The sequence below is a fragment of the Pinus tabuliformis genome, chromosome 1_1 (assembly GCF_031772625.1).
Source record: "Pinus tabuliformis cultivar Carrire ecotype Pingquan chromosome 1_1, CPIR1, whole genome shotgun sequence".
Lineage (NCBI taxonomy): Eukaryota > Viridiplantae > Streptophyta > Pinopsida > Pinales > Pinaceae > Pinus > Pinus tabuliformis.
Window position 1 is genome coordinate 868355672 of NC_142297.1, and position 288358 is coordinate 868644029.

The 288358-nt window shown below is 39.1% G+C and overlaps 1 long non-coding RNA gene across 5 annotated transcripts; it reads left to right on the top strand.

Annotated features, from left to right (window-relative positions):
• The first annotated feature begins 2148 nt into the window (after positions 1–2148).
• Positions 2149–242349, top strand: LOC149217043 (uncharacterized). 5 transcript variants are annotated; one of them, XR_016251205.1, is made up of 6 exons: positions 2149–2451; positions 13044–13709; positions 14696–14956; positions 240564–240657; positions 241287–241400; positions 241497–242349. It is a non-coding gene; the product is annotated as an uncharacterized LOC149217043 (long non-coding RNA). The 5 variants fall into 5 exon arrangements; XR_016251206.1 differs by lacking the exon at positions 240564–240657 and having other exon boundaries at positions 14696–14972; XR_016251207.1 differs by lacking the exon at positions 240564–240657.
• The last annotated feature ends 46009 nt before the right edge of the window (positions 242350–288358 follow it).

Here is a 288358-nt window from a genome sequence, read left to right on the forward strand (position 1 = left end):
GCTTGAAATTCTCAAGGGAATAGGCACCACAACGAAAGGGAAAGACATGCCACATTATCTTTTTTTTATCTTTCATGACCTTAGATAGGCCATTTCCTACAGTGTGATAGGCTATTTGCCGGGCGAGGAGCTTGTCAGGAATATATAGGGGTAACACATGTGGCTATGCAAGGCTGCCAAAAAACTGAACATAGATAAAGGACTCTTCTCCAAACCATCTGCCAACTGATAAGAGGTGGTTGTTGGCTTCAGGTGAGATTCTAGGGCATTTTTCATTAAACACAAACTACTGGATTGGAAGCACAACTCCATGAAATTTTTTGTAGAAATGGGGTTGATATTTTGACTCCCAGAGAATACTATGATAAACGTGGATAGACGTAGGGTCCTGTATGGTCCATTTCCATCCCATGGATGGGAAATCAAAAGTAAAGCAAATAACATCCATTACATAGGCACTCATTTAAAATGGGGGAACAATGTTTTCTAGAAAAAACTACATTTCTTCCCATAATCTAGGATTTGGATACTTAAATTATTGGATAGAACAGTGCCCCAGTGCATAACATTGCTATCACAGGCTACATCAATCAAGGGTACCCAATGGTTTGAAAACTTTTGGGTATTGTCATAACCAAATAATCTACATATCATGGTGGTAGCGTAACAATATGGACCGACAAGAGAAGCTATAGAATACATACCCTTATTCTCTCGCTTGTGCTTGCTGACATCTCTTCTCCATCCTTTGATGACTTCAGATTGATCATGATTTTCCTTCATGAATTTCTCAATGAAGTCTTTATCATATTTCTTTTGAGGTGTCGACAACAGGTACATCTGAGTCAAATCTTTGCTGGTGAAAGAGCCGATCACTGTGTTCCTCTTGGTCATAAAGTTTCTGTCAGCGATGTTTAGATGGTCAACGACCCATCTGATCATATGCATGTAAGGAAAGATGTTCAGCCGAGCAACAATTCTATGGAGGAATGAATTGGCCAGATCACTATATGTAGTATCAGAAATCGGGTATGAATCTTCGGCTATGACTACTCTTTCTGTGACTTTCGGCTCTTGATTTTCGAAAAGTTGATACGTGGCCTCCCAGGTAGATGTTCCGGTGTTTGAGGTGCATGTGGTATCGGTAAATAATGCAGGTAATTCTGCAACGTTAGGGGGAAGAGCAACTGATTGTTGTTGAGCAACATGTTTCTTCCTGGGTTTGGTCGATCGAGACATTTTTGTTGAATTATTTTTGTCGGGACTGACTTGTTAAGAGAAACACAAGGATGAGAGTAACTAACATTCAGAGCGAATAACTTAGCAAATAACCGATTACGTAATAATCCAAGACTTTTATGAGCGAAATCTCAGGAAACCGTTAGTAATAATGAATGCGTTTATTCTATCGAAAACCATTAATTCTCCACATTTGGCCATTAATATCGCATTCGCCATATCTAAACTTTTGAAGCCTTGTCACTTTGAAACCTCTGATTGCAATACGTGTTGCGGACCGCACTGCTCCATCATAGCAGACCTTAATATAATATCACATCTGCCACGTCACACCCTTCATATCACAAGTTTTAAAGCTGTGTGTTTGGTCATGGGCATTAAAAGTCGCAATGGTTATGGTGTAAATAATTAAATTGAATGGATATGGTGTAAATAAAGTCGCAAGTCAGAGGCTTCAGAAGTCTGGTCATGGACAATAAAACAAAAACACCCCTTGCGAGATCCCAATATGCTACGTGGCAGTTTTATGGGGTTGACCTCTTTATTACTATTTACATATATATGTCAGAAAGGTTTTAATCGCCATTTTTCTTAAAAGATTTTTTAGGATATTCTGAAATAATACCTGAGCATTGAGGCTTTAAAATTAAACCTAAAATTTACCTTTTTTAATTAAATTATTTTAAGATCTTAAAACTAATATTTCCCATTAATATTTTAATCATATCCTAAATTTTAAAACGATAGCCATTCTCTATTAATTCTATTATTAACTATATAATAAAATTATTAAATCATAACACATGTGTAACATTTTACTAAAATATTACTTTTAGTTACTTCCATATCCCCACTGCTCCTATGACGTTTCACCGGTTGGTGCAAATGCTAGTTTTATATACGATCGGATGTAGGGTTTTAGGTCCGCAGATATATTCTTCTACGAGGGGTTTCAGGAGGGCCTCTTACGCCGCGCCACCGTTTCAGGTAGGCGCATTTGCAAATATTTGCATTGTGCTATTTTTCTTTCCAGGCGGCGGATGGACTTGATCGGTGCTGGTGCTAAGATGCATCTGGATCCGCTTGAAGAAGAAGAAGATTAACACTGTGCTCCAAATTGAATTCCCAGATTCCGTAATGTATACGGACAAAGGTGCATTTGTGGATAATCCGATGCGGCTGGTTCAGATCCTCATATGCAATCGGATTGAGGTGAGTCTAAGCCTTGATTTATTTTGTCTCTCCCATACCATATTCTCTTATCACGATGTCTTTTTTGTTTTGTATTTCTGCTTCACATTTTCCAGAAGAGGTACTGCTTATATTTGCTTTCACAGACTCACAGCAGGCATATTTTTTCAATCTGTGTTTCTTTGGTGCATTTATTGGCTTACATATCGATTGATATTGATATATTTTCCCTCAATTTTTCTAATCTTTTATTTCATCCGAGTATAAAGAGATACATCCTGTAAATGCTTGAAGCTTCGAGAAATATCAGAACGAAAATATACATTCTTTGCTAAGCCTGAAGAAGGCATTGATATTGATTGAAGGGTCCTGTATCTTCTCTAAAATTCAGAAATCTTCTTTTGAGGCACTTGGATCATCTTCAGAATACTGACTGTCATAAGAGTCCCCATTCGAGGATGGAGAAATATGTTCCTGTAAGATATGACAATCCTTGATTTCCCTCCATAACCTTGAACCCTCAGCCAACTGTAGTCCTTCCTTCCTCAAGGTGTCTTCTTCACCATTTAATTCTTTGTAGACATGTTCAAAGCACTCTGAAATAAAAGCGGACAGAACGTTTGATTTCATCTTCTACTACTGCCATTCATCCAATTAATTACTAACAACTGATGAAATTTAGTAACACTTGTTTAACAGATTCTTCTCCTACAGGAAAGTAGCACAGTCTGAATTTAAAGGCTAATCGAAACTGTAATCTGAATGTCGTTTGAGCCTATAAACGGACACAGCTAGAAAACATACACAGAACATGTAGATCACTGTCGAGAACCCTTGTTAATGCTATTCCATTATCATTGAATAAAAAGCTGCATCACTAACATATCTCAGTGCAAAATGCACTGCCCCCTTCCAAGTATTAGAGCTTGTGTTTTGTGGCAACCTGATTAACTTGCCTAGGCTGCACCATGTACTGAAAGTGTTGACTGCAAAACAAATGTTAGGCCTTGTTAACTAAGTACGTGAGGAAACCTATCAATTCCCTGTATACAGATGTTCATCAAATCTGAATTAGAATCAACAAAGTACAACGGATTTACTACCAGAGGGGAGTAGCCATGGGTTTGCAGTACATCATTTGAAATCTCATCAGAATTTCAATTGCATACAGGGGAGTAGCCATGGGTTTGCAGTCCATCGTTTGAAATCTTCTAAGAATTTCAATTTCATACTTATTCTGTCCATGGAACACTTCACTTGCACTTTGCTACACCCCTAGAGCCAGCAAGTAGTGCTTCAAGTCATGACAAATTCTCTTGCCAATTTTGCCCTCCACCATTTTGTGGATTCCTTTTAACTTCCTGTGAGTGTAAGATTGTCTACATATAGGACTAAAACAAGCAGATTAGAATGATCTACCAAATAGTAAAAATTAGAATCTGCATCTGTCTTAGTGAAACCCAAATCTTAAAGTTACTCATCGATCTTGGAGTGCCATGCAAATGGTGCCTGTTTCAACTCATAAAGGGCCTTCTTCAACTTGTAAATATGGGTCTCAAGCCTATTTACCTAAAAGCCTCTTGGTTGGTTTATTCCAAAGTTGCACGAAACGGGGAAACGGGTACGAGTTTCCGAAATGGAAGCGATACGAAACGCGACCTCCCCAAATTTTGGAAACGGGGAAACGCGAATATATATATCTATATATATATATATAGATATATAGATATATATATTAGGAATTTAAGAAATATGTGCAATCATAAAGCATATATGATACATTCTAATTTATTACATTATGATAAAATTGTCAATTGTCAATGCATAAACTATAAGTATCTAAATTTACATCACATTTACTCATGAATAATAACATAATGAAAATAGAAATATCCAAAATCAGCCACGAGAAATTTCTAATTTTTTGTCTCGTGCTTGATTGGGAGTCTCCTCATACATAGTCGAATGACTTTAGTGCTCTTGACTAAATACAAGTTTCATACCCTAGTACCCTACATTCTCTTGATTATTGGGAGTCTCCCCTGCATAGAGGGCTTTGTTCTCTCGATTAAATACAAGTTCCATACCCTAGTACATGATAAAATCCAATGGAAACATTGCAATCCCCCCAATCCTGAAATCCTGAAAAACAGATAAGTCTGCTGGATTTTGAGTGAGATCTAAAATTCTACTTTCTCCATATGAAATCCAATGAGGGCGAAACCACTCTTAAACATCCCGAGTCATTTCATGGTAATGTTAAAAATTTAAGTAAAAGGATGAAAATGAAAAATAAAGGAGAATATCACTTTTGCTTTAAGAATTACATTACCATGAATTGCATATCAACACTAGGGCAAAAGTTCACTTTTATAACTTTAGACAGGCATCTGGAAGCAACTAGAAGTCACTAGGCTAACGTAAGAATAGATTAGAAAACAAATAATAATAAAAAAAATTAAAAAAACACAAGTAAATGCTGAAACGTGGGTCGTACGGCCCTGAAACGCGTTTCAGGCCGTACTGGCCACGTTTCAGTTTCGTGAAACGTGGCAGTACGGCCTGAAACGCGTTTCAGGGCCGTACCAAATGCGTTTCAACGTTTCGTACTCGTTTCCGTACGGAAACGCCCTCCTACCCCACGTTTCCTGCAACATAGGTTTATTCATATAACTCCTTAATCAACCTATTAAGAAATGTTGTCTTTACATAAGTTTGATATAAAATCCAATGGAAGATTGTTGTGAAAGACATAGTAAATCTGATAGAGGTATATTTAGTAACAAGAGCAAAGTCTCCTCATAGTCAACTCCTTTTTAATGGGAGAACCGTCCAGCCACAAACCGAGCTTTGCAGTTTTCTATGCTGCTATCTGCTGCATGCTTAACCATGCATGATTGTTGTAAGACAAACTAGAGTCAAACACTGACTTCTCCACTAGTCTAGGCACTATCTCCTACCCATCATTCTTTAGGAGGAGATGTATTCCTCCATCATGGCATTTTGCAGTACTTGCTTCCTTACTGCCGTTACTAGAAGGTTTTGTTTCAATAATGGAAGATATCAGTGCAACATAACTAGGGAACTTTTTAGGAGGGTGGCTTACTTGAAGGGAAGTAGTTGGAGCACCAACTTGCTCTGTTGCCTCTTGTAATGTCTAGATTAGCCATCTAGGCTTTCTAGCTGAACTTGAAGGTAAAGAGGCACCCCTTGCACTTCCAAAAGTTTGCTGATCTAAGTCTGCTTTTCATGATCTTTTTGATTTCTGCAGATCTATTTTTGGGATACCAAGCTCTTCTGCCTCCATGGTCACTATTGGAGGTTCTTGAGACTTAGAGGACCATGCATTTTCTTCAAACTTGGTATCTTTGCTCACAACTACTTTATGTTGAGATGGAATGTATATTTTATAAGTTTTTGAGGTTTCACTCTAACCTACAAAAATGCTCTTCAAACTAGAAGGTTCCAACTTGGTCCCTTTCTCATCTGGAATATGAATGTAGATAGGACAACTGAAAAACTCAAAGATGTGTTACTTGAGGTTTCTGAATTCCTCCATTGATGTCTTATCCTTCAAAATTCTATGAGGATACCTATTCAAAATATAGACAATGATAAGACATGTTTATACACAGAGACACATGAGCAGAACTAGATCATGAATCAAGGATTTGACTGTTTTATGATAGATCTGTTCCTTCTCTTTGCAACCCCAATCTACTGAGGGTTGTAGGGAACTATCAACGTTTTCTTGATTCTTGATTTCATGCAAAAGGTATCAAACTCCTTTGGGGTATACTCCTTTCCATTGTCGGACCTTAAAACCTTAATCTTTATACTTATTTGATTTTCTATAAGACCCTTAAACTCTTGAAACTTCTCAAAGTCTTCATCCTTGGTTTTTGTGAAGTAAGTCTAGGACTTCCTAGAAGAATCATCAATGAAATATTCATAGTAAATGTTACTTGATAAGGAAGTTGAAGAGATGGGCCCACATACATTTGAGTTGATTAGGTCAGAAACCCCTCTTGACCTATGTTCACTGCCAGGAAAACATCTTTCACATGCTGGCCAAGTGCACAACCTTTGCAAACTCCTTTCTTCTCAGCCTTGAAGATTGGCAATCCCCACACCATGTTTTTCAAGGTTGGCAACATTCACTAGTGCAAGTTTCCTAGTGTCTTTTGTCAAAGCTCACACATGTTGTCACTATCATACCCTAAAGTTCTTATAGGATTCCCTTGCAATTTAGGATGAGGACTTGTTGATCTTCAAAGTTAGCCATATATGTAGGATCTATCATCATTGAAATTGGAAAGAGATTTTTAGTTAAGCTAGGTACATACAAAACATCAATAACTTAGTAAGCTTAAGGATATCACTTGATGGATCCCACTCTTGTAACTGGATATGTGGCATCATCACCAAGTTCTACTAAAGGTACTCTTGTTAGAGGTTGTATGTTTGCAGGCTCCGCTGTCCACATACCAGTCCACATCAGACATGATGTCAGATGACAGGCATGAGACCATTGAGAAGTGTATCTCGAGATTGGATGAAAGCTCATCCACTTGAGCTGATGCTTTTGTACTCTTTACAAGTTGCTTGCCCTTCCCCTTCTTTTGATGACATTGGAAGCAAAGTGCCCAAACATTTGACACTTGAAGCACTTGATGTGGCTCAAGTCCTTCTTTCCCTGGTTACAAGAACCTGGCTTCTCTTTCTTCCCTTTTTAACCCTTCTTAGTTCCTCTTTTCTTGTTGCCCTTCTTTGTCTTACTAATGAGGACAACATTCTGCTCCTTCTGGTTGAAGTCATTCCATAGCCTCTTCAAAATGGGAACTTGAAGTTTTAACTTCTTTTTGGCCTAGATGTTATAGCCAAAATGTTTCCTAAAAGAACAGGACCTATTTAATGCATTGAGTACTAGCTTTTCACCCTTCACCTCTTCTCAATTGCTGCAAGCTGATCATGGAGATCAATAATCTTCATTAAGTATGCAACTACAATATCCTTTTACTCATTTGCAGGGATTAAGCTTATTTCTTAACAATGTCTTCTATTTGTTGTTCTCACTCTGATAGAGTGACTAGAGCATCAAACATGTACTTTACTGTGGTCTTTTTGGTGACGTGAGGGATCTAATGATCCTTCATAGATTCAAGTATGACTCACTTGACCTTGGCCATCTTCTTTTTATGATTTACCAATTACACAGGTTTGGGAGGCTCTACAACCAGTTTCTCCAGCCTGGTATGGAAGAGATGTTGTAATGTCGAGTCCTGTTACGTAAACATTTTGACTCGGTCAAATTGCATAAAATAGAAATGAAATAAAATAAAAAATAAAATTAATAACTAAAATAAAATTGAGGTAAAATAGTCAATTTATTGTTGGTGGTTTTTGGGCTCCAGGTTTTGACAACCCATGGTTTTGCCAATGGTATTCTTATGTAAGAAAAATTTCTCCCACTCTAGATCCATCTTAACTCCAGATCTATCGAGTGTCGAGAGGGATCAAATCTATTGAGGTGCAAACCTCTTTTAGAGTGAAAAGAAATTTGATCCTGCCAAGTGCTTGGTAGATCTGGAGTTAAGATGGATGTAGGCTGGTTACTTGAGACTTCCCTGGGATGAAGTTTAAGAGGGATCTTCCAATCTGTCCTTGTATTTGAGATTGACTGTAGCCATACTAGTGCATTGGAATATCGCCTAAACGAAAGTTAAAACAGATTAGCAGCCTAACAAAGAACCCGACAACCTGAAACTTCACTGTGCTTTTCTCAAGCATGGATCACAGCATCCGATCCCTGGAGCCTCGTGACAGCTCCCTTTCATAGGTAGCAGTCCTACTATCTATTCAAGGATTTTTAGAATGTTTCAATAAACCTCTCTGATACCATTATGAATTTGTCTAACGTATTGTAAACAGATTCTTCTTCTAGTGGAAACTAACACTGTCTAAATTTAAAGGCTAATCAAAACTGCAATCTGAATCTCACTAAAATCTAGAAACACAGTTGGAATACATACATTGGAACACATAGATCAATGTCGAAAACCCCTGTTACTGCTATTCCAATACTGCTGAATAAAAATCTGCTAGAAAGGATTTTGTGTAAGAACTGAAACTAACCCTATTACAGATCCATACTCTCACTCTCTTATAAGTGACACCTAGGGTTTATAAAAATAGATATATTGCTTAGATCTCTGGATCTGCGCTCTATCTAACTGATAAAAAATGAATTCAGAAAGACTGTGAAAAATAAAGCAGAACTGACTCATCTAACTTTAGCACTTTATCTTTAACCTGAAGTCTAATGAAAAATTATCTTATTCTATTTATGGCTGGTGCATACATGCATGCGTGTGCCCTTATTGCTGGAATACTAAAATTTGTGATGTGCTCCTACTGTCTATTTATTGCTGCATTCTCACCAACAGATCATTATGCTGTTTGGAATTTAATGCTGCATGGATTTGTGTAATGCTGCTGTAAGGTGCCCAGATCTGCCATGTGTGCTCCAACCTAGTAGAAGATGATCTGGGGTACACTATCTAACAACAATGAGCCACCAAACACTGGTATTTTTTTAAATGCCACTGTGGGCTGCTAGTTTTAAGAAGTATTGTTAGTGAAATAAGCTTGGTGTAGTTATTTGATCCTCACCTAAATCTATTTTAAATCTGATACAGTGAGAGTTATTGAGATATAGAACACCTATGGCTTCCCATTTTTGGGGGGTACCTTGACTAGGTCCATCAAAGTAATGCCCATGTTCCAGATTTGTCCATAGGAACACGAATCAACTTTTTCTGTGTTGGGGTTGATGAAAAAGCTTTGAAGTTTGAGAAGATTGACTGACCTTGGAAGGCACATTGAAAGAGTTATATACCTGTCTTCAAAGATTTCAACATTTCTTTCTAGATTCCCCATGATACTATTAGAGGAAGGCCTTTGAAGACTGAGTTTTGCTACCTCTTTTTAGAGCACTCTTCAGCATAACCTCCTTGTCCACAGTCCTTTATCCTTGTCAAACCATCCAGATTCCCTTTAGTAAGGACAAAATATCGGTAAGTGGTCTATGTTCTTTTCAACTCTTTTACACATGATACATTTGCTTGGACTTGATCCATTTCTTCTCTTAAGAACTTCCTATGTGGGTGCTCTATTTAAGATTGCCAACTGCATGTAAATATTGAACTTTTGAAAGGTTCTTATCCAAATGTGCTTCCACCATGAGAGTGTGCGTTCTGGTCTGTCCAGGGTACACGATTCTTATCCTAAGTTTGGAGTGTAAATCCCCAAGGCTGGATTTTAGACCACGCATGTTCATCATCAGAGTCTTTTATATAGGCATGGCACACTTTTGATTTGTTTATAAATCCTTTCGATTGAATATTTTCTTGGCCTTTGAGTCGTCTCTCTGTTCAGCGCTATTCCAATCCTGCTGCCAAATGGAGAAGTTTCCTGGTCCAGCTGCCTGGTCTAGATTGAAGAGAGTTTATCACTGCTTCTGGCAGCTTGTACTCAGCTCCACTGCTTATCCATGGGTCTACACTGATATTCGCCTTAGCATCATTGCGAACCTTCCATGCCAGCATTTTTTCTATTAAAGGGAATGTTATAGTCAGCACTCTCAATAATATGGATGCATTGTTGATTGACTTGTTTGGGTTTCCAATCCGGTCTTCTGCGGAATTGGGCTCAATATATCTCTGAATGTGAATCTGATTTCAGAGGTCCTCTTTTGATATTAGTCTCCACACACACTTGGCTTTTAGGGCTTTCCCGAAGGAATGATATTCGATATGTAACGCATGTGGGCTTTTTTGTATAGCTTTGTTTTCTTAGCAAAATATAGTCTTATATTATAAAAAACCGATCAAGTACTGTAATTTCTTTCTCTTTGCATCCATGCTAGAAGAGCCAACATATCAGATTGGGCATCGTATTTGGAATGTCTCATGTCATTCTAAGGACAAAATCCACAACAGTGATAAGATTCAATGTTTGCTTTTATTTTTATTGTGCTCTTTCCAGCTTTGTGGCTGGAATGAGTTGTAGGTCCAATTGAATCTGTATGAATCTGTATTGAGTTCAACCTGATTGTAATTTTCTAACTTTCTACAAACGTGTTGTTTATATCTAGTATAAGCAGATGGGGGATAGACTCATAGAGTACTAGGCTTGTGCAGTTACATCCTGTAATTAATCTATTAAGATTGGTTCTGGTCTCCTTGAGTCCATATCCAGATGGGTCATGAGGGGAATGCAGAAGTTGATTATGTATTCTTATCGGCACTCGGTCATAGATCCCATGATCCTTCATTTAATGTCTAGTTTTTGTCAATAATTAGGTTCTGTTATTTAGATACTCCAATCTTTAGTTTTAACTTTTAATGTTTAGTGTTCTTTTATGGTGATTATTTTTTAGTATTTAGATCCTGTAATGATCCTTCTACTATGATTGGTTCTTTTTAAATTCTTTTCTAAATCCTTGATGTCAAAGGAACATAATTTCTTTATCGAGTCAGGCAAGTCTTTGTTCATTGGAATTAAAAAACATTTTACGGAAATGAGAGTGCTACCAGGAAAATTTTTAGATAATATAGTTCTGTAGTTTGATGCTACAACAAACATTGTTTGTGCAGTCACTGCCTTGTTTGGTTATTGGTATCAATTTTACTTTGGTACTGCATTTAGATACTTTAAGCTACATCATTTCCACATAAGATTGATAGGAATTCGACTCTGTAGTGATTATAAAAAACACTGCTGTTTATCTATCCTATTTTAGTACTACCACACGACTTGCAATTGTGCTAAACATAAAATACGAAATAGTTAAAATTTTGATCCATTTTTTGCTTTTGAAAGAAAGCAATAGTTTATTTTAACCAGTGTTCCATGAGGATGTGTCCCCTATGGTGGGGTGCACGCACCCATGCTTCCCACACACCTAGGATGGGAAGATGCTCAGGGAAACGTTTCCCCACACCCCCTTTTAGGGAGACACGGGGAGACGCAGGGGGAAACGTTTCCCTAGTGTGGGGATGTGTTTCCCCAAAAGGGGTGCTTGTGGGCAGCTCCCCTAAAAAAGGGCTAGGTGCTCCCCCTTAATTTTGCTTGAAACAATAGTTTATGAGTGGGAAAGCTTAACATTCAACCCTAGGGCCCTATTAATTGACTTAGGATGTTTGAGAGTGGTTCTGACCTCATTTTATTTCATATGGAGAAAGTTAATTTTAGATTCCACTCAAAATCCATCAGACATAACAATTTTTAGGATTTCAGGAATGAGGGGATTGCGATGTTTCCATTGGGCTCTATTATATATAAGGGTTTGGAACTAGCATTTAATCAAGAGCACCAAGCCCAGAAACACCCCTTTTGACGGGGGCCGTGTTCTGCTTAATTTTTTTCTAGTAACTGTTGTAATATAGAAATTAAAAAAAATTATAAAAAAACCATAAAAAAAATTAAAACTAAAAAGAACAACACATAACAAATATCAAAACCTAAACTAATTTGCACTCTCTAACTCACTCATTCGAGTTACCAAGCTTATGTCTACTCAGCTTACTGCGCAGAACTATTTGACTTACCAGTTAACTGTTGCACCTCCTCCTCCATGGCACTCCTTCAATGCTCATTGGCCATTTTTAATTGTCAGTTTTAACTTTCGAGTCTTGACTTTAGATATGGATGACCTTAGACTGATTCTTTGACTCTCACTCTTTACTTTTTTTGAGTTTGAGTTATATCAATTTACTATTCCAATCTTCAGGCTTAAGTATCTACTATAGTCTATTTTGCTTAGTACTAATTAGATTCTAGAATCATGAATTTAAATTTTAAATCAATTTAGAATCTAGAATGATGAATGATGAATTTAATTTTTAAATCAATTTAGATTCTAGAATGTTGAATATGGATCAATCTAGTTCATTATTGAATCTCGTGGTGTATGAATGAATGATGTATGTATTAGTATGAATGATGAGTATGGATCAGTGCATTTCATTATTTAATTCAAACATGTACGGATCAATGTATTTATGCTTTCATTATTGAAAATATATATATTAAAAAAATTATATAACCCCCATATCCCCCTGCGCCCCCTAATTTTCCCTAAAATTTGAGGGTACTCCCACACGCCCCCCCTGTGCATCACCCCAAACATGCATCTCCCTATCCCGGAGTCTAGGTGGAACATTAGTTTTAACTTGCCAACATAGAAGGGTTGAAAATATAGTATGACTTCATATTGAAATACGACCATGCCCTTCAAATATGATCCCAGGTGGAAGAAGTATTTTAGGAAAAGTATTTTGAAGTGTGTTCTAGTGTTTGCCTTTTAGAAAATGTTAATCTTTTTTCAAGCTTTCTTTTCAGTTCTTATAACTGATTTACTTGTTTTACACTAGTGGTTTATTTATAATAGTTAAAAGGCTTACGAGATTTAATGGAAACCTTTTACACCCACACCAGATATGCCAAAAAGGCCTTAGACGTGTGAATGCCAATTTGGATGCACCATTCATATTGTGCAGTTGTGATGTTTTTTGTTAACGATTGTGCTGAATAGCTGTCGAATGATGCAGGTACCTTCAAGACAATTTATACCACATACGGGAATCACATGAGATGGATCTAGATTTGAAGATAGAATTCTTCAAACATGTTAACTAATGCATTCAACTGTCCAATGTTCTTAGGTAGCGGTCTTGTAAGATTTCTTCTGACAATTTCTGGTAACAAGAGTATTATTGTAATCTCTTAAGATGTTGTAAGAGCTAGTCCTAAGAGCTTATGATAACCCTTTTGTTGTCAGAAATGTGTGAGGAGTGAATGTCACAGGGTTGGCATTTAGTATATTGAACAGTTGAATGATAGTTAACATGTAAGCAGAGTTCAGTTCTGTATGGGAATCAGATGAGATGGGTTGAGAATGGAGATATGGGTACAGATTCAATAGTAAAATTCTACAAACATGTTAACTGATTCATTCAGCTCTCCAATGCTTTCAGGTACTGATCCTGTAACATTTATTTTGACAATTTCTGGAAACAATAGAATATTTCTAAGCTCTCAAGATTTCACATAAAGTCCAACTCTTAAGAGCTTATGATAATCCTTTTGTTGTGAGAAATTTGTGAGGAATGAATGCTAACAGGATCAACACTTGAGAGCATTGAACAGTTGAATGATTAGTCAATGTGTAAGCACAGTACAGTTCAGTATATTCCTTTATGTAACCCTCTGAAAAGGTATAGCAAACACACATGGTGAATATAGAATGTCCCCATGTTTTGCGTTGTGAAATTAGTCATATTTTATGGTTGAAATATTGGTGAGCATTGTCATCGTGCGTTTAAATTATTTTTAGTGGACTCATAAGTCTTGCACCTAGGTTTATGTAAAATAGATACAGACTTTAGTCTTGAATATGATACTGAAGTGGCAGTCATCTGTTATTGTGTGGATTGTCATGTTACTTGACAATAATCATCTGAACAGGCTGTTTGCAAATTGCTTCAGTTTACCAAATGAAATGATCTTTTTATGCAGTATCTTGGAAATATCTAGGTTAGTCACCTTCAAGTGCACCTATTATCATTGCATTTCTTACCAGTGGCTTTTAGGATTGTTTTGTATTGTAAGCAGAGTCTGTCTTTGCATATATTTTGACATGCATGTGGTACCTGGCAAATGATCCTGGTTTTATATATTTTGGCAATCATACAATACCTTGCAATTGATCCTGCTTTTTTATATATTTTGGCCAGAATATGATACCTTGCAATTGGTATTTTGTACAAAAGGAAATTGGGGGGGGGGGGGTGTATCAATCTGGAAAGGGAAGGTTGAATTGATAATCTGATGTGTTTTAGTGTTCTTGTTTTACTGGGGTAGAGCTAAGGTAAGACCATTGAATCTAATAATCCATGCAGCAAGATGCGAACATCATTTCAATATTGGCGAGATGGTTTCCTGGTTGGATAATTCTGTTCATTTATGCCTTGTAGTTCTTCAAGAGTCTGTGCAAAATATGAAGAGAATGCGCTAATGTTAGCTAGAGAAACCCTTCCACTAAGCCACCATTGATTACCCCATCACTAGGCCTGACAAAATTAAATACTACACTTGCAAAGTGCATGTATATTCCAGATATTTTCAATGGCAATGCGTATGAATCACCATTTTCAAAACTCCATAAGCTCATGGCAAATAATTCTCACCTGTTTTTTGACAGGCTACTCCAAATCCAGTTAACACAGTTGCTTTCTCAAGGGATCTACACAAGAGCAGAACCATACCCATCATCTTCTGAGTTGCAAGAGCAGAACCATATCCATCATTTTCTGAGCTGCAGGAGCAAAACCATACCCGTTGTCTTCTGAGTTGTAAGAGCAGATTTATTACATAATGTATGTCAAGTTCATACACTTCCAGAGCTTTAACATAATGGAGATCAGAAAACCAAGGACAAAGCATGCATGCACAGACCAGGATGGTAAGCCAACAAGGAGGTACAGCAAAGTTGCACAGTAAAGCGTTATCTCATAAAATAGAAAATTTGTAAATGTCAGCTTCTTCTGTGGTTTGGATAGGCCATTTCAAACACACACACACACACACTTAATTGGTATTGCCATGTGTACAGAATTTGTAGTGTCCTCTTCAAATTAATTGCTTGAGGGAGGACACAATAGCCTATTTAACCTCGTAGGCTAGTGTCATTCGTAAAGGGGGACTATTATTTGATGTTACTTGGGTAATATTGGATAATGATAGTCAATTTGGGGCAAATGTAGGGAAACGTTTTAGCCACTCAAAATTAAAATTAGGAGGGAAAAACAACAAAGGGATATATGAAAAGGAAAGAGGACAATGATAGTTAATTGGGGAACTATTATTTGATGTTACTTGTGTAACATTGGATAATGATAGTTAATTAGGGGCAAATGTGGGGAAACTTGTTAGCCACTCAAAATTAAAATTAGGAGGGAAAAACCACAAAGGTTTATTCGAAAAGGAGAGGATATTCATTGTGATCATCATGGTTTTGTAACCTTTCTGATTTTGAGCTGAAGTTCTTGGATGGTTTAAGACCCCTTTTTTCTTTTGGTTTCAGTGGTGAAAGATTCCACCTTGGACAATCCCTCTATGTCATCTCGCTACAAGATTGAATTCTGGTTGGATGATAATCTATCCGTGGCAGTAAACTATCTTTCTAAGGCAAGTATGGACTGATATCTTAATTTTGTGGCAGTGAGGGATAAGACCTAGTTTCAGTGGTAGTGATGGTAGAACGATGAGTAGCGAGTTATTATCCATGGTTAGCGAAGGTTGTAGGTTTCTTGTTGATGGGCATTAACCTACAACAAAGTTGGAACCAAACCTTTGTGTGCAGCGATTAGTGTAAGACCAACTTCCCAAGGCCAACAAAGTGTGGAGCGGAATGTTTTGAGGCCGCGAGGGCTGGAAGGAAGGTTGTGGGTTAGCTGGCAAAGAGCGGCGGGTTGCTTGAGATTGGTTCAACCTACAACGAGTGGGCATTGGGCAAATCTGATACACCCAATGGCTAAGGAGGCTAAATTTAAGAGTCTAAGATTGCGGTTGGCTGAAAACAAGAATCTACAGGTTAATTTACGGTGCCGATTGAGATAGTAGGGGTAGATTGACATCATAGTATAGCAAGCAAGGTCTGCTGGTGTGATTTTGTGGCAATAGGGGGATAGCTACATTTTTGGAAGACTAAACACTACATTGATGTTGATATCCTTGTTGGGAAATTGTGGAATTTGCAAGTTTGTTATTTGTTGATGAATTGGACCTACTTCGTAGTGTTTGCTGGTGGAATTAACTGTTGTTTGAGTTCTTGTTTATACTTCTTATAGACTGAAGAAGCATTATATTACTGTAACCCTAATGCATAAATAAATCCCAACGATAATCTCTTTGAGAGGGATACCGTAGTGGTATTAGAGCTGTGCATCTTGCCAGCTTATGAGCATATGAACTCTGGATGCTTCTGGAAGATAGGGAAAACGTTACAGCAAGAAAAAAGAAGGGTACACACAACTGAGTCATGGCAAACAGGGAAGAGAAACCACTAGAAACTAACCCTTTTGACATCTTAGGGGAGTTAGTTAGCAAGAGGGCAACAATAGTTAACTTGATAGATGGCACAAGGAGAACAACAGATAACTCAACTGTTGACATGAAGGTAGCAATAGATAGCCCAATTTTTTTCCGATGTTGCGCAAATTTGAATAATGCAGGCAACAATGCTGGTAATAGATCTAATGAAGGTAGTAGGAGTTTTGCAGAAGGAAGCAACAATCCTGCCCCCTTTAACATTTCTACACCAACTAACATAGTGGCAATCGGTAAAAAGAACCCTATACCTCTACTACCCTAGTTTCTAGATGGTTCAGGAGTTGTAAACCAAGGACTTGTAGAACAAAATAAAGTTTTTTTTAGAATATTTCAGGGAGTATGCATCATTAGCAGAGGATGTTCGAGCAACCATGACCTTTATTGAGTTCAGTAATGTTAAGTACAAAAATAGGACTAGGGGCACACAACCGAACTATGACCTACTACGTAAGGTTTAACAATTATTGACGAGTCATCCAAGTGTTTCGCAAGGTGTTTAGTGCAAAAGTTAGATACCTACGTCCAACTTAACCCAATGTTGATAGTAGAGGTTATCAAATTCGCCACCTTGCATTTGGAAGCACAAACGCATGAATGGTGGCACCACAAATTGGTTACCTTGGGACATTCCCCCGCAATCCTGGGTTGGATCAAGCCTGCAAACCCACCACTCTATAAGATGCCATCACCAAGATGTACAACATGGAAGATGCAATACCTAAAGCTAAATTTCCATCCAAACCACTCATTCATTAGAAAAAAAGAGATAAGAAGCCATTTCAGAGAGAATGAACTAGGAAGGATAGGTTGGATGATGAAAATTGGAGTGAGATGAGAAGGAAGAAACTTTGCTTCACTTGCAAGGAGCCATGGGGACCTAGTAAAAAATTGCTTGGGCAAGGGGAAGGTCCACTATATTGAGGTGATCTTAGACAATGATGACGAAGAGGATATAATGCTAACACCTAGCGGTGAGCCTAATAGTTCAGAGGTGGAGCACTCCCATGAGGAGGTTAAAGGGGATGAGAGACCTTGTACGAGAATTAGGGGTGGCACTATCAACACTATTTCTAGAGTCTCTAAGTATTACACTTTCAGGATCAGGTGGTCATATAGGGACAATGAATCACAACTTCGGTCGATGGCAGGGAAATACACAATTTCATTGATGCAACTTTAGTGGCAATGAGAGGTATTCCCACATAAGAGTTTGAGGGCTTTAGTGTTGTAGTGGTTGATGGGTACAACATGACATGCTTACAAAGGATTCCTCGCTTGAGTGTGACAATGGGCAATTACACAATCATCGATGACATCTATGTAGATCTTGCGAACACCAATGTAGTATTGGGGCTATAACAATTATACTTGTTGGGAAAGTTCTTAATGAACTACCAGGTAATGTAAATGGAATTCAGGGCATCAAATTGTAGCAGGGTACTGTTGAGAGATATGTCCAATGGCAGTCCTCGAACTGTGTAATCTAAGATAATGGAGGCTCTACTTAGGCATGGGATGTGGCTTATGCAGCGAAAAGTTTGATTACGAGTTAGAAGTTGTCAAATAGCAACCAACAATATCAGGTTAATATTCAGTTATTGCTAAATAAGCATGATTAGGTTGTTGGAGAGATTCCCCCATGGAGACCTCCTGATAGGGTTTTGAGCACACCATAATGCTAAAGGGGGCCAGGTTAATGATAACGACACCTTACAGGCATCTGAAGAAATTCAATGATGAGATAGAAAAGGCCATCATAGAACTGCTACCATGGGCCACATCAGACATAGTTTGAATCCATTTGCCTCATTAATAGTTTTGGTGAAGAAAAAGGATGGCACATGGAGGATGTGTATTGACTACTGAGCACTGAACAAGAAGACTATCAAAATAAGGTACCCCATCCCTAGGATCTGTTCTAACACAAAATTACTCAACCAAAATTAATTGGAAAATACAAGTAGTTTTAATCCCCACCCAAACATGCCAAAATAAACTTGATTGGTTTGCAGGTCTAATGGGTAGTATCACCTTGTTGGATGCAAGCAGGGAAGTAATGAGTGTGTATCTTATCAATTCGAAATTATTATTGATCTTTAGATATGAAACAACAGTTTTGAACCTAAAAAGATTTTCACAGGTATTGTTGATCATCCTTGAGCTCAACCTCTCATGACGATCATTTGATACTAGGCTTAATGTTTGAAACAATGCACACAACTTAACTGTTGCTATTATATAACATTATTATGGGGTGATCAAATCATATTCGTAACCCTCACAACATTCATCATTATGTAATTGTGTCGCCCGAAACTAATAAAATTTATTTTAATTGATGTGGACACTATGGGCTAGAATGCAGGTTTGAGACTCCGTTGCATAGTTTTAGGTTGTTTTTGTAAATGTTGGTGATCTGGGTCACAACTTTATCAAATATGAGGGCAAACCAAATATCTCTATTACTAGTTCAGAAATGAAAGGTCCTATAATCAATGATTCATCAAACATTTTTGGTAAATAATAATGCCGAGGATTTTCCCATTGAAACCCATATCTTCTTCAACCAATTGCATGGTACCAAATTCAACCCTGAGTTTGCGCAGAAATATACGAAGCAAGCTTAGCAACAACACACTTCATGCAATAGTAAGGATGATCCAGTCGTGGTGGACATTAAAGGTAGGGATGTTTTGAAAGAGTTGAAGGAAAACTCATTAGGAGCACGACTGCAATGAGATTTGTTGCTCACCCGAGTGGCACCTGAAGATTTTTTGACGACTTCAGTCGTCAGATTCTGTAGCCATACAGGGATATTGTATAAATGTCACTAGCATGGTGAATAAAGCCATGTAAAAGCTGTGGTGACGACTTGAAGGTTGAGCCCCTAATGCATCTTAGTGTCTAGACTTAATGTATATTACCATGCTAGGTCATCTCTGAAATTCGCGGAATTTGACTAGGACTAAGTAGGATTTTTTAATAATTAAATATTCCCGCAAAATGAGACTTTTTAATTAATTTCCATGTAATGATGTAAATAAGTGGTCTTGAGAAATGTTTAGGGCATGTTTACTTTAATGCTGATGTGATTGCTAATCTGGAAAAGATATTGAGCTGATTGTGAAAATTGAAATAAATCGCTCTAGCATAGAACATACCTAAACTTAACATGGTATCAGATCTGAGGTGAAGACAAAGCCCAAGCAAGAGTGAAAGAGCAATCATCAAAGACAATTGGGAAAGGAAAAAAGGATCCTCATCCCTCTTCTAATTCACCAAGGGTGAAGTCGAAGCAGAGAAAATTATCAGAATGGCGCAGCGGAAGTTTCTGATGGCCTACCTGAAGATCACTTCTATGCGAAGTCCGGATCTAAGGATGGAAGGAAAGGCAGCTCGACCATTATGCGAAGGAGTGTCCGACTGGCAGGGACACATCACTTGATGATGATAACAATCATTCCAGGGACATCTTGAATGATCAGAGGAATGACAGGTAATGCAGGTCATCAAGGATACAACCGACTCTTCAATGAAAGCAAGGAACCCCAGGTATGAAGAATCAAATGTTGTTTTTGATAAGATAAAGAAGCGTTATCTTGTATTGGGCCTATCCTTTAGATTCTTTGGGAATCTGGCTTATTGATTGTAGTGCTTCAAGGCACCTCATCGGATAAAGGGTGCTGTCTCGAATTTGGTAGAGATGGAAACTATCGTGGGATTATACTTGGAGCCGATGCCACCTATTCCGAAAAGGGTGTAGGATGTTACTCCTCAATTGAATGAGGGTAACTTGATTCATTTACAGAATCTCTTTTATGTACCTGATTGTAAGAAGAACCTGGTGTCCATTTCGACAATGGAAGTCAAAGGTTTCGGGGTGGCTTTCATCGATGGAAAGGTATGTGTTTGAAAATAGAATTTTCAAAGATGCTTTTACTTGTGGGTTCAAGGTTGGCAATTTGTATCAAATTGTAGAAAGTCCATTGGGGACCATGTCGGTTGACACATAGCACCGGAGGTCTGTGAGTCAAATGATGACAGGGATGCTTGAATTCAAAACGAGCATGAAGGTACATGTTTGAGATGTACTGAAGGAAAATCTCACAAGGGGACCATTCCCCTCATGTAGCAGGTCCATAGGTTTGGAACAACCTGTGGGGTTTGAGATTCATTAGGAATCTCATGTATGCAGGTGGAAGAAAGCCTTCTATGGCTTGAAGCTAACCACCCCAGGTTTGATATGAGAGGATTGATATCTGTTAGATGAAGCTGAGATTCATTGAGAGTGAAGCCGATCCAAACCATTGTTTAAAGGTTGTGGATGATAGACCTCTCATACTGACACCTTCTGAGGACGACCTATTTCTGATAGGTGCAGACCCTCTCACTTGTAGAAGTAAGAGGGAGTTGGATTTTGGATGTGGAATGGTAAACTGCAAGCCAGTGACTACCTCGAGGATCTTAACTTTCAGATGTTATATGGTGGTGATGACGGACCAGATTTGGGAAATGCCTCCAAGTTTCATAAACTCATTTGCATTGATGTTCTTGGTGAATTTCCGTCCGGATATATGTTTTGTAGTTAGCATGGTGAGCTCATATTTGGTTGAGCCTCATTCAATTGGTGCCAAGAATTTTCTAAGATATCTTTAGGGCACAATCTCTCATGGATTGAGATACACTGCGGAAATATGAAGCTGCATGATTATTCGAATGCTGACTGGGCAGGCAGTGTGGAGGATCACTAGAGCACTTCTCAGTGCTGGTTGTCTTTGGATTCTGCTTCGATATCATGGATGAGCAGGAAGCAAAAGTCGGTTGCTATAAGCATCGCCGAGACCGAATACATAGCTACGAGTATGATCTCGTTTACAGCTGCCTGGTTGTGGAAGCTCTTCAGTGAGCTATTTGTACACATGATGAATACCACTGTGATTCTCTGTGACAACCAGGGGGGATTCAATTGTTGAGGAATCCCGTATTCGATGATTGCTCCAACAGATAGACATCAGAGACTACCTTATCTGGGATATGGTACGTCGATGAGCAAGGAGGCTCCATCGCATTGAGACTGATGTACATGTTGCAGACATTTTGTCAAAGCGTCGGGGAAAGGTCAAATCTGTGTCTTTCCTGAAGGTTGAGAGACCTTCTTATAAGGGTCTTGCATGTTGCATGCATTGAGCTTTGGGAGCTCTGGAGGGGGCTTGGGGTACTTACTGGAGCAACACACGACCATAGGGCGACTCACTCTCCATTAATGGTGCGTTGTGTATAGGGTGAATGGCTTAGCCTTCCCGTGTGATACCTCGTGGCGACTTTGGGACATGATGATTCGTTCTCCTGTGGGACAAGATGATTAGTTTTCTTGTGGGACAAGATGATTAGTTCTCCTATCGAGGCATCCTACCCATGCAGTTTGGGACTCATGGGAAGTACCTCTCATCTGATCAATAAGCAGGGAAATGGGGTTAGGGACCATAGTAGTACTATTGATGGACGCATCGTTGTATCTACCGTACTCCCTATGTTAGGATGACCTCTGTTGAGCTGGGATCAAAGAAACTGATCTGGGATTAGTATGAGTGGTTTGAGACACTCTCTTGCGATATTGATCTGGGATCAATAAAACTGACTTCGGGTCAGTAAGAGTGATATGACACACTCTCTTCATATGGAACTGACTTTGGGTTAGTAGAGAATGGTATGAGACATTCTCAATCAATTCTTCTTGTTCATGGTTCAGCAGAGCAGAGCAGTGTAAGGCATTGATGGCAGAGATATAATACAATCGGACATATGGATCAGCGGATGGATTGTTAAATTTGGCAACTAGGGCCAAATTCCATGTGGATCATCTTATTAATGGCAGTTGATATTTTTCTTGGATCCCTCTCATCGAGAGGTGTAGGATTGATCTAAAGATCATCCGAGTCTGATAAGTATTCATGGAGATATGAATTTATTTGTGTTATGGGACAATTTGTCAAAGTCGGCCAACAACCAAATAAACCCCACTTGTGCTCAACGTTTTAGTATAAATGGAGGTGGCCTTCATGTCATTTCGACACACTTGGGATCTCTTCCTCTCTACTTGTCTTTGGGTTTTAGTAGGAGGAGAGATCCTGAGGGATAACACTGCCCTAATCTAGAGGGAGTGCCCTAGGCTTTATGCTGCCCTATTGAAGAAGCCCTAGACGCAGGAGGAAAGGGAGATTTAGCACGGTGAAGGAGGCCTAACATCAAGCCCTAACGCTGCCCTATGGAGAAGCCCTAACGCTACCCTATAGAGAAGCCCTAACGCTACCCTATAGAGAAGCCCTAACGCTGCCCTCTAGAGAAGCCCTAACGCTGCCCTATGAAGAAGTAATAATACGCAACCATGGAAATGAAGGCAGAAACCCTAGTCGTAGGTCTAAGGAGAAGAGATGCCCTAAACCTAGTTGCTACGCTGCTTAATGGAGATGGCACCTAAACGCTTTCCTAGAAGAAGTGCTCTACACATGGAATGCCCTTGCTATCATGAAAGGAAAAGCCCTTATCCTATACGCAGTCATGAAAGGAATACCATTGTTGTCATGGAAGGAATGCTCTCACACGTAAACGCTGAGATAGAGAAGCCACACCTTCAGCTATCCTTAATGCTGTTCTAAATAAGGATGCTCTATCTGTCGTTTGGATTGAATCACAGTCATGAATGATAGATCCAAGTCTTATGATGAATGCTGTAACATTATAGACAACATTGTATATGACAACAAGATGTATGGTGCAACAATGGTGCAGCAGTATGGAAAACAAGAAGTATGGTGCAACAGTGGGACAACAATGCTACATGGTGCTGCAATGATAAGCAATTGGACAACAAAGGCAACTTGGTGCAGTATGGTGCAGCATATGGTACAACAATGGGACAACAATGGTCAATGGCATATAGTGCACAACGGGACAACAATGGTCAATGGCATATAGTGCACAACGAGACAACAATGGTACAATGGTACAACATGGGACAACTAGTATTTAGTGCAACAAATTCATGGTGCTGTTATGGTATGGCAAAGCACAACGAGACAACCATGACATTGTGTAGCAGTGGCATAATGGTACAACAACGTGCAAGGGACAACAAACTAACATTGGGACAACTGTATGGTACTTAGCAACAAGTACGCCAAGCATGCAATGGTACAACAAGCATGCAAGGGACAACAAACAAGCAATGGGACAGTTAACATGGACAACATGGTTCAATCATTGACACATGGGACAACAGTACAACATTAGGTGCAACAGTCATAAGGTCCAACATTGTGATGATGGGTGCAGCACGGTGAAGTGCAACATGATGACAAGATGCAACACGATGATAGGTGAAGGAGTCACCTTGGAGAATCAGTTGAAGCAGCATGTCTTCAACTGATCTCATGTATCATCTTCTTAGAGATGATCTATGCTCTCATTTAGATAAGTCAAAGTGTTGACTTCAGTTGTAAATGTACTATCTCTCTCTGCTGAACTAGCAAAGGGTGGGATGACCCTTGACATTCTCCTTTGACTCTTTGACTACCCTCATGACTCTTCACATTACAATAGTGATTGTTCACATTCCAATAATGACACTTGGAATTTCACTTACAACATATTTACAATAATAGAATTTTCAGATATACCCATGTGGGATAAAAATAGGCTTTTGTCAGCTTGATAAGACAAACAACATCACTCAGGGTCTTGTAAAAAGACCAACTTGGTAACCTCCTCGCGATGGTCTTTGGTGATGAACTAATACCAAGCTTGGTACTGCGCTATTGTGTCCCCGTACTATTTGATGACATCTTTGTCGAAGCAAACTATTGCATCCATGGCTTCAAAGTAGACACTCACAGCAAGCAAATGTCAGTTAAAAACACAAGGCACTTCAAGGATCAATCATGCAACAAACTGGGTGACTGCTAGGCAAGATTGCGTAGTAGTGACTCTAAGAGGTTGGAGACTGTTAGCTAGAATTGCGCGTTGCGCAGTCTCAGGTGCCAGTGAGACTTGCTGCTGACTAGAACTGCGCAATGCACAGTTCCACTCTGGCTTAACTGCTGGCTGAGACTTCACATTGCGCAATCCTAGTGGGCAAGACTGGGCACTGTCTCCCAGAATCGTGTAGAGCATAGTTGGAGGCCAGTGACAGGCAACTTTTGCGCAATTCCTGGGGGCCAAGGCAGAGCCTTGAGTTCCGAGAATGCGCAGTGCATGTCGGGCAAAGCAAGATCTGAGCCAAGGCATCCCAGATCTGCCCAAGGGCAACTTGAAAACGAGTATATCTGAATGCATGAGCGAAGGATGGTGCAGATAGGAGTGAATGATCATGCATGCAATCAAAACCAATGTAGGAATCAGTCAAACGGACGAACAACGAAGCTAGTGGACAGGGTGTCCGTAACGATGACCGCTAGTGCAAAAACAATGTTATGCATGCGATGCTTAAGAAATACAATGCGAAACTTGAAACAACACTTCTACAAGTTAAAACAAATTGAAACGCCAACGTTCGTTCAATAAACATGCAAAACAACACTCGCACAAGCCAAGGAAATAAAAGCGATAGAAAAAACAACAACAGGCTTAAAAACAAAACTTACCCGAAAAAGCTGTGCCGATTATGCCGAAGGTTCCTAGATTCCTTGGGAATGCTAGAGCTTTAAGATCGGATGTGTAGAATGAGCTCTGGGCGTCGTTTAAATAGATTTGGTCGATTTAGGGTTTATGATGCGCATGGCAAAAATCTAGGAAGAAATGACAAGTGGCGGGAAGTTTCAAAAATCAACTTGAATGTGACTCCTAGTGCTAAAAAGTGATCCCTATTTTTTAGGGATGCTTTTTCGCTTTTTGCCTTTTCGGGAAAGGTTGCCATGCATGCATGGGTAGATTGCACAGTGCTTCTGTAGGGAACCGGGCAACTTGCCAGCACATGCATCAGACAACAGCTGAGGGAATGCTTTTTGCGCAATTCTTGGGCTGAGTGGCTCTGGTTACCTCTTATGCTCTGCACGATTTCCTAGCTGAAGACAAGCTGCCAGCTGGGTATGCGTAATCCTTGAGATGAAGCCCAGTATACATGCTTAGCTTTACACATATACATGCTTAGCTTTACACATAGCATTTCCATAATAATTAGTACAACTTATCAACCATTAACGTGTATCACTGCTTAGTAATGGGAACAGCTGAGGTACATAAGATACGTGATGTCATATTAGTACTACTCGTATCAATGTTAGAACTAGGCAATGGGTAAGCTCTTACATATCATATACGTGCTCTATTCACATGTCACTACTATAAAAGCTTGTATCATATTACAGATATAAAGCAGGTTGTATATTGGTATTCAACTTATTACGTTTATCCTTATCATATCAACATATGTGTATTCAATGCTAATTACCTGTGTTTCCCTAATCGATAGTGTGATTCCCATTGTTTAACCCATAAGCTGTGGTTAACTATGCTATAGTGTTCAAGCTAGCTATTCAAAGGCTTTGTCAACTTACTTAACCCAGAGCTAATCCCATATATATTATGTACATACCTATACTTGATGTAATCGTAATCAGTTAACTCGTTATGTGCATTGATTTGACCTAATTGATAGCTTACATAGGTTTTCTTATTAGTAGTATTATGGTTCAATTCCATATGTATCACTATTGCTTGTACTAAGGCTATACTTTCTTATCCATATTCAATGGGTTTAATTAGGCTGTGTACGGAATATGCTTGATTGAACAAGGAGATCAAATACCGTATAATGATAAAGGTAACATGATGTAACAGAATAGCACGGGTATGTACTGTATTCAAGCATGATACTTAGAACTAATACCATATCCATTACAAATTCCAGGTTACAGTGTAATATAGGTTAAGAGTGATTACTGGTACTTAATGCTTATCATTGATTATGTAATGATAGTGATAACCAAAACCCCATATAAGGTGTAAAGCACACTAAACACGCTTATACTACTCATATTACGATACAAGTTATGCTTAGTTCATACACTGTGTTAGTGCTGATATTGAATATGTACTATTAGTAATACTACATACTCTATTAGTCTTGTTAAGCTTTGAGAACTAGTCTGAATACCATTTCTTTACTCTCATAAGAGGTTTGATAGGAGAACATGTTATTAGCTGTATTAAGCTTAATGGTCACTATTACTTACCTGTATCAAGTAGCCTCTTGCTTCATTAGTAGTATTACATTTATATCGATGGAATAGGGTGTGATATGTGTAATGACTTTAATGTCACACTTGTACCATGATATTAGTACAATCTCCATTTCACTGTATAAGCTCAACTACTGTGCTTTCTTGTTATTACTATAAGCTTAGTAAGTATGAGTCATTCTACATAGATATGGTGTTACTTACCTCATGATGGTACAAAGATCATGTCTAAGCTGGTCATATGATATGTGTAATAGCTTCTACCTTATCCTATTCAACCAATGTGAATAGAGCTCGAATCTCATTATGGAAATTCTGAAAGGTACGATATTATTAATAGTGATAACGTGTAAGCATAGTGTGATAACTTAAGCATAGTCCGTATATGTTGATTACTAGTGTAGTATTAGTAATAAGCTTTATTTGATTAGGGGATCACTTAAGCATTATCCGTATATGTTGATTGCTAGTCTAAGCTTTGTCATATGTTTTATTACAGCAGTGGTTTTATTACTTACATACAATGAGAGTAACCTTACTATATCATATGAAGCTATGACTAAGGTTGATCTTATGCTTATTCCCCTAATGTGTCATGTTTATGTTCCCTTTATTCCCATTGTTATGGAAATACGGTAATCATACAATACCCAATATGGTTATGTTGCACTATTCCACACTATGTCTATGATTACAAGTACAGTATTCCCATATGGAAAAGAGGCTTCTATTACCATTACTTACTTATTATAGGGAAGGTTGTATGGAGTATTACTAAGAACTATCACGTTATCCTACATGAAGCTCGTACTAGTTGAGTTATTAGTGCTAGTAGTGTTTCCATTACTTCTATAAGCTTATATCATGAGGTTAGCTTGAATCAGTAGAGTGATCATACCAGCCTAAGTATTACCCTAATGATCATGCTATTATGGTAAGTATTATATATCAGTGTTTCATATTAACTGTAAGGGTGATATAAGGATATAGCACAACTTAACTAGTACCAGTGTAAGCAAAGGTTAAGATAATTGCTTGATTAAGCTCATATCACATTCTTTTTATAAGTATGAAGAGGTAGTGTAATGGAAAGGCTCGTATCATATTCAATATTCAGGTTACTTATTGTGATTCAACCACTATGAAATGTATAATAGCTTGAATACATCTCTTTCCATATTCAATGCTTGTTTCAATGGTTATCATACTATCATGTCTTGTTCTATCATTACCATTCGTTTTCACTGCTAACTTGTGATCACATGTTACTTATACGTATTGGATTAATCATACTAGTATCAATACCATTAAAGCTTGATCAACACTGCTTATGTGTTCTATGTTTATGCTTTGACTATGTTTATTGAGATAGTAGCTATCATGATGCTTTCATTTCCATAACATATGTCATACGTAAATCACATATTGCTACCAGGTGTAATCACGGTAATCTAGTATTCATACTTCATTAGGTTAAATACGGTCATGTTTACCCATTGCATTCAGATTCAATACCTATTGTAAGCTGATCCTTACATTAGTCTAACCACCATCATTATTGGTCCCTAGCTAAGCAGTGGAAGTGTAAGCTCTTGGTATATCATAGCCCATCATATTCATGGAATAGAGATTATGGAATATACTATCATTATGAACCGTATCAAGCTTATGGATCTCTTGTTAAGCTTGTGTTAGAAAGGGTAAAGCACATACCACATCACTTAGTATTAGTTCCATAAGTAAGCATGAAGCTTAGTTTGAACACTCTCATATATGTAACCCTAATTGTCACTAGCCTTATATGATTACTAGCATAGGTCAAATAATCCCCTTGAATCATATCCTAGCTTAGTGGAATGGTAATAGCTCGTTATAGAGTATATAAGGCATATGGAATAACTAGCCTTTGTGATAAGATCATCCTTGTCGTGCTTGTTACTATGATTATAGTATGTTTGATCCATAGATACCACTCAAAGCATATGAAACGTTTGACTATTACATGGGTTGTATATCATTCATAAACCTTATAACATGATTTAGTAATCCAGTGTATTATGTGATTGATTACCCTTATGATCATAGTTAACATCATATCAATGGTTATACTAGTATCAATGAACAAGAGGTATTACTCTGAATATTGGTTAGCTGTATGCCCTAATCATGCCCCTGACATGAAAACGGATATCACTGCTATATCAACTTGTTAGAAAGTTGGAATCAAAATCAACACATGGAATTAGATCATGTAGAGTCATGTTTCACCACCATATTGGCATTATGTAATATGGAGCTTACATTTCCATTACTTAGATATCGTAAGTGTTACCCTATCTTATTAAGCAGTACCAGTATTAGCTTTATCTCACTCGTATCTAAGATTCAATACTAGTCCATGATTCTGTGTATGCTATTATCTCAACATCATTCATTACTATTACTTAGGGATGATACGTACTTACTGAGTGCATTACCTGTATAAGCTTTATCTTGGATAGTTGCTGCTATAGTCATCATTAGATTAGGGTTCAATCTATTTTAACTAGACATATCGTATTTGATCTAAGTAAGTTGTTGTTTCTGCTACATGAGCTTACACTTGCTTGCCTTTGTTCCCCATGCTCACTAGTCAATCTATGTAATGTATGTGAACAAACTAGGGATATAGAATACACCTTACTTATAATGTTTCCATAATGATTCAATCTATATTATACATAAACCTTACTAATCATGTTTCCATAATGATTACATCTATATTATATATAGGCCTTAGTTCTAGTAGCATGATGTGATAGACCGTACGAGTAAGCAATACGAGCAAAGGGATAGCTACAACATGGCCTACTACATAAGGTTGTCAATGATTATACTATGATGATAGTGTTACGTATTCTGCCTATTCATTAATAGAGAGTAACTATCAATACAAGCTGGAGTCAAAGCTAGAGATCAGACTAGTATCACCTTGATTCCTTATACCAATACATGAGCTTATTAGTAAGGATGTAATCCCATTGATTCATTCTTATGATAAGCTATGATATAGAGTTACAATGTTACCTTATACATGCTTGATTCATAAGGGTTATTGATTACATAATAAACGTAATAACCACATAGATGTCATTGTATGCTTTATCCCTATGAGTTACCCTTTCCTGTTTATTGTAATCCCATTCAATATGATGTAATTAGGGCGATACTGTACTCATTATCCACAGTGTTACTCTAATGATAACACTTGTGTAAGTTAAAGCAGATACATGGTATTCATTCAATGGTGTACAGTATCCTCATTAGCTAATCTAAGCATGGTTTAGCTCAGTCTTCATAGTTATGGAAACTAAGCACGTATCGATATTAGTATAAGTCAGATCCATCATGTAATCTGGAATCAATATAGCTTAACAAGCTCAGTGCATTGGTTATATAGATATGACCGTAATCATCAAGTTATAAGTATAATGTAAACGTAACCAAACCCATTGATCTATAGGACATATTGCCTCATTATAACAGTTGGTTTTTTATTATTATATAAGCGTGAATATACACTCTGTTTCATTAATGTGATAACACTACTTAAGCTATCACGCTGTTGAATAAGATGGTACTCATAGTAAGCTTCTTATTATTGAATGACTCTAAGCTTCATCGTACGGGTTATGATATCGCAACTCTATTCATTACGTAAATACAGTATGCTTAAGAGTCAAGGTAATGGTGATTTGTTCACTAATCTAACAAGCTTACTACAGGTCTATGTTTCCATAACAATCACTAGTATGTATACCCTTATTACTAGTTGAAAGAGGTAAAGAGCTGTGATCAGTATGAACTTCATGTAAAGCACGTAATACTGGTGTTTCTTACTCAGCTTGATTGGCTTCTATGGAGTTTAATCACACGTATATCTCTCTAATTAGTACAGTCGTTTGTTCACATGAAGTAAGGTCTAAAGTACAGGCAAGTGCTATAGGCTCTTTCACACTACTCTAATTAGCTCTATTCCACAATGTTTACATAATTAGTGGATACTTGATCTCCATAAGTATGGTTTACGTGTTACCAATAGTCTCCATGATAAGCTGAGCTATTGTCACTAGTCTAATCATGAAGCTTGATTACTCTATTCTACTAGTCTGATGGTTACTTGTTCTGATTAACTTAATGGAACTGATCAGGTTAGGATTGTGAACAAAGCTTGATTATGCAAATAAGGGTATAGTAATAACCATAATGAATATGGACTCTACAAGCTTGTACTATTCATGTATAATAACAACAGGATGTTTCCTGTATTACTAAGCTTCTAGCGTTTAGCTAGCAATAACCTTTATGGGATTCACAGTATTCCAACATCAACTTATGTGTGATCCTAGTTATAGTATAATTCCCATTAAGATAGAATATGGTACAACAGTGTTTACAACCTATACAAGTGTTATGCTAAGCTATGGTTCTTATCCATCTTCAGTAATATCGTAATAAATACACCTCTATGAGAGTGATAAGTAAGAATGGTCACTACCACTTGCATGGTTCATATTCATAATAGTGATACAAGTATCTATCTGACTAATCATGATACTTTTGTCCCTTAATCAATGTGATGCTCTGTATATTCAAATGAATATGAAAGATAGATGGCTATGGGTAAGCGTAGAGGTTGGGCAAGTTAGGAGACCATCACCCACTGTGTAATTACTGCTCAATGGAATCTTAAGAGCCAAGTATTATTATTGTAGGCAATCCCCATAAAAGCATACAACAGATTGGATTCTTTCTACACACACTGAATAGCACTAGTAGGGTAGAGTACTCCGAGGGAGTGTTGAGCAGATAACTTCCTTGTGTTGTGTAGGGAAGTGGAAGTGAGTGCCATGGCATCATTTTGATGACTAGTAGTTATGCCTGTAATTCCCTGTAGTGAGTGGACTGGCCAAGCATGAGAGCAGGTGGGTTTGGTTGAGAGAGATAGAAGCCTGTGTCTTGGTAGCTTTGCCCTGGTGGCCTCATAGCCTGGCTTGGGGTTGGTATTTGCACTGGATACCTATGGTTGTGTGGAAAATTGCTCATACGTAGCCAGTTTCTAGACCAATTTCTATGAAAAGAGAAGTGGTCAATTGTTGTTGATGAATATACAAAATGAATGTTGTTTTATGTTATGAAAATCTTTGTATTTGCATGTTACGTGTGATTATACTTGAATCTGGTCATGGGGATTTTATTTCCATGAATTTATGTTAATCCATGCTAGTTTATTTCCATAGTATTTTCAATTTTGCACCCGTGCATGCATTTTTTTCATTCTAGTCCTCCCTAGGATACTTGATCTCTTGGTATTGGGGAGATTTGGTCTGTGAGGGTCATAATTTGAAAGCCTGGTATGGTGGCTACCCGTCCCACGACTGGGAGTGCTGGGTGGGGATGTCACAAAATCCATGCAAAGATGACTTCTAGTTTCGTTCAAGACTGTCGCCAAGACTCAAGTTCGTGGAATGAATTCATAGCTTAAGATTATTCATAAGTCTTTATTTATTGCATTATGAAAAAACTGCGAATAAATAAGTAAATGCCAGAGGGAGGGAGTAACAGAATCTTATTTAGATTAAATAACGGAAATTGAAAGCTCTCCGAGCCGATACAATTAAGTAGATAAGTAAGCCTCGATCCCCTTTTCAAATAGAGAGGGGCCTCTTAAAAGAAAAGGGGCCGATATTTGAATTTGAGATCAAATCATTTCAAACTACTACATCATAACTACTGCATTCTGCATGCAACTTAAATAAAGGTAAAGGCCGGACCAGAGATTGGAAAAACTTGGAGAAGGAAGAAGCTGTCGCTAATCGTCGAACCCTTAAAGTTTATCCGCGCGCGAAGGTGACAGCGTAAATAATTAGTGCGTTTTGCTCTTCGTGCAGTACTCTCTTCTTGTTTTCGAGAGAGCATATATTATGCCGCAGATTCAGTATACGCTCTGATCAAATTTGGTTCAACAAGAGGCAGATGCTCCCAAAACACGGCCAGAAGCTCCCTGCATTCGCGTAGATCGTTCTCCATGTGCGGGATCTCCTGTCCAACGTTCAAGAGCCCGTTAATCAAATCCTCCATGATGAAATGAATTAAGCGGGGTTGAGATGAGACAGAGACTATTTGATTCACTAACTAAACAGAATTCGACTGAAAATAGAGAGCTAAATGAGCCTCTATTTATAGTCATTTTGGGGCCCAGGGCAAGTATAAACCCCACAAAATGCATTTTTTTGAGTTTTGAAGCTGTTGTGAGGGAAATTTGGGGTTGTTTTCCTCCAAAAATAGTCCCTCCAAGAAAAACATGCCTACCCTCTCATTTTCCTGACACATTTCAACCCTAACAATGTTGGCAATTAATGGTAATGTTAAATTCGTAAAGTAAAAGGATGAAAATGAAAATTAAAGGAAATGACAAATGTCAATGAAAATTAAAGGAAATGTCACATTTACTTAAATTTTTAACATTACCATGAAATGACTCAGGATGTTTGAGAGTGGTTTCGACCTCATTGGATTTCATATGGAGAAACTAGAATTTTAGATTTCACTCAAAATTCAACAGACTCAATGGTTTTCAGTATTTCATGGTTTGGGGGTAAACAATAAATGCAATCGGAGCTCCAAATGATGAGCAAAACTCCTGATCTAGATCCCATTGTATTGGACGATTTTGATCCAACATCAGAATGGGTGGAGGACACTGAAGAACCTCTGTTTGAGGCTGATTTTGATATCGACATGGCTTTAGCAGGGGATGAAGAGGATTAGTAGCGGCATCAGAACCAGGATTAGTAGCGGCATCAAGGAAAAGCAAAGAACCAATGGAAGGCACTAGTCATGCAGGTCGACAAACTCGTGCTTCCATTAGGTCCACTTCTATTGTTATTGGTGGCATTGATATTGAGGTTGCAGATCAGGCTGAGGCATCCTCAGACTCTAAACCAGATGATGTCTATGTAGCTCCTAATGATGATCTTGTTGCTAGTAGTGGTGATGAACTTGATGATTGATCATGTGTACATTGTAGACTTGTAGTAGGCCAATGGCCTCATAGCTTGCAGCATTGTTTTTGGACTTTATAGGCCATTTAGAGCCTCATTGCTTATGTATTTTGCTATTTTGTCGATGATATCTATTGCACTCGGTGTCATTTTGATATATTCACCTTTACATGGTATATAAATGAGCAAACTTTGCATATTTTGTCTCTATTGGCTTGGAATCATGGTTTTAAATCTTAAAAATAGTTTTGTTTCATTAAAAATTAATTATTTAATGTATTTTTCTAAAACCGGTTTGTTTAGACCAAACCAGTCCTGGTTAGACCGGTTCCGGTCGGTAAACCGGTTCATTAGGTGGACCGGTCCGGTCACTGGTTCCGGTTTTAATAACTATGATGCAACCCTGTACAAGTTTCACTTGTGAATGTTGACATAGACTTGTTGATCTTCCAGATCTTTCTTGAAACTACCTCCAAATATGTCCTTTATTTCTTGCCATGTGATCTTCATGTCTTTCTCTACGAACAACTGCGTGTCTACATAGATGGGCAAGTTCATTGGCACCTGTTCAACTACATCTCCAGTGCTGCTCTGTATAGTGTCCTTTGATCAAGCTCTCTTGGAAACCATGATGCTTGTACTACTGAGAGATTGCTCAACTACTGATGTACCTGGAGACAGAGCAGACACTCACAGCAAACAAATGTCAGTTAAAAACACGAAGCACTTCAAGGATCAATCATGCGACAAACTGGGTCACTGTTGGCAAGATTGCGCAGTAGTGAATCTCAGAGGCGGGACAATGTCAGCTAGAACGCATTGCGCAATCCCAGCTGCCAGTGAGACCTGCTGTTGACTGGAACTGCGCAGAGCGCAGTCTAGTGAGGCTCACTGTGGAGTGGAACTGTGCAATGCGCAACTCAGTCCGACTTGACTGCTGGCTGGGACTGCACATTGCACAATCCCAGTGGACAAGATTGGGCACTGTTTCCCATAACTGTGCAGAGCATAGTTGGAGGCAAGTGACAGGCAGCCTCTGCGCAATTCTTGGGGTCAAGGCAAAGCCTTGAGTTCCGGGAATGCGCAGTGCATGTTGGGCCAACCTAGATCTACCCAAGGGCAACTTGAAAGCGAGTAGATCTAAATGCATGAGCGAAGGATGGTGCAGATAGGAGTGGATAATCATGCATGCAATTAAAACCAATGCAGGAATCAGGCAAACAAAAGAACAACAAAGCTGGTGGAGAGGGTTGCCGCAATGACGATTGTTAGTGCAAAAACAATGTTATGTGTTCGATGCTTAAGAAAGACAATGAAAAACTTGAAACAACACATCTACAAATTAAAACAAACTAAAACGTTAGTGTTCGTTCAATAAATCTTGCAAAAGAACACTCGCACAAGCCAAGGAAATAAAAACGACAAAAAACGCAGTAAAAGGCTTGAAAAGAATTAACTTACCCGGAAAAGCGTTCCGACTGTGCCGAAGGGTTCCTAGATGCCTTGGGAATGCCATAAGTCCAAGATTGAATGTGTGGAATGAGCTCTTTGACATTGTTTAAATAGATTTGGTCAATTTAGGGTTTATGATGTGAATGCCAAAAATCTAGGAAAAGGCGGTAAGTTTCTAAAATCAACTTGAATGTGATTGCCAGTGCTAAAAATAGGTCCCTATTTTTAGGTTATTTTTTTTGTTCTCTCGGGAAATGTTGCCATGCATGCATGGGAAGATTGCACAGTTCGTGAGGGAACTGGGCAACTTGCTGGCACATGCGTTGGACAACAGTCGAGGGAATGCTTTTGCGCAATTCCAGGGCTTTGCGCAATTTCCTAGCTGAAGGCAAGCTGGCAGCTGGGTCTACAGAATTCCTGAGCTGAAGCCCAATGTCGAGATGTTTTGCGCAATTTTGTCCGAGCAAAGATGCATGTTGGATTGCTTTGCGCATTTTTGGAGAGCAGAGCTGACTGCTAGGCTGCTTTGTGCAATTCCTGAGAGCAACGTTTGGTTCCTTGTAGGATTGCGCAGTTTGCCAATACAGCGCAAGAACTGGATGTAAACCAAGTCATGGGGTCAGCTCGTGGTTGGTTAGCAAAACAAGTTAGCAAACACAAGTTCCAAAGAGAAAGATAAACTTTAACGAAACACAAGTACTTGAGCAGTGCAAGACAAGTTGCTAAGATTTTGAGGGAGGCTCCAAAACAAAGCGAAGGCAAAATTTTGGAGGGTGGTTGTAGTCGCTACAACAGACTCCAACAAATATGCAAGGTCGACTTGTACAACTGTCCGAAAACACAAGCCTACATGACTTGTCACTCACAAAACCCACTAGCAACTTCAAAAATTAATCTCTCTTTAGACAACTCAGATATCGATGATTCTCGATGCGTTGGATTCGTCTTGTCATCCTCTACCATCTCCATCCATCACATGTCCAAAAGGCTCCATGGTTTTGGTCAAACATTGATGGGTGCAAAACCCCAAGCTTGGGTTTCTAGCCCACAAGGCCACTTGTGGAGCTCTTTCCTCCAAACCCTCGATCCTCAGGTCTTGGGGTACCTCCCAAGCTCGAAATGTCAACACTCCCTCTTAACGACACTAGCCCATCTGGCGTCCATCACTGCAACATACTCTATAGAATGAACCTTGTAATCTCGGTAGTGCCTCTGCCTCATCATATATGAACGTGAAGATCCCAAACCTCCATAAGGCTGCTGCCTCTGAGGCTAGACTCCCTCTGAGTCTACACGATCTCCACTGGCTCAATCTTGCAAGCACTCATCCTCCTGGATCAAATACTACTCATGCAAATCCCTCCAATCTCGGATATGCAACATCACGATTCGATGAAGATTGTAGCCCGCCAATATCTAGACCATCACATGAAGCATTCTCGATCATGCTGATCTCGTCCATGCCAAAGCAATCCTCGAGTTGTCCTAACCATCCATGACAAGTCATGGGAAGTCCATGATCAACAACCTGTACTACAAGAAATTGTTGTTCGCCAGGCTCTCCACCAATCCACTAGAACTCCAAGCCAATCTCGCTGCCAAGGCAGTCAGGATCACATGTCCATGTCTTCAGCTAAACCCTTTGCTCCATGATCTAGACACTTACACCTCCTCCCGAGTTGCTTCACTGTGCACACTTTGATTCACTGCCTCTCAAAGTAGCTCAGACATGCTTTGATACCATGTTGTTTTTCCACGATGCTGGTGTCTGTGATAGAATCTTAGATCACTAACGCTACCAAACCAAGAATCACAACGAAGCTACTTTGCATAGTAGGATATAAACAACAGTAATTCTACTAGTCCACAAAATATGCACAACTTTTTACACAAATTTGTACAATAACCCAACTTCGTTATATTAATCCAACTGAATAATACAACTGTCTAGGGCTCCCGTACCAGGGATAATGGCCTTCATACATCCACTAGTACAAGAATACAAAATCGTGGTTTGGTGTCATTCCATCGATAACCAATCTACCCTCAACAAGATACTCTGACCAGCTAGCTGTAGCACGCTCTCTTAGCTCCTCTTGGTCGTACCCTGTACGTGCCTGATCCTTTGGCTCTCGATCTGCAACACTGCCTCTATCAACAATTCAAGTCCATCTGGCCACTAAACTTCGACTATCCAATCTGCTCACTAGTTGTGCCTTAGTCCATGAAGGGCACAACACATCGAGACTCCTGTTGAGTTGTTCACAACTCCACTTGTGAACAAATCCAAACTGCCCACTGCTGCTCCTCAACTACCTAGGGACTTCAGCCCACTATTGTCTTCTTGCGTTGCTCCAATGAAGACTCACATAGGGCATGGAGGGCTGCCACCTATCACTGCAAAATGTCCATCTCCCACAAACTGTTATTTTGGCTGATTAGACCGATGAGCTCCACACTACCTCCTCTAGTAGCCTCTTTTGTCCATCAAGTAGCTACTCATAGGATTAATAATTTACCCAACACAGAGTTGTCCAATGTCCTTCTTGTCCACTTGTTCTAGGGCTACTTTGGACACCAACACGTTACCCTCCAACAATCCAAAGTTGACCAATACCAATACCAAATACCCACTGTAGAATCTGCTCCTAGTTAGGGCTTTTAACCACCCAAGTCAGCGCTTCCACTTGGCTTCTAAAAGTTGCAAACAAATCCCATCATAAATGGTAAATGAACCAACTTAAAGCATACTTCTAGGCTGATGTGTCACTGCTGAAGGGTTCTGCTGTTGGTTAGGGCTACTGACAATCCACGTAAGCTATTCCTCTAAGCTCTAAGAACCTCCTTTCAACTGCGGCCTACCTTCTTTAGAAATCTGTTGCCTCACTGCCATTCTAGGAGGAGATTAGCCTTGGTTTAGGCCTTGCTGCCCTCTCTAACCCACTCGGCCCTTCTCCACGACAACCTACAGGTTTGTAGCTACTTTCACGAGGCTGTCCACACACATTTCCACATCAATCTGCCTAGAATTACTTTAGTCTGCACATGGAGAACTCAGCTCCTCAAAACAAGAATTCTGCCCTCAAATCCATGCACAAATAGTCCTCAACTTGTCCCTCAAGTCTTGACCTGGTTAGGGCATTTTGTGCTACTGCAACAACCCTCTAACTTGCTTGTTGTCCCTTACTAATAGGCTGTCTAGCCTTCCTTGAAGCTCGGTCCCTTGTCTGGACATGTGGCAGTTTGAACAAGCCTGCAAACTAGCTCTCGGCCTCCCAAAACATGCCACCTCAGACCTCGGTCCCTACTTGTAATCAACAGAGACTTTGACACCTTGTTTATGAAGGAAATCTGAACTAAACAAGCCCAAATCCACCCTTAAACAATCGAGCCCCTGCATCTGATCATCTCGCCTCCGAAACAGTCACCAAGAGGTGCTCCAACAACCCTCTTCTTCCTTCGCTGGGGTCTGCCTCTAATTTGTCGCCAAGCAGAGAACTTGCTTGTTGTCCCTTCCTAATAGGCTGTCTAGCCTTCCTTTAAGCTCGGTCCCTTGTCTGGACATGTGGTGTTTGAACAAAAATGCAAACTAGCCCTCGACCTCCCAAAACATGCCACCTCAGACCTCGGCCCCTACTTGTAATCAACAGAGACTTTGACACCTTGTTTATAAAGGAAATATGAACTAAACAAACCCAAATCCACCCTTAAACAACCGAGCCCCTGCATCTGATCATCTCGCCCCCCAAACAGTCACCAAGAGGTGCTCCAACAACCCTCTTCTTCCTTCGCTGGGGTCTGCCTCTAATTTGCCGCCAAGCAGAGATATCCTTCACCTAATGGGAGCTCCTTTTTGATGCTCAAGGATATCTAAAATCTCCTCCATATGACTTTAATATATAGCCTTCTCAAGGGATCCAACGAATATGCAAGGTGGGCTTGTACAACTGTTCAAAAACACAAGCGTACATGACTTGTCACCCGCAAAACCCAATAGCAACTTCAAAAGTTAATCTCTCTTTAGACAACTCGGATTTCGATGATTCTCGATGTGTTGGATTCGTCTCGTCATACTCTATCATCTCCATTCATCACATGTCCAAAAAGCTCCATGGTATTGGCCCAAACGTCGATGGGTGGAAAACGCCAAGCTTGGGTTTCAAGCCCACAAGGCCACTTGTGGAGCTCCTTCCTCCAAACCCTCAATCCTCAAGGCTTGGTGTACCTCCCAAGCCAAAAGTCTCAACAAAAAGACCCCATCAAGCACATTGTAATTTATAAAAATAATTATTTTTGTATTTAAAAGTGTCAAAATACGCTCCAAGTCCAAAAAGTCTACCTCAATTAGGGCATTTCGTCCTCCTTGGAAGCTTATATATAGGACGAAACTCGACCTCCTATGGACATCATTCATTCTCTCATCATTCAAGCGAAGGATAAGAAGAAGAAGGCTAGCGAAGAAGGACGAAGGACAAGTGTTTGGGTTATTTGTCTCTCTTTTCACACGTGCAAAGGAAGGAGGCTAGGGTTTTGTTGCTGCAAGATCAAACTTGGAGAAATTGCAGAAAGAAGGTCGAATGAAGGTCTATTAGGTCATCCTCAGGCCGTAGAAGAAAGAGAAACTCAAGCGAAGGTTAGAGGAAGCCTTGGAAGCCCTAGATTTGCTCACACGTGTGGAGGCAATAATTGTTGTGGGGTTGAAAATTTTAACCCTGTAGTAGAGGTCGAAATTCTATAGCTGGGGATCGAAGTTGTGCTGGAAAAGATTTGACTGAGTTTGACTTGGACAAAGGAAGCACATCATCAAGAACGCCGGACTTGGTCTTGGTGTTGAAAACTGTGTAACTAGGTTCGGTCTTCATGTGTGAAATGTATTCTTGTAAATATAAAATGAAAAGAAATTATTATTATTGGAGCATGGGTTTCATGCTCAAGTTCTTTTATTTTATAGGTCAAGCCCTAGAAGTGTGAAGAAGTCGAAGTGTTTTTGGGGCTTATCTATCTCTCTTGGAAAGATCAAAGTTAGGGTTTCTGCGTTAGGATCTCGTGGTTCGATCTTGGAAGCAAAAAAGAGGGGAAGGCAAGCGAAGGTCTCTTAGGGCATCTTATTAGCCCTAAGACTCAAGACAAGGCAAGCGAAGTCAAGAGGAAGGCTATTAGAGGGAGGTCGAAGTTTCCTAGAGAAGCAGCAGTTGCTGGGGAGCAAAATTTCAGATCTACTGGGAGGTTGAAGATATTGCAGTGGGAGGCTGTGGTAGACTTGATCTTCAAGGGTATTTCTTTGAGTCTCTTTATGTCATTGTATTCGTCAATTGAAAGATCTTAAGCAAAGAAGAGATTTACGTGTTTTCCCCTCAAGAGGAGGGGTTTTGGCTTTGGCTTGCTGCCCATATATTGTGTCATTGTTCTTATTGTTTTGGAAGTTGTTTGATGTATTGCATATTGGAATAATATCTAACAAAGCTAGTAAGTAAAAGATAACACAAACAATTATCAAGTTAAGAGAATTAACATATTCATTGCCCTATTGAATTCTCAACATTTGGAAGGGTATTGGTCTTGGTCTAGAGGTCTTGGAATTCACCTTTTGAAGAATCTATAAGAAGAGAAGAGAAGAGATTTGTGGGTTTTCCTCTGAAGTGGAGAGGTGTTCGCCTTGGTTTGATGCCTATATCCCGTGTTCTTGAGTATTGTTGATCTTCTTGTTTTGGTAGTTGTTTGATGATAAGAATAACATAATAACAAGAGAAGAAGCTAATAAGGGAAGTAAAAAGACATCACAAATAGCTATAAAGTTTAAGAGAAATCATCCTAATTTTAGGCCCTATTGGTTTCTCAACATGGTATCAGGGCTAAGGTTGGCTAAGGGCATGATGAAGATCATTACATCCTTGAAGTAGTGTTCTATGGTAGCATGACATCTCAAGAAAGGTATGAAGGCATTGTGGAATCTTTTATTATCCATCAAGAATAGTATGGCCAAGACTTCTACAAAGGGCGAATGGTTATTTTCAACATTTACATGCACATTTGAAGATGAGAATATTTGTGTAATCGATAGGGGAACACAAGACATATGACATGTGAACACAAGCAACTAAAGACCTCATCAAGAGGAAAATCTTCCTACTCCATTGAACATGGTGACAAGAAGAGCTATCTTGTAAGGGGAACTGGATCAACCTTGCTAGAGCTAAAGAGTGGAGGAAATATACATCTTAACAACATCCTGTTTGTTCCAGGTTTGCAAAAGAATCTACTTTCCATTTCATGTTTAGAAGACGAGGGAGATAGAGTTGCTTTTATAGATGGAAAGGTTGTAGTATGGGATAAAAGCTTTAGCATAAAAAATGAAAAGATCATTGGGATTCGTGAAGGAAGACTCTATAAATTGTTGAATCCTCTCTCTCAAGCTTTGGTTCACATTGAACTAAGTCCATCTGAACTGTGCCATAGAAGGTTTGGTCACCTTCACCTACAAAATCTTACCAACTCTAAATTCAATGGTGAATGGCATCCCTGAACTCAAGGAGGATCATGAAGGAGTATGCAAGGGATGTGCATTAGGTAAAAATGTTAAGAGACCGTTTGGAAGCAGTTCTTCAAGGTCAAAAGAAATCCTGGGTCTCATTCATTCTAATGTCTGTGGTCCTATGTCTACGAAGTCTCTTGGAGGTCATTTATATTATGTAACATTCATTGATGACCACTCAAGGAAAACTTGGATCTATTTGCTGAAGTCCAAGGATGAAGTATTCGACAAATTTCAAGAATTCAAAGCTGAAGTAGAGAACCTTACAGAAAGGAGGATAAAGACACTAAGATCCGACAATGGAGGAGAATACACTTCAAAGGAACTCGTAGCTTTTTGTAAGGCTGCTGTGATAAAGAGGGAGTTGATAGTCTCATATAAACCTAAACAAAATGGAGTTGTTGAACGAAAGAATCGATCAATTGAAGAAAGTGTTGGAGCCATGTTACATGATCAAGACCTGCCAAAATTTCTGCGGGGTGAAGCAACGAAGACTACTGTATATGTTCAAAATTGAAGTCCTCACAGATCACTTGACAACATGACTCCTGAAGAAGCATTCATTGGGAAGAAACCAAGTGTGGACCATTTATGAATATTTGGCTGTCTTGTCTATATTCACATTTCGAAGAAGAGAAAGAAGTTGGATCCTACAAGTATGAAAGGAATGTTTGTTCGCTATAGTAATACTTCAAAGGCATATAGGATCTAGTATCTACATAAAGGAAGGACACCAAATAGAAATATGCCAAGATGTGATCTTTGATGAAAGTATTGCATTTAAGAAATCAAAGGATTTCCCGATTGACTTTGATGATGAAGAACTTCCAATATTTGAAGAAGAGTGCACAAGGGAGAAAGAAGATTCAAATCATGAAGAGATAGGTCCCACTGAACTTGTGTAAGAAGTCATCATCCCTGAAAGTAGAAAGAGACCTAATTGGTTAAAGTTTACTCTCCTAGATATCGAGGGACATGGAGCTACCAAAGGCACATTAAGGGGAAGTAAGAAGTCCGAAAGATATTTAGGATATGTAGCCTATATGATGAAGTTAATAGAAGCAGAACCATCTACCTTTGAAGAAGCTGCCAAACATCGAGAATGGAAAGATACCATGAATGAAGAGTATCGATCAATAATGAAAAATGGAGTTTGGGAGATCGTACCTAGGCTTGAAGAACTTCCAAGTGGCTCTACAAGATTAAACATGCAACCGATGGAAGAATTGATAAATATAAGGCAAGATTTGTGGCTAAGGGCTTCTCCCAATAGGAAGGCATTGATTATGGTTGGACATTTGCACCTACAACAAGGTAGACAACTATACGTTCATTGGTCTCTTTGGAAGCATAGATGGGATGGAACATCTATCAAATGGATGTTAAGACAATATTCTTGAATGGCACTATTGATGAAGAAGTCTATATAGAACAACCCTTGGGATTATAAGTAAAAGATAGAGAGACTTATGTCTGCAGGTTGAAGAAGGTAAAATATGGCCCCAAGCAAGCACCAAGGGCATGGTATGCAAGGATGGTTACATACCTACAAATATTGGGCTTCTCAAAGAGTTCTGCTGATCCAAATCTCTACATGAAGGTTGTGAAGGATGAGCCCGTAATCATTCTTCTATATGTGGATGAGCTTCTCATGACAGGTGTGGAAGGTCGTATTAAAGAGTGCAAGAAGCAACTGGCAACAAAATTCGATACGAAGGATCTAGGGTTGATGCACTATTATTTGGGGTTGGAAGTCTGGCAAAGACCTGGTGAGATTTATCTAGGTCAAGGAATGTGATTGAGATGCTGAAAAGGTTTGACATGATGGATTGCAAACCTATGACCATCCCTGTGATCACAAACTTTAAAATGCTAAGAAGTTCCAAATCAAGCCTAGTGGATCCGACAACGTTAGACAATTTATTGGCTCACTGATGTATTTGGTAAATACTTGATCAAACATTTGTTTTGGACTCTACCTGAAACTGACTGAGAACATTTAGTTTCAGTGAATGTTCTCAGTCAGTTTCAGGTAGAGTCCAAGCATGATCATTGGATAGCAACCAAGCATATATTGAGATATCTACAAGGAACAACCCACTACTGCTTGAAGTATGATAAAAGGAATGATGTCTACTTGATTGGATATACAAATTCTGACTAGGAGGGCAGTGAGATGGATGGGAGAGGCACTACTGGAAGATGTTTTAGTTTGGGATCCTCCATGATATCCTAGATGATTAGAAAACAAGAATCGATTGCTTTGAGTAGTGCTAAGGTTGAATATGTTGCAGCCTATGAAGTAAGCAAAGAAATTGTCTGGCTAAGGAAGCTGCTGTCCGACTTGTTTGAAGGACTAATGGACCTTAGGTGATACATTGTGACAACACCAACTGTATAAGGTTGTCTGAAGGCTCAGTGCTTCATTGAAAGACAAAACACATAAGTAACAAGTATCACTACATTAAAAAGCTGGTACAGGATGGAGTGTTGCAACTACGTTATATCTCTACTGATGAACATGTGGCTGACATTTGGACAAAATCTCCCTAATAAGAAGCTTGTGTATTTGAGAGACAAGCTTGGACTAGATGATATATCCTCCCTAGTTGGGAGGGAGAGATAGACACATCATTCTTATCTTCACTTAGTGAAGAAAGAATGGAGGATTGGGTAAGCATCTGGCATTCGATACTCTTTGAGGATGAGGTAGGGCATCCAACATAAGAGTAGACGAAGCGGAAATTCCTTGAGGATGTGTTATTCCAAGATAGGAATTGTCCTAAAAGGACATATCATGTGAACGCCTGGGTGGGGTATGTGCCTTGACAGACAACAATGATGATGTCTCTCAATCATTGGTCTTGCTAGCATTGTGCTTCGATCTTGTGGAGAGATATAGTTGTTAGTCAAGGCCTTGCTATGTGACAATGTTGGTTGGTATGATGCAAAGAGATGGCTTACCAATCCAACTCTTCTTATGAGATATCCTCAATTTGAGAATGTCCATGTACCATTTATGAATACCTCCATAGTTAAGAGGAAATGTTGAAAATGTGTGACTACGTTCAGGATTCCTAAATATGAAATGTACTTTTGAGTCTTGTATTTTGTAAAATGAAAGAAAAATTATTATTGTTATTTTTAACATGGGTTTCTACTCAAGGTCATTTTTATTTAGAGTTCAAGCACCCATTGAGTGCTTCTAGGATATGTCCCAGGGTCAAGAAGTCAAAAGAGTCATTGTCATGTGAAGAAGACCCCATCAGGGATATTGTAACTTGTAAAAAGAATTATTTTTGTATCTAAAAGTGTCAAACTACCCTCGAAGACCAAGTTGACCTGGAAACTAAGCAGTGTGCCTCAACTAGGGCATTTTGTCCTCCTTGGAAGCCTATATATAGGAAGGAACTCAACCTCCTATGGACATCATTCATTCTCTCATCATTCAAGTGAAGGAGAAGAAGAAGAAGGCTAGCGAAGAAGGAAGAAGGACGAAGGACAAGTGTTTGGGTTATTTATCTCTCTCTTTTCACATGTGCGAAGGAAGGAGGCTAGTGTTTTGTTGCTGCAAGGTCGAACTTGGAGAAATTGTAGAAAGAAGGTCGAAGGAAAGTCTATTAGGTCATCCTCAAGCCCTAGAAGAAGGAGAAACTCAAGCGAAGGTCAGAGCCTTACACCATATCATGCATCAAAAGGTTCAATGTGTGAACTAGGCACCTAGACCAAAAGATGCGTGGATGAGTACGCTCAATATCTTTTCCTGCTGCATTACAATTTGCTGCATTATCTGTGATCACTTGAACCACATTATTTGGACCAACATCTCTGAGTGATTGCAATAGGAGATCTACAATGTTTTGGGAAGATGCACTGATGGAGGAGGAGTCATGACATGTAATAAACACTGCACCACTAGCAGAAACACCAAGAGCATTTATCAAATGTTGGTTTCCAATATTTGTCCACCCATCTGATACAATGGATACCCCACAATCAAGTCGTTCATTTGTAAAATGTGTCAAAGCTCTTTGAGCCTGTGCTTTTTCTCTTTCTAATAACATTGTTCTAGCTTTATCATAGTTGGGGGACTTGTATCATTTTGGGGCTTCATTGATGGTCTTTAGCATTATGTGCCAATAGGGAGAGTGAGGCACATTGAATGGTACATCGCAAGCACAAAGAAATCAGACTATCTTTCCATCCACATCATCCCTCCCAGCAACATTCAGGAAATCCCCTATTGTTCTTCTACCTCCAAAACTTGTAGAAGTACCATTAGGAGATGAGCTAGCAAATCTAGAGGTTGCACTTGATTCAGAATGAGTTTTTTTGTTTCTTGCGTTTTTGTTGTTCATCCTCCACTATTTTGATGTATTTTCATCTTTGTTCAATTGAAATGTTTGGGCAAATTTGTATCCCCACAACACCTTTTTTATCATCACTGTCCATCACCCCACAAAGATGCCTCCTCACATGGGTATATGAACCACTAAATGATTTTCTTCCATGACAACCATGAGGGCACAAAAAATTGTAGCTTCCACCACCCTCTCCCCCCTCATGTTTGGTCACATAGTTCCACAAGGGTGTTAATGCAGCTTTCCCCTCTAGTGTTTCAGTGTTCCCTTCAGATTATCCCCTTCCTCCTCAGACCCTTCCTCCTCATCATACATTAGGACACTCATATGGGGACCACTATCTTCTTGTTCTTTTTCCCTTCTATTCCTACTCCCCCTTGCCATCATTAAAACCAAAAGTGGAATGATACGTAGAAGCCAAAAGAACACCATCTTGGAATATGGATATAGGTGGTGGACAAGCTGCAATTAAATGAGCAAGTAGAAAGAATGGGAATGAGTAGGACTTGCATAGTGGATATCATCAGGTCAGAGTTGCAGAGCAAGATGCATGGAAGACTGCTTTCAAAACAAAGCAGGGATTGTATGAGTGGTTGGTTATGCCTTTTGGCTTACTAATGCTCCTGCTACTTTCATGAGAGTAATGAATGATGTACACAGACCTTTTATTGATGATTTTTCCATTGTATATTTGGATGACATTCTTATATTCAACAAAACATGGGAAGAACATTTAAAGCATGTTAATCATACTCTAGATGTTTTGAAAAGAGAAAATCTTTATGTTAAACTATCAAAATGTGAATTTGGCAAAACATCTTTGAATTATTTGGGTCATATTGTAGGAGGTGGTGAATTGAAGATAGATCCTTTCAAGGTTGCAGTCAATGTAAATTGGCCTAAACCCAAATCTGCTACAGAAGTTAGAAGCTTTCTAGGAGCAACACAATATTGGAGAAAGTTTATTTCTTACTTTTCCTTAATTGCAACTCCCTTACATGCTTTAACAGGATTGAACAAGGTGTTTCAGTGGAGAGGCAAACAGCAGAAAGCCTTCGACACCTTGAAAGAAAAGATTAGTACAACACCAGTACTAGCACCTCCTGATCGTCAAAGACCATTTGAGATTGAAACAGATGCCAGTGACTATGCCATGGGAGCAGTGTTGATGCAGCACGGTAAACCCATATGTTATCATTCTGAGACATTTAATTCTGCAATAGTTAATTATCCCACATATGATAAAGAATTGTATGCACTAGTACATAGTGTGAAAAAGTGGAAACATTACTTAATGGGCAAAAGAGACAATTATACACACTGATCATCAACCACTTCAATATTTACACTCCCAAACTAAGTTGCAGCAATCAAGACACTATAGGTGGATGAGTTTTCTACAACAGTTTCATCTTGTCATCAGATATAAAAAGGGCATACACAATAAAGTTGCAGAGATGTCCAGACCAATCATAAATGCATCTACTATACTTGAGCATAATTCAGTATTGCATGAAAGCTACATTGAACAATATGCTCAAGATATAGATTTTAAAGATGTATATGCAACTTTAAGTCAAGGCAAACAAGTAGGAGAATTGGATTATCACTTTAAGGACCAGCTCTTGTATCATTTTGGGAGTCTATGCATTCCACAAACTGAAAGAGTATAGATAATTCGAGAGGCACACACTTCTCTAATATTAGGTCACTTTGGTGTAGGTAAAACAGTTGCACAGTTGCAAAGATTTTGTTATTGGCCAAAAATGAATGAGACAGTTTCTAGATAGGTAAGAGGGTGTACCATGTGTGTTAAAAGCAAGCCTAGTAACAGAAAACTAGGCTTGTACACTCCACTACCAGTTCCTTCTCTTCTTTGGGAAAGTGTTTCCATGGACTTTGTTGGAAGATTGGCTAAATCTAGGAAAGGTCATGACTATTTATATGTTGTTGTGGATAGGTTCAACAAAATGTGTATTTTAATACCTTGTAACAAACAAATTACAGTTGAACAAACTGCAATAGATTTTAAAGATGTATATGCAAGTTTAAGTCAAGGCAAACAACTAGGAGAATTGGATTATCATGTTAAGGACCAGCTCTTGTATCATTTTGGGAGGCTATGCATTCCACAAACTGAAAGAGTATAGATAATTCGAGAGGCACACACTTCTCTAATATCAGGTCACTTTGGTGTAGGTAAAACAGTTGCACAGTTGCAAAGATTTTGTTATTGGCCAAAAATGAATGAGACAATTTCTAGATATGTAAGAGGGTGTACCATGTGTGTTAAAAGCAAGCCCAGTAACAGAAAACTAGGCTTGTACATTCCACTACCAGTTCCTTCTCTTCCTTGGGAAAGTGTTTCCATGGGCTTTGTTGGGGGATAGCCTAAATCTAGGAAAGGTCATGACTATTTATATGTTATTGTGGATAGGTTCAACAAAATGTGTATTTTAATACCTTGCAACAAACAGATTACAGCTGAACAAACTGCAAAGTTGTTCTTTCAGCATGTATGGGTTCATTTTGGATTACCCACTTTCATTATATCTAATCATGATACCCGATTTGTTGGGAAATTTTGATCAAGTTTGTGGGAATTGATGGACACCAGACTGAAAAAGAGCATAGCTTTTTATCCGCAAACAGATGGCGAAACAGAAGTGGTCAACAGAACAGTGATCCAGTTGCTCAGAGGCTATTGCAGCAAGCATCCCAAGCTTTGGGATGAACAATTATGTTATGTGCAACATGCTTACAACCGAGCTAAACATTCTTCTACACAGAGATCTCTTTTTGAGACTTGTTTTGGTTTCACACCAAGGTCTCCCTTGGATTTTGTCTTTGGTAAAGACATAGTAGTTGATGGACACAGTGATGTGGAGAAGGCAACCAAGTTTATTGAACAAATCCAAGAGATTCACCAGGCAGTATAGGAACAGCTGGAAAAGAGCCAAGGCAAGTACAAGGCAAGGGATGACAAGCATCGAATGAAGCATAGTTTCCAAGTTGGTGATCAAGTCTGGCTGTATATTAGCAAAGATAGAATGCAAGGTGAAGGTAAGAAGCTGAAGCCAATAAGGTATGGACCTTTCAAAATACTTGAGAAAATTAGTGAGAATGCTTTTCGCCTTGATTTACCAGCCTACATGCACATCTACTCAGTTGTTAATGCAGACAGCTTGAGACTATTTGAACCTTCATTAATTGAAGATCCCGAAGAGCAGAGTCAGTTGCCTTCTATTGATGATCTGTTGCCTGAATATCTTAATGAGTTGTAAGAAGATACAGTTTTGGACAGGAAGATGAGAACCACGCGTAGAGGGGATGTTGAGTACCTCAGAGTTGGACTCAAAGGTTTAAAAGCAAGTAGTGCGAAATGGATAGAAATTGGGCAAGCGAGGAATCTATACCTTCACTTGATTGATGCTTAAAAACCAACTTTTGGTGGTCCAAAAACTTTTTCAATGGGAAGTCCGTGATCCGAATTGGATCCTAAACATTCCTAAGTTTTCATAAACTCTTTCAAATTATGCCAAAAGATTCAAGTCTTAGAAAGATCAAGCTATCAGAAGGAATCCTCGTGATAGTTGCAATTGTGATCAGTGCGGAGCAACGAGGACCCTCGGTCGAGCGCGCAGACCATCGGTCCATGGTAACGCGCGCTGGCACAAATTGACGAAACCAGAGGCTAATTGGCAAAACCAGGGCGTCCCCCTCAGTGAAGGAAAACCACAAGCGCCCAGACCCGAAATGACTATGAAATGCGGAAAAGGAATTAATTCGGTTTTGAAGAGTGGGATTCCACAAAACCGGTAGGATATCGAAAGGCCTCGATGCGGTAAGCAGTTTCAACTGAGATCGCCCGATGCCACACATTGAGTGACACGCGTCCAGCGAAAGAGAGAGAAAACCGCTCACATCAGACGGGTAAACGTTATGCTACTTACCTGTCCGATATGAACGATGACCGTAGGTTTTGGGGGGCCCAGATCAACGGCAGAGGCACGTCTCGATAAATGACCAGATTTGACAAGGTTATAAAGCAAGATTACATAGGATTTGAAGTCCAACGTGGACGATGAGTTGGCAAAAGATTCGTGTTTCGCAGGCGATCTTGGAGCAAACGTAAATAATGTCCGTTCAAATGTGTCCAAGGAACCTGACACACTCACCCGTTGCAGAATAGGTGGCCAACTCCCTGTGAGGCGTTATAGAGTGATGATGACGCAGAATAGGGGAATTCGAACGGACAGAGGTAGGGAAACCAGAAAGCCGGGAAGCGGAAACAAACAGTGAAAGAACAGACTGGCTTTAAAGCCATGAACTGACAGAAGCAGAGACAAAGGAGAGTTAATTAGACATAAAAGCTAAGAGCAGAGAACATAGAGAAGAAACCGAGCTGCCTGAAGGTAGCATCGAGCCAGACAGAGCCAGAGAGAGGTCGAGAGTCTGTGTAATCCAGGGAAGGCTTGAGAGGTTCAAGCGAACTCCTCAGCATATAGGCCTGTGATGTATGAGTCTCAGATTGGGCTCATACTAGTGTGATCAATAGAGGTCGAGTTTCAGTAAGGGAGAGTCTGTGTACTCCAGAGACTTGGGGGATTCAAGTCCAATCCTACTGATTTTTATCTGTTTAGTGAGACTCGAATTGAGCTCACTGTTGTAAAAAAAAAACTCTGCTTTGAAAACATAATAGAGAGGCCACCACTGAAGGCTGGACCAAGAGATGTAGCCCAGGAACATTGGGTGAACTCCTTATTAAACTTGTGTGTTTACATGTTTGCCTGTTATGTTTTCTCTAACTGCCTCAGTGTCTATGTATTTCACAATCTTATCAATCCATTGCATAAAGTAACATAGGCACATCTGTGCACATGAGTCTGTAATACTTTTAATTCTTTGCCTTGGGTAAATTCCAGATCAAGAATAAATGCTCTTATTAATATAATCTTCGCAATAAAGTAGATACAATATATATATATATATATATATATATATATATATATATATATATATATATATATATATATATATATATATATATATATATAATTCCAATTTGTTGCCAAGCACCAACTTGGACTTTTGTGAGGCTCCAACCTCCAGAGCACCAACTCTATTTTTTTCAAGGCACCAACCTTGGACTTATGAGCACCAACTCCCAAGACATCAATCCTTCCAGTTTCTGAGGCACCAACCTCAAAGACACCAATCCTTCCAGTTTTTGAGGCACCAATCCCAAGGACACCAATCCTTCCAACTTCTGAGGCACCAACCCTAAGGACACCAATCTTTCCAGCTTCTGAGGCACCAACCCCAAGGGTTCCGACCCAATCTTGTCAAGGCATGTTTGATAGTAATGTTTTGCTCTCATAATTCTTCTTTATTGAGTTCTGTCTGTTTCCAACTTCACTGTAGTCTCCATGCTACAACATCAATGGCAACCAGTCTTCTTATGAAGGAGTTTTTACAACTCTTCATACTGTCCACACAGAGTCTGCAATAGCCATTATGATCTTTGATAATGTCTCCACACAACTTTAGTGAGTCTACTATTAGCTGCACTAAGCTCTTCACAAGAACCAACTTTCTGTTCAAGCATTTGTTCTTACTGTCACAGTAAATGCTTCAGCATGACTGCTTCTCTGTTGGCTACTTCTCCCTTCAAACAATGTCAGATAAAACTTTATTTATTACATCACAAAATTGTTTTACAGACTTCATTGTGTACCTGATTAATTTATCACATGTTTGAGTCTTTCACAGGGTAACACAATCAGCAGAGATGCTCGTTTTTCGAATGCCTCCTGTTCTGTTGGACCATCGGCCCTTTTCTGTCCTGCTGGACCTACGACTGCCTCTGTTTCTTCCAGTTTTTCAACCACCTTAAACTTTCCTTGTTCTCTGTTTTTATATGCCTGATGTGCCTAACCGTTGGTTTCCTCTTTCCACTGGCTCTTTGGCTTTCTCAATGCTCGCTTGATCCTTCGGCTTCCCTCCTTCGGTCACTGTAGTTTCCTCTGCGCTCGCTTGCTTCTTCAGCTTCCCGATCCTTTGGTCGCTTTAGCTTCCTCTGCCTATTCGAATTAACCAATGCTTCACGGACACGTTAATTCAAAAGAGAGGGCCGAATTACAAAGAAAAAATGTTGCATATAAAAACTATAACAGAGAGGCCCTTTTTTCAATAATAATATTCATACACTAGACTTTATTGTTTACGGAGGATTTCATTTGAGAGACAATACCAACAAGGAGGCCCCACATGCCACGTCACCATCGCAATTGCAATCGTAATCATTCAGGCCCACTAAACTATCAGAACCATTATTTGAAGCTTTTGGCCTTAAAAACCCTGAGCAATACAATTATTGAAATACACAGGAATATATGGAAAAACCCGACCGAATGCTTAAGGCCGGACTTCAAATGCATTACGCCCACATCTATAACTGCATCGGGTCCGCTCCTCCACAACGTTATCGCAATCGACAATCACGGCTTCCGGAAGTCTTTTATAAGTCGAGCCCATAACATTGCCGATGGCCGATGGCCGATTCCCCTGTTGGACGCGATATTTTATAAACTGTTGTTGATGAATCCATCGGGTCCACAACGTATATCGCAATCGGCGCTTTCCATGTAGCAAGGCCTTAAACACTTGCGATATGGCAGATGCGATATAGTATTAAGCCATATTGCAATGTTGCAGCGGGTCCGCATACTTTATCGCAATCGGCGCTTTCAGGGGTGACAACCCTTTGTATATTGCGATATGCAAGTTCCGATAGGTGGATGTGATATAACAATAGAGCATTTCATAATGTTGCAGCGGGTCCACAACGTATCACAATTATATATATATATATATATATATATATATATATTGCAATTCGCATGTTTTAATGTGGCAAGGCTTAGAGCCCGAATATATGAAATGCACTGAAAAACATGCTTCGAAACATTTAGCGGACTTCACCTGTTTATACACCCAGACATATATATCATCGGGTCTGCACATGTATATCGCAGTCGGGGGTTTCGGGTAGTGGCACATAATAGAACCCCCCGATATGATTTCTCTGATATATATATTCTGCCTCCGATAGTGTATATTGCATATATATATATTATACACTGCTCCGCCTCTGCCTTTATGTCCTCCGCTCTTTGTACTCTTCCGCTCTTCCTCTATGCTCCTCTGATCGGTCTTCCTTTGGATTCCGATAGTTCTTTTGTGGCATATATTACTCCCGATACTCCTGATATGGTTCCTCCTGTAGCTCCGATAGCTCTTTTTATGATATTCTGCAATACTCCTCTGATGCGTTAACTCCTCTTTTGATGAATTCTTCCTCTCGGTTCTTCTTGGGCATGTATTACATGCGATGCTCCTCCGATGTGGCTCCTCTTGCTCCAATGTCTTCCTTTGGCTTTGCAATGTCTTTCAATGACCTTCTCTGATACTTTCATACCTTGATGGCTTCTGTCTTTTCCGATATGCCTCTCTTTGTTAACTCCTCCGTTAACAAACTCTTACTCATGGCTTGGCTTTCCTGATGGCCTTGCTCCTGTTTCTTCATGGATCTGCTCTGCTTCCCCTTGGCTTCATATCATCATCTAGTATCTAGAATATTGCCATATTGACATCAATGACAACCTAGGTCAAGACAACAAGAGTAAATTTCAGGGAGCAACCTCGTCATTTCTTTGCGTTACATACTCTCCTACAACCATTTGAAGCTACAGGACCACACACAGGAAAGTATACACACCCAACAAACAAATATTCAGGCACTCAACCTCCACTAGCTTGGGAAAACAACTTCCACACGCAAATCGACCTCCAACAAGTGTATATACGCTTATCAAGCCACCAAAATGAATGCAAACTCCTTTTATTGGGAAACTCGACCTCTACTCTGTTCATAAATTGACCCACCAGACTGAGAATGATCTTTAATCTGAGAGCAATGTGATTCGTCCTTCTTGAGCTTGGAGTGTTCAATCTTTAATGGGTATGCATAGCCTGTCCAAAAGACGAAGATAAACTCATATTAAATAGAAATCAACTTATAACACCTCTTCCAGCTCAAAATATCTCCTGCAAATCATTTTCCCCATGAAAGCACAATGGTGAAATCTTAGTGATTTCACCCTTGGAACTGACTAGGGTGTCTAGTTTCAACGTTGAAACTAGCTATGTTGGCTAGGGTTTCTCAAACCCAAGCTTCTTTCCAAAAATTTGTGGCCACTTGTGCCACCATTTTACCCTTTTAAGTTTTAACTTTTATAAAGTCACTTTATAATCTTTTCACTTTATAAAATTAAAGTGACTTTTCACTTGATTAGGAAGTGTCCCCCTTCTTAACCCTTAGACTTTTATAATGTTTCATTCGGTGAATTAAGTCCCCTTATTAATTTTACCTGCCTTAGCTTATGGGAGCCATGTTAGGCTAGTAGAGTCCATCATATGCTTCCTAAGTGGTTAGGGACATTACAGTCCTCCTTGCCCAAGATTTCTTGTCCTCAAGCAATTTTAACTTAGGATGTTTGAGCACCTGCTCACCTTCCTAGGTGGCATCCTCCACAGGTAAATCCTTCCATTTTACCAGGTACGCCTTAGTTGTCTTATTTCGCAACTTCCTATCCACGGTTTCTAGGATTTTATTTGGGACTAAGATCAACTCTCTTTCCTCATCCAACTGTGGGAGTTCTATGGAAGTGACAACATGTTGGCCTAGGGTCTTTTTAAGTCACGAGACATGAAAGACGTTGTGAATCTTACATTCTTTAGGAAGCTCAAGTGCATAGGCCACTTATCCTACTCATCTCATGATTCTGTATGCCCTGTATAACCTAGGTTCCAACTTTTTCGCCCCTTTGTTTTGAGTGACACGACTATTTGTGAGGTTGAAGATGGAGGTACACCATATCTCCCACTTCAACGCTGCGTTCCACTCTGTGCCTGTCAGTGTATGATTTCTGTTGATTTTGATCAATCTGCAAATTGTCCTTGAGGACCTTTAAAATATGTTGCCTTTCCTAAATCCGTTCCTTGGCTAGAGGTGCCCCGCTATTCCCAAATATCCTATCTGCAAATGTTGGGGCGTCATACCCATATAACACTTTGAAAGGTGTCATGTCGATGGACATGTGGAAAGTTGTGTTGTAGCAATACTCCCCTAGATGCAACCACTTTACCCATGCCTTTTGTTGGCCAGTTACATGATTAAGGAGATGGCCCTCCAACCATTTGTTGACTATCCTTGTTTGTCCATTAGTTTGTGGGTGGTAGCTGGTGCTCGAAGCCAGGTGCGTCCCCACAAGCCTGAATGGCTCGTGTCAGAAGCCACCCATGAATCTACTATCCTTGTCACTGACGATGGTCGTCGACAACCCTTGCAACCTGAAGACCTTCTTAAAGAACAACTCGGTGATGTGCGATGTTGAGTATTTTTATGTTGTGGCAAAGAAATGAACGAATTTTGTGAGTCGATCTACCACCACATATATACAGTCTTTGCCCTGCGCCGAAGGTAGCCTAGTGATAAAGTCCATGGAAATGCTCTCCCACTTCTACTCTGAAATAGGGAGTGGTTGTAGTAAACTTTTTGGAAGAGTGTGTTCTGCTTTTTTTTGCTGGCACGTGTTCCATTCCTTCATGAACCTCGACACGTCCATCTTGAGGCCCTTCCAAGCGAACCTTTCCCTGATTTGTCTGTAGGTCTTGATGTACCCGGGTGCGCCGTTAAGAGTGAGCTGTGAGTTGTCTGCATAATTTTCTCCTTGAGATGTGATTTTGGCGCTAGATAGATATGGTTTTTGTAGTAAATGATATCATCCACAACCTAGTACCTGTCATCATGAATCAACCCCTCCAGAATCTCACAAGCAACAACAATATGCAATCATTTACCATCTCTATGAGTGAGAGTGCGTGGCATCCTTGAAAGAGCATTGGCCACTACATTGTTTTTGCCTTTCAAAGTCGTAGGCCTGCAATTTATTGATCCACTTTTGTTGCCTTTCACTCAGTTCCTTATGTTCCATGAGGAATCTCTGGCTGTTACTATCTGTCTTTACTTTGAACTTGTTTCCCACCAGATATTGCTTGAATTTGGCCAATGCACGCATGATGGTCAACATCTCCTTGTTGTAGATCAAATAGTGTCGCTATTTGTGGTTCTTGAAAGCTATGGGGTGATGACCCTGCATAAGAACTGCTCCTATCCTCATCCCTGAAGCGTAGCATTCCAACATAAATGGCGAGGTGAAATCCGATAGTGCAAGCACAAGGCAAGTACTCATTACTTCCTCCATCTTCTCAAATGTTTCATGTGCTTTCTTTGTCCAGCTAAAGGCTTCCTTCTTGGTGAGGTCTGTAAGAGATGATGTTAATTGAGAGAACCCCTTAACAAACTTCCTATAGTAGGTGTAGAGACCAAGGAAGCTCTTCAGATCTGTTACGTTCTTTGGGCTGGGCCACATGATGATTGTCTTTCTCATGGTGGACTTGAACCCCATTATACCCAATTACATGCCCTAAGTAGAGCATCTCTGTCATGCCAAACTCACATTTGGACTACTTTGCATATAACTCCTATTCCTCTAGAATCCCCAAAACCTCGTCTAAGTGCATGAGATGGTCCTCCCAAGTCTTCTTGTATACCAATATATCATCAAAGAAAACTAGCAAGTACTTCCACGATTGTTTATTGAACACATGGTTCATACATGACTGGAAGGTTGTAGGGGCGTTGGTTAGCCCAAATGGCATAGCCAAGAACTCATAGTGCCCATAGTGGCACCTGAAAGTTGCCTTTGGGATGTTCTGCTCCAAAACCTGAATATGATGATAGGTTGAATGAAGATCAATCTTCAAAAAAGATTTGGCCCCTCTCAGTTCATCCATCAACTCGTCTATCTTGGAGATAGGATACTGGTTCTTGATTGCCCTCTTATTGAGAGCCCGATAGTTTGTGCACATCCACAAGGTGCCGTCCTTCTTAGCCATCACTACCAAAGAAGTGATCAGATTGGAGTTAGGCCTAATATGACACAACCTTAACAACTCCTCAATGGCCCTCTCTAGCTCATCTTTGTAGACCTTTGGATGTCTGTAAGGACTGGTAATTACTGCCTGTACACCCTCCTCTAATTCTTTAACATGCTCAAATAGCCTGTTGGGTAGTCTACTTGGAGGAATGTGCGAAAAAAACTTATGGTGTTTATAAAGCAATACCAGATTGTTGTCGGGATGTTGTTGCGGCTAGTCCAATTGTCGGTTGTTTGTAATAAGGCACTCAACCGCCCACTCGATATCGCCCCGCCTTAATACTGCTTCCATACTGTGGGATGATACTATCCTTGGTGGGTACTGATGCATGGCCCTCAAAACTACCCTTTTGCCATCTACTAGATCTTTGAATTCCATCTCCATGTTCTGCTGATCCGTAGTATACTTCCCAATATAGTAGAGCCACTGACATCCTAACAACACATTAGTATCCGACACAACCACCATGAAGAAGTCCTCAATCACTATGTAGCTCCCCATAGTTAGCTGCAACTTGGGTATGTATCTATTGCAGTCCATCTGGTGGCCACCAGGGATTGCAACCACAAAACCATCAAACTCCTCAGTAGGAATCCCTCTCTGTTCTACCATGGCCACATCTATGAAATTGTGGGAAGCTCCACTATCGATCAATATTGTCACCATGTGTCTTGCTATAACCCCTATGACTCTGAAGGTATGATACTTGGGGAATCTTGACATGTATGCAATGATAGGGGCTTTGCCCTCTGCTTGTGAAGTCTCACCCCCTATTGTCTGATGATTTGTCCCTGAACCTGTCCCTGCACCGATGCCTCATCTCCATCATCACTGTTGCTTTTAGAGTACATCTCAATATAGTGGGCCTTGCCCACCTTGCCCTTTCTTGCGCACCTGTGCCCTGGCGCCCAAGGCTCCTGATAGCTGAAATAGGGTTTCTTCTTTCTTAACTCCTTCTGGGTATCCTCATCCAACTTTGATTTCCAGACCCACTCCTTTTGGAAAGGTTTGATCTCTTTGCTCTTCTGCAGGAAGGAAGGCTTAGGTGTGAATTTATTCTTAGAAGCGACATCCTGCATATCCCTTGTCTTATTAATCGCTGCACGAAGTGTGGTGGGTTCAAAGCCTTTGACCCATCCATGTAGAGGCTCCCACAACCCCTTTATAAATAACTTCACCAATCTAGCCTCTGAGATATCCGTGACCATCACTGCTAGTCTTTGAAACTTCGAAATGTAGGCCTCCGGATTGGCCGTCTATCTAAGTTGGGCCAGTTCCCTGAAATGAAGCTTTGGGTCCTTCCTGTCAAGTCGCTCAATGAGCCTCTGAGTGAACTCAGTATATGATGCTGTTGTAAGCCATTGTCAGCACCCCATGGTACCACCACTCATGGGGATCACCCTCCAAGTGTAAGGTGGCTAGCTTGATAGCCGCCTCCTTTGTCATCTGATGCAACTGGAAATATGTATCTAGTTTCTGTACCCATGATTGAGCCGAGCATTTGGATGACCCATCAAAGCAAAGGATGGTCACCTTCCCCTATGTCTTTTGTAGCTTGAGATTCTGCCTCAAAGTCTTTTGAAATGTTTTGTGCCTACTCTTCAACTAAAGGTGGCAGAAATCAATGAAACTCATGACAACCTGGAACTCCCGCCCCAATGCTCTGTATTCCCCCAAATAATTTGCATAAGAAATCCCTTGACTAGACTCCTTTGTTTGGTCTGCTGTCTCATGTAAGAACTGACGCATGTCGGGTCCGAGTGTTTTGCTAAATGAGCGTAAATGGCTCTGTGTAGTAGTATGGGCATGACTGCCCTATGTATTCTCCATTTATTGGTTCTCTTCCAGTGGACATTCCTTTGTTTGTCAACCCCCTCATTATCAGGAATATATTCTTCTCTAGTAGGAGTGGGCCTAAGTCACCTGACACGGGGATTCGGGATTCGTAGTGTCGGATTCAGACACGTTGACCCCCCCGGAATAAGACACGTAGGATTTGTTATATATTATTTTATTAAATATATATATATATATTAAAAATTAGATATTTCTTACACAAATTTTAATTAATGATACAAATTTATTGATTTCAAACATAGATCTTCATCTATAGCATGCATATTACATACAAAATTCAAATACATGTCAGTGGTCACATAAATCATGATTCATAATTCATAAATGAAAGACAACTTACAACTACAACCTAGTGAATCTCCTTGCCAAACATTCTATCCTTCATTTATAAGAAGGACTTCGGCGTAAATCACATAAAGAGAGACATTTGTTGACGCGTTTCGAACCAACCAGTGTGGCTCATCGTACACATTTGTCGACGCGTTTCGAACCAACCAGTGTGGCTCATCGTACGATGAGCCACACTGGTTGGTTCGAAACGCGTCGACAAATGTCTCTCTTTATGTGATTTACGCCGAAGTCCTTCTTATAAATATTATGGATCACAGAAGCCTCAATTCAACAATTCTATCCTTCAATTAGTCTCCACTAGCTGGTAGTGCAAAGTGGCCCTTAATCTATTAACAATGCCCTGCCCCAAAAATCTTCAAAATACAGAAGGTGAGCCTCACTGAATTCCAGTTTGATTGGAAACATTAATCAACGATTCAACAGACAGTGCACAAAATAGAATTGTTTGGATAAAGGGCAGCCCAAACTGAAGATATACTTCCATTAATCTTTACTGTCTAGCAATGCAAACTAGCTCTTAATGTGAATTAACAATGCCCTGACAAAAATTCAAAAGACAAAAAGCAAGCCCAACAGAATTGCAATGTGACTGGAAACATTAATGAACACAAAGTGCACAATATCTAGAAATGTTTGGATGAGAAACAAACCCAAACCAGGTGATTAATTGCTAGTATCCATCTCATTTTGTTTATGCATAAAAAGATTGATGCACATAATATACCGGAGCTTTTACTCTAGACAAGATGATGGCATCCAAACAGTGTTTAGCTGATAGGTCTAGTTTATTTATGTATCAGTTCATGTGTATGGTAAATATCCACTTGCAAACAGCTCAAACAATGCTTGCCAAATGATAAACAACATGACTGTAATGAGCTAAGTTGCACGAAACGGGGAAACGGAAACGAGTTTCCAAAACGGGAAGCGAAACGAAACGCGACCTCCCCAAATTTTGGAAACGGGGAAACGCGAATATATATAATAATATATATATATATTAAACATATTTAAAAATTATTATTATATATATGTGCAATCCTGTGTTGCATGGGTACCCGCACCCGGGGGTGGGGTTCTCGAACCCGTCCCGGGTTCCCGCACCCAAGTACCGGATTCGGGTACGGGTTCTTCCCAGACGAACCCAGAAGAACCGGGTTCTTCAAAAAAAAATTTTGGGTTCTTTTCCTTTAACGGGTTCTTGGGTTCTTCGGGTTCTTCGGTTCTTGGGTTCTTTGAGTTCTTCGTGTGCTTGGGTTCTTGGGTTCTTCGGGTTCTTCGGGTTGGGTTCTTCATAAAAAAACTATATTAAAAATTTAATTTTCAAATAATTTTTTTTTATTGAAATTTAAAAAATGATATGCCCAATGTTGCATGGCCCATTGATCTATGCAACAAAGGTTTTATGTTGACCTAACAGGGGAATGAACTCCAGTGGGCCCAATTCTGGGCTATACAATATTTTTTGTTTAATAACAGAAATGATAATTTGAATAAATTATTTAAATAAGCAACCTTACTATGGGCCAGTGACACAAAGAACAATAAACTTAGAAATCTATTTTGCTGAACAAAAGAAACAAGCTTGGAGAATATTGTTACTCTAAAGATTCAACTTCAACTTCATATGACACAAAAGATGGGGTGTTAACTTACGATATTTAGCCAAAGTAAATCTGATAGGAATGACTAACTTGGAAAGTAAACAACTGGGCTCCCAATGCCATTTAGCGGCCAGCCTTTCATGAAACAAACAACGCAACCTTGCAGGTAGTACATTCCCACAGTGCAAGTTGTTTATGAATAGCAAAAGGAAGCACTGCAAAACTGGTTTATGTAGACCTTCTGTGTTCAGTCCTCCTGTCTATCTGTTTTATACAATTTGACAGCAGTATTAACTGATACTCACATGGGGACCAACATGAGAAGCCATAAAAATTCAAAATGATTAAGCACTGAGAGAACTCTTTCTGCTCATACAGACCTGTAAAATGTCATCAAGATTAGAAAGGGAATGGCATATATCAGGAAGATCATAGATCACAAATTTCACCCTAATCTACACTGTTTGTTGTTTCTGAAGTGAGGTTGTTTTGCTTTCCAGTGAGAAGATATACTTGAATTCTGAAAGGATATGTTATAATGCTGATACTACTTGTGACTGCACAGAGAGGCCCTGAGTCACTGAACAGCCACCATTCTTCTGTGGAAAACTGGCTTCTGTATGAAGGGGTGTTACCTGCAACAATGCCTATGGACAATCCTGCAGAAAAATGGGCTCTGCTTGAAAGGTGTGTGATCCCTTCAACATGCCGATAGCTGATGGTTATAATTTTGAAACATAACCCAGAGGAGAAAGAAAGGAAACTTCTTCCTAATCGCGCACAGGGCAGCCCTTTCATATTGATTAAGCCAGATGCAACTACAGTTCCATGGGAACAAGACCAAAAGCCATCATCAAAACACAGTGTTCCATGACACTAGGAAATAGACCTTGAGTCAATCTGGTAAATGCATTATCTGTAACTGTAAGAATAGATGAACTGTATTCCTCAGTAACTGCTATTCCTCACATCTAGAATTTTGCACCCCTTGGTATCCTTAGTGAGTCTTTTCCTTCTTTCCAGAATGGAATTTTGAGTGTAGGTGCTTTTGTGATTGTTTCATTGCCTTCTTGTATATTATTGGTCTCTCACGTGCATTCATGGACAGGCATAGCCCACTAGATATCTGAGAGTCTGAAACAGGCTTGACAATTCTCAAAGTTTTGTAAACTTTTCTTGTCATTTTAGTATCTAGAGTCTTGTCTGCTATGGTTTGGAACTTCTTGAAAAAAATGTTGGCATTGGGGGTACACATGCTAGTTTTACATTTTTACCCAATATGGTGGTGTGTAGGGTATCACAAGATAATGTTTTGTTGGAAACACATCAGGATGGTTTTCCTGCTATTGATGTGAATGACTACTTCTGTTAAGCATATTTTGCTCTATGCCATGTTGTAGGAGGATGCATACCTGGGATTGAGGAACACATCCTATGGTCTGAGGGATTTGTCCAAATTTTGGGGACATGTCTTCTGGCAACATATCATAGTTAAAATTAGGCTTAACAGCAATAGCCATTTGTATCAACAGCAGGAAAACCATGCTGTTCTATTGTCAACAGATTTTACCTCAAGATACACTTGGATTTGCCGAGTATTCATTGCAAGCAGGTTAAAGTTAAAACTAGCATTAGTACCCATTGCTAACATTTTTTTTCAAGAAGCTCCATACTTTATTTGCAACTCCTATATCCAGGATTCAGGATTTGTCGGGGGGGAGGTACAGAAATGTCCTGAACAGCTCGAGATGCTCCTTGGCTTGCTACCTGATGTTTGCATGATGCAAAATTTAAAGTTGGGGGACATCCCATGTTATGGTCATATGCCCTATAAAAGTTTAAAATTTAATATTATTATATTACTCGACGAACCCACGCACCCTGTTTCCAAAAATGCCGTCCCCGTCCCCGCACCCACGTTTCCTGGCAACATAGGTGCAATCATAAAGCATGAATGATACATTTACATTATATGATTATAATTTATTACATTTAAACATTAAGATTAAATTTACATCACATTTACTCATGAGTCATGAATGATCACATAATGAAAATAAAAATATAGGAAAATCCAAAATCAGCATTTATTTATATTAGTATATGAGGCTGCAAGTACAATAAAGACTATAAGGCTGCAAGAACTATAGAGACAAGTCACAAAAGACTAATCCTCATCATAACAATCCTCATTAAAAATAGAAGCAACACAATGCTCAACAGTGGATGGTAGTGCTGAAGAAGATGATGCACCAATTCCACTATCAGATTCGGCCTCAATATTCAGGGCAGCAAGAGAGAGATCCAAATCAAGATTTTTTGCATCCACATCCCATTCTTTAGAAGGACCACTGTTGTATTCTGGACCCCTACGAGACGCAAGGCGAAGGTTGGAGTGCACATAAACAAGATCCTCTGCTTTCTGTGAACCCAACCTATTGCGCTTCACAGAATGAATAAAACCATAAGTGCTCCAATTCCTTTTTGCTGATGAAGAGCTTGCCACTTGTGAAAGAATACGAATGGCAATGTTTTGCAAATGTACACCATTTGCTCCATGACAAATCCACCACCTAACTGGATTCATGGTGCTTCTCTCTTCCAAAGCTGATATATCTGCATAATCATCTATTCCTGCAGCAAAACTGGCAAATTCCTCCTTTACCTCCCTATGTAGATGAGAAGGAAACATTCTCATAAGGGCTTTTTTCACCCCAGTAGCCACCTCTCTATCCTTATGGGGTGCCTTCCTCTTCCCATTGCTTTTAGCAATAAGCTCCTCATCATAAAATTTGGGGTTCAAAGCATGTGCTAAAGTGTGCAATGGTGTATTGAAATTGTTCCACCTATCAACAATGATTTTCTTGATCAAACCAGCAAAATGATCATCAACAAACAAAAGTTGTGGAGACTCCTGCGAAATGATTTCCATAGTTTTCTCAACCATGGAATCCATGCCATCATATACCTCTCCCAAGAAAGGTTGGTCAGTGTCAGCACTCCGGAGAAGCTCAAATGCAGGGGTTGTGAACTTTAGCAAGAAATCTACCTTGCTCCACCAATCCTCATCAAGGCACAATCTACGCACCATAGATCCCCGCTCTGAATCTGCTTGTCTCAACTCAATCCAAAGTTGACTCACCACCATAGAAACTACTGCATGCTTAACCTCAACAAGGCGGCGCAACATCACGAAGTTTGAGGCATATCTTGTCTCAACAACTTTTAACAACTCCAATTTGGAGTACTCTCGAAATATGGCCTGAGACTGGTGGTGGTTGGTGATGAATTTGATAATCTCCCTTGCTTCCCCTGTGAGTTCCTTTATCCAGGAAACTTTGTTGTCGATCTCCTCTAAGATCAGATTCAGATTATGGACAATGCATGGTGTCCAAAAGATGTGGTCATACCTCCCCTCAATAATTAAACCTGCAACTTTGCAAACCGGTGCATTATCCGTGATAACTTGCACCACCTTGTTAGGCCCTATTTGTTCAATAGCTTTTATAATAACATCAGCAATGTATTGTGCATCTTTCACCTCTCCTGAGCAGTCTTCTGCCTTGATAAACATTTCTCCTTTGGGGGAAGTGGCAATGATATTTATCAATGGTCTGCGCCTCATATCTGTCCAACCATCTGAGACTATGGTAACCCCAGAGCTACTTCAGGAAGAACGAATTGGAGCTAAAATGTCCTCCACAAGGTCCTTCTCATTTTTGAGAAGCTGGGTTCTGACTTTCTCATAGTTGGGCCCCTTGTACCCTTGAGGAGCTTTGTTAACTGCCCTTATCATATCTTGCCAGTAAGGAGAGCGAACAACATTGAATGGGATACCACATGCATAAATGCACCTAGCCACTCTGGAATCAGTGTCTTCTCTTGTTTGCACATTCACCAATCTAGCAATTCTGCTATCCTGAACTGAAGGGGATGCCCCTGGGCCTCTGGTATTTTTGGGTGCTGGTTGTTCATGTTGTTGAGTGTGACCAGCTCTTCTCTTTCTTGCTTCAACTACAATCCTTGGCTCAATGTTAGATGGAGCTTGAGTAAGCTCATCATGCCTTCTCTTAGTACCATCCGCCTCATCTTGCTCTCTTTGATATGCCCTCCTTGCCAACGGATCTGATGTATTTGTGCAACCTGAAATCCCCTGTCCTCCTCCATGCAATAGATGCGCCTTCACTCTTGGGTAGGAGCCCTTGTACGTATTATTGCAAAGATTGCATTGCCATTCCCATGAGCCACCACCTCCACATCTTTGAAGCTTCGTCACATGCCTCCAAAGAGGATAATATTCAGCCCTTGGGTTGGCCCTAGGGATTGAACTTGCAGCTGCACTTTGGCTGGAAGCCATTGCTGCAAAAATAAATTAAAAAAACAAATCTGTAAATAATAAAAACGTTTTTCATATTTTTGGCCGTATAAACCCTAGAAAAATTAAAGAAATAGTAAGAAAAAAACTAAGAAATGAATGTGGCTTACCCAAATTAATTTTCTGTGGCTGAATCTACCCTAAAATGCCAGAAAAGAGGAGAAATATGGCTGTAGCTGAGCCAAATCTGCTGCAAAAATAAATTTAAAAAACAAATCTATCAATAAAAAACGTTTTTCATATTTTTGGCTGCCTAAACCCTAGAAAAATTGAAGAAATAGTAAGAAAAAACTAAAAAAATGAATGTGGCTTACCCAAATTAATTATCTGTGGCTGAGACTACCCCGAAATGCCAGAAAAGAGAAGAGAAATATGGTTGTAGCTGAGCCAAATCTGCTGCTACTGAAATCTCCTGCTGAAATCTCTTTCTCTTGCTGCTGAAATCTCTTTCTCCTGCTGCTGAAATATACTTTGCTCACTGCTCAAAACACCCTAGCTGAAACAACTGCCAGTCTCCAAGAGAAACGACTTGCTGAATAGTGTGATGAGAGAATGAGACAAACTGCTCTTTTATAACTTTAGAATAGGTTTCTAGAACATCCCGGAAACCTAAAAAAAATTTAAAAACAAATTAAAAAAAAAAATTTAAAAAACAACACATAAATTTGGGGAAACGTGGCTCGTACGGCCTGGAAACGCGTTTCCGGCCGTACGGCCACGTTTCCGTTTCGGGAAACGTGGCAGTATGGCCGGAAACGCGTTTCCAGGCCGTACGGTACGCGTTTCCGGGTTTCGTTTCGTTTCCCGGGAGGAAACGACCCCTAGGGCCACGTTTCCTGCAACTTAGGTAATGAGGAAATGCGGCCTTTTCTAACCCGCGGGAGTCCCTTTTCCGCTAAACGAATCCCGGAAAGCAGGACACACAGTCAAAAATTGGGACACATTGGTGAATTTCGGGACACGTTTGGGATTCGACAAATCCTGTTTTTGGGACACGTTTTTTGGACAACTTGTGTCCGACACGCCGGATTCGGACATGTGGCCCCTATATAACGAATCCGGTTACTTAGGAGTGGGCACTCTATGTGTGTACTTCCTCCTATAGGTTACCCCTCTGAAAGGACTTTCCTCTGTCATGACATCATTAAAAAGCTGCGCTTAGACTAGACAGCTGTCCAAGAACATGCTCCGATACAACTGTAAAATCCCCTGTTCAAAATGACCAGGACTACTACTGTGTTTTTTGGGTTTAATATAGATTTCCCGAAGACTTTTGTCAAATCGTTTGTAGGAGTACTGCTGTAGGTGGAGTTTTCTTGTTTTTAATTCAGAAAGGTTTTTAAAATCAAACATATATACTCATAAATACCTCACTACTCTGACGTATTCACACATTAAGCCCGACCATACTTTCCATCAACATATTCAGTTCAGATTTATACAGTGAAATACCATTTATTATGAGACTAAACAAAGGGCTGATATAATAGATGAGAAGCAGGGAACCTGGTTGCTTTCATATGATATTGTGGCAACGTCCTTTTTCAACAATCTTGATGGTACTCCTTGGTGTCCAACACTGAAATAAATGCCCAACAACCACCCATTAAAACGCTGAGGCTAGACTCTTGGCCTCCCTGAGGAAGCATGCAACCCAGAATGGAAGTCTGATATAAATATATGGTACATCCAGCACTTGGTAGAAAGATCGGCCTCCATAAGATGTCCAGCCTTCATACACTTGAACAAGAGTAAATTTCAGGGAGCAACCTCTTCATTTCTCTGCGTTACATACTCTACTACAACCATTTGAAGCTACAGGACCACGCACAGGAAAGTATACACACCCAACAAACAAATAATAAGGCACTCGGCCTCCTAGCTTGGGAACACAACTTCCAAAAAAAATCTGTCATATGCTTACTGTAAATCTAACCCAGAATATCATCCCAAGGGTAATCACTACATTAATGTTGATATCCCTGTTGGGAAACACTGGAATTTTGAAGTCTGTTATTTGTTGATGAGTTGGATGTACTTCATAGTGTTAGCTGGTGAAATTAATTGCTGTTTGAGTTCTTGTGTATGCTTGTACAATCAATAAAAGATCATCACTATTTTGTAGACTGAAGAAGCCTTATAACACTATTATAATAAATAAATCCGTCATATGCTTACTGTAACCCTAACCGAGAATTTCATCCCAAGGATATTCTCTTTGAGAGGGATACAACAGAATTACCTGCTTGGGCTCGATATGCCTTACACTCTGGGTGATCTATCTTTATGTCTTTTGAGCTTTCTGCATTGACAATGAATCCTAAAGAGATCAATTTAGATTCATTAAAGATAAGCTTCCCTGCAATGCTTGCCACTCTTGTAGTAAGCTGTTTTGCATTGACTGATAAAACAACATAATTCCAAACTTTATGTTTCATCTATTGAACTATAGACAAATCCCCTAGTGTGCTTTCTTCTAGGCAATTCATTTGCTAGTCCTTAATGTAACTTATGCTGAAGAGGGTTTTGTTGTGTATCTTCTTGCTTAGTCTTGAGAGAAATTAGTCTGCTAAATGTAAGACATTGGATTTCTTCAGGCCTCTATATTGCCATTGATGCCCCTTACCAGTGCCATAATTACTGTTTTGTAGCATCTGGGGAGTGCCAAAAAATATTTAATACCAGAAAAAGGTGTCAATGTCACATAGCCTTCATTGATGATAATATATCAGCCTTTTGAGGGTCAGAGCCACCCACCAAAATTCCATCCTTGCCGTGTTTTTCCACACCAAATAGCATTTCTCAAGAGGTAATGAGGCCAAATGCAAGATCCAAATTTTCCCCTCGAAGCAATTTGCGAAAAATGCAAGCACATTGCATTGAATAGGATTAAGGAAAGATGCTTATTTCAACTTAATTTGTAGTATGTACACATCTGCAACAGATGATGGAATTGTTTTAAAAAATAAGAATTTAGTTGGTTGTGGGTTCAGAATAATCCTTATTAAAATTTGAGTCTGTTGTTACTTGTTCTTAACATGCATATCAATTTCACTTTTAACATGTTGGCTACTGTCTATGTGCTTTCAAACATGCAGTGAGATTCAATGTTCTCAAAGTCAACAACAATATATGGAACCATCTTCTTGTTAGAGATAGCAATTGACACCTTGGTATCACACCAGTGAGATTTCCAATCATGAAAAGGACATGTAGTTTCAAGCTAGGTTTGAACCAGTAAGAATGCCCATCGTGAAAAGGGCATGTAGCTTCAAGCTAGGTTTGAAATCATAAGCATGGTTGAATAAAATACCCAAACTCTGATCCTTGAATTTCCTGAAGTAGACTCCACATTAGAGTCTACTGTTCAAAAAATGTTCTCAAAGAGATCTCGAAGAAAATAAAAGAGGATTGCACTTCAGAATCCCCTAATGCTTTCTGGCATAGAGAGCAATATTTTGTAAATCTTCCATATGACCCTTTGGAAAAAATAATTCCCCAGAAGGCTTCTGCAGCCTTAATGAGTCCTTAAAAAATCAAAATATGCCAAGAAGATAAAAGATCTTTTAACAAAAGGTCTTATTGAGCCATCCAAGAGTGCTTGGGTTTGCAGAGGATTTTATGTTAACAAGCACTCAGAGCAAAAGAGAGGAAAACCAAGATTAGTGGTGAACTATAAGCCTTAAAATAAAGTTCTCCAGCCAATTAGGTATCCATTACCTAACAAAGCCTCTTTGCTACAAAAAATTGAAGGAAAGGTAATATTTAGTAAGTTTGATTTAAAGTTTGGATTTTATCAAATCAGCATAACACCAGAAGACCGGCATAAAACAACTTTTGTTGTGCCCCATGGACAATACCAATGGACAGTAATGCCATTTGGATTGAAGAATACCCCAAGAGAATTTCAAAAGAGGATGGAAGATATTTTCAGAGATTATCCATGGATAATAGTTTATATTGATGACATTCTAATTTGCTCCAAAAATCTCCAAGACATCTCAAACATTTGCAAAAAATTTATGATCTTGTATATCAACATGGCATGGTACTTTCTGCAACAAAAATGGAGATAGGAAAGACAAATTGAATTCTTGGGATACAAAATAGCAAAAGGGCATATTCTTCTTCAAGAACATGTCCTGAAAATCTTCAAGAACTATCCAGACAAGATATTAGATAAAACACAGTTACAGAGGTTTTTAGGAAGCTTGAATTATATCAGACCTTTTTATAAAGGGCAAGCCTCTGACATACACATTTTGCAGCAGCGACTCAAGAAAAATCCTCCATCATGGTCAGAAGAAATGACAGTGCAGTCAAGAATATTAAGCAAAAAGTCCAGTCTTTGGCTCCTCTTTCTCGACCAACTCTAAATGGTAGATATATAATAGAGACTGATGCCTCACAAGATGCATGGGGAGGAGTACTACTAGAAGAGCTTGAAGGAAAATAAGAAATTTGTGGATATGCCTCTGGAACTTTCAGAGGAGCAGAATTAAATTATCCTTCTAGCCACAAAGAATTGTTAGCTTTCAAGAAGACCATTTTACATTTCAAGCTGTACCTAAAGGTTGTTAAATTTACAATTAGAACAAATTTAAAGATTTTGGCAGGAATGTTAAAAAACATCTTGCGAACAGACAACCATACCGTGTACAAAAATGGGTTGTTTGGTTAGAGAATTTTGATTTTGATATTGTACATAAGCTAGGATATTTGAATTGTATAACAGACATGTTGTCTAGAGAAGCTCAAGATAAATCTGACATATATTTGTTCATGCTATCCAGTGCAGAGATGAAAAAGGTAAAAGAAGAAGATTTTAAACATAGAAAACAATTTGTTTTCTCTGCTCCAGAATCTACAACAAAAGAATATATGGACTTTAAGCTTGTTTGAGAAATCCTTTCTAGTCCCTTAAAGATAAGTATTTTAGAGAAATGGGAAAGAAAGACATTTTGGCAGATGAATAATGCCTATAGCCGATTGGTAAGAGAAAAACATGGAGTTTGGATTGATGAAGGAGATAATCAGTGTTACTGTGATCTTGGTTTTGGCACAATGAATTGGACCACTTAATCTCTAATTCTGCAAATGGTAAGAGAGAAAGGTAAGGTTATAATTTGTGCAGACCCTGATAATATGGTAAGGCATACATGGACAGGGTGGACTGAAGAAGTTCTTGATAAATTTTGTCTGAGAAAAGATTGGGTGCAGAGACACAACAATTTCATCTTACACTTGTAGGCAGACATGAAGGCAATTGCCCCAAAAGAATTTTGGTTTAAATTCATACTTAAGCATCTTGGCGGGAAAATCACATCGCTAGAGCCTTTGAAATATATCCAATATAAAAACCATATCATAAATATGAAAGGAAAAGTGGTTGGGACTCTAACAAAGGTAGAAGACCTAAATCTCCATTGTCCTACTATAGGTTCCATGGGATTCCTCAAATCTCCACTGTGTAAGATGGTTACGTGGGATTCCTCAAATCTCCACTATGTAAGATTTTCCTTGTCAACTTTCAACAAAAGTATCCATTATAGGTTTTGTTGGATTCCTAAAAGTCTCCGTTGTTTAAAATTTTCCCGGATGAATCTTTGAGACTTAGAGGACTTCTCTGACTTTTGGTGAGGATTGCAAACTCCTTTTAATGGGAAACTCGACCTCTACTCTATTCATAGAAATTGACCCACCAGACCGAGAATGATCTTTAATCTGAGAGTAATGTGATTTGTCCCTCTTGAGCTTGGAGTCTTCAATCTTTAATGGGTATATGTAGCCTGTCCAAAAGACGAAGATAAACTCATATTAAATAGAAATCAACTTATAACACCTCTTCTAGCTCAAAATATCTCCCGCAAATCATTTTCCTCAAGAAAGCACAATGGTGAAATAACCACTTTCAAGATGATTCTCACGTAAAACCCTGAGGAGATGCCTTATGCTCCCTCAAGGATTTATAAATAAGGAGGAGTCTCTGTTACACAGTAATTTGTCACCATTGGTCACCGTCCCTGTTACCCCTTTCCCGTACTTTGGAGGACTCATTCCGGGACCTGTGAGCAGTGACATAACTTGAAAACACTTGCATTATGTTCCCCTAAGTATGGACTTCATGTGCCCTGAAGACACCTCTTGCAAAATATCCCTGAAAAGTGCCCTTTTTACATTAGCGCGGGTCCACAATGTACTACCCGCGCCAATGAATGAGATCCTCAAAAGAAGGTGCGACCATTGGCGCTCTGTCTTAGAGTAACACCCGCGCCAACCAAGTTTGGAAAAGATTTTTAACAAATGCGCGCCCAGATGTTTTTTCCCTTCAAGTCATGAAGTCTTTCGAGGATAAAGCTCATCTTCTAGATGTCGAGAGTCATCATCTATCCCTTACATCTATCCACAGTGGCTTTTTGGAGATAATGCCAATCCATAATGGGTGTCTTGATTCATTGTATTTTCTTCCCCTTCTCCATCTATAAAAGCCTGTCCTCATGCATTTGACAAGCGAGTTTTCTGTAGTTAGCATTCATTGAACGGAATGATATATTTTGGCATATAGTTTGCATTTAGGAAATTCTGAGAGATCACATACGGTAGGACCTAAAAACTGGAACCTAATTGAAGATCAACTGTAAAATAAACCGAATGAATCTAACAACGCATTGGAACCTAACGCATACATTCTAGAGGTCTAGGCTAGAGACGTGTTCCGGCGTCGTTAAACCTAGTCACTGTTGTTTCACATTACGGTTGGGTGATTCCTCCTTTTGTGACTCGATAGTGGTCTAGCACGGACTTGAGCTCCCAGTACCGTCGCGTATATAAGGGAGACCCCACTAGGTTATCATCCTTTATCCACAGGAAGCCATGTCTGCTGCCTTACAAGCCGTAATGTACTGAACACAGCATACGGGAAGATTGACTGCCGTACGGGAAGTCCTTGGTTTTCATTTGATTGCCAAGGTGTATAAGCAGTTTTACAGATTGTTTGGTAAACCCTTTGCCTAGAGTCTCCAGAGTAGTCACTTTTGATCCTTTTCGGACTCCTTAAAAGAAAAGGTGCCAGTGAGCGTCTTGTCACTTCGTGCTCATTAAACATTCGAAGGAGACTAGAGTCACCTTTTTGTCCTTTTCTCGACTCTTAAAACATGAAAAGGTCAAGTTGTGTCTTTGCGTCCTAAAATTTATTCGGCCACGATACACATTTACCTGGTTAGATCTTGTTTGTGTTAGCTTGAGTAGGGTTCTTTCTCATTTTCAATGGCATCCTTCTCTGAGTCTACTGGCCAAGGTCTTCCCCCGGATGGAAACCCTAGTCCATTTCCTTCTTTTGGAAATGTCGGTGCTCCGTATATGGCAACTTTGTCTTTGCCTGGGTTAACCATCGGTTTGCCCGTGTGGTTGTTTTCAACCTCGGTGGTCCCGAGTGTGATGACTCCTGTTCCACCGTCTCCTCCACCCGAACAACATCATGTTGATTCCAAGGTTGACCTCTCCCCTTCTTCGCCTGTTTCTGCGTCCTCATTTTCTACTTCGCCTGGCGAAAGTCTGGATTCAAGTAACCAGGTGGCTAAGAAGAAGAAGAAGAAGACGAAGAAGAAGAAGACTCCTAAGCGAGAGGTTAAAAGTACAACTCAAGTCGAGCCACTTTCTGCTCCTCCGCGGAAGGTCAAATTTCCTTGTAGGTTGTGCAAGGAGGACCATCTTCTTCGCGATTGTCCTGGCATTCCCAAGGTCTTAGAAGTATGGTCTCGCGATCCGGCCCGCCCCTCATCGTTCTCTGAAGCTCACAACGATGCTACACTATCAGCTGGAAATGTTAAGGGAAAAGGGAAGATTCGAATCCCCTGTAGACTTTGTGAAGGCAATCATCCCCTTCACCTTTGTCCGCTCATGGATAAAGCCTCTGTTGTCTTGGAAAGTCTTACAGCTCCCTCACCCCAACTTCCCGTTGGTTATCAACGTCTCTCTGCAGTCGCAGATCGTTGCCTTGCTGACAAAGAGATCGACCAAGATTCCTCTCTTGTCCAGCCTCCTCTTCCTGAACCCGGCTCTGCCAAGCCTGTTCCAGACCAACCATTGGTCGGAAAGAGTGTTGACTTGAGTTCACCCCCTGTCGACCACTCTGTTTCGGAGGAGCATAATTCCCATGTTCTTCTCGTCTCCTCAGATTCTCCTGAATCCGGAAATGACTCTTCTATCCCAGCTGTTCCCGAGAGTCCTGCTTCGGTTCCTTTAGAGCAGGGGGGAAATCATACGATTCCCCCACCAAGTGGTTCAGTCGTTTCCTTCGACTGGAGTCGTTTGACTACCTCCCGCCTCCCATCCCATGTGCCTTTCTGGGTCACGGTACACGCCTATAATAAAGTGATACCTGGCACTGTTTTGGATGAGGGTGCATCTGTCAGTCTTATGCCTGCTACTACTTGGCAAGCTTTGGGTTCCCCACAGCTTGTGCCAGTCGCACCGAATTTGACGGCTTTTGACGGAGGAATTAGTCAACCATTAGGGATCCTTCCAAAGTTCCCTATTACTTTGGGAGGCAAAACCGTCTATATAGACATATCGGTTACCCAAGGTGCTTTAGATTTCAATCTTCTCCTTGGTCGTGACTATGTATATGCCATGGGGGCCCTTGTCTCTTCCCTTTTCCGTGTGGTTTGCTTTCCACACGATGGAAGAATTGTGACTATCGATCAATTATCGTTCGTTCGTCCACGAGTCCCTCCTGCACAGTCATCATCCCCTCCTGGTTTTCATCCACCAGTTGCATCTGCCCCAGCACAGATCAACTACGTGGCCACCTATCCCGTGCCTATATCCAGTGATGCCGCCGTTGTGCATAGTGTCTTGGGGGCATTGGGTCCTGACTTCCGAGATGTTATCCTTCCACCGGGAGTGGCACTCTTGGAAGACCCGACTTCCTGTTCATTATGATGAAGTTTGGGCCTAGGATAGTTTCGATCTTGTGGCGACCTCGTTAAAAAACGAAACAAGATGTTGGAGCATAGTTCCTTTCTAGTGTCAAGCTCCTTAAAAAAATGAAACTGGGTCTGGGTTGGAGCATAGTTCCTTTCCTGTGTCAAGCTCCTTAAAAAATGAAACTAGGTTTGGTTGGAGCATAGTTCCTTTCCAGTGTCAAGCTCCTTAAAAAATGAAACTGGGTCTGAGGCAGAGCATAGTTCCTTGTCTTGTGTCAAGCTCATTAAAAAAATGAAACAAGGGTTATGAGGATAGTTCTTTTACTGTGTCAACCTCATTAAAAAATGAAACAACTCCCTTTCCAAATCAAGTCTTTTGATTAAGATCGCGTAAAATACAAGTCGAGTCTGTCACAGATCTCGAGAGTGAACCGTCATTCCATCCACCTCGTTGAATGCAATGAAGCTTGGGGGGCATGTACCTCGATTTGCGTTATCATGCTGGGGGCATGCGAACTTATAACAAGCATAGTTTTTCGTTTCAAGCTTGTGTAAACATGAAACCGAATCCAAGCAGAGTTCTTCATGGTTCAAGCTTGTGTAAAAATGAACCCATACCTGATCTACATCTCGTGATTGCCTTTTATCCGCTAAATTCTGTTAGATGAGCCTTGGTTGTTTCATTCCATCGCCACCATCTCTTTGGCCGATCATATGCTCTCACTTGGTTGTTTATCCTTTCCTGAGGAACCGCAGCGATGAGTGGTTTTATTAGCCAACCTCTTGACCATTACATGTTTTGAGCAGTTCCACCATTGCCGGAACCAGTTGCTACCCTTTATACCACTCGTTCCTTCAGGACGAGTCGCCTTTACGCTCTTTTCTGACTCGTAAAATATGAAAAGATTGCAGAGTATTTTTCCCTTTTTGACTCGTTAAAGAGAATAAAAATGGAGGTCTACTTTCAACTTTTTTCCGACCGTTTAAAGACTAAAAGATTGCCGAGTTACTCCTCTTGACTCGTTAAACGTTAATAAGGGGCGGTCGTTTTAAGTTCTTTTTGTCGACCGTTAAAACATAAAAAGATTATCGGGTTTTTGTCGTTTCAGACTCGTTAATGGTTACGAAACGACGTGGTTTTGATCGCTTTTTTACTTTTTCAGGTCGAAATCACTATTTATGAAAAGTACTCCTCGATCGTAATGGTCGGGCGGTTCTTTCGAGCATTGTTTTATACTTTTTCGTGCTCGAGAGACACAACTTTACGAAAAAGGACACCTCTGGAGTTTCCTTTTTGTCGTCTTTTCAAACTCTCTAAACATGAAAAGACGCCGAGTTCTTCCTTTGTCAGACTCGTTAAAACCTGATGACATCGGATTCTGTCGAAGTGACACACCACAAGCATATGCTATCCCCATCAAGCTTGTTAAAAATAATTGGGGTACTCGCCAGAAATGGCGGGGGGAAAAAATGGAACCATAATTATTGTCGTGTCGGCAGTATGTCGCTCTTGAACATGGCACTTGTCTGCTTTCGTGTCTGGGTGGGGATATCTCATCTCATTGTTCACTTGCCTCCATGGATTTGGGTAATCCTGTTTGACCTCTCATCTGCTCATTGCCTCGTCACCATGACCTCTGATCCATTGATGTCAAATACTGTCAATTCCACTGTCGTGCCGCCGATATGTTCAAGAGAAGTTGACCTCTGCAGAAAAACAACCTCTCCCTGGTAGCTCACATAATCCTGATTCACAACATTATCTCTCTGTCTCGTGTCGATGATGTGGGAAACATTATGGCCCACCTTCGATCAAGGTCACTTCCTGTCGACTTCAGCTCATTATCCAGGACGCTGATCTAGAGACTCCCTTCCGGTGCCTTGGAGCCTGCATGCCTTAATGGCAGGTTCTTCGCGTTCGACGTGAGGTTTTCATCATTGGCCTCCGATTGAATGATTCTACGGGTGTTCGACGCCAGATCACTAATTCGCACGCCGTAGGTTTTACCTATAGTACCTTGAGGGCCATTGTCATTATTGGTGGTACCTCTCGCGTCTGTTAACAGTTTTCAATATTGACTGGTAATCAGACGATGTTCATGCATGTTCAACTTCAGCTCATATATTCGCATGCTTGAACTTGTACTGTTGTTCGGGTCGAGATGGAGCGCAAGACCCTGGATTTTGTCTGTTGTAATCCAGGCGTGATTCTTGTTACATGACTCATTCACTGGATGGCTGCGACCATGCCTGAGTCAATTCATTGATCCTAACCAGATGGATGCGCCCATACTATGGATCTAGATTATTATGTACTCTCTTATGGATGGCTGCGACCATACCACATATATCATGTACTTGAGCTATCAGTTGTATCTCTCGATGCAGAATCTCGGCGGCAGCTACATGTGTTCTTGTAAAGCATTTCACCCCTCTCTCTCTCGGGCCTCATGCTTTAGGGGGCATCTGTTACACAGTAATTTGTCACCATTGGTCACCGTCCTTGTTACCCCTTTCCCGTACTTTGGAGGACTCATTCTGGGACCTGTGAGCAGTGACATAACTTGAAAACACTTGCATTATGTTCCCCTAAGTATGGACTTCATGTGCCCTAAAGACACCTCTTGCAAAATATCCCTGAAAAGTGCCCTTTTTCCATTAGCGCGGGTCCACAATGTACTACTCGCGCCAATGAATGAGATCCTCAAAAAAAGGTGCGACCATTGGCACTCTGTCTTAGAGTAACACCCGTGCCAACCAAGTTTGGAAAAGATTTTTAACAAACGCGCGCCCAGATGTTTTTTCCCTTCAAGTCATGAAGTCTTTCGAGGATAAAGCTCATCTTCTAGATGTCGAGAGTCATCATCTATCCCTTACATCTATCCACAGTGGCTTTTTGGAGATAATGCCAATCCATAATGGGTGTCTTGATTCATTGTATTTTCTTCCCCTTCTCCATCTATAAAAGCCTGTCCTCATGCATTTGACAAGTGAGTTTTTGAGTAATAGTGATAATGCTTGTCTTGAGTGATAGTAAGAGTCTTGGAGCATAGGGAGGTTATGCTGCCGGAAGTCTGAGAGAGAAAGGTCTATTACAAGACATATGTAGCTGCTCGCCCAACCAGAGGAGAGATTCAACGTCAGAACTTTGGTTGTATTTTTCTCTGTTGATTATTCATTAATAAACGACTATCATTATGGTTCCGATCTTATTGTTCATGTTTGATCTATATCTTTTCTGACTGATATATAGTTGTATTTAGTGGATTTTATGCTTGTATTCGCTTCGTTCTTTGCATGTGCAGGTATCCATTCGCGGAGATCGTGAGGATCGTGACCTGCCGGAGCAAGGGAACTGGAATATCAACTTGTCTACGACAGTGGCATTGGACTCCAGGTTGGTTCTCATAATCCACTTTCAATTTTCAACTAGGAACTTGCTTGGTAGCGTGAATTGATTGTTGCTAGACCCATTTTGGGCTAGTGGGATCGCCTCTGTCCGCAGAGGGGATTTACCTCTCCAACAGTCTCTTCTTCTCATTTAGAGCTAGAGTCAGGGTTGAGTTTGCTCTTGCCCTACAACTGTGCTTCGTGCGATCATGTATGCGTCTTGAGTAAATTCAAAGTCAAGTCTTAGTTCAAAGTTCAACAAGCCTACCTTTCTACATGAGAGTGCATGTGTGAACCTAAAGTAGTGGGGCTCTTACGTTATTGAGTTTGTTTTGGTTTCCTATCGAGTATGTAATGTTAGTGTTCAGTCGCGATGGTTGCAAAGTTTGTAAGCCAATCGAGTGAGCATAAGCAAATGATCTCGTGATTGAGTGTTACTCTTATGAGCATAAACGATATAAATGCAAGATAGAGAGGGGAGGATAAGTGTAGGCCCAAGAATTTCAAAGGATAAAAAAAAACCCAAAACATAAAGATGAAAACCCTAAACATTTTTAGGGTAAGGATAATTAAGAGGAAAGTTAATGTGATAAAATTTTGATTAACATAATATATAAGTTAATAATTAAGATAAGTTAATATATAAAATAAAGGGAGTATAATATATGAAATAATAAAATTATATAAATCAATATATAAATTAAGAATAACATAATAAATATAAATTAATATATAAGATAATAATATAATAATTATTAATAAATATACGTGGGGTACAGGCTAAAGCCACTAGGGTACAAGATTGCGGACTGGGTCTGGCTAATAGTCAAATTGGAAAAGAGATTAAACATTGGGTACCACAAATTCCTCTCAAGGGCGCGCAGACTTATGCTCATCAAGGCTGTCTTGGAGGCCACCCTGGTATATTAGATGTCGCTGGCTTGAATACCTAGGGGTATCCTTAATAGAATAGAGGCCATTTGTTGCAGATTCCTTTGGAAAGGGAAACAAACAGGAAGAATCTTCGCATGGGTAAATTGGGAGGCTATATCTTTACCCAAGAAATGGGGTGGCTGGGGCATTAAGAAACTTAAAGATTTTTTTTCAGCCCTGGCAGCAAAATTGGGATGGGGATTACTCACATGAAACAACGTATGGACCAGGGAGGCATATTCTAAATACATCGCCCTTGTTCCTCTGATGGACTGGGTCTCCCATCCTCCTAATGCACTCCCTGGGATCTCCACTATATGGAAGGCGGTACTCAAATCCCTCAACATCGTCAGGGAGGGCCTCACATGGAAAATTCTATCATGTATGAGACTAAGAATTGGACGCGACCCTTGGATAGGATGTGGAGACCTTCACAGGCTCCCATAAGACCTTTCCTTTCTCAGGGGAAAAAATGTTTCATATGTTGCTCAAATAGCAGATATGGAGCGCTCAACCCCTTTTCAGCAAGCTTGGAAGTCAGCGCGTGATCTATCCATCCCCCCTCAATGGTCCCACTTCTGGAAGGACTACACTTGGGCCCTATCTGAGGCTCAGATCAGGATCAAGGACGAAGAAGATGAACTAGTTTGGGCACTCTCGAAAGCAGGAAGATATGTGCCAAAGGAGGGTTATATGGTACTTGCTGAGGAGCGCTGACCACAGGAGATCGAACCATGGTGGAAGTTTCTATGGAAACTCAAAGCCCCCCCTAGGAGCAAACTTCTAATGTGGACCATCCTAAAGAACAAAATCCCCACGGGGGATAACCTGTTAAAACGAGCTCATCATGGCCCCTTTTGGTGTCACCTCTGTAAATGCAATAATGAATCTGTTTTTCACCTCTTTCTGGATTGCAAGGCTGCCTGCGACCTCTGGCATTTAATACTTGCAAAAATCCCCCTCCTTATTAGATGGCAGGGAGCCTCGGTAACAAAAGCATGATCAATATGGTGGATTATAGCCACCCCTCCAAAGCTTAGGAACCTTCCCCTTCTGGTCTATTGGGGCCTCTGGATAGTTAGGAACAATCTCATTTTCCAAAACTCCCTGCCGAATTGGCCTTCCATCGTTGCCTGTGTCATCTCTGATTACTCTGTTGGGTCCCTATAATACTAGTGATTACCCCATTACTATTGTAGTTATACCCCTTATTAATATTGATGTGCCCCTATTGCACCCATATTGTTATTACTGTGCCCCATAGAATCCCTCTATTGTTATTTTTGTGGCTTTATACTATTATTGTTAGGTCCGCTGGATTATATTGTGACTCCTTAGACTCCTATATATAGAAAGGAGGTTTTGTCATTTGAATCATCAAAGAATTGTTCATTTATCGAATGTAAAGGAGATTGCCTCCTCGAAGAGGTTGAATTCTAAAGCGTGGATCTATTTTTTCTTGAGCTGGTTTCATAACATTTGGTATCAGAGGTTTGGATTCTAGGGTTTCGCTGCTTCAAACAGGTCATCGTGGCATTTTCGCTCTAACTTTTTTTTTCTGCGACGTTTCAGAAGTTGCAAAAAAAACCCATTTGAGAAGAAATCGCGCTGAACCTCGGTTCCGAATTTCAAAGCTTTTCGCGCTATATTTGCGGAGATATGATCTGAGGAAGTTGGTCTTTTTGGAGACTCCTGAATTACATTCCAAACATGTGACCTGGGGAAAATCGTCATAACTTTCTCTCTGAGGATCGGATTGAAATTTCGTAAGAAGGTACAGAAAGAGGACGGACTATAGTTTCTTATATGCATTTTTCAGATCCAAAGGTCGAAACAGTGACTCGTGGCACGTCGTACAAGTTCGCTCTAATGAACTAGTCTATAATCAGGTCACTGTGGGAGATTTCGCATAACTCTTCCTTGGAGAATCCAATTTGGGTCAGACTTGTGGCATTGGAAAGATGACATAGAGGGCTACTGCAGGTCACAAATTCAAAACTAGATGATCGAAAAATACAGAGATACATGAGAGGCAATATCGAGCTCTTACAAAGTGAAGAAAGGTGTGTAGATTTTCTTAAATTTTTGCTTAAGCTTGGTTTGAAAATTTATTTTGAAAGAATTCAAAGGGCATAATAGAGCATTATTATCGGTAACTGATGCCCTGAGGAAAGAAAATGCAAACACCTAGTAAGGAACCTGAAAGCTCTAGCATGACTCATGAAGAAGAAGAAGAAATGCTATATGATATATCAAAATTACAAGAACAAGTGCAACAAGTGTCACTTGCACAAAAAGCAACAAAATCTAAGATGGATGGTTTAAGGAAAGATGTAGAAGCTAAGATGGATGGTTTAAAGAAAGACGTAGAAGCTAAGATGGATGGCATGAAAGCTAAGGTGAATGGCATGGACGTTAAAATTGATGGCATGGATGATAAGATGGAAGAATTGAAGATAAATATGAATAAGTTGCTGCAAGAAATGGTCACTAAGGGTGAAAGGGTACTAAAGGAAACTCATGATGAGAACAAAAGAAATGTTAATCATGATTCCATAGACTCTAATGTTGGATCGAAGACTCACCATGTTCCAAAAATCGATATGAGGAAGTTTGATGGCAAGGATCCCGCCACATGGATATTACAGATGGAGCAATTCTTCGATCTCAATAATGTGCAAAACACACAAAAGGTACGTATGACAACTTTATATTTGGAACCAAATCAGTTTGTATGGTATCAATGGCTTTGTTCTCGTAAACAATTTATCACTTGGGCAATTTTTACGGAAGAATTGATAGCACATTATGAAGATACAAAAAGCAACACTTTTTTTAGCCAATTGATAAGTCTCAAACAAAAGGGTTCAATAATGGAGCACATTGAGGAGTTCCAAAAATTGAACATAAGGGTAAAAGATATTCCAGAGGAGCATAGGATTGATGTGTTCATAGGGTCTTTAAAGGATAATATCCAACATGATGTTTGCCTTTGGGAACCTGATTCATTAGAGAAGGCATTCAGGTTAGCAAGAAAAATGGAAAGCAAAATTATGGCAACCAGGAAGCATACCACTCACAACTATAAAGACGGAAGTGTTGTTGCCCCTAGTCTTCCACAACCTATAAGGTTGACACCACAACAATTGGAAGAAAAAAGAGCAAAAGGGCTTTGTTACAGTTGTGATAGCAAATACACTAAAGGTCATAAGTGTGCTGAGAAGAAATTATTCTACATAGATTGTGAAGAGGAAGAAGAAAAGGAGCAAGAAAGGTCAAAAGAAGAGGATATACTCCAGGAACAAAGCCTAGATGAAGAACAAATAAATCCGACCATATCTTGTAATGCATTGGCAGGAATTACCACTCCTCAAACCATCAAGATAGAAGGACAAATCAAGAAGAAAAAGGTAATAGTGTTGATTGATTCAGGAAGCACCCACAATTTTATTCATTGTAAGGTAGCAAAAGAATTGAATTGCTTCCTATATCCAGCACCAGAGTGTCAAGTGATGATTGCAAATGGAGGAACAATAAATTGCTCTGGAAAGTGCCATAATATCAAGCTATCCATGGGAGAATATGTATTGACTAGCCCAATGCTTTCCATTCCAATGGGAGGTGCTGATGTTGTACTAGGAGTCCAATGGCTACAATCCTTGGGTACAATAGCTTTTAATTTTCAAGAACTTTTCATCAAATTTTCTACGAAAGGAAAGGAAGTTGAATTAAGGGGTATTGCAGGGAAACCAGAAAGATAATCAGCTCTAATGGTATGACAAAGCTTCTAAAAAAGGAACAAAGAGGTGTAATTGCACAATTATGTTCGCTAGATGTTTCCACATCGGAATCATCTATTTCTCCAGATCTCCAAAAAGTCCTGGACAATCATTCCAAGGTATTTGAGACTCCCAAAGGTCTCCCACCTATGCGTGATCATGATCATGCTATTCATCTGATTCCAGGAAGTGTTCCTCCAAACATCAGGCCGTACAGATATCCCTATGTCCAAAAGAGTGAAATTGAACGTATGGTTGCAGAAATGCTAGAGGCTGGTATAATTCAACCGAGTCAAAGTTCTTTCTTTGCTCCAGTAGTATTGGTGCACAAGAAGGATGGATCATGGCGCATGTGTCCGGATTATAGGGAGCTCAACAAGCTCACTATTAAAGATAAGTTCCCCATTCCTGTCATTGATGAATTACTGGATGAATTGCATGGATCAATTTACTTCACCAAGTTGGATCTTCGTTCAGGATATCATCAAATCAGAATGAAGATTGAAGACATTTCGAAAACAACATTTAGAACTCATGAGGGTCATTATGAATTTTTGGTCATGCCTTTTGGCCTTACCAATGCACCTTCAACATTTCAAGGTTTGATGAATTCAATTTTCAAACCATTCTTAGAAAATTTGTGTTAGTATTTTTTGATGATATACTAATCTACAGCAAGTCTTGGAAGGATCATGTTGAACATGTTGACAGGGTGCTACAACTATTGGAGGAGAAACAATTATATGCAAAAAGATCCAAATGTTTCTTTGGAGTCCAGGAGGTGGAATATCTGGGTCATATTGTATCTCATGAAGGAGTTAAGGTAGACCCTAGCAAAATTAAAGCCATTAAGGAATGGAAAATCCCCACATCCATAAAGCATCTGCGAGGATTTCTTGGGTTGACAGGGTATTATCGCAAGTTTGTTAAGAATTATGGGAGAATAGCAGCACCTCTAACAACATTATTGAAGAAAGATGCATTTTCATGGACTCCGGAAGCAACAAAGGCCTTTGAACATCTTAAAGAGGCAATGTGCCAAGCACCGGTCTTAGCTACACCGGACTTCACAAAAACCTTTATTGTGGAATGTGATGCTTCAGGAAATGGAATTGGTGCTGTTCTAATGCAAGATGAAAGACCCATTGCTTTTGAAAGTCGTCCAATCAAGGGAAAGTTTTTAAGCAAAGCTATTTATGAGAAGGAAATGTTGGCAATACTCCATGCACTTAAGAAATGGCGACCCTACCTAATGGGAAGACACTTCAAGGTAAAAACGGATCATGATAGCCTTAAATACTTTTTAGAACAAAGATTATCCTCTGAAGAGCAACAAAAGTGGGTCACAAAGATGTTGGGTTATGACTTTGAAATCATCTACAAAAAAGGGAAGCAAAATGTGGTGGCAGATGCACTCTCAAGAAAGGATGAGGATGTGGAAGCATTGTTGTGCGCCATTTCTATTATCCAACCAGATTGGATAAACGAAGCAAGGGAGGAATGGAAGAATGACGAAGAAGTGTGGGCACTTATTCAAAAGTTACAACAAGATTCCAGTACGTCTGATACATTTAGCTGGCAAAATGATTCGTTATGGTACAAAGATCGCTTATACCTCTGTAAGAATTCCCAGCTAAAACAAAAGATTCTTATGGAATTGCACACTTCTCCCTTAGGAGGGCACTCAGGATTTTTAAAAACTTACCACAGGGTTAAGAAGGAATTTTTTTGGGATGGCCTTAAATCAGATATTCAAAAGTTTGTGGCGGAATGTTTGGTTTGCCAACAAAATAAAGTTGAAACAATTAAGACACCGGGTCTATTACAACCTTTATCCATTCCAAGCCAACGTTGGGAGGAGGTTTCAATGGATTTTATCACAGGTTTACCCAAGTCTGAGGGAAAGAGTGTCATCATGGTGGTAGTTGACAGACTTACCAAGTATGCACACTTTTGTGCATTATCACATCCATTTAAAGCCAGTACAGTTTCTACTGCATTTATGGAAACAATTCAAAAGCTACATGGAAACCCAAAGATTATTGTAAGTGACAGAGATCCCATTTTCACTGGAAATTTTTGGACATAATTATTTTCTTGTCTTGGTACTCAGTTAGCTCATAGCTCATCTTATCATCCTCAATCTGATGGGCAAACTGAGATAGTAAACAAATGTTTGGAAGGATATCTTCGTTGCTTTGTATCTGATAAACAGACACAATGGGTCAAATGGTTGCCTCTGGCTGAATGGTGGTATAACACTTCCTTCCATACAGCAACAAAAATGACCCCATTTATGGCACTTTATGGGTATCAACCACCATCCATCACATCATATTTAAGAGAAAATTCTAAGGTTCAGGCAGTGGAACATCACATCGAACATCAACAACAAGTCCTCCAACTCTTAAAGGATAACCTCGTGTTGGCACAGAATAGAATGAAACAACAGGCAGATCAACATCGCAGTGAAAGAAGTTTTGATGTAGGTGATTGGGTATTCCTACGGCTACAACCATATAAACAAATGTCCCTCAAGCAAGCTAAGAAGGATAATAAATTATCACCAAAGTATTATGGTCCGTACAAGGTGTTGCAAAAGATTGGTACTATGGCATACAAATTGGAGCTTCCTGCAGCTTCTCGATTGCACCCAGTTTTCCATGTTTCATGTTTAAAGAAGGTTATAGGTGACAAGCTCCCAGTTCAAACAATATTGCCAGAACTTGACGGGGAAGGAAAAATTATATTGGAACCGAAAGCAGTCACAGAAACAAGAACTCGACAGCTACGAAATCGATCAATTTCAGAGTATCTTATCAAGTGGAAGAACTTATCCGCTGAAGATTCCACATGGGAAGATGAGAATTTTATGGAGAAGTATCCAGAACTACTCAAGCGTTGAGGACAACACTTTTTTGAAGGAGAGGGGCATGTTGGGTCCCTATAATACTAATGATTACCCCATTACTATTGTAGTTATACCCCTTATTAATATTGATGTGCCCCTATTGACCCCATATTGTTATTACTGTGCCTCATAAAATCCTTCTATTGTTATTTTTGTGGCTTTATATTATTATTGTTAGGTCGGCTGGATTATATTGTGACTCCTTAGACTCCTATATATAGAAATGAGGTTTTGTCATTTGAATCATCAAAGAATTGTTCATTTATCTAATGTAAAGGAGGTTGCCTCCTCGAAGAGGCTGAATTCTAAGGCGTTGATCTATCTTTTCTATCTTTTCTTGAGCTGGTTTCATAACATACTCCCTCATCCCTGAAGATGAAGATATTCCCCGACCCAGGATTCTCTCCCCTGAAACCATAGACCGCTCCAAGCCTTGGGCCTATTTTGATGGTTCTGCCCAGGTGGAAGGATGTGGGGGAGGAGCCATTTTAAACCTCTCTGCTTCCCATTCCTTTCACATACAAATGGGACTTGGGGGGGGGGGGTTACAAACAACTTCGCTGAGCTGTCCACAACAAAATTCCTCATCCAATTTGCCCTCTAATCACAGTGCCGAGACCTTCAACTGTTTGGTGACTCCAAAATTACCTGTGATTGGATCAATAAAAAGACCAGATGCTCAACTTTCTCTCTATTTCACATTCTGGATGAGGCCCATCATCTTATCATTGCTTTTGACTCATTTACTTGTCATCACATTTACAGGGAGCGAAATGCGGATGTTGACAACTTATCCAAAGAAGCTGTGCATAGGCCTCCCGGCTCTTGGCTGATTAATGAACATAGAGAAGGACAACACTTCCAGTTTTACCATAGACCTTTCATGGACATAGATGATGCAGCAAGCTCTCTGGGAGCTTAGTTTTTTCACTAGCTATGTTTTTTCACATTTTCCGTATGTAAATATTCATATGAACTATTTATTTTCTGGCTACTTCAGGGACTCTTTTTTGTGGACAAACTGTAAAATTGGCAGCCTCTACGCCAGTTCTCTTATATTCTGAGAAATAGCAAAATCATTATCTAGCACTGAATGCCTCCCTACGTGGTAGAAAGGCAAATTTTTGCTCCTATTTTGAAACAGATTGGCATAGCCTTTAACAACATATGCTTAAGCATATACAACATGTAATTTTTATACCTCAATGAAAATTATGTTTTTTCCATGGGAAAAATAAATAATTATTAATAAATATATAATTTAATATTATAATAAATTATTATTTAAATTAATTAATTAATAATTAGCTAAATATTTATATTTTATTTTAATTAAATTAATTATTATTATTAATAAATAAGTGGAATATCATAGAGGAGAAAGATGAGGAGAAGAAGGAAGCCAGAAAATAAGGAGGGGCATAAGACGGGTTAGGAAAAGGAGGAAGAAGAAGAGGAAAGAGGACAAAGGTAAACAAGCAAGGAGGGAAAGGAGAGGAGAGGGAACGGGGAAAAACCAAAGAACACAAGGGAAACTAGGAAGGAAAATAGAGAGATCAGGTTTGAACTCAACTTTGTTACTAGTCTAAACTTATTATTACCCTACTTAAACTTATTATTGCCTTGGTTTCAAAGCATGTAAATTCCTTATGAATTCTTTTTAGATTTACAAATATCAAATATCAAGTCTATCTAAATGGTAATGTTCCCTAATGTCCAATGCGCCTTGTGATATTAAATATTTTTTTCTTTTTGAGAGGGTTCACATATGGATCTCTAACATTGTTCAACAGTGTCAAGGTTAGAATGTAATGGTCATGTTGACGGGTGGAGTTTCAATGCTTTGCCTACAATATTTTCAAATCTCATAGGACTAAGTGAGATAGTGGGAACTGACCCTGTTGCTTATAGCCCTACCTAATTTCTATCAATGTATGATACAAATTTACAAGCATTTACAACAAAAATGTAAACTTTAAATTGGTGTTGTACAAAATAAATGTTTTACAATTGTGTGAATAGAATAAAATTCATTGTGGTCGCAGGGAAATATTGACAATTATAGGCAGATTTTAAATAAACACTAGAAGTCTAGAAATAATGTGCATGTAAAAAATGTGGCATATGGCAGCCAACAGTTAGGCAACATACGTTTAGAATCTGCTCAATATATTAAAAAGTGATCCTTAAAAGATAAAGAGACATGCCAGATAAAAAGAGGCCAAAACACTGATTTTATTAATCAAAGTGAGTATACAACTATCTTTTCAATATTTTGTCAAAACTTGGACCAGAAGTAACTTTGGAAGCCAAAGATGTTAAATCTCCATTCAAAGGCAACTCGGTGCCAATCCTAGTTCCTTCATCTATTTCAAGATGCAAATCTAGAAAAGATAGCTCTCTTTTCCCCTCATCATTAGTCTTGGGAGTGCTAGTGCAAGAATGGGTTGAAGTGGCTTGGGTGGAGGAGAACACTGACATAAGGATCATAGGATTTTTTCTTCTATCTGTCTGCATAGGGGAAATTTGAGTTTCTCACAAATGAAAATATTAAACATGAGAAATGATAGATGGAATTTGAGGGATAAAAACAGGTGGGGCCATATCATGATGAGAAGCAGAGGGCCAAGTAGCAATTCCAGAGGCTAGTCTAGTAGGGTTGGGCTTCCATCCATTATGGTATTAATGTTGTTGCTGCGGAGGAGGATGAGGCTAAGGTATCTCCATGATATTGGGGTGTGGTTGTGGAGAATTTATGAGATACAAGAGGAGTAGGAGGAGGTCCTCCTTGATATAAGTGGTCGATCTGGGTTAGTTGACTAAACTCATCAGAATCTGCATCAAAATGAATAGAGAATTTGATTCTTTTGTTTCTATTTTTCAGGTAAAGTCACATTAGCTCTTTTGCCTTTCCTTTTGCAGTTCCCCCAGGGACCTCTGCTAAAGAAAATCATATATGTAGAAATAATAAATTTAGTCATGACAACATACATCTCATTCACATGATAACTGAACAAATTAAAAAATTACTTACACAACTTTGCTTAATGCAATAGTTCAAATAATTGTAAACACCATATAGTTGATGAAGAGAAAGGGAAGGGAAGGGAAGTGGAATAATATATTTTATCCATGCATGTGAGGGCATATAGGTTCTTTGGGTGTTACTTGAATGGAGAGCACAACTGCGACGTGGACTGAGCGAAATAGTGTATGGATAGCTGAAAAATTCTGGAATGTTCAAGCCACTGCAATCAATATATACATGTTGAAACTTAGAGAATAAAATAATGCTATTACATGTGGAGAAAAATATCATATGTTCCCTAAAAGTAAAAAACATTGTCATATATGAAACATGACTTGGTGCTCCTTCGTTTTTGTATGAAAACTGTAAGAAGAATGAAAGGGTGAAGGGTGTAGACATGGCTGAGCGATATGGGATCGAGGGCTATTAGTATTATTTTTTAAAAGAAAATCTTTTCCTAAGTGTATCAAATTTTGGTCATTAATAAGATGTTGCGACCAACAACCATAACGAGGTTGAAATGATAAACATAACAAACATTTTTTTAATATCAACTCTTTGTGTGACAACATGGAAACCTTGAGTGGAATTGACCATGGGAATTGTCAATGAAATGGATATTGCTTTACAGAGAAGCTACACGACATATGCCAGCCATGAGGATTATTGATAAGAATGTGCTACCCAAGTAACAATCTTTTCTTTTTAATGTATGCATGGTCGAGTAAGCCCTGTCGGTTTGAGTAACTTTACTGCCTGCAGTGAAAAACCCCATGTAACAATAATAATGAGGGTTGAAGCAATAACATTGTGATAAATCTCATAGCAATCAGAGGTTACAATGAGGCCAAAATGACTAGCATTATTTTTCAAAATAAATTCTTTAGCATGATAGCATGAAAACCATAAAATATAACAACAGAGTCATAATGAGACGAATATTGTTTGTGAAGAAAATGCTTGGCATATGTCGGTCGTGAGGCATTTTCAGTGGAAACATGAAACTTTTGGATGGAATATGGCATGTGTCGTAAAGGAAATGAGTATGATTTGCAAAGAAAACGCATGGCATAAGCCAACCACGACAACATAGGCCCATAATATGAATTTCCTCCCTTCAATACATGCATGGATGAGTGAGGCCATGAGTGAGGCCAACATATTTGAGTTGGTCTTGAAGTTAAGTGTTGGTGTCAATGTGAGTCATGGGTCAATATAAGCCATGGGGCTTAGCCCATGTTAGTTGGAAAGAAAGACGTGTAGGCCTCTTTGGTAGACAATAATTGCATGCAATGGCAAGAAGCTCATAATGGTAGCTAGAATTCGAATAGGGGCTTGAGGAAATAGATGCAATGGGTTTGATGGTTTAACAACTGAGAGGGGTTATGGAGCTGCTGCATGTAGTTCTTTCTCAAACAGGAGAGGCCTTGCATGTTACCAGTGTGTAATTTCAGGGAGAAATGCATATTGTTCCTCTTTAATAAACATTGTGCGTGTCAACTATGAATAAAACATAGCTAAAATGAGCACAGGAGATGTTAAATGGAGAGAAATTTGAGCTAAGTGAGGGGATTAACTCAAACTTATACACAAACAAAGACATACAAGCAAGCATTCAATGAGCTAGCTACACAAAGAAAATTCACTTCAACAAAGACAAAAGCTTGGCATACTTGTGCAATTGAAGCTTTAAATTGATTGATAGCAATTCAAGCACTGTTACTACCCACCCCATGGCTAGCCAAATGGTCTCGTGTTTGTTTTCTTTGTGAACTAGGGTTTGTATAAGAGCTGGAGGGTGAGGTGAGTGAGCAAAGAGTGGAGTGAAAGCTTGTTGGGTGGAGAGTGAATGAAAATGGCGGGTTGGTGGTCGAACTTTATGGCTTACTACTTGCGGTACATGGGAGAAGCATCTCGAGGCATGCCTCAGGGTGGGCATTATTCATTATAGTGTTAGCCTACCCATGGTCTGCGGACCATGGGATTGTATAAATAGAGCGAGGCTCTAAGTTGTAAAGAAAGAAGAAGGAAATGAACAAATGAATGGAATCTGATAGATGGCGAAGCATGTGGCAAGAGTCTAAGTGTCCTAGGTTGTAGTAGTAGGAAGAGGCTCTGCAGCTGAGTGCGCAGAGGCCTGGTAGAGTCCATAGCTGAGTGCGCGGATCCCTGTAGCTGAGTGCGTAGGGTAGAGTTGAGTCTGTAACAAAAGAAAGAAAATAATAAAGAGAAGTTTTATCTGAATTGCGTGTATCTATTCCTAAGTTATTCCATGTTTGATATCATTGGCAATTATACCGTTCATTTACTGTGCTCACTTATATGAATTGTGAATATTGTTAAGTATACCGAAAAGAGCATAAACAAGTTTAGTTAATCACCTAATATCAGGCTGCGAGTAAGGACTTATGTAACAACATTGTTCGGTCCCTGAGTAGGGTTGCACGAAGGCAACATCTTAGGCTGCAAGGTACGGGTAAGTGCGCGTAGCGACGTGCGCGTTGGGTCAAACCGCGGACCACTTGAAACCATCAGACATCTCCAGGGTGCGGAAACTTGGTTCTAGCACTCTCCCATACTACTTCGGGTGAGACCTTAGTCCGCGCTCCGCAGACTGTTGCTGAAAGGGCCGCTAGTACCGAGATTTGTTTGGCTAAATCATCTCTGAACCTGGATCAAGCCCCACTAAGCCAACAAATGGTTCTGTTGTCGGGATAGGGATCTGCATAAGTGATGTCTGATGTCGTGTCACTGGAATCCGACAAAGAAAGAAATTGAAAAGTTGTTGGATAAAAATATTCACGAGTTCACGGTGCAGGAAAACAGGAATCTATGAGTATCAAAGGAACAATGGTTAGAATGATACGTGCATACGTAAATCCACGAGATTTTCTTTGCATCCTTCCCCTCTGAGTTGTATGAGTGGAACACGAATCTAGCAGACAGTTAAGAGAGGTGTAGGCTCGACAAACCAATCGTGTGGACTACGGAATTGGTGTGCAGACTAGAAGCATCAAAAGATAAGATAGGGCGCGTTGTGGACCATTGGATCGATTGGATTATAGGAGGGTTCATCACCGAGTTTTCGGTAAAAACGTAAGTCAGCTACAGCGAGGCGGAACGACATTTCCTCAAAGGACCGCGAGGTAAGTACATTAAATCTTTGAATACTTGGATTAAAATGCTACTGTGCGAAAAGTGGGTTATGTGAATAAATTAATGTTTGGGACTACGTGAAGTGGGAAGATCTACAGAAATGGAAGTAGCGAAGAATTAGAGACTAGTCCCTTGATTTCACCCTCGCAAGAGAGTGAGGAGGAGCTCGCGAAAGTTTCTCTGAGAAGCGCGATCAATCTAATAAGGCAGCGAATTCCGCGCATACCACCCCCACCTACACCACCACCGGTTTCACCATCGTCACCTCCATCTCTGCCCACACCACCTCCGCCACCAACACAGTTCAGTATGGCGAGCGCAATAAAATTACCGGTATTCAAAGGAGTAGGAAATGAAGACCCGGATCAATTTTGGTTCGTGGTAAAGGCAGTATGGGAAGCGCAAGGGGTTATGGATGACAACATAAAGAAGGCAACACTGGTAAGTGTGTTGTAGGATCTCACACTGATGTGGTACAGTAAGCACTCTAATGACAATCCAAACGCAGGAATTGCAGAAATCTAAGCCGCACTGAACAGGGAGTTTAGCAGGCCAAAGTCGGGGATGCAGTCGATTATTGGGTTTAAGGAGACCGCGATGCTTTCAGGCGAAACCCCATGGGAACTAGATTAGACGCTGAAGGGAATGATTCGCGACGCCAACATGTTCTTGACAGATGCACAGCATCGCGGGTGGTTTGTAGCGTCACTAACACCGCACCTGAGGACGGTGCTATCGCAGCAGAAGTTATCCACCCAGGCCAAAGCATTGGAGATTGCAATGAGACTACATGAGACCCCTATACAAGATCTTGGCCTGGGAATTCAATAAATCCAAGCGTAGCTAAAAAATTTATGTCTGGAAATGCAGAGTCTAAAACAGGATAGGACAACTCGGACCGAGGTGCGTGAGGAGGTATGGTGCATCAAATTCAAGGGATAGGGAGATGACATGGATCATTGTCTAGTCTTCGTGAACTATTTGGCTATAGGAGGACCGATGCCATTGAGACCGGAGGCACAAGCAGGGTCAAGCACGACACCTGCATTATAGTGTGTGATCTGTCAAATAGGAGGAAAACATGCTACAGATAATTGTCACCTATTACAGAAATATACGCAGACGTCCCAACAATTGTTCTGTAATTTCTGCAGGTCAGTAGGCCATGACAAGCGCACCTACAGAAGTTATGAGCTAATGATGGATCAAACCCCCACCTACAGGGTGCAGACTAAAACATGAGCCCTCGATCAAAATGCAAGAATGGCACGCGCTGGATTTCAGGGGCGCAGCCGAGGTCGAGGTGGAATGGGACCAGGAAGAGGTCGCAGACAGTTGATTTGTTACAATTGCGGAGGGCTAAGACATTATGCCCACGATTGTACAAATCCGATAAGAGCATCATGTTTATATTGTACTCAGTTCGACCATGAGACGGAGGATTTCCCTACACTGATAGCGAGGCTGCGTAATAAGGGAATAATCCAGCCTTCCCTGACTCAGAATCTACAAATGATGAGGTCTGAGTCGCGCGAAGAGGACATGAATGTGAACATCATGCTTTGGAGTAGTATCACGATAGGGGATGACAAAGGTAAGAAACCTAAAGAAAGTGCGTGGGTTCGCAAGACTCCTACAAAGGAACCTAAATTTGATTTGGAGCACGCAAATGAGACATTCACGAAAGCTAAGAAGAGCTTCATGGAGGCCTCCACGTCAGGTAGTAAGGATCAACTAGAACCAGATATGGATCCTTCAATGCTCACTACCTTTTTGGAGACATGTATGAAGTTGTTGCATGACAGCAGGGCTGTGAAAGAACTGCAGGAACTTATCACTAGGTTTGCTGGGTCAGGAGAGCCATGCATAGTACGAAAGCTCAGGAAACATACATCACGAACAGGAAGGGAAATAAGATTGACTGCGCAAATCAGTGAGTATGAAATGGATCAAGTAATTCTGGATCTAGGATCATAGACAAATGTACTACCAAAGCAAACATGGGAACACATGGGCAGGCCTGCGTTGCAGTGGTCTCTTATTTAATTGCAAATGGCGAACCAACAGAAGATCTTACCCATGGGAAGATTGCAAGAAGTAACGGTCGATATTGAAGGTGCGAGCGTGTTGGCAGATTTTGAAGTGATAGAAATTGTTGACGATAGCAATCCCTATCCCGAGCTATTGGGCATAGACTGGGCCACTGATATGAACAAATTCATAAACCTGAAGAAGCGTAAAATGATTTTTGAGAAAAAGTCACTATGCGTAGTGGTACCGCTAGATCCTGTCGAAGGAGCGCAATACACTAAACCGGTGCGCGACGATGATATCAATGATGATCTGGATTGTATTTATAAGATAACGTGAGAGCATGATTGGGTGAATCCAACAACAGATGGTAGGATTTCATGGGAGCGCGATAGCTCATGCACTTCGGATTCGGAGGAGGAAGTAGAACGATGGCAGAACCGGTTACACGAGCTAACCATGCTAAATTGCAACATGATGATAAGTTCATTACGCTGCGTAGCAACAGAGGCAAGGGATCTGCCCATGTATGACGAGTTGACATCGATGGATGAATTCCTGAACAAATTTGAATGCGAAGTACCAGAACAACAACGGTTCGATGCTTTGAAATGGGCACTGTCCGCTACGCCCGCAAGGTGGTGGGGTATGCACCAATAGAGTTTCAAGGATTGTCTCGAATGCAAAAGGGTGATGCTTATACGATTTGGAAAACCTTAGCTATGGATGAGAGCCGGTTTTGAGGGGCGAAACAGCTTGCGCACCCACCTTTCCAGATGGATACAAGCGTATGGTACGTAGCCCGCACCAAATCACACCGCTCTCATGATCGAAAATAGGAACAAAACACAGAAGCAGGAAAGACGAAGTGCCCCAAAGATTATTTGTGGGGAAGCCTTTGTCAAGGTGTGCGAAGTGTTGAAGAGGGTCCACCATGTGAAACACACTGACTGGGACCTGCACATACCAGCGGCTCAATGGGCCTATAGGACCATGTGCAAAACCCTGACCGCGAAAGCAATCCCAAAGTTGCAGTAGGAAGGAGGGACTGTAATCTCTGAGGAGCATGCGAAGCCGAGTTTGCATGTAACAACACCCATAGATCCGACATTGCGCGAAGCTGGGGACGAAGAAATCACACAACTACACGAAGTAGAACATATAAGACTTTAGGAAGAAGTTTGACGAGGAAATTTTAGAATTCGCGAACTTGAAAAAGACCGGGTATAGCTAAAGAAAGAAAGGCAATTTAATGGACGCAGAGGTTAAGAGATTGGAAACCAAAATAAGGGAATCATTTCTCGTTGATAACCCAAGGATGGCAAGGCAAGGTGTGTACGATCATACTGACGAATTGGAGGACTATTGCTGAGAATTGGTTAGTCTGTTGTCGTGGCTAGGACCGCATATTGCCAAACGCAACAACCAGGGAAGCGCATTGTAAATGGTAAAGTGTGTGGTGTCGATCGCCACAATGGCAAATGAGGATTTTCCGCGTATCATGCTAGAGGACAGGATGGAGCCCCGCATAGGTGGTGCGACCACCTGACTAGTCATAGGAAGGACAACCTTAGCACTCCGGACACTTGAAAGGGGGCGCGACACTATAAATTATTCTGCCTGGGAGCTACACGCTTTGAGAGGTGTGTGCAGGAGTAGAACGTCATAGGGTTCGTGACCGTGCATGGAGGGCTGCGTTGTTGCACGGGTTGGCTGGGAAGTGACCATTGGTGTCACTATTCATGACGGGATGTTCGATTTGAGGCCAAATGGAGCGGGTAGTGGGCATTTAAAACACGATTTATGGGCAAGATTTGGGAAAATCTGCTGCCAAGAGAGCACTGATGGCCTGGAATTGGGGGGAACAGTTGAATTTGAATTCAAAAGGCGCTATAAAACTCAAAGGGCTAGCTAGTGGACAACACTTGGTCGTTTGAGAATTGAGCAGTTGAGCAGAGTGTTATCACTTAGAAGTTTTCTCTATAAGTTATCAAAAGAAGGAATCATCCAAGGTAACCACAAACCAATCTTTTAGGCTTAGGTTCTAGCCAACCTAAGTCTAGAGAGGGCTCTCTCTTTGTGATTTAGCTTTTTAGCTTTGTTTTTATTAGATTTTAGGCTAGTTCTTAGTGTTCATGGGGGTTTTGATTTGAGATTGAAGGTTGGGTGGTGGAATTCTTGAAACAAATGGATAGAGCTAGGTCTTCAAGCCATTGGGCTATGGGGTCAATCAATGGATAGCATAACTCGACCAGATCAATAAACAGAATGTTCACAGGGCAGGCTATCAAAGCAAAAAACAAAAATTCAGGTTAATGGATGAAATGATTCTAACCAGGGTGAAAGGGCACTTAAGAATCCTTGGACCAGGATCAAAATGAAGAAAAGAGGGTGATCATGAACAAAGGGCAATTAAGAATCCTTTGCTATAGACCAGGGGAGAAACTACGGAAGCTAAGGAGCAATTAAGAATTCCCTAACTAAGATAGTTTAGCAGAAAACATTCAGAATGTAAAACAGTCAAGACAGAGTGCATTCAAGAAATTTCTGAAATATCATTCCATGTTATACATTTAGATTTTAGAGAAACAAACAAGATTATGAAGAAACATAAGAGAAACAACAATAAACATGAGAGAATACTTATTTGTATTTCGCTTTACACAAGAATCCTGTAAAATATCTGATCTTTATTCCTTGATCCAGCAAGCCAATCTAGTCATTGATACAATAGAATTTTGATTTGAGAGAAAAAGCCTATAGAAATGTCTTGGAATCCACACTACATACTTCAAAATGTGAAGTATTTATACAAAAAATAATTACAAAATATCTCATAACAGTTTGAGATTTAATCTAGGAAATGAAATATATTCATGCATGAAGATAGAGACAGATGTGAAATTGCTTCTTGTTGTCCCTTTTATTGTGGTGTTGTTGGTTGTTTCTGTTGAGTTTTAAGCCCTTTAAGCTGGCTGGTAGTTGTGGTATTTTCTGCATTGGAATTTTCTTTACTTTGATCTTTCACTGATACTCTTTGACTCTGTTAATCTTTCTTTCACCTGTTTCACCTCGATGCCTTCAATTTTACTGTAGTATCTTTCTGCTGTAAAACTTTTTCAAAGTAAATCTGTCATTTTTTCCCACCATTCTGCTTCAGGCAATCTCACCTTTAACATTCTCCTGTAAATTTCGTTTGCCTCTGTGTATTTTGCAAAATTGGGCTTGGTGAGAAACAGATGTTTCACCTCATGTTCTAAGAAAAAGAGGTTCTCTAATGTATCATACAATACTTTTCCAGTAGGCAAAGCTTTAATGCCTGAAGAGCTGGCTTGTTCCTTGGCCAGCCTCCTAAGTCTATCACTATAGTCCAATTGGGTCATGAGTTTATCATTGATGACCATATGACTGGGAAGGCCTTTGTCCCTAAAAATTTGAAATTTGGCCATAAACATGTCAATGGCTACCTGCATGTTGTGGCATTTTTCTTCTAAGTTGAGCATGAGGTTTCTTTTGGAAAGAACCTTTTTAATTTCTAGGATGGCTTCAGCCCTATTCTCTACACCAAGCTCATGGAGCTCATATATGTTCTTACTGTTTAGGAGGTGGATGAGTCAATTTGCATCCTCAGGTTGGTCTCCTAATTCTTCTCTTACTTTTTGGATGGCCTCAGTGGCTACCTTCACCAATTCATTTTGCTCAAATATAACTTGAATTGATGGCCAAATATCATTGACGGAGTCAATGATATTGGCCCAGAGCATCTCTTTAGTCTATCCTAGTGGCTTCTGCAGTGTCAAATCTTTCTCTAGGACTTTGATTTTCTCACCCATCCTTAGGGATTTTTGTGTTTCTTCTCTTTTCTGAATTTGGGCAAGTTTACAGACAGTTTCTAAACTTGCCACGTTCTCCTTTAATCTTTTGAGCTTTGTAGCTTGGATGGACATCTCCTCCATAGCTTTTACCAATTCTGCTAATTTTTTAGTTGAAGTAGTTGTTGTTGTAATGGATTCAGTTGTAATTGGCAGTGTTGTGGCAGGTGGAGCTGTAGGTGCCAATGATGCTGCCAATGTGGAAGGAAATGTTGTTGTCATTGTAGGGATGGCAGTTCTGGAAGTTGTGGCCAGGTTACTCTATTTGGACTGAATCAAAATGTCCAACTCCCTCTGTTTCTTTAAGCTGATCATTTAGCTTTAGGACTAGGTCCATAAGCTCTTCATGTCCTTTTTGTGCTTCTAGGACTTGATTCTTGTATCTTTGGCCTATGAAGAGGCCTTCTCCAACTAAAACTGAGCTAACATATTATTTAAAGAGTTCTGCAGTTGGTGGGTTACTATGGCTTTCCTTGTCAATGTAGAATAAATCATCTCACCTGTTTGTTTATGCAACTCAATTTGGTCAATGGGATGAATATCCCTTGCCGGTACTTCAAAATCCACTCTTTTAAAATCTCTTGCTATCCTTAGTTGCTGAGTGTTCGGCTTGATGAAGGTCATTTGCATCTTCCCCTCTTTGACATCATAGGCTGACATAAGCCTTGTTTGATTGGTAGGGGTCATTTTTAGGTACTGTGCATAGGTTTGGGCTTTCAGCCTCTCATTTCTGGCCTTTATTTCTTTGTATCTCTCTTTGATGTCTTGGTCTTTATCTGCTGGCATTCTGAAAGAGGATACCTCAACACTTTGTTGTCTTTCCAACATCTGAGTGTGTGATGTGGAAGGTTCTAGGATGCCTCCAGATGGAGTGGCATGCCTGCTCCCATCTCTTTATGTGCTGGTAACCTCAGTTGTCTCCTCTGTATATTCTTGTTCAAAAACAAGATTTATTCTTTTTCTTTTAGCATGGCTTGTCTTTGCATAGGCTTGTGATGTTGTTGTTTCTGAAGGGGTGACCCCTTCTCTGTTTCTCTTGAGGCTTTTCTCCTCATTTAGAGGAGTTTGTAAGACTGGGGGTGTACTCATGGTGGCCTCTGGTCTATCTATTTTCTTTGATTGCTCTGGTATGTCTGATTGGTTTGGTGCTTATGATTCTTCTTAGACTTGTGATTCTCCTGGCACTTGCAAGAAAGAACCGTCATCAAGTTGTTTCTCTAGATCAATTAAAGTGATTTCCACAACAACATCAGTGCTATCCCTGTCTTCTAAAGTGTTTTCCACCCATTTCAGTTGGTTAGCATACTTTTCTATTTCTAGGATACGGTGATGAATGTAGGGAGCCATCTTGTTTTTCTGTCTTCTGTTGCAGATGAAATCCAAGGGATCATACCTCCATATGAAGCTTTGTTTTAGATTTAACCTTTGAAGGATTTGGTCTGCCTCCTTTCTAGATTCTTGGCTATTACAAATAAAGGGACCTAATTGGTCTTTGATCCTGAGTTGGGCCTTCTTTTTGGCTTTGACAAAGTGTACCTCATCTGAATTGATTATCTGCCTATAGTACTCCAGAGCAAATAACCTCATTGGGAGGTATTTGGGTAGTTTATATGGGGCCAGCTCACAACCATAAATTCTAATCTCAATGTGGTTTTGGTACAAGTACCAATCCCCCACTTTGGATTGTTTTGAGAGTTGCAGGATCCTCCTTATATCTGAACTGATTCTTGGAGGAGGGATGCCTATTAGCATTGTCATAATGGGATGTACAAATAGGTCTATGAAGTCTGTATATGAATATGGGGAGTCATATTTATGGATCAATGGAGTCCAGAAAATTACTGACCTAGGGTGACCTTTTGTGTCAAGCTTCTGAAGAGTAAATGGGAACTTATCAGCTTGGTAGTATAGAAAGAGGTGATACAAAACAGAAGAGTACTTGAAGACTCGCTCATTACTCATCCGAAGGAACTGGTCATGCATCCTATCAGCTATAAACTTTGAATAATCATAAATAATAGCAGGAGGTTGTCATGGAGTGCATATGGACATGAAAGCCAAGATAATCTCATCTATATACTCACTGGTGATATAACCTAGGACACTAGATATCATTGCTACAATGTCATGGCCAAATGGGGAAAATATGGTATACACATATGGAGGAGGATCTTTGGGGGTATACTTCTCTTCTACAATGTAGGTTTGGATTATTTGGGCCAATCTTACAGGGCTAAGCTTGGGAAATAAGTCCAATAGATCTCCAATGGAGAGGGGAGTCAATTTTTGGCCAGGTTGAAGTTGTAGCATCTCATTTGTTGATTCAACAGTGATGGTGAAAAGTATAGTCTAGTTAGGGGACATCACTGCTCTTTGGCTAGGGATATATTTTGCATGGCAGTAATGGACAATTTCTGGGAAAATGTGAACTTCAGGGAATTGGTACTTGGTCAAATTGGACTCCAAAACACCAATTTTATCAGCATGGTTCAGGTATTGGTCTCTATATCAGTAGTAGAGTTTGAGAGGGGATTCATGGATAGAGGTATCTTTTATCTGGAAATCCTTGTCTGCGAGGGGGAGATGGTCCAGGTCTAGATGAGGAGTGGAAATAGGTCTCACATTTATGGTAATTGGGGTAGTCATTCTCAGTTCTTGCGGATTTGAGAATGGGGGAGGTGATTTTTAGTTTTTTAGAGCAATGGTGGTTGAGTCAGAGTGAGCTTAAGTCACTTGAGTTTCTTTAATTAATTTTTTACTTTAACTAACAAACTTAGTAACTGGTTCTGAAATTGTGAGGTTTTCTAGTGAATTATGGCTTAAATACTTGGAATTAAGGAGAACTAGCTCTAAACAAGGAAATTGGCAACTGTGAACGGTTGAAAAGGTTCTGAGTAGGCTGGAGAGCAAACTGGGTGCTCTGTGGTGTTTTTAGGGTGCAATTGGACATAGGTTGACAACTTCGATGTTCGCAGGTGTATGCATGGAGCTTTTCAGTTGAAAAAATGATAAAACAAATTATTTGGGGCTTTTTATAGCTTTATGCGCAAAAGTCAATTTTGGAGGGTACGAGTGAACAGTGGTCGTTTGTCATGTAGCGGGGTGAACAGTGGCTTTTTGGCGCATAGCGGGTGGGTGGTTAGTGGTTTCCATCACACCGCTTTTGGGCGTTCGGTGGTATTGGGGGGAGGCCACCCGATTCCATACATTGAGCGACACGTAGCCTCAGGGGCCCAGTGGAAAACAACGCTTTTCGTGCGGGTAATGTTCGGACGTCGCGGCCTGCCCAAAATGGATAAGGGTCGTTAGATATTGAGAGGAGTGATCGTGAGGTGATCAAGCAGTAGAGTTGCACGGAGGGTAGTGGGGGAGCTCGACGAGTGATTAAATGTGACAGTTTTTAGTTAATGAGGGATTAAGGTGGGGTTAAGGCATCAGGGCCATTAGCGAAGGGTTTAATTGGTTTTTTTTTTAGATTTAATAAACAAATTATTAATTAGTAAAGTGAGCGGAAAGGGGCACAATACCCTAAGTATATGATATTTCATGTTTTAATGCTTTTCCGGTAATAACATAAAAACTTAGGATATAGTGTTTTTGTGGGTTTTTATATGAAAATGATTTATGTGGGGGAATAAATACTTTTCCTAGGTAAAAGTAATTTAACCTTAGGAAAAGAGTATTATTAGGGAAAATGAATGAACTGAAGGGGGGAATGAATGTTTATGAGGGGGTTTTAGTACTTGTTGCCTATAAGTCATTGAGCTGAGGGTCTGGTCCCTCCAAAAGTCATAGAAATGCTCTGAGCCTCATTGACTTAGGGTTTTTTAAGAACTTTGAACTTTATTGTGGGAAATTAGTTAAGTAAAGGTGAAATGAATGAGGGAGGTTAATTAATTGACTTTGATATCCATCTGCATGCTTGATTGCCCATTCATATTTGAAATACATGTTGAAAGGTGATAAATGTGCTTTGTCTAATCAATCATCATACTTCTGCAACCTTTCTTCTACTTACCTATCTACTCATCCTACCATTTTTACTTCTCTTTATTAGGGTGCATTAGAGCTAGCAAACCCTTATCAAACATTTTCTTTTTCTTTACAATAGTAAACTAACTAAATCTAACCTTATTACATTCAAGGGCTCAGATTAAATAGTTGAGCTCATTTTATTTACTCTACTTATCTAATTATCTGCCAAGATTAAACAGTTTGGTCAGATTTTTATTATCTATCTATAGACATGAAATTGAAACATGAAATAGCCAAGTTTAAATATTTTGACTATCATGGATTGTGGCAAAGATTACAAACTGCACACAATCATTTATTATGCATAAAAGATAAATAGTATGGCATTTTGGCTTGCTCACTTTCATGGTCTTTTTTTTCTTGGGGTTCATTTTTTTCATATTTTTTGACCTTTTTGTTCTTTTTGTCCTTTTATTATTCTTTTAGGACATACCCTTTTTACATTTTTAAATTTTTTGAATATGGAAAACATTTGCAGAAAGAAAAGGTATGTACATATTACAAGTTTATTAATCTCAAACATTCAAAATTATGACTCCTATTGGTATAGGAACCTAACACAGAGCACAGAGTGTTGAGAGCCGAGCGATAATAGAGCCCCTGAGTTCGCGAAAGACAACATATAGTGTAGAGATGATGATGACCACTAAGGATGGGTTGGGAATTGAAGAAGGAATCATTGGTGAGGCCGTGCAGACCCCCATGGTACAGGATGTTCCTGAAGGCGTTGGGGTTGTGATCGAAATCCCCAAATCACCGCAGAAATCGAGGTCGAAGAAGGATAAGCAGGAAATGGGACCAGTATGCATGTCCCCAAGGAATCCGCGGCACAACAAGTTATCAATGGAAGAAAAAAGGAAGGCAGTCACAATTGAAATAGATGAGGATGAAGAAGACTTGCAGGCCCTGATTGTCGCCACAAAGGAAGAAGAAGACGTGGAGGAGGACATCCAACCGTTGCGCTCTGCAGCGAAACTGCGCGCGTATGTCCCTTTGTGTAAAGGGAAAACCAAAGTACTGAAGGATCTGGATGCAACGAAGAGTTCACTCCAGATCCCACTCCTCCCCGATGGCATTATATTTGATGGCTTGCACCTAGACCACGTACCCACCATGAAATTTGAACACTGGGACCTCGCGGACAGCAAGAAGTTCCACACTTAGAGGTGGCGAATCTAATGAAGTAGAATATAGAGGGGGCGGTGATAACGTTAGGGCCACGGAAATGGCTTCACGGTGTGGAAAAGGCTGGGTTGTTGCATTTGTTATGGATACCACATTTCCACCACGCGCCCATCACCATTTTCGTCATCAAGCAGCTACTCTCCCTGGTGCATGATGGTTACCTATGGTTGGAGGAGCCTATTCCCATCACGGCAGACCTCATCCACCATATTTCTCGGCTCCCATGTAAGGGAAAGGACCCGCAACTATAACCAGAAAAGGGAATTATTTGGCTCTCGCGGAAGCCATGAAGGCAAAGTATAAGCTAGAGAAAAAGAAGAGGGGCTACGCCATCTCCAGCATCAAGGATAAGGGGGTGCGCATAGCAACTCAACTCCTGGCCGGTAAAGTGATGAGAAAATGTCGCGTCGATGAGGTACCAGTGTCGGTGGTCGCATTGATCGAACAGTGCGCGGAGGGGGTCCAGTTCAACTGGGTTGAGTTCCTCTGCAAGGAGTTTTTGTTAAACTATCGCGAGGCCCAGAGCAGGGTAAGACCTTCCACTACACGTGGTTGCTCTTATCCATATTGCTGGTAGCAAGAGAACTGCCGGAGGATAGTCAGTTTCCCAACATTGACCGAGACTTACCATAGGCCGCGAAGTACGCTTTGCTCTGGGCCACCAATGACACGAAACAGATTCACGATACAAAAAATCTATGGGTTCTCATGGAGGCGAGCATCCGAATGTGGATCAACAGGAGGCCGCGCCTGTCACCTATGGTGCACAATAGTCTGCAGAGTTTTGCAGACTTCAAGGTGGATATGCACAACATTTACATCAGGGCACGAAAGGATCCGGCGAAGCAATGGACAAAGCTACCATTTGTAGCCACTGATGATGCGATCTTTACTGTTTTGGAGACATGGCCTCCTAAGTGGTGTGCCCCAGATTTGGCGGAACTAGAGAAAACAAGAGCACAGAAATAGAAGAATGATGCCAAGCTGCGTATCACCCAACTGGCCGAGAGAAGGCGAAATGAAAAAGCGGCAGCTGAGGTAAGGGCAGTGCACGAAGCGACACAGAAAGCCGTGGAGCAAAAGAAGGCCACAGACGCAGCAACAACAACGTAGACAACAGAGGCAACAACGACACAGGCAAAGGAGGGCCAAGCAATGTCCTCAGGGCAGGAGGTAGAGGACACCGAAATAGCAGAGGGGAGCATGGACCCAGGGACTGCGTCCACACAACTCAAACGGTCACGTATTGCAAAGAGATCGGGTTCAAGGAAAAAATTTAAGGCTTCAAAGTTGGCCATTGACCTGATCACCTTAACCGAAGGTGATCTCCATGACATTGGTGTGACAGTCCATGATGATAGAGCACCAGAATGTGTTGGGGGCCCTCGAGGCGTAGCTGCAGGAGTTACAGGTGCGGCCCCCTCTGGAAGGTACCCTGTCCACGCACATCGTAGCAGGCACTTCAGTAGCAGAGCATATGTTGTGCGCAAGGATGGCCAATACAATAGTTTTTCCAGAGGGAGTGTTAGTACCATCAGATGCTGTTGAAAAATGTGCAACAAGAAATGTTAAATTTAGAATGTGATAAAAATAGACCTGCTAAAAATAACATGTCTAAAAATAGCAATTTGGCCAGTGAGGTCATTGGCCACATTGGGTGAGAGGTGAAACTGCTAAAAAATAGAAAGTTCTAAAAATAGCATTTCTACGTCCCTTCCTATTTATAGCAGTCCCTAGTCTATCTATAGGAAGTAAAATTAATTTTGGTCTTAACAACAATTGGAAGTAATAATTAATTAATTCAGTTGAGTTAATTAATTAAGGAAATTCGAATTTGAAGTCTTTGTGAGTATGCACATGAGTTGTCCCACTGATTGAGGGAATAAGTATGAGTTCTATAATGAGAGAATCAGTTGACTTAGTTCTAACTAGTCAAGTCCAGTTAGATTATTTTAACAAGTTAAAATAATAAAATATAGTTTGTTAATGCTTGCATGCATGTGACAACTATTATTTTTAGATAACTGAGAATTCACTCATGGATAACTGTTGCATGTCAGTTATGTCAGAGACCCAGTTGAGATCAGATGTGGGACAGTGTACTATCAGATGCTTGACTATTTCTGGTAAGTAGTTTTTGCATGGTTGAGGAACTAGTGTCCTCAAGGATTGCATAGTTGGACCATTGGTTAACTTGGTATGTTTGGAATTAATTACATATGCTTTTGCTATTATTTCCTAAGCAAATTGCGCAAGGAAATAGGGATTGGACCATAAGTAAAGCCTTTATATACAGGGCTTGGTTGGTTCATGAGACATATCTTCATATCTTCATAGTTCATTGAGAACTGAATAGCTTGAGAGCTAATTCTTTTTGTATTGTGAAGAGGATTTCCACTTGATTGATAATACATGGTTGGGGTTCTATGTTGGTGCTTTCCCCTGGATATATCTTGTGTTATGTGTGATTATTTCTCTTGATCAGTTATGCATGTTTCTACTTGATGTTGCTCATGAATTCGACTATGCTTTTGCTTAATGTTTTGTAGAAGTAGAACAAGTATTACGCTTTAGGACATTGCATATATCAGTTTGTTCTATAGGTGAAATTTCTACATGGTATCAGAGCTAGTTGATTTGTAGAAAAATTATACAAAATTCTACATGGTATCGGAGCACAGGTGATCAAGCAAGAACAATATACTAGCAGGAGAAATTCGAAATTTATTATTCGGGATATAGATCTCAAGTTCTTATCACATCTATTTCATCGATGGCGTTCTATGGTTTGAGGCTTGAGTATGCCCTTGATGGTAGCTCAAACTATATAGCTTGGAAGGATCGCATGGAGGCAATTTTGGAAGATAATTGTCTTAAGGATTTCATTGATCAAGAAATCCCTAAGCTTACTGACAAGACTGAGCAGGTGGAATGGAGGAAGTGTGTGGCTAGAGCTAGGAGAATTCTCTTGGAGGGAGTGCGAGATCACATTGTCTCGAGCCTCCATGGGAAGGAGACTCCTCATGCAATGTGGAAAACATTGAAAGATTTATATTAGGATAGCAGTGATCAGAGGAAGCTGGCACTGAAGGACAAACTTCTAAAGATCAAGTGTGAAAGAGATGAGACGATCTTTATATATCTGACCAAGCTCATCACATGCAGGGATGAGCTTGCAAGTGTAGGGCTCTTGACATCAGATGAGGATATGGTGAGTCTAGCACTCCTTAGCCTTCCTAAGAGTTGGCATAGCTACTAGGACTCGGTGAATGGAAGGGAGAAACTACCATATTGGGAACAACTATGGTCAGATTTGATGCAGGAGGAGATCAGACGGAGCACCAGAGACAGTTCTTCATCCATGCATGATGAGGAGAACTGTTCCTTAGCGAGTAAGGCGAAGAAGGGGAAGGAGAAGGTTTCTCTTTCCGAATCCATTTCTTCCAATGATGGGAAGAAGGTTAACAAATCGAAAGTGCGATGCTTTCGTTGTCATGAGGTGGGCCATTATGCTGCAAATTGTCCACAGAGGAAATCCAAGAAGGGATCCGGGGAAGGATTTGAAGGTGAGGCACTTGCTTCACAGTTTGAGTTGGATTTCACACTCTTCACATGCATGGTTTCATCCATGGCGGGAAGTGGTTGGTTTCTTGACAGTGGAGCTTCTTTCCACATGACCGGCGACAAGAGTTTGCTCAGTGCTTTGGAGGAGAAAGATCTCCAGATACTCATAGCGATGGGTAATGATGAAAAGTATAGTGTCTCAGGTGTAGGCACAGTTATTTTTCAGAGGGAGCATGGATCTCTTCTTACCTTGACTAATGTCAAGTATGTACTAGGACTGAAGAGAAACTTGGTGTCGATCGCGATGCTAGAAGACAGAGGCTATGATGTAGTCTTCGGTAAGGGAAAGGTTTTCCTTAGACACATCATCACTAGACAGATGAAGCAGATTGGTTCATGGGTTAAGAAACTGTATGCTCTTGAGGTTCAAAATGCATGCAAAGCCTTGAGCAACAAGGCAACTGATGAAGACTTGGTGGTTGAGAGGGAAGGTATATTACCTCTCAACATGTAGAGCCAGAAGAAGTCTCAGATGATTGTGGAGGAGCCACGATTGGTGCAGCAGCTTCAGGAGGTTGTGGAGCAGCCACAACAAGAGAAGCCGAGAGGAGATCGAGTAGAGACATCTACTCATGCAGAGACCTCCAGTAGGGGAAAACTTCGAGCCAGGTGGCAGAGGGATCACATGCAGTCATACCTCCAAGTAGGAGGTGAGGCGATGTAGAGTGATTGTCCCAAGGAGGAGGGGTAGGATCCTTGAGGTACCCAACCTCTTGGATGAGACCTTGCTACAGGAGCCCCGATGTGGAGTAGCAGGAACTAACTGATTAGGTAGAGATAGATGCGGATGGAATGGCAGAGAGAGCGACAGTGTAGGGAATCCCAAGACAACGCATAGCTAGCAGGCTGTAGCAATGCGAGAGGCACAAGTGTTTTGTACAGTGCTAGGTGGCACAAAGAGGTGTGCAATGGTGTAAGATGCATGCAGATGTTGCAGTAGCACAGATGTCAGAAAGGGAGCACTTGTTAGCAGCAGGTAGAGCTTCAGCATCAGAGTATGTTCCTAGCCCAACAAAGTGGTCAGTTGGGAGTGTTTTTGTTCCAAGTGTTGTTGGAGCAAGTGGATTGGGTAGATGTGTTGCATGCAGAACATTTCGAAGTTACAGGATCGGGTTCGAGAGAAAGCCTTTCTTGTTGAGAGGTAGTGTTGAAAAATGTGCAACAAGAAATGTTAAATTTAGAATGTGCTAAAAATAGACCTACTAAAAATAGCATGTCTAAAAATAGCAGTTTGGCTAGTGAGGTCATTGGCCACATTGGGTGAGAAGTGAAACTGCTAAAAATAGAAATTTCTAAAAATAGCATTTCTGGGTCCCTTCCTATTTATAGCATTCTCTAGTCTATCTATAGGAAGTAAAATTAATTTTGATCTTAACAGCAGTTGGCAATATTAATTAATTAATTCAGTTGAGTTAATTAGTTAAGGAAATTTGAATTTGATGTCTTTGTGAGCATGCACATGAGTTGCCTCACTGATTGAGGAATTTATCCTTAATTTCCTCCACTGATTGAGGGAATAATTATGAGTTTTATAATGAGAGAATCGGTTGACTTAGTTCTAACTAGTCAAGTCCAGTTAGATTATTTTAACAAGTTGTTAAAATAATAAAATATAGTTTGTTAATGCTTGCATGCATGTGACAACTATTATTTTTAGATAACTGAGAATTCACTCATGGATAATTGTTGCATGTTAGTTCTGTCAGAGACCCATTTGAGATCAGATGTGGGACAGTGTACTATTAGATGCTTGACTATTTCTAGTAAGTAGTTTTTGCATGGTTGAGAAACTAGTGTCATCAAGGATTGCATAGTTGGACCATTGGTTAACTTGGTATGTTTGGAATTAATTGCATATGCTTTTGCTATTATTTCCTAAGCAAATTGCGCAAGGAAATAGGGATTGGACCATAAGTAAAGCCTTTATATACAAGGCTTGGTTGGTTCATGAGACATATCTTCATATCTTCATAGTTCATTGAAAACTGAATAGCTTGAGAGCTAATTCTTTTTGTATTGTGAAGAGGATTTCCACTTGATTGATAATACATGGTTGGGGTTTTATGCTGGTTCTTTCCCCTAAATATATCTTGTGTTATGTGTGATTATTTCTCTTGATCAGTTATGCATGTTTCTACTTGATTTTGCTCATGAATTCGATTATGCTTTCGCTTAATGTTTTGTAGAAGTATAACAAGTATTATGCTTTAGGACATTGCATATATCGGTTTGTTCTATAGGTGAAATTTCTACATGGTATCAGAGCTAGCTGATTTGTAGAAAAATTCTACAAAATTCTACAGATGTGATGGACTGAATGTCGATTAGCATGATGAAGGCCTTGGCCTTAATCTAGCTGCCCTTCCCCGGGAAATACTCTATCAGCTACAGGATGGGATAACAGCAGAGTTGCGCGTTAGGGAGAACCGTGCGATCCAGGTTCTTAGTGAATAGAAGATCAATATGGAGCAGCTCAACTTGCAGCGCGACAAGTTAGTGTCGCAGAACTAAAGGTTGGTGCAGGCGGTAGATGACGCTTGCCGACACGTCCTAGAGCTAGCTATCACAACAGATCTACTGGTAGAAGTGCGGATCCACAGTTTGGCAAGTGGAGTCCGTGATGCAAGAGAAGAGACAACAAAGGTTCAGCTGGAGTTGAACCTTCAAATTGTCGAGCTGCGGTTGAAGGCGCAACCTTCCACTCCCCCAAAAATCAGAGAACAACGCGCCAACACTATTACAGTAGGGTTGGAAGATATTGGAGGTGTAGTACGCAACTGTACAAATATGTTGGAACGAGCACTGGAGGTCCTCATGACTTTGCAGGAGGATCCCAATATCTAGCGGCTGGAGACAGAGGCGCGTGAACTCCAGTAGCAGTACGACAACATCAGAGGGACTGCGCAGATAGTAGTCCTCACTCATCAGCTTGCAAGGATGGAGCAAGCCAAGGTGTTAAAAGAGCAGGTGGACGTGGCGTGCCATAAGGAAGTAGTTCTTAAAGCGTTCGTCCAGCCATGTATCGACGAAGCCTTCACAATCACGGCAGATATTGAAGGAAAGCTCACGCAGATGCATGGATGCATGCACAGATGCAATGCAACATGAAGGAAATAGAGGTATCCGAAGATAGAATGCAGCAGGTTCAGCAAGCAGCAGCTCAGTACGCTGCAAACATCAAGACCGTTTGGGATCAGTTAGAGGGACTTCGCGCCAAGATCGTCGCGTCGACAGAGTGACTCAAGGGTGAGTCATGATGTTTGTGTTGGGAGCCTGTTGGGCATGGAATCCCCTCGCAACATGTTTTGGGGCTCAAAGCCCAAGTTTTGAGTAATATTATTGTAAAGTTTCGTGAATTGCGGGCATGGAGCGCAAATTGTATGTTAAAGTCATAGGGTTGTCCGCCCTAAGTTTTGAATATAATGTCGGCCTACCCATGGTCCGCGGACCATGGGATTGTATAAATAGAGCGAGGCTCTAAGTTGTAAAGAAAGAAAAGGGAAATAAACAAATGAATGGAATCTGATAGATAGCAAAGCATAGGGCAAGATTCTAAGTGTCTTGGGTCGCAGTAGTAGGAAGAGGCTCTGTAGCTGAGTGCGCAGAGGCCTGGTAGAGTCTGCATCTGAGTGCGTAGACCCCTGCAGCTTAGTGTGCAGGGTAGAGTTGAGTCTGTAACATAATGAAGAAAATAACAAAGAGAAGTTTTATTTGAATTGCATGTATCTGTCCTTAAGTTATTTCATGTTTGATATCATTGGCAATTATATTGTTTATTTATTGTGTGCACTTATATGAATTGTGAATATTGTTAAGTAAACCAAAAAGAGCATAAACAAGTTTAGTTAATCACCTAATATCGGGGTGCAAGTAAGGGCTTAGGTAACAACATTGTTTGGTCCCTGAGTAGGGTTGCGTGAAAGCAACATCTCAGGCTGCAAGGTACAAGTAAGTGCGCATAGCGACGTGCGCGCTGGGTCAAACCGTGGACCACTTGAAATCATCAGACATCTCCAGGGTGCAGAAACATGGTTCTAGCACCCTCCCATACTACTTCGGGTGAGACCTCAACCCGCGCTCCGTGGACTGTTGCCGAAAGGGTTGGTACTACCATGATTTGTTTGGCTAAATCATCTCTGTACCTAGTTCAGGCCCCACTAAGCCAACAATTATCCAGGATTTGAAGACCCAATTGTCTTCCAAATTCGACATGAAAGATCTTGGTGCTGCAAACTATATTTTGGGAATGGAAATTAAAAGAGATCGGGAAAAGAGGAAGCTCTAGTTAAACTAGAGAAGTATGTTGAGACAATATTGCAGAGGTTTAATATGTATGATAGTAAACCAGTGAAGGTTCCTATTCCTGTAGGTGTAAATTTATCTACCGAATAGTGTCCCAAGACACAAGAAGAGGAAGAGGACATGTCCCATGTTCCATATGCAAGTGCAGTCGGTAGTCTGATGTATGAAATGGTCTGTGCTAGACCAGACATTGCACATGCAATGGGAGTATTGAGCAGGTTTATGTCAGAACCAGGGAAGGAGCACTAGACAGCAGTGAAGCGAGTTTTCAGGTATTTGCGTGGCACTAGTGATTATGGCTTATGCTACTAAAGAAGACCAGGATTAGACAGAGTGTTGGATATTCGTGGCTTTGTTGATGCAGACTGGGCTGGAGATCTGGATCTGAGAAGATCTACAAGTGGGTATATGTTTAACCTATTTGGAGGTGTAGTCAGTTGGATGAGTAAGAAACAATTTGTAGTGACACTATCAACTACAGAGGCAGAATACATGGCAGCCACTCATGGAAGCAAGGAAACAGTTTGGTTGCAGAGATTGTGTTCAAGTATGGGGTTAGTACAGGGACCTATAAGGATAGACTGTGACATCCAAAGTGAAATTTTCTTGGCAAAAAACCCTGCATATCATTCAAGGACAAAGCACATTGATGTTCAGTATCACTTTGTGAAGGATATGATAGAAGACAAAAAGGTGTTGCTGGTAAAGGTGGACACTTTGAAGAATACTACAGATGCATTGATAAAATTTGTGAGCTCTGAGAAGTTCTCTTGGTGTAGAGAAACAATGGGCGTTGCAGGGCTGGATAAATGACTAAGCTCTCTTGTGGCCCCCTGTGGAAAGAAAAAAACAAGTGGGGGAATGTTGGGTTGTGTTATATTCTTTCCAAGACTAGCCCACATAGTTAACTGGGGGGTTAGAGGGGTGTGGAGCCCCCCCTTCGTTGCGCTTATTACATAGCAGGGGGGTCACGAGGTTTGATGGGTGCAAGTAACCCCCCTCTATGGGGTCTGGGGTAGCGCCCCAGATTTTTTTTTTTGTTGGACCCTATATTAGGTTGGGTGGACCTACCTATGGTTTGGTGCATGTTTTTTGCATATGGTTTTGGACACGATGGTTTTCATTCCATGGTTTTGGACGTGATGGTTTTCGGTCCATGGTTTTGGACGTGGTGGCTTTCAGTCAATGGTATTGGATGCTTCAACATGTATAAATATGTATTGTAACATTGAAAGGAACATAATGAAAAATCAAGCTGATAGTCCCGGTTTTGAGATCCAGGGGAAAATCTTTGTGTATATGTGTTTTATGTGTTATGCTATTGCATTGCTTATTTTCTGTGTTTTAGAATTTGTATGCAGGTAATTTTTGTACGGGGTTAAAACCTACAGTGTTTACTTTTAGTTGGTTTGGTTGCATTCTTGTTTGCTTACTTTTTTTGTTTATTTGTTTGTTTGCTTGCTTGTTTGATTACTCACTTTGATTTGTCTTTTGCTTCTACTTCTACTTTGCTTTGTTGTTTGTTTGCTTGTTTTGTTCGTAGGTTATTTTTGCATGAAACAATTTATGACTCTTGAAACATGATGGGTAAAGTACAAGAGGCCATGTACAACTATCACTACTTGGTTTTATCTCATCCTGGCTCTGTATGAAGAACTTGTTACTTTTAGTTTGTGATACGTTGATGGAAAATATGTATTGTTCGAAGTGAACCTTGGTGAAAATGCAACACTTGCGTGCTAACTAGTGTCACCTACTCTAGTTGGTTGTTTTTGGGTTAACCCTTGTCAGCTTAGTCAAGTAGAGTAAGGTGAGGGGGAAAACCTTAACAGACACGTCGGAGGTACAATAAACTAATTCTCTACAGGAACAACCTCTTATGCTCTCAATAAGTCAGGATCCCTCTTATGCCTCTCAAATGAATAAGTGCTATGCATAGTTGTGAAAATGAATCGATTAAAAAAAAATGAAAAGTGAAAATTTCAAAAAAGAAAAATTAATAAGGTGAAAGAAGAGAAAGGATTCTTGCATAGAGAGATGATGCAAGTAACTCCATCGGGGTACTGACCAAACTCACTGGTAGCGGAGCCATGCTTGTGTTCCTATGTGACTTCGCAGGGGTACTATCGATGCCTGCTAGCAGCGGAGAAACACCAGAGATGAAACTAAGACTCTGTTGATGCCTCTAAAATCGCTACATCAACATCGGGGAAAACCACTCAGTTTGGACCTTAGTGTAGCTCCTTTTCTGTTTGGTGTGGTGGCTCCGAGTGGATGTAATAGGACCAGTTTCCCAGTGATATGAGTTGATGGGTGGTTAGTTTGTAATGTATAACGAGAGGGATAAGTGTTTTACTCTAAAGTGCAAAAATATAAAAAGATAACTAATCTATCCCGGGTGTTCTTTTAACAACACGATTCTTAATTGTTTCTATTAAACAAATAACCATAAAGATGACTTATTCATAAAATAGAAATATGCATTCATATGATGATTACTTTGTTTAATTAATTAATTAATTAAACAAAGTAATAATAAAAACATTATCTAATTGATCATAATATACCAGTAACATATATATTCAAAAGATAACAATTCTTAAACGTTCAAAAATAACAAGTTAAGGAATTGCTTTTAAAAACACACACACACACACACACATATATATATAATAGCAATGCTGATAAATGTTCATTCACATAGAGAAATATGACAAAAAACAGAGATAATAGTACCATATGCATTTGGATTCTCCTGATGTAAACAACATTCAAATTCTACTTTCTAATTTGGGAATACCTTCAAAAGATGCAATAGTGCAAATCTCATAAGAGCCTCTTTGTCAAAATACAGAACTTTGGTCAAGTGTTTGATAATAAAAAAATATATTAGAAGTACAGTAGTGCAACTTCCAAGTTATGTTTTAATACAAATTGCAGACTTTTTCTAAATACATGAAAGGGTCTTTAAATACTAATAATGGCAACAAACTATGAATGAAAATCGCTATGCGCTGGTCTAACTAAAGACATATAAATTTGGGATTTATCATGAAAATAGCAGTGTTGTGACAGTTGAATGGATTCACTGGATCTGCTTCTTTTCTTGTGATTGCAATTGACAGATCGCAAGCATAGGCTAGATTTATGGTGGCTGACTCATCTTGGAGTGTAGCTGAGCATTTGCAGTCTGCTCAACTCCTGAGACAACTCCTATTGTTTATGGAGAGACTGTTCATCAATCCTTTGCTTTTCCAGTTTTAACTGCTCTTTTAATTGTTCATTTTGTTGCCTCTGTTCTATCAACTGTTGTTCAAGCTGATCTATCTTTTGTTGTTGTCTTGCCGATTGTGCCTCCAGTTGGATGATCACCTGGTCATTTTCCTTCATCAGGTGCCTGACCTCTGAGGCCTTATCCATTGTTGCTGCTGTGTAAGCTCCCGCATACTACGACAGTTTTGTTAAATCTTCAAAGGGATTGACCTCTGCTTTCCATGCCATGTTCATCATCTCCACCTGAGGAGTCAAAAGAGGACTTTGATCAATTTTCCTCTTCTTCCTCTGTCTTTTAACTACAACCCTATGCTTTGGACTGTAGAAGACATCAAGTGGTGGTATTTATTCAGTTTGTAGTACAATATCCTCAGTAGGATTCTCAGGAATAATCTCCATGTCTCGCTGAAACCTGGGTGGGCCACTTGTTCCTTCAATCAGAACTGTGTTGACTTCTGGCTTTTGCATTGTAGCCACTTCTGGTGTAGTAAACTCTTGGGACTTATTGGGGTTACTGATAATCAAATCAAACTGTTCCCATTCCTTGATTAACTTGGGATCAATATTAATATCTGTATCAAGGGGTTCACTAGTTCCTCCCTGCTTCTGCTCCCTTTCTGGTGTATTCTCTTTCTCAAGAATCCTTTCAATTTCGGGAGTCTACTCACTAATTTTCTCTTCACTGTGGCCTTGTGGTTGTACCATATAGGTTGTGTTTAAAAAGTCCATAGGTAGTGTTTCCAATCTCTGTGTCCTAAAGTTATAAAATTCCTCTAGTCCTTCCGCTCCCAATTTGATTTTGGCCAGAGGTTTGACTTGAGAAAATACTTCGGCTGAAACAAACAAATCATCATAGCTATCCTTCTCATGTTCAAATTTAGTGATTTTGGCCTGAGAAGTAACATTGTAGGCAATCGATCTAGGATTGTACTGCTTTTTTGGGATGAATGCGAGCTTTTACAGTTTTATTTTCCCGGATTCCTTCTCTGCATGTTTGAAGTCATGCAGGGTAAAAGCACCACATCGGAGGGGAAATGTTGGCCACATGTGCTTTTTAGACTCCTTAAGATTTCTTGACATCCCTCCAATTGTTATTTGATGTGTTAATTCTCTAGCCAGCAGTTTATCAGGGATATATAGGGGAAGGACATGTGGGTTGGTAGTGCTACCGAAAAGTCTTATGTAGGTGAACTTCTCTTCACCAAACCAACTACCAATTGCAGTTAGGTCGACTGAGGCTTCCTCAGATAACCTAAGGGCGAGTTTATTGAATATGGCATAATACACGGGAAAGATGAAACCATGAAAAATTCTATAAAGGTGGTTTTTGTAATGGGCTTTCCATGGCTCTCTATGATAAATGTGAATGGGATTGGGATCCTGCGGAGTCCATTTCCATCCAAGAATGGGGTATTCATAATTAAAACAAATGGTGTCCATAATATAAGCACTCATATAAAACGGGGGTATTACCCGAGTGGTCACAAACCTGTTCTTTCTATAATCAAGTATTTGGCTGGCCATTTTGTCAGACAAAATGGTCGCCCAATCCATGATATAGGAATTGATTGCAGCCTCCATTAATGGTACCATTTCAATAGAAAATTTAGCAGAATCATGGACTCCAAAGAGTCTGCACATCATTGCACCAACATAACAATAAGGAGATGCCAACGAATCTACGGAGTACATACCGATGTTTCATGCTTGTGCTTGGTCGAAAAATGCCTCCATTGTCTGATAGGGTCAGATTCGATGGCGTTCTCCTTGGCGAAAGCCTCCAAAAACGCTTTGTTATAACGCTTCTCCGGTGTAGGCAAATGGTACATTTGTTTAATATCTTCTACTATGAACGACCCAAACATTCTTCCATCGGCAGTAAAGAACATTATGTCTGTAATATTGATGCTCTCAATAACCCATCTGACGACATCGTTATAGGGAAAAACTTTAGCACGAGCTGCTATTCTATGAAGATAAGAGTAGGCCAAATCTCTGAGAGTATTCTCTGACTTACTCGTGGAATTTGTTGTTGCCTCTTCTTTAATTTCCTCTAGATCCTCAGCCTCTAGTAAATTGTAGATACTCTGCCAGGATGCCTTGCCTAAACCGAGGCAGGTGGTATCAGATATCAAGACCTTCTTCTCTAGTTCGTCTTTGGCTACAACGGGGGCCTTGGGTTTCTTGGATTTCTTCGTCATCTTTTCTAGATTCATCAACTCAAACTCGCTCTGGAAAGGAAACAAAAGAACGCAACAGAGAAATAAACTCGTTCAAAGATGATGCGAAATGAAAAGAATTATGGTAATTTAAGCATGATAAGCAAAATGAAATTAAATATTACCACGGATGAAATCCTCGAAGGACTCAACCTTAACTGCTAAATTAATGACCTCCGTAACTGCCAATCATGATAATTAAATGTAATAATGATACGTCGCATTGTACATATGCGTAATTGTCCTTTAACATGGATCTCTTGGTTTTCTCAATCAGTGATTAGCGAAAAACCGCATATCGCAGATCAGGAGGTTCACAGGTCAAGCTTAAATGGTTTCCATAGGTAGCCCCGATTGCGATAAAGGTGAGAGGTATCGTTAGGAGGCGGGATAATCAACAAATTGTTTGTTTCTCATTTATTATTGATTTAAGGGTTAAACCCGCTAATATACACTTTAACGGCCTTTTCTCTAAAAGCGCACTTTCCTTTATGATATCACATTAGCGAATTCGAAAGGGGCTTTTGTTATATGTTTCATGGTATGTGCAATGGCTGATTGCAATTGTGTTATCGCATCGGGGGTTTGGCATAGACCTTTGGAATGCTTCATTGTTTCAACTTTGTGATTTGCGATTTCCGATAGCATTATCGCATCGGAGATTTGCTAATGAGAGCCTCTTAAGTGTATCCTTTAAATAAAGGATATGACATATTTTTTTACATTTGTTTTACAAAAAGGTTTTGGATAATATTTCTATCGAATCGGACCTTTTCATAAGGACTTGCATGTGTTATGTGATTAAATCCAAGCATGCGATTATTATTGAATTATTGAATTTAACTAAGTCTTAAGAAGGGGACCCATTTCTAACTAAAGTTTTGGATAAAAATTTTGAAATGGGGGGTTTTTGTATAGCACAACAGACTCTGAAGAGTATATTGCTTGTGCACCAATATACCCCTCAACCCCAATCGGAACAACTGTGTTGCCTTGGCTTGGAATGTGTGTCATTCGATCAAAAGATTGGCAGATGCTACATCTTACAATCAGGCTAGTGTGAAACCAAGACGAACTAAGAACTGAACAATATATCCAAAGGTGTTAGACTTTTTTTTCATGAACAAGGTCCATTCAGAGAACTAGAGTTCTACCAATGTGTCGGCAAGTGTTGTAGTGGCTACAACCACCCTCCAAAATTTTTCCTTAGCTTCGTTTTGGAGCCTCCCTACCAAGCTTTCATAGCAACATGTATTGCTTCGTCAAGTACACAAACTTAAGTGATTTTGTTGCAGAATGATAGCCTATCCATCAGAGCTTGTTGCATTCCCCTCACAGGCTATTCTTCTAGACTTGGTCCAGTTGCAGGCTTAGCAGCTCCCTGAAGAAATTGCGCAATTCTAGAGGGGTACCAACGTTCCCTCCAGAAATTGTTGAATTCTGTCTAGCAGCCTACTAGGTTCCAGAATTGCGCAAATATGTCAGTCAAGCTTCACTGAGAAAATTGTGCAACTCTTCCCAGCAGGGTTTCTCAGCTAAGAAATTGTGCAATCCTGGGCAACAATCATCTGCTTTGACCAAAAATTGTGCAAATCTCCTGGGCAGCCAGCCCAGCGTCCTCCCAAAAATGCACATTTTCTCCCAGCAGTTGAGCAGGGTCTTGCATGTGTAGTTGAGTTGACCGGTTCCCTCCGGGACCGAGAAAAACTGATATTCATGCATGGGCTACTCCTCCCAAGGCAACATGCAAAGGCATCCCTTGATTCAGGGATCTATTTTTAACAGCTGGAGGTTACATGGAAGGATCATCTCAGAAACCTCCCACCAAGTGTCGCTTTTCCTAGATTTGTGGCATTCGCATCACAACCTTGATCTTATCAAAACTCATCAATTGGATGTTGTAAAGCTCATTCCTCACATCGACCTTGCAGCTCTGGCATTCCACATTACATCTAGGATTCGTCGCCACATTCAGCTCAGTTGTCTTGGGGTAAGCTCATTGTTCATGACTTGCACTGTGTTTCTGTCACTTTTTGTGTTTTGCTTTTTATGAGTGTTGTTTGCTCGATTTCAGTGAGCACTCATTGTCATTTACATGCATACTAGCTTGTACTAGCATTGTTTTAGTTTTCGTTTGCATATCATTGATGTCATATGCATGGAACTATTTTGCACAGATGGTCATCATTGTGGCAACTCGCTTCACGCACTTTCATGCTCTCCCATTTCTTGAATCCTGCACTTTTTGTTTGCATGAATGATCATTCACTCTTGTTTGCACTCATCTCCTAATGCATTCACACTTCTCATATTTTCATTCGCCTGTCAGCCGGATCGGGCTGCCTTGGCCCAGCCATCCCTTTCCCGGCTAGCACTGCACATTTCCAGAAGCAAAGGCTCTTTCTTCCCTCAAAAATTGCGCAAATCTAGCCAGGAAGAGACCTGCAGGCTCAATGCATTACACAATTCTTGGAGGCAATTTCCTGTTGACCCGAGAAACTGCATAATGCAGTTTACTGGTTGCATGTCACTAGTGACTAAAATTGTGCATTGCGCAGTTTCAGTCCTTAGCAGGGTAGGCTAGACTTTGCATTGCATAGTTCCAGTATTCAGTCAGCCTCCTGACAGCTCGAACTATGCCTTGCGTAGTTTTGGTAGTCAGTCTCCCAACCTCCAGGTGGAAATTGCACAACCTTCATGATCAATCACACAGGTATGTTGCAATTTAGTTATCAAGTTCATTTTGGTTTTCAACTAACATATTTATTGTCATGAGTGTTTCCATGTCTCTAGGTATGACAGGTGTTCATCTATCTTTCAGCAGCACAAGTACAATGGCTTCTAGGATATCATACTAGAAGACACCGTTTAAAGCACACTTGGGGATGCAGTCGATCAAGTGTCTATGAACTGGCCTGCCCATGAAGACATCAAGTTTTTCGTAGACAAGGACATCAAGATATGACGGCAGCAACACCACAGCAAGCGACACCATCAACAACAACATACCAGATGCAATGAATGCAAGAGGAAGGTTGTTGACAACACAGAGGTAGAATAAAGTTGAAAGCTCAAGCAAATCCACTTGTGATGAAAGCAACTTTGGATACTTAGGCTATGAGCTGATGACGTGACATGAAGGTCGCGCGAAAGCAGAGAATGGAAGAAAGGAGTTGCATGTGTTGAAGCAACAACTCAAGGAAGAACATGAGATGCATAGACGAGAGAATGAGTTGCAGCAGGAATAGGTACAGAAGGGGGCGCAACATGCACTCATGGATGAAACTGCACCCGTACAAGTTATAGATCCATCCCAACAGCTGGCTTGAAGTAGACAAGGTGATCAGTGTTGTTGATCGCATGTAAGATAATGCAACGATATGCATGTTATTGTGCGTACGCATGTGATCCCACCCACTCAGAACACTCATTGAGGCAAAGACAAGAAGTAAGTCTGATTGGAGCTGAACATGTACCTCGACAAGTTGATGTGCATGGCCACTAGGACATGCATGGAGAGTAGCGTAGACACTATGCATCAACATGTTGTCAGTTCGGTCGCACTAGGACGACCATGCGCATGCTATCAAATGAGTTGGATAGAGGAGCCATATCAGTGCACCCAGATGCAACAAAGGGAAGAGTTTTCTTAAGAAATATGTCACCATTGAGTGCATGGACACCATCACAGACACCAAGCTTGGCATTAGCTCATCACCTTCGACCATCACAAGCATGTCAAAGAGTTGATCTCACCACAATGCTCTGAGTGTCAATGATGTCTTGCATGGCTTGCTCAAGCCATTTTGTCTCACATGGGCGCATATGCATTTTAATGTAACGTCTTTTCAAGTGGAAGTTCAAGTGTCGATAGTTGAATGTAACATTCATAAAGTAGTTGAAGAGTGATGAGGGTAGATGAATGGTCTCAAAGGGGAATGTCAAGGGTCAACCCACACTTTGCTATAAAGAGCACCTCATAACTCATTGTAGAGGCTTTTGGTCAGCCAAGATTCTCATAGGACTATCTTAGAGAGAGCTTGGACAGTATTGTAACGAGCCTTGGCTTCTTCACTGCACAGAGCTAGTACATCTCTTTGGCAGAGCAAGCGGTTATGGTTGTAATGTTTCATTGTCGAAACTAGTGGTTGGACATGGATGTATTGTATGACTGGAACTTACACTTCTTAATATAACAAGTGCTAACATAGTTCATGTATATGTTGTATTGTATTTCAGCTATCTGTTTACTCTAAATGATATATGTATTTGTTTGCTTACGCATGCATGTATAACTATTTCTATGTATGTATGTATGAATCTTTCTTAAATGTGTTGTTGATTTAACCATCACTTTGGATTTCTAGCTAACTTGCCTTCCATGTTATGATGCATCCTTACTTGTGTGTTCCCTTTTTAACTATGTGCTATCACAGGTTTCCAAGGGGTACACTCATGTCAACCCCCATGTGTAAGAACCTCTCATGCACCTTCCTTGGTTCACTGCATATGTCACACACTTCCTACTGATAGGGTTATCTTACTTGCCTCTGTGCGAAATCGTGGTCAAGGCATTACCATACGACTCACTGCTGGGACTCCTACACCAAACGATCTGATGTCTAATTGGGACTTCTTACCAAGGAGATCCACTGACATGTTGGTAGGTCCAACACCGTCAACAAGGTGTTTTCAAGGGGAAGGAAAATTTGGTACAAAAGGAGGATCCTAAGGAAATGCCTATTTTGGAAGATAAGTGGAAAATGGCATTACAGGGTCAATATATCCCTAAGGCCCCTCAAAACCCTAGATTTATCATTCCTACAAGATGTCTAGAAGATAATAGGAAACACATAAGATATCATGATTTTATATGTAAGTTTATAGGAATTTGGTCGACGGAGAAGGAATTGGAGCGTTGGATATAACAAAATTGGAAACCAAAGGGACAGGTGGATTTGAGACTGGGACCGAAAGGTTTCTTCACAGTCATCTTTTCTAACCTTGAAGATAAATCTAGGATCTTTGAAGGGGGACCATACTTCGTTAACAATGTGGGACTCTACATTAGGCAATGAGAAGCTTGTTTCGACCCAGATAAGGAAGAATTAACAGAAGCACCGATATGGGTAAGATTGTACTCTTTACCAATAGATTTCTAGATACCAAAAATTCTAGAAGGTATAGGGAAAGCACTAGGATGTTTTTTCAAGGTCTCAAAGGCCAAAAAAAGAGGGAAAAACATGTCATATGCTATCTTATGTGTGTATATGAATATATCATGACCATTACCAAATACTATAGAGTTGGACTATCAAGGAGAGATCTATAAGAAACCTCTGGATTATAAGCACTTTCCATTTAGATGTAGGCTATATCATGAGCATGGTCACTTGATAAGAGAATGTCCACTGAGAAGGAAGGAACAAGGTTTTGGAGGTCAGATAGCAAATGATGGTTTCACCAAGGTCACTACACATAGATGAAATCACAGGAACCGAACCTCCTATAACACAGAGGGGTTAGAGGAGAATAATTCATTTTCCGCACTGGAGGCTATGGAAGAAGACTCTTAGAACATAAAATCTATCCATATGGATATTATTCCCAGAAAACAAACTCTGGACAAAAGTATGTTAAAATGTAAGTTGGAAGAGGAGGACGATATACAAGGTAGTTTTGACTTTTATGCACTGCCAGGTTTTGAGGAAGTAGCTCCTTTGGTGAAGAAAAAGTCATCAGACCTCTCAGATGAAGAGAGGGTATTAGTCACACTGGTGAATGATTGGGTGCAATAATATCTGGGGGACTTATCCAAAGTGGAAAGAGAGATCTACGCAAATACTTATCTCGGGTGGAAAACAAAGCGAAGAAACTTAATAGTGGACCCAATAAATCAATCATTCCAAGATTTTAAGGACAAGGGGAAATAAATTATACTGAAGTACCTTACTAAAGAACCTAAGAAGAAGACAAATAAACCAAAGAAGGAAGTGAGACAAAACACTAGAGTGAACCAAGGTAATACAGATCAAGCAGTAGTTGTGACAGAGAAGTCATTGCCTTTTCCCAACTCATCATCATGAGAATTCTTTCTTGGAAGCGAAGTGGGCTCAATAATAAAGGAAAACACTAATATATTAGGGAAATAATAAAAAAGGAAAACCCAACAGTTGTTATATTACAAGAAACAAAATTAATAAGGGAGAAAATGAATCAAATAGAAGGCACTTGTTGGAAAGGATGTGAGTCATGTCTCTCGATGCTAGGGGTAGTGCAAGAGGCTTAGTTGTTTGGTGGAACCCACATGAAGTGGTCTTCCAAGACTGGATGGATTCTGATCGAATTCTTACACATAGATTTAGGTATGTTGTAACAAAATATTTCATTTTTTTATCGACGGTTTACAACCCTCCAGGTACGAGGGACACAAAGGTTTTTTTGGGGCAACTGTAGAAGATGAAACAAATGATAAGAAATTCCTTACAGTTGTTTGGAGGATATTTTAATATCATAATATTGTTATAGGTGAAAAAAGGAGGCATTCATAGGTTAGACCAAGCATTAGCTAATTTTAACTGGATCATAGATAACTTGAACCTTGTAGACATTCCAACCAAAAATGTATGTTTACCTGGAATAATCATTTACCAATCAAATAACTTGCAGTTTGGATCAATTTTTTTTATTAGAGGAATTTTTACAAAAGGATATATTTATCGAAGCTTCAATTTTGTCGTGCATGGGGTCAGATCACTAACTCATTCAATTAAAAATTGATCTAAAAGAAGCCCCACTAAATCACCCTTTCTGTTTTGAAATATTTTGGCTTCAGTCCATTGGTTTTGTAGATTTGTTAGACAAATGGTGGAAGGAGTTGAATATTAGAGGTACCAACAAAAGGCACACATTCCAACTCAAACTAAAATCATTGATGCAAAGGATTAAATTTTGGAATAAGAACGTCTTTGTGAATATCTTTGAAGACAAGAGAACATTGGAAAGTAAAATGTTGAGCATCCAACAAAGAATCATTATGGAAGGAAAAACCTCAGAGTTGATAGCAGAAGAGGCAGAGGCCCTTCAAAATCTAGAGCACGGAAGGCAACAAGAAGAGACCCTTTGGAAGCAAAAGTCCAGGATACAATGGCTCAAGGAGGGAGATCGTAACTCAAAGTTCTTCCACAATGCTATGATTCAACGTCGTCATAATAATAGATTTTTTTCCCTCATTGGCAAGGATGGAGATAGGAAACTACAACACCAAGATATAGAAAGTGAACTGGTGCATTATTTTATTGATCTCTTAACGGAGGATAATTCAGGAAGACAATAAGATATAAATATAGTGATTCAACACATATAAAGACTAATTAATAGTGAGAAAATATTGCATTAATGAGACCAATATCCATGTCTAATGTTGAAATATGAACATGCCTAAGAACAAGGAGCCTGGACTAGATGGCTTCACGACAGATTTCTTCCAGGAATGTTGGGGGTTTTTAGGAAAGGAAATTCTAGAAGTAGCTGAGAAATAAAGATGGTCGCGATCATTACATCCAACACTCAACGTGACGTTCCTATAAGTAGCCCCAAAAATAGGTCACTCAAAAAGTATGGAGGGTTTTAGACCAATTTCTCTATGCGATGTTCTTTATAAAATTATTTCTATAGTAATAGCTAATAGATTAAAATTGCTCCTTCCATTATTAGTATACCCATCTCAAACTAGTTTTGTAGAAGGGCATCAAATTGTGGATGGCATTATTGTGGTGCAAGAAATTATTCATTATTTGAGGTCATAAAAGTGCCCATGTATGATTAGTAAACTGGACTTATCGAAGGCCTATGATAGAATTAGTTGGACATTCTTATTTCAGGTTCTCTAAGCTTATGGTTTCTCTGAATAATGGATAAAGTGGGTGGCATCCCTTATCTCATCTATATTTTTCTCTAATTTTATTAATGGCTCACCCTCAGACTATTCATCCTTCTAGAGGGCTCAGGCAGGGTGACCCTCTATCACCATTCCTATTTATTTTAGCTATGGAAGGACTTGGTCGAATGTTTCAAAAAGATGATGAATTGGGACACATATATGGTCTCCGCCTGTATGGGGCATATTTTCCTATCTCTCATCAAAAATTTGTTGACGACGTTATATTATTTGGTTTACCAACTTTGATAGAGGTGAAAAGAATGGGTAGGATTTTACAATTTTTTATGGAAGCCTCAGTAACTATAGTGAACACTAACAAATCAAAGAAAAAAGATCTTCAATTGTCCGCAGATGGTTCCTCAGGTTAAGTCGAACCCTAGGTTTTAATAGAGGTCACCTTCCTTCAAAGTATTTATGAATACCTCTTGTATGGAAGGAGAGAAATTTAAGAATCTTTGAAGGAAAACATAGGTCTACATCAATTTTACAGGATATTACACTTAAAAATATCAGAGAAATAGTGTTGGTGTTCCCTCCCAATTCTGAAGAATTGCAAGTTGATGATTATGAGGCTCTTATTCTAAAGGGACTCAATATATTATCTAACATTGTCTGTACTTTTCCTTCCACGAATCACAGTAGAGGAATCTCTGTGGACAATTCCTTCTCCCCTCCAAAATCTTTTATTGAATTAATCTTTGATGGTACCTCAAAAGGAAACCTGGGAGATGTTGGTTTTGGAGGGATTTTTAGGGATGAGAATTCGAATCCCAAGCATGCCTATGCTTTTTCCTGTGGGGTGGAAACAAACAACCTTGTGGAATTTAGTGCATTGGAGAAAGATCTTCAAATAGTTGTAAGGGAAGGGTTTAGGTTGATTCAGATACATAGTGACTCTCAGATAATGATTTATTGTATAAGAAAGATCCTACTAGGTCATCCACCAGAGAAACTAATTCATAGTTGGCACCTACAGAAGGTGGTGAGCAATATCAAAGACTTGTTGATTAATTTTGATTATGTTATTCCCATGCACATGCGACGGGAAGGTAATAAGGTGGAATATTGTTTGGCTAACTGGGGAATCTCAAGTAGACACGTTGTCTTGGACATGGCTTGGATAGAATTGAAACATAGGGAAAGCCTACAGGAAGTAAAGCACTAGGAAGAATAGGATAAATACCTAGTTGAAGCTAATTTCCTTGATGGGGGTGATCTCACGACATCGGAATATCGGTATCAGAAAGAGGAATGATGATCCCTCTTGATGGGAGGTTTTCGGCGGGAGTAATTATTTGCATGTGAATATATTTTTTGGTGATAGAGGTGACAACCCTTAGAGATAGATTTGGGTTATACACTTGGTTATGCATGGGTCACGCGTGGAATGTCCTGGGTTTGCATAATGGGAGTCACCAACTCAAGTCATTTTTGTATTAACTTCCAAGAGATTAGAGATTGGGGTTTTGTTTGTCTCAATGCCATTAACTCATTTCATTTTGTCTACTCAGGAATGGATCATCCCTCCCATGGTGTATTGGATGTGGGAAGGAATTGTTCTTATAGTAGGATACAATTCATTAATGACCTCACTCTCAAGAAATGCCTTGGGATGGTTGAGACATGGTGTATGTAGTACACTTGGATTCCGTCATGGGATTTTCAGAGGGCGTGGTTCATTCCTGGTACTAGATACATCATGTTCATAGCTATTTATATAAGTTCCACCATGGTCTCACGGTGGCGGAAAGACGGTAGTTATGTGGTTGACATCTTTCAGTTGCAGCATTTCCCCTCTTGTTGGTGGTCCCCAATTGACTATGTTACAGTAACGGGAGGTCTGTATACACTGTTAATTTCTCAGGTTATTTTAGTAGGGTGGCATTTTGATTTTTTGAAGATTTGGATAGTTCTACATCCCAATGTCTTTTGTCCCTGGGTCTTTAGTTCTGCAGTGAGTGGTCATTTTTCTCACATAGGGTGTCAATGTTCTTTGTGTTATTCTTACATTACTCAGGGTTGGGTCCCTCCTTTGAACTGGTTTTCTCACATAGGGTGTCAATGTTCTTTGTGTTATTCTTACATTACTCAGGGTTGGGTCCCTCCTTTGAACTGGTCATTGTATTTCCCTTGACGACATCACAGACCTTCGACCCAACTAGAATTTCCTTTAATTTCCCATTGTTGGTATGCAGATTCTGGTATTGAGTTACCTTCTCCATCTAGTTCTAGAAACAAGTACAGTTCCACTTGTTCATTGTTAATTCAAACGTCTCAAACCTTGATCATTCTGGTTCTTAAGAACTATAGCTTCCTAGGCAGTTGAAATGGATTGTGGTCTTGGTTAGTAAGGGGTGTCAAGTAGTTAGTCATCGCAATTAATTAATTATCTGCATAATCATTTATAAGTGGATTTCTTGTGTTATACTGGGGTCATCACTCATTCCGATCATTGCCTATAACTTGTTAGTTTCTGTTATTCTGGGGTCTTAATATCTTGTTGTCAGTCATAACTTGGTCGTTCAGTTAGCCTGTAGTGGTTGTATTTTGGTTTGTTTGGTTCTTATGTTGAAATTCCTCATCGATAATAATTCCCTAGATACAGGGGTGGTTCTCAAAGGGCATCCTCTTCCAAACATCACCGACAATTTGGTTGAGAATTTGTGGAAAACTTTTTTGATTCAGCTCCACTGGAGGTTAGAAAGGAGATTCTGCATTTGGAAGCTAGGGAGTTTTGGGATCATAAATATCATTCAAATTCAGAAATTGGTGGTTGCAGCCTCAAATGGGTTCCTAATCCAGGGAAGTTTAGGAAGAGAAAACTACATTTCCTCCACTCTATAACACTAGATTGCCAAATGGAAATGCTACTCATCATGGTAATTTGAGACAAACAAATTGAAAACTATATTGGTAAATTGCAACAAGAAACAAAGGACAACAAGGCCATTCACACAGAATACTAACCTTGATTCTTAGGAATCTTTCATTTACTATTGAAACTCTACAAACTGGTGGTTGAAAAAGAGCTAGAAACTCCTCATTTTCTATTGCAAAAGAATTGGAAACACTAATCCAACTCATGTATATAAAATTCCAACTCACTCATCAAAAAAGGAAACAGAAAACAGTCGAGAATGAATTTAAAAATAATTAAGGAAAAAATTTCCATGAGTAACAACTCACTATAAGTAAGCTCCTATTAGGTTACAAGAAGTAAAGAACTAGGCATAATAGGATAAATACCTAGCTGAAGCCAGGGTCCTCGATGGGGGTGATCTCACGACATCAGAATATCGGTATCAAAAAGAGGAATGATGATCCCTCTTGATGGGAGGTTTCTGACGAGAGTTATTATTTGCATGCCAATAAATTGTTTGGTGATAAAGGTGGAAACCCTCGTAGATAGATATGGGCTATACACTTGGTTACGCATGGGTCACATGTGGCATGTCCTGGGTTTTCATAATGGGAGCCACCAACTCAAGTCATTTTCTTATTAACTTCTAAGAGATTAGAGATTAGGGTTTTGTTTTGTCTCAATGGTTTCATTAACTCATTTCATTTTGTCTACTCAGGAATGGATTGTCCCTCCCACGATGTATTGGATGTGGGAAGGAATTTCTCTGATAGTAGGAGAAAGTTCATTAATGACCTCACTCTCAGGCAATGCCTTGGGATGGCTGAGACATGGTGTATGCAGTACACTTGGCTTCTTCCATGGGATTTTTAGAGGGTGTGGTTCATTCCTAATACTAGATACATCATGTTTATAGATATTTATATAAGTTCCACCATGGTCTCTGGGTGGCAAGAAGGTGGTAGTTATGTGGTTGGCGTCTTTTAGTTGTAGCAGTTCCCCTCTTGTTTGTGGTCCCCAATTGACTGTGTTACCGTAACAGGAGGTCTGTATACACTGTTAATTTCTCAGGTCATTTTAGTAGGGTGGAATTTTGGTTTGTTGAAGAGTTGGATAGTTCTATATCCCAATGTATTTTGTCGTCGGGTCTTAAGTTTTGCACCGAGTGGTCATTTTTCTCACATAGGGTGTCAATTTTCTTTGTGTTATTCTTACATAACTCAGGGTTGGGTCCCTCCTTTGAACTGGTCATTGTACTTCCCTCGATGACATCACAGACCTTCGAATCGACCAAAATTTCCTATAATTTCCCAGTGTTGGTATGCAAAGTCTGGTACTAAGTTACCTTCTCCATCTGGTTCTAGAAAGGACTACAGTTCCACTTCATTGTTAATTCAAACATCTCAAACCTTGATCGTTTTGGTCCTTAATAACTATAGTTTCCTAGGCAGTTGAAATGGATTGTGGTCCTGGTTGGTAAGGGGTGTCAAGTAGTTAGTCATCACAATTAGTTAATTATCTACATAATCATTTGTAAGTGGATTTTTTGTGTTATACTGGGGTCGTCACTCATTCTGGTCATCAATTATAAATTGTTAGTTTCTGTTATTCTGGGGTCTTACTATCTTGTTGTCAGTCATAACTTGGTCATTCAGTTATCCTAGAGTGGTTGTATTGTGGTTTTTTTGTAGTTCTCATGTGGAAATGACTCATTGACGATGACTCCCTAGCTGTAGGGTTGGTGCTCCGGGGCATCCTCTCCCAAACATCATCGACAATTTGGTTGGTAATCTATGGTAAACTTTATTGGTTCAGCTCCCCTAGATGTTAGAAAGGAGATTCTTCATTTGGAAGCCAGGGAGTTTGGGGATCATAAATATCATTCTGATTCAAAAATTGGTGGTAGTAGCCTAAAATGGGTTCCTGATCCAGGGAAGTTTATGAAGAGAATACTACATTTCCTCCACTCTATAAAACTACATTGCCAGATGGAAATGCTACTCAACATGGTAATTTGTGACAAACAAATTGAAAACTATATTAGTAAACTGCAACAAGAAATAGAGGAGAACAAGGCCATTCACACATAATACTAACCTTGCTTCTTAGGAATATTTCATTTACTATTGAAACTCTACAAACTGGTGGTTGTAAAAGAGCTGGAAACTCCTCATTTTCTACTACAAAAGCACTAGAAACACTAATTCAACTCCTGTATATAAAATTCCAACTCACTCATTAGAAAATGAAACAGAAAAAAGGGTCAGGAATGAATTTAAAAATAATTAAGGAAAAAATTTCCATGAGTACCAACTCACTCCAACGCACTCTGAAAGCATTATTTTTTTATCAAGTTGGTCGTTCAACCACCAGTGCATATTCTCCTCAGCTAGGACTTTCTCTCTCAATTAACACAAATCCACATACACACAAAACAAGCATTTACACACTACACATGATACAACACACATTACAAGCATACCACAACACTACACAGGACATTGATGCATACAACACTACACAAAACATTTATGGAGCGCTCCATAAGACATACAACTTTACAACATAGTGCTTCAGAGAGAAAGAACACCCATGCTTAACCTGTAGATGGAATAGAGAAAAAAAAATTCAGGTTACACAAATGTCTCTATAAAATGAATTAAACACACACAAATTAAGGGAACATAAAATTACTCAATAGCCTACTGCCTTTCCCTGGTTAACCAGTTGAATAAATAGAGAAACCAATTTTTCTAGGAACTAAATTAAACAAATAGACAAACAAATTAAAGGGAACAAAAAATTACCCTCTCTGTGAATAATCCACTTGATCACCTACACTTTGTTTTCGAACTGCAAAAATTTCGGTCACCTCCTCTTCATTTGTGAATTTCCTCCTCTCAATCTCCATTCATCACAATCAATGATTCCTCTCATTCTTATTCCTCTCATTCTTCATTCATTAAGCACCCAAATGTATAATGACTAGGGAATTCGTGATCTTTATGCTTGCTTTTTTGGACCGTTGTGTCCAAATTTAGCTTTAACCAATCGTTTAATTACTAGTCATTAAACCAATATTTTAATTAACATTCATTAAACCATATTTTAACTCAGTATTACTATTTTAAAATTTATGATATTTTTTAAAATTGAGCTTTTTAAAACTTGTCAATAAATATTTCAATCTTGGTCCATAACTTTCCATTTTTATGTCTGCAAGGCTATAGTTTTTTTTACCTACGTTTTTTAGTTATCTAGGTGTGCATAATAGTGATTGGGTGAGAGTTAACGTTAATGGTGCAAAGGCTCGTCATGTTATTGAGTGGTATATATATATAATAAAACTTAAAACAATGATAATTGTAAAATTTAAATCTATTTAAAATTTATGTAATAGTTTAAAATTAATATATATAGTAATTATGTACATGAGAAAATAATTTTGAAAATAGTTATATTGAAAAGTAAATAGCCCTGCCTATCATAGTCACTGACTTACGATCCCTAAGATTTTAATGTTTTATAAAAGTGACTTTGTTTAATTATTTCTAAGAGCTAAATTTACTTTCTTCTCACCATGCTTTAACCTATCTATTGGTCCAAAGGGTCTAAATAAATGTTGTAAGAGAGTTAAAGAGTATTGGTCCAAAGGGTGTAAAGAAATGTTGTAAGAGAGTATAAAGAGAAATAGTTATAAATATGAAATTTAATATTTGTTCAATATTCAATTCCACACATTAATGCATCATGAGTAGTGTTACGTTGCATTTGAATAAGGTTTATCCTTGAAAGTGCACGTCTTCATTTAATTAGTGATATTCATCCAAAAAAAATCATGGAACTTGCATCTTCATGATTTATAGGTAATTTGTTGGGAGGTTTTTACATTTGAATTGCTTTTTCCCAAGAAAAATATAAATGTATTCCACTCACATTTTTCAAAATGGAATCGTGTTTTTTGTGTATGTGTTTTTCAATTTTATCATTTTAATTATGTCTCACTTCTTTTATATTTGAAAGCACTAGCCCATAACCAACAATTAAGTAAAAAAATCAGAAAGACACATGTTACATAACCTCAAGCTATAGAGTGGACGTAACGCTCTCTAAGATTCTCCAACATAACAATGTTGCTAAGTAATCTTTCAACTTCTCTATGGACTAGACTCAAGGATGAAAATTAGCATTTGTAACTTGTATTAAATGATTTGTTAACATGTTTGGAGATTTATGCATGTATCATCAAGCATAATGGTGGTTTTCTATTGTAGTTTTGGTTGGAATGTTACTGTAAAATGCCAATTTCAAGTGTTTATTGACATTACATTCTCACTAAAATTTAAGATAATTTTTTCCTTTATATGCATTGAATCTAATTACTTATGATACATATTCTATTTGTTTTACATTATAGAAAGGCCTATGCAAAAACAAATATCATAGCCTATTTTATATCACAATATGCTTCTCAAGACAAGGCTCAAGTTATGCCTTTGAATCAATTATCTCATTTTCATTTTCATATAGTATCATTTGAAGTATATAGTTATGGCTTAAAATTGATCTCTATGGATAACATATAAATCCATCTCTTCACTTTATTAGTGATAATTATTTGTACTCGAAACCCTCATAAAATCTCCCCTAATGTATGTTAATGACATAATATTAACCTCAATAGTGAATTTTTATATGCATATTATGCCCATACCTTATTGGAGGAACAATAAAAACATGAACTGAAAATATGAAAGAAAAGTGCATAACTGAATTAATGAATGGAAGATAACAAAGAATGATCAAGTAAAGAGTATATTAAGACAATAAATCAATGTAGAATGAGAATGATTTAGAACCCTCTGAGTAGAAGTGGATGTATTAGATTTATTTCTAGCATAATGTATAACATAGTATTGCAATAAATGGAACTTGTTAAGTTGCTTTGGCTTTAGTGAATCATGATTTCTCGTCTTCACAAGTTTCCTTCACTAATCATGCTACCAATTTTGAAATTTCACTATCTCATATCATAGATGTATTTATTAGGATGATACAATAAAATATAGGTGGGAGTAGGATATTTTCTCATCCTATCCAATCTTGGAACCTCTAGATACATAACAAAGAGGGAAGTTTTACACTAGACCTACTTCCTTGTCCATATACACTTTATGAAACTAAGTGTTAGAAAGTGAGATCTCTATCCAACTTTCTAGTTATCTTGAGTAAAAAAAAATAAAAATAAAAATAAAAATAAATAAATAAATAAATAAAAATTAAAATTAAAAATTAAAAAAATAAAATAAAATAAAATAAATAAATAAAATAAATAAATAAATAAAATAAAAATAAATAAATAAATAAAAATAAATAAAAATATAAAATAAAAATAAAATATAAAAAATAAAATAAAATAAAATAAATTAATTAATATGATAAAGAGAAACAATCACAACAAATTATGGTTTAAACTAAATCTCCAAAATGAAGAGAAGTACGAAAGTATCTTCCATCCATTTTTGAAATTTTCAAATAAATTTCCAAGAAGAAAGTTTGGCTACAAAATAATACCAAGGTGTTGTATATCATTGATATATGTTCTTCAAACAAAATTTAATATTTTACTTTCAACAATGTTCAACATTATATGGCTATATGACTTTGTATTTATTGATGTTTTCCATCTTGGTATATATTCCTGTGATTATTATTGTTTTCATTCTTTACCATCATTATAATCATTATTTATGTATGTGGCAACATGCATGGTCAATTTTCCTATTCCTCCCAACTTTTACTTTTAAAGGATGTATTTGCCTATGGATAACTATTCAATATCATATATTTAAATAATTCTATTATCGAAGAGATTATATAATTAACAACCCTTTCAAACTTTATTTCCATCGAAGATTTTATTGACATTGGATATTTTATCTAATGTACCACCAAATTAATGCATTAACATATAATTGGATTTATCTCAAGTGGTTGGAGGAATGATTATCATCCTCCCCACTCAGGTTTGATTCCCACAAGTGACATGTTGAGCAAATAGAGAGTATATTTCTCTAATGGATTTCATCCCTATTGTTGACTAGCCTTGTGGCCTTAATAATCTAGGTTTTTCCTATGTATCATCTTCGAAATGAGGGAAATTATCCAAGGGTTTTCCCCAAGATTTGTAACATGGAAAAAAAAATACAATATACCAGGGAAACCTTATGTGCTAATAAGTTTGGCCTTTAAAAAAAAGTGGTCATACTAGTGTAAGTGTGCCAGAAGGTCATAAATAGCTAAATGTATGCAAGGGCTAACCCTTTGTACTACTATATATTCAAACATACACCAACCTTTTTGTGCCACTATAGATTCAACATACACTACACATAGTACAATGCTAACATGATAATGTTTGCACTGGTTGCAAGCTAATTACTTGATTGATTAATAGATATTTCCATAGACAACAATACTAAAACAAATTTAGATTACTTATAGTTGTCTTACATCATTAGAGTTTGTTAAATTGAGCATTGTGATGTCTAAAATACCATAAAATGGAAACATTAATAATGTGAGTAATGGAATTCAAAAACCAAAACACATATCATAAGTTTTTATTTCCTCCCCTCCTTATGAGAAATATATTTATATTCCATATGAGGAACATACATGTTTTGTTCCTCTAGGGACTAATCAGATTCAACAACAAGGCTCAAATCCATTACAATAAACCTCAACATCTGGCTTGCAATAATTGAACCTAGGTGGGGAGGACAAAATTTATTTCTCCCAACCATCTAAGATAAACCCAAATGAAAAAACATGCCTCTTAAGTTATGTGAATAAAATGCACAAGTTATGTTATTTGTCTATTATAAAAACCAAAAAACAATTGAAACCATGCCAAGTTTATACATGTAGATCCAAGAGAAGCTTCACCAACACCCTCAAAGTATGAAATGCTTACCTTGTAACAAAACATCAAATTCTATGGCCAAAAAGAATGGGAAATGACATTACTATGTTTACTTTTGTTTTAAAGATAATAAAAGGGTTTCCAAGTAAAATTGGAATGATTTCCATGGTGGAGAATGTTGATGCTTCTAGTGTAGCATAACTAATAATTATGGAAGTCAACTATCCTACATAATGCATCATATTTTTTATTTTAATAATCATGTTCCTTTATGGGGGAGGTAGGAGAAAGAGGGGCATTATTCAACCCCAATGAAAAAATTGTGGCACAATTTGCATGGGGTCTTGGTCATGCGACAAACAACCAAGTGGAGTTTCTTTCTCTGTGGAAGGGTCTAGAAACTTCTTTGGAAATAAGTTTTAAAAATATTATATTCTTCATTGATTCAATGATTATAATTTGTTAGGTGGTCAAGGCTAGGATGGAGTCAAGCTTTGATTTCCCTCTTATTCTCCAAAGGATTCTCTTACTTGCCTCTCAATTTGAGCATATGGAAATTTTCCATGTTTGCATACATTTGAATTTTTCCATGTTTGCATAGATAGATTTGGATCAAGGAAATTTTAAAATCATCTATATACCATAGTCATGACAAGAGTCCCAAGGAGTATTTTCTTTCATTCAAATTTTGATACATATGGAAATTTGTGTTGAAGTGGGGATGGGACATATTCCTCCTTCTCTAAATGGTATATGGCTCTTGTTAAAAGGCTAAGTGGTATTGGGCTCTAGAGATTTATTATTTTCTGATGCTGGTCTTCAAAATTTTCCTCTAGGTGTCCCATGCACCTTATTATGTGTCTCAAAATATTTCCTCTCATCTACAAAATGAAGCATAAGAATTTAATTCTTATTTGGTGGGCGTGATTGGAATTCAATATGGCTATTGTAACACCCTCCCCACACATCTACCAAATTAACCTGTCAAGCAGGGTAAACATGCGACGAGAGGCTACTATGATTGGATTCGACCTCCTATGTGACCTTAAGGAAGTGGAATCGATGGAACACATCAACCAACCTATCCACATCAACAACAGAACCCTCAGGAGACATGTCAACCACTCATACATCCTGTCCTTGGGTCCCACTAATGGTCTGGACATCTTAAGCCTTAGTCGCTCTCATGCTATAGGCATGACAACGTCCATAAATCCAAAGTTTCTCTCACAGGCTTTCCTACCAGTGTCTAGAGACCCAATTTTCTAGTGTTATGCCAGCATCCCTGAGATTTGAACCACTTTTACAGGCCCAAAGCCCAGGTCATTGCCCAGAAAGGAATGATAAATTAGGAGCAGTAAAAGAACAGGGAAACAATGATGCAAAAGAAATAAGTTAAACAAGACCTTAATCAGATCCCTACTAGCCATGACAAGCATTTTGTCAAACATATCATCAACATGTAACCTACAAGTGTAAACAATAGAATTAAGTGTAGGGATCTCATACTTATTTGAGAATCACTATGAACCATTGTTCCCTCATGGAATTTGTTGTATTACCATTTATTAGGTCATAGATACATTATCCATTCATTTACAAGAAAAAACATGTTGAGATCCATACATAGTTGTTGTCATAAGACACACATATAACCATCATAATAACAATAGAAATACTCATGAAAGTACAACCATATAGACCACATATAATCCATCAAAATTCTCATAGAATTGCAAGGAGAAATAACCTTTCCTTAATGATGCAAAATCCAAACCTGGGATGGGACTTCCACATTCCACCAGACCATAGAATGGTTGAGCCAAATCTCTCTTCAACCATTCACCCCTGTGCCATATTCCAAGCATGAATGTGGGACTCACAGAACACACCAAACAAGCATGGATTCCGCCGGAGTTCTCCACCTACACCATCAGGAATTTGAGTGCCTTTTAGTCTCTCAGGCTTTACCGTAATCCACAGTTTGATCCAGGGATCACTAAGCCCTACACCAAGACAAAATCTCCAGGATTTACCATACATCCCATCCCAGTAATACTAAGCCAACGAAGAGAATGGCAACTCTTGGCTTTACTTTATATCTTGTCATTCACTGGCAAGGCCGAGGCACACAATCCTCTCTTTACCGCAACCCACAGTCTGGCTCATGGGTTACTAGGCCAGTGACTTTACCGTGATCCACAGTCCAGTTCAAGGACCACTAGGCCATGTGTTTGTCATTTTGGAGATCCACCCTACTCAGCTTTGAATCCATTTGGCCATCCCAACTCAACTGAATATGTGAACCCATCTCATCAAAGCTATTAGGAAATGGCAAGGCTAGGCTGAAGAACATTGTCACACCTGGAAAAACCCACGCCATGATAGAAAAGAACCACATTTAATACCATGCATGCCAAATCTAGCAAGGAAAATACACATGCAAGTTGATACCTACAATGAAGCCTATTGTAGATATTTGATCTTGTGTTTCCCTACTTGATCTTTGCTTCCTCTTTCCTTATTTTCCTTTCTTACCCCAATGCCAAAGTGCTCCAAGAAACTCTAAGTCTCCACGAGTGAGAGAGAGAGAGAGAATAATGAGAGAGCTCCAAAACTAAAATGACAAAACGTTACATTGACCAAGCCTTTCCCACTGATTCTCAGGATCCTTTTTATGAATGAGGCATCTATTTTCTTCATTTTCCATTATTTTCCTTCAATTTCCTCCTCGCATGAAATCTGTGACCTTTCACCTCCTTTTCTCTTAAATTCCATTATTTTCATAAATAAAATGCCAATAAATGCCTCATGCCTTTCCAAAGCCTTATCCATTGCCTTTTTTAATTTCCTTAGCCATAAATAACCAAATGAACACCCCTACTAGGATTCGCTTCCCAACATTCAACTTGGAATACGTGTCCCATCACCTTGGCCTTATATATATTTTTTACATGATTTTTTAACTAGGGATGTTACAGAACCCTGCCCCTTGGGGGAACACTATCCTCGGTGTTCAATGACACCTATAATCAACAAGACTACTAAAAATAAAACATACTTCCCATGGAGATTTATAACATAGCTTGTTGCAATATTTATAATGAAAGAGCTGCTCAAAAGAAAAACATCATGACAACATGACAATATAATAACCATACAACATACTAGATATTTATAACACAACTCATTATGGTATTTACAATGATCACATATACACATGCACATTTGCTAAACCAGAAATAAAAGGATATGATGCCTGTATCAATCAACAAGGGAATCCAAAGGATCACACCTTCACCCTCAAAGTAATACTAGGATTCACCTCCTTCCCATGAATTCCAAAATCCAATGTCATAGTCAAAGTTGCATCCAATGTCCAACGCTACAATCTCGCGCCACTTTTCCTCTCGGTGAAGAGTTACAGACTCATTGTTCCAGGGCACACTCCCAATGTGCATTTGATTCCATTTGGAAATTCTAAACATATATATGTGGCCTTCCCTTGTCTGCTACATAGTCCCTCGGGAAATTCGGTCACCCCTTGCATGCAGTCACTCACCTTCCAAGTTCCCCAACATCCCTTATCATGGGCAATCCATCCCTTGGAAAAGGCTTCCTCGCATCATCATATCAAACAACCAAGTCATATACCTACCTAAAAACCATCATACCGCCATAGCATGCTCATGGAAATCAATGGGCACTATTGGGTACTAGTGTCCCATAATGGCCCTGTTGTTAAAGTTCTTTACCAGCATACTTCTAGATGTTTGAATTCCTTTTGTTGCTGCTAATTATTGCAATCAATTTCGGCTACTCAACTGGGCATGTTAATGCATTCATGTTCTGTTGTAGCGGCTACAACCACTCTTCAAAAATTTTCCTTAGCTTCGTTTGGGGCCTCCCTACCAACCTTTCACAGCACCTTGTCTTGCTTCATCAAGTACACAAGCGTCAGGGTTTATCTTGCACAAAGAAAAGCTATCAACCAAATCTTGATGAATTCCCCTCACAGTTTGTTCACCCAGATATGGTCCAGCTGCAACTCCCCCAAGAAATTGCGCAATTCTGGAGGGCAACCAACCTTCCCTCCAGAAATTGCACAATCCTTCCCAGCATGCCTGCTCAACCGAGGAATTGTGCAATCCTAGGCAGCAGTCAGGTGCTTTGCCCAGAAATTGTGTAAATCTCCTAGGCAGCTAGCCCAGCTCCCATCCAGAAATGCGCATTTTCTCCCAGCAATTGAGCAGCCTCATGCATTGATCAAGGACCTTAACCGCGGTTAAGAATAAGGTTGCAAACAATGTACATGCGGTTGCAGTTCACATGATTTCCAGTCCTACGTGAATTAGCATTAAAAGGTTAATATTGGCTTTAAGCGTTAAAACCTTTATTAAGCGCCTTTTTCTTAAAATATGAATTAAGCACATGGCTGCTTGGAAAGACGGTAAACAATTTCTCGCGCGGGCGAAAGGCTGGAAGCGATATTCTACCAAAAGCACGTGATTAGCCTTAGCGGGCAACACATAGTAGGGCAAAACTGCTTTTATCACGCGCCCTTGATTTGATACCAGTCGTGTAGAAATTTGCGCGAGATTATGCGATGTTCGTTGGATCGAGCGGGGTCACATCAACTGTGGAGATTGTCCAGGCTAGTTGGCTAGTGGACGACATGATAGCCATTGGATGGACGGGATAGATCGACGATTGAGAGTTAACCTGATCGCAAGCTCTATGGAGGATTATTCCTAACCGCTGGGATTATACTGCACATATGTGCGCCCAACAGTTACAGTAATGCTAATGGCTACCTCCGACAGTCAGCCTGGCGGAGTGGCTAAAGTTTAGCGAATATGCTAAGTTTAGCTAGAGATAAGTGCAGTCGCCAAAAATGGTGGAGTATCCCTAGAGGATAAAGCATAAATACACTCCAGGAGCAGTTTTCAAAGGGAGAAGGCAGAAAACAGAGAGAGTCCAAAGAAGAGACAGAGAAGCTCAAAAGACCAGCGAGAGTGAAACAAGAGGCTCGCTAGGCTAATTAGAGCCTTATGAAGCCAATGGAATAATCCAGAGAAGCTAAAGAAGTCATCTTCATGGAAAATTTCATCCAAGAAGATTGATTTGGAGCTCAAAGCGACAAGAGGTTGGAGGCAGTTGTAGGAGCTACCAGTATGCATCCTCAGTGATCCAATAGTCAATTCGGACTGTAAAGGACCTTTTGAATCCATTGCAAGGATTTGCAGAAGCATTTGGGGACTTTAAGGGCCAAGAAGCTATAGGGAAGTTTTAGGCAGCAAATGATCAAATGATCAGTCTGTTGTAGGTGTCTGATATGTGTTGGAGATAGAAGAAGAAGTTACAGAGACAGTTGAATAATTCTAAGGGAGTTAGTACCAAGGCAGCTCATAGCACTGATTGAAGGAATCAAGTCCAAGGAAACTTAGATCTGTTTGCAGAGTGAGGACAACGAGAGATATAGATGATATTCTAAGCCCATTGGTTCAGTTCAAAAACCTTTGGACTTAAGTGTGGAACTTGTAAAAGAAGCTTTACCATAATCCCAAAGAGCCAAGTCAAGTTGACAAGAGCTCAAGGAGACGTAGCCCATGATATTAGGGTGAACTCCTAGATTAAATTTGTTGTTATGTGTGTGTTGCTTATTTGTTGCATTATATTATTGTTATATGTGTTTTATATCAACAGAAACACTTAAAGCACTAAAACAATTAAAAACAAACAAAGACATACACCTCTTTCAAGTACTTAATTCCGCAATTGTCAACATAAGCTAGATCATATATTTGTTAAGATTTGGAGTGGGAGGTTCTTGTAACTATAACAGGATGTTAAACCCTCATTTCAAATCAGGTGGTATCAAAGCTAGCTGCTTGATTGACAGAGCATAGTTTCTTGAATGATAGAGAAATAGGATGCTTGATTGACAAAGCATATTTGCTTGAATGACAGAGCATGCTTGATTGACAGAGCATAACTGCTTTAGAGACAGAGCAATAGATTGCTTGTTTGACTTGATAAGTGTTTAAACAATACAAAGGATTTGACTGTTTGATTGTTTGTAAACTGACTACTACTTGAGTTTGCAAAGGTGAAGGGAAAGCTACAGATAGCTCAATCCAGGAGAGGACAAGAAGGAAAAAGGGTTGAAGGCATTCTCCTTACCCCAAGTACCTCAATGAAATCCTTGAAACACAAGAAGGTTTGTTTACAAAATGTTGCTTGAATAAGCTCTTTGTGAATTTTGTTGAAGTTCTTTTGTTCATTTCTATAATGACAACTTCTACAAGTGAGTTCTTAAAATATTCCTCCTTCACAAGATTCTTCGATGGAGACATGAAGCAAGACTTGTTCATCATTATGGATATGGTGAGAGAAATGTATGAGGATGAAAGGAAGAGCACCAAACTTTAAGAGCAATTGAATTCCATGAAGGAAGAGAAGCAGTTGCTTTCTGACAAATTGCAGGAAATGGAGAGCCAAATTCATATTGCAAATATGAGCCTAGAAAGGATGCATGAGATGGAGACACGGCTCCTTGTTGCCAAAGAAGCCTTAGTCAAGTATCATCTTGAAGAAGAGGTAAACAATCCTAGTTTGTCTTCAATTTCCTCTAGGAATGTTTATGTGTGATCTTTTGAAAAACATACAAGAGGCATAAGGTCCAAGTTGATGTCAAAAATGGGCTATGAGGGAAAAGGATTGGGAAAACATGCACAGGGCATTGTTGAGCCAATGATAGTTGAGGAAAGGCCTACGTATTTGGGTCTTGGCTATGGACAATCTTATGGAGAAAGTTCCAAAGCAGCCATGAAGGCAAGTGAAATAGTTCCTAGAAGGAATTTCATTTTAGGTTTTTTAGGAAACTAGCTCACAAAAAGATAGAAAGATAGATCAATGCCTTAGAATTCAGCCTCTTCGAGGGGGCAACCTCCTTTACATTACACAAATGAATAATTCTTGGATGATACAAATGACTAAACCTCCCTTCTATATATAGGAGTCTAAGGGGTCATAATATAATCAAGCTGACATAACAGTAATAACATAAGGGCACAAAAACAACAATAGTGGGTTTCTATGGGGCATACTAATAACAATATGGGGACAATAGGGGCACAATAATAACAGTAAGGGATACAATGAAAATAGTAATGGGGGAATCACTAGTACTATAGGGGCCTAACATGCCCCTCTCCTTCTGAACACCATTGTCCTCAATGCTTGAGTAGTTCTGGATACCTCTGTATAAAATTCTCATCCTCCTATGTGGAATCTTCAGTGGATAAGTTCTTCCACTTGATGAGATACTCCGAAATTGATCGATTTCTTAGATTTCGTAGCTGTCGAGTTCTTATTTCTGTGGCTGCTTTCAGTTCCAATATGATTTTTCCTTCCTCATCAAGTTTTGGCAATATTGTTTGAACTGGGAGCTTATCACCTATAACCTTCTTTAAACATGAAACATGGAAAACTCGGTGCACTCGGGAAGCTGCAGGAAGCTCCAATTTGTATGCCATAGTACCAATCTTTTGCAACACCTTGTATGGACCATAATACTTTGGTGATAATTTATTATCCTTCTTAGCTTGCTTGAGGGACATTTGTTTATATGGTTGTATCCGTAGGAATACCTAGTCACCTACATCAAAACTTCTTTCGCTGCGATGTTGATCTGCCTGTTGTTTCATTCTATTCTGCGCCAACGTGAGGTTATCCTTTAAGAGTTGGAGAACTTGTTGTTGATGCTTGATGTGATGTTCCACTGCTTGAACCTTAGAATTTTCTCTTAAATATGATGTGATGGATGGTGGATGATATCCATAAAGTGCCATAAATGGGGTCATTTTTGTTGCAGTATGGAAGGAATTGTTATACCACCATTCAACAAGAGGCAACCATTTGACCCATTGTGTCTGTTTATCAGATACAAAGCAACGAAGATATCCTTCCATACATTTGTTTACTATGTCAGTTTGCCCATCATATTGAGGATGATAAGATGAGCTATGAGCTAACTGAGTACCAAGACAAGAAAATAATTATGTCCAAAAATTTCCCGTGAAAATGGGATCTATTGTCCTTACAATAATCTTTGGGTTTCCATGTAGCTTTTGAATTGTTTCCATAAATGCAGTAGAAATTGTATTGGATTTAAATGAATGTGATAATGCACAAAAGTGTGCATACTTGGTAAGTTTGTCAACTACCACCATGATGACACTCTTTCCCTCAGACTTGGGTAAACCTGTGATAAAATCCATTGAAACCACCTCCCAATGTTGGCTTGGAATGGATAAAGTTGTAATAGCCCTGGGGTCTTAATTGTTTCAACTTTATTTTGTTGGAAAACCAAACATTCCGCCACAAACTTTTGAATATACGATTTAAGGCCATCCCAAAAAATTCCTTCTTAAACCTGTAGTAAGTTTTTAAAAATCATGAGTGCCCTCCTAAGGGAGAAGTGTGCAATTCCATAAGAATGTTTTGTTTCCGTTGGGAATTCTTACATAGGTATAAGCGATCTTTATACCATAACGAATCATTTTTCCAGCTAAATGTATCAGATGTACTGGGATCTTGTTGTAACTTTCGAATGAGTGCCCACACTTCTTCGTCATTCTTCCATTCCTCCCTTGCTTCGTTTATCCAATCTGGTTGGATAATAGAAATGGCGCACAACAATGCTTCCACATCCTCATCCTTTCTTGAGAGTGCATCTGCCACAACATTTTGCTTCCCTTTTCTATAGATGATTTCAAAGTCATAGCCCAACATCTTTGTGACCCGTTTTTGTTTCCCTTCAGAGGATAATCTTTGTTCTAAAAAGTATTTAAGACTATCATGATCCGTTTTTACCTTGAAGTGTCTTCCCATTAGGTAGGGTCGCCATTTTTTAAGTGCATGTAGTATTGCCAACATTTTCTTCTCATAAATAGCTTTGTGTAAATTCTTTCCCTTGATTGGACGGCTTTCGAAAGCAATGGGTCTTTCATCTTGCATTAAAACAGCGCCAATTCCATTTCCTGAAGCATCACATTCCACAATAAAGGTTTTTGTGAATTCCGGCGTAGCTAAGACCGGTGCTTAGCACATTGCCTCTTTAAGATGTTCCAAGGCCTTTGTTGCTTTTGGAGTCCATGAAAATGCATCTTTCTTCAATAATGTTGTTAGAGGTGCTCCTATTCTCCCATAATTCTTAACAAAGTTGCGATAATACCCTGTCAACCCGAGAAATCCTCGCAGATGATTTATGGATGTGGGGATTTTCCATTCCTTAATGGATTTAATTTTGCTAGGGTCTACCTTAACACCTTCATGAGATACAATATGACCCAGATATTCCACCTCTTGTACTCCAAAGAAACATTTGGAGCCTTTTGCACATAATTGTTTCTCCTCCAATAGTTTCAGCACCCTGTCAACATGTTCAACATGATCCTTCCAAGACTTGTTGTAGATTAGCATATCATCAAAAAATACTAACACAAATTTTCTAAGGAAGTGTTTAAAAATGGAATTCATCAAACCTTGAAATGTAGAAGGTGCATTGGTAAGGCCAAATGGCATGACCAAAAATTCATAATGACCTTCATGAGTTCTAAATGTTGTTTTCGAAATGTCTTCAATCTTCATTCTGATTTGATGATATCCTGAACGAAGATCCAACTTGGTGAAGTAAATTGATCCATGCAATTTATCCAATAATTCATCAATGACAGGAATGGGAAATTTATCATTAATAGTGAGCTTGTTGATCTCCCTATAATCCGGACACATGCACCATGATCCATCCTTCTTGTGCACCAATACTACCGGAGCAGAGAAAGAACTTTGACTAGGTTGAATTATACCAACCTCTAGCATTTCTGCAACCATACATTCAATTTCACGCTTTTGGGCATAGGGATATTTGTACGGCCTGATGTTTGGAGGAACACTTCCTGGAATCAAATGAATAGCATGATCATGATCACAAATAGGTGGGAGACCTTTGGGAGTCTCAAATACCTTGGAATTATTGTCCAAGAATTTTTGGAGATTTGGAGAAATAGATGATTTCGATGTGGGAACCTCTAGCGAACATAATTGTGCAATTACACCTCATTGTTCCTTATTTAGAAGCTTTGTCATACCGTTAGAGTTTATTATCTTTCTGGTTTCCCTGCAATACCCCTTAATTCAACTTCCTTTCCTTCCGCACAAAATTTCATGAAAAGTTCTTGAAAATTAAAAGCTATTGTACCCAAGGATTGTAGCCATTGGACTCCTAGTACAACATCAACACTACCCATTGGAACGGAAAGCATTGGGCTATTCAATACATATTCCCCCATGGATAGCTTGATATTATGGCACTTTCCAGAGCAATTTATGATTCCTCCACTTGCAACCATCACTTGACAATCTGGTGCTGGATATAGGAATCAATTCAATTCCTTTTCTATCTTACAATGAATAAAATTATGGGTACTTCCCGAATCAATCAACACTATTACCATTTTCTTCTTGATATGTCCTTCTATCTTGATAGTTTGAGGAGTGGTGATTCCATCCAATGCATTACAAGATATGGTCGGATTCATTTCTTCTTTATCTAGGGTTTGTTCCTGGAGTATATCCTCTTTTTTTGACATTTCTTGTTCCTTTTCTTCCTCCTCTTCACAATCTATGTAGAATAATTTCTTCTCAGCACACTTATGACTTTTACTGTATTTGCTATCACAATTGTAAGTTTGTAACAAATCCCTTTTGCTCTTTTTTCTTCCAATTGTTGTGGTGTCAACCTTGTAGGTTGTGGAAAGCTAGGGGCAACAACACTTCCATCTTTATAGTTGTGAGTGGTAGGCTTCCCAGTTGCCATAATTTTGCTTTCCATTTTTTTTGCTAACATGAATGCCTTCTCCAATGAATCAGGTTCCCAAAGGCGAACCTCATGGTTGATATTATCCTTCAAAGTCCCTATGAACGCATCAATCCTATGCTCCTCTGGAATATCTTTTACCCTTATGTTCAATTTTTGGAAGTCCTCGGTGTGCTCCATCATTGAACCCTTTTGTTTGAGATTTATCAATTGGCTAAAAAAGGTGTTGCTTTTTGTATCCTCATAATGTGCTATCATTTCTTCCGTAAAAATTGTCCAAGTGACAATTTGTTTACGAGAGCAAATCCATCGATACCATACAAACTGATTTGGTTCCAAATATAAAGTTGCAATATGTACCTTTTGTGTGTTTTGCACATTGTGGAGATCGAAAAATTGGTCCATCTATAATATCCATGTTCCGGGATCCTTGCCATCAAACTTCCTCATATCGATTTTTGGAATATGGTGGGTCTTCAATATAACATTAGAGTCTATGAAATCATGATTAACATTTCTTTTGTTCTCATCATGAGTTTTCTTTACTACCCTTTCACCATTAGTGACCATTTCTTGGCGCAACTTATTCAAATTTATCTTCAATTCTTCCATCTTATCGTTCATGCCATTCATCTTAGCTTCCACACCATCCATCTTAGCTTCTATCTTAACTTGCATGCCATTCATATTAGCTTCCACGCCATTCATCTTGGCTTCATTTACCTTTAGTAAGAGTGAAATTTGTTGTACTTGGTCTTGTAATTTTGATATATCATGTTGCATTTTTTCCTCTTTTTCGCGATTCATGCTAGATATTTCATGTTGCTTACTAGGTGTTTCCATTTTCTTTCTTCGAGGCATTAATTAATGCTAATAATTCTTCACTATTCCCTTTGAATTCCTTCAAACTAATTTTTCAAACCAATCTTATGCAAAATCTTAAAAAAACTACACACATTTTTTTCACTTTATAAGAGCTTGATATTGAATCTGTTGTATCTTTGTAACTGCGGATCTTGAGTATCTAAAATATCGTTCTACAATATCTCTCTGAGTCATCTTTCTAACCCCGCAATTGATCAAGATTGGATTCTCCAAGGAATAGTTATGCCAAATCTCCCATGTGACCTGATTATAAACTAGTTTTGTAAAGCGAACTTGTACGATGTGCCACGTGTCACTGTTTCAACCTTTGTACCTGAAACTGATACACAAAAAACTACAAGTCGTCCTCTTTCTAAAACTTCTTACTAAATTCAAATCTGATGCTTAAAACAAAAGTTATGACGACTTTCCCCATGTCACATGTTTGGAATGTAATTCGGAGTCTGCAAAAACCCTAACTTCCTTAGATCATATCTCCGCAAATATAGCGAGACAAGCTTTGAAATTCGGACCCGAAGTTCAAAACGATTTCAGATAAAATGGGTTTTCTTTGTAGCATCTGAAACATCACAGAAAAATAGTTATAGCGACAATGCCATGATGACCTTTTTGGAGCAGCGAAACACTAGAATCCAAAGCTTTGATACGAAATGTTAGGAAACTAGCTCACAAAAATATAGAAAAGATGATCAACGCCTTAGAATTCGGCCTCTTTGAGGGGGAAACCTCCTTTACATTACACAAACAAACAATTCTTAATGATACAAATGACTAAACCTCCCTTCTATATATAGGAGTCTAAGGGGTCATAATATAATCAAGCCGACATAATAGTAATAACATAAGGGCACAAAATAAGAATATTGGGTTTCTATGGGGCATACTAATAACAATATGGGGACAATAGGGGCACAATAATAACAATAAGGGATATAATGACAATAGTAATGGGGGAATCACTAGTATTATAGGGGCCTAACAGGTTCTCTACCTCAAGTTTGTAAAGATTGTATTCATGGGGAATGCAATAGTTTGAAACATACTTTGCAAGAAGAAGGTGTTCATAAGCATGCACTCGAACAAGAGAGTTGTGAAAGCTCTAAAACCATTCAAGATATTGATGGTGTTCCAAAGGGAGCCACTTCTTCATTTGATTCACCTTCTCATGAAGGCAATATAGGTGAAAGAGAAAGGTATAAATCTGATTTCAATAATATTTCTTTTGATTATGTAAAGCATGATAAATTTCCCCATAGGCATTGGAAAAAAATTGCATGTTCCTTTTGTGGTTTGGATAACCATAGTGTTTCTAGATGTTGGAAGAGAATGGCCACATACAGGAAACTTTTGAAGAAAAAGAGGCAAGAAGCCAAAGGTCCATTAGACAAGGCAAATCATGCTGTCAAGAAGATGCACATGTGTTGCACTTACTGCCATAAGCAAGGACATATTGCTGCAAAGTGTTGGACTCTGAATCCAACAATGCTTCCACAAAATTTGAAGAAGGTGGAAAGAGAAAATGGCAAGAATGGAAAGGAAGTTTCCATAATTGATGTGTTGCAAGATGATTCACATGTTGATGTCAATGTGCAGATAAAGGAAGCACCTTTGATATGGATTGGTAAGAAATGGTTAGAGTTCTTATCCAATTAAGGTTGCATGTCTTTTGATTTGATGCATTTCTTTGCTAATGGAATGCAAGTTGCAGGGTTTTACCAAAAAGGTGAATGGAAAAAGTTGAGTATGAGACTCGCTTTATTGTAGCAAAATTATATTCATTTCAGCTTTGTAAGTACATGTACATATGATTGAGGATCTTGTACTTAAGATAGTGCTTAAGAGAAAGTTTAAGAATGGAATAAATACATGAGAATAGTATGTATGAACACAGGGATGTTGATGATTTCCTTGTGTTTGAACATGTATGTGTAATTGACTTGATGGTTGATTGCTTTGTTTAAAACATGCATGTAATGTCATATTGACTTGGAAAAAGTTTATTTTGTCTCCAAGATTGAAAAAGGAGATAATAATGAAGTGTTTCACAAGAGGTGGAATTCTTTCTACTTTGAAAAAGAATCATTAAGTTCTTTTTGTACATGCTTGACTTAAAGAGTCAGTTGTTTGAAAAGGCATGTTTTTTGTCGGCTTGTTATTCAGTTGATCATTTGTATACAAGATGTAAATACATGATGATGATTCACATGATGTGAAATTTGTTTCTTTTGATGAAGTAACAGTTTATGCCATCAAGTTGTTTTCTTGTATTATGTTTTTTTTGACAAGATGTCAGAAGAACGTTTGTTTGAGCCACCTTGGATCAATGATCAAAGTAGTGATGTTCAGCTACCTTCTGTAAACTTCTTAACAGAAATTTTGAAGGAAAACCATTCTTAACAAGAGGACAAGTGCATTCAGAAAGGAAAGTGTTGACTACCTTCAAGTTTTGGTACAAGGTAAGTGTATGGAGGCTAAAAGAAGAGGGTGTTGGTACTCTCATCTACTGTATAAATCAGTGTATCACTCTTTTGGGGTCCAAAAGATTCTCAATGGGGAGGAGTGATCAGATATTAATCATCGATCTTAACCGCAGTTAAGAATAAGGTTGCAAACAATGTACATGCGGTTGCAATTCACATGACCACCAGTCCTACGTGAATTAGTGTTAAAAGGTTAATATTGGCTTTAAGCGCTAAAACCTTTATTAAGTGCCTTTTTCTTAAAATATGAATTAAGCATGTGAGTGGTCTTGGAAAGAAGGTAAATGGTTTCTTGCGCGGGTGAAAGGTTGGAAGCAGTATTTGACCAAAAGCACGCAATTAGCCTCAGTAGGCGACACGTAGCAGGGAAAAACTACTTTTCTTGCGCACCCTCGATTTGATATCGGTCGTGCAGAAATCTATGCAAGATTGCGCGATGTCCGTTGGATCGAGCGGGGTCACATCAACGGTGGAGATTGTCCAGGCTAGTTGGCCAATGGATGATGTGACAACCGTTGGATGGACGGGATAGATCGACGATTGAGATTTAACCCGATCGTAAGCTCTATGGAGGATTATCCCTAACCGCTGGGATTATACCGCACATATGTGCGCCCAACAATTACGGTAATGCTAATGGCTACCTCCGACGGTCAGCTTGGCGGAGTGGCTAAAGTTTAGTGGATATGCTAAGTTTAGCTGGAGATAAGTGCAGTCGCCAAAATTGGTGGAGTATCCCTAGAGGATAAAGCATAAATACACTCCAGGAGTAGTTTTCAAAGAGAGAAGGCAGAAAATAGAGAAAGTCCAAAGAAGAGACAGAGAAGCTCAGAAGACCAGCAAGAGTGAAACAAGAGGGTTGCTAGGCTACTTAGAGCCTTCTGAAACCAAAGGAATAATACAGAGAGGCTGAAGAAGTCATCTTCATGGAGAATTTCATCCAGGAAGATTGATTTGGAGCTCAGAAGCCACCAGAGGTTGGAGGCAGTTGTAGGAGCTCCCAGTATGCATCCTCAGTGATCCAATAGTCAATTCGGACTGTAAAGGACCTTTTGAATCCATTGCAAGGATTTGCAGAAGCATTTGGGGACTTTAAGGGCCAAGAAGCTATAGGGAATTTTTACGCAACAAATGATCAAATGATCAGTCTGTTGTAGGTGTCTGATATGTGTTGGAGACAGAAGAAGAAGTTACAGAGACAGTTGAAGAATTCTGAGGGAGTTAGTGCCAAGGCAGCTCATAGCACTAATTGAAGGAATCAAGTCCAAGGAAACTTAGATCTGTTTGCAGAGTGAGGACAGCGAGAGATATAGATGGTATTCTAAGCCCATTGGTTCAGTTCAAAAACCTTTGGAATTAAGTGTGGAACTTGTAAAAGAAGCTTTACCATAATCCCAAAGAGCCAAGTCAAGTTGACAAGAGCTTAAGGAGACGTAACCCATGATATTAGGGTGAACTCCTAGATTAATTTTTTTGTTATGTGTGTGTTGCTTATTTGTTGCATTATATTACTGTTATATGTGTTTTATATCAACAAAAACACTTAAAGCACTAAAACAATAAAAAACAAACAAAGACATACACCTGTTTCAAGTACTTAATTCCGCAATTGTCAACATAAGCTAGATCATATATTTGTTAAGATTTGGAGTGGGAGGTTCTTGTAAGTATAACAAGATGTTAAACCCTCATTTCAGATCATGCATGAGAAGTTGGATTAACTAGTTCCACCCGGGACCAAGGAAACCTGACTTGCATGCATGGCTCGATTTTTCCTGGAATAGCAAAAGGAAACATGAAAAAAGCATCCCTTGATTCAGGGAGCTGTTTTTAGTAGTCGGGGGTTACATGCAAAGTTTGTTTTAGAAAATTTCCTCGAAGTGTCGCTTTTTCCTAGATTTGTAGCATGCGCGTCATGAGCTCAAAATTATATATTCGATGCCTCAAAGTTCATTCTTTCACATCGATCTTGGAGCTCTAACATCCCACAACACATCCAGGACTCTTCGACACGCTCAGCTCAGCTATTCACGAGTAAGTGGTCTCAACCTGTCTTTTTTATTATTTTTGCACCTTTTTGTGTTTTCGCTTGTGTGAGTGTTGTTTGTTTGATTTCTTTGAACGCTTGTTGTCATTTACATGCATACTAGATTGTACTAGCACCGTTTCAGTTTTTGTTGCTATCTCATTTTTGTCGCATGCATGAAACTGTTTTCCACGAACGGTCGTTGATTCGACGACTCGCTTCACCCAAATGCATGTTGATATTTTTATTGAATCTTTCATTCAATGTTTGCATGCATGATCAATCACTTCTGCTTTCACATAGTCTCGCTAAGCATTCACTTTCATATTTTCTTTCAGTTGCCCATTGACGGGTCTGGGCAGCCTTGGCCCGGACTCTGCCTCACCTAAACAGAGTTGGGTAAACTAGAGAAGGGAGGCTCTGTCTTCCTCTCCAGAAATGCGCATTTTTTCCCAGGCATTATCCTCCAAGACTGGTTTGTGCATTTTTTAGGGACAGTGACTGTTGGCCCAGAAAATTACGTAGTGTAGTCCCTGAGCCTACAATCATTACTAGCTAGAATTGCACATTCCGCAATCCCAGCAGTCAACAGTCAGCCTGGATTGTGCATTACGCAAATCCATTAGCCATTCTTGCCTCCCAGATAGCCTATAATGCCTTTCATGCAGTTCTGGCAGCTAGTCAACCAGCCTACCAAAAGAAACTGCACAATCTTTTCCTATCATTCCCTAAGTATGTGTTATGTCATTCCCAGAATTTTCTTTTGTTTTCTCTGGCAGATTCCTTGCCATGAATGTCACTTTGTCTCGAGATATTTCGCGTGTTCATCTGCCTCTTATCAGTACAAGATCAATGGCCTCCAAGAGAGCAGGATCAAAGGACACCGACAGGAGTGCAACTGGAGCAGCAGTTGAACAGGTGTTCGAATGTCTACCGATATATGAAGATACCAAGTTGTTTCTAAACAAGGATGTCAAGCTGAAATGGAAAGAGGTCAATGAAGCATTTGCAGGCATTTTTGGGGAAGACCTCGAAGATCGCCAGGTGTATGTGAACATTCACAAGTCTAGCTTCTACCGGATTGCATGCAGGTACCCCATGTTCCCATGTGCGGACATGATCCACTGGATCATCTCGCACACTAATCCCGAGACGATGACTTTGAGCAGTTCAGCAGGACGAATATTGCCACCTTCTGGCACATGATTATGATAATATGTATCAGATGTCGAAGCCCCTGACTATCATGGAGACTCCCTTCTGCATATTCAACAGTAATTCCAAGTCCAGAGACATTCTGAAGAACTGGGTAAAGGAGCCAGCTAGATTCAGGATGACACCCAACCAAATGTGTAAGATGAAGATATTGCAGAAGGAGTATCAATACTTGGTCATATTTTCATGTCGACTATGTGGCCAAGAAAGCACGGAAACCTTCCCACAGATTTGGGTGATCGTGCTCGACCAACTGATCAGAGAGTGGTAAACCATGTAACTGGTCTGACATGTTAGCTCATCAGCTGAAGGAAGAGGTAACGAAGGCTTGACAATCACCTGAAGGTATGCAAGCATAGATCTACATGTTCGCCTACATCTTAGATGCAATCTGTGCCCGACAGGAGTTCCCAGGCTTGGAGTGGGCATGGTCACCGGTGGAGACTGTTGTGAACACATATTGTAAGTTGTTGTTCGAATGTAGCATCAGAGGAGTAATCACACAGTTGTTCGATCATTTTGTCACCCCAATTTACAAGATTATATGTAGGTTTTAACCCCGTACATAAATTACCTGCATACGAATTCTAAAACACAGAAAATAAAACAATAGCGAGAGCATAACATATAAAACACATATACACAGAGATTTTCCCCTGGATCCCAAAATTGGGACTACCAGCTTGATTTTTCATTATATTCCTTTCAATGCTACAATACATATTTATACATGCCAAAGCATCCAATACCATGGACCGAAAGCCATCGCATCCAAAACCATGGACCGAAAACCATAGGTAGGTCCGCCCAACCTAATATAGGGTCCAAAAAAAAATTCTCGTGGCGTTGCCCTGGACCCCGTAGAGGAGGGCTACTCACCCCCCACTGCGTAATCGGCGCAACGAAGGGGGGATCCACCCCCCCAGTTCACTACGTAGGTTAGTTGTGGAAAGAATATAACACAACCCAACATTATATTTGAACAAGATCCACCCTGCATGTCGAAGGAAGCAATGGAGGCACTAATCGACATTGTTGATTGGTATGCCTCATGTCTGACACCTTCGTACGAATGTTCAACGTGGAGAAGCCTTTGCATGTTCTATCGAAGTTTGCCTTGGACATACTTGTCATGTAGGAAGTAGCATATCACATCTCGACAAGATTGACAGCTAGACTGCACCGGAAGAAGAAGGCACCTTGGCTCGCTCTTCCATTGCGGATTGGGTTATATGAGATCCAGAGTTTCAAGCAAGCAGATGTCGAAGAAGAATAGATGAAAAAGTATCCATTCGACCTCTGAAGTTATAATCCATACAAACCACAATGTATTGTGAAAGATCACTGCATGAGATTACAGTTCAACTAGATCCACGAGGAATTTCATTGTGCGGAGGAGGACCCATGGAGATATTGCTGCAATTTCTCCAAATCTAATGGACAGGTCAGCTTCACTGTGGAGTGGTTAGCAAAGCAACATGAAGCACCACCTCGGAGAGCACCAGCAGTAGCAGCAGAGGCAAGCATACCATTGCGCGACAAGGGCAAGAGGAAGATTGTCGATCACATGGAGGAAGAGTAAAGCTGCAAGTTTCTGAGCAGATCCACTTGTGGAGAAAGCAGCTATGGCTATAGAGGCGAAGAGGAAACAGTGTGAAAAGTGAATCACGCAAAGGCAGAGGGATAAGAGAAGAATGGAGGAAGAAGAGAAGGACTTGCATGAGTTGAAGGAGCAACTCTAGAAGGAACAAGAGTTGCACAAACAGGAGAGGGAAGTGCAACAACAACACGTACAAAAGGGGGTGCAACATGGGCAAACAGATGAAACAATGCCCATACAAGTAGTGGATTCATTAGAACAACTGGCATCACGCAAACAGGGTGAAACATCGCAGGAGAAGGACTTTGCTTGTGAGATAGAGCAAGCACTTCAATAGTTAGATACAGATATGGAGTAGCAGGAATTGGAATAGGACACCGACCTCATACACACTTCACCGCATCCAATTGATAAGCATGTCTCAAGTGACCAAGGAGGCATTGATGTCCTCAGAGATCAGCCGAAAGGAGAGATGCACAACATCTCATTCAACAAGTCTCAACATAGAGTTGTGCAATCTCGTAGAGTGTCGACTCTGGATGATCATACATATCCTATGCAAGTTGAGGAATGAGTGATCATGTCTAACATGCACAAACATCTAATGGCCTTGGACAATGCAACTGGAGTGTATGCCGAAGCCACTAGCTCAAGTGTTCGCTTTTTGATAGATGAAAATGAGCGAATGGCTAAGGAAATTCAGACGGTCAAGCAAGGATGAGAGTTGGTGATAGCGTCCACCCGAGCAGAGCTGAAGAAGGCAATACTAGATGAAGTGTTGTCCCTTTACATAGTTATGTGAGCATTGTACTCCAATTTTGGTACCTTGCATAAGGCAGATGTCCATCTCAACTGATGGCAGCAGCGATGTGTTAGAAGAGCACATATCATGACAAACTTTCATGTTGTTGTTGATTACATGAAAACATGGACGATGAGATACAAGGGAGCCCCGCTTCACTTGCCTAAGATGATGAAGGCTAGTGTGGTCGAGCTGAAGACACATATCCGGAGTCAGATCTGGAACTATGAAGAGCTCTCGTAGCTCATCACTAGTGTACAGGTTGTTATCACTCAGGTTGTTCCCAAAAGTTGTAAGAAAGGGAATACGGCCGAGGTAACCACAGACCAATCTTTTAGATACAGATTCTAGCCAATCTGCATCCAGAGAGGGCTCTCTCTTTATGATTTAGCTTTGTTTTTTTAAGGTTTTAAGCTAGTTATGAAGTACAAGGGTTTGTTTTGAGTTTGGGTGGTGAGATTCAATAGAACAGTGAGGTAAAACTGAAGAGTTCAGTCCATTGGGCATGATGGAGTCAAAAGAAACAGGCTTCCTAGATTTGGTTTCTAACAGAAGATGGCATCACAGAGCAAGGTAGTCAAACAATGGAACAATTAAAGCTGGAATCAGATGGAATGGACTCAAATGGGTGAAGGGCAGTTAAGAATCCTTCATCATATTGAAAGAGGGAAAGTGAAAGCTTACCGACAAAGAGCAATTAAGAATTCTTTATCAAATAATCAACATGAGAGAATCAGGGGAAACAGGAGCAATTAAGAATTCACTGTTTATTCTAATTCTGAAGAAAACACAGAGAATAGTAAAGACTGAAAACAGAGTGCAGCTAAGCAAATTCTAGATTAATCTTTTTCTCTACTATTCAGATCATGAAACACAGATGATATAACAGAAAAGAAACTATAAAACACAAGGTAGAAAGTACTCATTGATCCATGGGTTGATTCAAGAATTTTGTGACAGGTCTTCTGCATCAATTCTTCTTCCAGTAAACCAGACAACAGTTTGATCCCAACAGCTTTTTATTCCAAAGTTCAGAGTTACAGCAAAGTCTAGAGCAATCTACACATACCCAACCTACTTTGCCTAACATTTTTTCTTCTTTACATTTGGGTGCACTTAGACTGGAAAACCCTTTTCAATCTTCTTTTCTTTACATGATAAGCCTATCTAAGCCTGCACTTATTTCTTCCAAGGGCTCAGATTAAACAGTTGAGCCTCTTTTCTTCTCTACCTATCTACTTATCTACCAAGATTAAGTTGTTTGGACAGATTTTTATTCTCTATCTCTAAAACAGGAAATTTAAACATGAACTGGCCAAGATTAAGCTGTTTGGCCACTCATCGGTTGTGGCATGATTTTGACAAGCTGCACACAATGCTTTATTTGCAAAAATGAAATAGTAGTGGCATTTGGACTTGCACACTTTCTTGGTCTTTTTATTTGGGGTTCATTTCTTTTCATTTTTTCTTTTGACCATTTATTTTTTCACCCTTTGATTTTTGTTTGAGGGTATACCCTCTTTACATTTTTTTATTTTTTTATTTTTTCATAATATGGAAAACCTTTGCAAAAGGGATGAACATATTACAGAGCTCAACCAGTCAATCATGAAATATGACACTTATAACTATAGGAGTATAACACAGGCGTCCCATGCATGTGTATTCAAGAGTATGGATGTTGTGGTGCACGAACATGCGATCCCATCTATTGGGACTCTCACCCAAGGCAAGGAAAAAGGCACAGGCTCGACTAGAGCTTGACTTGTGCTTCGACGAGTTGATACGCATTGCCACCAGCTCAGACTTTCCCATCAGTGCAGATATCATGCACAAGTATGTTGTTGGTTCGACAACATTGAAGACAATGATGTGCATGCTTATAGACGACTTGGACAGAGGAGCCCGAGCAGTGTACCCGGATGCTATGGAGGCAAGAGTCAGATTCCATAGAGATGTCACCTTGGAGCACACAGACACCATCACATACTACCGATCTTGGCATCAGTGTGTTACTATTGATCAGCACGAGGATGTTAAGGAGTTGGACTTCCATGGTTGTCTAAGTCATAGTGATGTCTAGTATGGCTTTCTCAAGCCATTTCTCTCACATGGGTACATGTGCATTGTAATGTAGCGTCATGTCAAGTGTAAGTCAAGTGTCAATATTTGGATGTAACAATCATAGAGTAGATGAAGAGTCATGAGGGTAGATGAACTGTCACAAAGGGGAATGTCAAGGGTCACCCACCCTTTGTTATAAATAGTCCCTCATAACTCATTGTATAGGATTTTGGTTAGCCAAGCTTTCGATAAGACTATCTTGGAAAGAGCTTGGAGAGTATTGTAATGATCCTTGGCTTCTCCACAGTGCGGAGCTAGTATATCTCTTTGGATAAGCAAGTGGTTGTGGTTGTAACGTTCTATTATCAGAACTAGTGGTTGGACATGGATGTGTTGTATGATTGGAACTTACACTTCTTAATATAACAAGAGCCAACATGTTTCATGCATATGTTGTATTGTATTCTATGCTATCTAGTTTACTCTAAATGATATATGTATTGGTTTGCTTATGCATGCATGTATAGCTCTCTTTGTATGTATGTATGTACGTACGAATCTTTCTGAAATGTGTTGTTAGTATAATGATCACTTTGGATTGCTTGCTAACTTGCCTTCCATGTTGTGATGCATCTTCGCTCGTGTGTTCCCTTCTTAACTGCGTGTTATTACAAGTTTCCAAGGGGTGCACTCATCTCAACCCCCGTGTGTTAAAACCTCTCATGCACCTTCCTTGGCTCATTGCAGCTGTCACACCCTTGCTACCAACAAATTCATCTTACTTGCCTCTGTGTGAAATTGCGGTCAAGGAATTACCGTACGACCCATTGTTGGGACTCCTACACCAAATGGTCTGAGGTCTAATTGGGACTTCTTACTAGGGAGATCCCCTGACATGTTGGTGGGTCCAACGTCATCAACATTTCTTGCACTAGAAGGAGGACCAGATGACAAGCTATGCCCTCGCATCCTATTTTGAACCTGTGTATATCTATCATGGATTTGTGCACTCTTCTCCCTCCGCGATGTTTTTCGAATCACAAAGATGTCACCATCCCAAGGGAGTTTTTCGATCACTTGTCCACTCACACATATGATGGTGAAGGCGAAGTGGCCTAGCTTGAGTTGTTACATAACTTTATTTCCATGATTCACAAGGAAGATGGGTGTTCTGACGAACAGGCCAGCTTGCTGCTTGCATACACACTTCGCATCTCCACATCGATGGTTGTGCAGCCTACCGGCTGACATCATGCACTCGCTTGAACACTTATGTGATCTCATTAAAGACACTTTCCATAATTTTGATCCAGACCATCTTGGCCAAAAACTGTTACAAAAATAGAAGGCTCTGTATGAATTGACTATGGATTTTTTGCAGCGCTTCTATGACTTGCAGTTTCAAGCTCCGAAGAGCCAGATGAAATTTTTCTATCTTTGGGACAGATTCGAGTACTGTATTAAGAAATCTGCTCGCCCCAAGATGAAGTTTGAAATCAATCCTCGCTTTGTATTCTTTAGTGATGGAGTTGCGCAACCCCAAAGAGATGTGGGCACTATCACAAGTGATTGTCCGTCATCCCCTCATCAAATAGCTCCACCACTGCAGAGTGATGTTGAGGATCATGCTCACACACCTGTTCAGTTATCACATCCTCCCAACATCACTTCGCTTAATTTTTGCGCAGATTTGGTTGTGAGTCCATCAAGTTTTCATATGCATTTTGTTCCACAACCTCCGTCTTCGCACTCGGCTATTCCTCTGGATGATATTATCTTGTGTTCTTCCATTTCGGACTCTACACTTATTGTGAACGAGGAACAAGCCACTAACGGAGTTGGTGTTGCACAACCAACATGCACTGTCATTCATGAAGAATATGAGTGGGAGCTTGAGCATCAACACTCGGCAAAGGATGACTCCCTTCCATCCAAGCCCCCTCTGTTCTTTCCTGACATCTTTGGTGAACCTGCCATCCATGATTTTGCATGTGTATCTTCATCCATGGATGCACCCATTGCTAATCACTCGCAGGACACACTAGAGGTCATTCCATCATTCGACAATGGAGGGAATAAGTTATTCATTGAAAATCCACTTGATCTTTCATCTGCCTTTTTCGGAAACGTAGAGGATGATTTTGTTCGCTTTTCATCTACCCCTATGTTTGATTCATTTGATCATGAGGGTGCCAATGAAATCGTTGATCTTATGATCGTGGCTGTCGTGATCCATTTACCCCTATATTGGATCACGATCATGATCCTATCGCAGTTGATTTTTCGAAGCCACCGATATATGGTGATCTATCTGAAAATGAATCTGAAACACTCCAGACTATCAAGGCACTTCAACGTGAGCTGATGGTTATGTCAGGCCCTCGTTTTCGGGAGATTGGTCTCACTTATGATCAGGGAATTTTCAATCACCCAAGGCTCCTCATTACTCATCTATATGCATTTAAGATCAACCTCACACACAAATCATGCTTCCTCCACTCAAACTTCATGATCCTATCGCTCATGCATTGGAGGAATGTTACATTACAACCACATGTGCACGACAAAAGTTATCTTTGTTTCTTTCTTTTGTTTGCATGTCACAATCAAGAGTGTGCATATGATTTAAAGTTGTACGTAGTGTCACACAACACCTTGATAAGTCCATAGACTGCTTGTCATGCCCTTGTACTCACTTATGTCCCGTGGGCACTTTGAAATACAAAGTGTGGTTGTCTTCATTGTTATATCTTTCTTGCTTGCTAGTTCGCACAACTAGGTTGCTCGTGGACCAAGCCTTCACCAACATGGGTCAGCCAATGCGCTGGTGGCTACATTGGAAATATCACTTCACGTGATTAGGCCCATGCACCGTTAGTTTAGGAGTAGGATTAGTGTTTGCTTTCAGTCAATTTGCTTGCATGCTTGTTTGCTTACTCACTTTATTTGTTTGAATTTCTTGTTTACTTACTATCTTTGCTTTTTCTTTTTCTTCTGCTCTTGCTTTGCTTTGTTTTTTATTTGTTTGCTTTTTCATTTGTAAGTTAGTTTCGCATGAAACCATGTATGCCTCTTGAGACCAGCTAGGTAAAGTACAAGAGGCCTTTTGTAGCTATCACTACTTCGTTATCTGTCATCCTGCTTCTATATGAAGAACTTGTTACTTTTAGTCCATGATACATCAAAGTAAAATACGTACTGTTCAAAGTGAACCTTGGTCAAAACACAATGCTTGCATGCTAACTAGTGTCACCTACTCTAGTCGGTTGTTTTTGGGTTAACCCTTGTCATCTTAGTCAAGTAGAGTAAAGTGAGGCGGAAAACCTTAACAATCACGTCAGATGGATAATAAACTACTTCTCTACTGGAACAACCTCTTATGCTCCCAATAAGTCGGGATCCCTCTTCTACCTCTGAAATGAATAAGTGTTTTACATAGTGGAAAATATGAAAAATGAAAAAATGAAAAGTGAAAAAATAAATAAGGTGAAAGAAGAGAAAGGCTTCTTGTGTAGAGAGATGATGCAAGTAACTCCGTCTGGGTACTGACCAGGCTCGCTGGTAGCGGAGCCATGCTTGTGTTCCTATGTGACTCTGTTGGGGTACTGTCCAGGCCTACTGACAGCAGAGAAACACCAGAGATGAAACTAAGACTCTGACAACTATACTGCAAGCGCACCAATATACCCCTCAACCCCAATCAAAACAACTATGTTGCCTTGGATTGGAATGTGTGTCGATCGACCAAGGGCTTGGAAGATGCTACATCTTACGATAAAGCTAGTGTGAAACCAAGACAAACTGAGAACTAAACAATACTTCCGAAGGTGTTAGACTTGCTTTTCACGAACAAGGTCCATTTAGAGAGCTGGATTTCTACCAGTGTGTCGCCAAGTGTTGTAGCGGCTACAACCACCCTCCAAAATTTTTCCTTAGCTTCGTTTTGGAGCCTCCCTACCAACCTTTCACAACACCTTGTCTTGCTTCGTCAAGTACACAATCTTCAACATTTTTCTTGCACAAAGACAACCTGTCAACAAAAGCTTGATGCATTCCCCTCACAAGATGTTCACCCAGACTTGGTCCAACTGCAAGTTGAGCAGCTCTCCCAAGAAATTGTGCAATTATCGAGGGCAACCAACCTTCCCTCAAAAAATTGCACAATTTTGTCTAGCATCCTACTCAGCTCTAGAATTGCGTAATCATGCCAGTCAAGATTCACCCAGAAAACTGCACAATCCTTCCTAGCAGGCCTGCTCAGCCCAGGAATTGTACAATCATGGGCAGTAGTCAACTGCTCTGCCCAAAAATTTCGCAAATCTCATGGGCAACCAACCCATCTCCCATATCGAAATTCTCATTTTCTCCCAGCAGTTGAGCAACCTCATGCATGAGCAGTGGGGTTGACCAGTTCCATCCAAGACCAAGCAAACTTGAATTGCATGCATGGCTCTCTTTTTCTCAGAATAGAAAAAGGCAACATGCAATAAGAATCCCTTGATTCAAGGAGCTATTTTTAACAGCTGAAGGTTACATGCAAAGTTCGTTTTAGAAACTTTCCTCCAAGTGTCACTTTTTCCTAGATTTGTGGCATGCGCGTCATGAGCTCAAACTTATTTATTCAACGCATCAGAGCTCATTCTTTCACATCAATCTTGGAGCTCTGACATCCCACAGCGCATCCAGGACTCTTTGACACACCCAGCTCAGTTATTCACAGGTAAGTGGTCTCAACTTGTTTTTTTTAGCATTTCTATCACTTTTTGTGTTTTCGCTTGTGTGAGTGTTGTTTGCTTGATTTCTTTGAACGCTTGTTGTCTTTTACATGCATACTAGTTTGTACTAGCACCATTTCAGTTTTCGTTGCTATCTCACTGTTGTTGCATGCATGAAATTGTTTTGCGTGAAAGGCGCTAATTCGATGACTCGCTTCACCCACATGCATGTTGATATTTTATTGAATATTTCATTCAATGTTTGCATGCATGATCAATCACTTCTTCTTTCACTTAGTGTCACCATGGATTCACTTTCATATTTTCTTTCAGCTACCCCTCGGCGGGTCTGTGCAGCCTTGGCTTGGACTCTGCCTCACCCAGACAACATTGCACAATCTAGAGAAGGGAGGCTCTATCTTCCTCTCCAAAAATTCTCATTTCTTCCCAGGCACTGTCCTCCAGGATTGCTTTGCACATTTATGAGGGAAAGTGACTGTTCGCCCATAAAATTGTGCAATGTGTCCCTGAGGCTCTAGTCATTGCCGGCTGGAATTGCGCATTGTGCAATCCCAGCAGTCAACAGTCAGCCTAGATTGCACATTACGCAAATTTAGAAGCTAGTCTTGCCTCCCAGACAGCCCAGACTGCCTTTCGTGCAGTTTTGGTAGCCAATCACCCAGCCTCCCAGAAGAAACTGCGAAATATTTTCCTATCATTCCCCAGTTATGTGTTATGTCATTCCCCGAATTTGCTTTGGTTTTCACTAACAGATTCCTTTCCATGCATGTCGCTTTGTCTCTAGATATTTCAAGTGTTCATCCGCCTCTTAGCAGTACGAGATTAATGGCCCCCAAGAGAGCAGGATCAAAGGACACTAACAGCAGTGCAACTGGAGCAACGATTGAACAGGTGTCTGAATGTCTACCGACCTTTGAAGATACCAAGTTGTTTCTAGACAAGGACATCAAGTTGAAATACAAGAGGTCAATGAAGCATTTGCAGGCACTTTTGGGGAAGACCTCGAAGACCGCCAGGTGTATGTGAACATTCACAAGTCCGACTTGTATCAGATTGCATGTAGATACCCCGCGTTCCCATGCGTGGACATGATACACTGGATCATCTCGCACACTAATCCCGAGACGATGACTTTGAGTAGTGTGATCGGGACGAAGCTTGCCACCTTCTAGGCACATGATTATGATGAGATGTATCAGATGTCGAAACCCGTGACTATCATGGAGACTCCCTTCAACATACCCAGCAATAGTTCCAACTCCAAAGACATTTTTAAGAAATGGATAAAGGAGCCGACTAGATTCAGGATGACACCCAACCAGATCTATAAGACAAAAATATTGCGGAATTCGTATCAATACTTGGTCATATTTTCATGTCGAATATGTGGCCAAGAAAGCACAGAAACCTTCCCATAGAGTTGGGTGATCGCGCTGGACCAACTGGACAGAGAGGGTAAACCATGTAACTAGTCTGGCATGTTGGCTCATCAGCTGAAGGAACAGGTAACGAAGGCTCGACAGTCACCCGGAGGTATGCAAGCAGAGATCTACATGTCTGCCTACATCTTAGATGCAATCTATGCCTGACAGGAGTTCTCAGGCTTGGAGTGGGCATGGTCACCGACGGAGACTGTTGTGAACACATATTGTAAGTTATTTTCTGAATGCAGCTTCAGAGGAGTAATCACACGACTGTCCGATCATTTTTTCACCCTAGTTTACAAGATGATATTCGAACAGGATCCACCCTACATGTCGAAGGAAGAAATGGAGGCACTAATAAACATTGTTGATTAGTATACCTCACCGTCTGGCACCTTCATATGAATGTTTAGAACCAAGAATCCTCCGCATGTTCTACCAAAATTTTCCTTGGACATACTCGTCATGCAGGAAGTAGGATATCACATCTTGGCGGGATTGACAACTATATTTCACCAGAAGAAGAAGAAGGCACCTTGTCCCGCTCTTCCATTACGGATTGGGTTATATGAGATCCGGAGTTTCAAGCAAGCAGATGTCAAAGCAGAACAAATGAAGAAGTATCCATTCAACCTCCAAAGTTACAATCAATACGACCCACATTGTATTTTGAAAGATCACTGCATGAAAGTGCAGTTCAACTGGATCCATGGCGCATTTCATTGGGCGAAGGAGGACCCATAGAGATATTGTTACAGTTTCTCCGAACCCAATGAACAGGTCGGCTTCACTGTGGAGTGGTTAGCAAAGAAACATGAAGCAGCATCCCGGAGAGCGCCAACACCAGCAGTAGTAGCAACAGAGGCAAGCATACTTGTGAACAAAAAGGGCAAGTGGAAGATTGTTGATCGCATCCAGGAAGAGCAAAGCTGCAAGTTTCGAGGAGATCCACTTATGGAGAAAGAAGCTATAGCTATAGAGGTGAAGAGGCAACAACACGACAAGTGAATCGCACAAAGGCAGAGGGATAAGAGAAGAATGGAGGAAGAAGAAAAGGAGTTGCATGAGTTGAAGGAGAAACTCCAGAAGGAACAAGAGCTGTGCAAATAAGAGAGGGAAGCGCAACAGCAATAGGTATAGCAGGGGGCACAACATGTGAAAACAGATGAAACAACACTCGTACAAGTAGTGCATTCATCAGAACAGATGGCATCAGGCAGACATGGTGAACCATCGCAAGAACAGGACTTTGTTCGTGAGATAGAGAAAGCACTTCAATAGTTGGATACAGATATGGAGCAGCAGGAATTGGAACAGGACACTAACCTCCTGCCTCATCACCAAGAGGTCGACTTACCCACTTCACCGCATCCAGATGATGAGAAAGTCTCAAGTGACTGAGGAGGCACTGAGATCCTCAGAGATCAACTGGAAGGAGAGATGTGAAACATCTCATTCAACGAGACTCAACATAAAGTTGTGTAGTCTCGTATGGTGTCGACTCCGGATGACCATACATCTCCTGCACAAGTTGAGGAACGAGTGATTGTGTCTGATGTGCACAAACATCCAGCAGCCTTGGCCGATGCAACTGGAGTGTATGTCGAAGCCACTAACTCAACTGTTCACTTTCTGATAGCTGAAAATGAGCGAATGACTAAGGAACTTGTTTTAGTGGCTACAACCACCCTCTAAAAATTTTCCTTAGCCTCATTTTAGAGCCTCCCTACCAACTTTTCACAACACCTTGCCTTGCCTCATAAAGCTCACAAGCCTTAGTGTTTTGCTTGCGAAAAGGCAGCCTGTCGATCACAGCTTGGTGCATTCCCCTCACAGGTTGATCACCCGGACTTGGTCCAGCTGCAGGCTGAGCAAATCCCCAAAAAATTGTGCAATTCTAGAGGGAAACTATCCTTCCCTCCATAAATTGCGCAATTCTGGAGAGAAACCATCCTTCCCTCCATAAATTGCGCAATCCTAACTGGCAACCTGCAGGGCTCCAGAATTGCGCAATTCTGGCAGTCAACATTGACAATGAAAATTGTGTAATTTCCCAACAGGGCTTCTTAGCTCAAAATTTGCGCATATCTGGGTAGCAGTCAACTGCTCTACCCATAAATTGCGCAAAACTCTTGGGCAACCAGCCCAGCTCCCAGTCAGAAATGTGCATTTTCTCCCGACAATTGAACAACCTCATGCATGTGCAACTGAGTTGACTGGTTCCCTCCACGACCGAGCAAAAAATACTTGCATGCATGGGTTGCTTCTTCCAAGGTAGGATGCAAAGGCATCCCTTGATTCAGGGATCTACTTTTAGCAGTTGCAGGTTACACGCAAGGATCACTTCAGAAACCTCCCACCAAGTGTTGCTTTCCCTAGATTTGTGGCATGCACATCAAAACTTCGATGTTATCAAAACTCATTAGTCAGACATTGCAGAGAAAAACCCTCACATCAACCTTGTAGCTCTGACATCCCACATTCACATCTAGGAGTTGTCGGCACATTTAGCTCAGTTGTTTTGGGGTAAGCCCTCTTTCCATTACTTGTGTTGCATTTTTGCCACTTTTTGTGTTTTCGTTTGTATGAGTATTGTTTCTTGTTTTCTTTGAATGCTTGCTATTGTTTACATGTATATTAGCTTGTTCTAGCACCATCTCAGTTTTCGTTGCTATATCACTGTTGTCGCATGCATGACACTGTTTTTCACAAACGGTCGTCGATTCGGCGACTTGCTTCACCCACATGAATCTTGATCTGTTTACTAAATCTTCAATTCATGTTTGAATGCACTTGTCAATCACTTCTACTTTCACTAACTGTTGCCATGCATCCACTGTCATATTTTCTTTTAGTTTCCCATTGGCGAGTCGGACCAACCTTGGTCCGGACTCCGCCTTCACTGAGACAGCATTATGCAATCTAGGGAAGGAAGGCTCTGTCTTCCTATACATAAATGCACATTTCTTCCCAGGCACTGTCCTCCGGGAATGTTTTGCACATTTTTGAGGGACAGTGACTGTTGGCCCATAAAATTGTGCAATGTAGTCACTGAGCTTGCAGCCATTGCTAGCTGAGATTGCACATTACGCAATTCCAGCAATCAGTAGCCATACTAGATTGTGCATTACACAGTTCCAACAGTCACCCAGACTCCCAATAGCCTATATTGTGCCTTTCGCAGTCTTGGTAGTCAGTCTCCCGACCTCCCGGCTCAAATTGCGCAACCTTCATGATCAGTCACACAAGTACGTTGAAAGTCAGTTCTCACGTTCATTTTGATTTTCAACTGACAGATTGCTTTCCATGAGTGTTGTGATGTCTCTAGGTATTGCAGATGTTCATTTTCCTCTTAGCAGTGCAGGTACAATGGTTTCCAAGAGGTCAGAGTCGAAGACACCGTTCAGAGCACACTCGAAGATGTTGTCGATCAAATGTCTTTTAGCTTGCCTACTCACGAACTCCTTTGTTACCGAGAATGGGTATGTCTACCTCAAGGATCCATATAATATGTATCTTATTATGACTTTTGTAGATTAGGTTCAGTATCCTTGACTCCCTTCATCTCCCATACTCATCATATTGATGTAATGTATTTCAGCCATTAATTTATCTTGACCTCATATATTAGGGGGCATGTATTATAAATAGAAATGACACACCCTTGAGTTTACTACATAAGCGGCATAGAAAGAATATTGGAATGTAGTAACAACTTCATGGGAACATTAGAAAAAGTCAAGTTTTAACCATTCAATTCCCCTGGGACAATGGCATGAGGAGTTGTAATGCCCCTGATGGCCTCGCAAGAAGACTTGAATGATTTGAACACTCAAACAAAGAGTATTGAAGTGGATAGGGTTGCTAAAGCACATGGATAAGGATTGACAGGGTCAAAAATTGATCAAAAATTAGGATAAGGATGAAAGAACCAAATCAAACTCAATCAAAAATATGTTCAGTTTCATATAATCACTTTGTTAACTCATCTATAAAAGAAAAAATGTCCATGAAGCAAGGAAAAAGAAAAGTGAACATAGGTATATCATGCCAGATTGAGCACTCAACTCTACCTTGTGATAATCCAATACATGCAACAACCTTGACTAAGATCATTTGTGAGAGGAGGAGTTTGATACAAAGGATCTTAAGGAGATACAACTTTTGTAACTATTGTGATGTAATGGAAAACTTTACTTTCCCCTATTTGCTTATTATCCTTTTTATGAAAATGTATGTTTTATTATTTTGATTTGATAATGCTAACACTACTATAGGTTATAGGATTTAGTACACTTCAATTTAATTTTTGAAAGTTACTAGTGTGAGAAGCAAGGGGCTAGATCATAGGAGTTTACAACCACCAAGACCAAGTAGCTGCCAACCTTCCAATATAAGGTATGTTTCTTATCCATTTGTATGTTTATTCTACTTTTATTTACATGCAAGTCAAAAATGGTTGAGTAGGTCATAGGTATAATTGTCTTTCATAGGTCCTAGGTCAGCATGTTGGATTAGTATTCTAGCAACAAAGAAAATTTTGAATAAACATTATGTGTAGGCCAAGGAAAAGGGGAATACTCAATTTAAAAGTATTTTCACCCACTATCAATATGATTGTATCAGGCCCATATTGAAGTGGTATGATCTTCCTAGGGAGTGTTGTAAGGCACAATTCTTTTAAATACAATCACACAGTATCGCCAACTTTAAACTTTTGCATAAATCAGTGTTGTTCATGTCATTTCTTATACTTGGAATTAGCGTTCTATAGGATATCACAAACTTGTTCTTGGATGTGTTGAACTTGTTCAACAAATTTGTTTGCTATATTTACCTCAACCTAATCATGGGAGAACTCTAGTGGTGAAGATGCAATGGAAAGAGCTACATCAATTAGGGCCAATGATTGGAACCCCAATCACACTTGAAAATGATTGTGGATATTAGATCTATGGAGGGATTTCTTAAAGCTGTGTTCAACATATGGAAGACTTTCATCCCATGTATGTGGATGCTTGTAATTATACATGTGCAAGGTATGCACAATCATCCTATTAACATTAGAAAAAAAATGAGGTCTATAATGGACCTCGTGTTGTAGAAACTACAACCCCCCCCCAAAAAATTTCCCATGCCTTGATTTTAGAGCCTACCTTCTGTCCACAAGGACCCATCTTTCACTGTCGTCAAGTATTCCATATGATTTTGAATACTTATCTTTGCATGTAGTGCTCATGATGAGTTGTTTTGAACTTAACTAAGCATTTTCAAACACAAGCCATCTCCTACCTTGATCTTGTGCCTATTTTCGGTCTTCCCTCTTGGAACTATGCGATCCACTATCTTTAGAAACTGCACTAGGCTTGGAGGACCAAATGCTTGAGGATAGGAAGCCCTTAAGCACAGAAACTGAATTGAGCCTCTCTCTCTATTCAGAAACTGTGCAATACAATGAGGCATTGAACTATGAAATCCCTTGTTGTTGGGAATTGTGTAGTCCTTCCTACTAATGTGAACGTGAAGTTTTCTGAAAAAAAAAAAAAAAAAAAAAAGAAGAAGAAGAAGAAGAAGATAAGTTTACATCCTTAGAAAATAGGGATCGCCTAATTAATGTTCGGCAAGTGGCACTAAGTTATTAATATTGATCCTAAGACAAGTGTTGTTTTTTCCTTGATTTTAGGCATGCACGTCATAAACCCTAACCCGACTAGATCTATATAATAGATGCTTCTAGATCTCATTTTCACATTCAATATTGGAGCTCTAGCCTTCCCAATGAGATCAAGGAGCTTTCGGATAAGTTTGTGTCACTTTTTCGGGTAAGTTTTGCATGTATCACTTTTTTTTTGCTTCTTCTATCACTTTTCCTTTAATGAGTGCTTTTTGGCCTGCTTATTTTCATAGTAGCTGGAATTTTAACTATTATTAGCCTGTATAAGTGTTTGTTCGATATGTTGTTCACATTTTACCAATGTCACATTGACTCCATGTTTTTCCCACCACCAATTGTTGTTGCTGGGTCATTTTATGCATTTTTTTTTTCCTTTTGTGTGCTTATTCCCAATACTTAGTTTTCTCTAGTATAACTTCCCCTCATCTCAATCTTCATTCCTTCCTGTCCTAGCACTCAGATCTTTCATGTTTCTCTCTCCTTCCTGGGCATATCTATGCAATATTTTCTAGCAACTTCCCCTCACAACTGTGCAATTCACATCCCCAAGGCTCAAGCTTCTTGCTTGGACTCTGAGACTGTGTAATACGCAATCACTGGCTTTCCCAACTACATATTGCGCAGTTCAATGCCTCAAGTCTCATCCCTAGCCATTGAGACTACACAATGCATAATCTCTTCCCTAAGCCATCCCAGTTGAGACTACGCATTGTGTAGTCTTAAGTTTCTAGCTCACTCCTTGCCTGATGAGGTTGAAAAATGTACAGTTCATGAGCCTCGAACTCTCTCCTTCAGCCCAAAAGTTGTGCAATCGCCCCCTGCAGTTATTGATATGATTTTTTGATCTTGTTGAATGAACTAATTTTCTTTCGTTGATTTGTATTCGCCATGAGCGCATCTTGTCATACAAGTATTGTAGCTTTTTGAGCTTATCCCTCTCTTATCAATTGTTTTCATCATGCCACCAAAGAGATCTTCCTCAAAAGATACCACAGAGAGAAGCATCCGTGAAGTAGTTGAGAGTACGCCTATCACCCTACCATTTCTATCAGACACTCAACTCTTCATGGAGAAAGATTTAGATGTCACATGGAACACAGTAAAAGACGCATTCTCAAAAACTAGTTAAAAAGTATATCTAGAAGACAAGCAGGTTTATATCATTGTCCAAAAGTCGGGATTGCATAATATTGCATGTAGTTTCCTTTTTCTCCTATGCATACATAATCAAGTGGATCCTACCACACATGATCCTCAGTAGTGTTAGTGGACAAAGGCTTTCCTCATTCATGTCACATGACTATCAGCGGATGTATCATTTTCCCTTGCCAAAAGCTTACATGGATTCTCACTTCTACGCAGTAACCAGTTACCTGAGAACTAAATATTTCATCAAATTTTGAGTGAAAGAGCCATCCAGATTCTAACAGACACCCAACAACACTTATAAGGCCAAATCTCTCAGAAAATAATTCCAATACTTGATAGTTCTATGTTGTAGGATCTACGGTCAAAAGAGTACTAATACCTTTCCCAAAGGCTGGGCATTTTTGCCGCATCAAGTTGTGAATGAAGGGAAATCATTCAACTGCTCGGATTTTTTGGCTCAAGAGTTAAATATCCATGTGACTAATGACAATAACCCTCCTAAGTGTAAGCAAGTCATGTTTGCTTACTTGTTGGATGTGATATGTGCTCAAAATTATTTTCCTGAGATGAGTTGGTCATGGACACCAAAGGAGCCTGTTGTGCATATTTATTGCAAGTTGTGTTTAGAGAGTAGTTATAGAGGAGTCATGGATAATTTGACTGATAACTTCCTCATAGTTCTATACAAGATGATCTTTGAGGAAGAGCCACCTTTCATGTCACGTGAGGTGATGGAAGTAGTAGCAGACATTTCCGACTGGTTTTCCTCACCAGATGGCAATTACCTCAGGGTGTTTGGTGTTCAGAAGTCTTCACATCAGCTACCGAGGTATGCCACCAAAAAAATAGTCATGAAAGAAGTATCGTATCATATTTCCACATGTTTATTAGGAGTCTTTAAAAGGAATAAGAAAACACCTTCGCCAACTCTCCCTTTACAAATTGGATTGTACGAGATTAAGAATCTGAAGGCTATGAAGACCGACGGAAAAGAGTTAGAGAAATTTAGATTTGGCCTTATGGAATACCACTTGTACGATGCCAGGAGTGGTTGTAAGCAACATTGTGCAAAGATACAATTCAGTTGGCCAAGCGGGACTTATTCCATACCATAGGAGGAAAAGATCAAGAATTGTTATAATGCCACTAAGCCCAGCGCACCAATTATCTTTGCAGGTACATCATAGGTAAATCCTCATCAAGAAGCCAGTAAGGAATAAGAACCATCAAAATGGTGCAACCTAATGTGTGAAAAGGGAAAGAGGAAGGTTGTGCATAGTCTAGAAGAAGAGCAGAGCTGCAAATTCAAAGCAGATCCATTCATCTTAAAAGCGGCTATAGTAGCGGAAAGAAGGAGGAAGCCGAAGAAGTAGGAGGAAGACTTAAGGCGAAGGGAGGAACAAGAATAAAAAGAACAAGAAGAGAGGCAGAGACAAGAAGAGGAATTATGGAGAAATGAATACGAATAAAGAGCACAAAAACAAACTGAAGAAGAAGAACAAAATTGGCTACTTGAATAAGAAAGCAAGCAATTTCAAGAAAAAGAACTTAACTAGGAAATCAAAGACTTAATAGTGATCCAATACATGGATGTAGATCCATAGCAGTAGAATTAGGATGTTGATGTCATGCCTTGCATGCAACAGATCACCACTTAGTTTCCCCCTCCTCCTACAAAAGGGAAAGCTCTAGGTGAGGAAGAGGAAATTGCTCCTCTTTATGAAGGTCTGATGATGGATATCTACAATTTAACTTATGATGAGCTACAGAAGAAGATTGTATGGGAAAGAAAGAAGAAATTTCTGGATGACCTCACATCCTACTTTTATCAAAGAGAAGGTGATCATGGTGGACACCCGAAAAAATCCAAAAATTATTGCCGCAACCAACTTGGCCTTCGCATGAACCTCCAAGTCAAACACATAATATTTTATGGCTGAGAAAAAACAGATGGCGAAAAACTTAGAGGTTGCAAGGCAACAAATTGAACAAATCCAAGCAGAGATTCAAAAAGAAGATCTTGCACAAGTGTAGCTATAATAACTCAATACAACCATACTTGGTTAAGTATCGACATTGGGAAACACTATGAGGAGTTATTCATCATTCACAAAGCAGTTGTACACCTGCACGACATGCAACAAAAATCTCGAGAGAATGCAAAAGCTCTCAAGTTTTTTAATGAAGTTATTACTGTTGTTCATGAGTGGGGAATGTAGTATGTAGGTGCACCTCCCAAGTTTGTGAAGAAGACAAGGCAACAAGCTGAGTTGGTGAAAGTTTAAGTTTGGATTCTTATCCAAAGAAACAAACAACTTGGAACTTTCATCACCCACATTTAGTCCTCTTATGTGTGATTGTATAATAGTGTGGATTTCATGCTGAAGTCACACAAGATCCCTTCAGTCGACACACTCATAGAAGCTAAAGGCATAAATAAGGTTAGACAGGAAGTTGAAGAATACTTGGACCAGTTCAGGAAGATTGCTACGAAAGGGGACCTAGAGGTCAACAAACATGATATGCAGAAATATATTGGTGGCCCTACCAAGATCAACACCATGTTGTTCCTGTTGAAGAAGGAAACTCAAATTGGATCTGTGACCATGTACCTAGATGCAATGGAGGCTATAGTCTACTTTTAGCCTAAGCCTATCACAAATTTTGAGGAAATCATTGCACAATATAAATTTTGTAATTGCTATGTTACCGAAGAGCTACAAATGGAAGTCATTGAGCTAGAGTTTTCCCAAAATAAAGCTTGACATGTTGTTTGCCTTATTAGGCTTGTTTAGTTCACTTTACCCAATTTTGTCCTAAATGAGTATTTGTAATATTGTATTTAAATATTTTCGTAAGTGGAAGTCCAAGTGTCAATTTTGGAACATGAAAGGTCATTATGTAAAAGAAGTCAAAGAGTCATGAGGGAAGTCAAAGAATCACAAAGGAAGATGGATAGTCATCTCATATGTTATAAATATATCCTCATAACTCATGTAAAGGGATTTTGTTTGGTCATTTGGCTTAGGATCAAAATCTTGGGAGTATTATTTAGAGTGTTGGCTTCACCCTTAGCATAGATGGATTATATTTCTTTGGAGAAGCAAGTGTTGGCTTCATGTTCCACTATTGAGGCTAGTGGTTTGTCAATTGCACATGTATGCTTGGAACTTTCACTTTTAATAAAATCTTGGAGCTACCACGTCTTTATGCATATGTCGTGGATGTGGTAAGATTATTGTTGTTATGTTTGCGATATGTGTTTTTTCATTTACACTAATGCTTATGAACTATTTTTTTTCCAGAGTATAAATCTTATTAAATGAGTGTTGTTATGTTATTTCGATCATGGTTATCTTGTGAACTATTTTGCAGGTTAACTTATGATTCTTTTGTTGCTCGTGTGTCCCTTTTAAGATAAGTATTATTACATGCTTCTAAGGGGCCCACTCTCTTTCCCTTTGATGTGATGGAACTTCTCATGCATTGAAATTGACACTTCACAAAGACCATACACTTGTTTCTTCCAAAGCTATGCATAAATCATTCTATGCAGTTATTGCAGCCAAGGCACAATATTAAAACCCACCACTTTGGCAACTAGTCATATTCCATTTGGGGCTCCTCTAAACGGTGAGGGTTCTAATTGGGACTTCTCATTAGGGAGAACCCCTGCACCTATTGGCGGCTTCCAACACTGTTAACAAGTTTTTGGTGCTAGAAGGAGGGCAAGATGACAATATGAGCCCGTGAAGTCTATTTGAACCCTCCTTATCCTTCAAATGGCTTCTTCCCAAATCTTGACCTCATCATGTTTTTCAAGAGTTGCAAATCTGAAAGTGCCCTTGGGGATAATTCAAGACTTGTCAAATTTGAAGTTTGACAGTGAGGGTGGAACAACCATTCTCAAGCACACTGCTCGCTTTCTTGAATTTTGCACTTATTATGAAATTCACTGTGAGGATATTGCTTGCAGATTGTTCATCCTTACATTCAAAGCGTGTGTTAAAGAATAGTGTTACAAATTTCCAACCACTTCCATTCACTCTATTAAACATATTGTCAAGGAGCTTCATCACTCCTTTGACAGGTATGACTATGAATCTATTTATAAAAAATCCATTCGTCTTAGAAAAGCACCCGATGAATCTCTTGAAGGTTTTCACGATCGTTTTATTCATTTATGTTACAAATTTTCTAAGGATGATATTGATTGGAATTTTATGAAAGCGAAGTTGAAGTATCTTGTTCACATTTATTTGAATCCATCAGAATATGAATCTTTTGAAATTCTCCCAACATATACTGATTATGGAGCTCTTATATCTCCAATATAAGAAGTTATTGTTCCAAGTGACTCTTCATCTTCTCCTCATCAAATAGAGCCATGTATGCAGGTTGAGGTTGGAGAACTATAAATTCTATATGTTAATATACCATTGTCTTCTCCCACCCTACATGTTCAAAATTTGAATGCAAGTTTCGATTGCGAACTTGACTTGATCAGTGTTATTCTTTCTCCTCATCCTCCATCGGTTGTTCCTTTGATCCCCCTAATTTTTAATTGTCATAACCACATGTTATAGTCGCTTCTTTTGGTTGTCACGAGGATCAAGTTCAGGATGGAGTCAGTGTTAACCAAGAAACTTGCAATATCATTCATAATTACTATGTGTGGGACTATGATTTTGAAAAAGTCTTTGCAATCAAAGATGATTTTTCTTCGCTCTCACCTCTCCCTCATTATCCTGACATTTTTCACAAACTTGTCACATCTTAGTCTTTGAGAATGTTGATCCTTATCATAGTTGGTAATGATGGAATGATAGTTTTACATCATAATAGGGTGAGGAAAAACCCTTTATGTGTAATCTCCTTCATCCATCATCCAATCAGTTTGAAGAAACAAAAATGAATTATCTTGTTTTCAATCACCTGCTCTTTATGATTCATCAGATCATGATGATTCCTTTCTTTTGGACGAAGAAATTTATGATCATGGTTGTCTCGAGCTATTCATTGATTCATCGAGTAATGACTTTGTATCTTCCATTATCGATTATTCTAATCCACTGGTATTCAATGATCTATCTTCCAATGTCTTGGAGCTACCTCAACTTGTCGAAGCACTTCAGCCTACGTTGATGATTATGTCGGGTTCTCGCAGTCTTGATGTTAGTCCCAAGCATGATAAGCTTGATACTCTTTCTTTGAAGAATCCTCATTAAGTGATCGTGAAATATGAAAATCAATCTATATCGCAATCTCCTGATCCTTCACTTGTTTCTCATGACCCTATTACTTAATCTTTGGAGGAATCATACCTGGAAAGCTCATTTGAAAACCGCAAGTATTTCACTTTCTCCATGTTTTCCAATTTTGAAAGTTCAAAAGAAATTTTTAGCTTGATAGTTAGTTGTGATGTGTACAACCACGATAATGCATTAGCATAATATTTTTCATATGTTTTCTTGTTATATTTTTTTGCTTGTGCTTTTGGTCTCTGAATTTTGATGCATGTCACATTTTATCTTTCTTGTCATTTGTTATTATTGATGATCTTTCTTGTTGTTGAGTCCCTACCCATATAGGTCAGGTAATGCTTCGATGGTTACATTGGAAGTTTCATTTTACGAAAACCTGGCATATCCCTTGTTAGTCTAGGAGTAAGATAGTTTAGTTTAGTTTGTTTTTCTTTTGCTTTTTCTTTCCTTTATGTTCCAATAAATTTCTGCATGAAACTATGTTATGCTTCTAAAGCAAGCACGGTGAAGTTCAATAGGACATTGTACAACAATCAATGCTTGGCTTTCTGTTTATTCATTTTCCTTATATGGGCCTTGTATCTTTTACTCAATGATACCCAGATTGAAAATATGTTCTTTCTCAAAGAAATCCTTAGTGGAATTGCGACACTTGAATCTATAAGTAGTACCTTCTTCTCTAATCAGTTTCTTATGTTTGATCTTCAATATATTGTTAACTAAGTCTAGTACAGTAAGGAGGGGAGGAAACTTAAACAAGTGGATTGTATTTCAGAGGTGTATAAATATCCTTCTTTGAAGGGACAAGGTCTTCTGCCCTCAATAAGTTAGGAGCCCTCTTCTGCCCCTCGAAATCAATAAGTGTTGATGCAAAGTTCTATAAATAAAATATAAAAAATGGATAAAGGGTGACAGAAGAAAAAGGCTTCCTGTGTAGGGAGGTGAAGCAAGCAACTCCATCGGGGTACTTTCTAGGCTCGTTGGCAGCAGAGCAATGTTTGTGTTCCTGAAGTGACTCTATTGAGGTACTGTCAAGGCCGGCTGGGAGCGGAGCATTAGGGGAATTTTGAGGTTTAAAATGGGTCTCCTAAGGAAATTATAAAATAATAGTGGAAATAATAAAATAATATTAGATTACATCATCAAATTTTAGAGGAAAAAAAAAAAAACTACTTTTTCAACTCCTATTTTCAACTTATATCTCTATGATTTTAGTCAAATTTCAAGCGGGAACACTCATTGGATGCATAATTTGATTCCTCATTCAAGGAGTGCCCATGTTGCATACTTTTTATGGACCATGTTACACGAAAAATGAGAAATACATGAAGAACATGATTGCAATCACGTTTTTTCATGTATTTCTCATTTTTCATGTAGCAGGGTCCATCAAATGTATGCAACATGGGCAACCTTTGGATGAGGAATTAAATTTTACATCCAACGAGTAATCCCGCTTGAAATTTTAGTAAAACATTGGGGAGATAAGTTGAAAATATGAGTTGAAAAAGTAGTTTTATTATTTTATAATCTTTTTACTTTTTTACCCCAAAAATGGTTAATCATCCCCCATGGTTGACATCATCATCTTGAATCCTATTGGCTCTTATAAAGTTCATTTTGGTTGTACATTTTTCTTAGGAAGCCCATTTTAGACCTCAAAATTCCCCTAATGCAACACCAGAGATGAAAACCAAGACTTTGATCATCCTTTTCCACATGTGTATCAGACTTCCCTCTTGGAACTGCACAATCCACTGTCTCTAGAAACTGCGTTAGACCTAAAGGATTAGAACTATGCAATCCTTGAAGACAAGCATCCCTCCGGCACATAATTTTTTTTGAGCCTCTCTCTCTAGTCAAAAACTGTGTAATTCACTAAGGCAGTGAACTGCGCAATCCCTTGTTGCTGGGAATTGCTCAGTCCTTATTGCAAGTGTGAAAAGGAAGTTTCCCAGAAAAACTAAGTTTCCATCCCTAGAAAATGGGATTGCAATTGGAAATAGTTGTTTATATTGATCTTAAGACAAGTGTCACTTTTTCCTTAATTTTAGGCATGCAGGCCATAAACCCTAACCTGACTAGTTTGCCTCACTGGATGGCACTTACCTCAGGGTGTTTGGTGGTCAGAAGTCTTCACATCTACTACCAAGGTATGCCACCGAAAAATTGGTCATGGAGGAAGTAGCTTATCATCTTTCCATAGGTTTATCAGGAGTCTTGCAAAGGAAGAATAAATCACCTTGGCCCAATCTTCCTTTGCAAATTGGATCATAGGAGATTAAGAATATGAAGGTTGTGGAAATAGAGGGAAAAGAGTTAGAGAAATTTGGATTTGGTCTTATGGAATACCACCCATATGATCCTAGGAGTGTTTGTAAGCAACACTATGCAAAAATACATTTCAATTGGTCAAGAAGGACTTACTCTATAATAAAGGAGGAAAATATCAAGAATTGTTATAATTCCTCTAAGCCATGCGCATCACTCAGCTTTGTAGGTACATTGTTGGTCACTCCTCTGCAAGAACCCACTTGGGAAGCAAAACCATCGGAAACGAGTAACCCAATGCATGAAAAAGGAAAGAGGAAGATTGTGCAGAGTCCAGTAGAAGAAAAGAGTTGCAAATTCAAAGCAAATCCAATCATCTTGAAAGCGGCTATAAAAACAGAAAGAAGGAGGAAAAAGAAGATGCATGAGGAAGAATTAAGGCATAAGGAGGAACAAGAACAGAAAGAACAAGAAGAGAGGTAGAGACAAGAAGAGGAAGAAACAACACATAAACAAGCCACAAAAGAAGAACAGAATCAGATACTTGAAGAAGAAAGCAAGCAGCTGTAGGACAAAGAACTTGCCCAGGATATTGAAGAATTAATAGTGGTCCAAGACATGGAGATAGATTCAGAGCGGTAGAAACAAGATATTGATCTCATTCCTTGCACACAGCAAATCACCACTCAGTCCCCCCCTCCTCCTATAAAAGGGAAAGCTCTAGGTGGGGAAAAGGAAATTGCTCCTCTTGATTAAGGTTCAGTGATGGATAACTGATGTTTAACTTATGATGAGTTGCAGAGGAAGATTGTACATGTAAGAAAGAAGCACTTTCCGGACGACCTCACACATCCTGATTTTATCAAAGAGAAGGTGATCGTGATGGACACCAGGAAAAATCCAGAATCTATTGAATCAGCCAAATTGGCCTTCGCATGAGCCTCCAAGTCGAACACAAAATATTTGATGGTCGAGAACAAACAGATGGAAAAAAAACATATAGGTTTCTAATCAAAATATTTAACAACACTAGGCAGAGGTTCAGAGAGCGGCTTCAGCACAGGTGTACCTAGAAGAACTCAAGGCAACCATACTTGGTGAAGTGTCGGCATTGGGAGACACTATGAGGAGTTAGTCACCATGCACAAAGCAATTTTCCACTTGCACATCATACAATAGAAATCTCAAGAGAATGCAAAATCTCTCAAGGTTGTTCATGTAGTTATTGTTATTGTGCATGATTGGGGAATGCAGTATAGAGGTCCACCTCCTGAGTTGGTGAAGAAGACAAGGCAGCAAGTTGAGTTGGAGAAAGCTAAAGTTTGGATGCTTATCCAAAGCAACAAGCAGCTCGACACTTTCATCACCAACATTCAGTCCTCTTATGCGCGGTTGTATAATAGTGTGGATTTCATGGTGAAGTCACGCAAGATCGCTTCAGTCAGCACACCCACAGAAGCTAAAGGTAGAAATAAGATCAGACAAGAAGTTGAAGAATATTTGGACCAGTTCAGGGAAATTGCTACTAAAGGGGACTTAGAGGTCAACAAACATGATATACAAAAATATGAGTGGCCCTAACAAGATCAACACGATGTTGTTCATGTTGAAGAAGAAAAACCAAACTGGATCCAAGATTGTGTACCCAAATGCAATGGAGGCTAGAGTCTACTTTAAGTTTGATCTTATCACAAAGTTTGAGGAAATCATTTCACAGCAAGGAAAATTTTAGGGGCTAATATTTGCCCATGGGCTAATTTTCTATACTTTTTCCAAAAAAGGATTCCCTAATTTCCATTTTTTTTCCAAAAGTGATTCGCCCAAATATTATAGAATGAAATGATTTTACCATAAAAATCGCCAAAAAATTATATATATACTATATAAAAATATTATAAATTTGAATAGTTTTACAATAATATCTCCAAACCTTTTATAGATTTCATATTATGGACTAGTGGGATTCACCAATGTTTCTAAACTTTAAGATAAATTTCCATCCTTAAAATTTTCCCTATTTCACAGTATAAAACTTGGCATCGCTATGCGACCGAAGAGCTACAAGTGGAAGAAGTTGAGCTAAAGTTTTCCCAAACTCGGGCTTGACATGTTGTTTGTCTTATTAGGCTTGTTTAGTTGACTCTACCCTATTTTGTCCTATATGGGTATTTGTAATATTGTATTTAAAATATTTTTGTAAGTGGAAGTCTCAGTGTCAATTTTGGAACATGAAAGGTCATTATGTAAAAGAATTCAAAGAGTCATAAAGGAAGATGGATAGTCACCTCATATGTTATAAATATACCCTCATAACTCTTGTAAGGATCTTTTGGCTAGTCTTTTGGCTTAGTATCGAAATCTTGGGAGTATAGCTGAGAGCGTTGACTTCTCCTTTAGCATAGAAGGATTACCTTTCTTTGGAGAAACGAGTGTTGGCTTCATGTTCCACCATTGGGGCTAGTGGTTTGCGAATTAAACATGTATGTTTGGAACTTTCAGTTTTAATAAAAGCTCGGAACCGGCACATCTTCATGCATATGTCGTGGATGTAGTAAGACTATTCCTGTTATGTCTGTGATATGTGTTATTTCATTTACATTAACGCTTACAAAATATTTCGGTTGCCTTAGTATGAATATTGTTGAATGTGTGATGTTATGTTATTTTGATCATGGTTATATTGTGAACTATTTTGCAAGTTAACTTATACTTATTTTGTTGCATGTGTGTCCCTTTTAAGCTAAGTGCCATTAAATGCTAAGCGGCCCACTCTCTTTCCCTTTGATGTGATGGAACTTCTCATGCATTGCACTTGATACTTCACAAAGACCATACACTTGTTTTTGCCAAAGTTACGCATACATCATTCTATGCGGTTATTGCAACCAAGGCACACTCTTAAAACCCACTACTTCAGCGATCGGTCATATTTTGATTGGGGCTCCTACTCCAAGTAGTGTTGGTTCTAATTGGGAATTCACATAGGGGAGACACCCTACACCTATTGGTAGCTTCCAGCACCATCAACACCTTGTAAGGAAACTAAATAAAATAATAGTTGAAATAATAAAACAAGATTAGAATTTTTTAAGGAAAAGAAACTATTTTTTTAATTGTATTTTCAACTTATCTCCTTAGAATTTTACTCAATGTAAAGTGTAGGTGCCAATTGGATGTGGATTTAAATTACTCATCCAATGAATTAACCCTCTGCATACTTTTTAGTGGACCCACACCGGTAAAAAAAAATCATTAAAATAATATGTTTCTTTCAAGAAACACGTTCTTTTAATGTATTTTTAGTTCTTTCCCGGTGTGGGTCCTACTCAAGAAACACATTATTTTCATGGATTTTCAATTTTTTTTAGTGTGGGTCTTCTCAAAAATATGCAAACGGGGTACTCATTGGATGTACCATTTGATTATGCATCCAATGGGTGCTTACACTTGACATTGAGTAAACCTATAAGGAGAAAAACCAAAAATACAATTAAAAATTTTGTTTTTTTCTTTTAAATTTGACCTTATTAGTACATTTTTGTTTTTAGACCCATTTTTGACCTCGAAATTCTCCTAATGTCACTTATGTTTGTCAATCTATTTAGGGATGAAAGACAACCAATTTGGTCAAATTCGTATCCATCAAAGACCATTGATTGTACCAAAAGGTAATAAGGAATTTTTTGTCCCTATCTGAAATAATGGTCCTAGGTTTCCCAAAATGAACCCAAACATGTTCAATGAAGATTTTAGCAGTGGATTTGGTTATGATACTCTTCTTGAATGGTGCCAAAATGTCCATCTTAAAGAACAAATCAAACAACCACAAACACACAATTGTTATTATGCATATTGGAAGGGTATGTCAAGGTGAGGACTAGTGTGGAGCAAAGGTGGTGTTTCAGATCCTCAAATGCTTTCTATTGTGACTTGGAACAAGAAAAATTTTATTTTTCTCCACCTTTGGTCACTTGACTTAATGACCAAGCAATATGAGAGAACCTCAACATGAACCTTTAGAAGAAGTTAGTTGTAACATACCTGACCCCTCAGGTTACCATTAGAGGAATGGGGTGATTATATCTATTTTTTTGTTTAATTTTCACGTTAATAACTACATATATATATATATATATATATATATATATATATATATATATATATATATATATATATATATATATATATATATATATATATATATATATATATATAACCTAATGAGCCTCTGCTCCCCGCATTAGCCAAATGCCTTATGGGTGGGTCCCACTAGACACATCACCCTGCTTACCATCTCCCAGCGTTTCCCAAACTGCGTGTTTGGTTCCTGTCGGGTTCCTTGTACTAGACTTACATGAAGAGTGGGCATCTCCTTGTCATCTCCTCATTGGCCCATAGTCTAACTGCCAATTACCTTCATTACCGACCCACGTCATCTCAGTAACTTCGAATACCTAATGAACCTTTGCTCCTCGAATTAGCCAAATGCCTTATGGGTGGGTCCCACTAGACACATCACCTTGCTTACCATCTCCCAGCATTTTCCAAACTGTGCGTTTGGTTCCTGTCGGGTTCCCTATACTAGGCTTACATGAAGAGTGGGCCTCTCCTTGTCGTCTCCTCATTGGCCCATAGTCTAACTGCCAATTACTATCACTACCGACCCACGTCATCTTAATAATAGTAACTCGAAGCCTTCTCTAATATCATCACTTTATCTTCCCAAGATCACAGCGTCGGGTTGACCTAGTTGTGGTCCCACCTCCCACCAGTCAGAACACCATCAGGCTTGCGTGTATCGCCAACTCAACCGGCCAATTTCATTCCGTCGGGTCCTTCCCAGTGCATTCTGAAGAATTCTATTTACCAACCATCGGGGCTCTCTTACTGGGCTTATGTCGATGGTGGTATCGTGTGGTCCCTTCTCCCATTGGTCTTTTGCAACAACTCTCGGGTTCCACTACAACTTATGCCACTTCATATCGATTCCTTTACCCTAGATCCTCCTTTGCATCTCCTCTTGATTTTTCCAGGGTCATGTCGTCGGGATAACCTTGCTGGCAGGACCCCTGCTCCGCTAACCAGGTATGAATGTACTGCATGAGTGTTATGACTTACAACATCCCGCCAAGATTCCTCCCATCGCTTATGATCATCTCCTCGCTTTAACCTATCGAAGTGAACTCATCAAGATGACCCAGGAGATGGGCCAGTCCCCCACCAAAAGCATCATGACAATGGTGCAGGATCGGCCACGTACCCTCCTTACGTCATCCTGCCTTATGCTCCCAGTGCTTCCTTAAGTGCCTCCCTTTCGTTCTTAAGGGCTAGACTTCTGGGCCACCTGGCCAGTGGAATACCCTTCTCGCCAATGGTGTTAATGTCTGGCTCATGTCAACCTACCATGTCATCTCAGTGCTCCAACCTGGATTCTTCTTTATCCTACACACTCGTAATGATCTGGGATGAACCTTCTGAGCCACATCAACCTTCCTTGTCCAATCACATTAGCGGAAAGTCTGGTCGCGCCAACGGAAGGCCTCCCCGGCTAGGGTGTGAACGACGAAAGGATAAGGTTGACCAATCCTTTCTTATAAGTTCAAGGCTCAATCCCTCTGCAACATGACAAGTTTTCCTCTGGTTCTCCACCTTGGCTTGACTAAGGTATTTTTGACCTTGCCTTATGCGATGAAGCAAATGGGAATCTCCGTGATTGCCCCAAATACAAGCTCTATTGTTGTGCAAACTTTCTTGAGCTATTATTTTCGTCCATAGTTCTATCTCAGAGGTGTGGAAAACCTCCATATCAATTTCATGGCTTCGTGCCAACATCAATGGTTTTTAAGGTTTCCTTAGTGCTACCCCTCCTAAGCTCGGGCAATAAATTTTCTAATGGGTTCTTGGCCTACTTGCGTTCCTTGTGCTCGGACAAGGAATTACAGACATGGAGGAATAGACGCCCATGCAACCCTTACCTACTAGGGGTTTGGCATGAACTCCTGAAAGGTTCCCACCTCACCTATCACACATCGATTGTGCCAGAATCCATGTCAAGCATGTAAGTGGCTCTATGGAACTACACAAAGCCTTCAGGTGCCTAACAAACAACACTAGGTTGCTAAAGAAAGATATCTAGGCATTATTGATACATGGTTGAGAGGCCATTTGGGGAAAGAGTATGGGGTGCGAACAACCCCAAGGGAAACAAACCCTTCAACGCTACTGCAACGCTTGTCATGCTACACATCAACTTGTAACTCAAGAAAATAAGTTATTGTAAGTGGATGCAGACCCTGCTAAGAAGATGGTACTCCATGTAACAGTTTCATATTAATAAAAAGGGCCTCTAAGTCTATGGTTCCCAAGCTTCATTTCAAGTTCTGATGGATTCTTGTACGGCCTGTAACATGGCCTAATTCCTATATATTATTTATTTGTGTTTTTTCCCACACATTTTAACACTTCATGTAGCACAAAATTCGGCTCAATGTTATAGCTTAGCCCTTATTATCATGTGGTTTATTACGTAGTTATGCATCAAAAATTTTGTGATCAACACCAACAAGTTATTGACATAGAATTTATTTCCAATTAAAAAGCTCATGCTTACTTATTTTATTTACCAATTTCATTTGTTTCAGAGTAACCACACACACACAGATATATTTAGCATAGACATAATTTCCATATCCCCACTGAGGTATAACCACATGTTCAAGAATTAACAACACAAATATAGTCCCAAAATCTAGAACTATTACAATCAGAAAAGCATCATGATTCATCAACAAATAGACAAGCATAATAATATACTTATATTTGAATTTGCATGGAAACTAAGTCTAGGACAAGGACTCTCCACCCAACCATTGATGATTACAATCCACACTTACTTGTAGCTATCACCCCCAAGCCATATTCCAGAGTCTGAGGGGGATGCTTGCTTAAAGGATTAACATACCAATTTCCAACTGAAATAGGGACTCCATAGGACCTCCTTCCTCAATCCCACCGGCTGACTTCTACCTCTTTCTAAACACAGGGGATCCATAGGTGCTCTACCTCACCCCAAGTGCACACACAGTGATTCATCCCTTCCTAGGGAGTCTAGAATCCATTGTAACACTTATGCAATAACCACAAGTCTTCAATCAGGTCTTCCTTTGATGTTGCTTCAGGATGGCCTCTTCTCAAGTTGTTACAAGACTCTATAGTCTTCTATATCAACCTCCAGGGGACCCAAGCTATTACAGAGCTTCGAATATTCCATCTCAACCCACAACAGCCAAGGACCCAAGTTATTACAAGGCTCCAGAGATCTTATCTCAACCCAGGCTCTCCAGGGGCCCAAAGTTGTTACAAGGCTCCAGAGACTAGCAGCTCAACCCACAACCTCCAAAGAACTAGAGAACCAATCCCCTTCTTTTATCTTCTCTTCCCTTCTCTTCAGCATTGCCTATTGATTACTCTCACTAGATGTTTGATTCCCTTTCCTTCTTTGTTTGCCTCATCCATACCTAAGTTCGAAAGGGTGTCTTCCCCCATCGACCTCCAGCTTGGAATGAATGAATGTATCAATGAATGTGTCTATTGTTGTCTTACCTTTATTTTACATGGATTCTCCCTCTCATGCTTACTTCCTTGGCTTGTTTCTCAGCCAACATTTATTCTTACGTCCTTGCTTCCTTGGAATTCTTAGTCCCCTTCATAAATATTTGTCCTCTTTTCTTGTTTTTTTTTCAAGCAACATCAGCCTGAGTAATTTCTCTTGCATCCCATTTAATTACAAAACCAGTCCCTTGAATTCATGCACCGACCAACCTTTAATGGTTGTCCCGCAATTCCAGTTTCTTACTTTGCACAAGAAAACACAAAAACACAACATTCCAAGCAAAAAATCATCCTCCCCATCTCTGGAATTTGTGTCCCTCTGACTCAGTCCCCTTTTGGATTTCACATTTTAGTAAAAATAATTACAATGTAATTGATGAGAGGACCATGGGTGGGGTTTTTATAGTCCCCTCTCCCTTGAGGGAACACTGTCATCGGTATTGATCTGTCCATATACACAGAGGAAACCTACTAAATAGAGAAACAATAATGTATTGTCTTTGGAGCTTTATATTTATAGCTCTTTATCGAATTTACTATTTACATGTCACACATTCACAATTGTGTGCCCAACAACTAAGAAATTATAAAAGAAAATTTAAATTAGATCAACCACTTTTGTGGCTCTTTGCAATTTCCTGGTGCTTTTGCTACACTGAATTTGACTTGGATTATTTCCTTTGTTCTGGAGGCTAGTATGCCTCCAATATCCAACACTATATTTCTTTTCACTCTTGTTCCATCAATGAATAGTTTCTGGCTCATTTCCTCCGGATACAACCCCAATGTGCTTCTAATTCCAATTAGTTATGCTCGTGACCAAGAAACTCAATTCATTTATCGGTCTTCTCTTCTCTTCTTGTCAACCCCTCGAGCTATTCGATTACCAGCCTCTTCATGCAGTCACTCACCTTCCAAGTTCAGGAATCCCCTTCTCTGCTTCTCAATCCCTCGGGAAATCCATTCCTTGGTAAGGCTTCCTTGCATCGGAAGGAGTTCAAACTCAAGGCATGCCCTTGCCTTCAAAACTACTATACAATCATAACATGCTTCATGTAAATCAAATGACATAATTAGTTAAGGTGATTTGATTAGAAACTTTAGCAATTATGAACTTGTGGTTTTGGTATATGGATAATAAAATGTGAAATGTCGTGATTTTTATTAATAAAATATTAAACTAAGTAAAGGTGTAATAAAAATTTTAATTTATTAACAATTTTTTTATTTTATTTTTTATTTTAATTTATTATTTAAATAGAAATGTATATAGTTATTTGCATTTTATATAAAATATAAATCAAATGAAATTAATTAAGGAGATTCTAGCTTAATATGGTAGAGATGTTGTAATGTAATTTTTGTTTAACTTTAAAAATAAAAATAACCCTAAGTGAAAACATTTTAACTCAAATAAAATAACCTTAAAATAAAAATAACTTCATAATATTCACCCATGGTATTTATGTGGAATATAGCATGTTTATAAGGTGAAATTAAACCCACCTAGATCCATATTAAGCCTATAGGGAGATTGAATCTCTCGAGATGCAAACCTATTTTAGAGTGAAAAGAGATTTGATCCCTCTCCAAGCTTGGTATATCGAGAATTAAGATGGATAGATTGGTATAAAATAATATAAAATCAAAACAAAACTATCATATCAACTATATATCATGTTAAAGGAAAATAGATACTAACATATAATAACATAAATGAGACCAATAATGTTTTCTACTAATTGTCTGTCAAGTTGACAATCTTACCATGAAGAAATTTATTTATTTTTTCAATTGTTTGTGGTTTGCAAAATTTGAAATTTATAGTACTTTAGTCGTGATTTTGAACCTTGAAATAGATTTACCACGATCAAAAGCCCTTGCGACTCTAAATTCCATAATTTGACAATTATATCTAGAATTCCCAAAATTTCACTCTCCCAACCAAATTATCACCCAATTAAATTACAAGCTTCTTGATTAAAAAATAATCAATCATTAAATTACAAGCTTCTTGATTAAAAATAATCAATCAAAACATTACACCGTATGGCTCATTAATAAGTAAATCCCCTCTCCATAGTTTTTTTTGGCGTCTTACAAGCAACAAAGGATGGAAAAATAAATAGAGATTATATTATTTACTGAGCCAAGAAAAATTCAAAAATGTTTTTAATTTTCTCAAAATCGTTTTGTATTTTAATAATTTTTTAATATAATATTTGATAGATTATAAATTTCAATGATTTAAAATAGATTTTTAATATATAAATAATTTTAATTGTATTTAGAAGTACATTTTACAATCATTAAGGAGGAGATGTGTAATTTATCTTTAAAAAAGAAAAGAAAATTAATGTGAGCTTAAATAAATTAAAACAAAATTAAAAATACCTATATAACTAAAAAAAATTCATATAACAATTATAAACCTAAATGCGCCTCGAGTATACCTTAAAATTGTTTCTGCTTGGCTAAGAGTTGGTCTTGCTGAACCTAAGGAAATAAGTTAACATCCCAAGACCCAGAGGCATCTGGCATGAGTGAAACCATACCCCCTTACGGACCACCAACAAGTTATTCCAGGTGGCATGGTTTTCCTTGAATAATGGTGATGAGTCAGCCTGCATTCGTGAATAGCAGCCCGAGATAACTGTCCTCACTACTGGTTTGACCATTGAGTTATGATATATTTTCTCACCCTATAAAAAAAAACAATTATAAACCTAAAGCAACTAAATACCATCCTAGACAAGCAATACAAAAGATGAATCGATCGGCAATGGGGAGCATATAAAAGCCGAAGAGATCATTCAACAAAATCTAGATCACTTCCTCTACGATTCAGATTCTCTACGCATTGATCATTACATGATGGCTATCGATCCAAAGGAGGAATTGTAAATTGGTCAACTCTATTTTCTCCTTCCACTGCGTAAAGTGCAATACGTGTTATCGATGTCTAACATGGTTGAGATGTTGGGTAGAGCTATTTCAACCATCAGATCGACAGGATGCCAATATAATTGGAAATTCCTTATTCCCCGCCCAAAAGAAAAGGAGTCATTTATGGAGGCAGAGGAATTACCTGGACGACCAAAAGTGGCCAGAATCCGAGATTTTTTTTTTCTTTTTTAAATCTTGTGGATGCAGTGTTTGAATCATGTTTTTGATGGTGGAAATGGATTCAGCACCATCAAAAACGTCTAGGGCACCTAAAATTATGAATTTTAACAACTTTTACTTGGATTTACAAAAATTCCTACCAGATTTTTTCAAAATATGACCGGAATTTCCATAACTTTCAAAGCAAAAAAACATAATTTTTAGACTACTGCAAAAAAAAGCCAATTGGGTTGGTTACATGAGGATTAGGGACTATGAACACTATTAAGAAGCGAATCATGAGGATTAAGGATTATGAACTCTATTGAGAGGAAGAAAAACCGATTGGGTTGGTTACATGAAGATTAGGGATTATAAACACTATTTGGAGGCGAACATTCGAATCAAGGAGTCATGAGGATTAGGGATTATGAACACTGTTGAGAGGCCAACAATGGGATCAATCCATGAAACATTAACGTACTCATAAAGAACAAAAACAAATTTAACTGTGTTTTTATGTTGTCAAAGGTTATTGTATTCATGAACCCACATGTGGGTTTCTGCGTATTGGAGGTTAACATTGACTCATTATTCTTGCAATGTATGATTTATATTTCAGATTCTGACATTTTACGAATTTTACGAATTTGTATTTTTTTCTCTTCCTAAATATCACAAAGGAAAATTAATTATTTTACTGGGAAATTTAGCAAAATATTAATATTAAATAATTTAACCAATCATTGGAAAATATCACATATTGAATTACAATTTAATAATGGAGTTGTCTATAATGCGACTTTTTGGAGATTCCGGTGACGGAATCCGACGGAAGAAATTGAGGTTAAATCTTGATTTGTTGCAGTTAAAATGGTTTTTTAACTGCATATTTGGATTCAACACCCTGGAAAACCCCTGGGACGCTTTCATTGTGCAGAAAATAGCTATCAAACTTGCGATTCCAATAAATTCTTGCCGGATTTCGACCGGAAAAACCCGTCGGAAAGGCTTTCAAAAAGTCGAGTTATAGACAACTGCTTTAATAATTGTATTTTAATCATAACGCCGAGAGAAACGAGAAATGCAAGCGGCCAAAGAAGTTCTGTGAGGATTGAATTGACGTCCAAAAAGAGATTTAGTGGATGTACACAAATGACATGTGAAGATACCTCAACATTTACTTTTGGTTGATTTAAATATAGAGTCGAATTGTTCCATGCATTTTCTATTTTAAGTGTTTTTAGTTTAATATTGTAATCATTAATTTTATATTATATTAAACATGTATTATAATATTATGTTAATGTCAAAAATAAATTATTACATAAAATTTAATGTAATATTATATTAAATAATGTTATTAAAAAATTGATAATTTTGAATTAATATAATATTAAATTTGAAACATTATAATATTATAAAAAAAAAGATGGGGAGAGGTGGGAGAGGGATAGGAGGGTAGAGAGAAAGAGAGTGATGGGGAGAAAGAGGAAGGAAGAGGGATAGGAGGGGAGAGACCGAGTTGGAGGGGGAGAGAGAGGGAGGGAAGAACAAAGACGTAGAGAGATGAAGATGGAGAGAGAGTTTGAGTAACAAGGGAGGGAGAGAGAGAGGAGAGGAGGGAAGAGAGAAAGATGCATTGCTTTCAATGTAGCTAATTTCTAACATTATTTGATTGTTTGCACTAGATACATTGATTTCATTGTAGATGTTGATTTCTAATTCTATTTGATTTCTTGCACTTGGTGCATTGATTTCATTGTAAATGTCAATTTCTAATCCAATTTGATTGCTTATAGTAGATACATTGATTTAAATGTAAATACTGACCTATGATTTGATGTGACTAGATGCATGTTGTTCATTAATTTGAAAGTAATTACATATGGAAAGAGAGAATGACAAAGAGAGGGAGATAATGACAGAGTTGGGGACAGAGAGAGAGACAAGGGGAGTAACTGAGTGATGGGGGGAGAGACAAAGACATGTGGGAGAGAAAGGGAGAGAGAGGAGGAGAGGGGGAGGTACAAATAGGTGGAGTTGGAAGGAGTTGGAAGGGGAGAGAGGGAGGGAAAAAGAAAGACATAGAGATAGAAAAGTGAAAAGAAAGAGAGAGAGTGTGTGTGTGTGAGTGACAAGGGAGAGATGGAGATAGAGTGTGTATGTTTGGGGGTGAGATAGAGAGACAAAGAAGGAGAGATGGAAGGATATATTGATATAGATGGAGGATGGAGAGAGGAAATGAAATTTCTTGCAAGAAATGCATTGATTTTAGTGTAGATGGTGATTTCTAGTCATATTTGATTGTTTGCACTAGATGCATTGATTTCAATGTAGATGTTGATTTCTAATGATATCTGATTGCTTGCAATAGATGCATTGATTTCAGTGTTGATGTGATTTCTAATCTTATTTGGTTGCTTGCACTATATGTATTGATTTCAGTGCAGATGCTTTTGCATTCTATTTCATTGCTTGCATTAGATGCATTGATTTCAATGTAGATGTTAATTTCTAATTCTATTTGATTGCTTGCGCTAGATGCGTTTTTTTTTTTTTTTTTTTTTTTTTTTTTCGATGTGGTTCACGGGGCACCGGAGGTGGGCCGTTACGTCCACGTAGAGAAGCGCGGCACCTGGCCTAACCCCGAGGGCGTCGAGGAGATTTGACCCCGTGACCTCCCAAACCGGGAGAGTACTATCAACGGGAACTCGACCATTTGAGCTATCCCTCGGGGCTCTTGCGCTAGATGCGTTGATTTCAATGTAGATGTTAATTTCTAATTATATTTGATTGCTTGCACTAGATGCAATGATTTTAGTGTAGATGTTGATTTCTAATCCTATTTGATTGCTTGCATTAGATGCTTTGATTTCAATGTAGATGTTGTTTTCTAATCCTATTTGATTGCTTGCATTAGAAGCACTGATTTCAATGTAGATGTTTTTTCTAATCCTATTTGATTGCTTGCATTAAATGCATTGATTTCGGTGTAGATGTTGAATTCTGATTTGATGTAATTGGATGTATGATGGTGCATTAATTTTAAAGTGACTGGATTAATAGCGTGCATTGATTTCAGTGTAAGCATAAAAAATGATTGACAATGTGCATTGATTTTTGTATTATAGTAATTCAACCTATTAATATTGGAGAGCAAGAGAGAGAATATATGATGTTTACTACAATAGCTCGAGTTAAATATTTGAATGGTTTACGATTTCAACTTCCCTTTTCATATAATCAATATGAAAAGATGGCAAAACTAACAGGGGTGACAAAACTAATAGTAGAAAAAAGTAGTTTGAGACTGATCACAATGAAGACTATTTGTAATTGTCTAGATCCTTATTATTCACATTTTCTACCATTCAACACTATAACATTGTGACTTTGCATTCAATTTTTTTATTTCATCATTTTTCACCATTAAAGTCATTAACAATATCTATCATCTCAACAAACTGAGGTAACTGAGCAAATTTAAAATTAAAACTACTCTTCAAGATATATTTAGTAATACCTGGAGGACACTATTAAGAATTAATTAGTTGTCAACAATTGTGATACCTAAAATTAAATGAAATAGATATGCAGTATCAATCCTCCTCCAAGCTATCGACAAAATTGTCTCCCTTCTTCATCACCAACTAATTACTAATAGACAATTACATACACACAGAGAAATATAACACAACAACTATAACATTCACAAACATCACCATCCAAATCTAAACAAATAAACCACTCAAAACTTCCAAACACAAACGTACACGCCATTTAAGGAAAACAACATAGACTAAATTAAAGAAGAGAATGATATGATCATGTCAAGCAAAGAAACCATAATGTAAATTTCAAAGTATGAAGTTTATCTCAAACATATACATAATAATGATAATAAAAAAAAAGTGAAATTGTTGCCCTCAAATGTTACAATCGTAGACCCATCTAACTCTGAATCTATCATGCGCCAAGAGCCATCAAATCCCTCAAGGTGCAAACCTTTCCTCAAATTCTACACTCCATAAAGAAAGTTTGCATGTCGAAGATTCTACACTCCAAAAAGAAGGTTTGTGCCTCAAAGGATTTGATCCCTCTCAGCCCATGATAGATTTAAAATTAGATGAATCTAGGCAGGTCTTTAAAAAGAAAATATTTGATTTTTGTAATTTACATAATTAAAATCTAAAATTTCAAAAATGTATTATTTATTTTTAAACAAAAATTGATTGAAAAAAAAAGTGCGACAACTTTAAGATTTTTACCATAAAATGTTCTTTAATAATGCTTTTATCTCTTTTTAAAACCGATATGAAAAAATATTAAAAAAAGGTCTTCCATAATAGTTTCTATCTTGACTGATTGGAGACTTCGACAGTGTTTCATAAATATTAAAAAAGGTCTTCCATAATAGTTTTTATCTTGAGTGATTGGAGACTTCCACAGTGTTTCATACTGTTAGAGATTTATGGAATAACACTGTGTAATGTATGTTATTCGTCCAAGGTTTCGAATGGTATCTCCATCCATCACAAGGATTTTTTTGGTCCCCGATGATGGATGAAGATTCCATCTGAAACTTTAGACGGATCACATACATTACACAGTGTTATTCCTGAAATCTCTAACAATTTTCATCTTTTTAAAAATTGGCAAGAAAAAAAATGTAAAAAATAAAATATTAAAAAAAGTCTTCCATAATGCTTTTTTTATCTTTTAAGATTTTTAATTTTAGTTATAAAATAGTTTTTAATAATGCTTATTATATTTTTAAAATTGAGTTGAAAAAAAGAAACCTTTTAAGATTTTCTTATCATAAAATGGTCTTTGTTAATGTTTATTATATTTTTAAAAGCTTATTGTTGTTTTTAATATATTCTATTCTAAAATGGTATTTTTATGTTTTTAAAACTGACAACAACAAAAAAAAGTGTTACATAGTAGTTACTGCGTGCCACTAGTTTAATTGTAACCAAATCAAAGTAAAAATATTACATTCAAGTTAGTATTAAGGTTTAGAATCACGTTAATTCGACAATAATAATATTTTTTATGATTGGTTAATAATACACACATGTTGGAAAGTTGGATTTGCATATATATATAACTAAAAAAACCACTGATATTCTTTTAAAAGAGATATTGTAATCTCCCGCAAAAGAAAAGAAAAAAAAAAGAAGAAGAAGAAGAAGAAGAAGATACTACACACCCATTTGATAGAAATTATTCAATTTCTTTTATTTCAACTTTTTTCCGAGGAAAAAATCAAAACTTTTTATTAAGAAACTATAAAAAGTTTTACATGCTGATGAGGTCTTAAGCCACTCAACTGGCTCATTTGTTTGCTGATCTGCTCTACATTTAGGAGCTGTTTCTGCTGTTTGATAAAACCTGTACAGTCTTCCTCCCTGCTGGAGGCATATATAAACTCACATTGAACAATCAATCAAAAACTGGGGTCTCCTTCGACGAAGGAAAAACAACCCCTTACAAAAATTTTAAGTGTCTATAACCTATGAAGAAACATAAAACAGCATATATATAAGTCTGTTTGCTGTAGCTTTGCACCTGAGAAAATATAAAGGGACCGAGGTATGATATGTAGAGACTGTATAAACATAAAAACAAACATATAAATCCGAGAAGACTGCTGTCAAAAATGAAATAAGAGCTGTGATCATAGTGGCTGAGCATAAGGGGGCTGGTTTGTTATGTATGACTGCCCCTGTCTGATCTCTTCTACTGTCCAGCTGCCCAGATCCTGTTGTAGACCAGCCTTAGAAAGCTGGTCTGCTTCCTCATTCTTATCCCTGTAAATGTGGCAGATAGAAAACTTATTAAAAGATGCCTTTAAAAAAGAAATTTCTTCAACAAGTGTCTTCAAAATCTGATTTTGACAAGATGCATTTCCATTGACCCATTTTATGACATTTAGAGAGTCCCCAAAAATCTGTATTGTGTTGATATTTCTGTGAAGAAGCCAGCATAAGAGATAGCGCAAAGCGGATAATTCAGCATAGTTATTTGTGCCTGTACCCAGCCCAACATAAGCTTTTAAAGAGTGTTCCGGATTGATGTGTATGCACAAGCCCGCTCCAGCCCTATTGTTTTGGGAAGCCCCATCAAAAAAACCACATGGTATGCCCTCCTGTATATTGATTGGCTTTTGATTTATTTTAGGATTTTTGTCTTCAGGGGGCGGTATGGCAGAGTATATGGCAGCAATATTGATGGCAATGACGGAAGTAGGGGTGTCCTTGTCTTGAAACAGACTTTTGTTTCTAGCAAGCCAAACTCCCCAACAGAAAATAAGGGGCAGGTTTCTCATGTTCCCCTCCGGATAGTTTTGCCACCATTTCCTCCAGGCTTCTTCCAGAGGATCATGACCCCACTGTGCTTTAACCTTGAGCAGAACAGTGACCTCCTCCCATATCTTTTTAGAGACTGCACAAGTTGTGAAAAGATGACTGATGGTTTCCTCTTCAGACTTGCATAAAGGGCATCGCCCAGGCCCAACTAGAAACCTGGCTTGTAAAATTTCCCATGTTGGGACCTTCCTTTTTAAAATGCACCAGAGAAATAGCCTGGCCTTTACTGGACATTTGAGTTTCCAAATGTTTTTTGCCCACCAATCTGGTACTCCCCATCCCTTCTTTCCCATTAAGAAAGAGTATCCATCTTTTGGGGAATAGTCCCCAGTTTTACTTTGAGCCCACATCAAGCAATCAGGTTCATCTTTTATCCTGACATTTGAGCGTTGCAATTCTTTGATGAACACCTCCCACTCATTCTTCCATCTGACATTTATTCCTAATTCTACATCATTCTTCCAAGCCTGCCCCCAGATAGTAGACTGGCCAACTTTCTCCACCTGATTTAATGATGTAATACCTTTACTGTCAAGGTGTCTAAGAAGCCCTGGTGATAAGGCAAAAGCTTCATTGCATCCTACCCAGGGATCTCTGCCAATCCTGATCTGTCTTCCATCTCCCACTTTCCAAGCTAATCCTTGCTCGATCACTGAAAAGGCTTCCACCGTGGCCTTCCAGATGGCTGAAATATTCTTTATCTTCTTATTATGACTCCGAATCCAATCTTCCAAAGGGACTAGATCGATGTACTTCCTTTTCACCGCCCTTGTCCATAGATTTTCCATAGTTATTAGCCTCCAACCTGATTTAGCTGCTAAAGAGAGGCTGAACTCAGGGAGTCTTTTAATTCCCCATCCTCCCCAATCTTTTGGTCTGGCCACTTTGTCCCAGGCTACCCAGGGTAACACCGAGGACTCCTTTGATCCTGCCCATAGAAATCTGCAACAAATTCTTCTGATTTTCTCCATCACTCCTTTGGGGATCCAAGTCAAAGCAGCCCAGTATACTGGGATGGCTAACAGGACTGATTTGATAAGGGTCAATCTGCCAGCTCTGGATAGCCACCTGAAACTCCAGTGTGAAATTCTGGCTTCTATCTTTGCAATGAGCCAGTTCCAATCCTCTTTTTTATATGCTGCTGGCTTTAACCAAAAACCCAGGTATTTGAAGGGGGAGTCCAGTGACTGAATGGGGAAAGGGAATAGATTAGCCATTCTATTCCTTTCTCTTCTTTCAAAATCTGCCACACATGCTTGGGATTTCCTAGAGTTTATCTGCATTCCAGTTGCTTTCATAAATAGATCGAAAATGCATTTTAGCTCCTTTAGTTCACTAAAAGATCCATTGGTGAAAATCAAAATATCATCAACAAAAAGAAGATGAGTGATGAAAAGATTGATTGCTACCTCAATACCTTTTACCTTCTCCTCTCTTCTGGCTTTGTGAATCAATCTACTTAGCCCTTCTGCCACGAGAAGAAACAGGAGAGGGGATAACGGACAACCTTGCCTGAGGCCTCTCTGGCTGTTAAAAAATGAGGAAGCTGCTCCATTGACCAGAACTGCAAAGCTGACATTTGTGATGCAGCCCATGATCCAGCTAATAAAAGAATAGCTGAAACCCACATGAGTTAGCAGCATCCGGAGGTAGAGCCAGCTTATTCGGTCATAAGCTTTAGAGAGGTCGATTTTGAGTACTGCTCCCTTCTTTTTCTTCAGTCTGACACTATGAATAACCTCCTGGGCTACACCAATGGCTTCATGAATTTGTCTTCCATCCAGGAAACCAAATTGTTCCATTGATATATTTCTTGACAGGATTGGAGCAATTCTGAGAGCAATAACCTTTGCAATAATCTTGTAGATGCAATTACACAGTGAGATTGGTCTGAAGTCTTCAAAACTTTCCGGATCATCCTTCTTTGGAATAAGAGCAATAAAGGTTGAATTGAAAGGTCTGTAGACTTCTCCTTTTTGTCTTGACTCTTCAACTACCTCAGTTATTTCAGATCCTATTTGATCATAAAAATGGAGAAACAGTTCTATAGTCCAGCCATCTAGGCCTGGACTTTTATCCTTGCCCATGAGCTTCATGGCTGCTTCAACCTCCTCCTTAGATACCGGAATTGTAAGTTCTTCTGCTTCATCTTCCTCAATGAATCTAGGAAAGCATTGCGTTGTTCGAATGACTTCTGCAATGGTAGCCTCTCCCGGATCTGCAAAAATATTCTGGAAATGTCTTTGTCCTAAACCAGAAAGCTCTGGAAAGGAACTGACTTCCCTCCCTTCTTCATCTTTAAGGCGCCAAATAGTATTTGCAGATTTCCTGCCTTTTGCAAAGTTATGGAAGAACCTAGTGTTTTCATCCCCAGATTTTAGCCAAATTGCCCTACTCTTGATCCTCCATTCTTCTTCCTTATCCAAGAGGATTTTGTTTTGCTGCTTCTCCAAATGAAGGATTCTGTCCTTTGAGGCCTGCGAGGAGTATCCATCTGCCTCAATACTTTCCATCTGCTTCAGCTCCTCCCTAATTCTGTCCAGATCCTCATTTTGTTTCAGCTTTCTATCCTTTGCCCAGGAGATTGTAGGTTTCTTCAATCTTTTGAGATTCTCCATGAACAAAAAACACTTATCCTCACCTGTATTGTGAACAGGGTGAATCCATGTTTCTTTAAACAGGTTACAGTAAGAGGGGTCTTGGAGCCAAGATGGATTGAACTTAAAAGGGGCAGGAGGTTTGGGAGGAGGAAAAGTAATGTCCAAAAAAACAGGGAAGTGATCTGAATTCCCTATTTCCTCAACCCACTGTCTGAGCATAGGTGCTTTGGAAGATATAGACTCAGATACCAGAAAGCGATCTAGTCTTTTGGCGACCCGGTCCTCTCCTATCCTTCGGTTCCTCCAAGTGGGCTTTAGTTTGATCGGGGAAGGATCTATGAGGTTGCGTTCCGTTAAGAGATTAAAGAAGAAATCTGAGAGGGGATCTTCTCTAGCTGATGGACCCCATGCTTCTGCCCTGCCAATGGAGAAATTTAAATCACCCCCCATAATCAGCAAGGGGGATTTCAGCACAGATTTTGTCATCAAATCTTCCCAAAAGGATTCCCTGCCCTGACAGGGCCCATAGATATTTACTAAGGAGATGGGGAAGGTGAAATCTGGAGAAAAAACCTCCATGCCCATAACATGTTTCATCCCCCATTGGTTGATGACCTTTACTCGCCCTTCCTTGAAACCAATAGCAAGGCCCCCCGAGTGACCAAAGGAATCTATAGCAGTAAAGTTCCAACCAGGCAAAAGGGTTTTAAGCATAGATTCAATCTCAGAAGCCTTCCCCAGGGTTTCTTGCAGAAAGATAACATCTAAATTTGAATTAAGAATCCACTCTTTCAAGGCCAGTTTTTTAGGTTTGCTGGCCAAACCTCTGTAATTCCAGGATGTCAGGATCATTTAATAACACCTTCAGGGGGATGCGCTGCTCTAAGAACCCCCGGGATAGAATATTGTTTACCATCTGCAACATCCAGTTTAGCTTTAAGTTTTGCCTTGGACATGTCCGATTTCCTACCTCTCTTATTTTTGGTACAGCTCTGAGAGGGGGGCTGTCCCAAACCACCTAAAGCCCCCGGAGTACCATGCTTCCCTCCCAATGATCTCAGGTTGTAAGGGCAAAGGGAGCGAGATGCTGGATGTGAAAGAGGGGGCCATTGATCTTCACAGTTTATATCAAGGGACGGTAAAGCCGCAGCTATAGTGTCTACATTCGGGGAAATCGATACATGTTCCATATTTTCTACATTATTATTTTCTTGCATTGGACAGTTTGGAGACGAAACATGCAATGGAACAGAAACATGCTCAGGAGAGTTAAGAGAAGAAAGAGGGGTCCCTGAGCACATACCCTTTTCATCTTCGTCGCGAGGGGTTTGATTTGCAGTAGCTTCCTTGACGATCTCTTCCACAGCTTCCGCTTCTTTAGCAATTTCCTCCACAGCTACCGCCGGATGATAGTCATTTGCCTGAGCATCCTCTTGAATTTGTACAGCTTCAACCAAAGGATCCTTTAGTGTCTCCCCTGTCTCCATTTCCTCTGTTCCTTGCGTCTCCGGATTTTCGTGCTCCTTGGGCATCTGAGCAGTGGTTTGAACAGTTTCTCTGTAAACTGTAGTCCTCCGAAAGCGTCTCCTTCTTCTAAGTTGTGGACAGTCTTTTGCCAAGTGCCCATACTCATGGCATCGATGGCATCTGAACGGCAAGTGTTCGTAGTCTAATATCTGCTCGAACACGTAGTCTTTGTATTGTAAATTGATTTTTTGTGCCAAACCTCTGCTCGGGTTGAGGAGAACCAGCATACGAGCCATCGCTCTGTTTTTCATCTCCAGGAAGGTCATATCTGCTTCCAAATAAACCCCCAGCCTATTCCCAATTGATTTGAAAACGGCTTCTGTCCAAAGGAAAGATGGTAGACCCGGAGCTCTCACCCACACAGGGAACTCATCCGTTCTCTCCTTGATTGCATCAAAAAGGGGGGTCCATTTCTTTAGCAAAACAGGAATGTTCCCAATGTGCCAATTTCGATGGAAAACCCAATCTGCCGATTCTTTGTCTAAAAAGCTGAGCTTAAACCATCCTTTCGCTAAACATTGGGCTTCAAACTGTAATGGTCTATCAGATGCGAAACAATTCTCACCCCATACTTGAAGAAATTCGGAAGTGTATTTCTTACCTCTAGCTCTACCGACCAGGGTACAATCTGCAACAGCTAGGGTTTCTTCGATAGAAACCTCCATCCCAAGGACCAAATTGCCTTCAATCTCCTGAGATCCAATGGGTCTTTGCGGTTTCCTTTTCGCACCTTTGTTTCTTAACTCTTCCACGGGTGACCTAATTCCCCTGCGTCCATCAGTCCGTTATGGGTTTGTCTGCATTATGCCCACATGTGGTTCTGTCTCCGGCTGTGACGGAATCTGGCCAGAAAAACCAGCGTCGAGGTTCCCTGGGGGTAAATGACCAAACGCCAATCCATCGGAGCCTTCCCGCTCCCCAACTGAAAGATCACCGAGACCACTTGCTGAAACTCCTTTTAGATAGGGGGATTCTCTTGGCAGAGATACCCTAGAAAGCGTGGGGAAACCCCCTGGGGCCCTTGATTAACCAGAGCCAGCAGAAAGCCCTAGATGGGTTATATTTTCGAAACCCTTAGAAGGCGCAAACCGGGTTGGCGCTGCTTTGCCCTTTGGATCAGTGGACAACCCTTCCTCATTTGTCCCACCCGCCACAAATTCTTTACCCACCTGCTTGGGGACGGCCGATAAACTGGTGTTGTAAACCTCACTGCCCGTATCCTTGTCTTGAAGCAGAAACAGTGGAATTTCCGCCTGAGGTAATGACTCCAACCTTGACAGTTCGTAAGCCCCAAAATAATGTTCCACGTTCTGAGCGGTGGTATCCTTCCCCCACATAGAGAGGATATCTTCCAGTTCTGGGTCCAGGTCTACAAGTTCGGCGGGATTAACCATGGTTGCGGGCCGTTCCAAGGTATAAACGACAGCCAACAGTCAATGGGGAAAACCTTACGCGGCGTCTTGTGGAAAAAGCGGAAAAGGCCGGATAAAAAACTGAAAGCAGCTGTAATAGATAATTTCATAAAAAACAAAACAAGCACCAAGACCACAGTTCACCTCCACCTGCCAGTCGCCTGGGCAGAGATGACCCCTGCGTCGGCAGCTGTTCTTGGAACCTGACCTGTTCTACCTAACCGTGGCCTGTGCGGGGTTCCGCCCTGTGCCCTTGATTCGAAACCCTAACCAGCTCCATTCTCACTGCTAGTATTCTTTTATTTCAACTTTTGTGTTGATTTATCTTTGAATTAATGCGTAAATGTTTTTATTTATTTAATTATTTTAATAAAAAAAAATTATTAAATTTAATTATAATGTAGTGTTTTTTTTTCTAAAAAATGTTGAGTAATGTTATTGAACGTATTAAATTTTTGTGTTACCTTTTGTGATGGTTGCTTGGAATTTTTTACCACATTTGAAAAGAAAATTACTTCAAGAAAAGAAATTTGGCTCTCGAATTATATCTTTCACAAAGTTAATCCTTATTTAATGTTATTTTTTGAATTTAAAATGTGAAAATTCAATTTATCAAAGCTTTAGAGTTAAACAAATTCTATTAAATTCGAATCAATGAAAGAAAGAAATAAATTATTTTAACGTCCACAAGGCTAAAGATAGCCTATGGGACAGATTGCTTCTTCATTTGCTTGATGCATTTGTGATCCAGGTGGATCTTGGTGGCCACCTGCCGAGTCCACCTGGACCCCCACCATTGTTTCTCTCAGCATTTTCAGTTTCCTTAATTGTAGCACAACTTACTATTTTTAGTAGTTTTTCGGGTCCTGAACTTCCGGAGCCGTTTTGAGGCCCTAAACGACGTTTTTTGGGAAATCTACCGCAAGCTATTTTTTCGATAAAAATCGTCTTTTTCGTCGTAGTCCTCGGAGAGATCTTTCCAATGGGCTATCATGCGCGTCAAACGGAAATAATACGACCAATTCGCGACCCCGGCAAGTTGGCTGTCCAACTCACCCCAAAACGGGGCCCACAATTTGGCGTTTCATCTTCTAGGGTTAGGTTTTGGAATGTGAAGGGTTTTCCATTGTTTCTCAATAATAAATAGGCCTTCGAGCCTCATTGTAAACACAGTTCGGAACAGTTCAGAGGCATGTAGCCGACACATCTCTTCTCAGAGATAAGCTACCATCGCCCTAGCTGGGTTATTTCTATTTCTATTTGTAAGCATATATCAGTATTTTCCATTAATGAAATGAAGTATTATTTCCGCTGCATATCTATCTTTATGGTTATCTCTATATTTTATTGCGTTCCTATTTAAATCCGGATCAGTGGTATCAGAGTGGTCTGCTTTTTCTCTGTTTTTCTTTGCATGTCCCCAACGAGGTCGGGATATAAGGAGTTAGGGCTTGAACTAGTCGAACCTTTGCGAGACCAGCTTCGCAGATCCCGACGGCCTCCTATGGCAGATGAGAAGAAAGACAAGTGGGCAGGAGATCCTATCAAAATCTTGCTCGAAGAAGCCCTCGAGCGACAACGGAACGCGATGATGGACAGTTTTGCCCAAATCCTTCAACGGCTACCTAGAAGCGACGCATCGACTTCCAGCAGCTACTCTGGAAATGCCACACCCTTTAAGGTACAAGTTAATTTTGAAATCCCCATATTTGAGGGTCAGATAGACGCAGATGTTGTAGATAAATGGTTAAATCTGCTGGAGGGTTATTTTTCTGTTCATGAATTTTCAAGTCGGGAAAAGATTGTTTTCGCTCTTCTCAAAGCAGCCCCCCACGTCAAGGACTGGTGGGAAACCTACTGCGAGCAGAAGGATGAAAATATTGGCTCACTATTTTCAGCTGCACCCACCTGGAATTCATTCCGGGATGCCATCAAGGAGCAGTACTACCCTGTCGGAAGCTATGAGGATGAATACATAAAATGGACCACGTTGCGGCAGGGAAGGGACCAAGATGTGTCGGAGTTCACCAATCTTTTCCATACCCTTCGCACAAAGTTGGGTATCAAGGATACGGAGCAGCATTTGATACTCAAATACCGCGGCTGCCTGCACAAGTACATCCAGGAAGAAATACAATTCCTGAACATCTCCTCGCTCGGCACAGCGTACCGATATGCCGTCAAGGTCGAGCAGAAGTTTAAACAAAAGAAGCGAGACTTTGGATCTGCGAATCTGAAGCAAGGGAAAGGTGCCCCTAAAACACAGAACAAAGGACAAAGCCAAGGCAGGGCAGCCCAAGACAACCCGCCAAAGCTGCAGGCAAAGAACAGCACCGCGAAGACGAAAAAGGACATGGGAAAATGGTGTGAGTTCCATAAGAGCTCCACTCACAACACCAATGAGTGTCGAGCCAAGCAGTCACTGGTGGCTGAACTAAAGGTTCCAGAATCAGATGTATGTTCCGACTCTGAGTCAGAACCCGACAAGGGGGATGACAAAGGGAAGCATATCATTGACGCGGATCCCAACGCCACAGTTGCTACCGCAAAGATTCAGAAAAATGAACCCGAAGATCCAGAAGAGGAGGAGCGTCTCTTCCACTCCTAGATGTGGGTAAAGGGCTCCCCGCTACAGTTCATTGTCGATAGCGGGAGCCAAAAGAACCTCATTTCGGCAGAGGTCGTGAATCGGTTGGGCTTGCCGACCACATCACATCCACAACCATACACCATTGGGTGGCTTCACCAAGGACGGGATCTTCACGTGAGCCAGCCGTGTCGCCTTCCGTACAACATCAAGCCCTTCACGGATGAGGTATTGTGTGACGTTGCTCCCCTTGAAGTTTGTGATGTATTATTAGGACAACCATACTTGTGGAAGCGACATGCTGTGTATGAATCAAGGCCCCGTGCTATTATTGTTACATTAGGAAATAAGTTGTACAGGATACCAGAGGTAGTACCGCCTATCGCCTTCTCTTTGATTACTGCAAAACAATGCAGTAAGCTCATTTCCAAGACTGGGAAATTTGTTTTCCTGATGATACGCCCGCAAGGAAAGAAGAAGACGATAGCCATGGCCTCCAGACAAGACCCCTCCACACGACAACTACAGATGGATAAGGTCGTGAAGGAGTACGAGGACATCTTCACCTCCCCCGCAGGGGTTCCTCTGCACTGTCAAGTCAAGCACTCCATCGATCTGACCCCAGGTGCGCCGCTACCCAATGGACCAATTTATCGGCGCTCCGTTCTGGAGAACGATGAAATCAAGAGGCAGATTCAGGAGCTGTTGCAGAAAGGTCACATCCGTCCGAGTTCATCACCTTGTGGGAGCCCGATCGTGTTGGTACAGAAGGATGGGACTTGGAGACTCTGTATTGACTATCGGGCACTGAACAAGATCACTGTCCGTAATAGGTACCCGATCCCGCGGATTGATGACCTCTTGGACCAACTAAAGGGGGAAAAATATTTCAGCAAGATCGATCTGAAGTCAGGATATCACCAGGTACCAATCGAACCCTCTAATGTGTGGAAGACTGCCTTCAAAGCCAAGGAGGGCCTCTTCGAATGGTTGGTTATGCCTTTCGGATTGACGAATGCTCCTGCAACCTTCATGAGGCTAATGGATGACATCTTGCGGCCATTCACCAACTCATTTGTAGTGGTATACTTGGATGACATTCTGATCTTCAGCCAGAGTTGGGAAGAGCACCTCCACCACATCCGACAAGTTCTTCAAACACTACGGCAACACAAGCTATGTGGCAATTTGGAGAAATGCACTTTTGGCATGACTCAGGTTCAGTATCTGGGATACATTATTGATGAACAGGGGGTGCATGTAGATCCGGCCAAGATCCAAGTCATTCGGGATTGGCCATCTCCAACCACTCTGATGGAGCTCCGCAGCTTTCTAGGTCTTGCCAACTTCTACCGCAGGTTCGTGTTGGGGTTTTCTCATATCACTTGGCCCTTGAGTCAAGTCACCAAGGGAGGAGCGAAAGCGAAATTCTTCTGGTCTGCATCTCAACAGAAGGCATTCAAAGAGTTGAAAGATCACCTCTGCACGGCACCGGTGCTCGCGTTACCAGATTTACAACAACCATTTGAGGTCGAGACAGATGCCTCTGACTATGCTATTGGGGCAGTCCTTACTCAACACGGGCATCCAATGGCATATCACAGTGAAACACTTTCAGACACAGTCCAGAAGTATCCCACTTATGATAAAGAGATGTATTCCATTGTGCAGGCCTGCCGACAATGGAAGCATTACATTTTGGGGAAGGAAACGGTTATCCACACAGACCACCGACCCCTGCAGTTCATACAGACCCAAGGGAAATTGCAGAATGATCGCCATCAGAAGTGGTCTACATATCTGCAACAGTTCCATTTGAATATCAAGTATAAGAAGGGCAGCACCAATAATGTTGCAGATTGCCTCAGTCGACCACCAATCATGGCGTTAACCACCGTGCTCAACTCTTGTGGGCACGAGACTTCTGATTGGCCACTTCTCTACAAAAGCGACCCAAAATTCGGCCACACATACCAGATACTCTTGGGGGGTCGGCATGTTCCAGATTTTCATCTCTAAGATGCCCTGTTATGCCACCTGGGTCACCTTTGTGTTCCTTCAAGTGAGTGTGCCAAGATGATTTGGGAAGCACACTACAGTCAGGTTGCTGGGCATTTCGGGGTCGAGAAAACGGTGGCAGTACTGCAAAAGTATTTCTATTGGCCAAATCTTCGACAGGATGTCGGGAAATACATCAGATCATGTACTGCCTGTGCCCTATGTCACAGGGTTCGGCGAACCTGAAGGTTCAGGTTCGAAATTCGACGAACCTGAAAAAAAAATTTGAAATTCGTTCAGGTTCGCCGAACCTGAAATTCGAACCTCAAGTCGAACCTGAACGAACTCGAACCTGAACGAACCTGAACGAACCTGAAGGCGAATTTTAACGAATTTTTTAAGGTTCGATTTTTTTTAATGATGCACTGAGAACTTCATTATGACAGCCATGATAGCTATTTTATCCTACCTTCATCACTGTACTCTAGACCATCATGTTGACTGTGATCATGCGAGAGTGTATTCCATGACTACAGGATCATTGTGATCTTTCTTACACCGAGACAGTGAGATCATGTAAAGATAGTGAGAGATCCGAAGATCTTTCCATTACATATATATATACATTGACTGTTAAGAAATAGATCCACTGAGATGAGATACTATTCCTCACTATACTGAGGTCCTTACTGTCTCATTTATTCCGAGACTGCAATGGTTACTGTGGCTCTTTGTTATGCAGGGATTGTATCCTCCGAGAATGATCATTTCTGCGGCTTTGTTATTGTGCCACAATTGTAGTATATATCTACATATATATATGTGATTGAGACAACGTCTAACATCAATCTTATTAGGCCGAGAGAGAGGTTCTATCACTGTTGTTCTTTGTCTAGAGTCTAGACTTCTACAGGAGTACCACCGAGGCCTTGATGCCAAGACTGCTATGCGAGATCCATTGACATTGTGCCTTTGTCCTACATCTTTGCTACTTCATTCAGCTGAGATCCTCACATGTATGTCGAGATCACTAGCTGTGCAATTGTGATATGTCTAGGTAGATTTGTATGCTAAAACAGATATGCCAAGAATGTCTAATCCTTCAATCTTTGCAACGTCCATTATACAAGGTTATTCCTGCTCCATTAGACCGAGGTCATATATATATATATATATATTGAAAAATATGTATAGTCGAACCTAATGCCGAACCTCATTCGAACCTGATCGGAAAATTCGAATTCGAATCGAACTTAATCGTTGTCGAACTCGAATTCGAACTCGAACCATGTGACATAGCCTGTGCCATTGCCAAACCAACCATCAAGAAGCAAGGCCTCTATACCCCGCTGCCTACCCCTAGTCGACCTTGGGAATCCATCTCCATGGATTACATGTCAGGCCTTCCTTCCATTAAGCATGGAAATGATTGTGTTTTTGTGGTCGTCGACAGGTTCTCGAAGATGGCCATTATGGCGGCCTGCAAGAAAAATATCACAGCAGAAGCCACTGCTAAACTCTTCTTTGAACGAGTTTGGGTGCACTTTGGGATTCCACAGTCTATCATCTCAGATCGGGACAGTCGGTTCCTCAGTACATTTTGGTCAAGTCTCTGGTCAATGCTGGACACCAAACTCACTAAGTCCACAGCCTTCCATCCTCAAACTGATGGCCAGACAGAGGTTGTCAATCGGATGATTGTACACATTCTGCGCATGTACAACTCAAAGCATCCACGCACATGGGACGAGAGCCTCCCCTATGTTCAGCACAGCTACAACCGAGCTCTTCATAGCTCGACGGGCCACAGCCCTTTTCAGGTGGGCCTGGGATTCCAGCCACTATGCCCCATTGATGTGGCCATGCCACTTGCAGCTACTCACACAGATTCAGCTCATGTCCAGTCCGAAACAGATAAGGCAACCAGCTTCATTGAGCACATCCAACATATTCGCTAATAAGTCCATGACATTCTGGAAAAATCAAATGCCAAGTACAAGCAGCGACATGATCAACATCGGGTGCCACACAAGTTTCAAGTGGGCGACAAAGTCTGGTTGCATTTGCAAAAGGAACGCCTTACTGGAGCCTATCGGAAACTGAGACCACTCCGATATGGTCCTTACACCATTATTAAGGCTGTGGGAGACAATGCATTTGAGCTCAGCATTCCCCCATTCCTTGGCCTACACCCAGTGTTCAATGTGGACCGCCTTCGGCCATACTTTCCACCATTGCTAGACACATCCGACATTGCAGAACAACTCAAACCCACATAATTAAATGCAGATTGCATGGAACAAGCTGCAACTGATCGGATCATGGACACAAAGGTCAAGAACACTCGCCAACAGAATATCCAACTGTATCGAGTTGTCAAAGCAGGCCAACTGTATCGAGTTGTCAAACAGGCCAACTCCTTCACCAGGGCAAGTGGCTCACCAGGGACCAAGTTCAGCAAAAGTTTCCTCATCTCATGGAGGAACTCAACGCAATGGGGACCATTGCTTCCTAAGGGGGGAGGAATGATCCAGGTGGATCTTGGTGGCCACCTGCCAAGTCCACCTGGACCCCCACCATTGTTTCTCTCAGCATTTTCAGTTTCCTTAATTGTAGCACAACTTACTATTTTTAGTAGTTTTTCGGGTCCTGAACTTCTGGAGCCGTTTTGAGGCCCTAAACGACGTTTTTCGGGAAATCTACCGCAAGCTATTTTTTCGATAAAAATCGTCTTTTTCGTCGTAGTCCTCGGAGAGATCTTTCCAATGGGCTATCATGCGCGTCAAACGGAGATAATACGACCAATTCGCGACCCCGGGAAGTTGGTTGTCCAACTCACCCCAAAACGAGGCCCACAATTTGGCGTTTCATCTTCTAGGGTTAGGTTTTGGAATGTGAAGGGTTTTCCATTGTTTCTCAATAATAAATAGGCCTTCGAGCCTCATTGTAAACACAGTTCGGAACAGTTCAGAGGCATGTAGCCGACACAACTCTTCTCAGAGATAAGCTACCATCGCCCTAGCTGGGTTATTTCTATTTCTATTTGTAAGCATATATCAGTATTTTCCATTAATGAAATGAAGTATTATTTCCGTTGCATATCTATCTTTATGGTTATCTCTATATTTTATTGCGTTCCTATTTAAATCCGGATCAATTTGGCCCTTTTTATGTGCAGCTTCAAAATAAATACTCCCAGCTTCTCAACAAACCCCTCACTAAATAGATTATCCCAAGAGCTAGCTGCCAACATATCTGCATAAATTTCCCTGTTGTCTTTGAAGGCCTCACATTCTAAAATGAAATGTTTTTCTATTTCCACTTTTCCGAAAGAACAAAAAATGCATACTCTTTCCTCCCACACTTCCTTTGGCCTTTTCAAGCGCCCTGTTTCACAACGGAGTTGATGAGAATTAGTCCTTAACTAAGCAATAAGAATTTAGGCTCTCCAAGAGATATTGGCCTCTATGTATGCTTTTGGTTGATGACTATGAGTGGGATTAAACACTTCAATATAGTAATTTTTATTTCTTCATAGCTCATTATCCCAAGTACGTTTGTGGAACTTTTCCATAACAAAAGCTTTTATCTCTTTGTTGTTTATGGGACACGCATTCAAGCAAATACCCCATTTACTAAACCATTTATTATTTTGTTGCATCCAAGTATTTTTGCTCTTGCACAATCTATCATTAAAGACAACCTTAGGCCATCTACCCTCTTCCATTTGCTCAATTTTTTTAAATACCTTATGAATCGTACTATAGTAATTGCTTCAATAGGAGAAATCCCTGTTTCACTTAACAAGATAGCATAAGGAACTGCGCTTTTAATCTTAAATTTGTTTGTAATCAAACGCTTCTGAATTTTCTCAATTTGTCTCCACTGCATCTCGGATGTACTGCTGGCCCATAGTTCACAACCATAGAGAATCGCCGAAATCACTAGAAGCCCAAAAAGAGTTTGAGTGGTTTTCCAGTCCCATAACTCTGCCTCTCTACACCTATTTTGAAAAGCATTAAATGTTTTCCAAACCCCCAAAGTTCTTTTCTTTCTACAACCATTCTAGCTTAGATTTTTGTTGAAGTCAATTCCGAGGTATTTGTAATCTGTGACTTCTTCCAGAATGTTACCTTCAAAGTAGAACTTATGCTGGTTATGTTTCCTTTTTCTAGAGAAAACCACTGCTTTCGTTTTGTTGATATTGACTTGCATCCCCACACTTCTACAAAAATTATTAAGGGATAGTAAGTGCTCTTGCAAACCAAGAGCCGATTTAGCAATCAGGATAAGGTCATCTGTATACAAAAGAAACCTTATAACAAACTTGCTCAAATAGATACCATCACACCCTTGCGAATTTAAACACTCCTCAAACTTGTCGGTATATAAACCAAAAAGGGTAGGAGACAGTGGGCAACCTTGCTTGACCCCGATATCGCTTCTAAAACTTTCAGAAATGCCTGTTGAAGCTCTAATTTTGACTTTCACCTCTTCATATAGCCTATGCACACTTACTCTAAAAAAAACTTTAATGGTCATGTAAAGAAAGAATATATATATATATATATATATATAGATAGTTGTTGATTGAAAAAGAAGATTTGAGTATTAAAATTTATTTTTTATATTAATAATTTATTTATTTTTAAATAAAAAGTCAATTTATCCTAAAACATCTAAAATTAAAATGCCACTCACGGATATTCTAAACAACTTTCTTTACAAATAGGGAAGTTTCTAAACCATGGAGTGAAATATGTTAAAATTTCATAATAACAAATATGAACGCAGATAATGACCTAACTTTACATCTAACAAAGTCGCCCAAAAACAAAAATCCTACGTGACCATTAGACAGAAAACAATAATTTAACTACAGTGTTAAAACAAAACAAAAAAACAAAAGTTGAACAAGTCACGCATATAATGGTAAATGATGATGATATAATGAATGCAAAGTTATATAAGCAGATACTAAAAAGGAAAAAAGATGAGTCGATGCAAACAAGGCGAGAAGAGTTAATATATCTAGGCAAGAATAACCCAAAGCTTTTCTAGCAGAAACTTCAACCAAGGAAAAAACAAATAAAAAATAATATTACAGTCAATCAATCGTTTGGATATGCAAGACAGCTCTATGGGAAAGAATCAGAGGGCGAGCCTCCCCCCAGGATCAACACAACTACAAAGCTCTTCACATTACAGGAGGTGGAGATTGGAATTAAGAAGTTGAAAACAGGAAAGGCAAAGGACTTGGTTGAACTTCAAGCAGAGTATCTAAAATGGGGAATGAACACTCTTGCACCACACATCATGGAAATATTCAACAACATCATTCAACAAGGATTCCCAAGAGACTGGACAACTAGCCTAGCAATACCCCTTTTTAAAAGTGGAGACATTAATAATCCTTCCAATTATAGAACCATTATGATCAATCCTTTGTTTGCAAAGCTTTTCGGTAGCATGGTAGAAAATAGAATCAATAAGTGGGCAAAAGTAAAAGAAAAGAGGGCAAAAGGACAAGCGGGTTTTAGGCCGAAGCATTCTACAATGGATCATGGTATCACATTGAGACACATTATTGAAAAGGTTTGGGGGGACAAAGAAGAAGTATTTTGCTGCTTTGTTGACTTCAAAAAGGCATTTGACACAGTCCCTAGAGATAAGTTGTGGCGTAGAATGGAAGAACTTGAAATTCCTTTGCATTATAGAGTCGTTGTCCATAGACTTTATGAAGAGGTGAAAGTCAAAATTAGAACCTCAACGGGTATTTCAGAAAGCTTTAGAAGTGACATTGGAGTTAAGTAAGGTTTCCCTCTATCCCCTACTCTTTTTGGTTTATATATGTATAAACTGGAAGAGTAGCTAAATCTGCAAGGTGGAGATGGTGTTCGATTGGGGGAATTTGTGATAACGCTTCTTTTATATGCTAATGATCTTATATTGATTTCTAAATCGGTCCATGGATTGCAGATGCACCTATATGCCCTTGAGCATTTTTGTAGAACAGTGGGGATGTAGGTCAATACTAGCAAGACCAAAATAATGATTTTCTCTAATAAAAGGAAGCAAAGCTAGCATATGTTATTCTTTGAAGGCAACATTCTTGAAGAAGTAAATGAGTACAAGTACCTTGGGATTGATTTCAACAACAAACTTAATTGGGAGGACTGCAGAAAGAAGAGAATTTTAGGAGGGTGGAAAGCATTATATGCTCTTCAAAACAGATGTAGAGAGGCAGAGTTATGGGACTGGAAAATGATTAAAGTGCTTTTTGGACTCCTAGTTTGTCTAATGATATTATATGGGTGTGAATTGTGGCCTAATGGCACCCCCGCCTCAAAATGGAAACAAATTGAGAAAATCCAAAAATGCTTGATCATGAGCAAGTTCAAAATAAAAAGTTCAATACCTTATGATATAATGTTGAGTGAAACAAGAACAACTCCCATCAAAACAATTGCTGTGGTGCACCTCATAAGATATCTAAAAAGAATTGATCAAATGGGAGTAGGCGGATGACGTAATGTTATCTTCAATGAAGGCATGAGTGAAAGAAAGAAAACATGGATGAGACAAAACTACACATGGATGCAAAAATGGAATATCTACCTCAATGTTTGTCCCACAAATAGTAAGGAGCTAAAGAATTTTGTTGTGGAGAAGTTTTGTAAACAGGTATGGGGAAAAGAGTTGGGTAGAAAGAAGAAGTACTACATTGAGGAATTCAACCCTACGTGTGATCTCCAACAAAAAAAGTACATTGGAGCTAACATGCCGTGGAGAGAAAAAAGTTCTTATTGCTCAATTAAGAACCAACTCGCATAAACTTTAGTGTGAAATAGGACAGTGAAAAAGACCTAAAGAAATTTGGGAAGAACGAGTGTGTACATTTTGCATGTCTGGGGCAGTGTAATCGGAAAAGCATTTCATTTTGGAATGCAATGCGTTCAAAGACATTAGAGAAACCTATGAGAATATATTAGCATTGGTTTCTTGGCATTGTCTTTTCAACGAGGGGATTGTTGGAAGGTTGGGCTAATTCATCATCAATTTGAATAAGAAAAAGGTTGAATTGCAAAAGGCGAAAAATAGGGAACTCATGGTCCCATAGACTATTTTTAGTCTCGTGGACGTTAAAATATCATTTCATTTTCTGTATTCAAGCTTTTGTGATCCATAATGAATTAAACAAAGCCTTTCTCATGTGATTTCTACCGAAAGACTTTGTTTAATATCATTTCATTTCATATAATGTCACAAAATTTAATGAGATAATGTCACAGCTCGTAAAAATTCTTTGAATGAATCGTGAATTTTTTGATAACCCAATAGCCCACTTAGGTAAGCAAGAAGCAATCTTCTTTTCATTGAATATGAGAAGTTCATAATATATTACTTATATTTTGTTATTACAAGGTTGAATGACAAGAGAGGGCACAATTATCTAAGAGATAAAAATTGATATGATTAGACTAGAATTAGAATTCTAGTGTTAATATCATATCGCAAGTTACGAGGCATGGTTCAACAAGATCTTCAAAATCACACACAATAACATTACAAATAAATGCTAATAATTTTTGTTTGTAATAAATAAAAAAACAATATCTAAAGTTTCACTCTATAAAATTGAAAATTATTTAACTTGTTTAACTAAATAATAAGTGGTCAACCTAAAACCAAATGTATAATACCAACTGTGGCCGACATAATAAAATAAAACATATTGCTACTTTTTAAGATTTTCTTATCATAAAATGATTTTATTTTTTTTTATTATTTTTTTTTTAATGTGATTAAGCCGATAGGATTTTTATGGTGAGGTTCTTGCTCACGACACTGTAGCAGATTCAGGGGCCTTCAAGGAATATAACATTTTGACAGTGTGATGTTCCCGGGTTTTGATTGCTGATCTCTAATAGGATGAACTCTTTGGTGCTTGGCCCTTGCCGCATTTCTCTCCATACCACACGACCCTTGTCACTTCCATATGGGGTCGTTGCTATAATAATTAAACCTTCTTTTAATGGTTTTGCAGGAAGTTCACCCTATGCCATGTAGCTTATCACTTTTCAACACTTGTCCTTTATCAGAACCAACCTTTATCCGCCACGTGTCCCTCTAAGGAGAGAGAAAAGACCTCGTCCTTCTTTGGTTTTGCCAATAAATTTTTTGTTAACCTGTAATCGGCCATCCCCGCCACTTTAACACTAGTAGCTTTGATAATATCGCATATCGCAATAGGGGTTATTTTCCTTTGTTAAATTATTTAAGCCCAACGTTCTCTGAGTCGTAATAACCGCGCGCTAGCCCACTATTGGAGCCCCTCTATCGGAACTTTTGAAAAGGCACATATTGCAAAACGTCGATATGCGATCAATGATTACGATCGTCATTGGTTCTCAGCCTCACGTCTTTCCTTCCTTGTGACCGTGGGCCAACCCCCATATCAGAGCCCCTCAATCGGAGGATTTCAATCCAAGATTTTACTTTGATGCAACAACATGCCTCAACCTCCGAACATCAATCTCCGATGTATTATGTCATTCACTACCACATGGTACCTTGTAATTGGTGACATGTGTGACCTTATTTTGCACCCCTTGGGGCCCTGAAAATGTCGAAATTGCCTGCCACATGTCCACCATCCCGCCACGCCATACTGACGTCATATGCCATGTGTCTTTATCAGAACCAATATTTGTCCACCACGCGTCCTTTATGAGAACCAATCATATTGCACCACACGTCCATTTGGAAGAGAGAGAAAATGCACATCCATGTCTGGTTTTGCAATGAAAATCCTTCGTTATTTTGTTTCGTTGTTTCCCTGGTATTTTAACATTCTCAGTACTTTTATGTCGCAAAATTTGAAAGTTGTCACCCCTCTGATTTGCCAATTGTTGATATGCGATATGGACCTCTAACTACACGCAACGCAATCAGAATATCACATCCACTATCATATCGAAATTTTTGAAATGCCACATATGTTAAATCGTCGATATGGCTTAATCCTCCAATTGTCGATTTGGTTCCAGACCTGATATAGTAATAAAAAATAATTAAATGGAATATCGAATCCACTAGAGTTATATAGGCGTTATAACATCGCATGAATTATTTTAGAAATTTCCGATACACATAACATTGGTCCTATATAATAATAACCAAATATCTAAACTTCAAACTATGCTATGGACCTTCAACCACCAATATGCTTTTGACAATATCGCATATCACAACAGGCACTATTTTCCTTTGTTAAATGTTTTAAGCCCAAGGTTTTTTGAGTCTTAATAACTGCACGCCAGCCCAATATCATAGCCCCTCTATCAGAACTTTTGAAATGACACATGTTGTAAAACGTCGAGATGTGATCAATGATTGCGATCGCCCTTGGTTCTCAGCCCCTTGTCTTTCCTTCTTTATGACTGTGGACCATCCCCCATATCAAAGGATTTCAATCCAACATTTTATTTTGATGCAACAACATGCCTCAACCTCCAAACACCAATCTCCTATCTATTACGACATTCATTGCCACATGCCACCTTGTAATTGGTGACACGTGTCACCCTGTTTTGCCACCTTTGGGGCCCTGAAAATGCCGAAATTGCTTGCCACGTGTCCACCATCCTGCCACGCCATGTTGACATCATATGCCATGTGGCTTTATCGGAACCAATCTTTGTCCATCACGTGTCCCTTAAGGGCACGTCCATGTTTGGTTTTGCAATGAAAATCCTTCGTTATTTTGTTTCGTCATTTCCCCAATGGTTTAACATTCTCTATACTTTTATATTGCAACTTCCTAATATCGCAAAATTTGAAAATTGTCACTCCTCTGACTTATCGATTGTCGATATGCGATATGGACCTCCGACTACATGCAGGGCAATTGGAATATCGCATCCACTGTCATATCGAAAATTTTGAAATGCCACATATGTTAAATCGTCGATATGGCTTGATCCTTCGATTGTCGATTTGGTTCCAGACCGATATAGTAATCGAAAATAATTTAATGGAATATCGAATCCGCAAGACTTATATTAGAGTGATATCAATGTTGTATCCTACTTCAAGAGGAGGAACCTCCTCTATTTTCAGAACGACCTCAGAGGTCAGAAATACTAGGATGATCTCCAAATCATCAGTGTCCATAGTTCCCTTTGAAGCCTCAATAGTAAGCGAGGTCTTCTCTGTGTTTTTAAGAGTTTGCATATTTTTGGGGTCAAATTGTTTGGCAAACTGTTCCCAAATTTCTTCTAGATTATTGTGTAGAAATTCCCACTGTAGATCAACAGATTATACAATATATTAAAGCAAAATACAAGATCTACTTCTACGACAAACTTAGCAGAAGCTTAATCGAATATGAGTAAGATCAAATAGAACACATATAACTAAGAATGATAAATCAATCACACATGAACATAGAAGAATAACTTGGGGAAAGCCTCAGCCTAAAACCCCAATCTTTGTATTATCATACAAGTGGAAATATGTTCAAGTTACAAAAAGAATCAGCTCACAAGCTATCCTGCTCTCTTTGCTCTCAAACAATACAACTCACAAACTAAGTAGACACAAGATATGCCTTTCCTCAGCCCTCCAAGCCTCCTATTTCCTTGCGTAGTTTTTCTTGGGGTCCAATGATGCCACTTGTGTGATTGGCCTCATCACACACTCACTAAACTGAAGAAGTAACTGCGCAATCTCCAAGGAATGAATTCCTTCTGCATGCAAGAGATATTCACAATGGAATATTCCTGCAACTAATAGTACATTGTCCCTCCATCTGATCTCAACTAGGTCTCTGTCTAAACTGACATGCATGAGTTATTTATGAAAGAATATTCAGTTATCTAAGGTGCAGCAGTTACATGCATGCATGCATTAACTAACTGAACTCACAATTAATTTAACAAACTGTTTGAACTAATCTAACTGGACTTGACTCAGTTAACTGAGCCAACTAATTACAACTCATCCTTATCTCTTTAATTGATGCATAAATTCCTCAATCAATGGAGAAACTGTTGCATGTCTCCACATAGACTTCATGTTTGATTTTCTACAACTAATTAACTCAAAATGAATTAATTAATTATTTTACAAACAGCTGCTAAGATCAAATTTGAATTTTACTTCTCTATTTTAGTTCAGGGATTAACTAAAATAGGAAGGTATCTCGAAATGCTATTTATAGCAGTGTTAAATTTAACACTTCTATACTTAGCATTTCTTGTTGCTATTTTCAACACTCCCTCTCAACAAGAAAGGGATTATCAGTAACCCCAATCCTGTCTCTGTGGAACTCAAACTTGCATTTTGACAATGCCTTAGTCAAAATATCTGCATCCTGTTCCTCGGTCGAAACATACATCAACAACATGATCCTCTTGACCACACAGTCTCAAAGATGGTGATACCGGATATTAATGTGCTTGGATCTGTCATGAAAAACTGGATTCTCAGAGAGTTTGATACAACTCTGATTATCGCAATAGATCACGGTTGGATCCATCCTCTGACCAAACAATCCCACTAGAATCTTCCGCATCCAAATGGCCTCACATGCAGCCATGTAATAAACCTCTGCTGAGCTAAGTGCCACTGATCTTTGTTTCCTGCTATACTAGGAAACTACAGTTGAACCAAGGTTAAAGATTCCTCCATAAGTGCTCTTCCAGTCTGATGCACTCCCTGCCCAATCCGCATCCGTAAATCCTTGAAGCTTCACTCCCTCTGGCCGTCAGTACCACAATCTAAACTGAGATGTGCCTCTGAGGTATCTCAGCACATGCTTCGCTGCCTTCCAAAACAACTTGGTAGGTTGAACCATAGCTTGACTCAGCTGGTTCACCGCAAATCATAAGTCGGGTCGTGTGTTCACCAGATACATAAGTGAACCCACTAGCTGCCGATAAACAGTAGCAGCTACTACCTCACCTGAAGTAGCATCCTCCTTCCTCCAGTTCCCAGCTAGAGGAGTCTGCATGGGCTTGCACTTCTCCATGTGAAAGCGCCTAAGTATCTCATTGTCATACTTGCCTTGAGACACAAATACTTCATTGTCTTTCTACCACACCTCCATGCCTAGAAAGTAGTGCATAAGACCCATGTCTTTCATTTCGAACTCTCTTGCAAGGTCCTCCTTGCAAGACTGGATCAGCTGATCAACACCTATCAAAATCAGATCATCGACATAAAGAACAATGATCAATGGATTACCTTCTACCATGATGTGGTAAAGTTTCACATCTGCTTCACTCTTGGTGAAGCCCAACCTGGTGAAATAGTTGTCGATCCTGGTGTACCAAGCATGGGGTGCTTGCTTCAACGCATACAAAGCCCTCTTGAGTCGGCACACATGCGATTCATGATCGAAGGTCTTGAAACCCTCCGGCTGCTCAATGTACACCTCCTCCTCAATCTTCCCATTGAGGAATGTTGTCTTCACGTCCGTTTGATGGATCTTCCAACCCATCTGAGCTGATAGTGCCAACATTGATCTAATAGATGAGTACCTTGCTATAGGAGCAAAGGTCTCATTGTAGTCGATCCCCTCGACCTGTGAGAAACCTCGGGCAACAAACCTTGCCTTATGTTTCTCAACACTGCCATCAACTGCCTACTTTACCTTGTTAAGCCATCTGGAACTCACCACTGACTTACCCTAAGGTCTTGGGACAATATCCCACACACTGTTCCGAATGATAGAGTCGTACTCCTCTACCATTGCATCAACCCAGACTGGTTGCTGCACTGCCTCCTCGAATGAAGAAGGTTCGGTATCTACACACTCCCAACCAGGGCCATGTACCTAGTGTACCGCTCGGGCGACCTCCTCTATCTATGCTGAGAATATGGCTGTCCCACATTCTCTTGTGCATCCAACATCAACTTGTCAGCTTCCCTTGAGCATTTCCGCCCATCTCTGGAAGTCTCAGCATGAGTGGATGTCTCCACTCCCAGATCCTATGCATGCGGCTGCTCCGCATCAATCTGAGGCTCCTCCTCCTTAGGAACTAAAAGTTCCTCCCCTGCATGCAACTTGAGCTCCCTCTCAAGTGATACTCACATGGCTTTCTGCTTGTCGAACTTCAGATCCTTGCGTATCACTGTCCTCTGACTGGTAGGCAGGTACAACCGATAGTTGTGGGGTGTATTCGTGTACCCCACAAGTATTCCCAACTCAGTTGTTGGATCTAGCTTATTTTGGGCATATTTGGTTACATGACAATAAATTGATGATCCAAAGATTCAAAAGTGACTCATATCTGGTCGCTTCCAGGAAAAGACCTCCATAGGTGTCTTCATTCCCAGTATACGGTGTGGGCTTCTCTTCTGCAAATATACTATTGTATTGCATGCCTCAACCCACAAATGCAGTGGTAGGCTTTGGTCATGCAACATCGCTTGAGCTGCTCCCACAATCGATCTGTTCTTCCTTTCGGCCACCCCATTCTGCTGTGGGTTATGGGGTGCCGTCAACTCCCGTTTAATTCCTTTTGCAACGCAGAAGTCCTTAAAGTATTGAGAGACGTACTCTCCACCATTGTCGCTACGTAAGGCTTTTATTTTCTTTCCAGATTCTTTATTTGCCAAGGATTTAAACTCACAAAACCTCAAGAAGGTCTGATCCTTCTTTTGCATAAAGTAGATCTAGCATCTATGAGAAAAATCATCAATAAAAATAACATAGTACCTTTGTTTAATGGTGGAGGTTGTAGAGAATGGTCCACAAACATCTGAGTGAACTCGCTCTAGGATTGCTCCAGCTCTACTGTCTCGATCCGGAAAGGAAGATTTTGCATACTTACCCAAGGTACAAACTTTGCGTGTATTCGTCTACTCCAGTTTTCCCTTGGGTAGCCTGGTAGAAATCTGCAAGTGGCCCAGTCTTTTATGCCATAGCTTGCCAACATCTTGGCTCTGCACCATCTCAGCTTTGGAACTCAATGCAACACAATCGTCTACCTCTAGCTTGTAGAGATTCTTTACTCGAATCCCAATTTGCTTGGTCTGTCCAGTACTGATATGCCTCAGGAATACCTTTCCTTTACTAAAGACTATATCATAAGCTTTATCTTCTAGCATAGCGACAGACACAAGATTCTTCTTCAGACCTGGTACATACTTTACATCAGTCAGGGTGAGGGGAGCTCCATGCTCCCTCTAAAACATAATCGTACCTTCACTTGAAACATGGTAATTTCCATTATCGCCCATCTCAATCCGCATCTGGAGATCCTTCTCCTCCAAGGTACTGAAAAGATTCTTGTCACCTGACATGTGGAATGAAGCTCCACTGTCCAGGTACCACACACATCCCACCATGGATGAAACCATGCATGTGATAAGAGAGAAATCCAACTCAAACTGAGGCCAGTGCCTTACCATCAGATCCCTTGGAGGAACCCTTCTTGGATTTTTTCTGTGGGCAATTCGTAGCATAATGGCCCACTTTAGGACAATGAAAGTATCACACTTTCAATTTGTCAAACTTCTTCCCACCAAGGGAAGAACTAGATTTGGAATGGGACGCCTTTCCTTTCCCCTTCCTCGCCTTACTCACTAAGGCTAGATTTTCCTCATCATCTTGCTTTGATGAGGATTCATCTCTGGTGCTTCTTCTTATCTCCTCCTGCATTAGATCTGACCAAAGTCGTTCCTAATCTGGCAATTTTTCTCTTCCATTAACCGAGTCTTAGTAACTATGCTAGCTCTTAGGAAGATCGAGGAGTGCAAGACTCACCATGTCATCATCGAGTGTCGTGATCCCTACACTTCCAAGCTCATCCCTGCAGGTGGTGAGCTTGTTCAGATATGTAGAGATCGTGTCACCCTTTTCACACTTGATTTTCCGAAGCTTGTCTTTTAGCGCCAACTTCCTCTGATCATTGTTGTTCTGATATAGATCTTTCAATGTTTTCCACATCGAAAACAGTGTCTCCTTCCCATGGAGACTCGAGACTATATGGTCTCGATCTCCCTCCAGAAGGATTCTCCTTGCTCTAGCCACACATTTCTTCCATTCCGCCAATTCTGTAGCATCAATTGGCTTGGGGACTTCTTGATCAATGAAGTCCTTTAGACCGTTATCCTCTAATACTGCTTCCATGCAATCCTTCCAGGCTATATAATTCGAGCTGCCATCAAGGGCATACTCGAGTCTTAAATCGTTGAATGCCATTGGTGAAATTTAGATGTGATAAGAACTCAATTTCTATATTCAGGAACCTCAAACTTCGAACTTCTCCCTTCTTGTATACTATTCTTCTCTTTGATCACCTTCGCTCTGATACCATGTAGAAATTCCTTCTGTAGATCAACAGATTATGCAATATACTAAAGAAAAATACAAGATCTACTTCTACAACAAACTTTGCGGAAGCTTAATCGAATATGAGCAAGATCAAATAGAACACATATAACTGAGAATGAGAAATCAATCACACATGAACACAGAAGAATAACCCAGGGAAAGCCTTAGCCTAAAACCCCAATCTCTGTGTTATCATACAAGTGGAAATATGTTCAAGTTACAAAAAGAATCAGTTCACAAGCTATCCTGCTCTCTCTGCAATCAAACAATACAGCTCACATACTGAGTAGACACAAGATATGAGTTTCCTTAGCCCTCCAAGCTTCCTATTTCCTTGCGCAATTTTTATTGGGGTCCAATGATGGCACTTGTGTGATTGGCCTCGTCACACACTCACTAAACTATCTCCAAGCAATGAATTCCTTCTGCATGCAAGAGATATTCACAATGGAATATTCCCGCAACTGATAGTACACTGCCCCTCCATTTGATCTCAACTGGGTCTATGTCTGAACTGACATGCATGAGTTATTTATGAGAGAATATTCAGTTATCTGAAGTGCAGCAGTTACATGCATGCATGCATTAACTAACTGAGCTCACAATTAATTCAACAAACTATTTGAACTAATCTAACTGGACTTGACTCAGTTAACTGAGCCAACTAATTACAACTCATCCTTATCTCTTTAACTGATGGATAAATTTCTCAATCAATGGAGAAACTGTTGCATGTCCCCACATAGAATTCATGTTTGATTTTCTACAACTAATTAACTCAAGATGAATTAATTAATTATTTTACAAACAACGGCTAAGATGAAATTCAAACTTTACTTCTCTATTTTAGCTCAGGGACTAATTAAAATAGGAAGGTATTCCGAAATGCTATTTATAGCAGTGCTAAATTTAGCACTTCTATATTTAGCATTCCTTCTTGCTATTTTCAACATATTGTCTGTTAGAACTTCCTCTGCCCGTGATCAAGAAGAAGCCTCTGTCTCTTTAGGATGAGCTACATCTTAGACTTGTGATGTGCTTACTCCTTTGTCGTGCTCTGTGCTCCACCGATTGAATTTTAATAACTCTGTGGGCAAGTGGGAGATCCTTTTAGTCATGTATTGATTGAATTGAATTAATTATTTGGGACTAAACTACGTTGTTGCATCTCTCTCAACCTTTGCATAGTCGGAAACTGACTCAAACAGGTCATCAAACTTATGAGGCTCATTTGTGAACTGCCTAAGTTTTGCATGAGTGGTAGCATTCTTCGCAGTATCAATGGGGTCGAACGATTGATTCATAATGGTTGGAAAGTTCATAAGCTGGATTTCCTCCATTTCCTTAGCAGCATGCTTGAAATTATCAAGGGAATAGACACCACAACGAAAGGGAAAGACATGCCACATTGTCTTTTTGTTATCTTTCATGACCTTAGATAGGCCATTTCCAACTATTTGATAGGCTATTTCTCGGGCGAGGAGCTTGTCAGGAATCCATAGGGGTAACACATGTGGGTGTGTAAGGATGCCAAAAACCGGAACATAGGTAAGGACTCTTCTCCAAACCATCTTCCAACTGATAAGAGGTGGTTGACATTGTTGGCTTCATGTGATATTCTAGGGCATTTTTCGTTAAAGACAAACTGGTGGATTGGAAGCACAACTCCATGGAAAATTTTATAGAAATGGGGCTGATATTTTGACTCCCAGAGAATAATATGATAAACGTGGATAGAAATAGGGTCCTGTATGGTCCATTTCCATCCCATGGACGAGAAATCAGAAGTAAAGCAAATAGCATCCATTACATAGGCACTCATGTAAAATGGGGGAACAATGTTTTAAGAAAAAACTACGTTTCTTCGTATAATCTAGGATTTGGATACTCAAATTATTGGATAGAACAGTTCCCCAGTCCATAACATAGCTATCACAGGCTGCATCAATTAGGGGTACCCATTGGTCTGAAAACTTTTGGGTATTGGCATAACCAAATAATCTACATATCATGGCAACAACATAACAATAGGGACCGACAAGAGAAGCTATAGAATACATACCCTTATCCTCTCGCTTGTGCTTGCTGGCATCTCTTCTCCATCCTTTGATGACTTCAAATTGATCCTGATTTTCCTTCATGAATTTCTCAATGAAGTCCTTATCATATTTCTTCTGAGGTGTCGACAACTGGTACATCTGAGTCAAATCTTTGCTGGTGAAAGAGTCGATGGTCGTGTTCCTCTTGGTCATAAATTTTCTGTCAGCTATGTTTAGATGGTCAACAACCCATCTGATCATATCCATGTAAGGCAGGATGTTCGACCGAGCAACAATTTTGTGGAGGAATGAATTGACTAGATCATTATATGTAGTATTGAAAATTGGGTATGAATCTTCAACTGTGGCTACTCTTTCTGTGAATCTCGACTCTTCATCTTCAAAAAGTTGATACATGGCCTCCCAGGTAGATGTTCCAGCATTCGAGGTGCATGTGGTATCGGTAAATACTGCAGGCAATTCTGCAACCTTGGGGGGGAGCGACTGATTATTGTTTAACAACAAGTTTCTTCTTGGGTTTGGTTGATTGAGACATTTTTGCCGAGTTATGCTTGTCGGGACTAACTTGTCAAGAGAAACACAATTGTGAGAGTAACTAACATTCAAAGCGAATAACTTAGCAAATAACCGATTACGCAATAATCCAAGACTTTTATGAGCAAAATCTCAGGAAATCGTTAGTAATAATGAATGCGTTTATTCTATCGAAAACCATTAATTCTCCACATTTGTCCATTAATATTGCATCCGTCCTATCGCAAGTTTTGAAGCCTTATCACTTTGAAACCTCCAATTGCGATACGTGTTGCGGACCCAACTACTCCATCATAACATGCCTTAATATAATATCGCATCCACTGCATCACACCCTTCATATCGCAAGTTTTAAAGCCGTGTGTTTAGTCATGGACATTAAAGTCACAATGGTTATGGTGTAAATAATTAAATTGAATGGATATGGTGTAATTAAAGTCGCAAGTCGGAGGCTTTTGAAGTTTGGTCATGGACATTAAAACTAAAATGCCACTCGCGAGATCCCAATATGCTACGTGATAGTTTTATGGGGTCGACCTCTTTATTACTATGTACATATATATGCCGAATTTTATTATATTTAAGCCTTAAACCTTTAAAATTTATTTGGGAAATGTTTTAATCGCTAATTTTCTTTAAAAAAAACTTTTTAAGATGTTTCGATATAATACCTTTGTGTTGAAACTTAAATTTAAACCTAAAATTTATCTCTCTTTTTAATTATTTTTTTTTGGAATCTTAAAACTAATATTTTCCCACCTTATTAATTTTTTTTAAAATTATATACTAAATTTTAAAACAGTCACATTATTTATTAATTCTTTTATTAACTATAATAAAATTGTCGAATCATGCAACACATATATGTGATATTTTACTAAAATGTTACTTTTAACTTGATTCCATATCCCAATCCTCCTATGGACGTTGCTTTGAATCTCTAAGTGCAGTACTGTGTACGGTTTCAGGGTCGGCGACAATGCTTTTAATCTTTTTAAAATATTATATCATAAAATGGGTTGTTATATCGGATGTAGGGTTTCAAGGTCCGCAGATATAGATCCTTCTACGAGGGTTTTCAAGAGGGCCTCTTACGCCGTGCCCCCTTTTCAGGTAGGCGCATTTGCAAATATTTGCATTGTGCTATTTCTCTTTCCAGGCGATGGATTGACTTGCTCGGTGCTGGTGCTAAGATGCATCTGGATCCACTTGAAGAAGATTAACAATGTGCTCTAAATTGAATTCCCAGATTCCATAATGTATACAGACAAAGTTGTATTTGTGGACAATCCGATGCGGCTGGTTCAGATCCTCATATGCAATCGGATAGAGGTGAGTCTAAGCCTTGATTTATTTTGTCTCTCTCAACCCATATTCTATTATCATGATGTCTTTTTTGTTTTGTATTTCTGCTTCACATTTTCCAGAAGAGGTGCTGCTTATATTTGCTTTCACAGACTCACAGCAGGCATATTTTTTTAAATCTGTGTATTTTTGGTGCATTTATTGGCTTACATATCGATTGATATTGATATATTTTCCCTCAAATTTTCTAATTTTTTTTATTTCATCTGACTATAAAGAGATACATTCTGTAAATGCATGAAGCATGAAGCTTCGAGAAATATCAGAACGAAAATATACATTCTTTGCTAAGCCTGAAGAAAGCATTGATATGGATTGAAGGGTCCTGTATCTTCTCTCAAATTCAGAAATCTTCTTTTGAGGCACTTGGATCATCTTCAGAAAACTGACCGTCATAAGAGTCCCCATTCGAGGATGGAGAAATATGTTCCTGTAAGATATGTCAATCCTTGATTTCCCTCCATAACCTTGAACCCTCAGCCAGCTGTAGTCCTTCCTTCCTCAAGGTGTCTGCTTCACCATTTAATTATTTGTAGACAATGTCGCATGGTTCGGGTTGGTTCGGGTTCGGCAATGATTAGGCTCCGTTTGAATTTGAATTTTTTGATGAGGTTCGCCATCATGTTCGTCTATCTATAAATATATACATACATTAATTTAATATGAATTATATGATAAAATAGTAAGAAATCAACATCAGTAAACATCAAAAAGGCTATCACGGGCATGGAAACTGCAAGGATAAATTACAAGCTTGAGTTGTGACATGAAGTTATAAGTTTTGATCCATGGACTTGGTCAATGGCTATGAGGTTCGATCAGGTTCGTTGAGCCTCAAAAATATTTTAAGGTTCGCTCAAATTCGAACCTCAAGGCTGAAGTTTGACGAACCTTGTGACATAGTTTGTAGACATGTTCAAAGCACTCTGAAATAAAAATGGACAGAACGTTTGATTTCATCTTCTGCTACTGTCATTTATCCAATTAATTACTAACAACTGATGAAATTTAGTAACGCTTGGTAAACATATTTTTTTCCTACAGGAAACTAGCACAATCTGAATTTAAAAGCTAATCGAAACTGTTATCTGAATCTCGTTTGAGCCTATAAGCGGACACAGTTAGAAAACATACACAGAACATGTAGATGACTGTTGAGAACCCCTCTTAATGCTATTCCATTATCATTGAATAAAAAGTTGCTAGAAAAATTGATATGCAGAATTTTCTGTATTCTCTGTAGCATAAATAAAACTAAAACACTCTAATATCGATACAGATCTGTACCCTAACCTTTTCTCTTATAGATCTTAGTGGGTGTCTAGGTTTACAAAAATATATCTATTGCTTAGATCTTGGGATCTCCATGCAAGAGACTGTGCTGCAAGCAGGATCTGCACTCTATTTACCGGATACAAAAACGAATTTACAAATACTGTTAAAAATATAAGAGAACTGCCTCATATAACTTTAGTGCCTTATCTCTAAAGTGAAGAGTAAGGATAAACTCATGCTTTTCTATCTATAGCTGATTCATGCATGCACACTCACTGCTGGAATACTAAAATTAGTAATGTGCCCACAACGCCTTTTTATGCTGCATCCTCATATATTGATCATCATGTTGTATGACATTTACTGCTGTATGGCTTTGTGTAATGCTGTTGTAACAGAAGGTGCCATTTGTGCTTCAACCCAGTAGAAGATGATCAGAGGAAGACTATTTAACAGTCCCTCCTATCAAGGAAAGTGTTCTCCACCGATCCAAGTCATCTTTAACTTCCCTTTGGTCAAAGGTTTAGTCAAAATACCAGGTACCTGCTGATCTGTTGGAATATGCTGCAGAACCACAGCTCCCTTCTGAACTCTTTTCTCTGATAAAATACCATCTGATCTCAGTGTGTCTGGATTGATCATGAAAAACTGAATTTTTAGAGAGTTTGATACAACTTTGATTGTTACAGAAGTATCCAAAGTTTGGTTTGTCAGCGATGTTATTAACTTTCCAAAACCGGTTGGTTTCTGTTAATTTCATGCAACAATGGTATGTTCTATGCTTTAGAGCAATTTTACTTCAATTTCTTTATTAGCCCAATATCAATATCCAATTTAGCAATCACATCAACATGATAATAAAATACAGATCGAACATAAACATAAACAGTAGAAGACAAGCCAAGACAAGAGGACACAAGATGTGACACCAGCCAGAGACAAACCCCAATGTGGGGAAACCCTTGATCAATTCTTCTTTTAGTTTTCAATAGTTCAGCAGAGAGAGAGTACAATTTACAAATTTTGATAATTTAGAACAACAAGAAAAGAGCCCTAACCAGAAAAGTTAACGCCGATCAACGAGGCAGATTTGACCCTCAAAGATTCGGCCAACTTCAGTCAACTTTGGCCTCCAAATAGCAAGATGAAACAACCCTCAAAACAGTCAAATTCAGTCTAGTCAAAGTTTGGTCAAATAGTCAACTTGCGGTCAGCCCTAACCACAGTCAACGCTGGTCAAACAACCTCAGATTTCGTGCCCATAACTACGGCTTGCCCAAATAGAAATTCCTCACACAAAACTATAGTCAAATATGGTCAACGTAGTCAAAACAACCTCCTGAAGTTTTTGGTCAAGTTTGTTCAACACACGGACAACAAGAAAACAACCTTTCCTTTGCACGTGTGGAGAGAGAGAGAAGCCCAAAAATTCGTACCCAATCATGTGAGGAGAGATATGTGTGAAGATGAATTGTGTCCAAATGAGGATGAGGCATCATGTATTTATAGGTTAACGTTGAGGATGAATAGATATGACTATTGGGCTTTTGAGCCTACATGAGTTTGCTGGCCGGCCTTGACAATTTGTCCATAATATAAATAAATTCATATCTTCATTTGTACATGTCAGAATCGGATGATATTTAGATCAATCCTACACCTCTCGGAGAGAAGAATCCAAGAAAAATATTAGTTGTCATAAATAAGATGACCCATGTGGAGTTTGGCCTTAGTTGCCAATTTTAACACTCCCTCTCAACTAGGGAGAACTCCACCTGCTAATCCATTTGCCAATCTGTACTATCTCTTCCATCAATGCACTGCTCTGCTAAACTATGAAGAAAAAGAAGTGAGCGAGAATGTATCATACCATTCTCTGCTGATCCGAAGTCAGTCCCAATCAAAAGAGAGTGTTTCATACCACTCTTACTAGCCCGAAGTCAATTCCAATTGATCTCGGATCAATATCGGACATCCTAGCATAGGGAGTACAGTAGTAAACGACGTGTCCATTAGTAGTACTATGGTCCCTATCCTCATTTCCCTACTCATTGGCCAGATGAGAGGTACTTCCCATGAGTCCTAGACTGCATGGGTAGGATGTCTCGGCAGGAGAAGGATGAACCACTCGTTTTGCTCATATGTCGCCAAGGGGTATTGCTAATTTTAGGTAACAATGGTATGTTCTATGCTTAAGAGCAATTTTACTTCAATTTCTTTATTAGCCCAATATCAATATCCAATTTAGCAATCACATCAACATGATAGTAAAATGCAGATAGAACATCAACATAAACAGTAGAAGACAAGCCAAGACAAGAGGACACAAGATGTGGGCGTGGGGAAACCTTTGATCAATTCTTCTTATATTCATCAATAGTTCAGCAGAGAGAGAGATGTACAATGTACAAATCTGATAATTTATGACAGCAGCAAAAAGCCCTAACCAGAATAGTCAATGCTGGTCAAATATGGTAGAATTCTTCCGCCAATCAGCTCGGTCAAACCCAGTCAACTTCGGCCTCCAACATCAAGCCCAATCAGCCCAAAACAGTCCAAAAAATTCCAGTGACAAATTGGTCAATGAGAGGTTAAATTGCCTCGATTTCAGTGCCCAGATTTGTGGCCAATGAGAGGTTAGATTGCCTCGATTTTAGTGCCCAGATCTGCGGCCTGCTAGGATAGAGATACCTCACCCAAATCGCAATCAAAACAGGTCAACGCTAGAGATCAATGCATTCAAACAACAATCCTGTAGCTCGGTCAATGCTGGTCAACACAGTCAACAAAATCCGTCCTTCCTTCGCACATGTGAGAGACAGCTGCCCAAATATGCACCCCAATCAGATAAGGAGAGAGAGATGTGTGAAGATGAGATGATGATAAAATGACTTGAGGTCTTCTCCTTTTATATGCAATGTTGAGGATGAGTTGGTGGTTTGAATGCATGTTTTGCTTGCTGGCCGACCTTGACAATTTGTCCATAATATAAATAAATTCATATCTTCATTTGTACATGTTAGAATCGGATGATATTTAGATCAATCCTACACCTCTCGGAGAGAGGAATCCAAGAAAAATATCGGCTGTCATAAATAAGATGACCCATGTGGAGTTTGGCCCTAGTTGCTAATTTTAACAAGTATCACAGGGGAAGGATGAACCACTCACCCTGTACATAGCAAACCACTAGGGGAAGGCTGAACCACTCAACCTATGATTGCTCACTGCTCCAAGAAGTTCCCCAAGCCCCTCGGAGCTCTTAGAGCTCAATGTCCATCTCATACAGGGCCCTCATAAGAGGGTCTCTCCACGACTCCAAGTCGTTCTCGGGAGGCCTAGAATTTGACATTTTGTAGGGGCTTTGTCAGAATATCGACGACTTGCTCATCAGTCCCAATGTGATGGAGCCTTATTGCTCCTCGTTGTACCATATCTCGAATAAAGTGGTACCTGATACTATATGTTTGGAGTAATCATGAAACACATGATTCTCTGATAATCGGATCCCACTCTAGTTGTCGCAGAGGATTACGGTGGTATCCAACACGTCCATACAATTCACTGAAGAGCTTCCTCAACCAGATAACTTCACAGGAGGCCATACTAGCAGATATGTATTTGCCCTCGGCGGTGCTCAAGGCAACTGATTTCTGCTCCCTGCTCATCTAGGATATCGCAGTAGCACCCAAGGAAAACCAACATCCAAAAGTGCTCTTGCGATCCACCACACTGCTAGCCCAATCAACATCGGAATAACCATGCAGCCTCACATTTCCGGCAGTGTATTTCAGTCCATGAGTGATTGTGCCTCGAAGATATCTCAGAAGATTCTTGGTAGCAATCCAATGTATATAATGAGTCTCAACCATGTATTGGCTCAACGTGTTAACTACAAAAAGTATGTCCGGATGGGAGTTCACTAAGAACATCAGTGCTCCTATGAGTTGACGATACTCAGAAGCATTTCCCAATTCAGGTCCAGCAGCACTACCTCCAACCCTAGGAAATAGTGCATCGGTCCTAGGTCCTTCATCTCAAATTCAGAAGCGAACTCCCTCTTACATTTGTGAATGAGAGGGTTTGCACCTATTAGAAAGAGGTCATCCACATAAAGTACCAGAATGAGAGGATTATCATCTTCAACCTTAAAGTAAAGGTTCAGATCGACTTCACTTCTAGTGAATCCTAGCTTCATCAGATAGTTATCGATCCTCTCATACCAAGCCCGTTGTGCTTGCTCCAATCCATAGAGAGCTTTCTTCAACCTGCATACATGAGATTCCCGATCATGTATTTCAAACCCCTCAGGTTGTTCCACATAGACTTCCTATTTGATTGAACCATGCAAGAAGGCAGTCTTGACATCCATTTGATGTAGGTTCCATCCTTGCGAGGCAGCAAGGGCTATAATCAAGCGAATGATGGAGTATCGGGCAATAGGTGCAAATATTTCATCATAATCTACACCTTCCTTTTGAGAGAAGCCTTGAGCAACAAAGCGAGCTTTGAATTTTTCTGCACTTCCATCAGCTCCATGCTTGATTTTGTAGAGCCACTTAGAAGTGACAACCGATTTGTCTTAGGGTCTAGGGACCACATCCTAGAGATCATTTTTCATAATTGACTCGTATTCTTTATTCATAGCATCCTTCCATGCTTGTTGCTTAATGACGTCTTCGAATGATGAAGACTCATTTTGAATGATAGTGCTCATGGCGGTCAAATATCCTTGGTACTTGTTTGGCTTCTTGCTTTCATGGAAAGCTATGTTGCAGGAAACGTGGCATAGAGGTCCATTTCTGTACGGAAACGGGTACGAAACGCGGAAACGCATTTGGTACGGCTGTGAAACGCATTTTCGGTCGTACTGTCACGTTTCCCGAAACGGAAACGTGGCCAGTACGGCCGGAAACGCGTTTCAGGGCCGTACGACCCACGTTTCCTCATTAACTTGTGTTTTTTTAATTTGTTTTTTTAATTTACTTTTAGGGTATGTTAGTGACTTCTAGATGTGTGTCTAAAGTTATAAAAGTGAATTTTTGCTCTAGTGTTGATATGCAGTTCATTAGGAAGTTTGAGGCATATGCAGTTCATGGTAATGTTAAATTCTTAAAGTAAAAGTTATGTTCTCCTTTTTTTTTCATTTTCATCCTTTTACTTAAATTTTTAACATTACCATGAAATGACTCAGGATGTTTGAGAGTGGTTTCGCTCTCATTGGATTTCATATGGAGAAAGTAGAATTTTAGATCTCACTCAAAATCCAGCAGACTTATTTGTTTTTCAGGATTTCAGGATTGGGGGGATTGCAATGTTTCCATTGGATTTTATCATGTACTAAGGTATGGAACTTGTATTTAATCAAGAGAATCAAGCTCTCTATGCAGGGGAAACTCCCAATAATCAAGATCATGTAGGGTACCAGGGTATGAAACGTGTATTTAATCAAGAGCACTAAGGTCGTTCGACTATGTAGGAGGAGACTCCCAATACAACAGTGGTCCTTCTAAAGAATGGGATGTGGATGCAGAAAGTCCTGATTTGGATCTCTCTCTTGCAGCCTTATAGTCTTTATTGTACTTGCAACCTCGTATATTAATATAAATAAAGGTTGATTTTGAGATTTGGATATATAATAAACGTTGCTTTTGCATATTCCGATATTTTTATTTTCATTATGTGATCATTCATGAGTAAATGTGATGTAAATTAAATCTTAATGTTTAAGTGTAATAAATTATAATGTATCATTTATGCTTTATGATTGCACACACACACACACACACACACACATATATATATATATATATTCGCGTTTCCCCGTTTCCAAAATTTGGGGAGGTCGCGTTTCGTATCGCTTCCCGTTTCAGAAACTCGTACCTGTTTCCCCGTTTCGTGCAACTTAGATGGAAAGTCACCCTTGGTGCAATGTGCCTCTCAGCGTTTTCGAGAGTCTCCCTAAGCCATGAGGGTCTCCTCTTGGAGGAGGAAGGCTCATGAGGGAGTGGATCAATAGGATCCATAGGTTCATTAACATCATGCATCGTTTCATCATCTTTTTCATACTGATTTCCTGCATCAGCTTCTTTGTCCTTCCTTTGGGAAGGCTATTGATCTTCCTGAGGGCCATATCTTCGTCGAAGGTGACATCATGACTTAGCTCAACTTCCTTTTGACTAGCCACATAAATCCTATATCCCTTAGAATTTTCACTATAGCCAACAAAGATTCCTTTCTTCCCATATGCACCCAATTTGCTTTTTTTTTTTTTTTTTACTCTTTCGATACATGAAAATATACGGGGCTTCCAAAAATTCTAAAATGAGAGACATCGTGTTCTTATCAGTGAACATTTCTTCGGGAGTCTTGGAGTCCAATGCTTGATGAGGGCGTTAGTTTTGAACATACATGGCGATATTTGCAGCTTCAGCCCATAGAAACTTTGGAAGGGCTTGATCATGAAGCATGGCATGGACAACTTCTACAATAGAGCGATTTTTCCTTTTATGCCACACCATTCTGCTCGGGAGTGTATGGTGTTTTAGTCTCCCTCTTAATGCCAACTTCTCTGCAATAATCTTGGAATTCATTGGATTCGTACTCTGCCCCATTATCAGTCCTCAATATCTTGATTTTCTTCTCGAATTGGTTTTCGATCAAGGCTTTGAAATGTCAGAATCAGGTGAATAATCATCCACAAAGGTGAAATAATATAAGTATCCTCCCAAGGAGTTTACGGGCATCATACCAGATATGTCAGAGTGGATCAATTGCAATATGTCTGTGGTCTTACTGTTACTTGAGGGGAATGGTCCCCTTGTAAGTTTTCCTTCGGCACATCCCGGACATACACATTCATGCTCTACTTTAAACTCGGGCATACTTGTCATCATCTGTCTTACATTGGGTAGGGCCTTGTAATGAAGATGGGCGAACCTCTAGTGCCATAGTTCAAATTGTAGAGATGTGTCGCAAGACATGGCTCCCAATGGACTTCCTCCAACTTGATACAAAGTGTTAACCCTGAACCTAAGAGTAAATGCATCTTTAATATATATTTTCCAAACACGTACCTTTCCATCGATAAAATCCACCTTGAATTCTTTATCGTCCATTGCTGAAATGGACACTAGGTTCTTCTTGAGATCGGGTACATATAGTACTTCTTGCAAATGAATAGTGTTACCTTGATTCAATTGAAGGGTAACATTTCCTACTCCCTTCACGGGATAGGTGGCATCGTCTTCAAGGATGAGCTCCAAGTTCGTCTCCTTTTCTACCTTCATGCTCTACTTTGAACTTCGACATACCTGTCACCATCTATCTTACATCGGGTAGGGCCTTATAATGAAGATGGGTGAACCTCCGATGCCATAGTTCAGATTGTAGAGATGTTTCGCAAGACATGGCTCCCAAAGGACTTCCTCCAACTTGATACAAAGTGTCAACCCTGAACCTAAGAATAAAAGCATCTTTAAAATTTCTTTTCCAAACACGTACCTTTCCATCGATAAAAGCCACCTTGAATTCTTTATTCTCCATTCCTGAAATGGACACCAGGTTCTTCTTGAGATCAGGTACATATAGTACTTCTTGCAAATGAATAATGTTACTTTGATTCAATTGAAGGGTAACATTCCCAACTCCCTTCACGGGATAGGTGGCACTGTCTCCAAGGATGATCTCCAAGTTTGTCTCCTTTTCTATCAGATTAGAGAGGGCTTCCTTGTATCCGGTGAAGTGCCTTGAGTCATCACTATCAATCGACCAATTTCCCAGAGTGTCCGGAGGAGAGGTAATGTAGACGGCGGTATAAGATAGTACTCTTTTTGTTTATTGTTAACAACATTGGATTCTCCATACCTGGAGTTCCTTGATTTTTTGGAGGGTCGACCATTTCCTTGATGTCGTGCATTCTTTTTTCCTTTGCCATTTGACTTGCCATTCCTTTGATCGTTGTTGTTGAAGTTGCCCATGGAGTTGTTATGATGGTCATCATCTCGAGATGTATCCCTTCTATTAGGACACTCCCTTGCATAGTGGCAAAACTTTTTGTAAACAAATCATCTTCCCTTCCTTCCATTTTTGAATCCCGATCTTCCTTGACTTTGCTTCTTTGGACCTGCATTGTTCTTCCTCTTGGTATGAGCAGAGAATACAGTGGGTTTGCTTCTATTAGAAGACATTTCTTGCTCCACCATTCTTGTTTCTTCTTGAATGAATCTCTACATCAATTCTTCAAACCCTGGAATTCGATATTTGTTGAGTATAGTGGTTATAAATAAAAACCACTTAGGTGGGAGTCCTCCAAGGGTGGTGAGAGTAAGTTCCTTGTTAGGAATGACTTCTCCAATCGAGAGTAGATCATTCTTGATCTTAGTAATCCTCAAGAAATAGGATTGAATGTCCTCGTCCTTGCCCTTCTTAATATCCTTCAACTTATTGTTGAGAAATAGAATTTGATTAGCATTGCTAACCTTGAACATGTCGACCAACTTGTCGTATATCTCCTTGGAAGTCTTCAATTCAGAGATATAGGCCATTAGATGCTTGTCAATGGAATCCCTGGTAATCTTCTTCTCTTTGACTTCAGCCTTATTGTACTTGGTCTTCGCAACAACTGATGCATTTGAAGGAGGCTTAGGGATTTTACTCTGCACATAATCCATCGATCACTTTCTTCTCTTCCAAGGTCAAATCAAGAGACATCTTCCATCCATGATAGTCAGATTTATCATGGAGCTTGTCTTCAACCGGGAAGTAGAATGAGGAACCCATTGAGTCTTTTGTCTTTGTCCAATTGCCTTTGGTGATTGCTCTTTCACTCTTGCTTGGGCTTTGTCTTCACCTTAGTTCCGATACCATGGTATGTTCTATGATTGAGAGTAATTTTACTTCAATTTCTTTATTAGCCCAATATCAATATCCAATTTAGTAATCACATCAACATAATAGTAGAATGCAGATAGAACATAAAGATAAACAGTAGAAGACAAGCCAAGACAAGAGGACACAAGATGTGGCACCAGCCAAGGACAAACCCCAATGTGGGGAAACCCTTGATTAATTCTTCTTTTAGTCTTCAATAGTTCAGCAGAGAGAGATAGTACAATTTACAAATTTTGATAATTTAGAACAGCAGCAAAAGAGACCTAACTAGAAAAGTCAACGCTGGTCAATCGGGAAGATTTGACCTTTAAAGATTTGGTCAACTTCAGTTAACTTCGGCCTCCAAATAGCAAGATGAAACAGCCCTCAATACAATCAAATTCAGCCTAGTCAAAGTCTGGTCAAACAGTCAACCTGCGATAAGCCCGAACCACAGTCAACGCTGGTCAAACAGAGGTCAAACAGCCTCGGATTTCGTGCCCAGAACTGTGGCCTGCCCAAACAGAAATTCTTCACACAAAACCGCAGTCAAAGATGGTCAACACAGTCAAAACAGTCTCCTAAAGTTTTCGGTCAAATCTGGTCAACGCAGGGACAGCAAGAAAACAGCCTTTCCTTTGCACATGTGGAGAGAGAGAAACCCAGAAATCCGGACCCAATCATGTGAGGAGAGAGAGATGTGTGAAGATGAAGTGTGTCCAAATGAAGATGAGGCATCATGTATTTATAGGTTAACGTTGGGCTTTTGAGCCTACATGAATTTGCTGGACGGCCTTGACAATTTGTCCATAATATAAATAAATTCATATCTTCATTGGTACATGTTAGAATCAGATGACTTTTAGATCAATCCTACACCTCTCGGAGAGAGGAATCCAAGAAAAATATCAGCTGTCATAAATAAGATGACTCATGTGGAGTTTGGCCCTAGTTGCCAATTTTAACAGTTTCAGAACTAGAAGAACTGGCAGCCATATATTCTGCTTCTGTTGAACTAAGTGCTGCATAAGTTTGTACTTTGTTAACTACTGAACCAGGAAACTTTAGCTGAACTTAAACTGAAAGAGCACCTTGAAGTGCTATTTGTGTCACCAGCACCATCTGCCCAATCAGAATTTTGAAAACCTTGCGATGCCACCTCTCCATCACTAACATATCTCAGTGCAAAATGCACTGCCCCCTTCCAAGTATTAGAGCTTGTGTTTTGTGGCAACCTGATGAACTTGCCTAGGCTGCACCTTGTACTGAAAGTGTTGACTGCAAAACAAATGTTAGGCCTTGTGTTAACTAAGTACAGAGGAAACCTATCAATTCCCTGTATACAGATGTTCATCAAATCTGAATTAGAATCAACAAAGTACAACGTATTTACTACCACATGGGAGCAGCCGTGGGTTTGCAGTACATCATTTGAAATCTCTTCAAAATTTCAATTGCATACTAGGGGAGTAGACATGGGTTTGCAGTCCATCATTTGAAATCTTCTAAGAATTTCAATTACATACTTATTCTGTCCAAGGAACACTTCACCTGCACTTTGCTACACCCCTAGAGCCAGCAAGTAGTGGATAAAGTCATGGCAAATTCTCTTGCCAATTTTTCCTTGCACCATTTTGTGAATCTCTTTGAACTTCCTGTGAGTGTAAGATTGTCTACATATAGGACTAAAACAAGCAGATTAGAATGATCAACCAAATAGTAAAAATTAGAATCTGCATCTGTCTTAGTGAAACCCAAATCTGAAAGTTACTCATTGATCTTGGAGTGCCATGCAAATGGTGCCTGTTTCAACCCATAAAGGGCCTTCTTCAACTTGCAAACATGGGTCTCAAGTCTATTCACCTAAAAGCTTCTTGGTTGGTTTATTCATATACCTCCTCAATCAACCTATTAGGAAATGTTGTCTTTTCATAAATTTGATATAAAATCCAATGGAAGATTGTTGTGAAAGACATAGTAAATCTGATAGAGGTATATTTAGTAACAAGAGCAAAAGTCTGATCATTGTCAACTCCTTTTTAATGGGAGAACCGTCTAGCCACAAACTGAGCTTTGCAGTTTTCTATGCTGCTATCTGTTGCATGCTTAACCTTGTAAAACAACCTAGAGTCAAACACTGACTTCCCCACTAGTCTAGGCACTATCTCCTACCCATCATTCTTTAGGAGGAGATGTATTCCTCCATCATGGCATTTTGCAGTACTTGCTTCCTTACTGCCTCTTTGTTACTAGAAGGTTTTGTTTCAATAATGGAAGATATTAGTGCAACATAACTGGGTAACTTTTTAGGAGGGTGGCTTACTTGAAGGGAAGTAGTTGGAGCACCAACTTACTCTGTTGCCTCTTGTAATGTCTAGATTAGCCATCTAGGATTTCTAGCTGAACTTGAAGGTAAAGAGGCACCCCTTGCACCTCCAAAATCTTGCTGATCTAATTCTGTTTTTCATGATCTTTTTGATTTCTGCAGATCTGTTTTTGGCATACCAAGCTCTTCTGCCTCCATGGTCACTATTGGAGGTTCTTGAGACTTAGAGGACCATGCATTTTCTTCAAACTTGGTATCTCTGCTCACATCTACTTTATGTTGAGATGGAATGTATATTCTATAAGCTTTTGAGGTTTCACTCTAACCTACAAAGATGTCCTTCAAACTAGAAGGTTCCAACTTGGTCCTTTTCTCATCTGGAATATGAATGTAGATAGGACAACTGAAAAACTCAAAGATGTGTTACTTGAGGCTTCTGAATTCCTCCATTGATGTCTTATCCTTCAAAATTCTGTGAGGATACCTATTCAAAATATAGACAATGATAAGACATGTTTATACACAGAGACACATGAGCAGAACTAGATCATGAATCATGGATTTGACTGTTTTACGATAGATCTTTTCCTCCTCTTTGCAACCCCAATCTACTGAGGGTTGTAGGCAACTATCAACATTTTCTTGATTCTTGCTTTCATGCAAAAGGTATTAAACTCCTTTGGGGTATACTCTTGGTAGTCGGACCGTAACACCTTAATCTTTATACCTATTTGATTTTCTATAATACCCTTAAACTCTCGAAACTTCTCAAAGTCCTCATCCTTGGTTTTTATGAAGTAAGTCTAGGACTTCCTAGAAGAATCATCAATAAAATATTCATAGTAAATGTTACTTGATAAGGAAGTTGAAGAGATGGGCCCACATACATTTGAGTTGATTAGGTCAGAAACCCCTCTTGACCTATGTTCACTAAACATCCTTCACATGCTTGCCAAGTGCACAACCCTTGCACACTCCTTTCTTCTCAGCCTTGAAGATTGGCAATCCCCACACCATGTTCTTCAAGATTGGCAACATTCACTAGTGCAAGTGACCTAGTCTCTTTTGTCGAAGCTCACAAAAGTTGTCACTATCATACCCTAAAGTTCTTATAGGATTCCTTTGCAATTTAGGATGAGGACTTGTTGATCTTCAAAGTTAGCCATATATGTAGGATCTATCATCACTGAAATTGGAAAGCGATTTTTAGTTAAGCTAGGTACATACAAAACATCAATAACTTAGTAAGCTTAAGGATATCACTTGATGGATCCCACTCTTGCAACTGGATACATGGCATCATCACCAAGTTCTACTAAAGGTACTCTTGTTAGAGGTTGTATGTTTGCAGGCTCCACTGTCCACATACTAGTTGACATCAGACATGATGTCAGATGACAGGCATGAGACCATTGAGAAGTGTATCTCGAGATTGGATGAAAGCTCATCCACTTGAGCTGATGCTTTTGTACTCCTTGCAAGTTGTTTCTGCCGCTGTTGCTTGCCCTTCCCCTTCTTTTGACGACATTGGAAGCAAAGTGCCCAAACTTTTGACACTTGAAGCACTTGATGTGGCTCAAGTCCTTCTTTCCCTGGTTACAAGAACCTGGCTCCTCTGGCTTCCCTTTTTAACCCTTCTTAGTTTCTCTTTTCTTGTTGCCCTTCTTCCTCTTGCTAATGAGGACAACATTCTGATCCTCCTCAATACCTGCAATAGTCTCCTTCTAGTTGAAGTCATTCCATAGCCTCCTAAAAATGGGAAGTTTTTTAAATTTTTGGCGCAGATGTCATAGCCAAAAAGTTTACAAAAAGAACAGGACCTATTTAATGCAATGGGTACTAGCTCTTCACCCTTCACCTCCTCTCAATTGCTGCAAGTTGATCATGGCGATCAATAATCTTCATTAAGTAGGCAACTACGATATCCTTTTGCTCATTGCAGGGATTAAGCTTATTTCTTAACAATGTCTTCTGTTTGATGTTCTCAGTATGATAGAGTGACTAGAGCATCAAACATGTACTTTATTTTGGTCTTTTTGGTGATGTGAAGGATCTAATGATCCTTCATAGGTTCAAGTATGACTCACTTGACCTTGGCCATCTTCTTTTTATGATTTACCAATTACACAGGTTTGGCTGCTTGGCAGGCTCTACAACTAGTTTCTCAAAGAAGTTAGACAAATCCTACTCCAACAATATCTTTGTGCCTAGAGGCGCTCTCCTGCCTGGTATGGAAGAGATGTTGTAATGTCGTGTCCTGTTATGTAAACATTTTGACTTGGTCAAATTGCATAAAATAGAAACGAAATAAAATAAAAAAATAAAATAAAATTAATAATTAAAGTAAAATTGAGGTAAAATAGTCAATTTATCGTTGGTGGTTTTTGGGCTCCAGGTTTTGACAACCCATGTTTTTGCCAATGGTATTCTTATGTAAGAATGATTTCTACCAGCCTAGATCCATCTCAACTCCAGATCTATTGAGTGTCGAGAGGGATTAAATCTCTTGAGGTGAAAACCTCTTTTAGAGTGAAAAGAGATTTGATCCCTCCAATTTCTTGGTAGATCTGGAGTTAAGATGGATCTAGGCTGGTTACCTGAGACTTCCCTGGGATGAAGTTAAGAGGGACCTTCCAATCTGTCCTTGTATTTGAGATTGACTGTAGCCATACTGCTGCATTGGAATATCACCTAAACAAAAGTTAAAACAGATCAGCGGCCTAACAAAGAACCCGACAACCTGAAACTTCACTGTGCTTTTCTCAAGCATGGATCACAGCATCTGACCCCTGGAGCCTTGTGACTGCTACCTTTCATAGGTAGCAGTCCTACTATCTATTCAAGGATTTTTAGAATGTTTCAACAAACCTCTCTGATACCATTATGAATTTGTCTAACACATTGTAAACAGATTCTTCTTCTAATGGAAACTAACACTGTCTAAATTTAAAGGCTAATCAAAACTGCAATCTGAATCTCACTATAATCTTGAAACACAGTTGGAATACATACATTGGAACACATAGATCAATGTCAAAAGCCCCTGTTACTGCTATTCCAATACTGCTGAATAAAAATCTGCTAGAAAATTTGCTAGAAAGGATTTTGTGTAAGAACTGAAACTAACCCTATTACAGATCCATACTCTCACTCTCTCTTATAAGTGACACCTAGGGTTTATAAAATAGATATATTGGTTAGATCTCTGGATCTGTGCCCTATCTAACTGATAAAAAATGAATTCAGAAAGACTGCGAAAAATAAAACAGAACTGCCTCATCTAACTTTAGCACTTTATCTTTGACCTGAAGTCTAATGATAAACTTATCCTATTCTATTTATGGCTGGTGCATACATGCGTGCATGTGCCCTTATTGCTGGAATACTAAAATTTGTGATGTGCCCTTACTGTCTATTTATTGCTGCATTCTCACCAACAGATCATTATGCTGTTTGAAATTTAATGCTGCATGGATTTGTGTAATGCTGCTGCATAGAAGGTGCCCAGATCTGCCATGCGTGCTCCAACCTAGTAGAAGATGATCTGGGGTACACTATCTAACAACAATGAGTCACCAAACACTTGTATTTTTGAAATGCCACTGTGGGCTGCTAGTTTTAAGAGTATTGTTAGGGCAATAAGCTTGGTTTAGTTATTTGATCCTCACCTAAATCTATTTTAAATCTGATACAGTGAGAGTTATTGAGATAGAGCACACCTCTGGCTTCCCTTTTTTGGGGGGTACCTTGACTAGCTCCATCAAAGTAATCCCCATGTTCCAGATTTGTCCATAGGAGCACGAATCAACTTTTTCTGTGTAGGGGTTGATGAAAAAGCTTTGAAGTTTGAGAAGATTGACTGACCTTGGAAGGCACATTGAAAAAGAGTTATATACCTGTCGTCAAAGATTTCAACATTTCTATCTTTCCAGATTCCCCATGATACTATTAGAGGAAGGCCTTTGAGGTCTTTGAGATCTGAGTTTTGCTACCACTTTTTAAAGCACTCTTCAGCATATCCTCCTTGTCCACAGTCCTTTATCCTTCTCAAACTATCCATTTCAGTCCAGACTTCCCTTTAGTAAGAACAGAATATCAGTAAGTGGCCTATGTTCTTTTCACCTCTTTTACACATTATACATTTGCTTGGACTTGATCCATTCCTTCTCTGAAGAAGTTCCTATGTGGGTGCTCTATTTAAGATTGCCAACTGCATGTAAATAATGAACTTTTGAAAGGTTCTGATCCAGATGCGCTTCCACCATGAGAGTGTGCATTCTGGTCTGTCCAGGGCATATGATTCTTATCCTAACTTTGGAGTGTAAATCCCCAAGTCTGGATTTTAGACCAGACATGTTCATCATCAGAGTCTTTTATATAGGCATGGCACACTTTTGATTTGTTTGTAAATCCTTTCGATTGAATATTGTCTTGGCCTTTGAGTCCTCTCTGTTCAGCGCTCTTCCAATCCTGCTGCCAAATGGAGGAGTTTCCTGGTCCAGCTGGCTGGGCCTGATTGAAGAGAGTTTATCACTGCTTCTGGCAGGTTGTACTCAGCTCCACTGCTTATCCATGGGTCTATACTGATCTTTGCCTTAGCCTCATTGCGAACCTTCCATGCCAGCTAATTTTCTATTAAAAGGAATGCTATTGTCAGTACTTTCGATAATATGGATGCATTGCTGATTGACTTGTTTGGGTTTCCAATCCTGTCTTCTGCTGAATTGGGCTCAATATATCTTTGAATGTGAATCTGATTCCAGAGGTCCTCTTTTGATATTAGTCTCCACACACACTTGGCTTTTAGGGCTTTCCCGAAGGAATGATATTCTATATGTAATGCATGTGGGCTTTTTTGTCTACCTTTATTTTAATGTTTTCTGAGCAAAAAATAGTCTTATATTATAGAAAACAGATCACGTACTGTAATTGCTTTCTCTTTGCATCCATGCTAGAAGAGCCAACATATCAGATTGGGCATCATATTTGGAATGTCTCATGTCATTCTAAGGACAAAATCCACAACAGTGATAAGATTGAATGTGGGCTTTTATTTTTATTGTGCTCTTTCCAGCTTTGTGGCTGGAATGGGTTGTAGGTCCAATTGAATCTGTATGAGTTTTCATCTCTCTTCATCCAATGCTCTGCCTTCCAATACATATTGACAGATTGGGCTGTGTCACGTGTACTTGCAATATGGTCCTTATTTGGGCACTTTCTCTTTTACAGATGTTGTGGCTAGGTGGCATGACTGGAGATTTCCAACTTTGAATATGGATCAACCTATTTCATTATTGAATCTCGTGGTGTATGGATGAATGATGTATGTATTAGTATGAATGATGAATATGGATCAGTGTATTTCATTATTTAATTCAATCATGTATGGATCAATGTATTAATGCTTTCATTATTGAAAATATATATATTAAAAAAATTATATACCCCCATATCCAGCTGTCCCCCCTATTTTTCCCTAAAATTTGAGGGTACTCCCACACGTCGCCCCTGTGCATCTCCCCAAACATGCGTCTCCCTGTCCCAGAGTGTTGGTGGAACATTAATTTTAACTTGCCAACATAGGTTGAAAATATAGTATGACTTAATATTGAAATACGCCCATGCCCTTCAAATTTGATCCCAGGTGGAAGAATTATTTAAGGAAAAGTATTTTGAAGTGTGTTCTAGTGTTTGCCTTTTAGAAAATGTTAATCTTTTTTCAAGCTTTCTTTTTAGTTCTTATAACTGATTTGTTTGTTTTACTTTAGTGGTTTATTTATAATAGTTAAAAAGGCTTATGAGATTTAATGGAAACCTTTTACACCCACACCAGATATGCCAAAAAGACCTTAGACGCGTGAATGCCAATTTGGATGCACCATTTATATTGTGCAGTTGTGATGTTTTGTGTTAACGATTGTGCTGAATAGCTTTGTGTGTTGAATGATGTAGGTACCTTCAAGACAATTTTGACCACATACGGGAATCATATGAGATGGATCCAGATTTGAAGTAAGAAATCTCCAAACATGTTAACTAATGCATTCAACTGTCCAATGTTCTGAGGTAAAGGTCTTGTAAGATTTATGAGATGGATCCAGATTTGAAGTAAGAATTCTCCAAACATGTTAACTAATGCATTCAACTGTCCAATGTTCTGAGGTAAAGGTCTTGTAAGATTTCTTCTGACAATTTCTTGTAACAAGAGTGTTATTGTAATCTCTTAAGATGTTGTAAGAGCTAGTACTAAGAGCTTATGATAACCCTTTTGTTGTCAGAAATGTGTGAGGAGTGAATGTCACAGGATTTCCATTTAGTATATTGAACAGTTGAATGATAGTTAACATGTAAGCAGAGTTAAGTTCTGTACGGGAATCAGATGAGATGGGTTGAGAATCGAGATATGTTTCCAGATTCAAAAGTAAAATTCTACAAACATGTTAACTGATTCATTCAGCTGCCCAATGCTCTCAGGGACTGACCCTGTAATATTTATTCTGACAATTTCTGGCAACAATAGGATATTTCTAAGCTCTCAAGATTTCACATAAAGGCCAACTCTTAAGAGCTTATGATAATCTTTTTGTTGTGAAAAATTTGTGAGGGATGAATGTTAAGAGGATCAACATTTGAGCACATTGAACAGTTGAATGATTAGTCAATGTGTAAGCACAGTACAGTTCTGTATATTCCTTCATATAACCCTCTGAAAAGGTATAGCAAACACGCATGGTGAATATAGAATGTCTCCATGTTTTGTGTTGTGAAATTAGTCATATTTTATGGTTGAAATATTGGAGCATTGTCATAGTGCGTTTAAAGTATTTTTAGTGGACTCATAAGTCTTCCACCTAGGGTTATGTAGAATAGATACAGACTTTAGTCTTGAATATGATACTGAAGTGGCAGTCATCTGTTATTGTGTGGATTGTCATGTCACTTGACAATAATCATCTGAACAGGCTGTTGCCAAATTGCTTCAGTTTACCAAATGAAATGATGTTTTTATACAGAATGTTGGAAATATCTAGGTTAGTCACCTTGAAGTGCACCTATTATCATTGCATTTCTTACGAGCAGCTTTTAGGATTGTTTTGTATTGTAAGCAGAGTCTGTCTTTGTATATATTTTGACATGTATGTGGTACCTTGCAATTGATCCTGCTTTTATATATTTTGGCAAGCATACAATACCTTGCAATTGATCCTGCTTTTTTATATATTTTGGCCAGCATACAATACCTTGCAATTGGTACTTTGTACAAAAGAAAATTATGTTGAATTGATAATCTTATGTGTTTTAGTGTTCTCGTTTTACTGGGGTAGAGCTAAGGTAAGACCATTGAATCTAATAATCCATGCAGCAAGATGCGAACATCATTTCAATATTGGTGAGATGGTTTCCTGGTTGGATAATTCTGTTCATTTACGCCTTGTAGTTCTTCAAGAGTCTGTGCAAAATATGAAGAGAGAGGAGCTAATGTTAGCTAGAGAAACCCTTCTACTAAGCCACCATTGATTCCCCCATCACTAGACCTGACAAAATTAAATACTACACTTGCAAAGGGCATGCATATTCCAGATATTTTCAATGGCAATGGGTATGAGTCACCATCTTCAAAACTCCATAAGCTCATGGCAAATAATTATCACCTGTTTTTTGACAGGCTACTCCAAATCCAGTTAACACAGTTGCTTTCCCAAGGGATCTACACAAGAGCAGAACCATACCCATCATCTTCTGAGTTGCAAGAGTAGAACCATACCCATCATTTTCTGAGTTGCAGGAGCAAAACCGTACCCGTTGTCTTCTGAGTTGTAAGAGCAGATTTATTACATACAAATGGATGTATGTCAATTTCATACACTTCCAGAGCTTTAACATAATGGAGATCAGAAAACCAAGGACAAAGCATGCATGCACATACCAGGATGGTAAGCCAACAAGGATGTACAGCAAAGTTGCACAGTAAAGCATTATCTCATAAAATAGAAAATTTGTAAATGTCAGCTTCTTCTGTGGTTTGGATAGGCCATTTCAAACACACACACACACACATGCTCAATTGGTATTGCCATGTGTACGGGATTTGTAGTGTCGTCTTCAAATTAATTGCCTAAGGGAGGGCACAATAGCCTATTTAACCCCATAGGCTATAGTCATTTGTAAAGGGGGACTATTATTTGATGTTACTTGGGTAACATTGGATAATGATAGTTAATTCGGGGCAAATGTAGGGAAACTTGTTAGCCGCTCAAAATCAAAATTAGGAGGGTAAAAACACAAAGGGATATATGAAAAGGAGAGAGGATATTCATTGTGATCATCATGGTTTTGTAACCTTTCTGATTTTCAGCTGAGGTTCATGGAGGGTTTAAGACCCCTTTTTTCTTTTGGTTTCGGTGGTGAAAGATTCCACCTTAGCCAATCCCTCTATGTCATCTTGCTACAAGATTGAATTCTGGCTGGATGATCATCTATCTGTGGCAGTAAACTATCTTTCTGAGGCAAGTACGGACGGATATCTTAATTTTGTAGCAGTGAGGGATAAGACCTAGTTTCTGTGGTAGTGATGGTAAAACGATGAGTAGCGAGTTATTGTCTGTGGTTAGCAAAGGTAGTAGGTTTCCTGTGGCTGGGCATTAACCTACAACAAAGTTGGAGCCAACTTTTTGTGTGCAGCGATTAGTGTAAGACCAACTTCCCGAGGCCAGCAAAGTGTGGATGCAAATGTTTTGAGTCTGCGAGGGTTGGAAGGAAGGTTGCAGGTTAAGTAGCAAAGAGCTGCTGGTTGCTTGAGTCTGGTTTAACCTACAATGAGTGGGCATAGGGCAAATCTGAGATGCCCAATGGCTAAGGAGGCTAAATTTAAGGGTTTAAGATTGCGGCTGGCTGAAAACAAGAATCTACAGGTGAATTTACGGTGTCGATTGAGATAGCAGGGGTAGATTGACATCGTAGGATAGCAAGCAAGGTCTTCTGGTGCAACTTTGTGGCAATAGGGGGGTAGCTACATCTTTGTAAGACTAGACACTACATTGATGTTGATATCCTTGTTGGGAAACTGTGGAATTTGCAAGTTTGTTATTTGTTGATGAATTGGACCTACTTCGTAGTGTTTGCTGGTGGAATTAACTGTTGTTTGAATTCTTGTTTATACTTCTTATGCAATCAATAAAAGATCATCATTATTTTATAGACTGAAGAAGCATTATATTACTGTAACCCTAACCCATAATTTCATCCCAATGATAATTTGTTTGAGAGGGATACCATAGTGGTATTAGAGCTGTGCATCCCTCCAGCTTATGAGCATATGAACTCAGGATGCTTCTGGAAGATAAGAAAAACATTACAGTTAGGACAAAGAAGGATACACACAACTGAGTCATGGCAAACATGGAAGAGAAACCACTAGAAACTAACCCTTTTGACATCTTAAGGGAGTTAGCAAGAGGGCAACAATAGATAGCCCGATAGATGGCACAATGACAACAACAGATAGCTCAATTGTTGACATGAAGGTAGCAATAGATGGCCCAATTTTTTTCCCATGTTGCGGCAAATTTGAACAATGCAGGCAACAATGCTACTAATAGATCTAATAAAGGTATTAAGAGTTTTGCAGAAGGAAGCAACGACCATAATCCTGCCCCCTTTGACATCTCTGCACCAACTAACATAGTGGCAAATCTGTAGAAAGAACCATAGACCTCTACTATCCTAGTTTCTAGATGGTTAGGGAGTAGTAAACCAAGGACTTGCAAAACAAAACGAAGCTTTTTCAGAATATTTCAGGGAGTATCCATCACTAGCAGAGGATGTTCGAGCAACCATGATCTTTATTGAGTTCAGTAATGTTAAGTGCAAAATAGGCCTAGGGGCACACAACAGAACTATGACCTACTACGTGAGGTTTAGAAATTGTCGATTGATCATCCAAGTGTTTTGCAAGGTGATCAGTACAAAAGTTAGATACCTACGCCCAACCTAACCCAATGTTGGTAGTAGAGGTTATCAAATTCACCACCTTGTATTTGGAAGCACAAGCGCATGAATGGTGGCACCACGAATTGGTTACCTTGGGACATTCCCCCGCAACCTTGGGTTGGGTCAAGGCCTACAAACCCACCACTCTATAAGTTGCCATCACCAGGATGCAATAGCTAAAGCTAAATTTCCATCCAAACCACTCATTCGTTCGAAAAATAGAGATAAGAAGCCATTTTAGAGAGAATGGACTAGGAAGGATAGATTGGATGATGAAACTTGGAGTGCGCTGAGAAGGAAGAAACTTGAGGTGGTGTCAGACAACGATGACGAAGAGGATACAATGCCAACACCTAGCGGTGAGCCTAACAGTTTAGAGGGGGAGGAGTCCCATGAGGAGGCTAAAGGGGATGAGAGACCTTTTACGGGAATTAAGGGTGGCATTATCAACACTATTTCTAGAGTCTCTAGGTTGACTAGATTTGACTTTTGGTCTCATCTATTGGATATTGGTTAGTGGATTCTTGGATAGTCAAAAAGTTGACTTTGACTATTTTTTTTTTATGAATGGAACATTGCATCTCTCTGCTGAACATTTGATGACAATCTAATAGAAGAATTTGAAAGGGTTTTCTCTGTTGTGGGTTTTTTCCCTGGTCTTCGACCAAATCTTGTGTGTCTTGTTATTGCTCTTGGTTGTCTTCTATTGTGCATTGGATTTGCTGCTCTATCTACAATTGTTTATTGTCATTGAAAGATTAAATTTATTTGAAAAGTGAATGCTAATTGAAAGATAATTGGGTTAAATGATTGTGCTAAGCATAGAACAGTGGAAAATTAACATGGTATCAAAGGTGAGGTGAAGGCAAACCCAAGGAGAGACGAGACAAACGTAGTGACCTTTGAAGCAATCATCTTTGAATGAAGTTGAAGGAGCCTATTTGACTTGGTCAAGATGTTTACCTCATACTTCAAGGATTCAAAGAACTTGAATGACTCATCAAACTTTGTCGTTTGGAAGATCAGGTTGGAAGTAACCTTGGGTGAAAATGATGTTTTAATATGTGAAAGGAAAGGTACTCGAGCCTCTAGAGAATGCTTTTGCTGCTGTCAAGGCTGAGTTCAAGAAAGGTGAGATCAAAGGAAATAAAATTATTATAGATTCTTTGAAAGATCATTTGCTTACTGACATTGCTAAGTTGAAGAAGTCCAAGGATATCTATGACACGTTGGTTGGGATGTATGAGGCCAATAGTTTGAATCACATTCTTTCCTTGAAGAATCAACTCAAGGACATTCAGATGAATAAGTGGGGAACTATGCAATCATATGTCATGAGGATATCCCAACTTAGGGATCAACTGCGGACTGTTAGAGAACCCATCTCTGATAGAGAGACGGTGCTCGTTACTCTTCAAGGCCATCTTCCTATTTGGTAAACTTTCATTACTACTATAAGCAACAATGATAAGTTCTTGACATTTGATGAGTTTGTTGGTAAGTGCACTCGAGAAGCAACCATGATGATATCTAAAGGGAGAATTCATAAGCATGAAGAAGGAGAGCCCTTTGCATTTGCTGCACAAGACAAGAAAAGGTAAGGAAGAGGAAGCCCATCTTGTTCACAAAAGCTTGTCCCTGAATCAAAGGACTCCAATAGAAGATGAAGGAAAATTGAATGCTACAATTGTCACAAGCATGGTTACTATGTCGAGACTATCCTGAAAGGAAAGATGCTCCAAGGTCCAACTACAACAACAATTGTGGCTTCAACAACAAGAAGTTTAATGATAGAAAAAAATAGATGATAAAAGAAGAGATGATCCCAATGATCGTAAAGAAGGCTATCGTCTTCAAAAGAGATCAAGAAATTCAAGTTATGAAAATAATGCAACTACTTCTCAATTTGAATATATTCTGATTTTTGCTCTTTCTAGTTACTCTCCTCTAGCAAAAGTAGGACCAATGATATTATACAACTCATTCATTTTGATCTATGTGGTCCCATGCTGATAAAATCTCTGGGTGGCTATCTATATTACATAATTTTTTTCGATGACTTCTCCTAGAAGGCATGGATATTCTATTTGAAGGGCAACAACTAGGTAATTAGAGATTTATAATTCAAATTTTCCACAAGAGATGAAGTTTCAAGGTCTTTCAACCTAAGAGGTGCCTCTAGGAACATTCACCCAATCCCTCAAATATCAATGCATGCATTAAATCACTTGTTCAAGGTCCTTTTTATTTTTTACTTCTTTTCTTATTAACATAATCTTTTCTTGTTATTATTAGAGTGTGTTTTCTTACTTCATCAAATAGTTACCAAAACAAAAGAGACAAGAACACAAGATGTTGGCTTTCTCCTATGGCCAAAACCTCTCACTCTTTGAGAGGAAAACCCGCTCAAATTTTTCTTATAGAGATCAAATATACGAATACCAAGACCATGACCCTTGACTTATTTAGCCACACCAAGACCTAGACACCAGTTCTCTTCTCCGTCATTGCTGAGATCATCATCATTGCTGCAACATCGAGGCCACCACTACTGCACCACTGAGATCATTATTGTTGCACCTTCACCGAGATCTTCACCATAACAACGATATTTCTATTTTGAGGTATGTATGTATATATATGAGAGTTGCACCTAGATTCATTGAGATCATGACCTTGTAACTATGTCTCCATCAAGATCATGTCTGTATCTATACTGAGACTATGATTACATCTATGCCAAGATTATGGTTGCATTTAGAATGTATGCTGAGACAGAGTGTGTCACTGTGGGATCACTGAGATCCTCCTCATTACAAATATGTCAAGACTGTAAGGAGACAGGTTTGAGCCCTTTTCTGTGGTATCTGAGGCTGCCTCTATGATAATTGTATTGGTAGGCTGAGACTCTAAGGAGGCTGAGACCATGATTGTATATATATCGAGACCATTATTACATCTATGCCGAGATTATGACTGCATTTAGAATGTATGCCGAGACAATGTGTTACTGTGGGATCGTTGAGATCCTACTCATTACAAATATGCCGAGACTACAAGGAGACAGGTCTGAGCCCTTTCCTATGGTATCTGACGCTGCCTCTGTGATCACTGTGTTGGTAGGTCGAGACTGTGAGGAGGCTAAGACTTCGTTTATGTGGTACCCATCCAAAAAACATAGAGATGCTTACCTGAATTCTCTGCCTTCTGTGGTGATCTTAGCCGCATATAAATAGTGGTTTGCCTCTACACTTGAGGCCGACTTCTTCAAAAGGGATTGTGCTTGTCTTTGTAGGGTTTCTAGACATTTCTATAGACTTGTATACAATAAACATAGGCTCAGGAAGAACTCTTCATACATGACATTAATTTTAGACTCTAAATGACCAATCTTATTAGTCTAAAATCACTTGTTCATGAAATCCATGAAGCAAGTTTACAATAATAATTTTGTTATCTTTATTACATTATTTACATCAGTCATAATTACATGTCATTATGAAGACCGAATCTAGTTACACTTTCTTCAACACTCCCTCTTAACTAGGGAAGTATTCATAATGGTACTTGGTCATTCTCAATCTGAAGAATTTGTCATAAGAAGAATTGGATTGGTAATCACATCTGTATAGCATCATAGTAACCAACGTTGTTTCCACAACCAAGGACTTGAATGACAACTCTATCTTTCATCAGATCAGAGCACAATGTTGGCGAGACCAATGACTATAGACTTGTCTCTCAAGGTACATATTTACCCGGGTGTTCACTGAGTATGACCTTCTAGGACTATTCTTGTCTTGGGTTCCCAGCCCTCAAAGAATATCGATCCTCTTGCCTACTCTTATCTTGGATGCCCTACACATCCTTAAAGAGCATAGGATGCCATATGATTACCCAATCCTCCATTCTTTCTTCCTAAGTGAAGACAGGAATGTTGTGTCTATCTCTCCCTCTCAACTAGGGAATATATGCCTGTACCCAAGATCCTTCTGACCAGGAACTTGTCCAAGATCCCTCTTAATTAGGGACTTGTCAGAGCTCCCTCTTAACTAGGGACTCCCCTTTTCATCAGCAGCTTCTTCTTCGTGGGTCCTTCAGTTACTTGATCAATTTCTTTCTTTGATGTCATGAAATTCAGTCGAGCTTCTTCCTTGTAGGGCATTAGCCATCGATCACTTTCGTCCTTGGTTCGTCATGTCATTCCTTTTTTCATTGAAAGTGGCCTTCTTGGTACATATATGGAACCTTCTTCATATGGCTACTTCTTTCACATCATGCTTCTTTTAGGAATTTCCATTCACCACATGAATGCTAGGTTTACTTGCGCTTACAACTCTTGTTCCAGTAGCCCTACATGAACTCATCCAGATATTATTCAAAAAATCAAAACATAACATTAAATCAAATAGTACCTTAGGAGATGGCTCTTGATCATGATATATTCCTGTAGGTATCAACATTATGTATACATGTTGACACATCTCCTAAAGATATCCATTGTCAAGGGTCTTGGTCTTTTTCGGATTCTCATCACAGTCTCCATATCTTTTCGGGAGATTTTCTTGTCAAATCTTCTTGGTCTTTTGGATGTTGATCGCCTTTCATGGTTTCATATCTCACGATCTCTTCCTCTTACACATTCCATTCCCAAGAGCTTCCAATCAGAGCTCCTTAATTGTAGTCAACCACCTCATACTTCATATGATGACATATTATGTTGATTTCATCTAGTGTGACTTATGCTTTCATGCATCCTTTCAGAGAAGGAGATCCTTTTTCCCTTGATCATACCTCAAGGTAGAAGTAGTGATCCATGTTACCTGCAACCATATGACATGACTTTATAATATTAAATACAAGCATACATACCTCATTTTATCTTTAGGTCATCTAGGCTTCTTTCAACAACTTCCTTGATTGAAAAGATCATCAACCCCTTGGTCTACTTCATTTCTCATGTCAAGACTATGTTTTTTAATAGCACTATAGATGAAGAAGTCTATATAGAATAACCCTTGGAATTTGAAATCAAAGATAGGAAGACATATGTTTGCAGAATGGATGCGTACCTACAGAGAGTAGGCTTCACGAAAAATTCTTCTGACTCGAACCTCTATATTAAGGTTGTAAACAATGAACCTGTAATTATTCTTTTGTATGTAGATGATCTTCTCTTGACAGGTGTAGAAGGTCGAATTGAAGAATGTAAGAAGCAACTGGTAGCAAAGTTTGACATGAAGGACCTTGGGCTGATGCATTACTATTTGGGACTAGAAGCCTGGCAGGGACCGAATGAAGTCTATTTAGGTCAAGGAAATTAATACTGAAGATACTGAAGAAGTTCGACATGATGGATTGTAAACCTATGACCACTCCGATGATCACAAACTTGAAAAGACCAAGGATTTCCAAATCAACCCCTGTGGATTCTTCCAGACATAGACAACTGATTGGCTCATTGATGTATTTGGTGAATACTTGACCGAACATATGTTTTGTAGTAAATGTACTCAATCAATTCCAAGTGGAGTTGAAGCATGATCATTAGATAACAACAAAACATATTATGAGATATCTGCAAGGAACTATCAACTATTGCCTGAAATATGATAGAAGGAATGATGTTCAATTAATTGGTTATACAGATTCTGACTAGGGAGGCAGTGAACAAGATGGAGGAAGCACTACGGGAGGATGTTTTAGTTTAGGATTCTCAATGGTCTCATGGATGAGCAGAAAGCAAGACACCGTTGCTTTGAGTAGTGCTAAAGCTGAATATGTTGCAGCATGTGAAGTAAGCAGGGAAGCAGTATGGTTAAGGACGCTGCTATCCGACTTGTTTGAAGGATTGATGAACCCTACAGTGATACTTTGTGATAACACCAGTTGTATTAATTTCTCTGAGGACCCAGTGTTTCATGGGAAGACAAAGCATATCAACACAAGTATCACTATATTCAAAAGTTAGTGCAAAATGGTGTGTTGCAACTACGATATATGTCCATTGATGAGTAGGTAGTTGACATATTAACGAAATCACTTCCAAACAAGAAGCTTGTATACTTAAGAAACAAGCTTGGTTTGGTGGATTTTTCCTCCCTAATTGAGAGGGAGAGATAGACACAACATTCTTGTCTTCACTTGGGAAAAAGAAAATGGAGGATTGGGTAACCATTTGACATTCGATACTCTTTGAGAATGTGGTAGGGCATTCAAGGCAAGAGTAGTCATGGACCGATATTCTTTGAGGATTAGCTACCCAAGATAAGAATAGTCCAATGGGAGGTCATACTCTGTGAACACCCGGGTGGGGTATGTACCTTGGAGAAACAATACATGTTGTCGATGTCTGACATGGTTGAGATGTTGTGCAGAGCTATTTCAGCCATCAGATCGACATGATGCCAATATAATTGGAAATTCCCTATTCCCCGTCCAAAAGAAAAGCCCGATTGGGTTGCAAGAAGATTAGGAATTATGAACTCTGTTACGAGGCCTACATTTGCATCAAAGAGGCTTGAAACAATCCATTAAACATTAACGTACTCATAAAAAACAATAAGAGATTTAACTGTGTTTTTATGTTGTCAAAGGCTATTGTATTCATGAACCCAAATGTGGGTTTCTGCTTATTGGAGGTTAACATTGACTCATTACTCTTGCAATGTATGATCTATGTTTCAGATTCTGACATTCTACGAATTTATGTTCTTTTCTCCTCGGAAATATCATAAAGGAAAATCAATTATTTAAATGGGAAATTTGACAAGATATTAATATTAAACCATTTAATAAATTATTGGAAAATATCAAATTTATTAGTAATTCAAAATTATAATTTACAATTTAATAATTGTATTTTAATCATAACGCCTTGAGAAATGAGAAATGCATGTTTTGTGAGGATTGAAATGACGTCCAAAAAGAGATTTAGTGGATGAACACAATTGAGATATGAAGATACCTCAACATTTGTTTTTGGTTGATTTAAATATAGAGTCGAATTGTTCCATGTATTTTCCATTTTAAATGATTAATATTAATGCAGTGTGTTTTCAATTTATTTTTTCCCTCTTAAAATTTAACAACTATTTAATTTAATATTATAATCACCAATTTTATATTATATTAAACATGTATTATAATATTAAGTTAATGTCAAAAATAAATTATTACATAATATTTAATGTAATATTATATAATATAATGTTATAAATTTTTTAATAATTTTGAATTAATATAATATTAAATTTGAAGAATTGTGAATTTGAGGGAATGGGTTAAAGATACGGGAAACACAGCGCTGCAACCCTAATGGCCAGACGGCCATGTGCTAAGCGGTACTTTGCCCCCAAAAAACTGCAAACCTAGACACTAGGATTTAGAGCGGAATGACAGAGGAGGAGAGGGGGGGGCGAGATCCCCTCCTATCAAGATGCGGCGGCAGGGGAATCATGCCAAAATACCAGTAACCAATAGCAGGGGGGAGAAACAAGAAAGTCAGGACTGGTCCTTAGAGTGAGATGGCAGGTAGGTAGCAGAGGTAAATGTTTACCATGTGTGACGGAGAAACCAAGATTCATCATACCGATGAACAAACTGGAGCGATACAGAAATTATATGAAAGACCATGCGCTTATATGCAAGTTCATTATTGTATGGCCGACAGAAAAGGACCTCACCAAATGGATTCAACAAAAATGGCAACCCCAAGGCCACATCGAGCTAAAGCTGGGAGCAAGAGGCTTCTTCACGGTAATATTCTCGAACCTGCAAGACAAAGAAAAAGTATTTGAAAATGGTCCCTACTTTCATTATAATGTTGGATTTTTTATGAGATACTGGGAAGAATGCTATGACCCAGACAAGGACAATTTTTTGGCTGCCCTGATGTGAGTTAGGTTATTTGGCCTCCCAATGGACTTTTGGGACCCAAAGATTCTAGAGGGCATAGGAAACACGATAGGCAGATTTGTCAAAATAGCAGAAACGACAAAAAAAGAAAGATACTCTTCATATGTTAAAATATGTGTTTACATAAATATAACTAACCCCATCCCAGACACAGTAGAACTAGAATATCATGAAGAGGTCTGGCAGCAAACCCTAGACTACAAACACATCCCGTTCAGATGTAGAAGATGTCATGAGTATGGTCATCTATTTAAGGAGTGCCCACTGAATATAAAAGAGGAAGAGAACAGGGATAAACATCAGAGGAAAAATCAAGAAGACAATGACGAGTTTCAAGAAGTAAAAAGCAAAAGAAGACAAGCAAGAGAGAATACCAGCAGGGGGGGGGGAGAACAACAAGCCTAGCCCAGTAGAACAAACAGCTTTGAAGTACTACAAGAAGAAGAAGAAGAAAACAACGAGGTCCAAACAATGGACTATCAGGGGGAAAAAGGAAAGAAAAGAAGCTCGAGCCAAGGCAAACTAAAATCTAAGAGGAAAGCCCAAATCGAGTCGACAGAGAAGGAGAAGGAAGACAGAGAGAAGATGGATAACACTACAATGGAAATAGATACAAGTAGGGAAGAAGAACTAAGCATGGAAGAAGAGGTGCTGAGGAAACTACTGAATGAATGGAGACATCTAGATGAGCGATTCATTCCAGAAGACCAAAAACAACTATACAGAGAAACATTCCAGCAGTATCAAGTTAAATAGGGGCAGGGGAAGGTGGAGATGGCAGAACAACTAGGGTTGCAACATGACAACACCCAAGACTACCCTAATAAAACGAAAGACAGAAAGAAAAGATGCCGAAGAAACCTACAGGAATCTATATAGATTATGGGAGAAATGTTAGTGAATATAAGGAGGGTAGTACTGCTATCGGCAATATTCCACCAAATTAACCAAGTAACCCAATGATAATCACATCCTAGAATATAAGAGGCCTTAATAGTAAAGGCAAACAGAGACACTTAGCAGATAGGCTAAGAAAAGAAAAACCTCAACTCACGCTGCTACAAGAAACAAAAATCACAGGAGGGAGAATGGAGGAAATCCTAAATAAAATAAAACCAAAGTACGAATGCATGACTATAGATGCGAAAGGTAGTGCGGGAGGCATAGCAACACTGTGGAACCCAACACAGATCACAGTAGATTACTGGGTGGGCATGAAAAGAATCCTCACGGGGCGATTTCGGCTAATCGGAAACAGAGAATGGTTTCTAGTCTTTGCAGTTTATGGTCCTCATATTCCAGTGGAAAAAGGAAACTTCCTCCATCAAATACAACAACTAGGAAAACTCCATGAGGAGAAACTTTGGCTGATAGCAGGGGACTTCAATTTGATAACATCAATAGAGGAGAAAAAAGGAGGTTTGCAAAGAGAAGAGTTGGAGATGGAGAGGTTCAGGGATCTTCAAGAATAACTAAAATTGGTAGACATACCAACCATAAATGGAAAATACACGTGGAACAATAGAAGGGGAGGGAGCAGATAGATAGCCTCTAGGCTAGACAGAATCTTAGCAACAGAGCACTTCATTAGCAAAGATATATTCTATGAAGCAACAATCCTTCCATGTTTAAGGTCGGATCGTTGGCCTATTAAACTCGAAATCGCAATGAACCAAAAGAATCAGAACAAACCCTTTAGGTTCGAGGCATTCTGGCTAAGAGAAACCACCTTTATAAATAAAATGAAGGAATGGTGGAAAGGGACTGAGAAAATGATAGGAGGAAGAAACCAAATGCACAGCTTTCAACTCAGACTAAAAGACCTAAAAGGGAGGATAAAGAAATGGAACAAAGAAGAATTTGGGAACACATAGAAGGAACATGAGATACTTCAGATAAAGATGAAGCACATACACCAACAAATAATCAAGGAGGGAAGAAGTGAAGAGCTTGTAGAAGAGGAGGGACTACTGATAAACAAATTGGAGGAAAGGAGACAACAAGAGGAAATCCTTTGGAAACAAAAATCAAGAATCCAATGGTTAAAAGAAGGAGAAAGAAATACGAAGTTCTTCCATAAAGCAATGGTATAACAAAGACAACAGAACAAAATCTTCTCTCTAATGGACCAGCAAGGCAACCAACTCACACAAAAGGAAGAAATGGAGAACCTGCTAGTTCAACATTTCAAAGGGCTTCTGACTGAACCAAATATTAGAAGGGAGGATAACATTAACAAAATTAGTCAACATATCCCTAAATTGGTAAATAGAGATCAGAACCTGGCTCTACTAAGAGAAATAACTAAAGAAGAGGTGGAAGAGCTAATTAAAAATATGGCAAAGAACAAAGCACCAGGGCCTGATGGATTTACTGCCGAATCCTTCCAAGCGACCTAGCCCTGATGGATTTACTGCAGAATTCTTCCAAGCGACCTGGGCCTTCATGAGTGAAGACTTAGTGAAACTAGTGGAGGAGTCCAGATGCACCAAAAGAATGCACCCGACCCTGAATTCAACATTCCTAGCCCTGATCCCGAAGACAGAGCACTCGGAAGAACCACAAGGGTTCCGACCAATAGCTCTCTACGATGTCATATACAAAATCTTGGCTACAATAATGGTTAACCGACTGAAACCCATACTACCTGGCTTGATATCTCAAGAGCAAACAGGGTTTGTCAAAGGCAAACAAATAACATACGACATAGTGGTGGCACAAGAAGCAATCCACTCCTTAAAAAAATCAAAAACCAAAGAAATGCTGGTAAAATTAGATTTGGCCAAAGCCTATGATAGACTGAACTAGGAGTATCTCCAAAAAATACTAAGGCATTCAACTTTGATGAAAGATGGATACGCTGGGTAATGTCAATGGTAACCACTCCAGTTTTGTCAATTTTGCTTAACAGATCCCTTACAAAGGCCTTCAATGCTACTAAAGGGCTCATGCAAGGCGACCCATTATCGCCCTTCTTGTTTATCCTAGTAGCAGAAGGTCTAGGAAGATACATAAAAGCAAAAGTCTGCAGCGAACAATATACGGGCCTAAGACTCTGGGGGAATGACCTTGCACTAACCCACCAGCAATTTGTAGACGATGTAATGCTATACGGACAGGCATCGCTCAAGGAAGCTAGGAAAATAATGGAAATCCTCACAGACTTCACAAGTGCCTCTGGCATTGAGATGAACAAGGAGAAGTCGGATATCTATTTCTTCAACACCCCAGCACCCTCCCAAGCTTTCCTAGTAAGATCCATGGGATTCAGAATAGGGAATTTCCCCACGAAATATCTAGGTATCCAACTAAACGACCAACAGAACAGAGTGGCTGATTGGAAAACCTTGATGGGAAAGATCCAACAGGAAATGTTGAGTCCATCCCGATATACCAACTAACTAGCCAAGCGACCCCTAAAATAGTCTGCAAGAAAATGGTAGACATGTTCAAAAAATTCTTATGGCAAGGACCCAACACAGTTAAAAAATGGGCGCTCCTATCTTGGAGCTGGCTCAACAGACCCCTAAAAGAACGAGGCCTTGGACTCCATGACCCCTACATTTTGAATCAGGTAATGGGAGCAAAGTTGTGGTGGAGATGGATACAAGGAGGGGGAGATCTTTGGAAAAACCTATGGGAGAGAAAGTATGATATGCCCAGGTTCCTCGAAGGAACGTTGAGAAGCCAAAACGATAAGAAAGGCTCTGCAATTTGGAATCTAGCCAGTGCCAACAGGGATCTAATCAGCAACCATAGCTTTTGGGAAATCAGAGGAGGGGACAAAGCCAACTTCTGGGAAAAAGCGTGGCAACAGAGGGGAAAACTCAACAATTAGTCGTAGCTCGCAGAAATCCACCAATTCACCAATCTCCATGGGGGAAACACAATACAAAACTTCTGGTGCTTGGAACCAGAAGGATACTGGAGAAAGTGGAAACAACAACCGGATTGGCCAGAAGCGCTAGAAACACCCCAATGGAAGCTTTATGACAAGGAAATGGCAACCAGGAAAATAATGATAAAAGAAGGATCAGACATCCTAAGATGGGGCCACAAAATCAAAGGAATGTTTACAATAGGAGAAGACTACCAATTAAAAGCAGAACACAATAGACATCCAGAAATAAATAAATGGGAAAGCATATGGAAAGTAAAAACATGGTCGAAGATAGCCTTCTTCATCTGGATCTTGAGTCATGGGCGAGCATTAACATGGGACCAACTGCAAAAAAAGGAATGCAAGGCCCTTCGATATGTGTCCTCTGCCGAGAATAGGAAGAAACAATGGAGCACCTTACCAATGATTGCAATTTCAGCGATAACCTGTGAAAACAACACCATCAACTTTTTGAAATTAATGACAAGAATCCAAACAACATGCAAACAACAATAGAGAATTGGAGGAAAAAACGGTACCAGAACACAATCCTGGACCGTGCTTGGAGACTCTCGCTAGGATTTGTCCTGTGGAATATATGGAAAGAATGAAACAGATTGGTCTTCAAGGACAAAGGCAGAGCAAAAGCAGAAAAATGGAACCAGATAATCCAAAACATCAGAGAGACTATTCTTAAAGGGAATTGGTTTAAGGAGGACTGTAAAACTAACCCGAAGGAAGCAAAGATAATGACCCCCCTGAACCTAAAACCAAACATGCTGCATAAGCGTTCTACAAAGCACCAAACCAGCAAATAGGAGGAAGTAAACCAATTCAGAAGACCACGGAAGGATTTCATCAAACTAAACTTCAACGACGTTGCTAAAGGGAATCCTGGCGAGGCGGGGATAAGAGGAGTATTTAGAGATGACAGGGAGAGGACACTCAAAGTCTATGTGATGGACTATGGCAACGCGACAAATAATGAAGCTGAGCTACATGCCCTGAAGAAAGGACTGGAAATCGCAATAAGAGAGAAATATCAAAAATTACAGGTTGAAGGCGATTTGAAAATGGCGATCGAAATAGTAAAAAAGCTACAACAAGGAACTCAGTGGAAGAAGATCAACCGAAGTTAGAAAACTGCATGGCTGGTGCAGGAGATCGGCAAACTAACCAGACATGTAGACTACATTCTCCCCACACACGTACGAAGGAAAGGCAATGCGGCAACTAACAACCTGGAAAATTGGGGAAGCAGCGAGGTAGGAAGAATTGTAGACATAAACGAGGAAGAGCTACATCAGATGGAGGAGATGGCAAACTTAGTAAAAATCCTGGAAAAAGACAAGGAAGGGGAGGGGATCCCCTGATCGGGGTGTAACACAAGGGACGAAGAGGGACTGGGGAGATGGGACTGGGAAGGGGGAGGAAGCATCTAAGTGTGCGAAAGGATAGACGAGGGAAATGGAGTGAGAAGATAGGGGCGAAGGGAAGTGGACGGACAGGGCAGGGTAGGGAAGGAACAAACCCCGAGAGAAGGAGGGTGGAGACGGATAAGGAGGACAACGAGGATGGCAGGGGGGCTAGCAGGGGGGCGGGCAGAAGGACGCCAGCAAGTGGCAGGGTGAGGGACGTGATCATATGACAAGAGAAACCAAGAGTAAGTGAGCGTTAATGCGAGGAGGTGGAAGTCGGGACAGACGGTCACCATTCCAAGGTGACGACGTAGAGATTAGTGAAGGGAATGATGACAGACAGGTGGCCGCAAAAGGAAAATACAGGAAGGGGAGGGGAATAAAACAAAAGGGAAAACATGCATTAGACAGATGCATGCAGAGGGAGGAGACGAGAACCAGAGAGAGGAAAGGTGGTTGAAGAACGACGTTGCAACCTGCAAACGGAAGCGGAGCCTGTCCTGCAAGTTGGTATGTTAATCCCTCAGCCCCTAGCTTCATAAGGCATAGGATGACTTTCTGCATTAATTTAGGAAATTTGTTCAAGAGAAGGTATGAGTCTTGTAGGGAGGCACCCAAGAATTCCTGGGACCCTGGTTGGCTGAAAACTGTAGAATGGGCAATGAAAATCCTGGGGAGTAAGTTAGAAAGGGAGGGAATAGAATCCAGGAAAAGAAAGGTCTCCACCACACCAAATTTTCAAACGAAACAAGGAAGAGCGAGATCATAATCACCCCCGTTGGAAACTCTGAGATAAAACCAGAAGAAAAAAAGGAAAAACCTCGGAGACCAAGTAGAACCTAGAAAAGAGGGAAACAGGGAACCAGAAGATCTCTAGGGGCGGAAGAAAATAGGATCAGCACTCTGAGACCTAGATCCTCAGAAAACATATCCATGACCAAGACTCCCTACGATGCGAGAAACAATAAACCAACCTACCCTGGAGGCGAACCTAAGTAGACGCCTCTGTCGTGTTGTTTGAGCGATGTATGTTGCCGCAAGGGAAAAACAATAAGAGCAGTAAGAATTGAAAGGGAGGGGGGTGGGGCGGCCCGGCCGGGGGTGGCCGGGGGGGGTTGGGGCAGCCCGGGGGGGGGAGGGAGGGAGGGAGGGGGAAGGGGGTGGGGCGGCCCGGGGGGCCGGAGGGGGAGGGGAGTGGGGCGGCCCGGGAGGGGGAGAGGGCGGCGGTTGGGGGGGCCCGGCCGGGGGAGGGAGGGGAAGGGGGAGGGGGCCGGGGCGGCCCGGGGGGCCGGAGGGGGAGGGGGGTGGGGCGGCCCGGGGGTGGGCTAGGGGGCGGGTCGGCGGAGGAGGAAGGCAATTTTGATTATATAAATAAAAATTTTATGGTATATTTTTGTTGTTAATTTAAGTTAATATGTTTTTTTATTTACTAATTTATGTGTTTTTTTTTAGGAAAATGGCATCAAGGAAAATTTATGTGAATCTTTCTGGACCAAGGAGTGTTAAAGGTGTATCTTCAAAAAACATTGGTGAACGAACTCCATCTGAGCTCATACCTACAAATATTTCAAGTGCTTTAAGTGATAAGAAGCTAATCTCAGATTGGAAAAGTTCAAAAGAGGTGAAATTTGCATCAAGAGCCTGGTATGTGAAAGAAAGAGAGAGCACAACTGTGAATATATATCTATACATTGATACACCCAATAATAATAAAAATTTGGAGGTGATGGGAAAAGTCATAGATATGTGTTCGGTACCAAACACTGAAGTTGTTTACGTACTTACAAAAGCTGCCAAGTCACATGAAAGGATTAAATACCGACTATCATATTCATTATATGACAGGAGAGAGGTATCTACAAAGTTGTGTAAACAAATCGTAAATGATATGACACAAAACATGGTAAGTATTGTTATTTGTATTTTTATTTTGCGTTTTGAAAATGTCTCGCTATATTTTTTAACTTTGTTTATATTAACATATGATATTTTGTTTGGCAGAATTTTGTTGAAAGCTGTTCAATTATGTTGGGAGGCATTCATTTCATAGAGCATGATATCATGAAAGTTGTCAGCCATTTTTACTCAGTGTCAGAAGAAGATATGCAAAACATGGAAAATGTAGTAATTGATGATGCTACAAAACTACATCCAAAGAATCAGAAAAAAAGGCCTCTGGTGGATAAATCTAGTAAGGGTAAACAAGTTACTTTTGAGGATGATGAAGTTGAAATTGACAATGAAGCATATGTTACCATTACTGAAGATGACATTGAAATTGCGGAAGGTCGTAAAAGACCAAAAGTAACAATGCCCAAGAATAGATCTCTTGAGAATGTTAAGACGAAAAAAAGTAGAGTTGAAGATCTTGAAGTAGTCATTACAAGCAGTGAAGAACCTAGTGAAACTTCAAAAGAAAGCAGAGAAATCATTACACCAGGAGCTGATTTAGGTGATGGCATTATCAAAACAAAACAAAATGCCATTCGACAGAATTTGACAAAGAGAAACTTAATTGATGGTGGTCGTACATTTCAGTTAAATGTCAGACAAACATATAAGGCAAGTGAAGGACAATGCCAATATCAAGTCAGAAAGCCACATCATCTGCATGTTCACAACTTGAAGACATTGATGAAGTACAATCCATATGTTCATGTGGTTAGTTATGTGCTTCTTGTTGATCCACTTCAAGTTCCCAACAAAGAAGCATTTGATAAGTCAAAATGTTTTGAATACAATTATTATGTGCTTGGGGGGAACCATTCTGTTGAAGCTCAAAGACAATTGATGGAGGAATATCCTAATAACCCACGTTTTGAAACAATGAAATGTATCATTTATGCTGGTTTAAATGAAACAGAAGCAAAGTTAGTGGCATGGGATCATAATTCAGATAATGAATATAGGATGTCTATGACTTTGATCCAAAAGGTTAGATTTATTCATAGTGAATTCCTAGAAAAATGTGGTGGGGATAAGATCAATATTACTGCAGATTTCCGAAAGGAATGTTGTATGGAAATAGGCTATCAAATTGAAAATAAAGGCAGTTCAAAAAGTGGAAAAGACATCAGATCTAGCGATTTATTCAGAGGCGTTGATAACATTTTCCAATTGGCATTTAGAACTGGAGATATTTGGAATTTGATTGATGACATTTTTAGCATGTGGGAAGACATTCGCATTAAAAACCAGAGGGTCAGAAAGTCTAAGCCATTGATATGTAGCAACAATAAATCAGCGCCTGAACTGAAGCAACTTCCAGACGATATGACCATCACGCCTTGGAGGGCGATGCAAGGAGTGAAAGATGAAAAAATTGTCAAAACAATATTATCTCGTGTGAAGTCGGGGGAATTATCATTGGAAGAAATGTCTGAAGAATTTCAAAAGTAAGTTTGCTGAATTATTTTTACTTATTTCCAGGATTATAGTTATCTTTTAAATAAAACATGTTGTTATTGGTAGTATTTGTTATACATATCATTATATTAACTTTTTCTTACTTTATCTATGCAGTCACAAAGTTTACATGAAAATTCAGGAACAAATGGTTAAATTGTTGAATGAAGATAGTTGGGATGATGTTGTACGCAACTATCCAGATTCAAGTTCTACATCAACATTGAAAGCTTTTTATCTTGCATTTAAAAAGGTAACTTGATTTATACATTCAGTTTTAATTATCTGTGTACTATTTTTAATTTAAAACTTACACATACATTTGTTTGTTTGGTAAAAGATGAAGAAAGAAGATAATGGAGCACCAGACAGTTTCAAGACTTTTATTGAAAAAATAAAGATTGAAAGACTGAGAAAGCAACGTATTAAGAATTTTGAACTTGATCCAACTCTTAATCATTTCATTTGGAATGGGCTAGACACTATTCAATATCAAGTAATACAAGGCGACTGTGAAGACATTGCGAAACTCGTACCAAAAAGGGATTATGCCCTGGTTATTGCAGATATTCCCCATGGTTTCAATATTCCAAACATTTGCTATGATATTGACCCTTATACTTATCAAGCTTTTAATAAAGTGGTGGCGGGATTTAAGGAAGTGACATCATCACCATTATTGAGATTTGTGACATTTCATTCAGACACACAATTGGCAATGTTATTGTCAAGCTTCAAGGGGAAAACAAATTCAAGGATGCAGCTTACATGGTAAGATGTTTAAAGGTATATTTGATTAATGTTGAAAAATTAATTTATGTACAAGTTAATTGAACTTTTACTATTTTATGTTACAGGCAAAAGTCAAATCTTCTTGACAATGAAGATCAACAATTTATAAATGACTGTGAGTTCATTCATATTGATAGTTGGGCAAAAGATGATAACCATATGTCTATGATTTTTAATCGGGTGGACAAAAAGAGTCATAGCCAAATACTGACTTATGATGCTGTTGTGAGAAAACTAACATATGAAGACAAAGAAATGAAAGGAGAGATAGTTAACATTTATCAGAAACCACAATTATTGATTAACTATCTTATAGACATATGTTCAAATGAAGGAGATTGGGTTCTGGATTTATTTTCTGGCTCAGGTACGTTTTGCCACATGGAATTGAATTTCAATATGTTCTTTTTTTTAATTAATATGTCATTGTACTAATTTACTTCATTATTTTTTTGTGCTTGATAATTAGGTACAACACTAGCATGTTGCCTTCAAAAAGGAAGAAATTGCATTGCAATTGAGAAAGATCCATTACAATGCAATTTTATTCAGCAAAGAATTAATGCTCTTCAATTTCTTCCAGATGCACTGCAAGAAATTGGGTTGAAGAAAGGGGACTTTAGTGAATCACGTGTGGCAAAAAAGGCAAAGGAACCCCAACCACCATTACATGGAATGTATGGAAAGACATATATTGGGGGATTTGCAGACATGAAAGACCCATTAGAAGAGGAAAATGAGCAAAATGAGCAAAATGAAACAGAAAATATTGTGGAAGAGGACAATGATGAAACTCTAGAGGATGAAGAGTTTGGATTACGTGACATTGTTGATTAAATTTAAGTTATGCTTGTAACTCAAGCTTTGCAATGTTTTGACTTTGACATTTTATGAGAAGAATAAACACTCAATTAGGGTTGTTATACGTTCAATATTGGTAATATGTGATTTTTGCATTGATTTTAAAGTTAATCATTATTTTTTGAAAAAAAAAATAGTTATTATTATCTTTTTGACATGAAATTCATAAAAAAACTATTATTTGACCATTTTTAGTTAATATTTTTGTATAAAAATTGTGATTTTGACATGTTAATTCTAGCGAAAAATTATCAAAACGTTTAGTTTTTTTGTTATATTTATGTTAAAAATGGTTATTTTTATGTCCATTGTTAAAAAATGTTGTTTTTTAGAAACAATTATTTCATGTGGATTGAAAAATTAATTAAGGATGTCTAAATATGTAGATTATCTAAAATTCAAACTATCGACTTTCTAATTTAAAAACGCAAAACAATAAAAACCCCACTAAAAAAAAATAATTAAGATAGAGAACAAGAAAATATGAATACAATGACGACTTCAAAAACTATCAAATTTAGAAAATAATTTTTTACATTTCACACACTATAAAATTTAAAGTAAAAAAATAGGATTTTTAAAAAAAGGGTGTGATGCAGAATACCCACTTTTTAAAATCAGGATGAAAATCACTACCATTCACTACCATTCTAAAACTTAATGCACATGAAAAAAATTAAAGTTCCAAAAACCATGTTCTTAAAAAAACATGTGTATTCTGCATCAACACTTTTGAAAATCGGGTCATTTTTTTGCCACCTCTACAAAACGGGTAACAGTATCAGTTCCCGTTTCAAAGTTTACATTGTTTTCAGTGCAAGCACAAAAAAATGATTGACAATGTGCATTGATTTTTGTGTTATAGTAATTCAATCTATTAATATTGGAGAGCAAGAGAGAGAAGATATGATGTTTACTACAATAGCTCGAGTTAAAAATTTGAATGGTTTACAATTTCAACTTCCATTTTCATATAATCGATGTGAAAAGATGGCAAAACTAATAGGGGTGACAAAAATATTAGTAGAAAAAAGTAGTTTGAGATTGATCACAATGAAGACTATTTATAATTGACTAGATCTGTATTATTCACATTTTTTGTCGTTCAACGCTATAACATTGTCACTTTGCTTCAATTTTTTTATTTCATCATTTTCACCATTAAAGTTATTAACAATATTTATCATCTCAACAAACTGAAGTAACTGAGCAAATTTAAAATTAAAACTATTCTTCAAGATATATTTAGTAATACCTAGAGGACATTATTAAGAATTAATTAATTGTCTACAATTGTGATACCTAAAATTAAATTAAATAGATGTGCAGGATCAATCCTCGTGCAAACTATCGACAAAATTGTCTCCCTTCTTCATCACCGACTAATTACTAATAGACAATTACATACACATATAGAAATATAACACAACAACTATAACATTCACAAACATCAACATCCAAATCCAAACACATAAACAAACAAACCACTCAAAACATACAAACACGTACAAGCCATTTAAGCCAAACAACTAGAATAAATTAAAGAAGAGAATGATATGATCATGTCTAGCAAAGAATCCATAATGTAAATTTTAAAGTTTATCTCAAACATATACATCATAATGATAATAAAAAAAATGTGAAATTGTTGCCCTCAACTGGTACCATCCTAGACCCATCCAACTTTGAATCTATCATGCGCTAAGAGGCATCAAATCCCTCAAGGTGCAAACATTTCCTCAAATTCTACACTCCAAAAAGAAATTTTGCACCTCGAAGATTCTACCCTCCAAAAAGAAGGTTTGTGCCTCAAATGATTTGATCCCTTTCGACCCATGATAGATTTAGAGTTAGATTAATCTTGGCAAGTCTTTAAAAAGAATATTTGATTTTTGTAAATTACATAATTAAAATTTCAAATTTCAAGAATTTGCTAATTATTTTTAAACAAAATTGATAGAAAAAAGTGTGGTAGTTTTTAAGATTTTTACCATAAAATGTTCTTTAATAATGCTTTTATCTTTTTTAAAATTGATATGAAAAAATATTTAAAAAAAGGGCTTCCATAATAGTTTTTATCTTGAGAAAATATTTGATTTTTGTAAATTACATAATTAAAATTTCAAATTTCAAGAATTTGCTATTTATTTTTAAACAAAATTGATGGAAAAAAAGTGTGGTAGCTTTTAATATTTTTACCATAAAATGTTCTTTAATAATGCTTTTATCTTTTTTTAAAACTGATATGAAATAATCATAAGAAAAGTCTTTCATAATAGTTTTTATCTTGAGCGATTGGAGACTTCCACAGTGTTTCATATTGTTAGAGATTTACAAAATAACAGAGACTTCCACAATGTTTCATATTGTTAGATATTTACAAAATAACAGTGTATAATGTATGTGATCGGGTGCAACATTGCGAATGGGATCATCATCCATCACAAGGCTCTCATTTGTGCAACATTTCAAATGGGATCTTCATCCATCACAAGGCTCTCTTTCCAATGATGGATGAAGATTGAGAGTTAGATGAATCTAGGCAGGTTTTTAAAAAGAAAATATTTGATTTTTGTAAATTATATAATTAAAATTAAAATTTCAAAAATTTGCTATTTATTTTTAAACAAAATTGATGAAAAAAAGTGCGGCAACTTTTAAGGTTTTTACCATAAAATGTTATTTAATAATGCTTTTATCTTTTTTAAAACTGATATGAAATTGTTACCATAAAATGTTTTTTAATAATGTTTTTATCTTTTTTAACACTGATATGAAAAATTATTAAAAAAAAGTCTTCCATAATAGTTTTTATCTTGAGCGATTGGAGACTTCACTTCACAGTGTTTCTATTGTTAGAGATTTCTGGAATAGCATTGTGTAATGTATGTGATTCGTCCAATGTTTCAGTTGGGATCTCCATCCATCACAAGGCTCTCTTTGGACGAATCACATACATTACATAGTGTTATTCTTGAAATCTCTAACAATTTTTATATTTTTAAAAATTGATAAGGAAAAAATGTAAAAAATAAAATATATATATATATATATATATATATATATATATATAAAGATTTTTAATTTTAGTTATAAAATAGTTTTTAATAATGCTTATTATATTTTTAAAATTGAGCTTTAAAAAAAAACAAAAATTTAAGATTTTCCTATAATAAAATGGTCTTTGTTAATGCTTATTGTTGTTTTTAATATTTTCTATCCTAAAATTGTATTTTTATCTTTTTAAAACTGACGGAAAAAACAAGAGCTACATAGTAACTAATGCCTGCCACTTAGTTTAATTGTAACTAAATCAAAGTAAAAATATTAAATTCAAGTTACTATTAAGGTTTAGAATCAGGTTAATTCAACAGTTATTGTTATATATATATCAAAAAAACCAGAGACACTGCACACACAATTAATAGAAATTATTCAATTTCTTTTATTTCAACCTTTTTTGGTTAATCTTTGAAATAATGTGTAGATGTTTATTTATTTATTTTTTAAACTTTAATTATAATGTAGTGTTTTTTTTTCTAATCACTATGATGGTTGGAATTAACATATTTAGTGTTTGTTTTTCTAACTATGATGATGGTTTATTGATTGGAGATGGTTAATAGAAATTATTTAATTTCTTTTATTTCAACTTTGATTGATTAATCTTTGAATTAATGTGTAAATATTTCTATTTATTTTAATAACATTCATTTTATTTATTTATTTATTTTTTAAATTTAATTATAATGTGGTGTTCGTTTTTCTAATCACTAGGATGGTTGGAATTAACATATTTAGTGTTTGTTTTTCTAACTATGATGATGATGGTTTATTGACTAGAGATGGTTAATAGAAATTATTCAATTTCTTTTATTTCAACTTTTCTTGGTTAATCTTTGAATTAATGTGTAAATGTTTTTATTTATTTTAATAACATTTTATTTATTTATTTATTTATTAAATTTAATTATAATGTAGTGTTTGTTTTTCTAATCACTATGATAATTAGAATTAACATATTTAGTGTTTATGAGAAAAAGTTTTTCGGAGTAAATCACATGACAATTACATGATAATACATTTGTCATGTGATTTACCCAGAAAAATATAAACTTGATATGGATCACAACCCTCAATTCAACATATTTAGTGTTTGTTTTTCTAACCATAATGATGGTTTATTGATTAGAGATGGTCACATTTGAATTTGAAAGCAAAAAATTGTTAATATGAATAATTTTATTCAACTTATTATTCCCTGCCACAGGTGGGCTCTTATCGAGCAATGATGCATATGTACGATGGAACTTGTAAAAGATGAGACATCAAATATAGCTGTTGGACGGCTTTACACGTGGTGGATCTTGAAGCACGAACGATCTCAATGGGTGATTTGAAAAGATTTGGATTCACAGGGATACTTTAGATCAAAGGGCCGTCCCATTTAAACCACTTTTAAGTAATCCCAGAGTCTTAAGTGCTTATCATACCTCTTTCAAAGTGCGTTCCATGTAGTCTTTATAAAGATAAAGATAAATGTTGCAGTGTTTTTAAATTTATCTCTAATTTTGCACTGTTATATTTAGATTATGCATACCGATCATGGACCGTTTAGAACGAATTAGAATTTTTTTACTGCACTTTCTTTAAGTCAACTTTGTCTTTATAACTTTTATTTTCTTAATTACCATTTTCTTCAATTAATCTCAAAATGCAGTCTACGTTGTCTTTATAAAGTGAGAAAAAATTCGTTTTTCCACTGTTAGTTTTACTTTTAAGTTTAGGATCTTTCTATCAGATGCCTTTATAAGGTAAGAAAAGATTAATTTTTCTAGTGAATTGAATAATATTATTAAAAATGAATTTTCCAATATTTTTTTATAAAAAATAATTATATATTATGTAAAAGTTTGTGTTTTAGGCAATTATTTCTGAACACACAACCTGTATGCAATAATTGAATAATGTTTACTCACTAAAAGTAGTGTATCAAATCAAATTATTGTTAAATAATAAAATTTCAATTATTTTTAAACGTAAATAATATATTGGTGTATTAAATATTATTTGAATTAAAATACATATTATTAGATCTAAATATTATATATTTGATATTGTATATTAATATAATTATGTTTTTAGATGTGTTTATTTTTAAAATAAAGTTTTTAATAATTATTAGAAAAATGATATTGATATAATTTGTATCACATATTTGTATAATATTCAAAATAGAGTATTGAGATTTATCTCAAATATGATTATGTTGTTTTTGTTTTTTTAATTAAATTTAAAAAATGTAATCCACCTATATCCAACCAACCTAGTTGTCACATTGAATAACAAACAAATGCTCAAAAAATTGAACAAGTCAATTGCATGATGCTACATAAAGAAAAGGAAACACCATCCCATTGGTACACACAGAGATGGTGAACAATTGGATGCAAAAATTATTATTTGCAATGAACAACATGTTTTCCTCACATGTAACTTGTGGGTTGAAGCAGGTCTTGTAAACGGAGCCCTTGGAAAAGTAGTTTCCATTTTCTATGCACCTGGATCAAAACCCCCTCAATTACCATCATTTGTTGTTGTTGACACTTTCCAATACAAAGCCTCGTCATGGGATGCCTTGAACCCATCTTATGTTCCAATTCCCCTAATAGCACGAGGCTCTCGCAAACAACTTCCTCTTCGAATGGCATGGTGTTTGACAATACATAAATTGCAAGGGATGACATTACCAAAGGCGACAGTGGACATTGGCAACACAGACTGACAAGGCTTAACATTCACTGCCATCTCTAGAGTTCGCACCTTCGCTAATCTCCGCATCTCTCCACTATTTTCCTTCAGTCCCTACTCCCGTATTCAAGGCAATGCTTACATCAAACGTTGGCAACAAGAGGAATCCATGCTAGCATCAAAGTCTTTACAACCACCTGTAGTCTGATTGCTCCATTTAGCCCCTTCTGATTTCGTTTGAGTGAGCATACTTTTGATTCAATTTCACAATAGTTGCTTTCTTTTACAAATAGTTGCTGCGAAATTAAGTTAAAATTCCAAAAAAAATCCCCTTTCTAAAAAAATTGTAATGTGCATTTGTGTTTTGAAAAAAAAAATGAACAAACTTTACAAGTTCACATTTCGCTGATTGATATGAGCATGGTTTTACAACTCTACTTCAAATCAAATACTTTCAAAATGCTTGACAAGAAGAAACAAAAAGCAAATTCGTTGTCACTTACTGGCAAATCTCTTTTCAATTGTCCAAGAAGTAACTTACCACAAAATTTGGAAGCCATTTTCCCAAACAACAAAAGGACTCAAAAGCTACTATGAACAAACTTTCCAAACTATTGTGGTGAAAAATACAACACCCCCATTTTGATTGTATTATTATCATAATAATAATGGGGACTGCTATGTATTTGCAACTGCCTTTTAGATCATTTGTTATTCCTTTTTTCCTTATGTTGTCTTGTTTTATTTTTTAATTTGACTTAATCTTATTTTTAAAGTTTCTTTGTATTATTCATTAATTAGAATAAATGAAACAAATAGCCCCTGAGTCCAGGATTTATATTGTTGTCCGATTTTAACCCTTTTATATTGAACCAATGTTAAATGCGCCCTTTGAGTAATAACACACTGTCGTAGTATTTAACTTTTACTTTGAAAACCTTTCAATCAAAGTTCACAAAAAATATATAACGCACATGTTATAAAATGAAATCATATCAGAGCAATTGCATATCGACGTTTTGGTAATGTACCACCCCTCTAAACCTTTGATCGTCGATATAGTGTTACCTCTGATTTCTGATTTGTTTAGATCTCCGATGTGCGATATCACAAGACCTCTGATTTGTTTAGAACTCCAATACACAGACCAAATATGGGTATGCAATTCATTCAAAATAATATTGTGTCCAATTTACAATCCGATAAAGTTATAAAAAGAAGTTAATTATCATCAACATCCTTTCTGAATGTTAATTATCAACAACAATAAAAATATCTGTAGATTTGTACAATTCTAATTCTAATTCTAATCTAAGCTACATTATTTCCCAAATGTTCTCCTTTTTTGCATCGAGATTCTCTTTATGTAACTTTTCACTTCAAATTTAAATTTAAATTAATTATATATAGCATTAAACTCTTTAAATAACAGTTTTTTATGTTGTTTCAATTTACTAACCTCATAGAAAAAAATGTTGTCGCTAAGCTTTTTCATGTGTTCCACAATATTATACTCAATGGTATCAGAGACTACGAGGGTCTTAGATGCGTGAAGGATATATGAATGCGAAGCTAATGAATGTATATCAAACTAAAAAAATAAATATAAACAAAGCCTTGTAATATCTATCCAAGGATAATGTATCATTAATATATGTGACTTACACATCTTTTCACTTATAGAATTACAATCTAGATCATCAAACCATTCACGAGTATAAAACGAGTAATGATAACTACTTTAATTAAATAGTTAATTACATTAGTTGATATAAAGCACTACACATATATGATATCGTTGTTCATCTATATACTTAAACGATTTCGATTAAAACACATCAATCGTGATAATGGTCCAATCACATCTAATAACATATATGGCAAAGTTGAAATAAAGCAGTAATTAAACTCATAAACATAGCATCAACATACATATAATAGCACACGATACACATTCACTCTTCTTATACATAGAATCGCAGTGGGTCTTCTTTATATTAAGACTTCTCTATAGCTACAATAGTGCAAACAAAAAGGTTTCTCACACAAAATCACAACCCCCTTTCTTCATAACAATGAAGCGGATTTATAGTTTGAAATCAAAACTCAAATATAGAAAAGTCCATAACATGTTGGGGTGGTTCAAACAAACCGCACTTAAAATAAAAATACAAGCTAATACTAGAGTGTTGTTACAACAACTTGATGAAGACTTGGAGCAGGACTGCTCTGCCATTCGTTGTTGAAGTTCGCATACATCTATCATTGGCTTCAATTCAAATGGTTGTTGAGGGCTAATGCGCATCCCTACAGTGAATAACGCATCGCTGAGTGCTAGGAGAAAGTGATTGGTTGTATTTGCAAGACACCTCAACATCAACCATTGCCCATGTGGTTTGATTAGGAAATGCCAATGACATTCCAAGTCACTCTTTGATAGAGCTTTTATTCCCTAAGCCTTCTTCTTTGATGATTCTTGCCAATATTTTGTCAATAATTTAACATTGGGCAAAGTATCTTCTCGGCAGTCTGAGATTAGATTTGCCTACAATAGGTTGTCGTTGATTGATTCAATGATGTTGCTAGATATGTCCCTGGCACTATAGATTGTCATCTTCACATTTTAAAGCATTATCTCCCATTCTTGAAAGACAATGTCTTTATGAGATTCTTTTATTTTTGGGAGATTGGTTGATCGCCCCTCAGAGTTGTTCTGCCAGTCAATGAAATCAAAGATTTTCTCTTCAACTTCCTTGCTATATGTCCTCAAATCGAACAGTTGATTCACAAGTGCATCATCTGATTGGCACATGCCTTCGATAATGGCCAACTTTTGGCAAAATAGAACCTGCTAATGAGCGAGCAGGTTATTCAGCTCCCCTGCTTCTTTCATGAATTCTGTCATCTCAGGATTAACCTTCCGTTGCTCAATTCTGCGCTCTAGCTCCTGTATATGGGCTTCCCGACTTTTTATGTCAGATTCATATTGAATCTTCATGCCATCGAAACTGGTTTTTTCAATTGTGCAAGTTGAACTTGCCATTGGTGTGTTGGAAACACTGAGAGGGGGGTGAATCAGTGTTTCTTTTCAATTGTTATTATTACCAGTTTAGATTCTTTACAATTTTAAACAAAGAAATGATTTTATTATATATAGAAAAGAATTGAATACAATATATGATGAATTTTTCCAAGCACCAACTTGGACTTTGATGAGGCTCCAACCTCTAGGGCTTCCACCCTATCTTATCAAGGCACCAACCTTGAATTTAGGAGCACCCACTCCAAGGACACCAATCATTTCAATTTTGAGGCACCAACCCCAAGGGCTCCGACCCTATATTTTTACTTTGTCAAGAAATGTTTGATTGTATTACACTGCTCCTAAGGTCTTCTTCACTAAGCCCTATCCTTTGTAGTCTGTGTAACAGGTCGCGGTCTGCACTACGGATTCACTTCAGGTCCGAGCCTTCTAAGATTAACCTAGTCAAAAGATTTGGTTTTCCTACTCGGTCTTCAACTTCCTTCTTCCCTGGATCTTCGCCTTCCGCTGGACCTTCGGCTTCCTCTGTTTCTTCAAGTTCACGAGTTGTGGACTGTCTCACCTTCTCTATGATAGATGCCCGATTTAACTACTTGAAGTGAAGCATTTTAACTTGTATTTATACGTGTCTCACCAATAACCAAAAGACACGTTCATTAGGAGGAGAGGCCGACTTATGAGGTCGCATATTAAGAAAATATATTGGAGGGGCCTTTTGTTAATATTCATCAATTATAACATAAACTCGTTATTTACGAAATTCACATCATAAGAGAGGATATACCCATATTGGAGGTCCCATATGCCACGTCATTCCTTTATTCCCGCAATCACAACTTTCATGAAAATCGGAGGTTTTACAAGTTATGCACATGCTCTGTCTTCCGATATAACATTGTCGATGCCCCTACTTCTGACGGAGCGGATGCGATATTCAATAAATTGTTTTTTGATAAATCAATCGGGTCCACAACTTTATCGCAATCATAGGTTTTACCATGTCATTCCTTTGAAACTTGCGATACTGCAGATGTGATATTATATTAAATCATGTTTTAATGGTGCAGTCGGGTCCGCAATACATATCGCAATCGGCAATTTTAACGTGACATCCCTTTAAGGCTTGCGATATGAAAGTTCTGATACAGTGGATGCGATATTACAATAGGGCATGTTATAATGGAGCAATCAGGTTCGCAACTCAAATCGTAATCGGAGGATTCAACGTGACAAGGCTCTAAAAACTTGTGATATGGCGGATGCGATATTTCTTTAGGGTGTGTTTTAATGGGACCATTGGGTCTGCAACTCATATCACAATCGGGGATTTCAGTGTAACAAGGCTTCAATACTTGCGACGCAACAGATGCGATATTTTATTAAGGCATGTTGTATTTGAGCGATCGGGTCCGCAATGCTCCTCTGATATCGATGTTTTCTTCCTTTCGACTCTTACTCTTGGCTTGCCTTTCATGTGGCTTCTCGTTCCTGTGATTTCCGATGGCTACTCTTTGATGGCTTCCGATATCTCTTCTGATAGCTCTTCTTTAATGGCTCCTATTCTTGACTTCCAATGGATTCCCTAATGGCTTCCCTCCTTGGCTTCACATCATTATTTAATATTCCAGAATATTTCCATATTGACATCAATGACAATCTAGATCAATAATCTGCCCCTTTGTCATTGATGGCAATATTCTTCTTCTCTCCCCATTTGACATCAATGGCAAAGGAGTGCACAGGGACTCGCCCTGTCGAACTGCTCCCCCTGTCATGCGGCATCTTAAGAATCGGTTTAGTGTGATGTTAGAGCAATAACCCCCATCTTTTGACGAAGATGTTCAAATGCTTCTCGAGGAAGAGGTTTGGTGAAAATATTTGCAATATGTTCCTTAGTATTGAAATATTCCAACTTGATGTTTTGTTCAGCCACTTGTTCACGAAGAAAATGATACTTGATTGGAATATGTTTGGTCTTTGAGTGCATCATTGGATTTTTACTGAGACTGATAGCACTTGTGTTGTCACAATAGATGGTGATTGGTTGTTTAGTTTCTATGTTGACATCCTTCAAAGCCTCCTTCATCCATAGTATTTGTGTACAACAGTCAGTTGCAACTATATATTCAGCTTCAATTGTAGAGAGAGATATAGATGATTGTTTTTTGTTGAGCCAAGATACCAGACAATCTCCCATAAAAAATTCATTTCCATTGGTGCTTTTACGATCATCCACGCTTCTAGCCCAATCATCATCGGTATAAGCTGTCACTGTAAGATTTGTGCTTTTGGGATACCAAAGACCAAAGTCAGGAGTTCCTTTCAAGTATATGAGAATTCTTTTCATAGCCAACAAATGGGATTGCTTAGGATTTGATTGAAATCTTCCCACCATTCCTACTGCTTGCATAATGTTGGGTCTTGTAGCAGTTAAGTATAAGAGAGCTCCAATTATTGACCTGTAAAGAGTTGCATCTACCGGGGGGGATTCATCATCTTTGCTTAATTTGCAGTTTGTGGTCATCGGTGTGCTCACAGGTGCACATTCTTCCATTTCATATCTTTTAAGCATGTCTTTAAGATATTTTGTTTGAGAAATGAACATACGTATTGTGGTTTGTGATACTTGCAGTCCAAGGAAGAAGGATAGCTCACCAATCATCAACATTTTGAATTCTTTTGACAAATTTTGAGCAAACTCATGCCTCATTTCATCATTATTGCTAGCGAAAATCAGATCATCAACATATACAAGAGTGATTAGTAATTTATCCTTATCCATATTCATGTAGAGTTTACTTCCTGCCACCCACTTTTTGAAGTTTTGTTGTTGTAGATAGCGATCCAATCTTGTGTACCATGCTCTGGGAGCTTGTTTCAACCCGTATAATGCCTTTTTCAATTTACATACAACGTCTTTTCCTTTTGCTAGATCAGACCTTCTGGTTGCTCCATGTAGACTTCTTCCTTGAGTTCCCCATTCAGAAACGCTGATTTTACGTCCATTTGATAGACTTTGAATCCTTTTGAGCAAGCAAATGCCATGAACATCCTTATAGCTTCCATGTGAGCTACTAGTGCAAAGGTTTCTTCAAAGTCAATTCCTTCAATTTGTGAATAACCCTTACAAACAAGCCTTGCCTTATTTCTAATGATTTGTCCATCTTCATTCATTTTGTTTTTGAACACCCACTTAACTCCAATTATATTTTTATCCTTTGGACGAGGTACCAGCTCCCATGTCTCATTTTTCTCGATTTGAGACATTTCTTCTTCCATGGCTTCCACGCAATGAGGATCCTTACTTGATTGAGTAAAAGTTTATGGTTCTATCATAGATAAGAGAGCAACATCATTTTTCTTTGGTGTACTTGTCATCCTTCTTCGGGTTTGTATCCCTTCATCTACATTACCAATAATCTGCTCTTCCAGGTGATGTTTTTGGAGGAATTTCACTTTTGAAGGAGTTTGAGATGGTTCTTTTTCCTTTTGTTTTTCTTGATCTTTTTCCTCCTTTCCAAGTTCTTCGTCGCTTTCTTCAATGAAAGGGTCAACTTCATGATCTTCAATTTTCTTTACTGGAATACCTTCATCAATACTTTCCACTATTTTCCGTAGTCGATTATTGTAGCACTAGTAAGCTTTGCTTCTGGTATAATATCCAAGAAATATTCCTTCGTCAACCCGAGAATCAAATTTTCTTGTTGAGTCATCATTGATCTTTATGAAGCATTTGCTTCCAAAAATCCTGAAGTATTTTACTAAAGCAGGTCTTCCTTTCCATAATTCATAAGGAGTCTTCTCATTATTTGGTCTTAGTTGAGTTCGATTCAAGGTATAAACTGTTGTCCCGACTGCTTCCCTCCAAAATTTTGGCTGCAAGTTAGCTGCTAGTAACATAGTTCCTACCATTTCTTGAACAGTTTGGTTTCTCCTTTCAACTACCCCATTTTGTTTAGGTGTTCTAGAAACAGAGAATTCTCTTTTGATTCCATGTTCGTTACATAATTCATCAATTTCTTTTGATGTGAATTCTCCCCCCTTATTCGTTCTAAGACATTTAATTTTGGAATCCTTTTCATTTTCTACAAGAGCTTTAAGATTCTTAAAACATTCAAATGCTTCAGATTTATATTTTATGAAATATACCCACATCAGTCTAGTATAGTCATCAACAAATAAAGCAAATTACCTTTCTCCTTTGAGTGTTGGAGTTCTGGTTGGCCCACATAGATCTGCATGAATGATCTCCAGAGGTTTTGATGTGGAGAACTCCTTAGTCTTGTGGCTGGTTCTAGTTTGTTTGCCATGTTGACATGGGCCACATACAGCTTGTTATGGTTTGAACATATTTGGAATGTCACTTACTGCATTGATTTTGCTGATATTGATCAAGTTATCAAAACTTGTATGCCCTAGTCGCTTATGCCACAACCAACTTTCATCTGTTTGACTTAGATAACATTTATCTTCTTGAATTTTGTTCAGAATGTAGATGTTATCTGATGTTCTAACTCCTTTCGCCACAAGTTATCTTGAGGAAGAGTTCCTTATTTCACAATTTTTAGTGTTGAAGACAACATTATGTCCTTAATCACAGATCTGTCTAACTCTCAAGAGATTGTGTTTGAGCCCATCTATCAGCAAAGCATTTTGAGCCTTTCCTTTTCCATTAATAAGGGTAACAGTTCCTTTTCCAACAATTTTGGCAGATCCACTCCGAAATGATACATTTCCTTCCTTTTTGTTCAATGAGACAAACTTCCTTTTTCCGCTTGTCATATGTCTGGAGCACCCACTATCCACAAACAAAAGATTTTCATCACTGTGAGAACATAGAGCTAGACCACATTTATCTGTATTGGAATTTTCATCTTTTGCTTCTCTTCTTTTGAGGGGGTAATTCTGTTCACTATGTCCGTTATCATTACATAATGAGCAAATTGGATCAAATTTGGCCAAAGGATCAAAAGAGTTGAAGATCTTGATTTGTCCTTGCCCTTTGAGACCACATGGTTTGTTTGTTTGATCCTTCAATCTTGGTGCTTCATTCTTACGAGGCATGCAATGTTTAGCTTGATGACCAAAATTTTTACAATAATAACAATGCCCAAAAAAGATATTTTGGTACATGTTGTAATAACCATGATTTTAATCAACCTTCTTTCTTGGAGTTGATCTTTCTTCATTTTTGGATTTGAGATGGGCCTTTGATGAGATGATTTTTCTTCTTTTGAATTGCTGGAGAGTATGTCAGCATAGCTTCTTGCATTATCCTTAGTACTTGATGATTCTCCTTTAAAACCAATCCCGGACTTGTCAATCCTTCGGTTTCCTTTGTTTCTTCGAGTTCACGAGTTGTGAATTGTCTCACCTTCTCTATGATAGATGCCTAATTTAGCTACTTGAAGTGAAGTGTTTTAACTTGTATTTATACGTGTCTCACCAATAACTAAAAGACACATTCATTGGGAGGAGAGGTCGACTTATGAGGTCGCATATTAAGAAAATATATCAGAGGGGCCTTTTGTTAATATTCATAAAGTATAACGTAAACTCATTATTTATGGAATTCACATCATACGAGAGGCTATACCCATATTGGAGGTCCCATATGCCACGTCATTCCTTTAATCCCGCAATCACAACTTTCATGAAAATCGGAGGTTTTACAAGTTGTGCACATGCTCTGTGTTTTGATATAACATTGTCGATGCCCCTACTTCCAACGAAGTGGATGCGATATTCAATAAACAGTTTTTTGATAAATCATTCGGGTCCACAACTTTATCGCAATCAGAGGTTTTACCATGTCATTCCTTTGAGACTTACGATCCCGTGGATGCAATATTATATTAAGTCATGTTATAATGGTGCAGGCGGGTCCTCAATACATATCATAATCGATGGTTTTAACGTGACATCCTTTTAAGACTTGCGATATGAAAGTTCTGATACAACGGATGCGATATTACAATAGGGCGTGTTATAATGGAGCAATCGGGTCCGCAACTCAAATCGCAATCGGAGGTTTCAATGTGACATGGCTTTAAAAACTTGTGATATGGCGGATGCGATATTTCTTTAGGGTAAGCCATCAAAGATTAACCATCGGAAATCACAGGAACGAGAAGCCACAGGAAAGCCAAGCCAAGAGTAAGAGTCGAAAGGAAGAAAACAACAATATCAGAGGAGCATTGCGAACTTGATAGCTCTTCCGATAACTCTTCTTTGATGGCTCCTATTCTTGACTTCCAATGGCTTCCCTGATGGCTTTCCTCCTTGGCTTCATATCATTATTTAATATTCTAGAATATTGCCATATTGACATCAATGACAATCTAGATCAACATGGTGAATGATTCCTTTCTTTTCATTTTCTAAATTTTGTTCAAGATGCCTTCTTCTATCATCTTTCTCCCTTAGGAGTTGTTGCACTTCTATGGCTTTGTCAATTGTTGCACTAGCATAGGCTCCTGCATATTGTGATAGTCTCCCAAGATCTTCACTTGAGATGGTTTGGGCATCTTTCCACAGTACTTGAAAGGAGGTATTTCCAGGGACCAAAGCCTACCTTTGTTCAGTCCTTCTCCTCTTTCTCTATCTGCTGATTATTGCTCTGTGTTTGGGATTATAAAATACGTCCAAAGGAGGAATCTCCTCAATCTTGAGAACGTCCTTAGAGGTCGGAAAAACTGGTATCATGTCCACATCATCGGTGTCCATAATTTCTTTAGAAGCCTCAACAGTGAACGAGGTCTTCTCAGTAATTAAACCAATCTGAGTGATCTTTGTCTGGGAGAGAGTTTGTAGTTTTTAGGGCCAGTTTCTTTAAGAAATTGATCCCAAATCACATCCAGATTTTCTTTTATTGTAACCTTCTTTGTCTTTGATTGGGAAGCTGTCGATGTTTGATTTACATGAGCTACATATTGACTCTGAGCTATGCTCATTTTTTTCTCTTCTACCGTGCTTTGTTGATTTAGTTTCAAGAATTAACTGGGCAAGTGGGAAATACTTTTAACCTTGTATTGATGAAACTGCACTAATTACTCAGGACTGAGTCGTGTTGCTGCTTCTTTTTCAACTTGTGCATAATCTGAGGCCGATTCAAAGAAATCGTCAAATTTATTAGGCTTGTTTGTAAACTGCCTGATCTTTGCCTGTGTTGTAATATTTTTGGCAGTATCATTGGGATCATACTGCCGATTTGGAATGGTTGGAAAGTTCATCAGCTGGATTTCCTCCATATCCTTAGTAGCATGTTTGAAATTTTCTAAGGAGTAGACTCCACAACGAAAGGGGAAACTAGGACGCATTTTTTTTTGCTTTCTCTCATGACCTTAGACAATCCATTTCCCACAGTCTGATAGGCTATTTCCCGGGTTAGGAGCTTATCGGAGACATACGGGGGCAACACATGAGGGTCTGCAAGGCTACCAAAAACTCGAATATAGGTAAATGATTCATCTCCAAACCATCTTCCAACTGATAGCAGGTCATTGTTTCCTTCAACAAAGATTCTAGGGCACTTCTCATTGAAAACAAATTGGTGGATAGGAAGCACGACACCATGGATAATCTTGTAAAAATGGGGTTGGTATTTTGACTCCCATAGGATATTATGGTAAATGTGAATAGGCAAAGGGTCTTGACTAATCCATTTCCATCCCATGGATGGGAAATATGAAGTGAAACAAATACAGTCCATAATGTAGGCATTCATGTAGAATGGGGGAACAATATCTTCAAAAAAACTATGCTTCTTCCTATATTCTAGAACTTGGATACTTAAATTATTGGACAGAATAGTTCCCCGGTCCATTACATAACCATTCGAGGTAGCTTCAATCAAGGGTACTATTATCACCCCAAGAAACTCTCCTAGGTTGTAGCTCGGAGATGCTCGGGAACATTAAAATTCAACTTATTGTTGCAAATGGATGAATGGAAGAGATGATGCTTGTTCAAGCCAGATAACCACTTCTACTTTGCTTGACTCCAAAAATGCGTGAACACCCCCAGACCACAAGGCTTTAGACCACCAATTACTCACACTTTAAGGAATGGGTGAATATGGAGAATACTGACCACACCAGTAGATGCACAAGACCATGTGATGGCCGACTGCAACCAGTAAAGAAGTCTGCAAATCTAATTCCCCAACACACAGACATGATGACAGCTCTCTGGCATTAGGTGAAAAGAAACCTGAATAACTCATTCACTGATACATACAAGACTTTAACACAGAGGTAGGATGACAGCTCCCCTAATGCTAAATATCAAGAGCTCAGAAATACAACATATCAGGCACAACTTAGAGCAGAAGGAGAATGAAAAGTGAGCAATTAACAACAAAAGAAGCTTGTATTAGCTGAAAATGAAGACGAGACGCTGCAAGTATCAAAATAGTCACAGTCTCCAGAAGTTGAACCTTACATCGAAACATCAACCATCAACCCTGATTACATCTTGTTTCTGGGTATATATAGAGTTTCATTACAAAGGCACTCGGTCATTCTAAGTATGGAGGGGCCATAATTAACCACAACCACTTTAACTGCCTAATGGAGTCTGAGTGTGATTGCTTGCTGTAGTGGATGAATTTGATCTTCTCGGGTACTCTGCAGCATGAGGGTATTGTTTCCCTGGACCTGGGTGATGACGAATGATTCGATACATAGAGCATTTATTTTACCAGGACCTCCCTGCCTCTCCTTCAGTGCATCCCTTTGGAGAAAAAAATCATTATATTGAAGATTGACCTCCTTTTCCTTTCTATGAAAGGTTTCCTTCTCTGGGCCAACATGCATGTCAGCCAATTCGTCACAGATTTGCAAAATCAGGTTGATTTGATCATCTACTTCAAAAAGTTTAGGGCATTTGACTTTATCAAGCAGAGATGGTTTACATTTCACCCCCTCTCTGTATCCTCTCATCCTTGGATGTTCTTCGTGGAAGCTTTTGTACACCTGCTGAATAACAAGCGCTATTGTGTACTCGGTTGTGTCCTTTGCGGCCCGAACAATTAATATAAATGGTGAATTGATGTATTCTCGTGTGTGGGGCACAGATATTTCACCTGCTTCTGTAGCTTGCTTATAACTAGCCCCATCCAAGGAGGTGTCCCAAATCTGTGCACCTTCTTCCTTTGTGATCTGGGAAACTGACCTTTCAAGCTGTGTGGAGGCCAACTAGGTAGGCTTCATGATATCAAGACTAAGATTATCTGTGCTAGCCTTGGACATTGAGTTATGGCTGGCCTTAGCGCTTAGGGTGCAATTATGAGGGCTTGTCTCTTGAACAGATAGAGAAACATGAGATGATGGGGAACTAACTTCACCCTTTTTAATCACTGGGCTGGGGATAACAACAGGTTGGTCAATTTGCAGATTTGCATAGTCATGGGAAGCTGGGTTGGCTTTAAGCTCAAGATCTTCAAGGGTAGATTTCTTGAGGGGCTCATTCTTCACTGGTTCAATCAGAGGCATATATATTCTTGGCTTCTGAATTCCTGATTGAAAACTTAAAGAAGAAGGGGAACCTTCAAGGCCTCCTACCTCTATGGCTGAAACTTTGAGGATGATGGGATATGTTGCTGGTTGCTTCTACTTATAAGCTTGTTGTTCTGCAGGGACAACAAAATTATGAGCAGGGCCTTTGGATAATGACGTCTCATAGGCAGCTTTGGTTAAGAAAGGGGCACTACCCTTGTTTTCCATACCATGGACCTCATCCTCCTCTTCAAATTGCTCTTCTTCCATGACTATATCTTGAAAAAGGGTCTTCACCCTTTGGTCTTTGCTTACATCTTTGTTTCTTTGCAAAATCTGCAACTGCTCCTTTTCTCCTCTATATGGACTTGGATTTGGAAGAGCAAAGGTATAAGGAGCTTGTCCTTTCCCTAAATGTTGTTCAATCCTTAATTTGGAAACTTCAAAGGCTAATGATTCTATCATCTTGGCCATTTTATTGATCTTAGGATCTGAGGATGATGAGAGATCACCCCTCTGTCTTCTCCTATCAGTATTTCCTTCGAGCCTTTCTGCAGCCATGATGTTTGATTCTGCTTCCAGGGCTGCATCTTGCATATCAGCCAACGAAGCACATCTTCTCTCCCTCAATAGTAAGCAGAAACGAGAATCGAAGGCATTGGCATAAGTAAGCTTAGCAGAAGTAGGAGTGGGTTTCACTTCAGCTGGTATTCTGTTGTACATGCGGTTAAATCTCTTATTGAAATCAGACAGCAGCTCACCATTTTCCCTCTGCAAGTTCCCAAATTCAGTATGATAATAGAGCAGGTCTTTCTTATCCCCCCAGTGCTTTAGGAACACATCATCTAAGGCCTCAATGTCTACTATAGACCTAGGGGTTAATTCTCTGAACCATTTTCTAGCCTCTCCATCTAGGCTTTGGACAAATACCCTCATCCACACATCATCTTCACTAATATCTAGATTATCAGCATAGCTATAAAAGGACTCAAGGTGTTCTTCAGCCGTTACTCCCTCTGTACCAGTGAATTTAGGCATATATTTCTGATACTCTCCAGCAGGCATGGCATTCAAAGGGACAGGCAAGACCAGGGGTCCATACCTAGCAGCTATGATTCTTTCCATCTTTGTGGGTGCTTGCTGGCCTGCCATGACTGGGATAGGTTGAAGGATACTGGCAGATTGAATGGTAGGAAGTAACGAAATAGATGACAGAGACAAAGGAGTATGATGGACTGTATGGGAGGCTTTCTTTGGACTAGAATCCAAAGGGGAACTAAATGAACAAGGAGCGTTATGAATCTCTGAAGGTATTTCTTCACTAACAATGCTAGGCTCTATATCTTCAAACCGTATATTCTCAGCTATAATCTTCTCTTGCAGAGATACATAAGATTTCTTAGGCTTACTTGATCCTGATGCTCCTTTCTGTGATGTTTTCCTTTGCTTAGCAATCTTCTCAGGGTTAGGCACTGGGTCAGCTGGTGATTTCTAAGGATTTCTCCGGGTATGCCTCACAAACTGAGCCAGAACTGTAATGTGGAGTCACCACTAGGTTGGTTCTCCAGTGGAGTCGCCAGATAGATGATTACAACCAGAAATGTGTCCAGACTTTGTCTATCATCAAAGCATGGAACTGTGTCATTCTCCTAGGGAAGCTGAGCTTCAATCTCCGATCCCCGACAACAGCGCCAATTAATGTTATCACCCCAAGAAACTCTCCTAGGTTGTAGCTCGGAGATGCTCGGGAACATTACAAATTCAACTTATTGTTGCAAATGGATGAATGGAAGAGATGATGCTTGTTCAAGCCAGATAACCACTTCTACTTTGCTTGACTCCAAACATGCGTGAACACCCCCAGACCACAAGGCTTTAGACCACCAATTACTCACACTTTAAGGAATGGGTGAATATGGAGAATACTGACCACACCAGCAGATGCACAAGACCATGTGATGGCCGGCTGCAACCAGTAAAGAAGTCTGCAAATCTAATTCCCCAACACACAGACATGATGACAGCTCTCTGGCATTAGGTGAAAAGAAACCTGAATAACTCATTCACTGATACATACAAGACTTTAACACAGAGGTAGGATGACAGCTCCCCTAATGCTAAATATCAAGAGCTCAGAAATACAACATATCAGGCACAACTTAGAGCAGAAGGAGAATGAAAAGTGAGCAATTAACAGCAAAAGAAGCTTATATTAGCTGAAAATGAAGACGAGACGCTGCAAGTATCAAAATAGTCACAGTCTCCAGAAGTTGAACCTTACATCGAAACATCAACCATCAACCCTTATTACATCTTGTTTCTGGGTATATATAGAGTTTCATTACAAAGGCACTCGGCCATTCTAAGTATGGAGGGGTCATAATTAACCACCAACCGCTTTAACTGCCTGATGGAGTCTGAGTGCGATTGCTTGCTGTAGTGGATGAATTTGATCTTCTCGGGTGCTCTGTTGTCCTCTCAGGTGGTTGGAGTGTCGTATGGGATGAAGTCCCATAACTGTTAAATGCATTTTCTTGTTCGTGCTCTGTCCTTTTCCTTCTTGGCCATACTGTCTGTTGAATGCGGTTGTTGAGGAGAAAATGCACCTGGTACTGGTAGACTGGTCACCTTTGTCCTTTGGGAGCACAGAACAGTTAAGAGACGCGGACTGCACAGTAGGTGGATGAGTAGGAGGAAGGAGAAGGGTCGATCATTGGATCAGGAGGATTGACGGTGGATCAGATCGCATCGCAATATTGCATTGGCGGAAGCCAAGGGGCGCGGCCTTGATACACACATGGATGTGATTTGCGATAGCGATTAAACCCGAACCTGATAAAGGAATTAATCGTTTTTGGGACTGATGAAGGGAGAATGAGCGGTGCAAGGGAAGGAGAAGATGACCGTTGTGAGCTTCTTTTTAGCGGAACCAAGCGGACCAAGATCATCTCTGACTCTAGAAAATCATCGTCATACAACAGAGCTAACAGGTACTTTTGAAGGCTCAAAAACCTCGGCCTAAAAATCAGGGAAAACCACCCGGTCGGGAACTTAGAGCAGCTCCTTTTCCGTTTGAGATGGTGGCTCTGACTGGGTTGGTGGGACTAGTTTCCCTTAAACATATATATGAAAGCGGATAAAAGAGATATAGGTGTGAAGGTTGATGGATGTATGTAAAAAATAAATGAATATAATTAAAGGCCTTACTCGATCCCGAGATAATATATCTTCTATATATGTGACTTAAAGATTTCACTCATAATATGACAATGTAGATCATCAAATCATTCATGAATATAAAACAAGTAATGATAACTAATTTAATTAAATTAGTTGATATAATTCACTACACATATAAGATATCGTTGTTTGCCTATACACTTAGAAGATTTCGATTAAAACACATCAATAGTGATAATTGTTTAATCGTATGCAATAACATATATGACAAACTTGAAAAGAAATTATAATTCAACTCACAAACATAACATTAATATATAGATAATAATACCCGATACACATTAACTCTGCTCATAAGTAAAATCAAAGTGGTTTTTCTTTCTATTAAGACTTCTTTTCAGCTACAGTAGTGCAAACCAAAAAATTTCTTGCAAAATGTTAGAACCCCTTCTTCATAACATTGAAGGGGATTTATAGTTTGAAATCAAAACTCAAATATAGAAAAATTCCACAAAATGTTGGGTGGTTTAAACAAACCACACTTAAAATAAAATACAAGATAATAATAACTTCTTGTTGTAACAACTTTGATCATGACTCGAAAGAAGATTGCTTTGATATTCGCTATCGAAGCTCGCATATGTCTGTCATTGGCTTCAATTGAGGTGGATGATGAGGATCAATGCACATCCAAGCAATGAATAATGCATTGTTGAGTGTTGTAAGAAGATGACTGGTGGTATTTGCAAGACACCTGAGCATCAACCATTGACTGTGAGGTTTGACTAGGAAATGCCAATGGCATTCCAAGTCAATCTTTGATAGTGCCTTTATTCCCTCAACCTTTTTCTTTGATGATTCTTCCCAAGACTTTGTTAGCAATTTTACATCGGACAAGGTATCTTCAGGGCAGTCTGAAATGAGATTAGCCTGCAATAGGTTATCGCTGATTGATTCGATGATGTTATTTGATATGTCCTTGACACTATAGATCACCATCTCTGCATGTTTAAGCTTAATCTCCCATTCCTGAAACACAATGTCTTTATGAGATTCTTCTATTTTTGGGAGATTGGTCAATCGATCCTCAGAGTTGTCCTTCCAATCGATGAAGTTGGAAATATTTTCCTCTACTTCTCTGTAATATGTTCTCAAATCAGACAATTGATCTATAAGTGAATCAGTCGATTGACATAGGTCTTGGATAATGGCCAACTTTTGACAAAATACAACCTGCTGTTGAGAAAGTAGGTTGTTTAGCTCTGCTGCTTCTTTCTTGAACTCTGCTACTTCTGGATTGACCTTTAGTTGCTCAATTCTGTGTTGCAACTCCTATACTTGGGAATCCCGACTCTTCATGTCAAATTCATAATGAATCTCCAGGTCATAAAAACTGGTTTGCAATTGTGCAAGTTGAGCTTGCCATTGCTGAGTGACTCCCTACTTTTCACTTTCCAAACTCTGTTCACGCTGCCTTATTTTCTCATGCTTCTCCCTGAGGAGTTGTTGCACTTCTGAGGCCTTATCAATTGTTGCACTAGCATAAGCTCCTGCATACTGTGATAGTCTTCCTAGGTCTTCAGTCGGGGTGACTTAGGTGTCTTTCCATCGTACTTGAAAGGAGGCATTGCCAGGGACCAAAATCTGGCTTTGTTCATTTCTTCTCCATTTCCTTTGTTTGCTGACCACTGCCTTATGCTTCTATTGGGCCCCTATAATACTAGTGTATTCCCTTATTATTATTGTCATTGTAGCCCCTTATTATTATTGTTGTGCCCATGTTGTCCCCATATTGTTATTATTGTGCCCCATATAAGCCCACTATTGTTATGGTTGTGCCCTTACATTATTATTGTTTTGTGGGCTTTGACTATATTGTGATCCCTTAGACTCCTATATATAGAAATGAGGTCTTGTCATTTGTATCATCCAAGAATTGTTCATTTGTGTAATGTAAATGAGGTTTCCCCCTCAAAGAGGTTGATTTGAAGTCGTTGCTCTATATTTTTTTCTATTTTGTGAGCTGGTTCCATAGCAATTGGTATCAGAGGTTTGGATTTTAGGGTTTCGTTGCTTCAAACAAGTCATCATGGAATTTTCGCTATAAGTTTTTTTCTATGACATTTCAGAAGCTAAAATTAAGACCCATTTGAGCCAAAATCTTGAGGAACCTTGGGTATGAATTTCAGATCTTGTCTCGCTATATTTTCAGAGATATGATCCAAGGAACTTAGGGTTTTTGCAGGCTCCCGAATTATATCTCAAACATGTGACCTAGGGAAAATTGTCATAACCTTCTCTCTGAGCATCAGATTGAAATTTCGTAAAAAGGTACAGAAAGAGGACAGATTGTAGTTTTCTGTGTATCGGTTTCAAGTTTGAAGGTCGAAACAGTGACACGTGTCACTTTGTACAAGTTCACTCTACTGAACCAATCTATAATAAGGTTCAAGCAGTGGAAGATCACATCGAGCATCAACAACAAGTTCTCCAAGTCTTAAAGGATAACCTCACTTTAGCACAGAATAGAATGAAATAATAGGCAGATCAACATCGCAACGAAAGAAGTTTTGGTGACTGGGTATTTCTACAGCTACAACCATACAAACAAATGTCCCTCAAGCAAGCTAAGAAGAATAATAAATTATCACCAAAGTATTATGGTATGTACAAGGTGTTGCAAAAGATTGGTACTATGGCATACAAATTGGTTGCATAACAACTTCAGACTTTAGAATACATCAAGAGGAGGAATCTCCTCTATTTTCAGAACGACCTTAGAGGTCGGAAATATTGGGATGATCTCCAAATCATCAGTGTCCATAGTTTCCTTTGAAGCCTCAACATTAAACAAGGTCTTCTATGTGTTTTTAGGAGTTTGCATATTTTTGGTGTCAGATTGTTTGGCAAACTGTTCCCAAATTTATTCCAGATTATTGTCTGTTAGAACTTCCTCTGCTTGTGATGAAGAAGAAGCCTCTGTCTCTTTAGTATGAGCTACATCTGAGACCTGTGATGTGCTTACTCCTTTGTCATACTTTGTGCTCTGCTGATTGAGTTTTACTAACTTTGTGGGCAAGTGGGAGATCCTTTTAGTCCCGTATTGATTGAATTAAATTAATTCTTCGGGGCTGAACTGCGCTGATGCGTCTCTCTCAACCTTTGCATAGTCGGAAGTCGACTCAAATAGGTCATCAAACTTATCAGGCTCATTTGTGAACTGCTTGAGTTTTTCCTGAGTGTTAACATTCTTGGCAGTATCAATGGGGTCGAACTACCAATTCAGAATG